Source organism: Pholcus phalangioides, unplaced genomic scaffold (genome assembly GCF_987345545.1).
Source record: "Pholcus phalangioides strain wild (caught in Gottingen) unplaced genomic scaffold, Ppha-v1.0 ptg000004l_1, whole genome shotgun sequence".
Classification (NCBI taxonomy): Eukaryota; Metazoa; Arthropoda; class Arachnida; order Araneae; family Pholcidae; genus Pholcus; species Pholcus phalangioides.
The window spans coordinates 2,580,203-2,834,288 of record NW_028301597.1 but is presented as its reverse complement, the minus strand read 5'-3'; the positions used below and the strand labels follow the sequence as shown (position 1 = coordinate 2,834,288).

General features: G+C 35.5%; 7 protein-coding genes across 9 annotated transcripts; 3 read left to right on the top strand and 4 right to left on the bottom strand.

Moving 5' to 3' along the window:
• Positions 1 to 5,574: 5,574 nt before the first annotated feature.
• LOC149086424 (fatty acyl-CoA reductase 1-like) lies at positions 5,575 to 20,003 on the top strand. Its single transcript, XM_089255533.1, has 12 exons — positions 5,575 to 5,842; positions 7,746 to 7,862; positions 12,645 to 12,820; positions 13,706 to 13,778; positions 14,025 to 14,131; positions 14,253 to 14,430; positions 14,539 to 14,583; positions 15,383 to 15,501; positions 15,872 to 16,102; positions 16,219 to 16,354; positions 17,703 to 17,830; positions 17,939 to 20,003. Exons 1-12 carry the CDS (start codon positions 5,759 to 5,761, stop codon positions 18,063 to 18,065), a joined length of 1,521 nt encoding a protein of 506 aa, XP_089111659.1. The 5' UTR covers positions 5,575 to 5,758; the 3' UTR covers positions 18,066 to 20,003.
• Positions 20,004 to 38,603: 18,600 nt separating this feature from the next.
• On the top strand, positions 38,604 to 40,140 carry LOC149086423 (glutaryl-CoA dehydrogenase, mitochondrial). Its single transcript, XM_089255532.1, has one exon. It carries the CDS (start codon positions 38,726 to 38,728, stop codon positions 39,992 to 39,994), a length of 1,269 nt encoding a protein of 422 aa, XP_089111658.1. The 5' UTR covers positions 38,604 to 38,725; the 3' UTR covers positions 39,995 to 40,140.
• Positions 40,141 to 44,795: 4,655 nt separating this feature from the next.
• LOC149086422 (caprin-1-like) lies at positions 44,796 to 62,967 on the bottom strand. The gene is made up of 12 exons (XM_089255531.1): positions 62,690 to 62,967; positions 57,893 to 57,955; positions 57,510 to 57,596; positions 56,446 to 56,607; positions 55,592 to 55,754; positions 53,735 to 53,955; positions 52,286 to 52,460; positions 50,550 to 51,091; positions 49,849 to 49,927; positions 48,321 to 48,422; positions 47,490 to 47,546; positions 44,796 to 45,623 (listed from the first exon to the last, which is right to left on the bottom strand). The coding sequence occupies exons 1-12, from the start codon at positions 62,804 to 62,806 to the stop codon at positions 45,541 to 45,543; spliced, it is 1,851 nt and encodes a 616-aa protein (XP_089111657.1). The 5' UTR covers positions 62,807 to 62,967; the 3' UTR covers positions 44,796 to 45,540.
• Positions 62,968 to 73,168: 10,201 nt separating this feature from the next.
• On the bottom strand, positions 73,169 to 74,575 carry LOC149086421 (uncharacterized). Its single transcript, XM_089231773.1, has one exon. It carries the CDS (start codon positions 74,573 to 74,575, stop codon positions 73,169 to 73,171), a length of 1,407 nt encoding a protein of 468 aa, XP_089087899.1.
• Positions 74,576 to 80,529: 5,954 nt separating this feature from the next.
• Positions 80,530 to 118,817, bottom strand: LOC149086420 (uncharacterized). The gene is made up of 11 exons (XM_089255529.1): positions 118,651 to 118,817; positions 102,390 to 105,574; positions 96,204 to 96,310; positions 95,881 to 96,096; positions 91,277 to 91,414; positions 89,296 to 89,414; positions 86,691 to 86,815; positions 85,442 to 85,605; positions 85,134 to 85,334; positions 82,976 to 83,059; positions 80,530 to 80,870 (listed from the first exon to the last, which is right to left on the bottom strand). The coding sequence occupies exons 2-11, from the start codon at positions 105,568 to 105,570 to the stop codon at positions 80,811 to 80,813; spliced, it is 4,395 nt and encodes a 1,464-aa protein (XP_089111655.1). The 5' UTR covers positions 105,571 to 105,574; positions 118,651 to 118,817; the 3' UTR covers positions 80,530 to 80,810.
• Positions 118,818 to 120,153: 1,336 nt separating this feature from the next.
• Positions 120,154 to 165,736, top strand: LOC149086419 (uncharacterized). Its single transcript, XM_089255528.1, has 14 exons — positions 120,154 to 120,308; positions 130,304 to 130,392; positions 130,596 to 130,714; positions 132,487 to 132,658; positions 136,609 to 136,739; positions 138,940 to 139,041; positions 140,822 to 141,020; positions 141,171 to 141,260; positions 144,903 to 145,041; positions 147,060 to 148,326; positions 152,827 to 152,855; positions 157,023 to 157,102; positions 158,434 to 158,560; positions 162,976 to 165,736. The coding sequence occupies exons 1-14, from the start codon at positions 120,299 to 120,301 to the stop codon at positions 162,981 to 162,983; spliced, it is 2,562 nt and encodes an 853-aa protein (XP_089111654.1). The 5' UTR covers positions 120,154 to 120,298; the 3' UTR covers positions 162,984 to 165,736.
• A 3,290-nt stretch (positions 165,737 to 169,026) lies between these two features.
• Positions 169,027 to 246,420, bottom strand: LOC149086418 (serine/threonine-protein kinase BRSK2-like). 3 transcript variants are annotated; one of them, XR_016195809.1, is made up of 19 exons: positions 246,093 to 246,420; positions 206,097 to 206,191; positions 204,396 to 204,481; positions 202,336 to 202,476; positions 199,492 to 199,642; positions 197,888 to 197,956; positions 197,535 to 197,681; positions 195,620 to 195,654; positions 192,894 to 192,945; positions 192,247 to 192,359; positions 191,199 to 191,305; positions 188,396 to 188,486; positions 183,025 to 183,084; positions 182,508 to 182,734; positions 181,496 to 181,544; positions 181,240 to 181,363; positions 180,088 to 180,316; positions 172,786 to 178,935; positions 169,027 to 172,643 (listed from the first exon to the last, which is right to left on the bottom strand). XR_016195809.1 is itself a non-coding variant. In XM_089255526.1 (18 exons), exons 1-18 carry the CDS (start codon positions 246,181 to 246,183, stop codon positions 178,556 to 178,558), a joined length of 2,247 nt encoding a protein of 748 aa, XP_089111652.1. In that variant the 5' UTR covers positions 246,184 to 246,420; the 3' UTR covers positions 169,027 to 178,555. The 3 variants fall into 3 exon arrangements, 2 of the variants coding, with proteins under 2 accessions (XP_089111652.1, XP_089111653.1); XM_089255526.1 differs by having other exon boundaries at positions 169,027 to 178,935; XM_089255527.1 differs by having other exon boundaries at positions 169,027 to 178,935; positions 188,396 to 188,453.
• Between the last annotated feature and the right edge of the window lie 7,666 nt (positions 246,421 to 254,086).

The window sequence follows — 254,086 nt, the reverse complement described above, 5'->3', positions numbered from 1 at the left end:
AAGAATTAAACTGCCATACAAGAAGACAGTACTTTGGCTTCCATTAACATGGAAAAATCTGCGAATTCTTAAAAATAAAAAAAATTAATAGTTCGTGTTATTCAAATGAGTAATAATATAGCAAATAAACATTAATTGATTAAAGAAAAACTCTAATAATCAATTTTCATAACGAAACTCGTTTAAATAACTACAATTTGTTTTTTTTTTCTGCATGAATGCATCAATCAATAGAGAAATAAGAATCAGCGCAGCCGTGACTTACTCCGTTCAACGAGTCACTCCGCTTACGAGATCATATTTTCGGTCTTCCAAGAGCGGCTTATTAACGAGGTCTGACTGTATATACAAACCTGGAAGAGAAATACTTTATTATATACCGTCCGTACTTTTACCCCAACTCCAATTAGGTCAGGATTACACTATAAAAATTTCATAAAGTTATTTTATAAAATAAAAAATGGCCAATAAAGTTACCGGTTGCATTCGAGCAAATGCAACCGATAACAATATTAGTTGCATTTTTAAAGTTTTATGAATGTAATCTTTTATGAAATTTTTATTATGTAATCCCGGCCTTGGACAAAAGCAAGGGAAAGAAACAAGGATCTAAAATTCGAGCACCTTTTTAAAAAATGTGATGAAAGATTTGACTCGGCAACTTTTTTGCAGCTGAAAAACGAGCTTTAAATTACAGTGAAACGAGGATGGGCTGAGATCTCAATGCCTCACTGGCGATATTTTAAAAACGGTTTTCCCAAACATTTTTATAAGCTCTGATCCCACGGCTCTGATTAAAAGGAATTATTAAATTTGTAGCTCTTGTCTAACACGTAGGGATACCTACTGTCATGAAATGTTGATGGGGGGAAATCCTGTTTAAAAAGTGAATCCCGGTAATCCAAACAGATCCCGGTCCTGGGACCAGGCTCGGAGCAACGGAGTTCTACTGCAGTCGACGCTCGTCACAACGAACCCATCGTTCCGTCGTAAACGGATGATATATCATGGGATCGTGAAATCGAAAGAAAAACATATGGGATAGTCATTATATGAAAACATATGGTTATAATAATGTCGTTATAGCGAGCGTGGGCTGCACGTGACTTTCTTCGAAATCCATCGTCACGATGTGTCACCGAGATAAGAGACTATTGTACAAGAAAAAAATCGAAATTTCTCTTCAAGCACTAATAAGCATAATTTGGAGATGTTAAGAACGAGAATGAACGTATAATCCTGAATGACGTGAGTTAAAAAAACAAAGTGCGGCTTTCCTTTAGCAAGGGAAGAAAGCGTTTTTATAAACAAAAAGCATAATTCATTGGATAAACATCTTCCTCGACTGCATTCTATTAAAAGTTTTTAAAAAAAACTGTCTTTTTTTTTCTCTTGTGTAGAAATGCTATTGTGACGTAGATCATAACTACGCGACGATAACAATAGTAATGAAAGTTATTAAAGAAGTGAGAGAAAAACTCTCGCCGTGTTTCATTATCTCATTTACTCATCGGAGAAAAAGAGAAATTCTCATCTTTGAAACGCGTAAAAAAACTCATGATATACATACGGAAACTTCCCATATCCTACTAATGGCCTCGTTGAGCAATGATATTCACCAAATAGTAGTTGTCCTTTCGTCACAAGGTCATTTACGAGCATTTATCAGTTTCACGCTCTGATCGGAAAATCCGCTTGTTAAAAAGTCGAATTTTCCTGAGAACCATGGCAACTGAATCACCTTGTGAGATTTTTGCGAAGAAACAGCATGCACAAGTGATTGAAAATGCGGTTGGCACATGGCAAAAAGGAGAGAGAATATCGCGCGGGTCGTCGAGAAGCTGGTGACAGTGCAAAACAGCCATTTCGTACTATGTTCATTTATTCTTTTACATAACAGAACTTGCCGAGTCTCTGTTTCTGACTAGCGATTTCAACCACTGCTAGTAAAAGAATCCAATCAACTAGTGTCACCTTATTAATGCAAGGTAACAAGGAAAAAAGACGCATAAGTGAAATGGGCATATAAGTGAAAATCAAGAAGATGCACTTAACCCTCTCAGTGTTATTGAAGAAATAGCCCACCTAACTTGATATTTTGTATTTCGGCAATTACGAGATATCTCGTCTCCTTAAAACTCCCTTATTTCGGCAGTGGATGCTGCGCGGTTTTTCCCATTCAAGCAGCTTTTCCACCCTTGAAACTGTCAGATAAACTGCCAGTGGACGGAGTCAGCTTTTCTCATTTTGATAATAGAAAAATGCAAAAAAAAAGACGATGTTTAAACTTTTTTTTCCTTTCGTGTAGTACAGGAATATGCATTCAGTATAAATAATGGAAAAAGCCAGAGTATATTTTGCATCCTCAGTTTATTATTCTCTGAGAATTGGAGGGAAATAACTATCACTCCCACAAAACCGGAAAACGGTCTTTTTGAAAAAAAAAACAGATGTGTCATTTTACGGATGGTTCGGTTCGGATCAGTGAAAGTTATTAAACTGCAGAAAGGGTTGAAAAATATCTATAAAATTCAATTTTTTATGATGAAAATTGATAGATGCAAGTAGTACATTAACGCTTTAAAGAGTTTAATTTTTCTCATTCGAATTTTGGGGATTTTTGGAACTTTTTGGTGATTTATTTTTGTTTGATAAATACCATTGAAGGAAATAATTTTTATTTTATTGAATATCTTCCCTCACACTCCTAAATTTTTTGGGGGTGGAAAGTATTTGTCTCCCCCCCCCCCCCCGCTTAAAAATTCACAATCTTTAGGTTCAAAAAATTCACATTCTTAAAAATTCACAATCTTTAAGAAAAGCACTTCTGAAAGGGGTATTTAATAAGAATAAATAGGTGGGAAGTATGGCCTTAGAAAATAGGTTAAAGTAAAATTTCGATATTGGTTTTATTTTTAAAACATTAGATGCCATTACTTCATCAAAAAACAATAGAGACACTATATACCACATGATTAAAATACTATCTACATGCAGTTACGTCTATACTATTTCAAAGTAACTTAAAATCGGATGCTGTTCTTGTTATCGTCTCTATTCGGGAAAACCGCTTTTTTGATTCGTACGACTGGTAGAAAGCTGCAAAAGTTCAATTTGGAGAGTTCCTACCCATTCTAAAACGTTTGCACATGTTGCAATCGTTTCGTTTCTAATAATATCCTACGCTATGGATCTCTTCATCGTTGTTAATGTGCGTATATGTCGTGATATTTTGTAGTTCTCTTAGTCATCATGAAATTTTCATCCGTTCATTTTGAATGGAATTGATTACTGCTTTCATTCACCCATTTTAGGTATTGTAAATTTAGCAAAGCTAATATAAGCTGGGATGAGGGGGTAAAACAATTAAATGCAATCTCTAAGCGTAAAACAAAAACCTTTCTTTCTTTCAAACCGAACACAACGCCGGTCTGTCGCTACGGGCAATTTACTATCGATTGAGTTGTGCCGGAAGTATAAGTTTGTGTACCTAACAGTCGCAAGCGTATAGTGCTGTATGGGAATTTGTTTTGCTGCCATCTGTATTTCAAATTGTGAGTGAAGTGTAATGAGTGAATATTTGTAGCGTTGTAAGGCTCTGTGTAATGAGACGTTTTTTTAACGAGGAGATCGATTCGCATCGAAGTTGGAAACCACAGACACTTCAGCCAACCACCACTGTGGTGACGGTGGAGTTAGCACCCGGGTCCTTGCGATGCGAGTCCGTCACTCTAACTACGTGACCATCAAAGCGACAGGAATACAAAATAACGACCAAAGGGAACCTATTCTGATTGATAGCCAGTCAATCAAACAGTAATAGAGTCGAAAAGAAGAAGAAAATGCACTTTTTCGGACAAAAATACAGAATAACAAATGTAAATACACGTGACAGCTCTTCATTGATAATTATCAATTTCTTTTTCAGAGTCTAAAAATATTGTAACTTTTTGTGACTCTTTGGAAAAGCATTTTTGGAAGAAAAAGATAATCGAAAAAATCGAAACTTTCAGAGACTTGGAACTGGCAAGAAAAGGATCCAAAGATGTCATCCTCAAAAAGTTTCGAAAAAATTACCACCAATCCAACTCATTTAAACATGCAATTCCCAGCATGTCTAGAAGAAAATTATGGTTGTCCAACACGCTCATCGTGGATGAATAGTTACCAATCCGTAGTTCAGCAGAGAGTAAATACAACACAGACAGACAAAGGGAGAAAAAAACAGAAAAACAACTTCAGTTTCTAGAAAAAAAAGCTGAAGAAAAGAGGGAAAAGAAGTTTTTTATTGATATCGTCAAGAAACACGAGAGACGATGAGTAGCCAACTGTTGTTTTTTTTTAATAATTTTTTGTAGGTTTAATAATTGAATTCCGCCGCTAATTTTTTTTGTTTTTATGTGTTTCCCGTTGAGATGAATATACAGTCGAATCCCGTTTTAACGAATACCGTTATAGCGAAATTCTCGTTTTAACGAACACTTTTCTAATCCCCCAAATAAGTTTACATAGGAACAATGCTAGGTAACCTGGAATTCCTTTATAACGAAATTTCGTTATAACGAAGTAATTCTTCGGGTATCTTGGCGTTCGTTACAACGGAATTCGACTGCATTAAGAGTGAAATCACTATACAACTAAATTCCATCTCGAAGAAATTCATATACGTATCTCACTTTATTATTGCTCTCGTTCATTTTCTTTTACTTTATAAATTATTGAAATATCAAACTATGCTGTTTTCATACTGATGACCGGGAAAGTATGAAAAATTAAACAAAATTATATTTTTCGATTGTTTACTCAAAGCTATGATGTCACAATATCAAGCCAATGCTCCAGAATTTCAAGCCGAATTAACCCAAAAACCATCAACTAATGCTAATTGTTGGTTGATCATCATTTATATCAATAATTATTTATAGAAAATTTTTAATGTGCGCATTACCAAGACTTCTATGATGAAAATTGTGTGTACATTTTCATATGTGAGTATACTAACATATTTTAAATATCATTTCTCTCTCTCTATTGAAATCATCGTGATTTTAACGCACTGCAATGTTTTCACATTAGCAAATCGATTTATTTTTCTTAAAATAAATTCGGTTATTTTTGTTTTAGTTTTTTTATTGTTATAAATACATTGTTTTTGTTTTGCTTCGCTTTTATTCTCGATTTTTCAAACTCATTTCCTTGTGTTTGTATATTCATCAATATGAAATAATTCTTAAGGTCATCTTCACTGACGTTATCTGTTGTCTGATGGATGAACCACTAAAATTGTGCATATTTAGCAGAGGTATGATGTACGCGAACTGAAGGGAAAACCCGCACAATTAAGTGAAGAAAGAAAAAGCGAGATATTATTTCCTGCGAATTATCTAAAGTGTATCAGTGGCATTTCGGTAGGACACAAAAGGAAAATTTAAAGCCTTTTTTCCTTTTTTTGTGTGTTTGTGTTTTGTTATGGATTTCTCTAGATGCAATCATCTTTATCTCTACATGGCATCTTCATCATCTTTTCCCTTTTCTTTTCAATAGAGAAATCGCTATAAGGATGCTCTCGTCCAGAGTGACGTATATAAGGCAATGCCGTCAAGACTAGAAATTTCCAAATTTACGTCTGCGCCTAGATTTAAAATCGGGGCGTCACGGCTAGTACAGCCAATATCTCACTTTGAATAGTTTCTCGCTGTTCACCACTCTGAATTTTCTTATTCAGCTGCTACGAATACCTATAGAGTTAGCCTGAGATATGGATTCCATTCAATCGGATATCAAATCGTTTTACGATGGTCGGTCTGTATTAGTGACTGGAGCAACAGGTTTTCTTGGCAAGGTATTTTCTTATTTTAGTTATTTACTCTCTCAATAAATTTTCTAATAAAATTTAAATTTAATTTTACTTTCCTTAAAATGTGTGTCAAAAATTCCTATCTATTAAAATATCGAAAAGAACACTATCATGACAATGAACTGAAATACATATCTATTTTATTTCATTATTTTTTAACAGATGGAATTTTGTATAAAAAAATGTGAGGCTTTGCTGAATCAAAATGAAATGTGGTATGAATAGTTTAACAAAATTTTACGGCTCCTAATCTTTTGTGAGCGAGTTTCAATGAAAATTATTCGGGCTTACATTGTATCTCAGAAAAAAATAACGCTGCAGTAATGTATATAAAATTTTCTAGCAAACAGGGGATGTCGTACTAATAAAAACTTGTGATTATTTTTTATTTTTAAAAAATAAGGAAGGATTTACATAAATAAAATGCCGTCTATATTGGTTTTTGTTTCTGTCTAAACCATCAGTAGGTCTGCGAATTCTTGCTCTTTCTTTCTTTTTTGCCTGTCCGTAAATTGATTCTCCCATTTCCACTTCCACAAAATTGTTTAGATATTTTCACCGTTCAGCAAGTGTAAAAAATCTTGAAGAACTCTGAATTGCAGGAAAACCAATAACATAGCCATCTTTATCGAGACCGGTCACTAAAACATTTTGATTAAATGCAAATAATAACCATTTTCTTTGAAATTCAAATATTTCTAATGTAATCAACCGTGTTCCGCAACATTCATTTGATACGTATATCATTCTGACTCGAAATCTTAATGCTCCAAGAAAATGTTTCATTCAATTGATTAGAATCCCCAATTTGGTATGCTGTTTTGTGGTTACACTTTATTTAGAGAAAAAAATGTAGTACAAAAAATGTCAAAGAAGTGTGTGCAAAGTGTACCAACGGAGCTCTACTCAAAAAACGATGAATCGAACTTTACTAATACCGGGGAGTTCGCCTTTCTAAGGACGCGCCCAAGTTTCTTAAGAAAATAGAGCAAATTCTTCCGAATTTTCAAAATTAGTCAGTTACGCTTTTTGAAGAACTGTTGTAATAAAAATATGGCATGAAGAGGAGTGTCTACACTTATTAAGATTAGGGTAGGTGATTATGCAGGTTTTGGTAGCTTAAGGTAACCGTCGTAACAAAAAGTTTTAAAACTCCTAGAATAAGCTATCTACTGGAACAAAAAAAAAAAGTTTTTTTATGGTTAAGAAAAGGTTCTTTTATGTTTCCTAAAGGATCCGATTACACACAAGTGCTGCTAATATTTCTTGCGTTATGAAAAAAAAATCAAGGGAGAGAGAGGTTTCCCCTGACTCCCATGGTAAAATGGACTGAGTAAAATACTCCCATACTGAATATTTTTGACAGAAGAGAGAGCAATCTATATTGTAATTAATTACAATATTTTAAATAATGTCTATTTATGAATGATTTCATTTTTTAATTCCTGTTTCCATGCTGAAGCTTTCCACTATCCGTAAGCTCACTGGAGAAAAAAAGTCCAAAGCCAAAAAAAAAATTTTTCTCTCAAATTCGAGTTTCGTAACACCTTACAAACGAAATTTTTACTTTCAAAATGTAATTAATTTGAAAGAAAAATTATTTTTTAATCAATATTTTTGTGTGTGTGGTATCTCTCTCCCATGAATAATAATGAAACTTCATAAAGTTATAGAGTTATTATTCACTTTTTTTATTTATTATTACTTATATTTCAGTTCCGCGAAAAAAGCTTGTGTAAAATATTCGAAGCTACGCGAATGTTATGAAAGTTGCTAAAATTCTTATTTTATCATTATCGACACTTTGATTTATTGGTGTTGCTTGAAATTGTTTTGTGCACACAATTTTGTCAGAGAGAGATTTGATTATTCCATTTTTCTTCCTTAGGTACTGGTAGAAAAGTTGCTCCGTTCATGTCCTGGACTGGACAAAGTGTATGTCTTGATCAGGCAAAAACGTTCTAAAGATCCTAAGGAGAGGATGAGGGAGATGGTCGACTGTCCGGTGAGCAGTGTTTGCATCATTATTTTCATCTGCTCGCTCTTTAGAATGATGTTTCTATCCTATGATTGAAATTTCGTGAATAAGTTGTTGAAAAAAAATATGTATGTATAAATATATATTTACATCGATTTAAATTTTAATTTTTGGATTAAATCTGAGTAAAAAACGTCTGATTAGAATATCAAGTCACCATCTTACAATGCAACTCGTAATAAAAACTCGATGGACTGGGAAATTTCTAACAAATTTGTGCATGTCTGAATATGCCGTACGTATGTTGTACACCTAACGAATCTATGTTGTTAAGACTTATGCTCTTGTAGTGTTATACTGGTGCTGCGCTGATCGATATCTTGAAATGAAAATAACAAATGCCTGAATTTTCCATGTTATGCAAGATCTTGTAGGTCCTGCTCTCTTCGGAGAAATGGAAGACCGGCTGTAGAAAACGCGGTTTCTCGAATAGAAGCAGCTAATAACCAAGAGCGGCATGTTGAACATCCTAAAAGAATTTGCCTAGATGTGGCCCTCACCTAAGTGGGAATTCACTTTTTTTCCCAATGTAATAAGTAGAGCCCGGATTATATGCACTAAAAAAGTAGCAAAATATGCTCTAAAAATAAGCAAATATGCACTTAAAAATGAAAAAATAAGCACTTAAAATACAAAAATGTGCCCCTAAAATGCCAAAATATGCATTAAACACCCCAGAATATGCACTACAAATCTTCAAAAAATCCGAAATATGTACAAAATATGAGAAAATATGCATTAAAAAATCGCCATGCAAAGAAAAATAATGCATATTTTAAAATGCATATCTTTTATTTCTTAGTACGTGTGTATATTCATTTGCAAAAAAATGCCCCTCATATATATACATAATAATTTCTACATATTTTTTATTCAGGCATTCTTTAATTTTCAGTTTGTTGCAGTTGCTTAGTAACGAAAATCCCAGTAACAAAAGAATTTCGACACTATTTCTAAAAAAATTTAACACTTTGAGGTATCTTTAGAAATAGCCTTACAATAAAACGGTTAGTATTAGTAAAATACTTTATAAATATGTATTAATTCACTAAATTTCTTTGCGGGAAAAAAACCGATATTATGAAAATATTATGAACAATATCTATTTGAAAAATTGTAAAGAAAATTGAATGAGCTTAAAAATAAACCTTCATAAATATTCACTTATTCTGAAAATTCATTGATTTTATGCATTTATATGCACTAATGCTAAAAAAAGGCCAAAATATGCAAATGCATATTAAGTGCGTGTCATTTGGATCAGTAAAACACTCTCTGCAACCCTATGAGTCGGGCAAGCTTAATTCTAACAACCCTGTAATTGGCATTTCAAAAGGGATAGAAAGATGTAATTGCAGAGGTTTTCCGGGGGAGGAAAAATGGAGAAAAATAGTAGTTTCTCAGATACTAATCAAGGAATAAAGAAAAACATGTAACCGACAACTAATTTCATGTTAATTAATGCACCTTATGGAAAGTTATGGAAAGTGAACGAGAGAGAGAATGTCTGGCCTTGGTTTGAAAGTTTATGAATATATATTCAACTTTTAACTTCATTGATAGAACGGAGATAAAAAGAAGTTTAATACGGTTACGTTTTTCGGGGCTATATTCCACCCGTAAAATAGCAAATTTTCATTTTTTTCCTCCCAGAGAGAGAGAGATATGACGATTATATTCATAACATCTTCTCCCTCTCTCTCTGTAACTATATTTTCTGGAAGTTATAAATGAAAAAAAACCGAAGCCATTTCTTCATCAAAATGAGGAGAAAACAGTTTTACACTGAAACGCTGTTTCGTTATCAGCAGCGTAATAAGTGTCACTCGTCGGCTAACGTGACTTTCGTATCATTCGATCATGGATCGCTCATTTCCTTCGTGTCTAGAACTTTCACTAATAGTTTTTCTTTTTTCCTTCTATGCATCGACACATTATCGTGCTCCACTCACTTTTTTTTCTGCCTGCTGGTGTTTTTCATTGATGGTTATTTCCTCTAAAAAAAAATGTATAATTGAGATAATCCATGTTTTCTCGATCGTTTGCAAATGACGTCTAAAAAACTCGACTTCCCCCATCAGAGGTGAAATTTCACCATTTTGTCGATGTTGATGGGTTTTTCCTCCACTCCGATATTAACATCGGGGAAACCGATTGACGTGATAAAAGGTTTTTTGTTTTCTAACGATTTCTTTGTCATAATGATGATCATTATGTTTTTTATATTCATCAGATCTCTCACTGAAGCACATGCAAAAACAACAAGTTTACGCATATGTTTTACATTTGTCTATTTTTCGTATAAAGTTGTCCTTAACGTATCGAAGCATGTCGATGAAGATCTACCCACTATTTTACAACTGCATATCGACGATCACGTGCATATTTTATTTGCGGATTTATATCATTTATCCGCCTCCTCAGTCACCTCATTTCATAGCTGTGGTGGTCGAGTGGTCATAGTGACGGACTCGCATCGCAAGGTCTCGGGATCAAACCTCACTGGCACCACAGCGATGGTCGGCTGAAGTTGGTTTTCTGTGGTTCCTAACTTCGAGGCGCGAGTGTGAGCCAGTCTCAGAGAGCAACAGGACTACAAACGTTACAAATATTCAATCATTACACTTCACCTCTGAGATATAGATGGCAGCACTGGTAAAATAAGACACCAAACTAGATAGGCACTCAGACTGTTAGGTACATACACTTCCGGCACAACTCACTTTGTAGTAAATTGTCATGGCGATAGACCTGAGTTGTGCTCAGCTTGAAAGAAAAAAGAAGTCACCTAATTTCAGAGAGTATAGGCAGACCTTCAACATGATACAACAGACTCTCGCTAATCCGGCCCATGTCAAACCAGGGTGAGCCGGATTATTGAAATCAGTGGATTACTGGAAGTCAGCTGAAAAGCCCTATAAATAATATAAATTTATACACAGTGGCATGTTTTCGTCCTCTATGCTAAAAAAAATCCACCCTGAAAACCCCACCTAAAAAAAATCCACCCTGATTACGGAGAGTCTACTGTACTTACATAACATTCAAGCACACATTTGCTATTTTCATTTCAAAATATGGAACACAAATGGCAGCAACAGCAAGAGCGCGAAACAAGCACAACTCTAACAAAATAAATACGTTGGGCTAGGCATATATAAACACTCACAAAACACATGGGCCGACGTGTACGGATTCGTTAGCAATTCCGCGGTTAAATAGCAATAGTCACTTCATTTCTCTCTCCGCAGACAGCCAGGCAGATGTTCAACACGATACCCACACACAACATGGTCTTTGCCATTCTCATATCAAAAAATGGAATACAGAGGAAGCACCATTTACAACACAAAACAAGCATAACTCTCACAACATAAATACGTAGGACCACGCATATAAACACACTAGCTATAATACCTGGCGCTGCCCAGGTTTTCTTCAATGAGGCTTTTTTGGATCACGTGATATCTCCCTCTCTTTTTCTTGAGGGACATACAAACCGTGTCCAAGTTAACCAATATGGCGACCTGCGCGATTCATGAAATAAACAAATCTAGATTTATACAGAAACGTAGAAATGAATATATATTTTTCTTTTTTTAAGGGGCGCTAGGTATTTCGATCCCCCGAACTTCAAGTTATCCATCTGTCTGTTCAGCTTCCAAAAATCCTTAGTTAAAGCTGTGGAATTTTTTCGATGCACTTTTCACGGGCTCATAACTAACCCACCTTTAAAATATCCTAACCCACATGAATTTATGCAAATAAATATCAAAACAGACAATATGGAGACATTAGTTTTCATACTTGAGAAGATATAAATGAAATCAATGATATTGCTCGAATATCCAACTCAAAAGTATAGGTTTGGCTAATTACTTCATATTTAATCTCCTGGGCGTCGTATATCTCTAAGCGAACTGAATATTTCAAAAATCGAGAATTCAATACAATTTTTAAAATTATTGATGGGGCGGAAAATCCTACTAATTTCCGCATTTCTACAGTAAAATCGACAATTTTAGCACTGGTTTCTATGAGGATCACCCTTTTCCTGACTCTCAAAGCGATGCTGATGATGATTATGACGTCTATTCAAAAAGCCTCATTACTGCGAGTATTGAAAATGTGGCAAACCATTATAAAGGCATAAACTATTATACATAACTGGCAGCATTAAAGAAGTGACAAGCCATTGTAAAGGCATAAAAACGTCTGAAACTCATCGCTAGGGAACCACGGTAACCAAAGTAAACGTTCGGAAAGTGATTGTTGAGGCCCAAAAACCATTGTTGCCGGACAGTTTTTTGCCCATTTGGGGCATTTGCCCTGGTCTGACGAAATTTTAAAGTAGCCTATCGTTCAAGTCGGGTCCCATTTGGTATATATGCAAAATTTGGCGACGATCGATCTAAAATTGTAGATTTGTATAGAGAACATACACACACACAGACACACAGAAAATCAATTTTATATATATAGATATAACACGCTCCTGCATGTAACCAATTCGTTAGAAATTCCTCAGAGAAATGTTCATGAGGTGAAAGTGAATGTACGGTTCAGATGTAGTAATCATCTAATTTGTATTTTGGTTTTGATGTTTACAGAATAAATTTATAATTAATTAAAACTTTAAATATCTTTCGTCATTAGAATAATCACATTTTATCTCTGCTGGGAACTAATATTTCAATGAAACTTTCAACAAAAAAAATTATAGGACGTATTTTTTTTTCCTTCCAAAAGGTATTCGACAACATCAAAAAAACTGATCCGATTATTTTGATGAAAATTGTCCCGATCGTTGGCGACACGTCTCGACCTGAACTTGGCATAAGTGAATCCGACTTGAAAAAGATCTCCCGAGATGTTTCAATCATATTCCATTCAGCAGCGACAGTCAGGTTCAACGAACCGATGAAGTAAGTGAAAAGTCATTAGAATTTCATTAGAAATAAATAGTTTTATTAGTTTTTTTCTACCATTACACGACTACAGACGGGTATTTCCCAATCCAGTCAACAAAGAACTCTTAACACAAAATTACCTGGAATTACCCAAACCAATCGCAACGTGTTCCCTTTGTCGAGCTCATTAAACGCACGATTACATTCTATTTATTAAGCTGGAAATTTTGAATTATTCATCTATGTTCTGCAGGGTGATGAAAACCGCGCGTCATGTTCTAAAATATAGACCAGTGAATACGTTAACCCTCTAAGCGGCATTGACGAGATATCTAGCTGCCTAAAAGGCCTCTTATTTTAGCATCGACAAGCTCAAATATTTTTTAAAGGTTCTCAATAAAGCACTTTTCCTACACTCCCCTTTAGTTTGTACCTACTAAAAATTGGACGAAAGCCTACTTCATTAAGAAAAATATGGTATTTTTAGGGGTTTTAGTGATTTCTGATGTGCCGTCTGAAGAGTTAAATGATAACTTGTGAAAAAAAAAATTTTTTTTAGAGGAAAATGAAGAGAAATTTTCAGTTATTTATAGATCCAGCATATTATATTAACTTTTCCGGCCACAGCAGAGCAATATCGCTAATGTATAAGACACTCATAAATGAGAATTACTAAATCAGTAAGTCTGGTCTCATTCGAAATTCACTCTTTATGAATAAAGCATGGGTGGTTGAGAAGTTCTGGAAACCCATGAGCAACTTGTCAAGCTCATGCTACATTCATCTGCCTATGCCCCAAATTATTTTTTATTCCTTAACTGCGTCGTAAAATGATTCTAATATGTATGCTAAATGAAGCATGTGAAATGGCATAGAAATGTCATGTTATTATTTTTTCAGGACTGCAATCGATTTGAATGTAATAGCAACAAGAAGACTTTTTGCTCTCTGCCAGATAATGCCAAACATACAAGTGAGTGTCAATATATATCAGTCACCCCTTTTTTACGGCCAAATAATAATTCGGTCCTTGTATAATAAAAGTATGCATTCCAAACCCCTGATCAACAGTCGCCCTTCTTTTACACTCGAATGGTTTTTTTGTCCCCAAAAAAGAGATTTTACTGCAATATCATACGAGTCGGTGGATTACTGGTCAAAATGCTTTTGTCTGTTTTCCCGAGTCTCCTTATTTCAACAGTATATTTTTTTCTGAAAGGCTGTCATCTACGTCTCTACCGCCTACAGCAACCTCACGAGGAAGACCATCGAAGAAAAGACCTATCCTCCTCCAGTCCATCCGCAAAAAGTTATCGACATCACTGAGTAAGTTATACAAATTTGACGTACTATTTGGAGATATATTCTTTGAACTCTTATATATTCTTCTTCTATCTGAATGTTTCGAATTAAAATGGAGTTGCAATAAAACTTTTCTTTTGCAAAGATGGATGTCACCGGAGATGTTGGAAACCATAACGCCAAAACTAATCGGACGCCTCCCGAACACCTACACATTCACAAAAGCACTTGCTGAGACTCTCGTCGTCGAAGAGTGCGGTAAAGTGCCGGTTGCCATAGTCAGGCCATCCATAATAACTTCTGCTTGGAAAGAACCTATTCCAGTGAGTAATAACAACTACAAAATTTTCATCTATAAGTAGTAATTGGTTAGATATCGATCGTCTTTCGATTTTATTCTGTGTACTAATGATTGCTTCTTATTCGTTTAGGGCTGGATCGGTAGTTTTAGTGGCCCTGCAGGGATTTTCGTCGCTGTGAGTATTAAACTGTCTTTTTTTCGACTCTAAAATTTAGAAACTTTCAACTTTAAAATTTAGTTCCGAAATATTCCTTGAGAAAATAGAGATTTTGATGTTATTTTAAAAACAATCTTACGTTTTCTCAATTTTGAAAGAGAAATGATATAATATAACAAAATAAATAATTATAATTGATAAAATTTGAATGGATTTTCAAGGCCATTAGGCCAAGTCAATTGAATTCTCTCAATGCTCTCAGTGTCGATTCACGGAAAATTCCCCGACAACCATTCACCGAAAAGAAAATTCTTCGAAGGGGAAAAGTCACCGACAACAGCTTGCCAACGAAAAGTCGAATGAGTGACTAAATCAGTGAGCAAGTGAAAGATTATTTAAGGGACGAAGAAAGAGTGAGGGAGTGAGTGAAAAAGTGAAAGATTGAACAAGTGACCGAATCAGTCAGCAAGTGAGCTAACAAGTAAGTGAGGAATTAAGCGAGCGGACAAATGAGACAGTTATGAGTGAATGAGTAAACAACTTTGTTAGTGAGCGAGTTAGTGAATGGCTTGTGCTTACTTTCTCACTAAATATTGCTCGCTCACTCTCTTACTCAATCCAATCACTTTCTCACTCTCTCACTCAGGCACTTATTTTCTCGGTCACTCGCTCACTTAACCAATCAGCCATTCACTCGATCTTTGGGTGGAGAACTGTTGTCGATGCATTGCTCGTCCATACATTTACAGTATATGTATGTGAATATAATTAAGGTATTATACCAAAAATTTTTAATAAATTATACTCTTTTTAAAAGATTGGGCGTGGTGGATTGCGTTCCATGACTCTGCACGGAGAAAAAGCCGGCGATTTCATTCCTGTTGATGTGACCACTAATTTGCTGATAGCCAGTGCTTGGTACACGGCCACTTTCAAGTACGTTCATGGCCTACAATGCAGTATTCTTTTTTGTTTTCTTTTACTAATATCATAGTTAAAGTATTCGTTATTTCTAAAAACAATTTGTTATTCTATGAAAAAAAAATTCTCATAATTTTAAGAAGGTAACACCTGAAACAATTTCATGAAACTAAAAAATTGCTTTCTAGTAAATAATTTTTCTAATTTTCAGTTGTGATCCATTTTTCTATATTTTAATAATGATAACATTTTATTAACATATTACGGATATTCAAAATTACACAAAAAAATATCGTAAATACTTACTATCAAATGTACTATAAACTGATTTTTTTTTCCTTCGTACCTTCAGTAATAATTCAATAACTTTTTTTAACACTTCCAGGCCAAACGCTGTAATGGTATTCAACAACACATCATATGGTCTAAATAAGGAGACTTGGGGTCACATGGCAAGCACGGTCGTTCCCACCATCAAAAAAACTATAGGAGCCAATAACTTTTTATCACCGACTTTCGTCTGTCGGAGGAACAAAAATTACTCGACTTTCTACGAGATTATTCAAGGAAATGTTTTAATACAAGTTCTCGATAAACTCGCTACTACGTTTAGTGGGTGAGCATATTTCTACAGTATAATGTCGTTTAACATGTATTTTTAAGAATCTGGGGAAACAGCCTAAAATTGCAAAAAAACTTTAATTTAATAGTAACATTTCCATTGCCTTGCAGAGCTAATGTAAAGAAAATGAAACGTAAAGTGAATGATTTCGCCAAACAATATGAATACATAACAACTGATGAATGGGTGTTCACTTGTGACAATGTGCTCATGCTCAACAATCTCATGTCTCCTGAGGATAGAAAGGTAAGCAAAAAAAATATTCTCCCTTGTTATTTCAAGCATCTTGCTTGTCATTTTATTGTTTAATTCTTTAAGCGGCACAGCAGAAATCACTAACACCCCCCCCCCCCATAAAATACAGTAAAACATTTTTTTTGCGGACACGTTGGATCAAAAAAATTCGTCCGTAGAAGAGGGGTGACCGTTAATCAGGGGTTTGAAATGCATACTTTTATTATACAAGGGAAAATTATATTATTTGGCTGTATAAAGAGGGGTGACCTCATCTGAGGAGTGTCCGTTGAGAGGAGGTTTTATTGTGTACCATATTTTTTTTAATGAAGTAGGTGTCCTTCCGATATTCAGCAGGTGGAAAGTAAAAGGTATCGGGAGAAGTGTTTCTCATTGAGAAATCAACTTTACAAAATTCAGTAAAAGTCCGTTATAACGAGTGCGACTTGCTAATAACGAGATCTCGCCATTACGAGTAATTCGCAAGTGATTGTCAAAGAGCTAATGTTAAAGATGCAGAAAAGATTCGCAAATAGCAAGTTATTTATGAACGATAATCAGAACACATTCGATATAACGCCAATGGAAGTTCTATAAAAACCCTATCCATATATAAGTAAATGTCAGTTCCTCCCCATAGACAAGATCTTCTTGTTATCTATATTGGAGGTGTAAAAACGCAACATTTTATTTGTAGGTGTGTTGGTTTGGCAGGTGGGACACGACCTCTGGTTTTGACACCGTTATTTCCCTTGAAAAATCCTTCTTCCCCCCCCCCCACCTTCTCTTTTCTTGCAGTCTTTCTGCAAGAAAAAGAGAGGGGAGACAAACTAGAGGTAGGGGGCAAAAATAGACACAGGGTAAAAGAAGTCTTAATCATTTTCTCTCCCCTTAAATTATTGTTAGACATTTTTATAGTGCAATGAATACCCCAGTTGCAGAAAGTGCTCGATTCCACAAAGTGTGCAAAATTTTGTTACGCAATCAATATTGTTTTTGCATAAACAGTCTGGATGCATTTTTCAGCAAAAGTAGTCCAAAATAAAAGGAAAAAAGAGAGGTAAATATATCTAGTTCGTTTTTTCCTCCATTTATTTATTTCCACATTACAAAAAACTAAAATTCGTTTTTAACGAGAAATCCGTTATAATGAAAATTTTCCCTCTGATCAAGAACTGTTGTTATGACGGACTTTTACCGTATATGGGCTTGCCAATGCTAAAATAATAAGCATTAATGGAGGCAAGATATATCTTAATGCCGCTTAAAGAGTTAATAGAGCTGATATCCAACACGGAAAAAACAACAAATCGTCTGTGCGATTATCTTATTGTATTTTTCCCCCTCTCCTCAATTTTAGACTTTCTACGTAGACCTGAAAGGTATGGATTGGACATCATATTGGGTAGACCACGTAATAGGATGCCAGAAACATCTCCTGAAAGAGCATGGTGACAATTCTGATGCCAAAAAACATAAAATTAAGAGGTAGATGGTCATTTTATATCAATAATATTTCGGTAACAGAAGTTACTTCTGCGTTCATTGGTGTTTTTGATCTTCATTAATAAATTCTTAATTGTCGGTTTTTTCCAGGGCATACATAGTGGCTCCGCCTGTGTTTGTTCTGTTGACTGTTGGTGTGTGGAAATTCTCTGGATCTGACGTTTTCAGCAACGTCAAGACGACGCTTTCGGCTTCGTTCGCTCTGCCTTGGAAATAAAGATTCAATTCACGAGATATATTACTTCGAATGCATTCAAAGGTGAATCTGTCAATTAAAAAATAATCGACGAAACGCCAGCCAAAGAAAAAAAACTAAATTGTTTATTTCGATCCGTTTGGATATGATAAGTTGACTAAATGTAATAAAGTACATTACGAAATACTCAATTATATACGCACCAAAGATTTAATATCAGAATGCATACAGGCACTCCTCGACTTGTGAAACGGATCCAAAAGTGCGAAGATCATCCGTAAGCCAAAATCACGCCAATTCGCTAATTTGCGATGAGAAACAGATGGAATTTTTCTTTTGCTACTGACCCCCTTTGACTACTGACGGTACTTTAGCACCTTCACGTACAGACTTTTGGCAACAAATCTGGACGATCTCTCTCTCTCTCTCTTTGAAGTATCGGTTATAATTCTAATGTTCTCATGTTAGAGAAAAGGAGGAAGAAGGGAGAAAGAAATAAGTAGAAAAAAGAAAGAAAAAGAAATATAGAAGGGGCAAAAAAGTACAGTTGATAAGTGCGTACAATACATATCTCTTGTCCTTACTCTTTCTTTCTCAACCTCCCCTATGTGTTCTCTTTATTCCTTATATATACAGTATGTATGGTAGAAAGATTCATTATATATGGGGGGAGAAAACTCACTAAACAGGAGTATAAATAGAAATAGGAGAGAAAAATAACGCTCCCTAAATAGGGTTACAATAAAGCTTCGCGATGATGAAAAAAATTTTTAAGAAAACCAGGGAGAGCTGGAATGTATTTCTTCCGTTTGCGTTCGTTATCGTGATCGTAAAGGGGTTAAATTACCAGGTTAAATAATTCGGTTATGTGCTAATTGTTTGAAAAATTATTTTTTATCTTTAGTTTGAACTAAAATGACCTACCAAATTACTGACCTTTATTTACATAATAATTATTCATAATTATATTTGTATTTATTGTTATTTCCTTGTTATTCTATTTTTTCTAATGTGGTTGTCAAAGGGTTAAGAAATTTCTACCAACTAATTGCCAAGATGAATGATTCGTCAGAAGAAACAAATCTTTCGGTTCGTTACTCGAAAAGCCCGTAACTCGGGGAGTGGCTGTATAATAAAAATATTTTTATACGATCAGAAAAAAGACCCGGGAGTCTCCTTCTCAAGAGCTAAACCGTTCCATTTTCTTAAAAACATTAAGAGGTGAAAACTCGTCTTGAAAATAATTCAATTCAGTAAATTTTGGTACTTTTAGCAATCAATTTACGTATTTTATCCGTATTTGAGTTAATTTAACGAGGATATTTTTAAGGAAACATGAAATAAGAATGAAACACGCGAATCTCTCAAATAACAGAACACAAGTTTGGTTCTCGCACTGGGCTCTTTATAACTATCGTAGATATTCTTAAAACTTTTATTCGTCGACTTAACCTTTTGTGTATGAAGAAATTTGAGTTATATTGTGATATAATCGTATGTTTCGGGAGCTTTTATTTAATCATAATACGTTATATTGATTAAATTTTCGAACTGATATCTTGTAATCATTGCTCTTATATATATACCGAAGTATATTTATGCGGATAATTTTTACATGCATGTCATGGGGTTTTGTGTGCAATTTCGGAAGGTTTTCTACTGTTTGCAAAAACTCTGGAATTGCACATTTCTCTCTTCACTACCTTTGACTTCCATTTGTTAATATTTTGTTTTTTTCTCAAGTGTGTTTTACTTCATTTGTCATGTATACGAGAATAATTTATTGAGTAAAGGGGTCTTCGGGATCGATTTCCTGTTAACTGCTCTTTTCTTACTTGTTTATGTAGTAACTGTTTCCTGTAAGCGTATGAGATATTGATGCAATTCAGATGAGATATTGATGCAGAGTTCTGACTTGTAATTTCTGTCAATAAAGGTTTTATGACGTTTTTGAAACTTAATGAAATTTATTTAAATTATTTTTATTATTCAGTGGAACTTCGAATAAGAAGTGATTTGGTTAACGAGCAATTCGCATAACGAGCAAAAACTTTGCACTTTGTTTAGTTAGTTTCACTTTATCCCAAATGAGCAGATGATTTTTCGCTTTCTTCCACACACGTACTGTGGAATTGTGGGTAATATACAATTACAAAGGCCAGGCCACAACAGGCAAATTTCCCAACGAGGTGACTGAAATATTCTGCCCTTCAGCCTTGAATTTCCGATCGGCAATTACCAATACATAATTTCCAACATTAAAAAGCTAAAAACCAAAAACTATTTCAGAGATGCTTCGAGATGACTAAAAGACCAAACCTTAACTTCCCTAAGTTTTGGGAAAAAACATTTCAACACCGTGCGCTGCATCAAGATCATCAATATAGCCCGGGTTGTATTTTGTATTCATACAAACCAGATTTACCCACACTTATATGTCCTGCTCCTCCCCTCCTCAAAAAAATTCAGCATTTAACTTTTTGAATGAATCTATCGGATCCCATGTTGCACCTGTGGCTTCTACCAACCCACTGATCCGTTCCATAGCGATACTTCAAGAACACTTATCACCCATTTTAGGAAACCACGATACACCGTGACAACTAGGATATACTGTCAAAGATGCTCAACTTTTTTAAAAACACATAAATGGCTTTGTAACTAAGCATAGGCCACTTGATTAATTTTTTTTTTTTTCGTTTACGGGTCACAATAAGAATAAAAGAAAAAAATTGAAAAGGAAAATTGTTTAAGAGCTATATTTCAGTTCAATCACATGAATGAGGCATCAGTTGTAATACTTGACAACAAGAGCACTTCAGCTCCATATTCTGTTCGATGTTTTCAATCAACGACTGCATGCTGCTATGGTTCGAATTCACAATCGGCTTCGAATAGCCGTCCTTTTGCAAGCATCTACTGCTCTGGTGACAAGCGATTTCAGCAGAAATGTCTCTCTGCTCGTCCGAAGAAATGGTCGCCTTGCTCTTCCACGGCATTCGGCCATCGGATGAGAAAGACGACAAAAATTTCTGGAGGTCATCCGTTTCTGGAGTTTCGCGATTCTCCATAGACCAGGTGCGGCGATCTTTCATCTCCTCGAGAGCAACGTCACAGCTCTGATCGGTTTGAACGGCTGTATCGGAAAGTATAGCTGTTCTCTTTGATTCGCCACTGAAAGATAGAGATGATTCGACCGTTTGCATTCCTCTGCAAATCGTGGAAGGGAAGTCTCTCAACTCGGCATGAGCATTCGCGCTCCGTTTGAGTAAGTCGATCAGGTCATCTTCGATGTTCTTCGTGTTGCCAGCTTCCGGCAAACCACCCGTCGGATAGGCATTCATAATTTTCGGTTCCGTAATCTCGGTCTTATCCGGCAATGATAGATAGCTTCTTAACGGAACGGATGGGGTCTTGAAAGATGTCGGCAACCCACCTGCGGCTTCTCTATTTGACCCAGGAAGCATGCGAATGATATTCCTTTTAATGCTCGGCAAAGTTAGAAGGAAGTGAATTATGACCATCATAAGGAGTAATGTGAGCGTGATCTGATGAGCAATGATGTATTTTTCGTTCGGATTAGGTTTATGTTTGCTATCGTTCGACATTTTACGAGATTTCACTATCACTGAGCTCGGTGGAGGTTTGTTCACTGCCAATGGCCGTTTCGACGGAACGTACTTTTCGTCCCTTTTCATTATACTTGACACGTCCATTTGGATATTACGGATTGCGTCGATAGCGTTTTTGATGAGAAGAAGATCAGACCTTGAAAGTTTCCATCTGCAGTTAACCACATTTTGGTCCAAATAATTTTCCACTGCACTTCCTTTGAATTTTCTTTTTTCATTCGCAGCAATTACCGTTGGCCGGTTTAGAAAATCCTTAGTACCTTGGCGAAATTCGCGATTTTCGATGTTTCCCAGTCCCGGGGAGAAATCGGATTCTCCTGAGCTGGATAATAAAGGCTCCGGAGGAATCTCGTTTTGGGGGACTCTGCTCGGTTCAGTCAGTTTCAAGGAAGGATCATATCTCTTGCTATCAACTCGATTGACTTCTCTCTCCTCATAGGACAAATGATTGTCTAATTCGTTGATTTCATGTTGAACCGCATCTCGATCCGTGTCCATTGATTTTGACAACGCTCGGATGGATTTCTGTTTTTCATCTGATGATTTCTCAAAGGCTGATCCCTCCGTCAGGTTATCTGCTACTAAAACTCCCCTGCGATTAATCGATTCCAGTTTATTTAACAATAAATCGAGTCTCTCCAAGATTCCCATAAGTGGGTGTGATTTCATAGCATCATTCATTTCCATAGTATTAGTCTGAACAGGCCTAGGCTGTTTGTTTTGGGATCGTCGAAACCGATCAACGGTTCCGTCCGTTGCAGTACTTATCGTATTCCGCGGGTCTGTCTCTTCGGGTATGGCATCCCGGAATAAACTACGTGAGAGACGCAGGTGAACTTCCTCTTCACTGGAGTTCGTGTGTGAACCGTGACTTCCTCGTTTATTCCTCCTAGCTTTCTTCGGATTCTTTCTTCGCCTTTTCGACTTGTCGTTGCTGTTGCCAATCCCGAGATGAAACGTCGGAATCAACGGCGACGGCCTTTCTTCGTATCTGTCACTAACAGCATCGTATGGCTCACTTCTCGGATGAATCCAATAATCCTCGGAAACGGGTGTTTCGTCTTTCAGTTCTGAACTATTTCCGCCGTTGCTGTTGTCTGAGAGGATTGGAGGTTGAATTGTAATTGCATCAGCTCTTCGATTATTATGACTAGCTATCTGAAAATAAAAGAAAAAGAAATCACCGTACGCCGAAACTACGAAAAAGTAATTTTTTGTCGCCACAGGTGTATTTACGGGTGGTGGGGGGCTAAGTGGACTACAGTCCATGGCGGCCATTTCGAAGATTCGAAAATTTTAGAAATGAGTGGTTAAAAAAAGTCAGAGCCGAATGGAAGAAGAGCTTCAAACCTTATTTACATGAATCCGCCTCTGCCTGGACAGCTAGAGACCAGATGAGCGACCAAAAGAATAACCTAGAGAGTGTGCAAAAATGTGAGTGACCGAAAGAGTGACCTAGAAAGTGTGTGTGCAAGCATGTAAGTGTGAGCAAAACAAGTTTGCAAGCATCAGGGTACGCCGATTTAAATCAGCTTGATTTAAATCACGATTTAAATTTTGTTTTTTTGTTTACATAATTTAAATGATGTTGAAGTAAAAGTAACCTAGTATGGTATGCTTGTTACTGATATGTGTGGTGAAGTTCTTTATTAAAAGAAGCGTAGACTTGAATTCAATCCCTAGATACAGTGCAGAAAGCAAGATGCTATATTTCTAGATTTTGTGCATGAAAAAAATTGCAGAAAAATATAGGGAGTTGAACTAAGCACTTAGCTAAACTGCACTAAGTATTTTTCATGCATTACAATGTGGCAGTAGGGTTCCCCTGATTAAAAAACAGAGGAAAATTTTTTTGTATAAAGTCTTGAATTCTATGCCCTAAATTGCTGTTTCAAAATAACAATAGATGTTGTACCACAACAAGGGCGTAGCCAGGGGGTGGGACTTGGGGGTCTGGTCCCCCCCCCCCCGAAATGTGAGAAAATGACCGAAAAAAGGGAAAAAGATGGCCAAATCTATTGTTCTGTCACTTTGGTTCCCCCCCCCCCCGAAATGAAAGTGGTCCTCCCCCCCGAACGAAATTTCTGGCTACGCCCCTGTACCACAACATAAATATCATTTGGCTTTCGACTTTACGTTTCGTATTAAAATTTTTAGTCTGCTCGTTTTTTTTTTTTTGCCAAAACTCATTAAATCTGTGAAAGAATAAAAATGTGTAAACTATTAGGTGCAACATCATGAAAGGCGGAAACACATCCACCAATTGTGCCGGAAACAATCTTGTCAATATAGAATTTGTTTTTTGTTTAGTTGATGCTAAAAGGCCCTTTGGTTGTGCATCGAGTGAATTGAAATGTCTGCACCACATGTGTGTGATATCGAGTTGCCACCACTCATTCACTTTAATGGGAAGGGAGGTTCTCATAAGTAAAAGCACTTTTCTATACAAAAAAAACAGTTAATCCATAATGGTTAATTTAGTGTTCAACGACCTTTCATGTTACATAGATTATGTAATGTATGTATTCATGTTACATGTTACATGAGAACACAGATTTTTGATATTCGTGTATTTTGCTTGTAGTTCGTGTGTAGTTTATTCATTAATGCTTAATTAAATTTGAGTGATTAGGAGAAAAAAGAAGTTAGGTGATATGGAAATATGTATTCTTAATGATTAAAAAGATTGGTTTTAATTAATAAGCAGTCAGCTAATTTTATTTTAAAAAATCCGATTTCTTTTTTTTATTATTTCAAAAATCATGATTTTTTTCATACCCTGGCAAGCATGTGCGTGAGCGATGTGAGTGACCAAAAAAATGGCCTAGACAGTGTGCAAGCGTTTGAGTGAGCAAAAGATTGTGTAGACATGGGAATGAAAACAAATGAGTGTTTAAGCATGCGAGTGACCGAAAGAGTGACCAAGAGAATGTGTAAATATGGGAGTGAACAAATAAGTGTGCAAGCATTGAGTGACAAAAATAGGTTTCAGATCAAAAGAAGTGACAAGAATGGGTGAATGGGTAAACCGTGTTTTACCGCAATCAACCTGTTTTTTCCTGAACTGTTCTCTTCGTTTCTTGAATTCAAATATCGTAGCGAATATTTCACTTAGAAACATTGGACTCAGGAGGGGCAGGGCAACTTTCTAATTGGGTTTGTTTTTGAGCACAGGGTATCCATTTCAAAAGTTAATTTTTTTTTTTTCAATAACTACAGAACCCCTTGCAATATGAATAGCGTATATGAATTCTATACATCATTTGGATACTTTTTCTAATTGGAAGTATGCTTCTAGAATCAATGGTTCGCCAGTAATTCACGGTGCGTGCAGTTGGCTATGCATCCTGTATATCAAACTTATACAAATCTGAAGCATACGAATTTCAGTACTTACTTCAGTACGACCAGCATGAGCATCGTTCATTGTCCCAGAGCATGATGAGACGTAGAGAAGGAGTTGAAATAAACACCAGTAGTCCATAGATGGCTCTCACACACAAGGGCCGGGTGTGTAAACCGATTGCTTCTCCTAAATTATGCATGTGTGATACTGCACACGCATATAACCATAACCTACTCTTAAATTATAACCACTAGAACTATCTTGAAGTAATGCAACAGTTGAAATACGAAAGCCACGCGCACATTCGACATTGCTTCCATGCAGTTGCCCAAACAATATAATTCCCATAGGAGCTATATTATTTATTTCCCCCGGCACTTAATTATTATAAGTAGTAAAACACTTCAGAGTGTGCGAGCTTTTGGTTTTTCCAATGTTGAAGTTTCGTTAATGTTGTGCGTATTTCAGCGTCTGTGCGTAGTGAACATTTTTCCCGTATACAGACCGTATATTACTTGATACAGCAGGCGCGCCTCTAATAAAGTAATTTATATAAAATTGCTATGTATATAAAATTGATTTCCTGTCGGTGTGTGTTTTCACTGTGCAAATCTACATTTTTGGACTGATCTTCTACAAATTTTGCATACAAATCTGGGACCGATCTACTACAACAAATATCGGGTCCAAACAGAACCCAACTTGAACGATAGACTACTTTGAAAGTTCACGTCAGAGCTGAGCAAATGCCCGAAATGGGCAAAAAACTGTCGAATAACAATGGTTCCTGGACCTCAACAATGACATTTGGAATGTTAAGGCAAACGTGGTTCCCTAAGAATGCGTTTCATACATGTTTAGTCCTTTACAATGATTTGTCTCTTCTCTTATGGTCCCATTACATGGGGAAAACCAGGGCAGTGCCACGACAGGGCTATCACTCAAAAGCCCGAAATAACAAATCATTGGATTAATAATGACAATCGACGTATTCTATTATAAATAATCACATGTTCTTAGTTATGAAAAAATGATTTGTTAGTTTTTAATAGTTGATCCAAAAAAAGAAATGGTAGCCATGTTACATCGCGAAAAGTATGGGTTCATTGCCAAAAAGTGCCAATATAGGTGGCTAATTTGCCAATTTGTTGTTGAAATCGTTCAGAAAATGCTGATGTTGGAAAATAAAGAGCAAGCACGAGTTTTACTTCGGCCCACTTTTATAAAACTTTTTTAATGTTATGCTAAAAAATAGCAAATAATAAATACTAAGATTTACGGTAATGTTTAGATAGTTCAAACCTTTCTCTAAAAGACTGTGATATAACAAATCCCCTTTCTGATATTTTTTATGAAATTTATTATTTTTTTCATTTTCGGCCAAAGTAGCACATAAATTAGAGTAGCTTTATCCCACATCAAATATTCCTATTTTAAAACACTGTAAACATGCTTGAAGCGACGGAACCCATTGGTTTTGGAGAAAAAGTACTCACATTATCAGTACAAAAATACACTTTATTTATTTTTCGTTCCGCAGGTACTTCTTTGTCAAAAGGGAAAATGTTTTTCAAATCAATACAAAAAAAAAGACTAAACAATATCAGTTTTATTAGAAGTCTTAAATATGATCTTTGTATCAGTCTTTTATATGCTCAAAAAAAAACTTTCAATTCTTAGCTATACAATATTCACAGAACTTCCTCTTTTCAATAATTTTGGAGGCTTGATCACTTGTGCGATATTAGACCATTTGTAGAAAAGGTGTCTTTTTTTCTCTATCGGCCACTTCCAAATTTTTTTTTTTTTTTGTAGGCTCTATGCAATCCACAAGCACCAGTATCTGCTTCACTCATAACCAGTCCTGAGAAATATTTTTCATTCCAAGCAAATACTGTACTACAATATTTTTTCTTCCAAAGAGCCCTTAGGACTTGGAGAAGACAAAGAAACGTCTTCTCAAAATAAACCTCGAAAAATAGATGAACTAAACAAAAATTCATTTACAGCGATAAGTAAACGGAAGGAAATTGTGTGAACCAATTTGCTCTCTTACAGATAAAAAGAAACATTAATGAGAAATATGGGGTATATATCTCAGTCTAGAGGGCCTGGCTCTACGATAGGAGGGGGCATGATACGAACCGACATGCTCACGGATAGAGGAAAATTTTTATTCCAACATTAAATGTATTTATTTATCTATACAATATTGTTAGCCCCGAGGTCTTGTAAACATATACAAGAGGATGCGATTGAAAATGACAAAAATATTGTTTGATATTGGACAAAAAACTAGTGATAATGGGGGATTCGACAATAGAGCTTGGGAGTTTGTTCCATTCACCAATGATATGAGGAAAGAAGCTGTGTTTAAAATCAGTCAAGTGGAAGCAAACATAGGTTTTATTTTAAGGGAATGGGGTCGAGTCTTCGAGAGATGTAGGATGATTTGGCTAAGATACCAGAAGTATCTATGTTGAATTGACCATGGAAAATTTTATATAACAATGTTAGTCGAGAAATGAGACGAAAAGTAGAGGGAGAGAAAGTACCCCAATTTTTTTTCAGAATGGATGGGGGGGGGGGTGCATCGCTTTTTATTTCATCTGCAGATAAAATTTCATAAAATTTCGATATCTGTGCGGAAACACAAAATAATATATTACCTTATGCAATATGGTTGAATTATTTTTTTTTGCCCAGCAAAAAAACTATAAATAGAGTCGCATCCTCAGTCATTCTCAGACTCTAAAGGTGCATATTGGGCAAACTCATTCACCATGAAGAAAAATGGTGCCTTTCTTAGTTACTTTTGTCCATAACCAACAAACGGGTAAAAATAAAATTTTATCAGCAAAAACATGCCTTTTAAAAAATATTGAAAATATCTATACAGTACAGTAACATATTACATGTTAAAAATTGTGCTAGAACTCCTACTGTCACCTATCAAATAAAAAGCACAACTGTTATTTTTTCGATTGAAATTGATTAGTTTCTAATTAATGTGCCGCATGAAAAAAAAACAATGCGATATAATATTAGTAAGTATTTTTGAGCAATAACATAAATTAAGTTATTAAATTTGATGCAAAACTTTAATAGTTTGTGTTTGTTTGCTGTAAAATAACACAAATAAAACCCGCATAAAAAAAGTTAGTACTTAGTAAGTTTTATTGTAATTTAATTTGTTTAGGGCATACTGCTCAACCGGTAGCCTTCATGGTGGTATAAGGCTACTGTCCGATTATAACGGGTTCTTAATTGGGTTGGAAAAGCAATTTTCTCGACAAAATCTTCTGTAATTTAGGAACGGTAAATCGTCAAAAATTCACGAGAACGGGCGGGAAAGAACTTCCGCTCGGAAACATTGGTTTCGATCCGACTGTACGTGCCTCTACAATCAAAGTCCCTGAAATCGATGATAAGCTAATGACACCGATCATACAGTTACCGACCCTTATACAGTTAAACTCGGTTATTATGACGTCGAGGATTTCGCGAAGTTTTGTCGTTATAACTGAGGTACCACTACAACCAAGGTTAATGTTTTCGAGACCTTTTAAGTATAAAAAATATAATCAGATCCTATATCTACTTACAGTCAAATAGTGTGTAATGAAGTTGTTTTATTATAATTAGGGTGACCATATTTGATCAGGGAAAATATGGAAAATTGAGATCATAAATATGGGACACGTAAAATACACGACAATTCTCACTAAAAATTTTGCCAATTATCGGCCAAATCTAAAGGGTAATTATTCCTTATTAATGTTACTGCCCTAGCCCGAAGTTGGCTAGTTCTCGAACTGGCCGTTCCAGTTTACCCGGTAGGCTAATGTCCAAAATTTGGACTTTAGTCGGCCCCTTATATCGATCTGTTATCGATCCCTTTGATTCGGGGTCATTGACACGTTAGCGTATTTTTTTGTGATAATTATGGCCATTTATAAGAAGTCATAGCTAACCATACTAATTATGGTTAGCTGTGGCAACCCTAACGACGAGAAATCTGAATATCGATGATTTGGTGATTCATATATATATATAGGGATCGACATGTAGTGCCGGCCAGAAAAGCCCAGCGAAAGCTTGAAATTCAGACATTGGCCGGATCACCTGTGCCGGCCAGTTCACGAATTGGCCAACTTCGGGCTTGGCATTAACATAGATAACTCTTGGTAGGAAATGTAGTGTTGCAGCAAGTTTGTAGTGATTTTAAATGCATTTTACGGAAAAGGAGAAGTTGGACACGGGCAGAACCGTTAACAGCATTACAGGGCTCAGGCAAAGTTATTTTTCTGGTTCCCCCCCCCCCAACCTGGCTACAAAAAAGCCACACAATTTACTTACTGTCAAAAATTTGATCAGATCTCATTATCATGAGGCCCTTTCTGCACTTGGGGACTTTGGGCTGTGCCAAGCTGGACCCATGCATTAAGACGACAATGAAAACACGGTAAATATGTAGAATTGATATTGATATTTTAGTCATAATTACCATAATATAATACCTAAGTTATGCAAATTATCTCCATCCTTGATTTTAGTAAGGAGTTGTGAATCAAAGTAGGCTTCGTCAGAAAGAAGGGGGGGGCGTTATTTAAATAAAAAAACGTCAGGAAGAGCAAAATTTCGAAATATTCCATTTACGTGTCTTATTATTACCCTAATTATGACATACAATACGGAAAACAAACAAAAAATGTCGTCATATCCGAGGTCGTTGCGTTTTCATTGACGTTGTATAAACAAAGGTTCGTTCCTCTATGGATAATTAGACAGAAATGTCAATTATTGGCGTGCAACCGAGGTCGTTAAGACCGAGTTCATCTCTATATATGTTAAAGCAAATTTAAGGCTAAAGCGCGAGATTAATATAAACAATGTAACATATCTTCCTACAGATGTAGAGCATAAACATCCACCATGGACGTATCACCCGGTGAAAGATATTTTGCCAACACAGGTCTTGACCACAGATGTAGAAGAATCAACAAATCGAATTATTTTCACAGACGGTTCAAAGACCGTGGATGGCGTAGGGGCCGCCTACATCAGTATATACATGGGTGAAGTAACAGACAAATGGAACTGCCGATTGCTAAATAACAACACTGTATTTCAAGCAGAGTTATACGCAATCTGGATGGCGGTCAGTTATGCAAAAAATTGTGCAGAAAAATCAACTATAAAGACAGACAGCATGTCATGTATACAGGCTACGAGACGTAGAATCCCCTTATAGCCTAGTGCATGACATTAGAAAAACACTAATGGACCACAGGAAGATAACAATACGATGGGTGAAAGCTCATGTAGACATTGAGGGGAATGAAATGGCGGATAAATTCGCAAAAGAGGCTACAAAACATCAGCATGAAAACCACCTAATGAAATTACCGGCATCCTACATTAAAAATCTGCTCTTGCAAGAAGCGTCAGAGAAATGGCAACACCATTGGCAAATATGCACAACTGGAAGAAAAGTCTTCGACGTAATACCAAAAGTGGGTAAAATGAAAGAAGTCATGCCGAGAGAAATAGTAATGTACCTCACAGAACACGGTCCATTCGGTGAATACATGCGGAGGTTCGGAATCAGCCGGACCAGTACGTGTAGATGCGGCCATCCGGGAAGCGTGATACACTATGTGACACAGTGTGAGTACACAAAGGGGTACCATTTACAGGCGCCTCCGAACGGACGAGAGATCTTGTGGAAACGGAAAATTATTTTACAAAGATCTGCAACGAGGAAACTACAACAAGTCTTGGGCTATCTGATAAATTATAAAGAAACTATTTTGATAATAACTGGAAGTAGTGAACAATCCACTAGTGATTCGGAAGTGGAATCTGAAACGGATGCGGGTTCCATATAGAGGGGCGCACTTGGGCTCCTAAACCATAACGTTTGAGTAATACACCCTGTATAATTTATGAATGTTTTTGTATATACAATTTCATAGTATGATGGTGGTTTAGTAACCTTGAATATTGTATGAGCTCATTATGGCATTTGTTGTGAATATGTGACGTACATAGTAATGTTTATGTGTATCAACAAGTATTATAAAAAGGGAAATTTATATTATGTAATTAGCGTATATTATATAAATATATTATGTAAATATGTGTGAGTAATTCAAATGTGATCGCTGCCACCCAGCACTGTGAACAGGGGCTGTGTTTGATTGTTCCCGCCGCACTTTTATAGTATGATAGTAATTTGTAACTTTGAATATATATTTGTATGAGCTCATGGTGATATTTGTACCCAATACTACCTTCATAGAGTAATGTTTTTGTGCATTCCCAATAGTATAAAAAAGGGAAATTTTTGTAAAGTAAATAATATATGCATGTAATTCAAATGTGAATGCCCAGCACTGTCAACGGAGGCTCTGTTTGATTATTCCCGTTGCAGTGCAGGCTCTGTGTGAATTCTGTGTGTGTGTGTATATTGCATATTCTGCAATAGGACAGGCAAAACTGCTCAGCACTGTGGACGGAGGCTTTGTTTCTTCGTTTCCCGTCACAGTCGAGGCGCTGTATATATGTAATTTGTATACATTGTGTATTGTGTATTTTGATCATTCTCAAAGCTCTCCCACATCAACTTGCCAGCTTCTTCCTCTTCTTTCTTGCCCACAAGTCTTTTCCACATTTCTTTCGGAATCCCAGGCTGCGGTCTCCGGCTCTTATGTGCCACTGGGCGCACGTGCAATTTTTCTCCCTAGTCATTGGATTCAGTCACCCATTTTTGTCAAATGGCTTGTATGTTGCATTGGTTGATGGCTGTCTTCCTGGGGAGAACGACGCGAGTAATTCGAAACTTGCGGGCACGGGGCAAGGGGAGCCACTACTATAAATCTTTGCTAACTTTTCCGACACAACTCTGCCTCTTTTGAGGGAACGGAAGTAAGGTGCTTTGCATCAGTCCGGGGTTGTGAGCGGTTCTATCTATCTATCTATCTATATATGTTACTGACAAAGCTTGCATTGGCCAGTTCGTAAATTGACCAATTTCGTTGTAAATTGACCCAGCCAATGTACAAATTCCGGGATTTGGCCAGCCTGTTCGTGAAGTGGCCAGAGATCCCTGAACAAAGTCTGATAACAAAATACATGATTCTGGTCATCGCCTAGTTGTGTACACCCTAAGGGGGCAGGTTATGTAACTACTTGCTTATCATCTAGGCGTAATTTTTCGTAATAATTATGTACACGTTAGCTATGGCAACCCATCAAACCTCAATCATGCGTTGCGGTAATGTAATCATTTTTTTTTCAAAATTTGACAGAAAATTATATTCCACATAATTGTTTTTATAGTTTTTTTCTCAGACTTTTTTTTCTCTCCCGTCCCATGGAGCTAATCCAATACAGCTATTATAATATAATAACTATTAATATATATTATATATTCATATATATATATAATTGGCGATTAAAAAAGTTAGATTTGGTGCCCACCGAACCGTCTTACATCAGCACATCGAACTTTGGCCAGGGATCTCCGACCACTTCGCGGATTGACCGCACTTCGGACTTTGGCGGAAACATATACGTGTAAAACAAAGATAACTGATGACCAATGGAAGGAGAAAATTCCCCTCACAAGGTTTGCATTTATTAAGTAATTCTAAACAGAGAACATCGATTTGAAATAATCACATTGAGTTTATTTGTGGCTACTGACTGGAGATTGAATTCTGAAGCATTTGCGGGACAATCTGTCCGCTTTTTCTGACATTTTGCTGATCTCTTTGGTCAAAGACACGTCGCTGGGAGTCATCAGTGGGTTTATGAGGCAGGTTCGTTTCTTGTGTTCGCTTACGATGCTGCCGGTCGCTCGTTGTTTGACGACCCAATATGTAGACGCATCCTTCGGTTTTCGCGAGTCCTCGCGTTTGCGCTCGTCTTTCGCGCCGAGAATCTCTGCTATGGAGCTTCTATAATCCAAACTCATCACTTCCGTGCTCGGAGCCGAAGAGCTCTTACTCGAGACTGGTATGTATTCGAGTTGGCTCAATTGTTTAGAACCGTGACTAGAATTCGAGTTTTTCGATCTCGTTTTCGCAGATTCCGGTAAACTTTTGGGGATTTCCTTGGCTTTGCTGTTTGGTGGTATGTTGCTGTTCTTCCTCCTCCTGGCGATTATCACCGAATACACAACCAATGACGACAAGCAGATCAAAAGAAGCAGATCTAGGGCGCAAAAAAAGCCAACCATGAACGGATGGGCTAGGAAATAAGACACGCGGTCTTCCTTGGACTTGGGATCGTTAGTCGCTTTTTCCGAATTCTTCACGCTCTTCGATGTTTTCTCGTTTGTCGAAGTTGATTTCTTTACTTCGGTTTTTTTCTTAGAGCGTTTTTCTGACGGGAAAACATCTATCAATGACTTGTAACTATCGGCCCAAAAGTCTTGCGACAATTTCTCGTCGAAGTTAGATTTAACGGTTGCGGGATCGGAACCGGAATCGGTACGGTTTTTCTTTTCCTGCTCTTCACTCGCAGGGGCTGCGCTTGTGGATTCGTGAACGACCCTTTCGGGGACATCTGTGTCCCCGTGTTTCTTGGGCGTGGGTGACGATATCTTGATAGAATCCTTGGATTTCGACCCTCTGCTTTCTTTCCTGGGCGCTAGATCCGCGAGAGCCTCTTTCAAGTGCAATATCGCAGACAGAGCTCTGGATACTCTGCTCATGTCTGATGCCGAATATTTCTTGCTCCGACGTCTAAAATCTTTCACTTGTCGAACGCTTCTATTCAACTTCTTCAATAAACGTGTCCTGACGTCTTCCGTCGATTCGCCGTTTCCGGCGGCATCGCGAGTGATATCTGGACCCAACAGAGAGACGGCCGCTTCCGGAGGCATCCCACCGCTCTGTAATGAGTCTTCCACTTCAGATTTTATTGCGGCCGATATTTTTTCGGGTGTGTGGTAGAAACTATTGTCAGGTAATACGTGCGTTCTATTGAAGTCCGCGCGGTATAACCGTGGGAGCTGCAGCAACTAAATGGTGGAAAATCAAAATTGGCACGATCAGAAAGCTCCCCAAGCTCTACATCATCGAAATCCATCTTATACTGTCTCTTTGAAACTGTTCCCATTGAGCAATCAAAACCTTCCTCGATAAATGTTAATGAAAATGAAATTAAAGATTACTTTTTGCGCATTTCCTCATAAAACTTAAGCCTATGAATGTTTGCAATATTTCATGAACAAAAAAACAAAATTTAATGGAACAGCTGACTCACCTCAAGACCGACACCTTCGTTTGCTTGTTGCGCGTGAACACATCCTAAAACTCGCAGTAAAGACCAGCACAGCACTGAGCAGCAAACGAATGACGTACTCATTGCAGCCGAGCTTTCGCTTACGATTTCTATTGCAAGGGAGAGAGAGAGAGAGAGAGTTTTATTGCTCTTTATCTATTTTTAATATAGGTTAACCCTTAACAAGAAGCATTTCTGTAGCGATATACGAAATGTCCAGAACGGCTTTTCCCCCCCCCCCCTTAATACATCGTATTTATTAAACGCGACTCTTTGTTCAACAATAAATCACTCTAGTTACGCTATATCGATTGTTTGGGGAGATTCTTCTACAGTTAAGCATGTTTCTCTTCGGAATTTGCTTCTCTCTCTCTCTCTCTCTCTCTCTCTCTCTTACACCTGCCCGAATAGCATTCCCATTCAATTTCACTTTATTTCAATGAAGTAGGCAAGGCTCGTTTCCAACATTAAGAGGCCCTGGATAAGCAGATATCAGGAGGTCCCTGCTAGTAGCATCAACGATACTTGGTTAGTCAGTAAATGGATATTATTTGAATTTGGACCCCTAAAGTTATGGGAGCACAGAGCAAATGCACCTCTTGCCCATGCGGAAATCAGACCCTAAAAACCCTTTAGCCCCTCAACCCTTGTACTTCGTTAACGGTAAGGAATAGTTAAATACCGGCGAAGAATTGATAATCATAGGGGTGTATAATGCCCTCTACTCCTTTGCTTGGCCGAATATTACGACCGGAATGGAAGTTTCGCAAAAAGAACCGAGTCTAAAACTCTGAACTGAGAGACTTACCAGCTTTCAAATAAATACTGTAATTTCGTGATATTCTCTGTGAAATTCACTTTCAAGCGTGTGTAATGATATTTCTCTAATTTTTAACAATGTCAAATATCAACAGGACATAATCCTTTATTAAAAATGTTCCCTTTTATTAATTACATATAATTAGAGGGTATGATTCTGCTTTTAACACCTACGCCAAGAATACCGAAACGTTTACCGGCCACATCCGTCTCATGGGTACAAGATTAGAATTAAAATGCGTGAAAATTCTTCGAGAGTCAAAGGATAGCCTGAAATTACAGTCATTTTCCGATTAACAGACTATTAGAGTTATGTAAATACTTGGTACTCTTAGCAAATTATTTAACTTGGAACCATTTGGTAAAGTATTTCTACAAAACCCTTCCTGCCCTCTCCGCATCTTAGATTGTCGAACTTCGTTTCTTCAAGGTATGCAATATAGGCCTGCACTGTATAAAATTTGCTTATATACACTGTATGGTTCATACCAATGGTTCTCAGCTAGGGATATTCAGGAGGAACCGTGGACTACAATCAAGTAAAAGAGCAGCCACTCCAGAAACCAATTCAGTAAAAAGAGGACTTGCTCTTGGATATGGGGGACCAAAGAAACGAAACATGGTCAAGAGAGGAAACCAACATGCATGGCAACATATCATGGTATGTACATTTCACGAATCATGCATATCAAAAGCGCCGGAATCTGGTTTCTATTTCAGGCTCCGTCCCATAAATTTTGTGAGGGAGCTGAGCTTCTCCCCACCCCATTCCAACAATGTACATCTCAATGCACCCCTCCTTCATATGAGCTTGAGTCCCCCCTTATATACGGGACGACTGGCCACTCTCAGCACCCTCGATGTTTCAGCGCCTCCGGCAGTAGGACCACGGAACCATACTCCATTTGACATGAGATATTCATAGCACAGTCAGAAAATTCACAAAAAAAATTCATCGATGGAAAACTCTTCACAGATAACAATTCATCGAAAGGGAAATGCATTCGGTATTCGGAAAATTCACAGAAAACAAAATTAATCAACGGAAAACTGTAGCACCGGAGCCGTGGGTGCTGAGGGTGCTCGAGCACCCACAACGAGAACCATTTATCACAAAATTGCATATATATCCATTGATATGAGTTTATTTGTGTTATCCCCTACCCCCGCATGCCGTCGAAATTCCCAATTTTTTTTTCTTTTGTCGCGTATTTTTTGCCGTTCTGTTTTGCTAGGGAAAAGTATTGTTGTGGCTTAGGGTCACCAGATTCGAAAACCGAGAGACGCCTACGTGCACCCCTAGTGACATCACTTTCCCCAATTTTCACGACAGATGGTGCCACTATTCTTACCGATAAAACCGGTCACAACAGTAGTTTCCCCCGACTAAAGCAGAACCACAAAAAAATAAATTCTGGGAATATCGACAGATACTGGTCAATGGGGAAAAAACACTACTGTTAATGATGATATATGTTTCAAAGTGGAAAAATATTTTTCTAAGAAAAAGTAAGTAAAAATAATTCTGGAAACCTGAAAAGGAGGACAAAAGTGAGAATTTTCCGCAACGTTGGAGGACGCTTGAAATGACATCAAATACGTAGCAGAAAATCTGGTAACCCTATTGTCACCGGTTTCATTAGTCAGGATGGTGGTGCCATTGGTTGTGGAAATTGGGAAAAGTGACGTTACTAAGGATACTCGGATGCTCGTACAGGCGTCCTCCTTTCTCAGTTTTCGAATCTGCTGACCCTACCTTGAATGGCTGTATCTGTGGCACTGAGCTATAAAGCTGAACACTTAGTAAGACGGAGAGCAAAGCAATGAGGGGAGAAGAGATCCGAGGAGAGCAGCGAAATCAAACACACTGATTCCAATAATCCTTCGTATAGTGGCGAGCACAGCAGCAGGGCGGGAACTTAGTGCCGTCTTAACGCATGGGACCACCCGGGCGTGGCCCAGGGGCCTCAGGAGAAGAGGAGACACAAAAATGAGATCCGGTTAAAAGTTTCTAGAATTTACAAGGTAGGGCCTCAGAAAAACTACTTGGCCCGGGGGCCCCCCCCCCCTCATGATGCTCTTAATACGGTTCTGCAGGAACTCCCCGCGATAAGAGACCAACACATTCAAGATATTTTGTTTTCGCTGCTCTGCTCACTTGTGTGTAGTTTCAAGATGGCAGTGCTTGTTTTCGCTGTTAAAAAGCAGTAGTGAGTTCAAAAATGTCACCAGAATCGTTGATATTAAGTTCTCGACGTACTTCAAAGTGCTGCGAACGATCAAATGGAAACAGCAAGTACCGAATAATTTTCATATATTTCCCGTCAAACTTTTTCGTATGCACGTGCCTAACCAAACAAAAAATAATTTATATTTAGTTTATAAGATTTATATATAGAGAGTTGTAAGCTAATTTATCATGCACCGTGTGTGGGAGAAATGTATTTGAGTAGTCTAACTTGTATGTTTCTGTGGAAAAATTGGCAAGATTTATTTATTTCTTTATTTTCTGTGTACCGTCAATATTTCCATACTGGAAGCGTTCCGAATGTTTTTTGTGTCAATAATTACGTTTCTTGTGTAAAAAAATTGAAACCAACAAATATTTATACAAATAAAGCTCTTCCTTCGAGCGGGGGAGATTTTTCACCACTACCAGTGATCGTAACCTCGTCAAGCGAAATTTCCCTTTTGACTAAATTTTTCCCACACATTCTGAAAATTGTGCTGCCGTCTATCGGTGAACGTATGTAATCAAGTATTTTACACTAGAGAGAGAGAGAAAAGCATTGTTTTGCATTTGTATATATTTTTTTCAATAAAAATTATTTTGTTTGCTGAACTCTCAAAATTTCCCACAAACGCCAAGAAATTTCCCATGTTGACCAATTTTGGCTAATTTTTCCCACGAATATGGGAAATTTCCATGGCCCCCACAAGGGGTGGGCTGACAAGGCTCTAGCCCAGGGGCCCGACAATTTTCACAATTTTTTTGCTTTTTCACGCTATAAATTTATCATAAAGAGGCCCGTGAAAGTCTTGTCGGGGGGCCAGCAAAAGATCCCATCCTAGGGCCCTGCTCCAGGATGAGGAGGCCATGGAGACCACTACCATCAATGACCACTACCCTTCCTTAGCGCTCAGTGATCTGTGGTTTGCATTTCGTGCGTGATCCCTCGATTGAAACGTAACTTGTGCTGTCATCTATTGGCGAGTTAGAAAACTTTAAGTGTTTTGACTTGCCAATAGATGACAGCACAGAGACGATATTCAAAAATATCCACTTACGCGGCTTTGCTATGATATAAAGAGAAATTGCTTTAACGATTTTCAGATTCAAAAAAGAGAATAAAGATTTCTTATTTTTCACTTTCTCGTTTCTCCGTTTGATATATTTTTTGAAACGCAACAGCTTTGAGCAACGTAGTCAAGTCAAGTCTATTTCGAAAGTACAGATGGTAAGTCACGGACGTCCTGACAAAAAAAAGCAAACAAACAGGTAATCAGCTGCTGCGGCGGAATTAAAATCCGAATGGTTTAGTGGTTTTTAAGAGTTTCAATTGCACTATTATCAAGTACCGGGTATAATAATGTCCTTGCTGTCATTCCAAAAATTTAGCGGACGCGTGATGACGGCGCTCTCGAGGTACTGCGCGGTACGTCACCTCAGTGCTGCCGGAGCACCACCTACTTTCGACTGGAGGGATGCCTTGCAGCTGGAGGCGCAACTGACCGAGGACGAAATCATGATCAGGGACCAGTTCAAGAACTACTGCACCGAGAAGCTGATGCCGCGCATCTTGCTCGCCAACAGGAATGAGGTCTTCGACAAGGACATAATGAAAGAAATGGGTTCCCTGGGCGTACTGGGTCCCACCATAAAGGGTTACGGATGCGCCGGCGCGTCATCCGTCGCTTACGGGCTCATCGCCCGCGAGTGCGAGAGAGTGGACAGCAGCTACAGGTCAGCCATGAGTGTCCAGTCATCCCTGGTCATGCATCCCATCCATGCCTATGGCACCGAACAACAGAGGCAGAAATATCTTCCCGAACTAGCCAAAGGGGAACTCATCGGTTGTTTTGGCCTCACCGAACCCAACCATGGCAGTGACCCAGCGGGAATGGAGACCAAAGCGATCTACAATTCGAATAAAAAAATTTACAAGCTTTCAGGAAGCAAGACGTGGATCACAAGTTCACCCGTGGCTGATGTGTTTATTGTGTGGGCTGTGTGCGAAGATGGTAAAGTGAGGGGGTTCATTTTAGAAAGAGGAATGACTGGGTTACATACTCCCGTCATCGAAGGGAAATTCTCGCTACGAGCGTCCATCACTGGCTCGATAGTCATGGAAGATGTTGAAGTTCCCGAAGAGAACCTTCTCCCAAATGTCGTCGGGTTGAAGGGACCGTTTGGCTGCCTCAACAATGCTAGGTACGGCATATCTTGGGGAGCTCTGGGTGCCGCCGAGTTCTGTCTAGAAACGGCGAGGCAGTATGTTCTGGATAGGTCCCAGTTTGGTTCGCCGCTTGCCAAAAACCAGTTGATACAGAAGAAGTTAGCAGATATGTTGACAGAGATAGCCATTGGCCTCCAGGGATGTATTCGCCTCGGGAGATTGAAGGATGAAGGAAAGGCCACGCCGGAGATGGTATCGATTCTGAAAAGAAATTCATGCGGTAAATCCTTGGATATTGCTCGGGTAGCGAGAGATATGCTCGGTGGGAATGGGATATGCGATGAATATCACATTATTCGCCACGTTATGAATTTGGAAGCTGTAAACACATACGAGGGTACTCACGATATACATGCTTTGATTCTTGGAAGAGCTATCACAGGATTGCAAGCATTTTTCTAGAAATATGTTGTGTTTTTCCTAAAATTTTATTACAGATGTGAATAATGTTTGAAATATATATTTTATGAGGCCATGCTAAAATTACATGAATTGTATATCTTTTTGGTATTATTTGTTGAAATTTATTAAAGTATGTATTTTAGTAATTTCTAAGAATGCTGTTTCTCATGTAGAAAATTGTTTTTCTTTTCACAAGTAAAGGGCCTCACATGAGGACTCTGAAATCAGGCAATTGATAGGAGACTCGATATCCAAGTGATCCAACACGTATATTGCTATGGTGCTCATCACATGAGGGCGTTGGCATGTTAGCAATGAGATATCACACTGGGCACTTGACATGTTACTCTAATGGCGCATACTGCATATACTCATGTATAAGCCTACCTCCAAAATCACATTTTATAGAAGGAAAAAAAAATCATATTTTCATCTTCAGTTCTGTTCATTGTGCTACTGATACCTTTTTTAAAGAATTTCATGGTGATTTTGGTGGAAACAGGATTCCACGCCTCATGAACCGACTGGCAAACTAGGCCACGGTCTTGTTTCGTTTAATCGGAACTCATCCATTCGGGGTTCACCAATTCTTTAAATAATCTTTAAAAGGCTAATGTATATGCATAGGTAACAGGATGTATGGCATTTTACTGGTGAGCCACATTTATCCTAGAGGTATACTTCCAATTAGAAAAAGTTTCCAAATCGCGTGTAGTACTTAGATATGTCATTCATGTTGCAAGGTGGTGTATAGTTAACGAAATTAAAAAAAATTATGTTTTATACAGTCCCCACATGTGTCCCAAAACCCAATTAGAAAGTTGTTCCACTGTCTTACTTGATGTCGTCAAAAAAAAAAATCCATGTTTCTAAGAGCAATATTCACAGAGATATTTGAAAAACAGGAAAGTTGGAGTGAAACAGCTTTAAAGGTGGGGGGAAATTTTTATCAGCGTTTAATGGTTTTCTTCGTTTTTCAAATTTGAATATCTCAGCGAATATTGCTGTTAGAAACCTGGAATTTTTTTTGTTGGCTTCAGGAGAGACAGTACAACACTTTTTGATTGGGTTTTTGACCATGGGGTGTCCATATAAATTTTTTATTTTATTTTGGTAACTATACAACCCCTTGCAAAATGAATGATGTACCTTACACCTTTACATTATTTGGATACTTTTTCTAATTATAAGTATGCCTCTAAAATCAACGATTTGCCAGTAAAATGCCATACAACGCTACCTATACACCCTGTATATTAATTGCCGTCATCATCATACCCCACCTCCACCCATAGTCTCCCAAACTTTTTGTTCCATCGGCCCCTTCATCAGCGATTTGTTTTCTCTCATCGTTCCCCAACTCAGGGAACCCATAGGATCCTATGTTAAGTCCGTAGTTTCTATCGCCCCCCTGGACCATTCCATCGCCCACCAGGGGGTGATATTGCCCACTTTGGGAAACACGTCTAAAGGCTGTAAAATCTACTTTGATTCAACGGGTATCACAGCCAATAGCATTTTTGGCTTCAACAGTTCTGTTTGAATAAAGGTGCAAAATTTGCTCTATTGAACTCTTGTAATGGATCTATAGCTGCAAAAATTACTTTACTAATTAGTTATGTCATCTAAAGTAGTCCAATGACCTCGCAGATCTTCAAACTAGCCAGGCAGAGGTCATGTAGATATGATTTGGTAAAGTGGGGGGGGGGGGTTAATATTTTCTTTTCGACGACTGATGGATGTCATTCCCCCTCCCACACAAATTAAGGAACATCCTCAACAAAAACAGTTTAGGGTATGAAGGGCTCCTTAATTATTTCTACATAGTCTCGTCTGTCAGGTTGCATGCAATGCTAAGTGGGCTTGTGATGAGAATGTATCCTCATGGCATCACTTGACTTGTCCACATACGACAAAACTCATGTTTGGTGCTATCCTCGGGAACAGTCAACTATATTTCAAAAGGGGAATTTTGAAAAGTCCCATTAACTTTGCTCTGGTGCGGCAGATATTGTTCCTAGATAACATTCTACACCACATACATGTTAAGAAGACGTGGCAGTGCAGGTCTATGCAATAGGAATGATGACTTCAAGCTGGTAAGGGCCCCAATTATTGATCATACTAGGAAATATGATCCCAACCACATCGGCGTCAACAGAAGTGGCTAGTAAATGGCAAAATCTAACCAAGTTCACCTGTAGAGGAGACAAACTCTATCTTTGATGAAAATGATGAATTAAGTGTGATTTTAACTCATCTGGTGACAATTCCAGATTATCGATTACTCTCAAATTGTGGTTTAAAGATGGCGAACTTACATTCATCACAGATTATCAACAATTTCTAATCAAGTATAATTATGAGAATGCTATGCAATTTGATCAGTGTAGAACTCATTTGCTATCATGAAACATTGCACGTGGACCAGCTGTTGGCCACCCCGGTATATAGCATAATACTTTATAATACTGTCCTCTCACAATGTCATTAAAAATACTAGAAATTTGGTTTTTCTTTATCCTAGTTTGTGAGGTACAGGAAGATCAGTAGGTGAACTAAATACTGTCGTTTTTAACCCATTTTCCCAGGCTTTCAAATTTTTTTAGTAGTACCACGTGAGGGGATAATTAGCTACTCAAAATCAATTTCAGTATCCCAGTGTGAGGTGTCCCCCCCCCCCCCAAGATTACTGGATGTACTGGCACAGAAGTAGCCAATGACAAAGGCAAATAACCAGGGAAATAATATGAATACACACTCTCTCTCTAACATTTTTCCCACACACAACAGGGCTGTCTTCAAAGGATAAATACATGGGTTGATTTTTTTTAGTAGTGGCAACTATTTATTTTCTAGATACATAGCATAACACAAGGTTCCAAGAGTTTCAGTCCTTTGACACGGTCACCAGCAATGCAAGCCTTTCTGGATATCCATGGCACGATCTGATCTTTGAACAGTGTGAGGAGAACAATCCTATTGCCTTTACTTTTGAGTCTTCAGGCCACAAAATGATTCATCTATCACGTGCAGATTAATAGTCTTCACATGTTTTGGCCAGTTGTTGAAACTTTTTCACATATTTCCTTTTGAGGAGTTTTAAAAGATCCCAGCTTGTAGGCCCAGCCCCCCCCCCCCCTAAAACTTGCAGCATCGAGGCATTGCTCCTCTAGCCCACTCGCAGTTACTGCCCTTTCTTTAAAACTATGAATAAAATGACAATTCATATTTTTTGGGGTGCACCTGCAAACTATATAGAGGGAAAGATCTACTGGGAACCTGGAGCATTTTGCACCCACTGCCAGAACCAGAGGCATATGCAGGGAAAGGAGCACAGGGAGCCAGTGTCCTAAACCAACCAAAAATTAGAAAACACTGATGAAAAAAAATTGAAATATCAAAAGAAAATGTCTTTGACGAGGTATTTTAACCAATTCCTATTAATTTAAATGATTTTTTAACCCTTAACTGACATGGTGGGGTCTTGCCACCCCTTGAGAAAGAATACATCTGGACCAGGGTTTAAGCTGGATAAAAAAATTCCTTTCGCGACAAAGCGAAAATTGGGGGGGGGGGGTGGAAGCTTTAGCAAAATGCTGAAATTCTAATGTAATGTTTGATGGTTGGACGTCTCGTTGCGTACCTCCTGTACGTATTTTTACGAAAGTGGCTGCTACTTTTTACGCATTCTACGATTTTCTTTCGCATTTTTTGCAAAAAATGCGACCGTAACTTAAACCCTGATCTGGACCATTTTATTTTACAGTACCTTTCAAGCGTGTTGTTTATAAGTGTTTTGACAAAGATTTATGTTACTCTACATGATTTATCAAAGTTTCCGTAGGGTCAAAATGACCCTACACCATACCACTTTCGTGTTTTTTGTCCGGCAGGCAGGGTTCAGAATGAAATGGTGTATCGGATGAGCATGTTTTCTGAAAAGCTGTTTCAAATTAATGGTGAAACATCGGATATCTGAGATGAGGATAATATTGTTAGTGAAGTGTACGCAAGATCTGTGATTTAAACATGATATTGTGTTTCTACAATGTAGACTAATTTTGGATGCTTGTGAAAAAATATAGTAAATATTTTAATTTTTAGATGTTTTATTTTCTTAGTATATTTTGATCATATCTGTTCATTTTTTAATCATTAGCATTGTGTTCAAGAAATTTAGTATATAATTTTAAAAAATTCTCAAAAAAGTCATGTATCCCTCCATTTATTTTGAATGTGTCTTAAAAGACCATTTTTGAGAAAATTAAAGAAATTTAGTGAATTAATTGATACATGAAGTCATGTAAAAACCCATTGCTTTATGAAATTTTTTTTAAGATTTCTAAAATGCATTAATACTCACTGGGGTTAAAATGGCACCACGATGCCAGTTAGGCACAGAATTTTTATACTAGTTAAGGGTTACAGAGTGGTAACTCAAAATTTCTTGGGAAGTTTTTCCTGCGTATGCCCCTGGCCAGAACTCGATACTCTGTCCATGTCTGATGCCAAATATTTCCTTTGCTTCAACCTCTACAATCTTTCACTTGTCAAACACCGCTATTCAACTTCAATAAACCTGTCTTGACGTCCACTGTCGATTTTCGGTGACATTGTGAGTAAATCAGTGCCAAATAGAGGAAACTGCAGCTCCAGAAGGCATGAGAGTAGGTAGATCCCATTTATTCACACAGGAGCTGATCACACCCCCTGTCTGAAGGTAGCCTTACACATACAATTAATTTTTGTCAGAGAGCAAAAAAAATTCATGTTGGAAAACAAAAAATGACACAAAGACTCTGCTTCATCACAAATTTATTTCATTGCAGTCTTCAAATTCATATGATGGTCAATGCACAGCTATTATATTTCTTATCATTATTCCCTCGCCATGCTGCAGACTAGGACACAGGATAGGAAAGCAACACAATTGTTTGTCACATTCAATAACAAATAATTCCGCACGTAAACAATGCACAGCACATCAAAATGCTACCTGCACAGAAGACCATTTCATTTAAATTAATAAAAAAATTGACATTATACATATATATATACGCAAGGTGAAGTAAAAATCCACACCTAAAATCACCCTCAAAAATACTCTTGAACGAGAGGGAGAAAAAAAACCACCCAAATTTTACAAGGGGGGTGGAGGCTACAAATTTATTTTTAGTTTTTGTGATTTTCCCCCACAGAGAAAAAATTTTAATTCATTTAGAAATTGCAAGACGATATACAGCTCAACTAAATAAGACATTTTCAACCACCCAAATTAAAAACCCCTTTTAAGAATTACTGCAAAGCTTGCCATTGAAATTAATACTGTATATGAGATAATATGTGTAACTGAAGCAGATCGGTTTACAAAACTTGCTCGAATTAAACTTTTGTTTGTTTGTATTCTTTTACGAGTTGAGTTTCAAAAGTAGGAATTCCACTGCCGCTGCCAAGTTCGAGAAGGTTCACTTCGTGCACAGATTTTCAGTAACGATTTCTGCACTTCGTCTCTAAGTTTTTAGTCCATCAGTACTATGCGCTTTTCATTGGTGCTGCTGCTGTTGAATTTGTTGTGGCCTGAAGTTACCGCCCCTGTTGTTCCCACGAATATTTCCATTGCTACGACCTGACAATGTATACAAAATAAACAACTTCAGAGTCTGATAGAGATTAACTGTATGAAAATTTCACTATTTTTGAGGAAAAATTGTCATAGCATATGAAAATATCATTCACTGATAATAAAACATAGGTGCCAATTCCCAGACTTGAAAAATCTGTAGTTTGTAATGTGATGAATAGTAACCATATGACCCATTTTCCCAGATATTGTGGCTGCCCATTTTTTTTTTTTTCATTTTTTTTTTTGATAAAGACCAGTTTTTTCAATGAAGCCTATTTGAATTTTTGTTCTTCACTGAAATCAACGATAAAGTTATTTTTCCAAACTATAAATTATGTTATGATGATTGCGGGTAGGGTAGGACTGGGTGGGGTCTAATGCTCTGGGCACTAGGTTTACTCCTTTTCTGCAAAACGTGGGATGGAGGGGATGCTAAAAAGAATGCTAGCCCCAGGCGAGTTTTCATTTCTAGCTACAGCCCTGATAATTATTGACTAAAAGCTACAAAATTGGAATTGGCACCCATAATGACATATCAAGAAACAAACGTTGATCATAATTTTTTAGAAAAAAAAATTTTTGATTTTTCTACTTGCATCTATTCATCTAATTTTTTTACCATCAATTTTTTTTTCCAAAATAATTTTTTTAATACTTGTCTTAGTTCTACCCTCTTGGAATAAAAAAAACTGATAAAATATACAGCAACACAATCTGCACCAAGCAATTCAGATGTTATGATATCATATATAATATGTAAGTTATTTTCAGGAAATTTTTATCTGGTGAAATAATTGAGAAGGAAGAAAGAAAGCAACTTTAAGCAATCTTGTTTTTGTTTTCTTTGTCCATTAATAACTATAGTTATTATGGACTGGGAAAGACTTTAAAAGTCTAATTACTTACGTTCATGGAAAAATTACGTTTTTTTTCGGGGGGGGGGGGGAATTAAAGAGTCGTTTCACGAAAGTTTGAAAAATTTCAGTACTTGAAATTATACAGAACCTCATCAACCTATGAAGACTGTGATACACACAAAAATGTTTTTTTTATGTTGGGAAAAAAAAAAAATTTTTAAACGATCTGTAAAAAATAAGGCATTTCAATCATTCTACTATAGGGAATGATTCAAAACTCAACGTAAAAACTTTTAGTGGAGGTAGAAAACAGAAAAATAAAACAATCACATAGGAATGTATGACCAGAAACCCCAACCTGATCAGCTGGGGGATAAACAAAGATGCAGAAATGGGAAGGCAATAATGGATGGAAAAACTTTTGATTTAGCGATACTTTACACATGTAAAGTTTCACAATGAGTGTTTAAAAGTTCTTACCATCCACAGTTATGCACAAAAGAAATTTATGATACATTCCTATGTGATTCCGTTTTGTGTTTTCTACCTTCCCTAAAAGCTTGTACGTTGAGTTTTGAATCACCATGTATATGCCAGCAGCACATGAGAAATGTTTGATAAGATTTCATTACTGGAAGGTGATGTTTGCATATGTGAATATATGTACTATTTTGAACATATATATCATTACATATATGCTGTGGATAGTTATACACAGAAAGTTATGGTAATTTTTATGAATTTATGATTTCTTCTATAATTTAAGAAATGTTTTGTGTCAACCAAGCTCAATGAAGTTTAGCAAGAGATTCTAACTTATGTTTTTCAATATGGATAAAGAGCAAATTATCTGGTTTTGAGAACTTGCAGATTAACAAGAATAACATACTTCAATGTTGTTGCAATAAAGCTTTTATGTCTGCAGAAATGAGCATGTATAATCAATTGAGCAGATCTGAGAGTACTGTAAGGCAATTAGGAACACGCATGCATTAAGAATATGTATACTCACCACGTGGTCCGCCTCTTCTAAAGTTTCCACCTTGGTAATAATTATTTTGGTAACCACCTACCAAAAAATAAAGTATAGTATCAGTAAAGATCCAAGTTTATATGCTATTATACATATCAAAATTTAATTTATGAGATTTATATAATTTCATTTGGAAAGTTTAATTTAATATTTTCATATGATAAGAGTAACTTTTAGGAATGAATTAATCTCATATGTTGAGAGGTGCTGCTTTCCAAATCAGTATGTTCTGTGACATATTCCACAGTTTTCCGTACAATCTGCGATATAATTTTAAGAAAATAAGGAAAAAATGTGTTCCCTCAACTTTTATGAGAATTTTTACTGCAGTACATTTTCAGTCAGCTGAGGGCTTATTGCAAAACAATGCAAAGCATTCTGCTCTAAGAATATCACTTCATATGAAAACCTGATTTACATTTAAACATCTTCGATCATCATGCAGAATATTTCATTTCAGATTTCAGGATATCTTTCTAGACCAGCGATTCTCTACCTTTGGAAGCCTGCGGCTCTGTAAATCTCTTTTACGTAAGTGAAAAGCAAGGTCAAGCACACAACTAATGAGAAATAGAAAAAATTAAATTCTGCACGGCCCGGTGTGACTACTGTTAGGGTCCGGTATTGGGCCGCAGTCTGGCGGTTGAGAAACTGTTCTAGACAACCCACAATTCTGGTCTACTGCTATCGAAGCAATTTACAACAAATTTCTTAACAGTAAATTCAAGATGATTATTTTTGTTCTACATAAAAATTCTATGAAGAATTTTACATTGCAGACAAAGGCATATGTGTAATTTTTATCCTTACCTCTGCCATAACCACCTCTACCTCTATAAAATCCCCCAGATGATCCTCTGGGTCGTCCTCTCCCCCTATAACCTCGTTGATAATTATTCTGCACTGTAAAACCTTAAAGAACATTAATAAGTTATGACAAAGAATCTCAAATATTAAGTATAAGAAATAGGAGAAGCTTCATAATAAAAGAATGACAAAATTGTTCTTTATAATGTAGTAGCCAGGGGTCTGTCCAACAAAGATTTGGGTCAGTTTGCTGAACCCTTCACAAAATTAGAGATCTGAAAACGGACTTTCACAAAATATAAATCAAAGTTAGTCAATGAAACCAAAATTTGGTGTTTTATTTCTTTTGTGATAAATTCATTAGATTTCACTTCCCACAAAATTCTTTATTTTTTACAAAATGAATGACCACAAAAATAAGAAAAATTTTCACAAAAACAGGACCGTAAAAAAAGTCTGGACAGACCCCTGGTAATCCCCTTCCCCACATCATATTTTGCATGTACAGAAACAATGAAAGGGGAAGACATACAATGAAAGCTGATGCATCTGATGAAAGAGATATTTCAGGTTTCTACATAAAATTTCTTAACAGCGGTTCTACAAAAACACAAACTATCTAAATATGCCATATAACAAGGTGGAGTATAATGAGCAAAGTCTGTATTATGATACAGACTTTGCACAAATCATGCAAACGTCAAAAACTCAAATCATTTGTATGATTATATGATTGGGATGAGATTTAAAAAAAAAATTGTATTACACCCCTATAAAAAAATATTCACATCACATCTACAAAGGAATCAGGAAATTTTCCATCAAACCCTCGAGAGAATATGGGAATGACGAGCCAAATTCAATTTTGTAGTAGCGTGACAGAATGGTAGGAGGCAGCACTGTTTTTTTAGGTATAGCTTAGTGGAAGAGTAACCTCATACCCAAGTATATAAATTCAGCATGTTTTCAGAGGGTAATAGTATTTCCATGTGAAAAATTCTGTCCACAGAGAGCAGGCAGAGCTTCAACATATTTGCATAACATGAAAATTGAAACATTTACCATCTTCACTTTAAAATATGGATGACAAATGACAGCACCAACAAGAATTAAACAAGTGCTACACACACTCTGGCAATAAATACGTTAGAGCCACGCATATACACACAACACATTCCTGCATCTACCTATTAGTCACAACTTCTACCGAGGCACTCAATCTTCAGAATAGAGCATCTTGAAATTGAATGTCTTTGAATGTAGTTTTTTTCTTCAAGTGATAAACAATGGAACCATCAGGAATTGTGCATGTCCCCGTTAAACAAGCATTACTTACATTAATGAGAAGAGTTTTGTATCATTTTTATTCACAAATAACTAATTTTTCCTCATGAAACCAATAAAAAACTTCTAAATGTTCTATTTTACATAACAAAGATATAGAAACTCTTTTAAAACAAATGTACATCTATCTATGCATGAAAATTTGAAAAAAAATTCATAGATTAAAAATATCAAGATAAAAGGCCACCTTCGCTATCCTCAGGTTTTTCCCCATTGGGCTGTGCAGATGATTCTGGTCCAGAAAGATTACCATTGATTCCAGCATGCTGAGGGGGAAAAGTTTAAAAAAAAAAGCTATGTAATTTGAAAATTAAAGCTACAAACACTCAAAATTCATATAATGAAGGGGAATAATAGTCTAGATGATCAGCAATTCTGAAACAAACTGCAAGATTTTATAACAATTTTAACGATATTACAGTAAATGGCGATGCCTTAAACTGTTATCAAACATGTGAGAACATCAGAACTAGATTGAAAAATTTTGAACTGCTTATTAAAAGTATCTACAGTTACTGCTAAATTTTGCAAACCTCAACTTTAAGAACAGATAGTTTTTGCAATAGGTACTTATGCAGTTTGTCTTGGCAGAATATCTCTTTCACAAGTGAAAGTAGTAGTAAGTTCAACCAGTAAAGATTGAACCAGTTTCAAACCCCCTTAAAACCTGACAGCATTTTTCGGTATAATAGGTGGATATTATAGCACACAACCTGCGCTACCTCAATCAATATAGCTTAAAAGTTAGTGAAGAGAAACTTCAAGTTCAAAACCAACAAAGTAATAAATAGCAATTTTCAACACAATTGCTGCTCTTATTAAAAATATTAACGAGCTGAAGGTATTCATATAAGAAAAACACATAGCTCATGTCATATAATAACCTACCTCATCAATAGCCTCATCATTTTCTTCTATTTTCAAAGAGTCTTCTGCAACAGTGACAGAATTTGTCACAGTTGAACTAACAACTGCTGGAGCAACTGCCACATGCATAGGTACTACAGTGCTAGTCTGGGTACTTGCTGCTGCTGGTGACAAAGTAACAGCTAATGGAGTAATATGTGTTGGAAGAGGTCCATGATGCATGGTAACAGATGCATAAGGTGGCATGATAACATGTTGCATCACAGCATAACTCTGGTTAGTGTACGTCTGAGTTGGTATTGGATGGTTTGGATCAAAATCTGAATGTTGAATCGAAGACGAAAGCACAGGCTGTATGCCCCTCTGTACAGTGCCTTGGGTCTGCTGATCTGACTGTGGTTGTACTGGACACGGTTGAATGTCTTGCGTTGTTGGTGTCACATGTTCTGGTGTGGTACTAGTCTGAATTTGTTGAAACTGGGGTGCCACTTGACTGAATCCAAGAGCTGCTGATGGTGGAGTTACTTGATGCACAGCAACAACTGCAGGATCCATGTGGGGAGCTAAATTTATTCATTAAAATTAATCTACTAAGAATTTCATAATGTATCACAAGCAAAGAAAAATTAAAATCTATAAATCTGAGTATAGATAAGCATTGATAACAGGAACTTAATCGCAGCGAGATATATTAAATTATGAAGTTGTAGCCTTTTAAAGAAATTAATCTTCTATCGCTTCCCTCTCGCACAAAAAAAATTATTTCCCAAAACCAAGTAAGAACAAAGGTTTTGCACACATTTTTGTAAAAATTTACAATTCAAAATTATTTAGAACCTAATTTTCTGACAAGGAAAAAAATTGTCTCAAAATCTTCTTACATATACACAGCACAACATAAAATAATCATGGAGACAAATGTCACTTACAAAACAATACCCAATTTACATTGTTCTGTCAAACACCTGACATTTGTTTACCTAGATTTTAGGAAATACTAGCCAAGTTCTGTTCTATGAAGCAGAGTACCCCCCCCCCCCATTTCATATGTTGGCCAGGAATAACTGCAGTTTTGATCGCAATTTTTACCAAAGGCAGGTGTGTTGCCAAATCTTTATGCCAATAAATCAATATCTACATGTATTTGCATGCAAAATTATATCCTGACTTCAGTGGTTATTTTCATTCCCACCAATCACATACCTTCAGGGGGTGAGGTATTGCTAAATTTAAAATACATCCAGACTGCTTTCCTCAAAATAGTTTTAAAAAGAACAATTAAAACATCCCCTATATCTCAACACCTTTCTACAATCTTGCCCCAACAATCTTCATTTGAAAGGGGGAAAGCTAAATTAAATGAAAAAAAATTCAACCTATCATAACCAATAATGGTCTGGAAAGCGGTTAACCCTCAGAGTGCTCCCTTGTGAATAGAGCTGTGTGTAATAGGCTGCTGAACTGCTTATTGATTTGTGATTCAAGAGGGAAGATTTTTCATTAACCCCTTAACTACAGACGAAATCTTACATGATCCGCTTCCCAGTGCCCCCTTTTTCAATCGCAGAGTTAAGACACATAAATATGCCTATATGGCAGTTAATACAAAGACTCAGTAAGGTGATTATATATGTTCATGGCAGTTAAAGGGATTAACATAAAGAAAAACATATTTAAGACTATTTATGCAGTTTAAGGGCTAAATAATCAAACTGAAAATTATTTTTTGTTCATTGCAAAATATAAAAATGGCTCACTATCTAATTCTATCTGTGATTCTTGCAAAAAATTGAAGCTGCTCTGAGAAGCCAAAACATCTTGCAGTGATCCATTATGGTTAACATATGTTCCTTCTTGAGATGGAGCTGGTTCAGCAGCTTCAAACTTCTCATTCGGCTGAACTGTTTCTGGAACTGGTGCATCAGAAACAACCTAAAATAAAATATAAAATATTTTTTTGAAATGTATGCCAAAAAATTACTATCATTATTGAAATCTAAAGAACCAGATACAAAAATAGCAACTATTTCATATTCAGTGAAATGCCTATATAACGACACTCAAGGGACTGGAGAAAGATATCGTAAAGGGAGTCGTCATTATAGATGGAACATATTAGCATCATAAAAAGTGCATCATGAGTCAGTGGTCTCATGATCAGAGAATTATACAGGTGACTATTATTGTAGAGGGTATCATAATACAGAATTTTCACTGTAATAGTAATCACCTTTTAGTTGCAAAATCCATCAAATATCTGGTCATGTAATAACTAAATTTTATACAAATTAGTAGCTTAATAGACAAAATTCAAGAAAATATGCAAAATCTGTAATGAGAAGGTGAATAGATTTTACAAATGTACATAAAATTACTAAACATCTGTGTCAAGTTGCTCGTTCAATTTGATTTGAATGATAAACTTCATCTGTCCAGTTTGTTTAAAATGCTTATGTGAAATACAGCAGAATCGCTCTCATATAGTTTTCCTTGATCCAAACAGTTTAAGGCTAATTTTCTTGAACCAGCCGTAAAAATAACCTGATTTCATATTTGATGTTTCAAGCTGTCTTATTATTACTATAATATGTATGTTGTAGGTTTCTATTCACTACAACATTTCTGTTTATAATTTGTTAGTCGCCTCTTTAAAAATTCATGGAGGCCATAGATTGGCCTCCATGTTCACACGATCTTACTGCCTGGGACTACTTTCTGTAGGACAGAATTGAACGACACTGCTTTCCGGAACAATCTTGCAACATTGGGCTAGCTTCAAGATTTCATCTGAGGCATGTACATCCGTTTCTGTTAAAACACCACAGAGGGTGACAGAAAATTTCACTTTTTATTTGCTCTCTCTGTGCTGTGAAAGGTACACATTTTTAATATATTGCGATATGATTGCAGCGACTGCTATCAAAGGGTATTTTATAGCCTATTTCTCAGATTCTACTACAACTACAGTATACAGTACCACCTGTCTGCAACATTAATAACTAATTTTGAAACTACTGTATCAGATTTTTACAGGTTTTAAAATAAACATAGGCCCACCACTTGTTTTATTCTTCCATGGATCTCAGTTTCAGAGTTATTTCATTTTAAAATCAGGAAGTCCTTTATGGGACACCCTGCACAAGTGCTAAAAGAAATGTGCAACCATTTCTAAAATTCTTATCTTCCATTATGATAATTACACTCACATTTGTATCAACAGCCTCATTGGACATCACACTGTATGCATAATTACTTTCGCCATTTTCCACAGCAGTGTCCTCTGACAAGCTAGTTTTCTTTACTTCAATAATGCTGGTTTCCTCAGTTTCTGGCATTTCATCTGCAGATTCCTCTTCAACACATTCTGGAGATTTTGTGAAGTAGCCAGACTCCTTCAATGCACGAAGTAGTTCCTTCACTGCCTTGTCTTTAGCAACAGTCAAAGAAAAATAATTTTCAGCAATTCTGAATCAAGATAAAATATTATTCAACTCATAGATTATTCATTAGATTATCAGACATTTACTGAAATGATTGAGATCTGAACCATAATCTCAAAGAATAAACAAGGAAAGTTTAATGAACATAAATATTAATCAACTATCTTTACAAATGTATAATACATGGTAAATGGGTATTGTAACTAATACCCACCCCCCCCCCCGAAATTCAGTCTTTCTATCCGAGATTTTACATTTGTGCATCAATGAGGCATGTGATGAAATAAAAACACAAAATTCATTTTTGTGTGTGTGTGTTTGCACTCCAACTCAGACTTTTAAGCTGAAAAAAGAATAAAAACTATGCTATATGCCCCTCAGGCTTGACAATACATTAACACATAATGCAAGGGCTATAACCGAGTGGGTGAATGAAAAAATTTGAATTTGACTGAGTAAGAAAAAGCCTTGATCACATACAGAGCAATTTTGGAATCATCATAGTTGAGTAGAGAGGTGTAAATACCAGTGTCAAAAATAAGTATGGAATTCAATTCCAAAAAATAATGTGTGGGCATACAATTTTTCAAAATATTGATTGATTATAATGATTGATAGACACATAGCATGCAAAAATTAAGCGAATATATATATAGTTAGACCTCAGTATAATGGCAATCATTAGCAATACCATCGTATTTAAAATATCACTTTTAACACTCTCCTGATATAATGGATCTGATAGCTGATCTACATTAGAAATGATAGTAGAAATCACTATAATCACTATACCCTCTGTAAATTATCATTATGGCTTTTGTTCTATTTTGAACAGGTGCAAGTGTTTTCTCCTCTTTCCTCTCCCTCCCTCCAACTGCAAGAATAACAAGCAAAATAGACCTCCAAAAGAAAAATACAATACTTTTCTAACTTGAATTAGACAAAAGGAAAAAAAATACTGATTTCAAACATCTCGTTTTTCCTGTTACCAAAATGTGAACAAAAGAAAGGTTGCATAAAATACTGCCTGCCAGTTGAGCTGACAAGAATGGAAGGAATGTTCAAGGGGTACTACTTTTACTTTCAAAAATCTTTGGGCTTATCATTGCCAAAATTTTAAGGCATTTAATGAGTTGGGTTATCTTGATGTGCCCAAAATACAAAATGTCAAGTTCTCATCAAACGCTGTTGCGGCGATTAAAAGTACCTGCTAGTGCAACGGGACGATTAACATGCAAGGTGCTTAATGCTTATAATTCTGTATCTAATTTGTTTATCTCAGGAACCCCCTCCCCCTAAAAGTTAAGGGCAATGGGACATTGCCTTGGAATTGAAGACACATGCTTGAAGCTTTGGTCCCTGCCAGTATAATTCACAAATTAGGTTTGTTCATTATTGTATCCAGCTCATAAAGTCATTTTTATTCAGACTCCTGGAGTGACGTTATATCCTACTAAGCTGATTGTATTGATAAAAACAAAAGTTTTGTAATGTAAAATGTATTTATCAAACAAACAGACAAGAGTGTCAACTGTCTAACAAAATTAAGTTATTTACAAGTCATCAAAATATGCTAGATGCCTTTTGAATGGAACAAATATTTAAAAAGATAAAAAGGGATACATGTAGTCCCAACAACTTCTTTGTTCTTTCCTTCCACTAAAAAAATTAAATTTTCAGCTAAAGCATGGAAGTGGCTTTCGATATCCGCTTGATCATTGGGTAAACTTGGTTCAATCAATTTGTAGAACTGATCAAGATGAGCAAGATCTTCTGGAGATACTTTCTGAAAAGAAAACAAATATATTTTATTAGACTTTTCACTACAGATGCATCTGCAAGGTTATGTTGCATTAAACAAATATATTAATACATAAAAATATAATCATCTATGAATGTCTAATAATGTGTGGAAAATTCCATACACAAAAAAATCACTGGAATTAAAATGTTTGATGAGCATTTTTTACACCCAGCAAATATGCTTTCTTGCCTTACAGAAATTTGCTTCTAACAATAAGATGTCACTTGGGTTCAAAACATTTAGATGTCTGTCTAGATATTTAATATAAATTGTTGCTGCCTGTTATATATAAATCGAACTTAAAAATACTGATCCATCAAGAAAAAAAAATTACATTGAACATCACATAAATGGCAAGACCCAAATATTAAAATATGAAACATGAGCCCATATAATAAATTAATAATAGGTGGACAATCTGGAATTTATATATTTTTTCTTCCTTTTTATCAATTATTCTCATTATTACTGTTTATAAGATGGCGACAGCAAGTTGTATGCTAAACATAGTGGTGTCAAGTCACATGTATTTAGCTAGAATATTTTGTATTTGAAAATAAATCTAGTTCTAAAATGTTGTTTCATAATTCCGGACTAGCAACCGCGAAGCCAAGTCCCAAAGAAATCAGCAGGCACATATTGTTGAGCGCCAATAGATTACAAAAAAAATTACCGGAGCTCCGTTTTCATCATTGCACAAGTCATTCCTCACATCTTCATTTTCTAGACAAGACAGAATATGCTTATAACAAAGAGCTTCTTGAAGTCTTTGAATTTCATGCTGCTGCCTTTCTATCTGCTCTTTCTTTGCCAATTTCTTCTGGATTCTAGCACTCTGAAAGGCAAAATGATATGATTTGATGTAAATCATAACATGTTTAATGTATTTGTTAATGTAATGTATGAACTTCTGTTAATAGGTCAATTATTTGCTTAAAACAAGTTCATAACTGCGTTCCAAATACTTGCACTACATCTTCATAATGAACATGAAAACTGACCATATATTTTAGAACATTTCAAGTTTTTATTTACTACATACCAGGACTTTACAAATCTAATAAAAAAAATTTAGGTGGCAGCCAGATGTCTTAGAGCCAAGCATGGTATGTTCCCAAGAAAAATAAATGTCCAGAGTAATATTTATTCAAATTTCTCAAGATGACAATGTTTATTCGATTTACCCCTTTGCACATCTGCAAATGTACTATCGTAAAATCAGCATATTTTTCATTATCGTCATTCGATTCTAATTTACCAACTGGGAGACCAATTTACCTATGGAAGGGGGGGGGTGTTAAATTCAGATTGATGATACGTCACATTATCAACAATTCTGACTGAAATCCAGAAATGTAATCTGGAAGTGCTAAACTATTGAAAGAAGAAATGAACTAAGTCACAGTTTCAATAGTTCATCACTAAATTATGAAATCACAAAAAATTTTGACATAGAACTCCACGAAAACAGTTTTAGTAAAACCTTCTTTCCCTCAAAATGAAGATTAGTACTGATTTTCTAGTTGTCATGGCAACTTGTCAAGCCCAGCTTTACGCTCTACTTATAAATTCACTATTATACTGGGATTACCAGTTGAGAACTCATTTCAAAATGCATTCGTTCTGACATTAGAATACAGACCATTAAAAAACAGGCTTTTACATTACAACAATATAATTCAACAGGACATTTTGTAAGCTGAACATTTTTTTTAACGTGCGAAATATACAACATACTTCTTGGTTGATTCCATTCAATGACTTGCTCAACTCTTTCGAATACTCCAGAAGCTCAACAACAGACTCATACTTGCTCACTGCCAACTGAAAATAAAAATCATCGTTTACTTTGTCAAAATCATCAATATTACACGATCAAGTCTATTAACAATAATAGGTGTGTATCTGGTCAGGTTCAGGACTGATACATTAAAAATAATTATATTGAATTGATATTTAGATGCTATATGATGCTGTTTAATACAGTCAGTTTTTACAATATTATGTTTTTCAAAAGAAAAACTAACACATCCACCACAAGCCTCTAAAATTATATTTTTCCAATAATTCTATCATGGTGGTGAACTGTTCATGATGTGTGAGAAATAATTACTAGTTACCTTTTGATCTTCATTCAACTCTTTGCCTTTCTCAACATCACTTCGATAATTGTCCAATTTTTGCTAAAAACGTTAAAAAAAATTATAATTCACTAATACACATTTTTCAGAAAATCTATTTAATTTGCATACATGCATTTCAATCGATTTTATTTAGTAGATTTTTAACATTTTAATTACATCCTACTTCCAAGATTTATAGTCTGAATTGTCATCACTGGTATGTGCAGCAATCCCACCCTGGTTCTTTGCCAATAAAAGAGTGTCCCCTAAAAATGATTTTGGGACACCTGTTTGTCCTGGTTATTTTTCTTTACATAATGAAACCAAATTATTTTCAAAACATTTAATTGTTTTTATTATGAAATTTGAAACTATCCTTATTTTTTGGTAGTTTCACATCAATTCACAGCCACTAATAAAGGTGGAATGTATATCTTGATGCACATCGTTATGCTACATCGAGGCTTGACAAATCCCAAGCACCAGAATGACTATAAAATCAGTATTAAATGTGATTACTAAATTAGAGTCTATGAATGACAGAAAATTTTCTAATTTCATGTCAGTGTGTTTTAGTAGAGAAAAATGATATACGGTCAAGGAAAAATTGGAAAAAACATTATTCAAGATAATTTTTCTCGATTTAAATCATTCTTGGCGCCAAAGAAATTTGGCTGGTGCCTACAATTGTTTTTAAATTTCTCAAGTGCTCGTGGCACATAGCAACCAGCTTGATACTGAAACTCGGGTCCATCCTTAGCAGATGCAGTTATTGGTGCGAAAACATTTTTTCATCCATTATCCTGGGTTTCCATCAACGAATTTATGTCCAGGTTTATAGGCCTATATCATAAATTTCAGAATTGGTCCCAGTTTTTCAGTTGCATGAAAAACTGGGACAAACATTTGTCGCATAACCTGATCACCCTAGCCCAATTCATTAGATATTTTCATTGCATTGCATAATTAATAATTTCCATTTCTTATAACCTAATACGACCCATATTATCCAAATTAGGCCGATTCAAGACTCTTTCTAAACTGTACAAAAATGAAATCGCATCTGACATTAAAATATTTTATTCCCCCTCGCCTCTGGCCTGCAGAACAAGAATTTCACCATATTAGCTCTTGTTTTTCAGATATTACCCTGTTAATGGTAGAAAAGTGCTTTACGTTTTATACTGTATGATGAAAAAAATTATAAGGACCATAGAACGATATACAAATGCGACTACATACAACTTACCCATTACTGGCTAATAGTGATGCTTGCTGGCTACTGTTAGTAAAAAATGCTCCTTTTGTCCAGTAAGAGAGCAGTGAAAAATGGAGTAGGCCAGACACAGCCTACATGCCAGATACAGATAAATGAACTATTGTGATGTATTTACGTTTGTCGTATTTTTATTTTTGTGTTTCTGTGTGTTTCCAGGGCATGACAAATGGGAAAAAAATTTAGGTGACAGAAAAATTTTTTAGGAACCAAGAATAATTTAAGTCTAGAGAAAAACTGTCCTAAATATTGTTTCTTTGACTTTTCCGGGACTTTTTACCCTTTTCAAACAACACACTGTCATGAAATAGAAGAATTTTGTATCACTCGTAGACTAATCTTAACAATCAAATACAGAAATTTTCAGGAGCCAATGAGCATGAGCCCAATTGAACATGGCCCAGGAGCCCAGGGCCAGATTTAGGTTTGATGGGACTTCAGGCTATTGAAGGTAATGGGGCCTGTTATATAGTAATGGGTGCAACTGCAGCTGTCCTTTCAATGACAAATTGCAATTTTTTTGTACTGAATATACAGGGTGATCTAAACAAACAGCTTGTTTAGGGGGTGATAGAACAACCTGTGAACCAAGAACATACCCAGGATCTGAACTAGAGGAGGGCAACTCACTGATACTAAATTGATACGTCTGTGCTGTGTGCCAATTACTGCACTTTGATTTCTCTTCTAGGGGAGGGGGGGGTGCAGCTACCCCCTCACTGGGTACGCTCATGCCCTGAACAAACATTTTTTGTCATGGAATATACAGTTGAACAGGAAACTTGACTTGAGGTGCAAACTGTAATAAATTACATTGGCAATGCATTAATGATACTAACTTTGACAATGAGGCTAATTGCGTATGCACTGCCCAGGAGATGGGCCAACAATAAGAAATCGAGAAAGAGAAGAGAGATCATGAGAGAAGGGTGACATGTGATGGGCTTGTCATACCTAATCGACAGAGATACATAAATTTCGCAAAAAAATTTGAAATCAGAAATTTCGCATTTATTTGCAGTGACAAATTACAAATGAAAAATTTCACATTCTTTCACAAAAAAGAAAAACCTCTTGAATAAATAAAACCTAATTCAAATCAAAAATTTTGCATTTAAAGAAAACCTGGCCGTATTACTGGAAAGTATTAAAGTACTTAGTTGAAATCTAACATTGCAATAATATCTCTACTTCCTCCTAAATTAATCTTATTTTTCAAATGGTGTTTATCATTGCATCTTCTCCCGAAATTTGAAAAAGCTGCATATACAGTTGAGTAAACTTATAACATAACCCGGATACATTTGCCGTGGATATAACATACGGTTGTGAAATCCTTAAAATTTAGCCTTCCCTTTTCTACCTCCGTTATAACATACTCTGCTTAAAGCATACACTGTGAATATAACAAACCAAAAAAATCTGGTTATAACATACAGCTAAGAAAACCCTAGAAAAATTATCAAAAACAGACTTTTCTGTACATTATTTATTGTATGTGGGTGATATTGACGTTTTCTCATAAAAAGACATTTTCCAGCATTTTCATTGCTGGAATAGTTACGTTTCTCATCAACAGATGACACTGAATAGTTTAATAATTTTAACATCATCTGTTGATGGCAAATAAAATTATTTTGGCAATAAAATATTTGACTAAATTTAACCTATACAAAACTATAGTCTCTACTTTTCGAATTATTGAATATTTTTGCTTCTTTTTATTACTTTATCTTTTATTGGTGGCGATGAGGAAAGAACAATTGTTGTAAATTGATTGGTGTGTGACGTGTATATAAAATTCATAAACATACGTGGGTTTTTCTGAATTTTTAAATTGAACAATACTGCCAACTTCAAAAGGTAAAAAAACCGTTAGTATAAACTCAAAAAAATCATTTACATTTCCAAAAACGTCTGCACTTGTTGTATATCTAGCGTTTTCTAATAAATTTTCAAAACATTTCAGATATCAATCAAAAAATATATCCTACTACATTATATTTCAATTATGTGCTGCATAAACTTATTTTGTCCACGACAATCTCAATAATGCATATATGTTATTGCTACGTAAGTTAATTTCAACGCCTCACTTATAACATACACTTCTGTTATTACATAAGCTTCTCGAATCACCTAGAGGCTATGTTATAATGGAACTGGACTGTATTTACATCGAACACAATGTTTGAGGGAAAGGAAGTGATGCTTGTGGTTCACTTTCAAGCATAAGTACAGAGCAAAATTACGATTTCTCACTTTATGATGTGTAACTTACCTAGAGTTCGCTAAAAGTAGTAGAAAAAAAATCAAATTTTAACATTTATTCATTAAAATTGGCAAATTTCACATTTATTGCAGTTATTTCATAAGTTTTGCATTTACCGCGGTTATTTCGTAAATATGAAATTTACGTATCCCTACTAATCGATTAAATCAAAAATTTAAATTTAGTTTCCCTGTTAAATTTTGGTTTTAGTTGGCGCAAGGACCACCAAGGTTATGCTGCGCCTAAGCATTTTAAAAATTTGTTTAGAAAAGGTAACAATTCTAAACTGCCTACTTCAATGTATTAAATGTAAAGATTTCCGCAATTCAGATACACACCAAGCAGAGCCACAATTTGGTAGGGGGCAGGCAGGTCTGATGACCCGGGCGATGGACTAAAGGAGGAAACTTTAAATTCGCCATTAAACTGCTCCTTTTACATTACACAGGACGATAAAATGTGCGCTTGCCCCAGATCACAAAGTCAGTGCCATCTTAAGGCATGGGCCCATCCGGGGGTCTCAAGAGAAAAGGGGCCTCACAAAAATGAGATCTGGTTGAAATTTTCAAGAATTTGCCTGGTAGGGCCTCAGAAAAATCACTTGGCCCGGGGGGCCATAATGCTCTTAAGACGGCCCTGATGCCAAGTTGGCAATGGACAGCTGGAGTTGGACATATAATGCCGCCCCCCCCCCACCATTACCTTCAATAGCCTAGGGTTCCATCAACGCTAAATCCAGCCCTGGGCCTGGTGCGTTCACCCTTTAAGCGGTTTTTAAAACTTTCCTGATCCGCAAATACAACTGACACACTGGAAATAAAAGCATGTTAAGAACCCCCGAGATATTTCGGGGGTGACCGAAATAAATCAGACCGAATTCCACGAGAAATCTCGTGATTGCCGCTGTAAGGGTCAAGGCAACACTGATCGGCTAGAGAATGAATGGATCTTGTTACAAGACCCTGGCTCGACGCGATTCGATCAGTCCCCATTAAACACACGCACAAAGAAAGAGGGGTCAACGGTTCGAATGCATTTATATACGAAGGGGAAATAGAAATCAGCGAGGGAAAATAACTGAAATGGATGCGTTTAATATGTGCACGTATTTTTAAAGAGATGGGTTAAGCCTAACCACGCTTTTCGTACGGGCGATTAATCGGCAGAGACGCACATTTTTTTTTCTTTTTGTCGCTGCGTCGTCAGGAAAAAAAAAAATTAAAACACAGATTAAGAACTCGCTCACTTTTCTCTTCTCCAAGTTCCTAACTTTCTTCTCCAGGGTGATGATGAACTGTTTGACGGCATCGGCAGCGTCGGATGAAGAAGCTAATTTCTCGATTTTGGCAGAGGCGGAAGGCATCCTTTCTTTGAAAACACTCTCTCGCTCGGTTCGGCTTGCAGACGGTCTTCTTGTCTTCTGCTGATGGCTGGCTGGCTGGGCTGCACGACCGACAAAAGAAGAGGGGGCCCCCTCTCTCTCTCTTTCTCTCTCCCGCTCTGGTAGTGAAGGCTTTCTCCTAAACCAAAAGATGATTTGTTTTGGTTTTTTTTGCAATGTTTCCGCTATGATGCCACCGCTGCTGCGCAAAAGGAAGGGCAAAAAACTAATCTTTGCGCATGTCAATGTCTTTTCTTTTTTATTTATTTAATAAATAAAGGTGATGAAAATCTCATTTGGACTTTCGTCTCCGTTTTTTACTTTCCTCCTGTCGTAAGGGGTACAGTTCGAGGGGGAAAAGCCACTCTTCTAAATCGAGGTTGCTCAACCTATTCGAAAGTGCGGGTACGTGTACGAGTGATCTGGAAATATGCACTACGGGCCGCTTAAGTTGTCTGGGAATGTCACACGAGACAATTAAGTGATGTGGAACTGCGCCGAGATCACTTCAGTAATGTGCCGCTTGAGTGATCTGTAAATGTACTGCGGGATTGTTTGAACGCTCTACAACTGCGCTGCTGGCAGGACCGTCTTAAGAGTGTCTTGGGCCTCTGGGCCAAGTGATTTTTCTGAGGTTTACTTATAAAATTTATTTGCTTACTCCGGAAAATTTCAACCACATCCATGGGCGCAGATACTGAGGGAGGCATTGCCCCCCAGCGTCAAAGGTGAAGTTGACTGGTCTAATGTATATATGAATTGACATCATTATCATCGTGCCTCCCAGAAATAATGACCTTGCCCCCCAGACTTCCGAGTCTATCTCCGCCTATGGCCACATCTCATTTTCGTAAGCCGGGCTGAGCCAGCACCTCCTAGAGAAGATAGAATACCTCATCCGCACAGGTTGCCATAAACGTCATTCAGACTACTTAGCAAGTTTGCTATATTTGGAAATTGAAACATACCATCCTATTTCGTTACTTCTTATTTTGGCGTAAAATCTTCCTGATTGGCTGTGCGGGCATAGAAATAGCCGATTCTGAGCCCGATCATTTCTTTTCCGCACAACGATGATACTGGGACGAGCAGGGAATTTTTTTCCCTGAAAAAAAAATATTCTGAGGGAAAATGGACTACTTACTAACGTCACAAGTAGCGTGCGGAGACCTTCTATCTGTAGGAAGTGCTGGCTGAGCCCATGCATGCGTTAAGACGGCTCTGGCTACGGGTCACCCAAGTGATCTGAAAATGTACCGTGGACCACTAAACAGGGTCATCTTTAGAGCATCCAGGACCCTCAGGCAAACTGAATTTTATAAGAGCCCCACCCATGGCCCTACATCCTAGAGCAGGACCCCCCTAGGCTGGAATCTTCGGTAGGCCCCAGGACAAACTTTTCACCCTGTATGTATTATTGCAGAGGTTTAGTTTAGTTTAGAACCGAGCACGCCCAGGCTCTGTCGCTTTACGATATAAGCTCATTGATCGTGGGCGTGCCGGAGAAAACTCAACCCGCAAGGGTAAAAGGCTTATATCCCGGGAGGGACAGAGCCTGGGTCGTGTCTGGTCTGTCGGAGGAAACTCAAGCCGGCCGGGAAAGCACACCCGGTTCGGACCAACATCCCGACAACTCCCAAACCCCATGCACATCACCGCTCGACAAAGTCAGGACAGCACCGCGAGTGCGATTCCCCCTCCATCCCGACACCCGTGACAAGGCCCCGCCGGCGCGGTCCACAGCGCCCCAACACGCCCCGCGAAGGGAGACCCCCCACCTCGACCACCTTTACCATCCATCGTCCCCCCCCCCCCCCCCCGAACGAAATTTCTGGCTACGCCCCTGACCAGCGGCACCCCCTTCTCTAATCACCGCTCCAGAATCTCTTCAAAAATTATTTGCGAGGGGTGCCCTGACGAAGGTTGGGGGAAACACAGTTTGGAAACCCCTGTATTATTGTATATACAGGGTGATTCAGAAAAGATGAGAAAAAAGCTGATAGTATAACACACCAATACAAACAATTGTCATCAAAGAATGCATGGCTCAACATGAAACGCTAACGCGTTTTGAAACAGCAGCTCCGCCAACGTTAAAACGGCATTCCTGTTGAAATTTGTCGGGAGAAAAAGAACACCATACATGCAAATGCAACCTGGGGAAGAAGAAGAAACCGCATGCAAATGTGCGTCACAGTGAATAAAAGTGCGCAAATGTTTTCGGATTGGGCAACCGTCTGTGGGAAAAACGCTCACAGTACATTCGTGCTGTCTCTGCAGTACTTCCGTTTGCAGCTCCGTAAATGAAATGCATGTCTGCTTTTTCAGTATTAATAAAGTGCGTCATTATCCGTTACGTTACAACTGTTAGAATGACTGTACGTTGGAGTAACTTCACAGGGCTGGTGTCCGCGCCTTTTATTCACTATGACGCAGATTTGCATACTGTTTCTTCTTCTTCCCCAGGTTACATTTGCATGCACGGTGTTCTTTTTCTCCCGATAAATTTCAACAGGAATGCAGTTTTAACGTTTGAGGAGCGGCCGTTTCGAAACGCGCTAGCGCATTTGTGTTTCATGTTAGACCATGCATTCTTTGATGACAATTGTTGGTATTGGTGCGTCAGCTATTAGTTTTTCCCATATTTTCTGACCCTGTACAAGGTGAATCCGACCTATTCTGCCAAACGAAGGTGGGGGGGGGGGTGATAGACGAGCCCAAGTAGATCATGAAACACCCCACCAACCATATCCTATCTCAAACTGTTTTCGAGTTATTATGGATAATCGATTATGAAAAAAAAATGCGTCATGTCTGGAAAAAGCCAGAATCTAGAAGTTTCTGAAAGACCTATATGCTAACTAAGCAACACATTTGGAAAGAACAGAAAAAATTGTATAAGGTGACACCACCTCTCCATCAAGATATCTGGTTTTAATGGCGAGCTACAAGCACTGAAAGATTGGCAAAGTTCAAAATCGAATTGTCGCCAAAATTTTTAATCACCAATTCTGCAAACGCCCTTCTAGCTAAAATCGGTCGAATTTGCCAAAAACTTGTCCATTCCACCAGCTTCCGAAATAGCTCGCAATATTTCATAACTGTTTTCTGGTTGAGGAGAAATTTAGTCTTTTGTTTTCAATATATGCATCACTGAAATCAGCGTTTCTCGAAGTAGATATCCGACGAAAATTCGGAATTGGCGGTTACAGATTTTGGCGGCAATTTGATGTTGCAAAAAAAATCCTATAAGGTGACAGACACTACCTCTATCTACAAGATATCCGTATTTAATGGCGAGCTACAAGCGCTAAGAGATCGGTGAAGTGAAAAATCGAGTTGTCGCCAAAACCCACTAAAATTACTTTGCCGAACGCAGATTTCAGTGATGTATTGCAAGAAAACGAATAAATTTCTCCTAAACTAGATGACCAGTTTGGTTTATCCTAGCCTCTTTTGAAAAGCTAGTGGAATGCACAAGTTTTTGGCAAATTGACCGATTGTAGCTACAAGGGTGTTTGCGGAATTAACAATTAAAAATTTTGGCGACAATTCAATTTCGAATTTCGCCGATATTTCAGCGCTTGTAGCTCGAAATTAAATCCAGATATTTCGATGAAATTGGTGTCATATTATAGGATTTTTTCTGCGCTTTCCAAGTATGTGCTTAGTTTGCTTGTAGGTCTCTCAGAAACTTCACAAATCCGGGTTTCTTCAGATCACCCATTTTTTTTCATAACCGATTATCTACACCGTAACTCGAAAACGGTTTGAGATACGAGTAGGACAGGGTTGGTGGGAGTGTTTTCATTGTCCACTTGGGCTCGTCTATCACCCCCTTTAATTTGGCAGAATAGACCGTTTTCACCCTGTATATACAATAATTGCACGATTTCCAAGGCCGTCTTAACAACATCGAGGACTCCCTTCTCTGTTATTTGGTAAACGAGGGTCGGTCTAGAACTTTCGCAAAAAAAAAGTTTCAAGATCCTGAATCAAAATAATTTGCTCAAGAAACGAGTCGGAAACAATCTTTTTTTGGATTTACTGTATAAGGAAAAATTGAAAGAAGAAGAAAAAAGAAGCTTTCGTTTTCCTACGCCCCTTTGCTGATAAAACGAATTCGGAGCAGATAAAATTATTTTATCATTAAAAACTGTATTCATAAGCGCAAGGGCAAATGCGTATCTTTAAAAAGGAATGATGATCTCTCGTTTCTTGGAGATTTGCCATCTTAATGGGGGGAAAAAAAAGAAATAAAAAAATTTTCAACCCAAATTCATAACGAAATAACCAGACGCAGGGCCTGGTGCGAAAATAATTGTAGGACCAGAGGTATCGAAAATTTCGGCGTCCCGTAGCCCCGATTTTATGTATTCTGTGGGAGGGGGAAGTCGGCATTAAAAAATTCATACATCGGAAATAAGGAAAATAATTGACTGAGATAGTTCCGGTGCACCAATGGAAATTCAGAATAAAAAATTCACAAAAAAAAACGTAAAAAAAAATTCAAATCACAAAAAAAAATTCATGTAAAAAAAAAAAGATTCCACAATCAATGAAAATTCAGAATAAATGAAAAATAATTCCATAACCATGAAAATTTAGAATAAATGAAAGAAATAACTCCAGCCCATGAAAATTCCAGAATGGATGAAATCTCAGAATTTACGAAAGAAATTGCTATTACCTTAATTTCGGGGACCCCAAAACCGCGGGGCCCGATGTGACCGCACATGTCGCCCTAAGGGCAGCTCTGGGTAATGTAAGTCAAACTCGGTTTTTTTAACAGGATTGGGACTGCGGCATTATTACATTGTAACTGGTGTGTGTCGTTAAAACAAAGATGGTCAGTTTTGGGATAATAGTTCAGAATAAACCTTCGGCTTTAAAATTTGATTATCTCCTTTACGTACGGATTTTTGGCAACAATTTTTCATGATTCATAGTTCAAGTACCACTGATGTATCTCAGAAACTGACACTTCTGTTGATACTTAGGAAATTAAGAGAAAAAAGATGAGTTGAGTACGTTTCCCTTTTTTTCCTTCTCTCTCTCTCTCCGCCACCCTTCTTCCACATACACTATGTAATACTAGTTTTCTCGTCAAACCGTAGCGAAGGATAAAAGAAATAGTAATTCTCAATTAAAGAGAAAAATCTGATTCCGTTCATAGGGTACACCAATGAAACGTTGTAATGATGAGAAAGAAAGAAGCAAAGTGTTTTTAAGTATTTCTTCCATTTACTATAATACGAGTTATCCTGCCCTTGTAAGGCAAGAGGTTAAAATAACTAATTTCAACCTTTAATTGAATCAATGATATTATATGAGCTGTTTCACATAATGAATTCAAAACGAACAAAAATAATTCTTTGACAGATCCTGAAATTTAAGTAAAATATGAAATATCAGCAAAAGGAGTGAAATTAAGCTGTGATGATTTCACCCAAATAGAATTATAACTAGAGGAAAGGCAGAGCCGTAACTAGGATTTTTGCCGCCCCCCACAACTTTAAAATTCGATAATTTTATAATGGTGTTCTTTGTTCTCGCCTAAAATTGTTGCCCGGGCAGTTGCCATCTTCAGTTACGGCTCTGACTAGGGGTAAATACAAAAATTAAAACTTGCCTACATAATTTAAAAAAACGAAAATAGTAAAATTTGCAACTTTTTTCATTACACAGAAAGAAATTTATCCAGTAGCATTTGAATTAAAATTGGTTAAGATATTCTTGATTTTTTAAATTTTTTATAACCATCTCTGAATTTCTTCTAAAACTTCGTTACTGTATTCTATGGAAAGAGATCCTTTTTGGAAAAACAGCATGTATATGTATAGTACTCAAAATGTGTTGAGATCAGTGCCATCTTAAAACATGAGCCCACCCCAGGGGCCTAAATTTCATCGGGAGCCTGACAAAAAAATGGCTTCTGGTTAAAATTTTTGAGCGCTCATAGGTAAACATTTCAAGTCAGGTAGTGTAAGATGACCTTGGGTGAGATCAACAGCTATACACATTTTGGAACTAGCGTATGTAAAGTTCCTTCTTCAGTAGCAAAAACGTAAAAAAAAAGTAAATGAACCTGAAATTAAATAATAACCTGAATATGAATTTGACTATGTCATGACAAGTATATAAGCAACCTCCACTCTGCGAAGTTATTTTTGGGTCCTATTTACGTTTCTCTTGCTACTGAAGACAGGGCCGCCCTAATCAGATGCTGGGCTCGGTCAATACCGGGGAATCGGCATCCATGCAGAAATGCTGGAAAATAACCACACACACAAAAAAAAAACCAAAAAAAAAAAAAAAAAACAATAAGTAAATAAATAAAAATAGACAAATAAAATGAAAATTAATGCAAAAATTAGGAAATCTCCCAAATGAATGAAAATTCAGAACTGAGAAAGCTTTAAATTGATGAAAGAAATAATTCCAAAACTAATGAAAATTAGGACCTAACAAAAAAATTATCCGAGAACTAATGAGAAAATTTAGAATTAATGAATTAAAAATAATTGAAAGAAATGATTCCAGCACCAATGAAAATTCAGCATTAATGAAAAAATTGATTCCGAATTGATGAAGCAAAAAATTACAGAATTGATGAAAGAAAATATTCAGAAAGGAAGGGAAAATTCCAGAATTGATGTTCAGAATTAATGAAAAAAGTTCCAGAATTGATGAAAGAAAAATTAAGAAAAAACATTTTAGAATTGATGAAAATTTAGGACTAACGAAAAAAAAAATTCCGGAATTGATAAAAATTCAGAATTTATGAAAAAATAATTCCAGAATTTCATAGTTGTGAAGCTCAGACACCCTGATTACAACAAAAAAAAATGTATTTAATATATGTTTATATATTTTTTTATTTCTCTTACTGTACCTTAAACGTGGGGCCCGCACCTGTTGCACACCCCTAAGTGCGGCTCTGACTGAAGAAGGAACTTCACACAGTTTGGAACCATATAGTTCTAGTTCTCAACATTTTGGGTACATCTACATTGTTTATCTTTTTTTTTTTATTGGCTATTCCGGCACGTAAAAACTGACAGAAACAAAAATATCAATTATTGATGTCTTGATGGATTTTTGACCAAATTTATAGGATGTGAATTTCAATTCATTATAAGGAGGCACAAATTTAACTGACAGTTTTTGATTGCAGACCAGCATATAACAGGAGTTTTAATTTTTATAATTTCCCTCATCATTTTACAGAGATGAAACTATTACAGTTGAACTACTCCAGATATGTGAGCTTCTAGGATTCAGAAATCAGGAGATTCTTAATAATTTGAAAAATCCTATTTTGTAAACACCTCTACATTTTTTACATCAGATTGTCTCGCAAGACTATTTACCGATTCCTTTCCACCAATTTCATATTGTGTTTCCATATCTATAACCAGAAAGAGGGAGGAGGAGAATGTCATTCCCCCTATTTGCTACAGGAGACAGGTGACCCATATAGGTCATCACAAAAATGCTACTTTTATCACTTTTTTGGGAAAGACTCATAATATTTTTGAATTGCAAATTCTGTTATTGTAAGGCAAATTGTGTACGTGTACTAAATTAATTTTACACAATTGTGGCCAAGATTATATCTTGGGGGAAATCTGGAAAAGTTTATGCCCCTCTAACAAACTATAGTATGTGGGAGATGTTCCTGTAAACAAATTGAAAACTCACTCGAATTTGACAGCGCCCCGTGAGGTAAAGTTAACATAACAAGCAAAATTTAATGTACATCCAAATTTGCAGCAACCATCAGAATTCCCAACCTTTTGATAAAAGACCACTCCCTCTATTTCTATGCTGTCTAGAATGTCAAGAGTTTATTTCTAATGAAACTGCACTCCTATGCAAAATTAAGAGAATTTGCACATTGTGTCTATTTGAGGCATCATGTTGGATGGCCGCCCACCTCTCCATGTGTTTGACAGAGGGTCCTTGACTGCTAGGAGGTATAGGAAGATCTTAGAGCCCTATGTTTGACTTTGCAGGCACACAGTTGGCACTCAAATCCTGTTCATGGATGACAATGATAATCCATATCGGATTCACCTAATCAGCGATTATCCGGAAAGTAAAACTATTCGGCGTATGGATTGGCTATATTCTCTTGATCTAAATCGTATATAACATGTCCTGCTCTTGGGAGGGCAATTGCATCTCGCCATTCCCCTATGAGAACCATCCCGGAGCTAAAAACTGTGTTGCTGCAGAAGTGGGACCAATTGCCTCAGGGACTCCTCAACTGCCTGGTGTCCAATATCAGTCACGTTGTGTGACCTGTCTGACTGAGAGGGGACCATATCCCATATTAGACACATTTTCAGTTTGATCTCACAATGTGGATTTTGGACGTTCCTGCAATGGTGAGCTGCACTGACAGTCATGTGTGCTTACAAAGACTTTTGTATGGTACATCTTTCTCTGTTATATAAATGTATTCATTCCAAATTTCATTAAAATCTGTCCATGTTTTTCAGAAATTTAATATAATGTGCTAACTCTCTTAATTTTGCACAAAAGTGTATATCATGTGGTTACCACACAATGAAAATCAACCTACAAACATTGGTTAATCAACCAGTTCTACATCACCAGTTCTACATGTGGTCACAGATAAAATTAATTATATGGTTACCACTAGCATCAACCTGTCAGTGTACAGACTTTTTGTAATGGTTGAAGTTCTGGCGACCTGCTGTATAGCTCCTAGAAATAACCATAGTTACCTTCTACAGGGACCTTAAACTATGGCAACTACAGTCACTGGCATAAAGGGCCATCAAAAAAAGCTCAACAACCTGATTTTTCACTATAATCGGGAGGAAAGAATTATATAATCATCTAAACCTGGTGAAAGGGTCTTGTGAAATCTAATCTCTACATGTTACAAATTGTGTGTGTTTTCTATTTTGTTTAATGGTACAGTTAATTACAATAATTCAGTTACAGACATACGCAAATACATGATGATAACGGACACACGATTACAGAGATACTATTGTGACAACATTGCGGTGAAAACTGCCTAAATGTTCACTAGCCGTAATACGATACAATGACATATGCACCATCTGTCTGACAATAATATAACCACATACATAACATCTCCTCCCTTTCTTAGCATTGCAAATGTCGCCTTCAAAATCCAAGTCTGTCCGGAGGTTTTCTTTTACGAGTGGACCTACGAAGCACAGGGTGGGCAGGTAGCGTTGGCTCGACACCCGATGACACAACATCACCAGTCTCATCTCCAGCCGTCTCGTCCTCAGCCGTGTGTGTGGCCGATCCTCCGCTCCAGGTCGGTTGTCAACATCAGTGTGAGAACCCGAAAAACAAAAATATTACTATGAGACTGTTCTCCCGAAATGGCAAGAGGAGGCACATCTCGGATATTCCCCTGTTCATCACTCTCGTCCTTCACAGCTTCTCCTTATTTCCGGATTTGGTCGACATGGCGTCTCCAGATTTCAGGTCCCACTTGCACGCTGTATGACAGAGTACCATCTCTGTTCAGAACAGTTCCAAACTTCCATTTCTCAACACCACGATAGTTCCTAACAGCAACTTTTTCTCCCGCTGAAAATTCACGATGAAATGCATGAGTGTGTGATTCTTGTTTTCTCTGCACACTCCCTCTCACATCAGGATGCATCAAATCCAATCTGGTACGAATCTCTCTTTTCAAAAACAACATACTCTGCTTTTCGCCAGTTAATCAGTGCGGAGTTATTCTATACATCAGTAAGAATTGTTGCAATCTCTTATGTAGATCTGATTCCGTAAGAAAGGTAGATTTTATCGAATACTTGAATGACTGAACCATTCTTTCAGCCTGACCATTCGTCGCAGGATGGTATGGAGCTGATACTACATGTTTGATACCATTTGACTTGAGAAATTCCTGAAACTCCATGCTTGTGAAATTTGTTTCATTATCGGAAACCAAAGTTTGAGGCAAAGCAAACTGAGCAAACAATTTTCGAAAGTGTGATATAGTGGTATTAGCAGTTATGTTTCGTGTTATAATGATTTCAGTCCACTTGGAATATGCATCACAAACTACAAGAAACATTTTTCCAAAATATGGACCTGCATAATCGATATGTATTCATTGCCAAGGACCATTTGGTCATTCCCAGGAATGTCGCAAAACTTTTGGTGGTTCTTTTCTTGTTTTCTGACAAGATTCACAATTGGATACAAAAACCTCGATATCTTTGTCTATACCAGGCCAAAAGCAATGACTTCGTGCTAAAGCCTTCATTTTGATTATACCAGGATGGCCTAAATGTATTTCTTCAAGAACTTTCTGCCTTAATTTTTGTGGAATGATGACCCTATTTCCAAGTAAAATACATCCATGTTACAACAAAGTTCAGTCCCTTTTAGCAAGCAGTGATACAGTTCAGAAAGAGATTTGTCATGTTGGGTAGTCCTGGAAATTTCTTGAGCAGTCAGAGGCACAGTTTCAATCTGCATTACATTAAAACAGTCAACTTCATTATAACTGTCCCCTTCAGACTCTACAGGTAGTCGCGAAAAGGCATCAGCGTTCCCATGATCCTTGGTGTTTCGATACTGAATCGTATAATTAAATGCTTGTAAAAACATAGCGTAATGCAACATTCGTGTAGCCGAGAGTACAGGTAAACTTTTGTGTGGAGAGAATATTGACACTAAGGGCTGATGGTCAGTTACTAGAAAGAAATGTCTCCCAAACAAATAATGGTAGCATTTTTTTACACCCCACACTATACTCAACGCTTCTCTGTCAATCTGAGAATATTTCATTTCAGTCCTTGAAAGTGCACGTGATGCAAACTTTATAGGTCTTTCCGAACCATCTGGCATGTAATGACTGAGTATGGCGCCAATGCCAACCGATGAAGCATCGGTCTGTAACACGAGAGGCAATTTAGGGTCATAATGAGCTAAAATTCGATCAGAAGCTATCTCTCGTTTCAAGAGCACATATGCATTTTGACATTTTTGATTCCATATATACTCACTATCCTTACGTAGCAAATTATTCAAAGGTGCAATCATTGTCGACAAATTTGGACAAAATTTCATTTTGCAAGCAAACATGTCATCTATTTTCGGCAACGGATATTGATCAACATTTAGAACCGGATTCAGGGTAGCTTTGTAATCGCCACATATGCGAATGTTTCCATCACGTTTCACCACTGGAATGATGGGGGTCGCCCACTCACTATGGTTCACAGGTTCAAGTACGTCTTCAGAGACTAATCTGTCCAGCTCTTTCTCGACACGTTCTTTCAGTGAGAAAGGGATTGGTCTCGCTTTCATGAATTTCGGCTTGGTTCCTGCTTTCAATTCGATGTGACACTGTAATTTCTCCAACCGACCAAGACCCGGGGTGAAAATTTCAGAATATTTTTGAAGCAAGGTCTCAAGCTTTGAAGATCTCGAACCTTCTTGGGTAAGATGTTTCATCTCAGGCCAGTTGATTTTCAGGGTTTGTAGCCATTCCCTCCCGAAAATTACATTTACTGGTTGATTCACCAAGTACAGGTTCTGAGTAGTAGTTTGCTTTTCATAACATACTTGCACGGTAGCTTGACCCACTGGATGCACCAACGATTGATCAAAGTTCTTTAGAACCAGGCTTGTTTTCAGAATTTTTACACTTGGACATATTCTCTTGAATTCCTGTACATTCATGCATGATACTGCGGCACCGGTATCCAACTCCATGAAAGTTTCTTTCCCTCAAGGTATACATCAAGCATCAACTTCTTGTTTCTATTAGCCTGGAGATTATTGACAGGAAACACGTCAGATTCCGGGTTCAGCTGATTCACATTAGTTTTCGATCTACACACTTTCTGTAGGTGTCCTTTCTTTTTACAAAATCTACATATGCTGTCCTTGAATTTACACTGTTGAGCCATGTGAAAAGTGATCGAACAACGATAACAAGCACGATTTTGTCCCGCTGGTTTCACTTTACGTTTCGATTCCGAGTTCGCATTGCTCTGGTATCATTTTCCCATAGGTGCCATACGAGACACTTTGCTGATTTTCTTCACGCCGAGCTGCAACAGTTGATTATGCATTTCTTGGACATCCTTCGATGCAGTTTCTAAGCCGAGAGCTGTAGATTTCGCAGTATCGTAAGTCAAATTCTCGACAGTCAGAAGTTTCTTTTGGATATTTTCGGAACTCAAACCCATAACGAACGTATCGCGTAACATCACAGATAGATTCGGTCCAAAGTTACAATTCCGTGAAAGTTTCTGCAATTTGATCGTGTAATCCGCTATTGACTCACCTTGAAGTTGATTCCTCTTGTAAAACTTGTAGCGTTCCGTCATCTCGTTCGGAGTCGGATTCAGATGTCCTCGTAACAGGGTGACGATCTCATGGTAGGACTTTGTAGACGGGAGATCCGGATTGACCCGGTTCTTTAGGATCCTGTAGGTGCGCGGCCCGATGACGCTCAGCAAAGCCGATGCTTTCTTCTCTTTGGGTACATCGTGAACGGCGAAATATGACTCCAGTCGCTCCTCGTAGCTATTCCAATCTTCAACGGATTCATTGAACTGTTCAAAATGAAACTGGAATGGTGCGGTGCCAACTGGTTGAGGTCACGTATTCATCTCATAAACAGATACGGTTCCGGTTTTTTTTTAATCCTCGTCGTCAGTGTTTTCTATTTTGTTTAATGGTACAGTTAATTACAATAACTCGGTTACAGACATATGCAAATACATGATGATAACGGACACACAATTACAGATACCATTGTGACAACAACGCGGTGCGAACTACCTAAACGTCCACTAGCCGTAATACGATACAATGACATATGCGCCATCTGTCTGACAATAATATACCACATACATAACAGTGCGTGCGTGCGTGTGTGTGTGTGTGTGTATTTCCCTTTATCGTGTTGTCTATTTTGTATTGTTTTATATTTTGTTTTGTGTTGTTCATTGTATTTTTTGTACTTTTGTCTCATTATGTGTGCATTTTTATTTTTACGGCAAGCTGTAATTGGGTTTAAACCTGTAGCTTTGTTTTATAAATAAATAAATAAATAAATGTCTTTGAAATAAAACAAAAAGGAAGAAGGGTAGAAAATCAGGAGTCTCCTGCCTGAATCGGGGAAGAAAGGGTGGGATATATCAATCCAATATATCAACGAAATAAACCTTTTTTCTATATTATGCCGAGGTGAACTCTGAAATAAAAGTCATCTGGTCTCCACCGGGAATCGAACTCAGGGTGTATATGTCTCCAGTGGTGTATATGGTTGCCCAATTTGCAAGAGGACCTGGGTTCAATTCCTGGCAGAGAGCAGATGACTTTTCTTTCCATGTTCACCTCCGCATAATGAAAATGAATCGGGAAACTTGGCAGGTCTGCAACCCTTTCCTTATAACATTCAGAGTATGGACATTTTTTTTTTTTTTCCATTATAGATTATAGACCAACTAAAAGTGTTACCTATGTATATAGTAAAAAATGCACGTAAACACAACATGTTCAAATACAAACAAATTTTATAACAGCTTTATTAATAGCTCATCTCAACATCATGTCTAAATCATAAAGCAAGTCAAACACCAATTGTAAAACCTGCAGATTATCGGATTCCTCATTTTTATTCACACATAGAAACAGCATTGTGTGCAGTTTAACATATACTGTTTCATTAACATTTTCCTTTTATTATGAAAGAAGGAATCAAAAGAAAAAAATTTTTAACATAAAACACTACAGCCTGTTTAGATAATTTTTCATCCACGCAATATCAACATGACTTTTTTAAAGGAATACTGTTACATACAGACATTTTGAAATATATATAAGGCTATAAAAATACACCATGAGATTGTTTTTCAGATATATATATATCTATATACAACACTCTTGATATACGTCATGTGCCATTTATTTTTCCCACACATGTATGGCACACATTAAAACTCTCTCTTCTCTTATTTCAATAAAGACTACACAAAAGACAACAGAAACAACTGAAACTAAAAAAATATCTGTACAAGAAAATGCTGTTTATCTTCACATACAGCACTTTTTCATAATAGTGATTTCCCTCCCCAAAACAAAAAAGAACAATGAACTTGAAGTCATGTTACATGGTATGACAATAAATTGAAAGGAAAAAAAAGTGCAAAATTAAACTTATACGTAAAAAAAAAAAAATAGGGTTGTTTATAATGCTGAAGGAGAAAAAAAAAATCACATGGAAAAAGATTTTTTTTCCAAATCTGCATGAAATGCTAAACACTCATGCATTAATATGACAATAATGCTATATGAACACTGGCTAAAGACATTATACCTGCATTCAGTACCTCCCCAAAGAATTCACATTTTCCTAGCATACTATTCAAATATCATTGCTCAACATAATAAAAAAAATGAAAACTGAACGAAACAAAACCAGGGGAAACAAATGAATTTCTCAATGACAAGATTAAATTTTTAAGTAGACTATGAAAACAATCAACAAGTGCTATGTATCACATTCTATGTTCATACATTTTTCCCATTTGTGTAAAACTTTGAAATTTATAAAATAATTCATTTCCATATATATATATATTATATATTATATGTATATTATATATATACACATATATATATATATATATATAATTATATCTTGAATAATTTTCTCCAGTCTTTCCAAAAGATATTTCCTTGTTTCTCTATTCTTTTCACTGGCACAAAATGATAAAAACAAAGATAGAAAAAGATAGAAAAACAAACTTAAACTCACTTTACCTACATGAGGCAAGAAAAAAATTGAGATTTTAATTTAAAAAATATTGATTATTCCACTGATCCTAAGACAAAAGTTTTTTCTTGACAATAAATTAAGAAAAAAATCCTTATTACTGTATGCACAAATGCAATTTAAAAAAAAACCAAACATTAGGATAATTATGATTAAAATCTGATTACAATATTAGTTTCCTCAATGATTGCAAAAAGAGGAGATAATTCTTTGGTCCCATGTACAATTTTGAAATAAATCTTATTCAAATGTAATTCTTGTTTGTAGGTTTTAGCACAAGTATTTCAATCATATTTTATCTTTATAATTTGATAAAGAAAAATGAATTATTTTTATATCTGAATACTTCATAGATGTTAGTGATAAAAATTGAATATGTATAAAAAATTTCAAAACAAAATAGAGTAAAGACCAAGAAAAAAATTGATATTCTGGGTTGAAAGATATTCCTAAGGATTTGATTTAAAAAAAAAATGTAATTTCCAAATTTAAAAGCTATATTAGTGGAAATAATTAAAAGCTGATCTTTTTTCTCACGCCAATCACAAAACAAAACAGTAAATAAAAAAAAATCCATACACCATGGCAGATGTAACTTTTATTTTGAATAGGAACTCTGAATAGATCAACAAAATAATAAAAACTGCCTTGCCTATGAGCAGAGCATATTCCAGCTGCCAATCTATAACAGTAAAAGTATACCATTGTGATTAAAAAAATAAAACAAGAAAATGCCAGAAATTTTTGATTAGTTTTTAGAAATATTATACGAGATGACTAGTATTTTGTGCTGAATGCAGATATAATAAATGAATAAATATTACACGTATATGTATATTGTGTGACTCTGATATCCAGTTTAATAAAATTTCAGAGAAAAAAATATTTTGATTATAATAACTGCAATGAGTGAAAAAACAAAAACAAAAAAAAAATTGCATAAAATTAATAAAAAAAAGTCATACACTTCAAAAAATTTTGACAGGAAAATAAAACCAGTTTACTCCAAAATAAGACAAGTATAATTCAGCCTTTTTAATAGGCTAAGAAAGAAATGACTTTTCTTATTATAATTTATTAATTTTTTTACAAAGAGAAACAAAAGTATTAACTTTCATGTAATTTACAATAAAACCTCTAAATTTCAAGCTTCACATATTGATGGCGAATTTTCAAACCAACAAAGAATAAAAATTCAATTTTAAAAAGTGTAGCTTTACCATTTACAAAAAAATAAGTTTTCAAATAATTTTTCAAGTTCTAAGTGCTGTACTTTTCTGCACTTATGTCCATTCATATCAAAATATTTGTCATAGCACTTTTTTATTCTTATGGGAATTCTTTGAACGTCTAGAGATTAAACTGATATTTATCAGTTACAATAATTATATTATAAAATCCTTTAAAATTTGTTTCACAAGATAAAAATAGAAAAAAAAATTAACAAATTATACAACGGAGATACAGCACACATGAAACATTACAATCTTTAGCGCAAATAGTCAACAACATAGGCAAGAATTTTATAGTTTATACAGTTCAGAAAAATCTGTACATAATTTAGGAATATTAAAACATTTCACTGTACATGTTTTTATTTTCTAAACTATAAATAGATAATTACTCAACAGACTATGAATATAATAGTATTTTGAAATGAAATAGTCTTGTATTTAGGAATTCAACTTGCATTTGGGAGAAAAATTAAACTATACTTTCACATGGTAGGATAAAAAAAAAATACTGTATATTAGTATGTAGATATGCATAGAAATATGTCGGCACCTATCAAAAGAATTAAAAAAAACCATTCATTCAGAATCCCTGAAAAAAAAAGTCAACTAGAAGAAACATGTAACAAATGAAAAGATATTAGTGATGGAGAACAAATGTTTTCATGAACGATATTGATAAACGTATTATAATCACATGTAACTAATAGCGAACACACACATATACACAAAAGAAATTCACATAAACCGTGCAAAAAATGCTTCAGAATTTTACAATTTCTCAATGAGATTCAGAAATAAAAATTTGCATAAGAATGTCAAGCATTCTCATATGAATAAAATTTCATGAGGATGAAACAGTAAAAAGATTTTTTTGAGGTAATTTCTGACCAACATTAAGCATTATACTGGCATCATTTGCTTTATAGAGAGAAAAATGACAGGATTTTTTTTAAATATATATATATTGCATTTAAAAACTTCTACATTAGAAGATTTTATAGTAAGAAACATGAATAATAAAACAGCATTAATCTAATAATGAGAATTAACTGCTCAGTTCAATATGTCTTCAGCTTAGGTAGCCAATCATGACATATTCCATTTAAGAATGTACAAAAAACAAAAAATAGTAAAAAAAAAAATTCATGCAATCTAATTTAATCAACTTTTGACTTCAACTGAATTTTTTCAGACATAATTTTTATATTATTTTAACCTTTCTAACATGAAATGCCTACCATAAAATTTTTTTTTAAAAATTGCCTCCAGAATTTCTATGCATACATACGGTTTGGTTACGTCATGGTCAACATGACAATAATGAAGAGTTTAAAAATAACTGATTTTTTTTACTGAAGTATTACATCAATGAAAAACCCATAAAAACAAACTAATAAATTTCAAATAGAGGTCAGTAATTTCATATTCCATATAAATATTTTAGGTGGTTTTTTTTTTCTTCATAACACAACATACAATAATGAGATATTATATAGGAAGGGGGAAAAATATATATAAAACATCCATAACAACATGTTTGATGATTATTACAAAAACATCACTGACAACAAACAGCAGTTGCACCAGATTCGAATCTGGAACTTTTTTTTAATCTCTAGTTTTTATTTATTTTTTTTTATTTTGCTTTATAAAATACCACATGAAATGCAAAAAAAGTTTGCCTTTTTTTTTATTTCTTTAAAAGGAAGATGAAGATGTAAATGCACATCAGTTTGAGAAATACAGGATGTATATGTAAAAAAGATGTGTCAAAGTCATTGCTTTGGCAGTCATCTGAACGCCAGCAGTGACAAGTGAATTACAACAGTGAAAAGGAGTCTTAACATCATATATACTTGTCTATAATTCCCCCTGTGATTCCTCAGAGATGTCCACAAAACACAACTCAGACAACTCCAGTCTGTCAGCTTATCCCTACCTTATCATCACATTCCTTCCACACTTCTTCTAGCTCATGAAACAGCTGTAAAAAATTAAAATAAAAAATTATAAAAGGAAAAACAAGGTGATAGAAATAAAACAAAATTCATAAGAACATGTTAAAATGTCACCCATTTTTGACAGCACAAGTACTTTTTTTATGATACAGTAAAACCTGTCTTTAATGGAACTGCATGGGACCCAGTCTTTTTTCTGATCTACACAGGTTTCCACTTAATATAGGTTCAATTGACATAATGTGTAAAATTATGCAACGATCTCATACGCAATTCTCAAATAAATTAACTGAAAATAAAGTAAATAATTTAAAAATATATATATAAGTGAAATAAAATAACAAATTTTCTCTACAATTATTAAATGCTTATCACTTGATATGATACATTATTTATTAAAAATACATGCATATTTACTTTAACATTGCAGTATATACAGTAGATTACATACATTAACTATTTGCATTGCCAAATAGTGAATGAAAAATTAAAACCGTACTGTAAATAAAGCTAATTTGTTTTTAGTAGTTAATAAGGGTTTTTGGTATGCAGTTCACAACTGGACTTTTCTGCCTGACTTTTAGAAAAACAGTTTTGCTGCAGAAATCATACTAAACATCATAGAGTAATTGCTCTTTCAAGGTTTTGACAGCATCAATACTTAAAGACTTCACCCTACACTGTTCTTCTAAAATGACAACATTCATCTCATGTCCATCTAATTTTACTTTCTCTAAAATTTTCAATGAAAATGTCAATACCTGTTGTGTCACGTTCAGTTTGTACACTGTTGTCTATGTTTATGTGATCCTCAGAACTGCGATCATGGAAAACAGCTTGCATGCAATTTTGTAAGTCTTGCTTATCATTTGGAAATCCAACCCTTGCACTGATTTCTCTCACAGAAAAGCTTGCTTTTCCAAAAATATTTGTTATATTAAAGATTTAATATGGAATATATAGGATTATATGCTTGATTTCCAATTGTATACATGGATTTGTGATCTCGCAATTGATTTTACACTTAGATTATGATTTTACACTTAGATTATGATTTTACACTTAGATTATGATTTTACACTTAGATTATGATTTTACACTTAGATTATGATTTTATAGTTGTTATGATTGTAATGTATATTTTGTAATGTATATTTTGTAATGTATATTTTGTAATGTATATTTTGTAATGTATATTTTGTAATGTATATTTTGTAATGTATATTTTGTAATGTATATTTTGTAATGTATATTTTGTAATGTATATTTTGTAATGTATATTTTGTAATGTATATTTTGTAATGTATGCTTTTTTATGAATAAATTGCCAGAGGTATCCAGTCCGTGTGGACAATGAGCCGATATTGCCATATGGCCTGGGTATCTTTCGGTTTGACGGTGGTCACCTCAAGCTCATTAGGGATATCTTGCCTATATCCTCCCTTGGGTTTGAACCTGGGACAGTGACAGCAGCCTTCATGGTGGTAGATGAGCATCTTACCCCCACGTCATTCAGAAGCTAGACTAACTGTTGCTAATGGTAGGGGTGGATCATAGTTTCCCAACCTTTTTTGTTCTATCGCCCCCTTCTTCAGAAATGTTTTTCTCCTATTGCCCCCCAACGCAATCTAACCCATAGGATCCTATGTTATGCCCGAAGCTTCTACTGCCCCCGGGGGCATTAATGCCCACGTTGGGAATCACTGGGGGTAGATGATATAGAATTTACACATTCACACTGGCAAAGAGATTGCTTAAAAAAATTTCCGTAGCGCAGCACTTCAACACGAACATGATGATCTCCTAGTCTATTGGTCATAAAACACTCATTGTGTTTGTTTGAAATTTTCCATTAAGAAGGTAGAATTTTCCTTTCCATTTTTTTTGTTTAATTTAGGTTTTTATAATATGTATTTTGACATTGAAACCACAGGACCAAGATTTTTTCCCCGTTGAAGACAGGTTTTTGTTTAATACAGGTTCCATTAAAGATAGGTTTTACTGTATTTTGAAGATCAAAAATTATACATTTTTAATTTTCATAATGAATTATGCATCCCCCCCCCCCCGAATAATTTCTCTTTGAATGAGATATTTCACAAATCTAATCTTTTTATAATTAATGACATACCATATTGATCCAAGTGGAGTCTTCCAAGCAGTATGCCAGAAGGGAATGGCTGTCTGCATCTTGTTCACTTCTGACATGATTCATCTGCAAGTACAAAACTGAATTAATGAATTTAAAAGGAAGGGAAAATACACTTGTTACACAATTTATATAATCTTGGTAATTAAGATCAAACATGACATAAATGCAAAAAAGATCTTGATGAATCATCTTAGACCGCTTTGGGAAAAAAACAGCACCCATTTCTATCAATACCATGTACTATATAACAAAATTATAATAAAACATGCTATATTTATCTGTACCTCAGAACCACACCATCATATGTCCATTTGAGTGATGTTACAGTGTGAAGAGAAAACAATTTATCTCATTATTTTTTCAATCTCACAAAAAGTATCATGCAGTATATTACCAAATTTTAATCAAAAATTATTTTAACTAAAATACAATACTAAGGCCCTAAACTACAGAATGAGAACTACAAGAATACAGTAATATCTCAAAATTGTCAAGAATGGACATATGATAGTATGGTTCTGAGGTACCGATATGCTACATAAAAATTTGATAAATACAGTTATTATACATAATATTCATACATATCATGCATAATCGATAAGCATTTTGGTAAGTTCGATAAATTTCCCTAAATTTATCACTTTTACCAGCAATTATGCATAGTAACCACAAGCGTTGCAGGTAAATTTAATACGTACTGAAAGAAATTATCACAGACAAAATTTTTTATTTAATAAATTTTTTAATTTTTACAGGCAATTATGCATAATACTTAAGCGTCGTGTTGTTGGTAAGCATTATAAATCTTACTATATGATATACTATACATGATAATTTATACATGTATTGTGTCATTATATCAGAATATGATCGTAAAATTTGTTATTTACATAGGGGTCCGACTATGCTCATCACACATAATAGACTCAGGAATTTTTTTGTCATACTTATTAAATTCATTAATTACACAAGGATAATATGCATAGTCATAGATATAGGCGACAAATTTCAAGTATTTATCAAATTTACCAACAACACTTGATTACTATGTATAATCACTGGTAAAAGTAATAATTTTTTTATTAGTATATATCAAACTTACCAAGATTGGGCAAGTATGCATAATAACTGGGTAAGAATGTATAATAACCTATTTATCACATTTGCGTAACATATATATGTTATGGTAAATGTGATCACCAGTCGTCTTGGTAAGTTTGATAAAGTTCCTTATTTAATCACTTTTAATCACCATTTAATCACTTTTACCAATGATTATTTATTCCTGAATGAAGTTGGTAAGTATGATAAATATATGGAAGAAATCATGCAGAAATATCACTTAAGTTCAATCACTTATCAGCATCTCTCATACAAGATCGGTGCACTGCACTTGGACCCCATTATAGCACCCCCTTTTTGTAGCACCAACCCCGCTTACCGCCACAAATTTTGAGTGAACAAATTATCCATATAGGGATTATAATGTAAAAAAACCTACTGTGACACCAATTCGTTATAACGCCAACTGTTGTTTGGATGTATACAAAGTATATGTGCAATTTTTTCTGAAAATTTTCATTCCCTTACATTAGCCGGCACGCTGTGAAACTTGAGGTACACCAGCTTTTTGATCTTTGGGGGATATGGTCTGTTTCTGGCATGCTGGGAAAAGTGAGGTTTAGTATGGATCACAATATGTATTTAACTAGTTCAATGAATTTTTGGAATAAAGCAGAATTTAAGACTTGAATTTCCTGGCATGCTAAAAAATATGAGTATTCCTGGAACACTGGTTTCCCCCCACTGATTCCTGCCATGACAGCTAATGTGGGGAATACAGTACATTCAATAGCATTTTTAAGTATTAAAATGGGGGGTCAGTCACAGGAACAAAACAAATTCAAAGAAAAGTTAAGGAAACAGAACAGATGCAGAAAAACTGATCTATATCATCACATGTTGAGTTTAGAGATTTTGAATCAAGATGTAATTTGAAAAAAAAAGCCCTTGAAAATATAACTAGTGGTCCTCTTCCTCCCCATGTTCATTCCTCCCTCACAGTGTGAATGAATGATGAATGATACATTATATGTAACATAACACATACACGTTATAAATTCTGTAATTTTATTACCTTTGTACGGCATTTTATGAAGAAGTTATATTTCTGATGATGAAGTCTGCTGTACAGAGATATAGATGCATAACATATGGCACAAATATTGAATTGTGTTTTGTTCGACAAAGGCGACTCTGTGGTGGAACCTAATGTTGTGCTGTCATATGGAGGACCATAAAACTGAACAAGTTTTTCACCTTTGGCTGCATTGCAAATCTATAAAAAAAGTATCAGTAATAAATGTTAAATTTTTGAGCATTTTATCTTTTGAAGGACATCACAAAGAAACTTTTAATGTTAAAATATTGAATTTTTTTGTATACCTGGCAATCCAAATCTTCTGAGTTTGAAGAAGGCAACATATTTATACAAGGGTAAATTTCGGCACATCTACGTAAATCACTATCACAAGTTTCTTTCAAAAGTAGTTTTTTCTTGTTATCAGTCACGTCTTCAATCACCCTAATGTTTGTGATGAAGAATTCATCTGGAAGAAAAATTAAAAAATTAAAACCAAAAGAGATTTCCTAAAATAACCTAATTACATTTTAAAAATTGATGAATAGTTTTATTCCTGAATCTGATTTTGATATTTTTGAACTGACTTGCAAAATTAAGTACATTCCTTATCCTATAGTAGGGATCTTCAATCTTTCAGACACAGTGGGCCAAATCAAAACTTACCAAGAAACCTGCTGGCCACCAACTCACATAATTTAGCGACATTTTAATAAAAAGGGCCAATGTGTGCAGGCCCAGAGTTAAACAGGGACAAAAATAACAAGATTTTATTTATTCTGAAATTATTTTTATTAATTTTCAATTCTGATTAGTTCAACATCTTTTTCACTAATTCTGAAAAAGTTTTTGATTAATAACTGATTGAATTAGTTCTGATTAATTTTAATCTGAAATCACAGAATGATTCTGTAATTATTTCTGCAGCAATTGTGAAATTATTTTCCTCTTCTCAATATATGTTGAAACTATTCCTTTCAATAATCATGCAATTATTCTTTTATTGATTGTGAAATAATTTCTATCAGAAAATACAAAATTATTTTGCTCATTGACTCATAAGTAATTTTTTTTTTCACTAATTCTAAAATTGCATCAAAAATTCTAAAATGATTTCTTTCATTAATTCTGAATTGGCATCCATTTGTGCTAGAATTATTTCTTTCATTAATTCCAAACATATTTCTTTTGTTCTTTTGGTTTTTTTTAATGATGTTATCCTGATATATTCCCAGGAGATCAATATGATTTACTTCATTTATTAATTACAAAATTATTTCTTTTATTAACTTTAGAATTAATCAATTTTCTATGTTTTCAATGGTCTACAGAAAGATCCTTTTAAAAATATTTCATCCACAGCTTCTGCAAGATATGAATATGATCACATTAACACTGGACATTCAAGATTACTGATTTCATTTCCAACTCCAAAGAAAGTCCCCATGCCATTGCAAATGAATCACATTCAAAAAAGAAATTTCCTGTGTACCCTAGCTCACTATAAAAAATAACTTGAATTAAGTGTGAAATTCTGTTCAGAAAATTATTTACCATTTTCTTTTGTGATTTCCGATAAAAAATTCGGGTCTAGAGCCTGGCTGATTAAGGTCTGCAAGTAAATTTCAAAATTTCGTCGCAGTGGATTCATAGGTGCAAGTTCCGTGAACTCTTCATTTCTATAATATAAAAGAGACATGAAAGAATATGAGCGGGGAAGGGTATGGGAATACATACAAAAGTATCACAAATTCAAAAATGCTGAATCTGTAATTGTAGTAAATACAATATGCAAATTGACAAAGAAAAAAGAACCCCACAGAAAAAAACATAGAATAAATAAATCAATAAAAATATTAATATTTTTAAATCAAAGCATAGGTTTGAAATGAAAAAAATTGTTTCAAACTTAAATTGAAGCAGTTTTAATGTTCCAGATTACCTGACTAGATTATTATCAGATTACGGGTCAGATAATCAGACTATATTCATGGTATATATGTGACTATGGTAACTGTGTTTTTATATTTCTTGGATTCCCTTAATTAATTTTAAAAAATTTCAATATATAGCTTTTTTTTAAATTTAGTTTTAGCAATTGAAATCATGCAAGTTTATAAAATGTGATTCCAAAGAATGTACAAGATTCAGAATTTAAAAATCATACTTTAAAGAGATGATTGCAGTCGAATCACGTTTTAACAAATACCGTTACAGCGAAAATCTCGTTTTAACGAACACTTTTCTAATTCCTCAGATAAACGTACACATGAACAATGCAAAAACCTGGAATTCCTTTATAAAAAAATGTTGTTATAACGAAGTGATTTCTCCGGTCTCTTGGAGTTCGTAATAACAGGATTCGACTGTATTATTTTATTTCTGTCCTATATAAAAGCATGAATTACATTCATTGTCACTGAGAGGATCATGAAATTAACCCCTCTGCGTGCATCTCAATACATAGTAGTCACAAGCAGAAAAATTTTTTACCACCTGATTTTTTTAAATAATCATAGTAAAATTTTATTGCACAGAGAATACATTTTACTATACCATAACTATTTTTTTACAGTTTTAGAATCAAAACTGGAAAAAGGATATAAATTATTTTTAGCAGAGCTACACAAAGTTTGACTTTTTTAAAACTTAAATACCACAAATTGGGCCTTGGCATAGAAATTTCTGAACTGGTTTGAAGGGTTAACTTAGCCCCAGAAATTTCCGATACCTTTGATATGAAATATCTGATTGATATTAGATTCTTAATGATATTCTATGGGGTCAAGTTAATCATATGATGTACTAGATGGCAACAACTCTAATACCAAAAATGAGAACAAAATACTGAACTGAAGAAAACAAATCTGATCCCACAAACACTCATTCATTCTGACCACATTTTTGATTGTGTGCAGAATCGCTTCGTTTCTTACCTTTAAAACTCCTCTAAGATGGCCACTCGGCATTCCGCAAAAGAGTGGCCGTCTGCAGAGGTGACTGCCGAATAGGGTTGTATGACAGGAAAAGCACATTTCAGAGGGCTTGTCAAAATAACGGTTTTCCACGTCACTAAAAATCTTATGATCAATTTACTTACAATGCTCACATATACAGTGAAACCTCGCTACAATGATAAATCTCTCTACAACGGTAATTTTTTAAATATTGCCTGGAACAGCCTATAATCTGTAATGTTAAGCGTCTTTCGATACAACGATATCCTTTACTATGATAAAGCCCCTATAACAATATTTTTTAGGAGGATTGTGAAATTGCTACAACTTTTATTTATTTTTCACTTGAAATATCCTTCAGTATATTTTTTTTAACTCATGTCACATGTTTCAGTTCTTCAGAGGACGTCTAATAATGACATCTGTGTTGGGCATCATCTAATCACAGAAAGTGTTCTGTATTGCTACTTTTCTGCAATACTCCAAGTGCATCGCGATAAACCCTTTTACAGGAGCAATACACTTCTAACTGAATTTCTTTAAGCAAAAAACTTGTTTTTGTAACCCTTATCTACAAGGAAATGGCTGCACACAGGTTGGCCGCTGACTGCATACAGAGGTAGCCACAGAAGGGGGGGGGGGTGATTTTTGTATTGTGTATGGAGCCTATTGTCCATTCCGAGGAAAACTGACCATGAAAGGGGGTGGCTACCTAGGGGAATTTCACTGTATTTTCAAATTTAGCCTATTATTCAGCTATTATGCATTGTGTTTTCTGTTTCTGCTAGTATCAGACAAAGTTATTGATTTGATTAAACACAGGATCATCTTAAAGTATGGGTCCACCAGGCACATCCTGAGGGCTTTTATGACCATAACATTTAGTGGTACAATATGTATGTAAATTCATAGTCTGATATTTCCATTCGGGTAGAAACATGAGCAGATACAGTCTCCTTGAAGGGAGGGCGAGGTGAATGTACACTTCAGCTCTCCCGCCTCTGCCAAAAATACTTTTTTTACAGAGTGGAAAAGAAGGTGATGGGGGCGCCCTTCACCGTATCTGTTTATGGTTAGACGGGGCCTCCGGAACTTTGTCTGTGGTTCATGATACTATTGAGATGGTGTGATTACAGATATAATAATGCAAATAACAAAAACATGAATCAAAATAGTTATAATAAATTGTAAAAAAGGCTTACAAATTTGAATCCTCCTCAACCCCCAGGTATTGCACTACAAACATAGTACGAGAATCTGATAAGATATTGACCTTAGCTTGCATGTATTTTCCTTCCTGAATATTGTTCCAGGCTGCATACTACAGTAAAGAAAGATGAAATTAATTTTCTACAAAAGAGATTATCTTGAATTTCATTTAAAATTTACAAAAATAACATGGCCAACTCTTGCTCATCCAAATTCATTCATCTATATACAGTAAAACTCTGTTATAATGGCAGTTCACAATCAGAGAGAAGATTGTTGTTATAATGGATTTCTCACTGTAAACAAATTTTAATGTTTTGCACTGAAGGAACATATAAATGGGAAAACACAAACAAGATGAATTTATCTTTCTTCTCCTTTTATTTGAACTACTTTTGCTGAAATATCCATCTAGTGTGCTTATGTACACACAGTGTGGATTACAAAACAAAAAACACTTGACGATGGAAGCCCAAACTTTTACGCGATTTGAATTTTAGTTTCATTATTTTTTGCACACTTGAATAAAATCTGAAGTTTTGTGTTTTGAGCTGAACTTCTTTTTCTTTCCATAGCAAAAAAAAAAAGAGCTAAAATTTAAGACTCATGTACTTTTGACATAAAAAAAGCAGCAAGATCGCAGAAAAACACGACTTACGACAGAGAAAATGATTATCGCCGGTTTGCCTTGTGTCTAGAATTTGGACGATTCCGGGGGGGGGGGGGGAGGATTTTTCCAGGACCTGCCCAACCAACACCAGTACAGATAAAATTTTGTATTTTTCCCACCTCCTATATACAAGATACCTTCTATAATACAGATAAACAAGAAGATAAGATATAGCATGAGGTCTTATCTGTTGGAAGGTATTGACATACCCCATTTATAAACACCTACGAATAGGGTGGAGAGATGAAAATGCCACTCTTTCTGGGCCATTTTATATATAATTCTTAAAGGGAAGAATAAAACATGCTTTTCGAGAGTTACCATTGTCATGATAGCGAATGTGTTCCAATTTTCATTCATAACTTGTTATAAGCAAATATTTTTTTGTATCTTTAACATTGGCTGTTGACAATCACTTGTGAATTACTCGTTACTGTGAGATTCTCATTATAAGCCATAATTGTTATAACAGATTTTAACTGTATATATTTAGCTGGAAGGGAAGGCACATAAACATAGCTTTTTATAAACCCCCCATAAGAAGAAATCGCACACTGTGAGGTCCGGCGATCTTGGAGGCCAGTGATGTTTAACTGAATCATCAGGTCCTGTACAGCTGATCCATCGTTTAGGAATGCAATTGTTCAAAAATTCTCAAACGTCCAAGCTCCAGTGTGATGATGCCCTGTCCTGCTAGAAAATGAAGTCATCCAAATCTGTTTCTAACTGTGGGAAAAGCCAATCTCGCCAAAGGAAGAGCATTAGCGCCACCTGTATGCAACTGTGTGATACTTGAGATTTCCCTCTTTCTACCTATACATTATATTTTTTTTAATCGGATGATTCTTTTTCAAACACCCTGTACTTCTATCACAGTATGAATTCAAAAAGTGACACTTAAAAGTTTCTATCAATTCAAAATTATGATATCAGAAAATTTCCAGTCATTAAAATATGCATGCAAATTCCCTGTGGAATGTTTATGAGATGTGTGTAAGAAGTAGTAGTAGTTACTCAAATTAGTCTGTTCAGTCTGAAAATTGTGATACAAGTATTCAATCATTACACTTCACTCACTTCACTTCTAAAATATATGTACACGGCAGTACTGAAAATCAGGCATAACACTATAACTACACACTACACTCAGGCATACACTCAAAGCGTTAGGTACACAAGCACACTTCCAGCCCAACTCACTCTGTTGTAAATTGCCCATGACAATAGACTGGAGTTGTGCTCGTTTTGAAAGAAAGTCTGAAAACTGAAAAATAATATCCTGCAAACACAAGAAGGTTTCTTACAGTATAAGTATTGCGATGAACCTGTACTCCATTTTCCATGCAGGGATCAAAGCGTTGCAGGACTTTCATGATATTATCTACTCTCCAGATAGGTGCCTTATCTTTTCCAAGGTCTGATTTGGCAATGACAAAAACTCCCTAAAACATCATAACAATCAATAATAATTGAGAATCAATATCACAATGCACACAAACACAATGAAATTTTATCATTAAAATATAAAACATTAATAATCATTCTATAAAAAACATTTAGATACTTTTTTCAACTGAATGCCTTCTAAGTTATTATTATTTTATAATATAAAAATGTCAAGATATTATTAGGCTACTTGAAAATTCTGATCTTTCCTGAAAAATAGGTATGAAGTTTTTCTTAAAAAGAAAAAACTTTCAAGAGAACATTCAAATAAACGTTTGATTTTATGTAAATTTTGACCACTACACATCTGTATCAAGGGTGTCAAACTCAATTGGACCCTGAGCCATTTGCTTCAAAATTATCTCTCAAGTGGGCTGCCAATGAGAAAATAGAGTAAACAAAAATTTGTTAATTAGTAATTTAAATTAATTTTAAACAAAAACTGATCAATTGGAATCAAAGAACTAAATTATAAAATATAATTCTACCTACCCACCAAGATTCTTACTGATTAACTGTTGACATAGAGAAAAATAATTGAACAAATGCACACAATTTGCTCCTAAAACTTGCAAATGCATCACGTATGTTATCTCTGTATTGTTCCAATTTTAGTATATGTACTGCTGAAGCGAGTACACGCATGTTATCTGACTTTTCCTTTGAGGTCTGATATTTAAACCCTTCAAATGTCCTGTAATATCAATTAAGAAGGCCAAATCGCACACCTGTCTCTAATCATTAAGAAATGAAACATCTTAACACTCGAAAGATGGACGAGGATCTGTGTGACCATGTGCACTCTTTCTGCTCCTATATCTCAAATAAGAATGAACCAGAAGCTTTAAAATTTCTCAACTTTACCTGAATTATCATGTTCTTGGCCTACACCAAAGTGTTTTCCATTAACTTTCTTAGCAACGGAGAAAAGAACGTATATATCTAGAAAGACTGAAGGGGGGTTACAATGACTCCCCCCCATATATTTTAGAACACGTTTGCCATATCTACCAACATCGTCACAATTGATTTTGTAAGGTCAAAATTCTTCTGATAGTCTCTTTGTGCCTTTAATACTGTACAATCTCCATTCGTGAGAATTTTTTTACCTTAATTGTTATCTGTAGATGTCAGTCATCAGGTGTCTCAGCTTTTGTTATCTAGCATTTTTGCCATTTTGCCCAATTAATTGTTTTTTCTGCAAAGTAGAAATATCCACATGCTTATGAATGCTCTAGAAATGGCAAAAAGACACAAATTCACAGAAGTAGGGAAAGATTGTGTGTGTGAAGAAGCTGTAGTGCTAATGAGGAGAGAAAGAATGAAAACTAGAAACCTTTGTGAAGTAAGCAACACTATTGATGATGGATGTGCAAATCAGAATGAAATTATACTTCCAAAAATGCCTCAGCTGATGCAAAATAAAATGCTACTAGAAGCAATTAATGCAAACCACACTGAAAGCCATCAATGAAAACTTAGAACTACACCAAAACATCAACTGATTTTCATAAATATCAGAGATCTCAACAATATCCTGTTTATTGCTAGTGAAAAAACTGCTGCAGATGAAAGTGTAAGAAATATTGTGGAACCTTCCTTGTCAATAGGAAGTCAAAGATTCCAAAATATTTTATGACAAACTCATTGCTTACAGATACTGGTTTCACGTCACTGGAATTATGAATTTTTTTTTCAAATCTAAATCGACAAGTTTGGTTGAAACCCTTCAGAAAGACTATCCTCAGGTACTTCCAACCAAAAAAAAAACAAAAAAAAAAAACAAATCACACATATTTGTGATAATATTCACAACTTAGAAGCAATATAACACTGAAATTATATAGCGAATATAAAAGATACAGATCTGTCAACCTCGAGTTTCCTCCACACTGATGCTCATTAAGAGAGGTAGTTTGCACACACACAAAATAATCCTTTAAAATTAAATAATGATTAAATATATTAACAGGTAAATATATTTTCAATATATATAATATATAAATATTTAATAATATATATAATATATAAATATTTAATAATATATATAATATATAAATATTTAATAATATATATAATATATAAATATTTAATAATATATATAATATATAAATATTTAATAATATATTTTTAATATATTTACCTGTTAATATATTTAATCATTATTTAATTTTAAAGGATTATTTTGTGTGTGTGCAAACTACGATCTGTATCTTTTATATTCGCTATATAATTTCAGTGTTACATTGCTTCTAAGTTGTGAATATGATCACAAATATGTGTGGCTTTTTTTTTTTTTTTTGCTTTTTTTGGTTGGAAGTACCTGAGGATAGTCTTTCTTTATTTACCCACTAATTCTTTATGGTATAACTCTATTCTGTCATAAAAATACTATACCAATGGGTAAAATACTAAAATGTTCAAAAAATGCTGGAAAAAGCAATGGAGTCAAAGCCCTACCCGTCTTTTTAAGTATAGTCCCCGCCTGTCTTTCTAGTGTTAATCTTTCACATTTCTAAGAACAATTTCATCTCATTTAAAAGTCAAAACCAAAATGTTCCTTAGAACTTTATGGCAAGGCAATTAACAAATTTCTATGTAATGAGATAGCCTCCCCCTAAAATTTGTTTACAAAGTCTTTTAGAAATTGCAGGAATAAGGGGTGCTTGAACACCCCAAATTTTGTTGAGTGCTATTGAAAAACAAATGTACATTTGAGGATATTATTTTCAACAGGTCACACAAATTATCACCTATTGATGTTATTATTCTGACCGCAACATGCCTTGATATTGAGGTGTCATGAAATGCTTGCACATATTCAAGGCAGACATTTTCAACAGCATTTATCATTTGGTTCCCAACTTTGAGACAAGAAAGCAAGCCGATCTTCCCTTTGAAAAGTCAAAAGTCTCGTCACAGAGAGCAACAGACCTACAATGTTATAACCATTTAATCATTACACTCCGCTAATAGTTAGAAAAACTGATCACAGATGGCAGCACTGCATATAACAAGCATTACACAGCAACAAACTGCACATTAGGTTCCCAACATGTACCAATTCATTAGAAATTCCGCAGAGGAATGCGGATGAGGTGCATGTATGGTTTAGTAGTAGAATTTTTAGCATAGATTTCAAGAAACCATTGCTTAAAAAAAGACTTGCAATTTTTCATAAATGCATAGCGACTATCAATGTCAATTCATTCTGTTCATAATTTTTTATGTGTCGTCAGTTTGATGCCCCCAATCCACATGATACGCTGGGTAAATCATAGTATAAAAATAAGAGGTTATCAGACTGATTTTTGAAAAAAGAAAAATACAGAAGCCATTGCTATTGCATCAGTCTTGTGCTGTTCATATACGAAAGCTGATAATCACATGGAGGGAAAATATGTTGTGGTGATAGGGGAATATTTAAAAATAATAATAACAATAGCACAGATAATTTCAATTTGATCCCTAGAGTTGTCAAGAAATTAAATCAATAATATAAAACCTGTCTATCTGAAAATTGAACAGAGAGAGGGAAAAAATTGAGACAGAGTTAACACAAAAAAAAACCAAATTCTAAAAAAAATGACAAAAATTTTGGTTGAGGAAAAATTTAAAAATGATGTACTTGACTGCATATTCAAAATAAAAAAATATATATATTGCAGTTTGACATTTGAGTCGGCAGCACGCTAGTTTTCAGCTGTGCAGAGGTCTGGGTTCCAATACCAGTACAGGCAAACATGTCTACTAACACTAACAAATTACATTGGCAGATCACACAGATTTCTTGAGAAAACATTAAGATCAGGGCTCCACTGACTAGATTTTTTTTCCCCTCTGCACTCTTAAATCACTGTTGAACCATGATTTTGGGATAAGTAGGTTTCCAGACTTTTATCATTCTTTTGATGTTATTTTCATACTGTTTTAAGATCATTTCTGCGTTTCTGATTATTTTTTGAGAGAGTACTATATGGTATTCCAAACTTTACCATCATCAGAATTTACACCCATTTCTTTTTCTATTGGAAGAACTTTGCATTTTTCACCTATTTCTTCTATATTTCTCTACTACGAGAATAAACAAACTGCATTCACTTATGAGATGTTACTCATTAATTTTCCCATCTGTATCCCTCCCCTTTCAATGCCCCACCCTCTTGATACGTTTTGTATTGTATCCCCTCTACTTGATCAGTTTTGCAGATCTATGAGTGACAATATACATTATCCTCATGACAGATTGTAATTTTATCTTGAATTTTCTTCTTAGTTTCTTGGTTATTGCTTCCATTGTATACAGATGATGAGTGTAATCATTTTGTATGGTAAATGCACAAAATATTTTTTGTTTCAAGACATGCATGGAGTTTTTTTTTTAGTGTTTCGAGATAGAGATGTTATGCAATTACTGTACAATATAGTATGAATATATATAACAAACAAAATGAGAATTTACAATATTTTTCTTTTCAGGAGGCTTAGGGGTGCTGTTATCTTGTTCTTTTTTTTTCTTTTTCAAGCCAGATTTTCCAGCACGTTTTGATGCACCACCATCTTCAGGCTCTTTCTTTTTCCTCTTGACAGAAAATGGCCTTGGGGACGTAGATGAGCTTTTCTTACGTCTCCTTCTAGTGGGATGGCCAGAAGCAGTAGATTTGATTGAATCCATGGGCTGAAAAGTGAAACTAAAAGTCAACAGGCTAAACAAATTTCCCTTTTGTATTTATGTAAACTAAATAGTTTTGTTTTTAATTTTATTAACTATAAGATTAATTATACCTTTGGAGCTCTTGATGTAGGAGTCCAAGCAGGATCAGAATCTGAATCATCAACCAAATCAATTTCATCTGAGCTTGCATCGATAGGCTCTATTTTTATAGATGGCCCTGCAGAATGAATATATATTTAGAGTATTGGAATATTTCTATTGCCTCTAAAATTTAAGGGGAAAAAATAATTTCTTTTTAATATAACCTGTTTCTTTGAATTTTATTTGGATCGCCACTGTGAGGGCACACTCTACAACAGTAAACTCATCTGTTTGTCCCAATCTGCAAATTCACATTTTTTAATCCTGATTACTATTGTTTAGTAGTACAAGTTATGCCTATGTAGACATGCCTCTCTGAGCAAGGTATCCAAGCCAACAAAAAAAGTCTGTCCATCTCTTTGAGAGTCATCACAGTATTTCTATTGTACCTCGGTATCAGGAAAGATTCACGCAAGGGGTATGTATCAACTCTTTACACCTGTGAACATCCTTTAGAATGGTAGGCGAGGATCTTATTGTCATGGACCACTGTGTCCATATGGGAGAAAAATTTGATAGAAAGGGAGGGAGATTAAAAAAAAAACACAAAAATGATTTAAAAGTTGGCATCATTTACATGTTAGTGTGTGTTAGTTGTTTCACACACGTGTTCCATCTCTTTTACACTGCTTTCATAATTTCCATAGAAATGATTAACACAGAGATTTGTTCCCTTCTCTGCATTATTATGGTTTGACTCCCTTGACTTCTGAAAGGAAAAAGTATCCCCCTCTTTCCACCTGTTTTTATTTCTTCCTTTTTTCATAGGAAAAAGACCATAAATGCTTAGAGGAGGTATAAGGGATATAGAGAGAGGGAAACCTATTTCTTCCCCGCCGACGTTATATCACATGATTGTCATCTTCTTTTGTGCTTTTTCCTTCCTTCTATGGCCATTTTCTATGGTGAAAAGAACGAGTGGTTTGAAAGTAGTTTTAAATCATTGTAAAAATGTGTGCTGTCTTCGTATTGTGCTTATGGCTGTTCTGAAACATGTCAAACTCTTATCGTTTCACAGGTGTCTCTGTTATCATAAAATATACTTTCATGGTTTTTGAATAAATATAAGGTATTAAAGCTTGCAATTGTGAAGAAAGTTCATCTTAGCTTGTGTTTTCTAGCGTAATAAGTCTTTATATCTTGCATATTTTCAATAATATTTGTCTTAACTTATGAGGCTATTAATAATTAGTCAAAGAATTATACATTTTTAAAGTTGCATCTGAAATTAGTTTCAATTTGGTTCTTTTGTTTAAATGCTGTCCAAGCAGGCTTATATGTTTCTCTTGGCGACCAAATATTTTGCCAAATGAGATTTGTTGTTTGATGACTGAAACAGTTATTGTCATTAAACTTTTCATTGCAAACAAAAAAAAAAACGTAAATGATGATTCCTAGAATAGCAAAATTTCAGTTTGTAGCAGGGTTGTTTGGTTTAAACCACGTTGGTTTAAACCTTGGTTTTAAACTGGTTTTTTTAAAAAAACCACTTTGGTTTTTTTCAAAAAATCAGATAAAAGTGGTCTAAATATCATTTTTTTTCCCTAAAAAATATCATATTTGTTCATTATTAGCCAAAATGTTTCATTTTTACCTCATTTCATATCCTTGGGGTACATTCTGATGGTATATCTTTAAATGACATAAGATTTTATAAGTGGTTTTTTTCAAAAAGTCTCATAAAAGTGCCCAGAATATATATATTTTTTTCATATGAAGTATCTTAGTCATTTAAAGTTATATATAAAAGCCAAAATTTCTCATTCTTACAACATTTTCTAACCTTTGGCTACATTCTGATGCTCTATCTTTAGCAAATTCATGAATAAGGATTGCATCACACATCTAAATGTAGTGGTGTATTATCTCACAGGGTTTCTTTTTCCCTTCACAAAGAAGCAGCTACAGTAGTGATACCATCATGCTAGGGGCAAGTGGTCCTATAATCCAATAAAGACACCAGCTGTCCTTAAAGGACAAAGACTAGTGTACTAGTTGTTACATTACCTCACATACATTTTCATTCCCATAAGAAGTAGCACATCTCCTACTGTATATCTCCCAGTCTTAATATATTCAATAGTTGTTTTTTTTATAATTTCACACACACACTGTTAAGCCCAGTTAATCAAGGTTCTACTGTATAGTAGTAACAGATTTATAAAAAATAATCAGCTATATACAGGGTGATTATAATTTAAGTTTTGATTCCAAAACTAACAATAAGTACTGATCGGAATGACCTGAAAATTTGCATGGATACTCCTGAAGCAATGGACGTTTCTTTCGCAAAAGAAAAAAGTGCAAAATGTGCAAGTAGACGATGCTGTACTTGGCCAGCAGTATAATCTATTTTGTGCAACCACATCATTTCGGTACTTCCACAGCATCAGTGTGTGGATAGAACTTCTATCAAGATGCACATTGCAATACCAGCAAAGCAGCTGCTGAAGACCCATTTTGACAGGATGCACCTTAACCCTTGCAACTTCTGGCTGTGGGGGTACCACAAAATGTTATAAACAGTGGTCAGATTGCAAACTTTGGTGAATTGTAATCTCCAGCACATTCCCTATATGTTAGAAGTTCCTCATTCCTCAGGAATATGAACGGGGGAAAGGGGACGCGTTTGGTTTAATAAAGCTGAATTGCAAGCACATCCACATTATGACCATGGCTTACTCCGATTCTGCTGTTGAACAAGAATATTTGTGCTTTCAGCCTCATAGCCAGAACACGCAGTGGACAACATATTTAACATTTTTTGAGTAAGTTGTAGTTATTTGTTCAATTACTTCATTTTTTTTGTGATGTTTCCGTGAATTATGGACTCGTGCAATGCTATAATTAAGTTATGATTTTCCCATGACTGGCTATCGTTTCCATTCTGCAAACAAATTTCCCACGTGTTGGATGATGTCATTAATTTTACATTTTTAAGTATTTTTTCCCCTTTATCAAATAAAATTGAATTTTTTCAGGAATATTCATGTCAATTTTCAAGTCATTCTGACAATCGCTCTTTTTTTACAGTATTTTGAAATCAGAACCTTAGTTATAATCACCCTGTATATCGTAAATCATCGTTAATTAATCTGCATTATTTATGCTTCATTAAATGCATTATATTCACCTAATTTATATTACTTTTTGCAAAATAGCTTCGTAATTAAGTATACTGAAAGTAACTGGAGAAAAACCTTTATATATTATATGATTAATAATAACATTAAAAGAATTTTGAAACACACAGTAATCCATTGAGTTAAGCAAAAAATAATTAAATGACAAAATGGTTTTTGTTAAAATGTAATAAATATTTATTGATTAATTAGCATGGGAATAGTGTTAATTGCATTAATAAACATTTTATTTTAGTTAATTATTACAAGTTTGAATGATTTTTCAGAAATTTCATTGTTTTTAATGTCAATACTATTTAAAACAAAAAACCGGTTTAAACCAAAAAAACCCGGTTTTTTGGTTTTTTTTCAAAAAAACCGGTTTTTTTACCAACCCTGGTTTGTAGGATATTTTGATTTTTCAGCCATTATATTTTCCACACATTGTTTATACATTATTTTTTTCCCCCCAAATCGTGTAATACATATATTTTCAGCATTGTGATATTTGTTACATTTTTCAGAATTCTGATGTACATTATATTTTTTCGTGTTAACATTATATTTTTTTTATAAAGAGCCTATATTATTTCCACTGAATTTTATAAAAAAATTTTAGACTGAAAACATTTTTAAAATAAAAAGTAATTTTATTTTTAAAGTTGGTGATCACCTGATGCATAACAGCTAGACATGTAATGAAAAACACAAGGAAATTTGAATTTCTAAGATAGAAAGCAGGGTAATGAAGCTTATAGCTTATTTAATATTCACTGAACTTTCTTGAAAACCCTAACTTCAAATTCAAATTCAAAAATTAATTTTTTCATTCAACTCTTCTTGAATTTAAAAATTATAATTTAAAAAATTATCAATTTTTCAGAGGGTCATCACAGAGCTCCTCTAAGAAAAGCTCTTTAAAAATCATCAAACTAAAAAGAGAGTCACACGACCACATGCCCTGAATGAAAGAAATGAATAGTCTTGCCCATTCTATTGTATATCTCCTTATAAGCATCAATGCACAATAAATTGAAAGCAGGGTTGTTTGGTTTAAACCTTGGTTTTAACCAAGTGGCATTTTTCAAAAATCAAATAAAAGTGGCCTAAATATAATTTTTTTTCCTTGAAAAATATCATATTGGTTCATTATTAGCCAAAAAAAAAATTTTTTTTTCATTCTTACCACATTTTATATTCTTGGGGACATTCTGATGGTATATCTTCAAATGGTATAAGGTGGTGTAAGTGGTTTTTTCCCAAAAAGTCTCATAAAAGTGGCCTGAATGTATATATTCATCCATATAAAGTGTCTTAGTTATTTAAAGTGATATACCGAAGCCAGAATTTCTCATTCTTACCTAGCATTTTCTAACCATTTTCTATTTTTAGTAGTTACATTACCCCATAGACATTTTCATTTTCTTTCCCATAAGAAGTACCACAACTCGTACTGTATATTACCCAGTCTTAATATTAAATAATTTTTTTTTATACCTTCACTGTTAAGCCCAGTTAATCAAGGTTCTACTGTATAGTAGTAACAGATTTACGAAAAATAATCAGCTTAATCATCATAATAAACATGGTGATTATAATTTGAAGTTTTGATTCCAAAACTATACAATAAGAACTACTGGTCAGAATGACTTGAAAATTTACTTGGATACTCCTGAAGCAATGAAAATTTCTTTGACAAAAGAAAAGAAGTGCAAAATGTGCAAGTAGATTATGATTTACTTGGCCAGCAGGATAATACAATTTTGTGTAACTACATCATTTCGGCACTTCAACAGCATCAGTGTGTGGATAGTACAACTTTTATCAAGATGCAGATTGCAATACCAGCAAAGCAGCTGCTGAAAAACCATTTTGACAATAATATAAGTAGGATGACATGACACCTGGCCGTCAGTTCACCTGACCTTAACCCTTGCAACTTTTGGCTTTGGGAATACTCCAAAATGTTATATGTAGTGGTCGAATTGCAAACTCTGGTGAACTGCAAGCACATCCATATCATGACCATGACATACCCTGATCTGTTGTTGAACAAGCATTTTTGTGCTTTCACTTCATAGCCAGAACACAGTGGACAACGTATTTAACATTTCTTAAATAAGTTGTAGTTTTATTTGTTCAATTACTTCATTTTTGTAATGTTTCCATGAATTATGAAATCGTGAAATGCTAATTAAGTTATCATTTTGCCCTGACTGGCTATCGTTTCCATTCTGTGAGCAAATTTTCCACATGTTGGATGAGTACAGTGTCGTTAATTTTACATTTTTAAATATTTTTTCCCCCTTTGCCATTTGAAATTCCATTGCTTCAGGAATATTCATGTAAATTTTGAAGTCATTCTGATGATAGTTCTTTTTTTTAAAGTGTTTTGAAATCAGAACTTTAGTTATAATCAGCCTATATATCATAAATCATTGCTAATTAATCTATTATTTGTGCTTCAATTAAATACATTATATTCACCTAATTTTATCAGTTTTTGCAAAATAGCTTCCTAATTGAGCATACTGAAAATAACTGGAGAAAAAACCTTTATATAGTTAATAATAACATTAAGAATTTTCAAACCGAAAGTAATTCATTGAGTTAAGCAAAAAAAGTAACTAAATTGCAAAAGAGTATTTTTGTTAAAATGTAAGAAATATTTGTAGATTAATTAATATGGGAATAGTGTTAATTATATTAATAAACATTTTATTTTTAATTACTGGAAATTTGAATGACTTTCCAGAAATTTCATTGTTTTTAATATTAATGCTATTTAAACTAAAAAAAACCTTGTTTTTCGGTTTTTTTCAAAAACAATTTTTTTTACCAACCCAGCTTGAAAGTGACTTTTGCTTTGAGCTCATCTTCATTTCCACCTAAACAACAGCACTCAAGAGTGTATTGTAGAGTGTAGCATTGTTAAAAGATTCATAACAAAAAAGTATGTGTGAAAAACATTATGAACACTGTACACTACAAGAATTCAAACTTCAATAACAAAGTAAAATGTATGGCTCTTACCAGGCAATGGTTCATCAGGCAATTCTTTCTTACACCGAAGTGAAAGTTTCCTTGGACAAGCAGGCAGTGGTACAGGCTTTGTTTCCTCATCAGAGAGTATTTCTTGCTTGATCTTGCACTGTAGATTGGCAAAGCCATCATCAGCTGGACTTTTTGTACTGGAATGTTGTGTCCTTTTTTTGGCAGGAGTAAGAGAGGAATTTCTGGCCTTTCTTCCACGTTTCTTATAGAATGCAGGCTTTTCAGAGCTTGGAGCTTTGCCTGCTGGAAGAGTTTGAGAATTAGAATGTGGGCTGACACTGTGTTTATTGTGATGACCACTATATTTGAAAATCCTCTTGGCACTATTTTTTGATAGTTTATCTGATGAAGCAGCTATATTTGTAGTGCTCACGTCTATCTGTTTGGATTTACAATCTGATGAATCAGACTCATCACATTTATTGTTCCCTATCGTTTTGTGACTAGAACTAAAATTTGTATTAGAATCCCGAGAAACACTTTCATCGCTACTATCAGAATTCTGCACAGGAGGTGACACATGTGTCTCTGTTAGTCGCCATTCTTGCCCACTACAACGGCCCATTTTGATGATTAGTTTTGGCTGGTGCTTTGGCTCTTTTTTCTCCTTGTGATTATGATGATGGTGATGATGATGATGGTGGTGGTGGTGGTGGTTATCTTTATGCCTATGATGCTCTTTCGTAGGTGAAGTCACTTCTATGTCATCATCCAAAGGTTCAGTCTTCCTCACTTCAAGAAAGTTCTTGTAACACTGAAGGAAGCCCTCAGAATCCTTGTTTCTTGTTTTCATGAAAGTGTGAGGCTGCTCTTGAATATCCAGGTGGGGAAATTTCAACTCCCCAAGGAAACGCAATTCTTCCTCTACACTGAGATAGAGCCGTGTTCTATTGTTAGCAATCTGAGTTACGCCAGTTTGTCTACTCTTGTCATCTTTCTTGCGTAATGACTGGTATTTGGATGGAGTGTAACAAGGAGTGTGAAATTCATATGCATCCAACCTTTCTTTATAAGTCTTGGGATAGCTATTGCTACCCCCAGCACTATTCAGGTAGTCGTAACGTCGAAACTCTTCATTCTGATAATAGTTTGTATGATTATATTCTGGAAATTTGGTTCGATCTATCTGAAAACCATTAGTGAACATAGCACTTCTCTCATTTTTATATGCCGATGATTGATAATGACAGTATGATTCACTTGACTCTATATCTACTTTCCTTCTCCTACCTCGCCTTCCCCTTCGTCGTGGAGCAGAATTATAACCTAAATTACCAGGACGTCGATAGCCACCTCTGGTAGTATTGTATGAATAGCTGACAGTGTTGCCACCTCCTACCTTGTTGTCAAGATAGGCAGGCATTTGGGAAAGTGAAGGTGGCATATGATTAGGGCCTTCCATGTTCATTGTATTAAGCTGAGATGGCTGATGATGCTGAGTTGCGTCTGGAATCCTGAGTTCACGGTTATTTAGAACATCAGCTTCAATTGATGGTAACTCTGTTTCCAAGAACGATGTTAATGGATTGGGACAATTATCAGGATTATGAACTCCAGAATCAATATGAGAGTTAAAGATGTCCAGGGCATTCTTGTCAGCAGTCAAATCTGGTTGCTGATAATTATAATGTCCCTCACTACTCACCATCATAGACATCATAGAGTTCTGGGTATGATGATGCATCCCATGATTACTGTGGGGATTTATCACAGAGGAGCAGTCATTATAACCGGCACGATGCATGGATTGACTGGTCTGCAAATTCTGAGAAGAGCAAGATCCATACATAATATCATGAGCGTTAGATGGTTGTTTGCTTTGCATGTAACTTGGACTTATTGTAGGAGTTGGAACAGGTGTTGGATGTGAATACTGCAAATGATTATCATGGGGAAGAGGAGGATGGGGCATATGAGGCCTAGAAGTTATTGTTGGATCATCACATGCCACTTGGGCTGAATGAATGGGTGGATAAGCTGAAGGATAAGACATTGGGGGTATGTGATTATGGGGATAAACATTATATTCTGAATGGTAATCAGGAGTTTTCTGCATCTGACTTTGATGCCCATGATGGACCATGCTCTGTGGTTGTTGTTGCTGCTGCTGTGAATTATAACACATGGCACTGTTAGTGTTTGCCATGCTACCTGGACTGTGTTGAGATTTCTGTCCATTTCTCTGAGGAACTTGATTTGCAATGGCAGAATGATCTTGCTGCTTATTAACAAAAGCACCACTACTCATGGGAGAGCAAGGAGGAGCAGCTGCGATATGATTCACAGAGTCAATATTTGTAAAGGGTGAAGAAGGGTATGAATGTTGAGCCACAGAAGGACTTTGAGGCACTGGGCTCTGTATGTTGTTGTAAGCTCCGAAGTTATTTTTTGGACTGGAGTAATATTCACTGGGTGAGGAAAAGGTTGAAGACATATTAGGTGATGTAACAGAGTTGACAGCAGGAGAGCGAGATGAGTTATCAGTAGAAAAGACTGAATGGTTTGAAGAAAGAGGCGTGGAGGTGTATACACTGTTCACATCTTGTTGCTGCTCACCATAAGGCCCATTATTATTATATGGTGTTGCTGGTGTTTTTGGAGCAGCAAATTTATCTTTATTTCGGTCATACCGATTTTGCCGTGTCATGACAGCTTCATGAGGTAAGACACCAAAAGGACCAGGAGATGGTCGATCAATGTTCTTAGGTTGGAAAGAAACCGGTGGAACTTGAGTGTTGAAACCACTACTTGAATTTTCTGAAGTTAAGCACGCAACACTGTCATTCCTAGGTGGCAATCCAGGAGACTGAAGAAAATCCTGCATCGCAGATTGATTCTCTTTACACATGCCATTAAACATGCTGTCACTGAAGAAATCACCAGTATCTTTTGAAGAACGAACAGGAGAAAGAAGAGTTGAATCATATTGTGAATTTAGCAGAGGAGGATTGACAGCAGGATCAGCATCTGGACCGGATGGGAATGACTGGAGTCCTTGGCAGGGTGAAGAAAGGAAGGCTGTGTTATAGCTGTTAACAGAGTCATCAGGCGTGGGGATCATGAGACTCCGGGGTGAACCGGTATTGCCATGCGAGTACGGCTGGCTGTAGGAGTTCTGCCATGTAGCAGCTGTTGGGTCCATGGTGGTCACTAGTACCATTGGCCTGAAAATGATCATGGGCCCATTAAGACAGAGCATACATCACAGTAAAGAAACAAAGAAAGAAGAGAATCCTACAGATGTTTGAAATTTCATTACAAGATATGAAAAGATAGGCATCATGATTAGAGATGAACTGAGCTGAGCAAAGAAAAAACTGAATTTTTTTAACAATGTTGTTAAATTAAAAATCAGAATAACCAGAATAAAAAGAGTCAATAAAACTAAGAAAATAAAAAGGGTTCATTATTTAAGATGGTGAATGACAGTGATAAATGGATGATGATGGGGGTAAAAAAAGACCAAATAAAACGTCTACTGACCTTTTTCTGCATCTCAAAGGAAACTTATATAATTTTGACAAAGTGTTCAGTAATTGCAAATGCTCAGCTCGATCCCATCTCTAATACAATACTGAGCATAAAAAGAGAGATAAATTCTGAGGATAAATCAGTTTTAAAAGGTTCTGTGGCTCACGACTACAAGACATGTGTAAATTGTAAGAAATGTGACAGCAAAAGATGGCAAACTAATGTATAAAGCTTTGGCAATGTTCATTTAAACATCTTTGAACTTTGAAGAGTTAACTTTTGTGAGTGTTCTCATTTGTTCAATTCATTTATCAATGAAGAAAACGATGAATTATGCATGGTCCACATGGGCAGAAAAAGTGTATGGCAAGTCAGAATGAAAATGTCAAAATCATTACATTGTTTATTTCTTGCAAAAACAAGTTTAATGTACTTGAAATAGGTCTGTCTATAATGGGAGTAAAATCATGTAAACTTAATATAAAAAAATAATAGAAAACTAAATGTATAAAAGAGGTTTTTCATTATGACAAGAAAAAAATTGCTTCAGGTGGAACATAAATATGCATAAAAAATTAGAACTTTTAAAATAGTTAGAAAAGCGATCAGCACGATCAGCTGATGGGCAATAGAGTATCAAATACTGAGAATTTTGGAAAAGGACAAATAAAAATTTTGTGGATGTGTCCCATGGAACGCATTCTCTAGTAGTAGACAATGAAAGTAAAAGAACCTAGTTATAAGCTAGTAAAATAATTTTCAACGAACCTTTGGATTGAACATGTTTTTAGAAATGAATTATTTATTTGATTCACAGGGATACCAGTGAATGATGGTGGGAGAAAATACTTTAATTTTTAATCATCACTTTCATCCAAAAAAACCCAGATTTGGCCAATTAGAGTACAGCAGCATTTCTGGTGATGTAATTTTTTTTTAAGACAGACCTATATAACCTACAGGCAAACTCACATGGGCTGATCACATCAATCAACAAAACTGATTCAACCAAAGTCAACTACGTTTTAATCAAATTAATCAATGAATGATGAGGGAAAGAGATGGCATCAGTCTAATTTTCCCAAACTGGCGTTTCCTTTTGTCGAATGTTCTAAGAATCAGCAAAAGTGAGCTGCATGAATAAAGGTGTCACACCTCAATCTTTGGCATTAATTCCCTTAAAGTAGGCTACAGGGACGAGATATCTCGGCTCAATGTAGATGGAACAAATGTATTCGAGAGTTCTTTTGAGGCTCTTCACTGGTAACCCCTGTAAATAAGAATACTTTTTTCCCCCTATCTTTATCTTTTTTTTCCTATTCTCTCTCATTATAGTTTTTAAAATTTTTGCATTAAATACAAAGGAAAAAGTGGATGGGAGAGGAAAAAAATGAAAAAAAATTATTTTTTTTTCTCCCGGAAATCCCCCCCCCCCCCTCTTACCTATGTATTAACAGAATTTTTTTTTGAGATTCAGATCTATTAGTTTAACTGCAAATTGTTCAAATTTATTACCAAAAGCCTGTACGTAAAACAGTAAGATTTTCCACTAATAATCTTGATGTCTTTGTTCCAAAATACTTCCACTTTTTCCCGTTTCTTCTTTAATGGGTTTAATCTGGTTGTTCATCAATGCAGTCTACTCCCCCCCCCCCCTCCTTACAAATATACAAATATGCCTTAATTTGTTTGCAAACATTCACATGTGCTACATATTAATTCTGAAATATTTTTAAATATTAGGTTATCAGATTTTTGAGAACCTTTGAATAAGCATAATCTATAAAAATAAAATTTATTTTCTGTCTGTCTCAGTGTGTGTATGTCCTCTCTACAAATCTACAATTTTAGACTCATCTCTGCCAAATTTTGCACATAGGGAAGAGTAGGGAGGTATGGCAGATGCTTTTACACATAAATAAATTAATTTGTTTTTTTTTAATGTATGGAGCTGTTAATGCTTAACATCTACAGGGTGTTCTGTTAATGGACTGACAAACTCAGAGGGTTGTTAGTAGACATCAAAAGGAACAAAAATTACAATGGAACATGGTGTCGCAAACTACGTTGAGAGGGTGAAAATTGCAAAAAATGCATGCAGGTTTTGACGTCATGCTGGAACGACAAAAATTGTACAATAACTACAAAAAGATTAATTTTATTAATTATTACAAGAGTTGTTGGAAGTGGCAGCCGCTGACCTCATTGCACAGTATATAATGATGTAAAAATGATTCCCAGACGTGCTCGAAGATACCAGGTATGCTTTTGATGTCCGCCGCAGCTATGACAATCCACACTATGAGATCCATATGATCTGTGTATCCAGAGGCATCGCATAAATGGTGGTAACGTCAGATATGGTGAGCGAACCCACAAATGCATTCAGCAATTAACTGACATCCACCTTTTGTCTCCTCTGGACTCAGAGCCTGCATGTGCTTTTTGTGATTTTCACCCTCTCAACAGGGTTTGCGATACCATGTTCAATTTCAATTTTTGTTCCTGTTGATGCCTACTAACACCCCTCTGAGTTTGTCGGTCCATTAACACAACACCTTGTATTGCTAACAAACTTTGGACAAAGAAGATTCTCTGTATTATAAATTGAAAATAATAATTTTCACTATTCAAAAGTAAGTGAATGCATATAATTTTATGAAGCAATTTTTTAGTTTTATTTTTGTATGTAAATTGGATGGTTAAAAGAAAATTCTGAATATATTCAAACATTGACATTCAACCTGAAACTACGTGGTTTGTGTATTTAAGACTTTTTTTTTTTTATATAAATGAACCCACTAGAGCAGCGGTTCTCAACATTATTGACTCGCGGAGCCCTTTTTAGTAAAAAAATTCTATGGCAGAGCCCCATAGGCCCATTTCTTAATTATTTATCAAAGTTACCGATTTATTTTTACTATTTAAAAATATTTATAATTATTATTTTTTAATTTTACCATTTTTTTATTTTCCTCAAGCGGCAGCGGAACCCCTAGAGAGTGCACAAGGAGCCCCAAAGGCTCCGCGGAGCACCTGTTGAGAACCGCTGCACTAGAGGAAAGAATGAGACATCCTAATTTTATTAGTTTAATTAGCTTATAAGTTTAAAAATATTCGATACTGTGACTATTTAATAATTTTTTTGTATTCAGAGGCATTCAACTTTTGTTCAGATGCTTCATTTATTCTTTTTGATGAATCCATAATAATTTCTAGTTCTTGAACAAATATGATTTTTTCCCCAACTTTTCATACAGTGGGAGACTATTTTATTCAAATCTGGTCACAGGAATATAATTTTTCACAGCTTTATCAATATTGTGGCTGTGATTTAAATTGGTCTTTTAATTTTTCATTTCATTTAAATCTACCGCACTTCAATATTAATTAAATTTTCACTTTTAATGATCGTCCAATTCCTCCCACATGAAAAGAAGTATAGAGTCAATTTTTTGCAAATTTAGATTTCTTATAAAAAAATAAAATGCTACTTATGTTGAAGTGTTATATATATTTTTTTCCTTATTGCAAAAGTGATAAGGTTTATCAATTACAAAACTATAATTTAGAAAAACAATTTTAAAAATATTTTTATTAGACGTGTCTCCCCCATTCTCTCCTATACCAAACAGGACCACATACGTGAACGATAGGCTACTTTAAAAGTTCCTGAGAGCTGGGCAAAAAACTGTCAAACAAGAATGGTTTTTGGAATGTTTACTTTGGTTACCATGTTCCCAAACAATGTGTTAAGACATGGTTATACCTTTACAATGGTTTGTTCCTTCTTTAATGTATCGTTCTTATTGGGTTGCTGCATGTTTAATATAAACATCCATATTTTTTATGGGCATCGTTTTTCAGCCACCACATTGGGCATTTTATCTGTTGTGGCCTTTGTACTTGTATTTGAAAACCCAGACAGCACAGGGTATTATAACTAGCTATATATATTCTACTATTTATTCTACTGTATAAACCACCATCATAAGGGGCTATTGTACTTTAAAATTGAGAATAAAATAAAAATACATATTAAGTAATGTGGTATTTTATTCAATAAATAACATAAATAATTGCTAAACACAATTTTAAAAATTATAAGACCCCAAAAATGATAAAACAAAGTCTGAACTACACAGAATCTTTGCAACTCAGTAATGAAACAGTATGATGAAGAAATGTACAACTTTTAAATCGATAGTCAGTTTGTCTTAAGAAAGTGGCAAAATGCAAGCTATATTTCAAAAATGTTTTCAAATCCCAAAGTGGATAGCGATAGAAACAAAAAGCATAGTATCAACAAACGGTTTATACCCGTGTATTGCGTACATTGGGTGCATTGCGTACATTGAGTATTTGATACAGTCTATGCTCATTATAACAACCCCATGTTATAGCGACCATTCCATTACAACCACCAGTAGGATAAGTCTCAAATGTTTTCATAGAACGACTATCATATATGTTTTACTTAGATATAGTGACTCTCCTAATATAACATCCATTTTGGATGGGACAAAAGAGATCGTTATATTGAGCATCTACTGTAATATGCTTATGAAATTATAATCTTTTGTATGTAAATTTGTTCAACAAAGACATTTTCTACACATGTCGTGCAAACAAATGAAAAAGAAAATAAATAGTAAAATTTGGTATTCAGTTAGAGAATATTTCATTTACATTGTGTTAGAAGATTGTGAACTGAGAATAGTCATTTATACAGTACCCATATATCTAATTTATTCTGCTTTTTTTTCCCTGGCATTGAAGTCTGTCTAAGATGGCCACTGAATGTTCTGTGAAATTGTGTCCATCTACTAGTACTATTTACCAGGGCTTGATAAATCCCTGGTGTCAGGTCACTATGGCAACTAAATAATTGGTGTTGGCACCAGGGCCGTCATTTCAACTTTTTTCGGGGGGGGGGGGGGACACAAAGACATGTGCTCAATGTATGCTCAAGCAAAAGAAATGGGTCATTCTCATGAAATTGGCCAAAATTGTGTCCCCAGCAGTTTACATTAAATATATTTGACACAGAACTGTTTTTTTTCTCATCACTTTCTATTTCCAGTTTCACCACTCTGTTTTTAATTTTTTCAACCATAGATTTTTACAATTTTCTTGAAAAAAGTTTCATTAGTTAAGGACATACCCTTTTCCTGACTGCGCCCAGCCAATTTTTCAAATTTTAAAAAGTGATAACTTTCTATCTTAAAACAAAATTACATTCTTTTTTCAATAATAAATATTTTCAAGACAAGCATACTTTCATATTTCATCTATATATATATAAAATTGATTTTCTGTCTGTGTGCATGTTCTCTGTACCAATCTACAATTTTAGATCTATTATTGCCAAATTTTGCATATATACTAAATGGGACCGACTTGAAAGATGGGCCACTTTGAAAGTTTGTCTGAGCTGAGCAAAAAACTGTCTGGCTCCTGGGCCTCAACAATGACTTTCAGAATGTTTATTTTGGTTACAGTGGTTCCCTAACAATGCCTTTCAGACATGCATATGACTGTACAATGGTTTGTCACTTCTTTAATGATGCCAGCATTATGTATGATAGTTTATGCTTTCATAATAGTTTGTCACTTTTTCAATCATCCCAGTAATTGGAGAAAACCTGGGCAGCGCTGGGTATTACAGCTAGTTTTTTTTTTTATAATTTTAAATATTTTTTATCAGTAGTTTATAGCCAAATGAAAATTTTCCCTAGCTTTTTCTTTTTCTTCGTGGCGCTTGGAAAACAATGGTTCAAGTCCTACAGCACTAGCTGTCACCTATGAAATTTTGTGTTGAAAAGGTTAAGAGAGAGAGAAAGAGAAGAATGTAGCTCATCACTTGAGCCTCCTTCTAAATTCATAAGAATTGTAAATTAATTCACAAATTGGGTGATTTTCCTGGCATTGACCAGAAGGAAGGCAGGCTTGATCTTATGTTAGGAAAGATAAAAATATAAAAAATTCAGATTTCTCGGGTGCAACATCAAGCTGGAGTGATGCCTTCATCTAAAGACTTTAATCTGAGAATGTCTTTGTTTTGCTAGAGCACAAAATGCAAAGTAGAAATCTGTTGTTGCTCCCCACTACTAGCTACTTAACCATACATGCACCTCTTGAAGCCCCATCCCACGATCACTTGGTTCGCGATGCTGGGTAAGATATATAAATAGTTAAATTAAAAAATAATAAGTCTTTGTCAGGATCTGAGATCGTTTTGGGCGTCAGGAAATCAATAATTTTTATGGCTTTCAACACAAAGGCCACAGAGCGAGAGGAACATCTAGCCAACAACAGAGAACGTTCAGACATTTTGAAATGGATAAAGGAAGACGGCTTGTTTGTGCTGCTGCGTATTGTTCTACAGCTAACATACTGAACCTATTACACACTCCCCAAATTTTTTCTCCCCACCAAGCATCTTCCTTTGAAATGTCTGAACAAGTACTGGATTTCCTTAACGCTGGCTGTGGTTTTTGCAGTTTTATGTCCAACAAGCACTTTATATTATCTTCACCTTAATTATCTTACCCTGCATCGCGAAACAAGTAATCGTGGGATGGGGCTTTTAAAAGTTACTTAAAAGTGCATGTGGAATGTATACAGAGTTCGGAGAGTAGAGTTATGCTGGCCTCACATTGTACTAGTGCTGCCATCTGTCTTCCATATTTGTAAGTAAAAATGGCATATGCCTTTTCTTCTTTTTTTTTAAGTATTGTTATTGTTTATTGTGGATAATAAATATCCATCAATAATAATAATCCATTAAAATGGATTAATGAAATCAATTTTAAAGTATTATGTTGAAGGTCTACCTGCTCTCTGTGGAGACTTTTATAGCCATTTACTGTTCTATGAAAGTAGATAGGAGAGAGAGATAGGGCATTTTAAAGAGAACCGTATAAAATAGAAATTACATAAAGAAATATGGCTAACAGTCTTTTGTCCTACCAATGCTTTCCCACAGTACAAAAACTTTCATAAAATTTTTCTCTCAACAATCTTCTAAGATTCTCATTCATTCTTTACAGCAAATATTTTTGTCTGACTAATATGGTTTTACCATGTGCTTATTAGAGATTAAATTAATTACATGAAAAACTAAATCCAAAAAATTAGTGAGAATATTATTTTTCATTAAAAAATATGTAATTCTCAATATCAAGAACACCAACCAACACCCAAGTGTAATACCCCTACTTAATGAAAGAATAATGATCATTGATACTTGATAGTGACAGGCTAAATCGTTAATGAATGTTAATCATCAAGTAATAGATATCAACAGAGAGACAAGATTCTTAATATAGCTTCGAAAACAATGCTATTGAGCCAGTTGTATATTCCATAGGAAATTTAATTATTAAGATACAATCTCAATAATCAAGGAAACAGTTATTTTCTGGATATGATACTAAGGTGAACTCGGAAAGAAAAGTCATCACGTCTCCGCCGGGACTCGAACACAGGCCCTCTTGCATACCGGGCAAGCATGCTACCATCTACACCACTGAAGGCACATGACCCTGCCTTCCTTATTTCACGCACTGTGGCGTGAGGTGCTGAAGTAGTACTTAAATAAGGAAGGCAGGGTCATGTGTTTCCAGTGGTGTAGATGGTAGCATGCTTGCCCGGTATGCAAGAGGGCCTGGGTTCGAGTCCCAGCGGAGACGTGATGACTTTTCTTTCCGAGTTCACCTCAATATCATATCCGGAAAATAACTGTTTCCTTGATATCTCGGGCTGAGAAAAAAGCCATCTATCTCACTCTAATCTCAATAATGATAAATACAATTGTGCTTCTACTCAGCAGCACACTTTTGGATCTTTCCATATAAAGTGGACTGATCTTCTCAACCCATACCATACACATGAACTTCATTTTTTCAGTAGCAGAGTTCAAGGTCGTTATATTAATGTAATTGAAAAATGTGTCATTTTAGTCATAAATTATTTTTTCTGATAAAAAGAACAATTGAGGTCAACACATGTTTTGATGCGATTTTCAGTGTCTCAAAACATTTACCTTAGAAACACCCAAATGCAGGGCCGCAACTAGGGGGAGTCATGCCCCGGGAGCTGGACTAGAGAGGGGGGCACAAATTTTTTTTCACAAACCTCTCCTTCAACATTACAAGGGGACGTCAAAATGTGCACTTGCCCCAAGTGACCACACATCTAGTTGTGGCCCTGCCCAAATGTTTCAGGTGAATATGAAATGCAATTGTGAGAGGATATTTTGGCTGACGAAAATGGTTCATATGACGTAATCATCGTAGGTAATGATGAGTAATTTTCGGTGACCCACAACTTACAAACCGACAGAGCAAGTGAAGAAAGAAAAGAGCACAGTTTAAAACTAAGGAAATTTCAGATAAGTTAAGTAGATGACTTTTGGATAAAAAGAAAATTCATTTCTCTGTATTTTAATAATACTACCAAAGCAATCATTTGGCACTGATGAAACCCATGTGTATGATTTATAAGCCAATAACAAATATTGTATCTTGTGGTATAGTAGTTGAATAGAACAGCTGTTCTCTCATTTAAGAACCAATGACTTTTTTAATATTCTATTAACAATTCATTTATCGATTTGTCTCATCAACTTTGACAAAGCAACAAGATAAAAAAAAAAAAAATAGAATATCCATTTTTCAGCATTCAGGGAGGGGGGGGGGAAAGGGGAGGGTTTGAAAATAATTTTTCATTAAAATGTCCAATTTGCTTTGCCAACAGTTCTTCTTGCATTAAGCAAAATCAAAGACACTTCAAATTTCTTAGCTAAATTGGGAATTTTTTTCACTTGCAGGTGTAAATTATTCAAATCAATAATAATCGGGTCAATGAAAAAAAAAATGTGAGCTTCATTTAATAATCTATATGCTACTTTCTTTCAAAGGAACAAAATATTATGCAAATAAATAACAGCTTTTGAAAGTAATCAATATGAACTACTCTGCTCTAGAAACAAAAAAAATTAAATAACATGGGACTTTTATTTCATTTATATAATGCACTAAACTAAATTATATGTAAAACTTTCTATACAGGTATTTTTATATAAATATATTAATAAATTTAATCAGAATGCAAATATAATATGAGAAAAGTTAGGCCTATATGCTAACTATAGTATGTTTTTTTCACCTACATAAAAATAAGAGAAATCTATACATTCGCAATTGCAAATTCACGACTAAAATTCAAGGTTGATGAAAATTGTCTACAGCAGTGATTCCCAATGTGGGTATTAATGTTCTATGGGGTGGTAGAAGCGACGGGTATTACATAGGATCCTATGGGTTAGATTGCATTGGGGGGCGATGGGAGAAAAAATGTCTGAAGGGGGTGATGGGACAAAAAAGGTTGGGAAACTATGGGGATGTATACTATGGGATGAAACACGGCAACAAATAAGAACATCAAAAATCAAGTAAGGGAACAGATTTTTGCGCTGAAGCATATTTGTTTACTTCTTCTTCATAAAGAATGTATGATTAATAAGTTTAAATTCCGTTTATGAAAATTAAGCCATTATACTTATGTAAATTATGTACCAACAGAAGCAATATTGAATGAGAGAAATCTTCAATTATTTTTCTCATTTATCATAAAAGAATAAAATCTAATCAAACATTGCTTTGTTCTTCTCTTGATAACCGAGTGTAAGAAAAAATTAGGATCAGGATTTTCTCATACATCAAAAAGCTCTACAATAACCAATTGGTGTTATAGTTTTCTTTTAATTATATTTTGTGTGTATTTACAATAGTTTCACACATAAAAAAATAGGCGAGAAAATTTTCCTTCATTTTCAATAACAATGAAGAAGTTGCTACAGTTGTTTCTGATACTTTCAATTTCCTACCGTTGTGTTTCTCACTAGCCATTAAAAAAGTTTCTCCAAAAGGTTATGAAACTTCTGTATTATGCTTTCATAACCTTTTTGAAATTTTTTTTTGTTAGCCGTATTATGCTTTCACAAGCTTATGCTTTATGCTTTCATAAAAGTGTTTTAAGAAAAGTCTGATTGTGAATAGCCTAAGTCTCGGGAAATAAGTATCATTTTTAATACAATAATAATGAAAGTTTTTTCAGAAAACATGGATTATATTTCTGGTAATCACAATAATTTTTTTAAAAGCTTTCTAGGTTAATTTTTAATATACTATTACCTTATAAATTCTCTATTGAAGAAATTTAGAATAAAATAAATTACACATATGTAGGCTTACATGAAATTATTTTTCCACACTGCAACAAATTTAATTTTGATGAGAAAATGTCATTTTCTGATCAGACTACATCAACAATACATTTTTTTTATTCATGCATTAAAAATTATCATATTAGCAGCATTTATGTAGCTATAGGCTACTGAATTCATAGTAATACTGATAACAAAGATTAACATGAATTTCTACGAGGCATATGCTATTGTTTTTATCAATAAAGGAAAAAAACTTGTATACTACATTACACAATTATAATGTAGTATGCAATTTTTTTTCCTTTGTTGATAAAAATAATCCCATACATCTCCCAGCAATTTATATTCATCTTTGTTATCAGTATAACTATAAACTCAGTAGCCTATAACTACATAAATGTCAGTAAAATTATAATTTTATTTATATTAAATTAATAAATTATAAAAAACATCATATATTAAACACTTGAAACAATTAAAATGGAAAAAAAAGTGAATTTGTAAGTGGCAAAAACACTGAAATTGGTTCAGATAAAACAATAAATGTTGTAACAAACAAGTTTGAAAATTCTATAATTCAGCAAAATATCCATTTCAAAATTTAAGGTAAATAAATAAAAATTGCATCAACTGCAATACCATTCAATAATATCAAAATTCATCAAATAATAATTCTTAATTACTATAATTTTTTCCCCGATGTCAACTATATGTTAAATTATATTATACAATTGCAAATTGTATTAATTTTATATTGATACAATTTGCCAACAGCAGAGAATTAACATAATACTGCAGTCCTAGTCGCTAATGATACCGGTCGGTTTTCAGGACAACAGAAATGGAAGTATTTTGATGATTAAAAAAATTACATCATAAGCAGTAATAGGACTATCAGGCTGCCATAAAAAGTGATCTAAATCGCACCTATGGTCGCCCCTAATAAATAACCAGTTTCTTGCATGAAAATAGGATCCAGAATATTGTATCTTTTAATATATATATATAGCATCTATTGGCGAGAATGATTGTTGGACCAAAAAAGGATGTTGGAGTTGACGAGAATGATGTTGGCTAAGTATAGGACTTACCGTAATTGAATAAAACTCTACGTGCCAACAAACTCTTGAGGATCCAAACTTTTTATTTTTAGAAAAATGGTCCAAGATAATCTTCTATTTCGGCTTTTTTTCACAGATTTACAGTCTCTTTGCATGCTGGTAGACATGCTGACATTAATTCAGAAAATTTTGTGTTGCTCTCAGATTCTAATTTAGTAATCATTCACAAAAACTTCAAGCTGAAACATGAATTTTGTAAATCGCCATAGTGACCAGGCACCTGAGATTTGTTAACTCCTGGCTAAGCATATCGCCAAATTATCGCTGGACTACATTTGATACTATTATACTATAAATGTTTCATTGATTTTTTAAGAATCAAAACGTGCAATGACTCAACATACTGATTTAACACAGATAAATATTTTTTAAATATTGAATAACTCAAACGCAAAAATTTTTCATTCTCTACTCACATAAATATCTGATTTTATAATTATAAATGATGGGAATTCAGAAAAATTATAAGTACCAATCATAAATCACGCTTTCATTAGATATCATTAATTATATATCCATTTGTGGAAAAACTCTTTTTAAAAATAGTATACAATTTACAAATGATTTAAAAACAAAAAACAATTACCAATGAATATCATTTGTAAAATCCCAACAATGGAGTTGAATTTCACAAAATATTAAAATTTATACAAAAGCTGCATAAATCTGAAAAAACCCTTGCATCAAAAATCAAAATAATTGAATAATGCCAATCCCTCAAAAGAATACCAATCACTAATTGCATTCACAAAATCAGCAGAGAAACAGGATGATGTGCAGGGCAGTGCTTGCTAATTTTAGTAACTGTTAGAGTTAAGGCTGGAACCAGCCCCCACAATTTCCTGTCAAAACTAAAAAAAATATTTCTCGCAAAAGGGAGAAAAAAAAAATGGGGATAAACAATAAAAAAAAAAAGATTAATTACCCATTACTAATCACAACGAAATACGGAAATAAAATACCAAATAAACACCTATAAAAATATTGAACAACGATGTAAACAAACTACGATGCAATATTTCATATATGAGCCAAGGGGGTACAGATATTTTCTCCGTGCGCTTTCAATAACACGCTCGGGAAAAAAATCGTTACCCGACAGAAAAAAAAAACTAACTACAGCTCCATCGGAAGAAACGTAATCAAATAAACACTCACAACAGTCTCGATTCAACAATCAAAGTATAATTTTTCACGGCTAAACAATCGATCTGAATATTGAGAAAAAAAAAAAGTAACTATTTAAGAGTGCGGTGAATGTCTAGCAGTAGGTCTATTAAAGGTCTTCCCTAAGAAGCAGTTGGAGCTTCGGATGGAGTCTCTCGCAATATGAAGATCATATTCATCGCAATAATTTGTTACCGAGAACAAGAAAAAAAATCGAGGCTTGTTTTTTAAAGAAATCCATACGTACCGCGGGTAAATAAATTATCAGGCTCTGCCATTTCTGTATCTTCTTCAGTTGGCTGTTCCACGATATCCGCCATCTTTCGCTCGCTTTACTACAGACGAGACTGTGCTGTGTGTGGACACACAAAACGCCAAACGCTTCCCAAACATTAACCGTAAACAGGAAGGAATCGACGTCGCTTTAAAAGAAAAAAATAATAAAAAGAGTGGGAGGGGGTACTGAAGGAGAGAGAAAGACTCGTAGAGAGTGGCCGACAGGAGAAAAAAAAAATTTAAATATTTTTTAATGAGGAATGTCTAGAGTAGAAGTAGAGAAAAATTTTTTTAAATGAATTTAAATTTTTAAGGTGTATTTTCAATATTTCAAATCACGAACTTCCGTCGGGATGTTTCAAACATTCCAAAGAAATTGAATATTAGATTATAAAATTAATGTTTGTTCTCCCTAAATTTATTCTAACGGGAAAAACATTTTTTTTTTTTATTAGATTGGGAAAGAAATTTATTCCAGGGGCATCGGAGTCGGTATTTTCCAACACGGTGCCGACAGACCAGAGTCGAGAATAAATTCAGAAGTCAAAATCTCCTGTATAAATTTCGAGTCGTGCATCCAGGAGCAGCCACAGGATCAAAACTGACGGTATCTCCAATCAAATTCTTTGATTCTTACAAAGAATTTGTGCGTTATCAATAGACGGTTTAAAATAGAATAGAGTTATAATCTTCGGGAGTACATATTTTCTATTTTAAAAATGATAATATAACATGATTTCTCTGTAATATGACCTCCCGGGTATTTTATTAGTGTTGCGTAACATCTTAAACCCGAAGTGAGATTCGAACTCACACCTGCAGTCAGAGCATAGTTTCCTAACCACTGGACCAAAGCGCTTTGTACTGGACCGCCAGGCATCGTTTTCAGGTACCAATTTTGGTTCGTGCACGATGTTGAAAATATGCATTCGTTCGGCTTGATTGATTTTCTTTTAGCACTGCTTTATTTTCATCAAAATTATGAAAGTGCCAATTTCCACAGGATTTATAACATAATCATCATCCAACCCCAATGAAAATTCATTAAATCCATTTTCAAAACGCAAATTTTGCATTTTAAATCGAAATCGAAACTGTCTGGTTGTTTTTTTTTTCTTGAATTATAGTTTTTCTTCCAAGAAACATCGAATTAATAAAAATTAAATTTTCCAAAAAATTACGTATATAAACATTAACAATAAAAGCTGCGATGCAAAAAGGAAATTTCACTGTCATTTTCACAAATTTGAAAAAAAAAAAATATTATTCTTAACAGCTTGATTTCTATGCGGAAATAATATAAAAAAAATATCTATAGTCAGTATTAAATATTATTTCGGTTGAAAATAGTGATAAAATTATTATTATTAATTTTTAAAGGAAAATTTCTGTTACAGGGTTAAAAAAACACGTGAAAAGTTCTTCTGCTTTATCGACAAAAAAAGAAGAGGTGTTCGAGGGTAGGATAACAACTATTACTAACATCGCCAATACTTAAAGCATTTTATTTTATTGCGGGTGCATTGCTCAGAACAATTTTTTTTGCGCGAAATCTGCGTGTGTTTTGAAACAAGGAGCCGAAAAACTATTTATTGCATTGATTTCGAGTTGAATCTATTATGATGAATGGTAAAAAATATCTCTTTTTTGTGAACTATTTCATTTTGTTTAGCTAATCTATGGTTTACTTCGTATACGTGGTTAATTGATCCGATTTCTCCCCTATTTCTCAATTAATATTGTGAACTTCGATGGATGTTACCAAAACTAAAAACATGTCAACATTTCTCATTTCATGATTTTTGTAGATTTTCCTTAGAACTAAGGAAATGCTATTCGTAACTTCCTAACGCTGGGCCTACGTAGTACACTTCTTTTTTTCTGACCTTTTAATTCCATCCCCAAAGTTTTGTAAAGTCCATAAGTTTTCATAACATTTGTAATGAAGTGTAGTGGAATGTAATTTACCCTCGAAAAAAAATGAAAACGAGAACTTACAAATCCTGTGACATAGCTGTTCTGTCATAGTAGTTACTGAAACTATGACAAAATATGCATACAGTCGAGCCCAGATGTAACAGTCACACACACAAGAATGTGAAAAATGTTTGTGATATCTGGTTTTCGTTATAACCGATACACGATAAATGCTCAAGCTCAATGAGATGAATCGACGGACGGACTGGAGGTGGTTCAATGGTGTTGAGGATGAGGTGCTCTATTCGCCAGTTTCTATTGAAACTCTGATGAAATATGTTTAAAACATTCCAAGACTTATTTTATTACAGCAGAATGAATACAGATAGAACCTGTTTATTTGGTATTTCCCTTGAAGTAACTACACTGTGCAATTACATATTGTTCATACAAAGATGTAAATGCAGAATGAAGCCTCCTTTTGCCACATCCTTTACTGCCTTCCTCGCTGCATCTCTTTGAAGCTGAGAAGCTTTGTCCCTTAAGCAAATTTTTTATTCAAGAAAAAAGTCACACATGGGGGAATAGGCTGGTTGTAAAAGTATTGGAATGTGATGTTTCGACAGGTAATATGACACCAGTACAGACCTTTCACTTGGCATATTGTCGTGATGAAGCACCCACGACCTGGCCTTCCAAAGATCTTGATCACTTGCGTCTCACTGAATTATGCAGACGTTTATATATATGAAAAAACTCGCAGGTCCTTCCTGGTGTCAGATTACCTGTCAAAACATCACATTCCGATATTATTGCAACAAACTTTTTCCCTTGATCTTTTGATCTTCCATGCACCATGTGACCTTTCCACCTCCCCTCCCGAATAAAGGATTTGCTTAAAGGGCAATGATAAAAGACAGATAAAGGATTTGCTTAAAGGGCAATGATAAAAGACAGATAAAGGATTTGCTTAAAGGGCAATGATTCTCAGGTTCCCAAGAAGTGCAGCGACAAATTCGCTGGAGGATGTAACAAGAAGGCTTGCAATTCAATCCTCATCTACATCTTTTCATGAACAATGGCAAAAATGCATAATTGCACAGGGTAATTACTTCGAAAGAAACACAAAATAGGTTCTATCTGCATTCATTCTTCCATAATAAAATAAGTCGCAAAACTTTGGACGTAATAGTATATACTATATAGGGTACTAGTTGAGACCCGATACAAAGAATTTGAACGGGAACTTGAAAATAATTTCAAATATCTGGTATTCATTACAACCAATATTGTGTCCAAAACTAAACATATTTTCTGATAAACAATGCCATGTTCAAATCGATTACATGAATTCAAATCTGCTGCCAAGGCTGTTACAAGTAGGCCTACTGAATTTATTGATTCATGGTAATTTTTAATTACAATGAACCAATGGCGTTTTTACTCAAAGTTGGCTTTTGCAACACCTGAACAGTGTTCGGGCATAACTAATAAGTAGTTAATGAAATGAATCAACAGACTGGAGTTGGTTCCATGGTGTTGAGTGGGCATCTTCAACTCGTTGCTTGTGAGCACCTTGGTTCTCCCTGAAGCACCCAGAGTGCTTAATGCTCGTGTCAGATTTGATGCTCGCAACCACTTGATCAACGTTCCAATTAAACACCATGTACAAATTGCATTCGAGGATTGAATTAATTTTGATTTCATGCATTTGTATGTCAAACGTGTCGTAAGGGTGCTCTTCTTTTGATGATGGGTACAGGCAGTGCTGTAACTAGCCATTCCTGTGCCATGTGCAAGAATATTCATTTAGGTCCCATTTGGCCCATTCTTAGGCCCTGTGTGGATGCACCTGTTACACCTGCCTAGTTATGGCACTGGGTACAGGCAGCGCTCACGACAAGAAAAAGGTTGAAGACCTCTGTGTGACATTGAGGATGGGATAGGTGCTATATTCACCATAGTTGCTATTGAAACTATGATGAAATATATATCACCTTATAATAAAAACCTTGTATATACATTTTCTTTTGAAAATGACTTTTTGACAGTTTAGATTAAGGAAATCATGTCTCGCCTATTAGAGCTCTTGAAAGAAGAAAAAAAAATCGGCAACGATCTGCTCTCTATAGAGGAAAAAAAATTAACCCCCTTTTGTGTGTCTTGGGAAGCACAATCCTTTTTTTTGCTCTTCCTGTAAGATTTATAATTTTTGATGTATGAGGTTTTAATTATAAGGTGACGATATACAGTCAATCCTGGATGCAAGAAAGTTGAACGGGAACTTAAAAAATAATATCTGATATTTGTTTTAACCAATACTAGTTGAATGTTTGGGTTTAATGAGACCAATCAACGGACTAGAGTTGGTTTGATGGTGTCGAGTATGGGATAGGTGCTCTTAAGTCGACTTGAAATTTAACTATAATTAAAAATAGAACTTATTCACAATGCTTTTAATAAAATATTTGACACTTCCCCATATATATATATATATATTGTAAGCTATGGGTATCAAAGTGTTCATAACAGTTGATAGAGGTGCTTGCCTCTAATCTTTGTTAGAGGTGAGCTGTCTATATTGATGTGTGCCGGTCAAGTGCTTGAATTAATTATTTAATAGACTGGTCTAGGGAGCTGTGGATAAGCATTGACTGAAGAAAAGGAAAGCTGTGGGGGGCAAAAATTTAAGAATTACTGTAAGTGGTCCGTTGAAACTGTTACAGACATTAATGGTCTTGGGGGTTCACAAAGACTAAGAGACACTGACATAAATGAAATTATAGTTGTGGCGATTTCTCTATATTCAGAGCAGTGCTGGGAATGAACAGAACTAGCTATATCTGTAATTGGTGCTGACAAACCACGCCCATAGTCTTTCTTGTGCCGAAGATGCGAGTGGATTGATCAAAACACATATGCGAGACAGAACATTTACCAGAAGAACTTGAACATCTATAACAAACCTTCATAGCCAAGAACTATAAATATATAAAGAAATAAAAAGAGCCACCAACCTTCCTATTATCATTGCCTTGCATGTATCATTGTATTTGGGCTGTCTTTCTTCTGTATTTTATTTACATTTTCTTGTATTGTTGTGTGGTGGGTGTGTATTATCTTTTGCGAATGAAAGAAGAAACCGGGGAAATTGCTCCTCTCAGTGAAGGGCCCAATATATTCTCTTTCAGTAGCGAGTGCCATTACCATGTCCATACCACAAAGTATACCATGCTCAGACATCACCAAAAGAAGCGTAGCCAGCAGATTGAAAGAGCACAAGAAAAGAAATTGGCTGTAACTGAACATGTATTAACAACATGAGATGGATTTTGAGAGGACCACCATGATTGCATCCAATGCTTACTACTATCTCCACCTCTACAGAAAATATTTATAGGTATAAGAATAACTTCAGCAAAAAAGAAAAAACTTTGAAGATAAACCCAGCCTAGTTTCCAATTCTTTCACACGTGGAAATTCTTTCTAAAAATAACCTGACAATAGATCTCTACTAATTGCAGAATAGTAACTGTTCTCAGCCAATTCTGAATGAGCATGAGGGATCCTGAAGAGACTACAAAAAATTTAGACAGGATTGAAGGTAGATACTATGCAAGGTCAAGTTTCCTGATGCATCAAGAGGCCCCTGAGCATAGACGAAGATAGACATGAAAGGCGGGAAGGGGGACATGATGATAAAATTCATATATATAATATATATAGGTCATTCCCAAAAAGTGTACATTTCACATTTTTGAAATGAAAAATTCAAAGTTGAATTTTAAAAATAAAATTGATCTCAAATTATAGCCAATGACTCAAAGTTTAATAATTCATAAATATTTTTCACTTTTCTTTTGTAATATTTTATTTTTGGGGTTTTGTGACTTAAAGACATGGATTTTGGTTACTCTGTTACAGAAACAAATATCGCTGTAAAAAATATATCTGCTATTTTTATCGTTTAAAATCAACCTAATTCTTACCCATATGTTTAAAAAAAAGGCAGTTATAAATGTTTTGAATTTTTTTTTGTTTTGATGGTTTTCATGATTTTTTCTAAATAGTGCATAGAAAAGTTCATTTTACATGTATATTTAACTGCTTAAAATCAAAACTTTTCATTTCTGATAGACCAGTGGTTCTCAACTTTTTTGGAAACCTCGGCTCGTTGAATCCAATTTCTATGAGTCTACTGCCCGGTCTGGAATAGCTTACTCGTTCATAAGTTAATAATTAATAAACAACCAATGACCTTTTGATTGAGAGCTAATTAATTAATTAAAAGCTCATTTAATCAATTAATTAAACCCCTCTTTAATTGAATAATAAATTTAAACCCTTTTAATTATTTGATTAATTAATTAAAACCCATTTAATGAATTGAATCCATTATCTTATTTTTTACATTTTACATTTACATTTTTTTTTTTTGGTAATGTATTAATAACGTGCAGACAAACAAACGAAGCGTTTCTTCAGCAACTGTAGTAAACATTCTCATTGCTTAGGCACCGTAACCTGGGTACTGAGGCTGTTTGAACTCCCCAATATATTTTATGACGTGGCAGAGCCACCAATAATCAATATACAATGCAACGATCTACCCCCATCTCCTGCATAAGGGCTTGAGCCCGTATATATGGGACAAAGGACAACTTTCTGCCCCCTCAATGTTTTCTTTATTTCAGCACCTCTACCTCATTAAAAGATTGAATTGGTCATACATAAATCAATCTAAATATCTTAATATTCAATTTTATAGAATAATTTTGCATAGTGTGTAAAAATATGAAGTTTTTATTCATAGTGGGCAATAGAATATTTGTTGCTGACATTGACGCAGCACTTATTTATTAGCACTATTTTAATAACTTAATTAGTGATATATTTTACGATCAAACTTTGTATTTAATCTCAGCTAGAAAGAAGGTAATGATATAAAATAAAAATGTAGATATTGCAACTCACCATAAAAAAAGTCCACTGAAGAGCAGAAAATTGTTCAGTTTTGGGCTAAACACTCTTTACGGTATATTCACGATAGATGCTTTTGTTAAATTGTGTAACTTGATAAATTTCAAACTTTGTACTCTAAACAAACTTTTCTCTATTTTTGAACAAAAATTTAGATTTGTGAACTTATCCACACTGGAAAGGAAACCAAAACGAAAACCCTCGCAACGTAATTCACTGTGTTTTTGCAAAGAAAACAGTATTCGAGTTATCACCAGTAGTCATGTGCACCTTTATGACCAATTCAAAACATACTATTTTCTGTATGCAGCAGGTGTTTCAGTGACATTTGTCACTGACATTTGCCACGCATACGTAAAATACTTTGTTTGTTTCTAAGAACACATACTAAATCGTTATAATGACTGCTAGAGGTTTTTACCACTGACTGTAAATAACGGGTCCAATGGTCGAACACGGTTTTTTATAAAATATTTCCCGGAAATTCCTAATCACTCACAATTATTCCCGTTTGAGGTTATGAGGCTTTATCATTGGCGAGTAGCACAGATGTTTTTCCAGTCTCCAAGGAATGTAGGATACAGAGTTTTTCCATGGCATTATTCGGACATTTTCTGTGGTGCCGACAATAGCAAACCGTGAACATGCAAACAACAGGGTCATCTGGCTGTCAACAGAGAGCCCTGAAGTATATTTTCGAGGGAAAAGCACGGAGAGTATGGAAAAACGCTCCCAACCTCTGCTGTATTGTTTGGGTCTCACGAAGACGGGTACTCAAAAATACGAAAAGAAAAAAAAAGAATTAAAAATACTAGTTTCGAGGGGAGGGAAGACCAGAGACGTGTTTCCATTTCTTTGGGTCTAGCAACAAAACGAAGGATTTTCAGTGTGATAAGGGGAAGAGGGATCCTATAATTACGGCTGGAAGCCTTTGTTCTGGAACTCTAGAGGAGGGTTTTTCATCTTTCCCCTTGTATGATTTTTAGACTGAAACATTAAAATAATATGTACCATAATAGTTAACTAAACCAATTAGTTATTCTTGGAAATGCTTTGAAAAATGAAAGGGTAATGAATATATTCTCGCAGCCCGGTAAGATTGATGTCACGGCCCGGTGGCTGAGAAACACTGTGATAGGCAATGGGTTGATAATTTGCAATTAAATATATTAGTTTGAAGTGTTCTTTGATTTTTTTTGTCTGTGAACTGCAAAAATGCTTTTTGTAACAGTGGACAAACCTGCTTAACTGAGAGGAAGATATTTCAAATATTCTAAATAGGCTATGTAAATATACTTTTATTTTCTCAGCAGTTATATGAAAAATGTGAAAGGTGTTGCAGAGACTCCTCTATAACCTTTGAAAAACATTCACACCATGAGGAAATTCAAAACATACATGCCCCTCATAGTTTGAATTTTTGTTCTGGTAAAATTTTTAAATCTGGTCAAAGTGGGCACTGAATTCATTCAACTATATATTCTATCATCGGGATGATAGAAAATATATATATTTTCTTTTACTTCAAATTTTTTTGTGAAATATTGAATAGTAAATTGGTGTTATAAATCTCTTGTTTATGCCTCGTACAGAGTGATCCAGAGTGGAGTGGGAGTAAAGCCTGGAAACAAAAATAATAGTCGGCCTCCCTTATTCGTGGTTTCTATATTCATGTTTTTTTTTTCTTTATTGGAATTTTTTTTCGTATCATACAAATTGTCATTCATATGTTTTGTTTACAAAATTTGAGTTGTGCATGTGTAGGATGACTTATTTTTGGATGACTTGCTAATGCCATTACTGTCATCACTAGAGCCATGGCAGTTCTTATGAAAGAAATAGTCACCTCAGGTTGGATTAACCTTTGGCTACAATGTGCCCTCCAGGACACAACTAGTTCTACAGAGCCAACTGAAGAGATTATAAAAGACATTGTCACGTTAGCAAAACAGGTGGGTGGAGAAGGGTTCAATGATATGGATATAGAAGTCGAACAGCTAAGTAATAGCGATTCAGAGGCATTGACCGAGGAGGAATTAATGCAGCTGACTGCTCCTGAAAACTAAGCGGTACAAGATGAAGATCAAGATAGAGAAGTGAAAGACAAGTTCATCATGAGTAACATAGCAAAAGGGCTTTGCAAGTCAAATCAGCAATTAATTATTTTCATGACATAGATCCCTCCATGTTATGTTTTTCACTTGTAGAAAAATTGGTAGAGGAAGCCTTGTCAACACACTCCAACATACTTGATGATGTGGAGAAAAGAAGAAACGGTGAACAGAAATCACAAATATCTTTCAGAAAACATCGCCAACGATTGCTGCACCCTCCCTCCCTCTTTTACATTCCCTTCTACCCTCTGTGTCACCCTGCTTTTCTCATGATGTTAGATACAAAAAATAACCTATGGTTTTTCGGTTATTCGCGAATTTCCCATATTTGCACCCACCCCCAGAACGTAACCCAAGCGAATATGGGGGTGGGGGGGGGGTGCTACTGTATAGGAAAATAATGATTCTGTCCCATAAGATACAGCCTTGACTCATACTGAAATGCCCCTTTTGACACATCTTCCTGGATTTGTGCCTGAGTGATTTTGATGATCTGTACTACTTAACCTTGGTATTTAACTGAAAAATAACATGATAGAGAATGTTGTAAGGGTTTTAAATTGAGGTGTAACACATAAAATTTACCTTAAAACTTAAAACTTAAAATCTCTTGATTTCTATATTAGTTTGAAGTGTTCTTTTATTTTCTTTTTTGTCTAAACTGCAAAAAATGCTTCTTTGTAACAGTGCTTAACTGCTTTTAACTTTAAAATTTCTGATTTAAATTAAGAAAACTTTAAATCATAGTTTCCGTTCTGTTGTGTGTTTGCGTTTTTGGGACAAGTAACAGAGTGGACAAATAAGCATAAATTATTATTTTATCATTAAAAATTTAAATGATAAAATCTTGTAGATGAAGTAGTGCAATAGACCTCTGGTCGCAGTGCTAGATTCTATGGAACCACCCACCCATAAGTCCAAGTATATAGATGGGAAAAAAAACCAGTTATGATAATGATGTAAGAGAATGGACATTCCACAGTGAGAAATCTGAGCATGATCCACATGATGAGAAATCCAGTGAGTACTGAAGACATAACATGAGTCTTAAGTAATTTTTTAAAAGTTAAATCCAAATGTTTAAGTCCAAAATCAAACAGTAAAATTAAACCTTTCAATGAGCTCAAAAGTGTTATCCTTATCACATTTAATCTGGAATGAAAATATATTTCCCAAATGGGGGGGGGGCGCAACAGAGTGGACATTTTACGATGGGAAAAATTTCGGGACACAAACAAAAAATAGTTCTTCATGAGAAAACTTTTTTTTCAATATTTATTTTCATTTTTATTCATCTATGGCACACATATGAAACTTGATTCTGAGTTTTATGAAAAAAAATTTCAGATTTACACCATCTCTTTGTTTAACACTTTCTCAGACTGGGACAGTAAGATTTTAAGGGTTTGCTACAAACAATAGTTTTAAAAGAAAATTTGATACCACCTGAAATAATTAAGAAACATCATCTGAGACAGAATTCAATGAAGAACTAGAAAAAAATTAAAATTACTACAAGAATACTTCAAAATTTTGTAAAAAATAGTGTGTCTGAAATGATTTGTAGGTCTATTTTTTTTTTTTTTTGGGAATGACCAAATTTTACTTTAATTTTTTTCTTGTGAAAGTATACTTGTAAAGTAAAAAATTAAAGTGAAAATTTACGTTAGAAGTAAAAAATTAAAGGGAAAATTTACATTACAAGTACAAATTTTACTTGTAAAATATAAAACTTGAATATACATGGTTTTTTAAAACATGGTGTATAAAAACCAAAGGAAAGGTTCTGATATTTTTTTGATATATTTAAGTTCACTATAAGTTAGATGCGCAATCTATCTTTCCCTTTGCAAAGTTGCAAATTATAATTAATATATTTTTTAATTGTAATAAATTGGTGTTTAAAAATAAAACATTGTAATATGTAAAAAAGTAAGTCTCGTCATTATATATATATTTTTTTGGGTCCTTCAGAAACAACTCCCCGTGTTCCACAGAGTATGCCACGAGTCGTCATTATATTATACATCTATTTTATTCAAAACATCATCCAAAAGCATTAATTTATATTTTTGACATTTTAAATCAGTTTTTGACAGTTTAAACAAGTTTTTGGTGCTTGTCACATCAAAAACCGGTTTTATCAAAAACCCAACCCTAGTTTGAACCATGTTTGTTTTCTGCATCTCTTGATTTTTTTTCCATCGTATTAACTGCATTGAGAAGGCTCAAGTTTAGTACTTGCTTTCCTATTATACTATAGCTTTGAAATGAGAGGCTGCAAAATTTAATTTTTTAATTTAATAGAAATGTAAGTAGAACCATGAGGTGTTTTTATATTTCTCAATCTTGTGTGCAAGAGTGAAATAAAGCAGCACAAAAAGTTAAAGAATGTTAGAATTTTTAGTCGTGTTTACCCGATAAAGTTTATATCTGAAATGAAATTTCATTTGCAACTTTTCATTTTTTCAGCAATATTTACAGCAATTGACAGTTTGCTTATTTAATTTCTTTGCTGACATTTTTTTAAATTTGATTTATGATTGGATAATTTTTTTGTAATTGGGTTTGTAATAACCTCTGAATTATGTTTTTGCCCTTTGTCAATTTCAGAGCTCCAAAGCTGGTGGGAGGTGCCAGCTATTGCTTACTTCTGTCATGTATTTCAAACAGCACTTGATTTGTTCCCCTTTGAAATCGAAGTAAGTTATTCATTCAGTTATTTATTAATAATTATAATAGTCAATTTTCTGTATATGAGAATAAACTGGCTTATTAGGTAATTTCTTCCAGTCCTGCCTGTTTCTTCTATACATTAATGGGGGAGGGGAATCGATAAGTAGATATATAAAAGCTGCTTGAAATAAATGTTTATTCTCTATTGGAAATATTGTATTGCTTCTAGGAATTGGAAGCTGCTTTCTTACCTGAGCTTTGTGATGATATTACATTCACCCCTTGTGCTACCATAGAGCAGTTGATTATTCGACTTCTTGAGGGTTGTGCTTCAAAAACCAAACCAAAGTGAGTCTATCTTTCTTTTGATATATAACTATTTAATAATTTTGCAGGTTAATGATATAATAGAAGACTGAAAGAGCTTCACACAAACTATGCAATTTGTAAAAAATGTTTTTCAGATGCAATTATCCAGAAAGTGGTAAATACAGTCACTGATTGATTTACGAACCGGATAAGTTCTGAACTTTATTTATAGGTTGAAATCGCATCAATTTGCTAATTTGAAATCGGAAAAACAGAACAGCCCCCATTCAAAATGGAATGTTCAACCTAAGTTGAGGAAAAATGTTGAAAAGAATATTTGTATTATATATAATGCAGGTTCAGTTACAAAAAGATTTTGTATTGTATTTTAATTATTATTTTTTAAATCTGTACAATAGGTATAATAGAGACCTTTAAATCGGTATGTCTGTTTTTTTTTCATTATAAATTTTTTCATAAAATAGGCTGTATTTTCATCTACTTCTTTAAATATCTGAAAGCCTTCATTAGAGTTTTACCTAAATTTTTCACGAAAAGTATTTTTGAGCTCATGAACTCCATTGTTCTCTTTCTTTTCTCTCAGAAAACTTAAGAGATTTCTAAACTCATTTCAAGTCTTCATTAGTTTACTCTTTTTCAGTAGTGTCAATGAGTCGGTTCATGTCCCAATTTTCAGATCCCGAATTCAACTCATTTATACCATGTTCACTACTTTCTTCAAATTAACTTGATTCCTCAAGTCCTAAAATTAATTTACTGATCTTTCGAGTACTTTTTCCCTGATATTTTTCATACTTTGTCTGTCACTTCCTCTTACCCAGGTGTTAAGTTTAAGTTTTGAATGAAATTCACTACAACTATTTTTCTATAATGCTTGTTTATTACTCTGTTGCTTCTATAGCCATCTTAAAGGTGTTCTGCAGGTGTTTTTGTTATATATGTTCACCAAATTTTTATTTTGTCAGTCACTAAATGAAAATGTCTTAATATAGCTAACCTTAATTCGTATACACAGTATTCTTAGCATTGCTTATTCAATCCCTATGCTTTGTTTCATTACATCCACCCTTTTTTAGATATTATTCATACTGCAAACATGTTCATTATTAGAGTTTTAATTTACCAAACATTTTGAGACCTTAGGAAGTCAGGAACAGTAAATAATATTTCCCAAGAATTACTGAGAATTCCAAAATTATATTTCTTATTTAGTTTTTGTAGATTATTTAGAATAACAAGCGTGGAGTGGACTACTGGATCAAAAATTTTGTCCACTACACAGTATTAGTTTTCTAGTAAATTTGTAGCTGAAAAAATGCTTCAGCCTATGGAGACCCATGAATTGATTAACCATGAAATTGTATCAAGACAATTGAGGAACTTGGTTAGAGAGCAATGTAATCTCTTGCAAAGGGATCTTGAGACCTTCCAACAAATTTCATAAATTGATTTTTTTAACACTCAGTCAGATGTAATATTTCAAACCCTGTAATAATTAAATGAGTGTATGAGACTGTATCTCTGTAATATAATGCAACTCAATCATGTGATTCCAGACATATTGGTAATCTTGAATTTCGGCAGGGGATTGAGACCAGACACTACTAAATACTACTGTGAAATATACTACTTTAGGATTTGAAAATTATAACTTGATGCAAGTTCAATTTAGGATAAATGTATGAAAAATAATCAAATTCTGCATGAATATAAATGTTGAAAGAGGTCAATTTTTATGTTCATTGCAATACCATGAGTCTCAAACATGCATGAACATGTGTTTTTTGTAGTTATGAAAACTGGCTGGAGATCTTACTTAAAAAATTTAAAGCAAGTGGAGGCAGGGAAGAGTTATCTTCAGCTATTTCAAGCACATTATTCTCAGATTGGACTCTGAGAACTAAAGTTGAAGTTCTTTTTTCTACTTGTGAACTGCGTCTTGATTATTCAAATGTGGATCAGGTAAGAAGTTTAAATGTTTATCATTTGTATCTCTCTCTTACTCTGACATTAAAATTAGCAGATGGTTTCATCTATCTATTATTGAGAATTCATATAATCAGTACTGAACACAGCTGTTACATTGGATAGGGAATTTATCTTTATTATTACACATTGGGTTATACATTATTATTATACTCTAAATGAGTACAACAGAAGTGACATTAGGGAAGTTGAGTTATTGCTAGATCACAAATGAAATGGCATACTTATTTAATAACATGTTGAGGTAAATTGAGAAGCGATCCATACTTAGAATAAGACAACCTTAAATATTTTATATGGGCATTTTATAATATATTATCACATATGTAGTTATTAGTTTTTATAATTGCATTTTTAATTGGGTTGCTGTATTTTAGTAATATATATAACATTAATATTTGTTATGGGAATTTTTTTTTCAGCCACCATGTTGGGCATTTTGCCTGTTAGAGCTTTGTATTTTGACTTCATCATACAAAAAAATTATTTCAAAAAACAAATATTGGACAAGTGTAATAATGAAAATTACAGTATACAGTCGAATCCCGTTTTAACGAATACCGTTATAGTGAAAATCTCGTTTTAACGAACACTTTTTAATCCCCCAAATAAGTTAACATAGGAACAATGCTAGGTAACCTGGAATTCCTTTATAATGAAATTTTGTTTTAACGAAGTGATTCCTCCGGTCTCTTGGTGTTCATTATAACAGGATTCGACTGTATAAGCAGAAAATATTGAAATCTTAGCTACCTAAATACTAGATCAGCATCCCTCCTAAGTAGTTGAGATAAAATTTTTAGGGAAGTATTTCCCTGGCTGTGTTTGTGTGATTATAATTAAATTGTGTCCAATTCTTGATTTGAAAATGAGTTTACCATCTAAGTAAGGGCCTCCTCACATGGGATACTGAAGTTTTATGACTAATAGGAGACTTGATATCCAGAGGATCAAACACATATATTTCTCTATAGAGGCTCTCACACAAGAATATTGGCAACAAAGTCAGTCACTGGCAACATCGCATGCTAGTCGAACCCAACAAAAGTAACAAGACTCTTGAAATATCTCTTCTTTTTTTTTCTTTTTTTTTTTGCGCAAGGAGTGACCCGAAGCTGAATTTTTTAACAAGATAAGCACAGTTATATTTTGTCATAACTTGTATTTTCTATAGAATATTCTCTGATGTAACCCTAACAAAACCAGGCAATAATTGGCAAAAATGGAAAAATAAAATTTGAAAACTATTACATTATGAACGTGTTATGTAATTATCAATCATTAGAAGTATAATTTTGATATACTGTTCCCAACTAAATATTTTCTTCCATAATTTTATTAATATTATTGAATTCAATCAATAATATTAGTAGTATCAATTGTGGGAGCTTTTCGTGTAAGTGGTGCGTATTTTGAGCAAAACTTTTTAAGCATGGTTTTGAACAACTTCATTATCCTATACCATAGCTGCCAAGTCTCCCGAATTTTTCGGGAATCTCCCGAATTTTAGCTTCATCGCTCGACCTCCCGAAAAGTTCTTAAATCTCCCGAATTTTTACGAAAATCACAAAAATCCCTAATTGTCCCTACAAATTCCCTACTTTATTAAAAAAAATCTCCGCCTATGAAAACAATCCCTAAGGAATTTCTTGTGGGGCATGAAGCCTCTTTTTTTTCCCTTTCGAAATGACGTCACACGTCGTAAATGGAGAAATTCCCTTTTTAAGGAAGTTTTACAAACCCTCTGATGGTAACAAGAAAGTTGTTTGTCTTATCGTGCAGGGAAATGGCTTAGCAGCCAATAGTCCTGGATAATAATGGAAGATTATAGTGACGCGCATGTGATCAAAATTTCTTTTGTTGAAGTTATAACAAAGCATGAATACTGATAAGCAAAAATATATTTAATCAATTTTAAAGATACTTATTTCGATGAATTTCCTTTCATCAAACGTTCCAGAAGAGGGCCGACTTTTCCTTTTTGTACAAGTAGTGTTACGGATAGCCGTTACGGACATAAACATCGGTCATGGAAAGAAAAAAAAAACATCAAGCGTCACAAAAAGTCAGTGTTCTTCAAAAATTGACGGTGTGTTCCTTCATCTTCCGATGATTTTGGGGTCATTCGCGGCGCAGAATGTTTGTTCGCAGCGTTTCTGATTGAACAATATTTATTTTTACATCATTGAAGTTTTGGCCTCCAATTTCACTTGTTTTTTGCCTAGGAATTTTATTCCCAAGGGTTTAACTTCCATGCGTGTAAAATCCCTATTTTAATTTGACTTCAGTTTTTGAGTAGGGATTTTATTCCCTACGCTTTAACTTTTATGTTTGGAAAATCCCTATTTTATTTGGAAAAATCCCTATTGTATTTATTAGGGAGTGGTTTTAGCATAAAATACGGGTTTGCGCGAAATCTCCCGAATTTTAATTTTCAAAAGTTGGCAGCTATGCTATACTACAATAATGGAAAAATGTTACATGCCAAAAAGAAACCTTTGCTTTTCATTCTCAGTTGTCGTTTTAGTGCATAAACAAATTCAGCAGCGTTTAAACAAAAAAGAACAAAAAAAATTGACAAAAATCTTAAAATAAAGGTTGAAAATTAAAATACTGTGAGCTTAATCAATGATGATCTATTTGCATATTACGTAATACTTAGGAATGCGACTTTGTGGCTTTTCAATTTCATTGACCCTTATTTAAATTAATGAAGTGTGTGTGAGAGAGAGAGAGAGAGAGAGAGAGAGAGAGGCAAGGAGAATATTCTTCACCAGTGTTTCCAGAAGTGCGCAATATCACCCCTTGGTAGGCAATGGAATGGTCCTGGATGGCGGTAGAATCTACGAGTATAACACAGGATCCTATGGGATCGCTTGAGTTGGGGGATGAGAGAAAAAAATTTCTGAAGGGTGTGATGGAACAAAAAGTTTGGGAAACTATGATGTTCTATACTTTTACTTCAGTGATACAACTCATATCAATTTGTGTTGTTGGGTTTCATTAAGAAAAGACACGTGCAAACATTTATTAAAAAATTGTACAAGCAACTTGCTTGACAAAAATGGTTTTTACTGCAGTTTTTTCCACTGTAACAAAAACTTGCCAGTCCTGCTCAAATCCCTCTTGAACAAAATGTGTGTAATATAAATATGCACACATATTCACATGCACACACATGCTTGTGGGAGTTATATGGGGAAACCATATCCCTCCAAGATAAACAGTTATAGCATAGTTAGAGCTTAAAAATAAATAAAGCTTCATCTTATAGAACTACAACTCCCTCCAAATAATGGATATTTAAAACATGAATTTCACTTACCTTAAGGATTATTAGCAGTCACTCATCAAAGCTCACAGGTAATCAGCTGATTTGTTTAGATAAGAAGCAATAAACTTTGCAATAAACCCAATTATAATATATGAACTTCATCACTACTAGAATCACTAAACTTTTTTTTTCCTATTCTGGTTCATAATGTACAGGGAGATAAGGGAGGTGAACTAAACACTGCATATTTTTCACTCACTTTTCTGGGCTTCAAGATTTTCTTTTTAGTAGCGCAGTGCGAGGGAGAAGGCTAACTCAAGTGTTCAAGTCAACTCAACTCTCAGATTGAGGCTACATGAGTTAGATTCGAGTATTTCCATGTGAGGCTCTAATTTACTTATTCGGATATAAATTTATTTTTGACGAAATGCACTCATTTGAGCATGCTGGTCTTTATAAGTCCGCAATGAACCTGAAAATTGTGGTTTTTGTCCTGAATAATTTTTGTACGGTTTGTTTTTGTATGCCTTTGCTTATTAGTTCACAGGACAGATTAAATATTTCAAAAGATAAACAAATTTGTGGCGATTGCTCATTTATTGCTCTTTAGTAATAATGATCATGTAAATTACAATCCGTTTTTTCTTTATAGTGCATGGAAAGTGATGCTATGAGGGTTCAACCTGTTGGTGAGGATAGTAAGAGTAATGTGTATTGGTATTTCTTTGGTCTGCGCCTATACAAAGAAGATTCTAGAAAATTTAATGAGCTTATTAACAAAAGGTGAAATGTCCATGTTATTTGTTTGATTAAATTTCAGTGTGTGAGCATTTTTTGGTGCTGTACAATGCAGTGTAACTCCTGTATCTTGAAGTTTAAAGGGTGAAAAAAATTTAAAGACTGTTTTCAAGAAATATTCATTAAAACCAAAAATATAACCAAAATGGCAAAAAACTAAAGTATATGCTACATAATACCTACTCAAAATACCTTCAAAATATGGAGTTTTAATGAGATAGGTTCTACTGAAGCATATTAAATTATTGCTCACACAAAAAAAACGTCTTGGCAAATTGATTCACCTTGGTTCGTTATTCCAGTGGTTTTTAACTTTTCTACTTTGCTATTCAATTTCAGTTTACATTCTCACACCATACGGGAATTTCAGTTCATGTACTTAGTTATAAAATCAATGGGTTATAAAATTATATTCTATAACTTGTGTTACTAAGATTTTTTTTCTTGTGCCTTTGAATATAACCCTTGAACACTCTTGCTAACTTGACAAATACAAGGAAATAACTTGACCTGACAAACAGGTCACTTCGGCCCACTGCAAGTGCTCGTAGGTGCATAATCCTGGCTTATACAAAAGAAATGTTATGTAACTTATTAAAAATGGAATACAATTGTGAGGCCCACAATATGTTGATTTGAGTGTGTACTTAATTTAAGTTTTACCGAATTATTTTATTTTCACATCTATCCATTGCACCCTAACATTTTTATAGCTTTTATGTAGAGGTGTAAAATTCTCAAAAATAATCTTTCGGAGAATATTCTCATTGAGGACTACTATTATATCTACTATATTCTGCTAGGACTACTATTATAAATAACTTCAGAATATTATAAGTTCTTGATGAGAATATTCTCCTCTTATTTATAATATAGTTACATATAATATCCTTGAGAATATTCTCTGGATGGACTACTTTTATAAATTACTGGGAAATATTCTTATAGAAAATAAGAATTATTCTGAAGTTATTAATAAAATAGTCCTTCCAGACAATATTCTTCAGTTACTGAAATCTTTCCAGAGAGTATTATCAAGAATATATGTAATAACATGTATTATAATAAATAATCTCGATAAATAACTTGAGAAGAATAATAATTATTATTTCTGTATAATAATTATTATTTTTGATAAGAATATTCTCTAGTAATTTATAATAGTCTTTTGAGAGAATATTCGTCTCTCTTCCCGTCAAGACGATGTGTATATTGAAGTTTGTAGACCACAATATTGAAGTTTGTAGACCACAATATTAAAGTTTGTAAGCAAGAAATTTCTTTTGTTGTGAACTTTTTTCTGAAAATTTATCTAATTTTGGAATAATTTTTTAATGTTTTAATTTAATGGTTTCTAAAATCTTTATAACCAAAATTTAAAACCTCTCATCATGACCTGGAGAATATTCTCGAATATTCTCGAACTAAAAGTTGTCATTGGGGAGTGATTATACCAAAAATTGTTTTGTTTTAAATGTTTCAGGCAATGAAAACTGATTTATATTTCATAATATTAACAAAATTAGTAAAAAAATTTAAATTATTTAAAAGAAAAATTAATATTCTCAATTATTCTCCAATTTTTACATCCAGGAGAATATTCTCATTCTCCGAGAATATTCTCACCTCACATCTCTACTTTGATACTTACTTAATTAAAAAAAAAATTCTTTCATGGAAGCAGTTAATTTTTTTCTTGAAGGTGTCCAAGCTTCTGAACTTAATTCAGAAAAAAATTCATTGGGTTCAGTGTTTATGCTATAAATTTATTTTTATAAAATTAATAATTTTTAAGGAGAAATTTTTTTTTTCAAGTTTCTATAAACACAAATGCATTCATTCTGAAAAGTGTAATCTAAATGAGCTTTCATTAAAATAATGCATTTATATGTAAAAAACTATCAGAGAAATAATATTTCTGTGCATAGTATGTATGTCTGGCATATTCTTTAGAAAACAACATATTCTGGGATCATTCAAATATAAATGAAACTGTTTGGAAATGACGGTTTTTGAATAATTAACTGTCAACTTTTATTATCAATATATGGTGGTCATTGTTGTTTATTATGGAACATTAAAAAGTTGTTTTAAATTTTTTTGAGTTATAGAAATGGTTTGTTCAATTTAGGAAATCATTGAATATTGGGTTTTGTAAAAATTGTTTATTTAATATATTTTTTAGTGGTAGGAATTCTATGAAAATCGAACCAAGTAGAAAAGCCATGAAAAAGAAAAAAAATAGAGCAAAAAGTAAAGTTAATGGAGCTCATGCTGATATTGAAAGGTAAGTTTTATTGAATGAAATGAAATACAGGTATTCCTCATTTTATGCGATTTTGCTATGTGATTTATTAAAGTTAATTTTAGAAATTGCAACATTCAAAATTTAGTCTGTAGTTTCATTTAATCCTGAAAATGGGCTTCCAAATTAGAAATATGACATAATTAAAATGACAAAATTTGTTGATGTTGATGAGACAAATATGGAAGAAACACTCAAATCCATCTCGCCAGATCTCGCCAATGAACATTGGTAACACATCAATAGTGGCATTAGAATTTTGATCGAAAACGATCCTAACAAATCAAGAATTGCCATATTTGCAAGGGATATTCAGAATTCCCTAGTTTTGTTTCTAAAGTTTTTGTAAAGAAAAAAAGAATGCTGTTCCTCAGGTGAATCTTGACTGCTTTCATTAAAAATGTTATCAGCCTATCTATCATATCAGGCTCTTCAGGAAAAGGAAACATTCACACTCACAATTTAGAATCAGTATGAAGTAGTGAAGACAGAAGCAAAAAAGTATAAATTGAATTTTCTTTATATAGCCTAAATTGGCAAGATTGGTTTATAAGTTTGGATAATTAACTAATTCAATAAATTTTATTTTACTTCTAGAAGTTAAGTTTATTTTTTATCCTTCTGAGAAGAAAACCCCGTCCCTATCTTACCCATGTTAAATGTAGCTTACTTTACCTGATCATTTTGTCGAACCAATTAATCGTGTAAGGCAAGAGACACCTGTAATGTCAAATCAGTTTATAAGGTTGATAATAATAAAAAAAATTGTATTAAAAAAAAACCAAGCAGTGTTGATTTGAATATAAAGGGCATCCATGATTAAGAGACCCTATTTTAAAGTAGCCTATAGGCTACTTCATCAGAAAATTGTGAAATTTTGTGAAGGACTTAATGAAATGATGGGAATTAGTTTCAGGGGGGGAAAAATTAGTTGCACATGTCACCACCAGAGGGTGTTTTACTTCGAATACCTGTAGTAAACATGCAAATTTATGTGATGTCATGCAGCAGCTGTTATGAAACCTAGAAACATTCATGGAGACTTTCTCAATGTGTTTGCTGCTCACAATTTCTCCGCACATTCATCGATCAGTTGTGGAACATGCCATCTTGCGATTTCACATGGTATCAGAAAATAATGGCCACCATGTGCAACATGTTTTGTTGCAGTAACAATTGTAAAAGTGTTTCAATTGTTAAAATTGTAAAAGTGTTAAAATTGTAAACGTTTGCCTAAATGTGTCATTTCTTAATAAAATGCCCTCTGATGGCAACCTGTGCAACTAATTTCTCCCCCCCCCCTGAAAGAAATTCCCATCACTTCATGAAGACCTCCACAAAATTTCACAATTTTCTAGACTGGTTTCACCTGTAGGCTACTTTGAAGTAGGGTCTTTTAATTATGGACGCCCTGTATATACATACTCAAAAAATAAAAATCATGATAAACGTTTTCTTTAAAAAAGGTAAATACCATGACTTCTAGAAATTATAGTATTGTATACTTACCATGAAAATTAGTAAAAATTGTGTTCCCCATACAATGCTTTATCTGTTGTCAAAATAGTTACGTGCGAGAATTATTTTGCACATCAGAAATTGTGGGGTTAATACCGTACCTTGGTAGATGTAAAACCTCCTAGTATTGCAGTATAGTATTTTCCTAATGCAGCACTACAGATTTTCAAGTATGCAAAAAAACTTTTAAAAATAATTATATGTACTATTTTTAGCAACTTAGCATTTTATTTTCTTATTTTAGTGATGAGAGTAATAAAAATACACCTGGTGCATCTGGTTCATACCAATCATCAGGATGGCAAATAGTTTGCAAAACCAAAGAAGATTGGGATTCACTAATTTCATCTTTGAACAAGAGTCGTTCAGCCAAAGATAAAGAATTAGTAACAGCAATGGAGAAACTTTGTCTTCCTACTGTGTTAAAAGAAATTGCTAGACGGGTGAGTTCAAGTTTTGCGAACAGTTTTGTAGAGCAACTTGTTTTTTGTGAGAGTTTTCATTGTCATAAATATTTTAATATTTAAATCTTGTATTAAAATGCATCTCCATGTGTAAATATTATTGATCTTGGGAAAATGTGCTCTTTTCAGGAAGTGATGGTGAAGAAAAAATTAACTGAGTTAGCACCTAGACGTGCCTCTGCAAGGATAGACAAAGTGCGACAAGAAAGAAGAAAAGAGGTTTTAGATTTTTTTAAAATTAAATTTCTATCTCACAGGTGTAATTTTTTTTTTCGTGCATATTAATAATTGTAATGATACATTTTCTACATGCCAGTGAGTAGCTCAACACATTTCTCAGTCAGTGATGGGTTTATTTTGACCAGAAAACCTCAGATGGTCTTCCATCATCTAGCCATGTGTACACATACAACTCATCATTATTAGAGACTAGCTGATACCCGGCGACGTTGCCCGCCCCGTAAAAAATTTACGGGCTGCAAGTTCTTGAACTGAGTTTATATATATAATAACTGGCAAAATCCATTTGGGAACGTTATCAGTCCAGTGCTTGGGTCTACGGGAATTCTTCCATTGCCAAGTTTGATCAACTGATGTGAAAATGATAGCAGTGCTGAGTCATTTTGCAGTTGAACTCGCATGTTGGTGGATAATGATAATTTTTTAGCTTCGTGCCAGAGTGTTGATGTCCTAACAAACTCGAGGCGACCACCGATAGACAGAATCTTCACTTCCAACCCATCTCACTAATGGCAGTAAATTGCAATGTAGCGATATGGCCAGAGTTGGTGTTTGGTGAAGTAGAGTGCTGATGATTTGAGGCAAGCATTGAGTTCATCAGCTGGCGTAGAACATTTTTATTCCCTGTTTTATCGTTGTAGTTGTTAGTGACGTCAGATGTCCAGCTTCTGCAGCGAATATTATTCAAACTCCTTTTAAGCACTTTTTAAATTGAAACTATACCTCAACGATGATTGGTTGATGAGATAAAGGCCGCATTAGCACTTACAGGACACCCTGTATACATGCAAGCAAAAATATCTGACGCTTCCAGGGTTTTCTTCAATTACTGGGAGTGTTGGAAAAGAGCCAAACCATTATAAAGGAATAAACTGGAATGATGGCAGCGTTAAAGATGTGACAAACCACTGTAAAGACATATACACGTCTGAAACGCATTGTTGGGAACCACGGTAACCAAAGTAAACGTTCCGAAAGTAATTGTTGAGGCCCCAAAACCATTGTTGCCCGGCAGTTTTTCGCCCATTTCGGGCATTTGCCCAGCTCTGACGAACTTTTAAAGTAGCCTACGGTTCAATCCCGGACCTGTTTGGTATCTGGCGACGATCGGTCTAAAACTGTAGATTTGTATAAAGAGCATACATACATACATACATACTTTCACATTTATATATAAGATACGTAAATTTTGCAAAAAAAAATTAAAATCATAAATTTTGCATTTATTCGCAAAAAAATTCAGTTAAATTTCGTATTTGTTCACAAAAAATAAGAATTTTAAAAAATAAAATATATTTAAAAAAATAGCACATCATAGGGCCTTGGCTAAAATGATTTTTCTGAGGCCCCCTCCTCCTACCTTGCTAGAAATACTTACTCTCGATAATTTGAACCAGATCTCATTTTCATGAGGCCCTTCTGCACTTGAGGTTTCTGGGGGGTGCTCGGTTGGACCCATGCATTAAGACGACACTGGTTGGATGCCACGTGTAAAGTCAATTTATTTTAACTCTTTTCTGCTGCTGTGTCTTCAGCAGAATACTATGCCGTTCATCAATTCCAGCATACAGTAGAGTCTCGTTTATCCAACCTTCTGTATTATTCGACATCCCACAGCAAAAAAATTATCAAGCGCCAATTGTTGAGCTTTCAGAATTTCATATAAAGACAGAGTTGAGGCTCTAGAAACTGCAATTAAATGCATTGAACAACAAGAAGAAGCGACAGGAATTGACATAATGATGCTGCAAAGATGGCGAGATTTGGCAGCGAAGAAACAGCACTCGTCAGGAAAGCAGACTACGATCAAAATTTTTTAAAATCGTCACAGGACTGAACTTTTTTAAGTACTGTATTTAATTTCAAAATATTCTGTAACTGTAAGTTCATTTTCCCACTTAATTTTTTCTGTTGTTTTGCTGTAAACATGATTATTAGGTTTGTAATGTGCAAAATTATAACAGTTTGACGTTTAATAGGCTTTTCCTTAACACCTCCATATTATCTGATGTTCTGCCGGCCTGTTTATGTTGGATAAGCGACTCTACTGTACTCATTTGTCAATTTTTTTTTATAACAATGCCCTTTAAATTTGAACCCAAAAGATTTCAAATCTACTAACTTACTCCACAAAACATGTGCGAATGGAAAATTTGATTCTTTCGAATTGTCGATTAGCATAATTTTCCTACGGAACTCGGAAACGAAAGTCAACTGAACCCGCATTTCAGGAGCTAGAATTTCATTGACAATTAGACCATACCTACAGAGGGACATAGACTTGGTTGAAGGGGTGCAGAGAAGAGCTACGCGTGTCCTTATTGGCACACAGGGCTTGAGTTATGAAGAGAGACTTCATTTTTGAATATGTTTACATTGGATGAGCGCAGGTGTCGAAGAGATATGATCGAAGTGTTCAAAATTTTCAATGGGATGGATAGGATGGACCATGAACTTTTAGTACACCGCCAATCAACTGCTTTTACAAGGGGACACCAGTATCGATTGGTGAGGGACAATGCAAGGTTATGGTGTCGCAGGGAATTTTTCTCTAATAGGGTTGTTAATAAATGGAATAGCTTACCCCCGGAGGTAGTAAATTGTAGCACAATTGACACGTTTAAAAAGAAATACGATAAACATGTTGGGGTAAATCGAGAAGCTATCCATACTTAGAATAAGACAACCATAAGTATTCTTTATGGGCATTGTATAATATTTTATCATGTGTATATATTGTTTATAATTTGTGTTAATTGCATTTTTAATGGGGTTGCTGTATTTTTGAAACATGACATCCATATTTTTATGGGCATCTTTTTATCAGCCACCTCGTTGGGCATTTTGCCTGTTGTGGCGTTGTATTTGTGTAAAACTTATTTTTAAGAAACGTATGCCGGAGTAATCGTCTTCATATTTATTGAGAAAAGCAGCAATTATATGATATTAGCTCAGATGAATGACACCTTTGAACCACGAATTCTGCATGCATCGGGAAGAATTTTGCTGCCAGTAAATAGCCTACTTATACAGTGATGCTTTTTTCTTTTTGGTAGCTTAAATACGCACTGCTCATTTTTCTTGAGTGCAAAAAAAGTAATCTCCGTATTGGTCACATTAAAATTTTTGCATTTATTCATCAAAATTGGTAAATTTTGTATTTATTGCATTTATTTCATGAATTTCATATTTATCACAGTTATTTTGTGAATACGAAATTTACGTATCCCTAATCATTATAGAGCACCATCATGGTGGTTTATTCATACATATAAGGGGGTTGAAGTCAAAGTGGTGTAGGTCAATTAATCCTCATCTTGGTTTTACAAGAACTGTTGCCATAGGATCTCATGTTAAAAATTTAGTGATTTCACGATCTGGTAGAAACTATTTTGAAGCTGTCTTTTTCAATTTTTTTGTTTCAACATTTTAGCACTTCTAGATTGCATTTCTGGACTTCGGTCAGAATTGTTGAAAATGTGACTTGCACTGCTCTGACTTAAATCCCTTCATATCATGTGAATTTAATTCTGTTTTTTTTAAAGATAATGGTATAAGCTGGTGTTATATCATGTAAAATTGGGCTAATAATTTTTTTTTCTGATTTCAACCTATTTGTAGGCTGCTGCTGCTGAGCAAGAGAAATTGAGAAAACAAGAAGAGGAGCAAATTAGACGCGAGAAATCTGAATTAGAAAAGAAGAAGCGTGACAGTGAAATGAGAGCAAAAAGAGCTGCTGAAAGAGAAAAGGCTATTGAAGGTTAATATATTAATAACATGAATTTTAAAAAATTTCAGACATTTAAATTTTAACATGCATAAATGAAAATTTATGAAAATTCATAAATTTTCATTTATGCATTTCTTATGAAAGTTATGAAAACCAGGATTTATATGTAACATAAATCTGTATACAAGGGTGAGTCAAAAACTTAACTGCATTCACCGGAAAAACTAAAATATTGAACTTGTGACACCATATATAATTATACACTGAGCTTAATTTTACAAGTTTTTTGTACAGACTTTATTTTTAGTGGCAAAACCAGTGTTATTGCAAATATGCTGCATAATTTTTGGCCCATTTGCTTTGGTGTTTTTGTTTTTAAACCAATTTTTGGGGCTTGCGGCACTTACACTTATGCAAAACCCATGCTTATTTCTGTTTTTTTAAAATACAATCTCTAAGAAATTGACCATGAACATTGTGATATAATATCAAAGTATCAAGCAGTTCAAGTATTGAACTATTCAGAATTCTTTGCGAGAATGAAGCAACTATTTTCTAACATATATTTTTTATAGAATACAATTAATAATAATAAAAAAATATATGTATATATATATATATATAGGAATTACATGAAAATTAAGCTTTCTTAAAACATGCACTTTACAAAGGTGCACTTAGCATATCTTTAGCTCTTATGTCAAGCTTTCAAATGTATTTTTTTTGACACAGTCTTACACCAAGAAATATGGAAAAAATACCTGAGCTGCAGTTGTTTGATTGTTTTGCCCTGGATTTTTTCTCTGTACTTAGTCATTTGAGCACTGCTGGAAATTCAGTTCCAAACATCTTCATTTCAAAATATGGGGAAAATGTAACAGCACCAACAGGAACTTCAAACAAGCACAACTCTGATAACATAAATACATTAAGGGCATGTAATGATTCATTAGAAACTATGCAGAGGAATGTGTATGAGGTGCATGCATGGTTAAGTAGTAGTAGTAGTACAGTTCAAAATTTGTTTTCATTGATTTTTTTCATTACTTTTTAATGCACTTAATGAATGGTAAATTTAAATTTGTCAAGATTGGTGAGTATCTTGCAAATGTGACCAATTAAGCACAATCTTGTCTGATATTTTTGGGAATTAAAATTGGTGAGATGTCAGTTTTCTGATCGAATAATTTGGAGCTTAAAAATCTGCTTGAGGCTGTCATAAACAATATGGGTCAAATATTTTCATAGACATGGAATGTGCTATTGATATCATATGTTAATTTTTGATTTAATTAATTACCATGAAGTTTTTGTAAAGATTTATTGTAGTATAGAAATTGTGTTTTTCTATTTTATATTTTGATTTGCTGTAACTATTTTTTTGCATTTTGGATGCCTGCATCAGTTGTGTTGACAAATGGCAAGTTCTTTTTTCATTGGGTTAAACATATGGAAATTAAAAGTCTAGACTACTTAGTACACATTTCTTTGCAGAATTTCTAACAAATCCATTCATGCCATAATGCATGTTCTGGGTGTATGTGTGACCCTAATGTATCTATGTTGCAAGAGTTGTACTTGTTATGTGTTCTTGCTGATGCAAAAATATAACTTAAGTCTAGACTGTAGGGAGGGAGTTTGAATTTTAGTAGTGAAGTTTGTATGAACTTTGCTATACAAGATTTTATATAGTTTTTTAGTCTTTACTTTTTTACCCCACAAGACCTGGGTTTGTTACTATGAGATAAAAACATTGTTTGCCGATATTCCCCCCAATGCAGACGTCCAAAATGTAAGACAACAATGCCCATAGCAAATTTAACTGGAATTTTTTCAGAAGGAATAGGAAAATTTGTGTGTCCCAATGATGTTTTCAGGAACTTAGTAATTATGTAGAGAAGTAGTAATAGTATGCATAACATGTCTATAAAAACGCTTGAATATGCAGTGGAAAAACATTCAAATATATAACACAAATATGTGCAAAAAGAATACAGAAAAAAAAGTTTGATATTGCATGTATGTATAGATTATTATTATTTTTACAGAAAGGGCAAAACGTGCAAAGCTTCGTGAATTGCGAGTTCAAGATGATGATCTGTTTGATTCTTCAGGGTCTTTTAAAAAGCAAAACTTTGGTTCAGAGTGTGAGAACTCTTCTGAAGCTGAAATGTCTGAAGATGAAGCAAACACATCTGAAGATGAAGCAAACGTGTCTGAAGAAGAGGCAAAAGTGCCTGCAGTTCAAGCAAAAATATCTGAAGATCAATCAAACAAAATTGACCTTTACATTAACAGAGAATTAAAAAATCCATTAAATTACCAATATGATAAACAAAGTTCAAGTGGAAGTGTTGGTGTAAAGGATCGCAAATTCACATATTCTCAATATGGCAAACATGCTAACAATACATCTCAAAGAAACACTTCAAAATTTTCATCAGTAACTATATCGAAATCTGCAGCAGAACCATGTGCGATTACGAGTGTTTTGCTAACACCTGATGCTGCAAAAAAAGTTACAGAAAATCCATTTTCTTTGAGGAAATTTACTCAAGTTCCCTCATTTCAGCAACGAAAACTGAATAATTCTCTTGATAATTCGGCTAATCCGGTGTCTGTAATTAGACATGCTTCCAAAAGCATTCCTGAGAGAAGCTTTGTAAAGAATTTATCAACAAGCTGTATAGTTAGTACAATGCCACTAAATACATCTACCCCAGCAGCAGCTTCTGTTTTTACAGTGGGAACTCGTGCGATGCCAGTGCGAACAGTAAATTCTGGGGCAGCATCTTTGCGTGTAGTACAACCTTGCACTGTGTCAACATTTTCAGCTAGACCAAATGCTGTGCCAACCTCTGTTGTTATGCATAGTAAAATGGCAATGCCAGCTACAAGTCCAAATACGGTATTAGTGCAGACTTATAGAGCTGGAATTGCACCAGTTCAAGTGTCCAATTTGGGCCCTATTTCTATATCTACAAATAAACCGGGCATGGTTGCTCAGTTAACTGTACCTTCTGTAGTATCTTCACCTGTGCAAACAGTCCATATACCTTCAATATCTTCTGTAAAACCAATGACAGTTACGGTTCCTGTTGTAAATACTCTTCCTATGTCGGGTCAAAAACTTCTTGGTTGCATTCAAAGAACTCCTGCAACACTAAATGCTTGTAATAACAACAGTTCACTTGCTGTTAGTGGAATTGTGTCTTCTCAGAAACCCACATTTGTGACGCTTCCAACAAACAATGGAATTATTCAGCAAAACTGCATTGTGAGACCACAAGGGCACCTTGAAGTGCAAAATCTCAGGTATGAACATCATTATTCTATTTTCAAAATTCTGTAGGAACCTTACAAAGTCCTATTATACTTTGTATCAAGTTTTAAAGTGCAGTAGTGTCAAACAGTAGATTATGCTCGGACTGGTGCACTTTCGTTTTACCCATACCACTTTGTGCTTTTTTTGGCTTGTCAAATTTTCTTCAAATTTATGCCTCTTGTTTACAGTAAATTATTTTCTTTGTGTAATGTCCATTTTTTTTAACAAGATGTGCGGAAAGGAGCAAGCCGAAATATACCATTTTGGTGTCGAAGATGTGTGGTTTGGTTATAATAGAAGAGTACCCTCAGCCCTTCTGTATTTGCTGAAAAAACTCTGCTTATGTCTGAGTACTCAACTATAAGAATGAATATTTTAGAAAGTATATGTATATATCTTATATTGCAGTTCTTTTTTTTTTGTCGTGCAAATACGAGCCGATCTCCCCATTAAAAAGTCTCGCTGCAGAGAGCAACAAGCCTACAATGGTAAAATCTTCAAACATTACACACCACTCATAATTAGAAAAATATGTGGTAGATGGCAGCACTATAACAAGCATTACACAGAAACGAGCTTCCCGCTAGATTCACAACACTGACACGCACATTCCAACATGTACCAATTCGTTAGAAGTTCCACAGAGAAATATTGACGAGGTACATGTGTGGTTTAGTAGTTCTTTTTTTGTCAGCTGAAAAGTTAGGTTTTCTGCAGTTTTTTCAACTTTAAGGTACAATGCAAGCCAGTCTGCAATGTAAGAGAATGCGAGAATTTGAAAAAGTCTCTCTGCCAGAAGGACCCAGGCACACCTTCAGCATCATATTTACATAACATGAAAATTTACCCTTTACCAAGCATTTACCATCTTCACTTTAAAATTTGAGACACAGATGGCAGCATGAGAAGAATAAAAAACGAGCATAATTCTGGCAACTTAAATAAACTAGGAACCACACATACAACTCAGAACACATATTCTGTATGTGCCACTTTAGAAATTCTACAGAGGAATATGCAGGAGGTGCATGTATGGTTAAGTAGTAGGTTTTTTCATAAGGTTTGGTTAAATAATAAAACTTCTTGATGTTTTCCTCAAAGCAATCTTTCTGTTGCGAACTAGATTTAGAATAGCAATATGATGCTGATAATAGAAATAGCATTAATTGCATAGCTGCAAAGTCTCCTGAATTTTCCGAGGAATTTTAAAATTTCAACTCTTATCTCCCAGAATCAGGGTTTGAACAAAATCAAAAAAAATCTGATTTTTTTTGATTTAAATCACTTTTTTTGGATTAAAATTAACTGACTGCTTATTAATTGAAACAAATCTTGCTAGTTATTAAGAATGACCTAAGTGCTTTTTTCTTCCAATTTCTTAAATTTAATTCAGCATTAATGAATAAACTACAAACTAACTACAAGCAAAACATATGTACAATAAAAATCTGCGTTTATATGCCATGAAAGGTTGTTGGGCCCCAAATTAATTTCATGGATTAGCATGTTTTTGTAGAGAAAGTGCTTTTATTCTTGAGAGTCCCCTCTATATTAAAGTGAATGCGTGGTGGCAATTCATTGTCATGCATATGGTACAGGTTTTTCCATTCACTCGATGTACAACCAAACAGCTATTCAGCATCAACTAAACAAAAAACAAATTCTATATTGACAAGATTGTTTCTTGCATAATTGGTTGATTTGTTTCTGACTTGCATGATGTTGTTTAATAGTTTACACATTTTTATTCTTTCGCAGATCTAATAAGTTTGGGTAAAAAAACAAACTCCAAATTTTAATACGAAAAGTAAAGCTGAAAGCTGAGAGATATTTATACATCTATTATTTTGAATCGGCAATTAAAACATAGAATTCAAGGCTTTATACAATTATCCCTCTGTTTTTTAATCAGGGGAACCCTAGTGCTAATAGTAATGCATTGAAAATACTTCATGCAGTTATATCTGAGTTTAGCTCTCTATATTTTTCTGTAATTTTTTCCATGTACAAAATCTAGAAATTATATAGAGCAGCTTTCTTTCTGCACTGTATCTAGGGATTAGGTTCTAATCTATATTTAACCCTAAAGATCTTCTGTACCTCTTTTAATATTGAACACACATATCAATCACATGCATACCATCCCAGGTTACCTTTACTTCAATATCATTGCTGTTACGTAAAGAAAAACAAAATTTAATTTTTGTGATTTAAATCAAAGATTTTTAAAAAATCAAGTGATTTAAATCGGCGTACCCTGCCCGGAATCTCTAAAGTTTTTAAATCTGTGTGATTATTCACCTATGGCTTCTCGGCTTTGATGTTGGTTTTTGGTGGTAGTTTTATAAATAGTTGCTAATGTGCAAAAATCCTTCTAATTGGTACATACAAGTATCTGATTTGTGCGATGAACTTAGGAGCCATAATGTGGCTTTAGTTTGAAATTGAAAATCACTATTTTGGGTGAGCATTAATATCTAGCTTACCAAGGTGCAGGAATAGTGGCTAGCAACAGTGATATGGATAAACTTGTTCAAAAGAAACCCTTTAATTTTTTAATTTAAGAGTTTTAAATTTTTAAATCTGCACAGACTTTATCGTATGAATTGCATAATTTAGTCTGGTTAATTTTTACCATGCAGAAAAACTAGTTCTACTTATTTGTCCAAACTTATTGGAAATTCATGTATTTCAGTAAATGTTTTTTGAATGCCTTCATTGTTCTATAATAACTCAAGCTTACTCAAAATGATATGCAATAAAAATACCCGTAATAGTCACTCAAGAAAACACAAAGGAGTTCTTTTTTCTTAAAAATTTCCCAGGGGTTGCTCTGCAATGTACATCAGTTTTCAGTTCATGTACTGAATGTATTTTGTTTTGGGAGGAGTATCATGTATGAGAGGGGACTGTATTATACGATTATACAGGGTTCATAGCTAATAGCTGGCATTGAAAATTACTGGGAAACCGTTGGTCCTAGAGTAATACTTCCAATTAAGAAATATATCCAAATAATGTGCAGATCTCAGATAAATCATTCATATTGCAAGGCGTTGTATAGTTATCAAGATAAAAATAATTAACTTTTATGTGGTCATCCTGTGCTAAAAAAGTCAGAAATTGTTGCACTGTTTCTCCAGAGGAAAAGAAAACCCTTTTTTTGTAAGTGTCGCTGAGATATTTGAATTTCAAAATAGGAAAATTGAGAAAAATCATCATAAATGTGGGTAAAACCATTTAGGCTGTTTTTTTGCAGAATGTTCTTTGAGTGCATTCTGGCTTCTTTATTCATTCAGATTGTTTCATTTAGTTCTTCTGCACTGTCAAATAGACCTTTAGTAAAATAGGTAAAAAAAAATTTTGTAAATAGGTAAGTAAAATAGACCTTTTTGTTGGTATGCCACATGTTCATTGGCATATGCAAAGAGGTGGTGGGGTTTGGGGTTCTAACCCCCCTCAAGCCGAGATCATAGTGTTATTTTGCAGGAAAAAAATGTAAACCTCCCCCCCCCCCTCCTTGAGAAAATTCTATGTACGCCTATGCACATGTTGGCAGCAGTAAATGAAAAAAGATATATTTCTTTTGCCAAACATTAATGTCGGGAGATGGGAAAAGCCATTTCTTTAGCCCAGATAATAACTGTGGTTGGAAGCATGATTTATCTCTGCCACTTGCAACCTAACCATGATGAAACAAAGTAGTGGTGGTCGGCTGAAGTTGGTTTTCTGTGGTTCCCAACTTTGAGGCGCGAATGCGAGCCGATCTTTAAGAAGTCTCGCCATAGAGAGCAACAGACCTACAAACAGCACAAATTCAATCATAACACATCACTCACTTCACTTCTGAAACATAGATGGCAGCACTGAAAAGTCAAACACGACACTACATATGCACTCAGACTGTTAGGTACACACACAGTTACACCTCCGGCACAACTCACTAGGTAGTAAATCGCCCATAAATGGTGATAGACCTGAGTTGTGCTCGGTTTGAAAGAAAGAAAGAAAAGAAAAGAAAGGCCTATATAAAAATTGTTTTTATCAATTCAATTAAAGCAGCTGTTCTTGAACATTTGTCATCCACACAGCTCTCTTGAACAATTCATGATTAGTCTGTGGTTCCCTGGAATAGTTTAGTAGATATTTTCACTTCAGAAGCAGTTGGAATACATTTTAATTAAATCCTTGCTATTATATTTTTAATTGGAGATTGAAAGTAACACTGTTCATTTAAAATCTTTTCACAAATTTAGAAAGCTGTATGCATGTATACACTGTGTATGTTTGAAAAAGTATGGGCAGATTATAGCAACATTTAAACCTATTAAAAAGCATAAAATTTCTGTGGTTACAATAATTCATGAAATCAATAAAATTAGATCTCATCTGGATCAAAATTCCAAGATTTAACATTCTGGAATTTATAAGCAATACATTTTTGTTATCTTGTAAAATCCCATTCTTAATACTTTTTTTTACTGTTTCAGGAATCATCAACGAGGTCATATAAATTTTGGTGAGTAATTTATAAAGGTTAGAAGATTACTTCAAGTTAAAGAGCTGTGGTCCAGCTGAGTTAGTATCAAACATCCATACCTGCAAAGGATGTCCTCAGTGAAAAAAGCTCTGTCAACGAGATCTGTTGTCGTCCAAAGATAACTAAGGCTGCCGTTGTGTTAGTATTTGAGGAAAAGTTAGGTTTGAGATGCATCAATGGCAGATTCAATAGAGTTTGACTGCTTTGCTTTCTGTCAAGTGTTATGGAGGCTAGAATTCCAAAGGGTTTCTTCTCTGTTGAAATATTGATGTTCACCAGTTATGGAGGAAATGTTTGGTACTAATTCCCCTGGATCTTGGCTCTTTAGCTTGGAATGATTTTAATCTTTACATCAGCATTGAAAGCCTACGTCCTTTTAATATGCTTAAAGGCAATGTAGTAGATTTTCTCATTTTTTATTCAGAATCCAAAATCTTGATGAGATATTCTGATTGATTTACAGAGATTAAAACACATTCTCTTCAATATTTGGCGATAAGTGTCTAACTTTCGTGAATCTGAATGAATGCCAAAATTAAATTTTGTTATTGTTTCATGCCTATACCATAAATTCAGCTTTCACTCTTTTGGAACAAAAAAGTTTTTTTTTATTACCAACATGAGATTTTTAATCTACACCTATTTACATCATAAATACTATTAATGCTTGTGAAATAAAAAGGAATTAAAAAGATGTTTTACCCTGATTTTGATATTGAATATGTGCAACATCTGTGCGTACATTCTGCCAATAATTTTTTCCTCCCATCTTTTCTTTGTTTTCCTAAAAAACTTCACGTAAGGCATGTACAATTTTCAAGAAACTTCACTTATTTTGGAGATCATTACCATTTTTTCATGGGAGGTGTTAAATTGTTAGGTTTCTCAGAGTGTGTGTTGTAGCTCTTAGGGGCATAGCGGTGAGCTGGTGATATTGATGTGTGTGATTTTTCATGCTTCAAAGTGAATCTTTTATGATGCACAATATCTATTAAACCATTGTTTCTGAACCTATGGTTCACTGACCAGAGTTGGTCTGCGATGATGGCATAGCTGGTCCGCAGGCAGAATTGATAAAATTATTCATCTGTTGTAATTGATATTAGTAATATTTATATGGATTCAAATAAAATTTGAGGGAATACATCATTGAGGGAAAATTGCAATCCTAAATCTGGAATATCACTAAATTTTGCTGAAAATTGCAATTCATTGCTTTAATACAATTTTTTAATTACTGCTAAAATAAAGGGCTGCTAGAAATCTCAGTAAAATGCAATGTGCTTCACGAAAAAAAATATCCAAATGATCTGATAACCATATTTCATAGAGAAAAATAAAATTCGTTAAATTTGGATCTCGAATAATAATCTGTATAATATGGGGCATTGCAGTTGTTATCAAAAACCTTGTCAGACACAATTCCAAAAAAAAATTGAGGACAAAACGTTAATCCTGATATGTGAGATGAATATAATTTTTGCTATAGTTATCATAATATAATTTACATTATGCGAATGCTGTGTATTCACAATTTTAGTAAATATTACAAATTCAAATAAGTATTGTTGAAAAAAATGGGGCAAATGTATAAAAAAATCGGGACAATGAAAATTACAGGAATGTCCCGTACAAGGGGGTCAGTTAAATTGTTTGACATTTTACTGGTCCCTGTTTTCAGAAAGGTTGAGAGAGACACTGTATTAAACCATTTATGGTCGGATAAATGATGAGTAAGGCAAGGGAGCCACATCTCACAAAGTTGAGGACCATTAGGTTGATGCCACATGAGTTAGCTGCACATGTCATTTTGGCCATAAACGTTTTGAGGGAATGAAGAAATTAAACTACAGTTGTCAAATGATCGTGGAATGTAAAAATCACGCAGCACTTCATGGTCAGGCAGATTTTTCTATTATGAAGCCAGTTTTCCTCCGTGAAAAACAGTGCTCGTTTGACAACTGGTTGTGCATTCTGTCAACTTCAGGATGTGGCATCTGCTTTAGGAAAATCAGTTGATCATTTGATCATTTTTGTCGCACCACGGTCATTTTCTGCACACGAGGGCTAATTAGACCGGGACCTACAATTTATTGCCGATTCTGAATGGCAGGCATGTTTTTTCATACTCATCGAGAGGTTGGTGCGCTAATCCCTCGATGGGGGACTCCCTGCGGTAGTATTTTTTGCTGCGGTCTAGTCGCCGGAAAATCAGTAGTCTGATAACTTACTAACATAGACTTTAATGGCATGACTTCACCAATAATATAGAGCAGTGTTTCTCAACCTATGGACCTCAGACCAGAGGTGGTAGGGGACGGTGATGTAGGCTGCCCGCAGGCAGACTTGATAATTCAATTCTAATTGAATGGAAAATTAATCAATTGTTGTAATCAATATTATAGTACAGTTGAATCCCGTTTTAACGAATACCATTATAGCGAAAATCTCGTTTTAAGGAACACTTTCTAGTCCTCCCAGATAAGTTTTCATAGGAACAATGTAAAAACCTAGAATTCCTTTATAACAAAATTTCATTCTAACGAAGTGATTTCTCTGGTCTCTCTTGGAGTTCGTTATAACAGGATTTGACTGTATTATCAATATGGATTCACAAATAAAAATTGTATCTTCATACTTATATTCATTATACCTCATCAAGGAAAATGCAGGAAATTGTGATCCTTAATAGAGGATATGACTAATTTTTGCAGCCCAAAAATGCAATTTATGACAAATTTACTAATTACTACAAAAAGAGTGGAGAAATGAAAGGTTGCTGTACAAATCACAGTAAACAAAAATTTGACGGAAAAAACATTCAAATGACCCGGTTACTGTGAAATACAGGACTTCGCCAATTGTCTTTAAGGTATCCGACTACCTTTCTTGTCACTTAAAATGGTTCTGGAGTGAACTTTAAATACATTTTTTGATAGAAAGTGTCTCGAAATGGTTAAAACAGTGACAAGTTTTGGTTTATCTATTATATTTTCTATGAAAAAGTTGTTTTTATGTCAAATTTTAGGCAAAATTCAAGTGATATTCAAAACACGATTGCAAAAAATTTTATTAATGAAATGCTTTGTGATTTTCACAGTGCATTTAGCTAGTAATGTTGCAGGTTATGAACCAAAATTTAAAGGATTGAATGATATGTTCATAAGTTACACCAAAATATGTTTAAGTACGTGTGAATTTTTTGAAATTTTTGTCCTACATTTTGTCTATAAAACCCTGTAATTCAAAAACTATATGTGATAGACCTTAGATTTTGGTTCATAACCTCAACAATATATAGCAAAATATCACATTAAAATTTCGTAAGGATGCAATGCACCAGTTTTTACAAATCATGTCACAAAGTCAAGTAAAATGTCAAAAATAGCATTCTTTGTAAAACACGTTTAAAGTCTTTATTCGCATATTTCTTGTATGTAAAAATGCAACACTAAAGTGAACGTAACTTTGATTCTAAGCATCATGTAAACAAAACAAGGCCCGTTTTGGAATCGCAACAAATAGGGTTTTTATAAAAAAATAAAAATCCATATTTTCTTCCAAAATGACGTTTTCAACGTAGTCGGATACCTTAAAAACGTTGCCATAAGTCAGCAAAATCCCAAATTGTAGCTTATTGTTATTCCAACAAACTTGACAGTTTGAGATGAATATTTTTATTTACACCCAAAATTATCGTAACATATAAAAATGTTGTCCATTAATGATTTTAATGAACATTATAAATTTAAATAAGCATCATTGAAAAAACAGGTAATACAAATGTATAAAAAAATTCAGAACCACTAAAAATACAGAAATGTCCCATTTTATGGGGCACAAGTGGTCCGTCGAATTGTTTTAGACATTTCACTTGTCCTTGGGTTCAAAAAGGTTGAGAAACACTGATATAGAGCATTTTGCAAGGGTGGGGGAATCATTATCCAAACCAGAATAGGGAAATTGGCCACTTGCTTCTGTAAAGCATACAATAATAAAAATTTCCAGTTTTTTTTCATTTTATTGGTAATTTTTAAATGCATTCAATAAATCATTTTGCATGCAGATTCATAGCTCAGTTACTTTTTTAAAATTTCATTGACTAATTTTTTATTTCATTTTTTTTCATTTGATATGTTTTTTCAGCTCACAAGAATGTAGCAACAGCAATGGCTAATTATCATGCATCATATCCTGTAACTCCAAGATCTAAATTTCAAAGCACAGTAAGTGAAATGAGTTTTCATTTAATTATCAGTATCAAGGGCAGTTTATAACTTTCAGTATTGAGAGCAGTGCTTTTGAATTAACACTTAAGTTATCTATGGAACCAGACACCTCTGCATTTGGTCATAGTCTAACACCACTATCATTCTAATTACTTCTTTGCTCTGAAAATGTCCCTTAGCACTTTTCAGGGGGCCATCTTTCGAAAGCCACTGGCTTAAAGTGTCATTTATAATTTCTCATTTGTAATTAATATATTTTTCTGTAATAATCGCTCTCTACATTACTTTTTATCATGATCTTGGTTGGATGACTTGGTGGAAATTCTCCAATTAATATTCACATTTATTTTCTTCTAAATCTTATTTATATAAAAGTATTGTTGTCTTATAATTGCTTTAGAACAGGAGTACACAACCTTTTTGGTCAGTTGGCCAGTTTTTTGAGACGGCTACCATTTGGTGGCCACGAACTGCTATACTTATGGTGGTATGCATATGGAAGAAAGATGGCAGCACCGGCAATAAAACAAGCATAACTCTAATAACAAATATGTTGAGGCCACACATTTACACACACGCAACATGTTCCTGCATGTACTAATTTGTTTATACTATATTTTAACGTGTATAAGAGATGGGCATTACAATATAAAGTTTCATAAAAGAATCTTCATAAGACTTCATATAAAAATTCAACTAATAAGATTATCGGTTACATTCTAGCAAATGTATATAACCAGCAGGCTTATTAATTGGTTTTTTTCAAATTTTGTAAAAAATCTTTTATCAAGCTTTTATAGTGTAATGTTATCCTAAGGAACCCCTTTTGTGCCAAAAGTTAGGTCCCAAAAATAGGGTTTCTTATACATAGAAAAATAGTATTATATAGATATATGTATTTTTTCAACCCTTTTTTTTCTCCCAAATTTTTAACCCAAAAAATCAGGAGTTTCCTTATACAGGTTAAAATGTGGTAAATATATATGTATGAGGTGCATGTACGGTAAAGTAGAATGGTATTATGTTCTTGATGCTTTTTTTTTTTTTAAGAACACCTTTTGTGAGCTGGTTGAAACTCATTTGCAGCTGCCATAGATTATGTACCCCATGTTTTCTTGTATATAGCTTTGCTCTCACATCTCATTAATAGAATTCAATTTCAATGTAAATAATGCATTTCTCAGAATAGAATGAAAAAAAATTCAAGTTTATCCATTTTTTTTTATTTTACAATTTGTATCCTGTACTGAAAGTGTCTTCTGCAGTTTGAGATATGATAACATTTCTTCTTCCTTTTTAAAATTTTTTTTCTTCCTTTTTCCATGCAGAGTTCTCATGGTATACCAGTAGATAACAATATAAAGCTAATTACTTATGCAAAGGTGCAGCCAGCAGTTATATGCCCAAATACATCTAATCCAGGAACTTCTAATGGTATGCCCAGAACAGTTCCAAGTAAGATATTTTTTCTTTGTGATGTATCTTAATGATGAACTATTCAAAATTTAAACAATTGAAGCCTCATGTACAATATTATTTGTTGTCTTAAAATATGGAATTAGTATTAAAATAATTAGAAACTAAAATGGAAAACTCACTAAATGAACAGCACGATTTTAAAAGACAGTAATAAAAAATGATAGTTATATAGGAACCTGCATTTTTAATGGGACTGGAATATAACATTATTTTAGTCACAGATTTCATATAGGTTAAAAATTATGTTTTGACTGCCGTAGCTTGAAATGAAAGACTTCCAGCATGAATGCTGGAATCCTGTCATCTATCTTATCTCATCGTCAAAAAGACTGTCAAGCTTATGTATTTGATGGTTTATTAAAATCATATTTAAAAAGCCAATGGGAATCATGCTAACATTAATATTTTTTCACCAACACTTATCCAGAAGTGGAAGCTTTCCATTATGAAACATGCGCTAGTATCTACCACTACTACTTGCATATTATTTCATTTTTATATCTTGCCTGATCTGTTAATTTTTTTAATGATTGTTTTTTCCCCTGAAATTTATATCAAGCTACTCCCTGATCGAATTGATTTTTAAAAAAAATTATTGATTTAAATCGAGAAATTTAATTTTCACTTTTTTCTTTCTTTAACTTCAATGATAAAAAGGTAAAAATAACCTAGAATAAATACAAATACAAGCCACAACAGGCAAAATACCCAACAATTTGGCTGAGAAAAATATGTCCATTACAAACATGGATGTCATATATTTCAAAAATACAGCAACCTAATTTCAAATGCAATTATAAAAACTATATATACATGATAAAATATTATACAATGCCCATACAAAAATATTTATGGTTGGGTTAATCTAAGTATGGATAGCTTCTTGATTTACCCCTACATGTTTATCATATTTCTTTTTAAATGTGTCAATTGTGCTAGAATTTACTGACCCCCCCCCCCCCCCGGGTATGGCCGCTGTGGTGGTCGAGTGGTTATAGTGACGAACTCGCGATGCGAGGATCCGGGTTCAAACCCCACAGTGGTGGTCGGCTGAAGTTGGTTTTCTGTGGTTCCCCACTTCAAGGCGCAAATGCGAGCCGATCTCCCCGTTAAAAAGTCTCGCCACAGAGAGCAACAGTCCTACAACGATAAATCATTCAATCATAACACTTCACTCATAGTTAGAAAAACTGGTGGCAGGTGGCAGCACTACACATAACAAGCATTACAGAGAACAAAAAACTTCACGTCAGGTTTCACTACACGTACACGCACATTCCCGCATGTACCGATTCGTTGGGGGGGGGGTTGGGAGGTGTGGGCGGGGTGCACGTCTGGTGTAGCAGTAGTAGGTAGGGCCTCCAAAAAAAATGGCTCGGGGATCCATGATGTTCTTAAGTCAGCCACCTCGTTGGGTAATTTGCCTGTTGTGGCGTGGTATTTGTATTTGTATGAGCAATACCATTTATTAACAATCCCGTTAGAGAAAATTTTCCTGCGACACCACAACCTAAAATTTTCCCTTATCAATTGATACTGGTGTCTCCTTGTGAAAGCAGTCTATTGATGGCATATTAATAATATGTATATGGTATGCATGTCATTGCATGTATGAAAGGTGGTAAACTTCCTGATTAAAAGAAATACGAAGATCTGATAAATTTTGACATGAACTTAGATTTTGTGCATGGGAAAAATTGCAGAATATAAGGAGCTGAACTTAGATATAACCAGCACACCAAGTACAGTCAAACCTCGTTAATGAGTCACTCTTGGAAGAGCAAAAATATGACTTATTAAGCGGAGTGACTCGTTAAACGGAGTAAGCCATACCTGTGCCAATTCATGCCTGAGGACAATTGGGACTTCCAAAAACTGACCCGGTAAGCGGAGTGACGTGTTAACCGGGTGACGCACTAACGAGGTTTGCCTGCATTTGCAATGCATGACAATGGGGGAAATAGTTTCCCTGATAAAAAAACAAATTATTTTTTGTATAAAGCCTATGCCTTAATTGATGATTTAATAATTTAATAATTGATGTTGCATGAACATAAATACTGTTGGACTTGAAATTTTAGTACAGAAAGTGAAACGTCTAGAATGTACTCACCCCCCCCCCCCAAAAAAAAATTAAGCAACATCATGCAAGTCTGAAACACTTCACAATAAATGCATCCATCAATCAGGCTACAACAATCTTGTCAATAGAATGTGTTTCGTTTAGTTGATGCTGAAGGACCCTTTGGGTGTACATCAAATGAATCGAGAAACCTCTGCCATATGGGACACAGAGTCACCACCAGGCATTTACTTTGAAGGGCGGGACCCTCATGAATAAAAACACTTAGGAAGAAAAATGTTAATCCATGAAGTGTTAATTCAGGCTCAACGACCTTTCATGAACACAGATTTTGGGTGTTTATGTAACATGTAAATACTCTGCAAACTACACGCAAACAATTACTTGCTTGTAGTTTGTTTCTTATTGTTTGTTTGTTACTCTATTCATTAATGCTGAACTAAATTTGGGAGATTAAGTGAGAAAATATGCATTCTTAATGATTAACAAGATTTGTTTTGATAAGCAGTCAATTTAAATAAAAAACTCAATTTTTTAATTAAAAAAAAACATTATTTTTTGATACCCTGATTTATATTGTATGATTTGATTTACCAAGTTTCACAAATCAATTGAAATGATCATGTGTATATATTCTGCCATATTTTGAAGTATAAAAGCGGTGAATATATAAATCTACATGCTAGGTTTTATCATCCTTATATAGGGAAGAGAAAATATAATTTTTTTTTGCATTCAATTTTACTTTCTCAATTCTAAAACCAATATTGCAATGTCTCTCTTTTATATATCTTTAGGCTAATCCTTTTAATAAATTTCTTTATTGCTCTCAAGTTATGGCCTATGAAGCCGAAAGCAAAATGTTCTGCATTGTTCGCTCTGCCAACTGGAAATGTTCTGCAGTAAAAATTCCCATAACAGTGTTTTCTATATTTTTCTTGAAATTCTACCAGTGGTTTTTCGACGCACTTCCCAGATTTTGGTATAATCTGCTTTGGGGGCTACAAAGCATCTATCAGTCATTGAAAAGAACTTTTTTTGTAACATTAACAAACTTTATGAACAATCGGAGATCACATAAAATTTTCGGGAGCTTCAAAAAAAATCTGGCATTTTCCAATTTCATTTAGAATTAGTCCGTAGGTAGATGTGTTATTGTTTGTTTCTGCAAATTTTTGAATTTTTAAAGCTGTTTCATTGTTAGCAGTTGAATCCTTTAAGCAGTTTTTAAAATTTTCTCTATCCACATTATAACTGCCACACTAGAAATAAGAGCGCATTTTCACTGTGGAATGTGAAATCCCCTCCGTATAATTATGATGTATCTTAATACTATAGGCCTATATTTATGAGAGAGAAAAGAGAACACATAAGTTAGGATGAGTTCAAAAGCGAAATTCTATTTCTTATGTGCAAACAAGGAAACCAGTTTTTTCAGAATTATTGTCAATACTTCAAATAGAGATCCTCCAAATTTGTTGCTGTAAGCCTGTATGCCAAGGGGTTAAACACCTTTTTTCCTGGTTTGTTTTTCTACTTGAATCTCTTGGTTGTTTATTAGATTGATATTAATTCTTAAGTTTGAAAAAAAGTTAGATGCAAATATTTTCACTTTTTTGCAGTGCCATGGTTTCTCATGGAACCACCAAACATGTTTCCATATATGTACCACAAATTCCAATTCATAGATTATACAAACAGATTTGAAGGATATTGTGGAAATGGTCATTTTACTTTATAGGAACTGAAGATTATGTTCATTATTATCTATATATTCATTAAAATGTTGAAAATTCAATTATGTACCTCGTATTTGTAAAAATTAAATTGTTTTCAATTTTTGAGTTTCATTTATTTGTATCTACTTCAGAGTGTTTAAATGCTGATGTGTTATGAAATTTTGTGTGTTTACATTTTTTCGCCTAAAAGTAAAAAAAAAAAAAAAAGTAAAAAAATGAGTGAATAACTTTAAAAATGCACCCATGTACAGTGTGTGGAAATTTTTTAAGAGCTCTTATCATATTGTTTAAATTTTTGCAATGCCTAACAAAATGTACTTTGTGCTTTTAACCATTTAAGTAAGTAATATTATTAACAAAAATAAAGCTACAAATTTCAAATCGGTTAAATAATTGAACATGGGTGTTTTCCCAGGAAGCACAACCACTAACCTATGGTTCTTATGCAAATCATTCAAACCTCATATAAATTCATGCTTTATTATCATAACGCTGGAACATATATTTTAAATAATGAAATTTCATGCCTACAATTACATTATACTTACAGAAAATCATGTTTTTTTTAGGTACCTAGTGAATTGAGATTTGTTCTGCAAAATAATCGATATGTGATGTCATCAACCAAAAGTTACACTTCTGTGTTACCGTGTCTTTGTGTGTTACTGTTTTCAGTGAGTTACATGGTATATCACTGTCTTTGCAAGAGAAACCCACAATATATGGAGTCCAAGCAATGAATAATTTGCTTGAAATATCTTAGGTATTCTCTCTTACACGCAGACACTAGTGCAAACCATTTTGGGAGTTGTGATTATAAAGAAAGAGGTACATGAAAAAATGAATTAACTCAATTATTGTGTATTATTCTATGTAAATTCAGTGGCAGTTTTTAAAAACTGTTAATTTTACCCTGCACATTACAATGTCTTACTAGTTTTGTGATTTTTATGTGTTGATTATGTTTTTGTTTTGCAAACTGCATTCCAAGAAATTCAAAAAATCTACTTACTTTCCACCCCACCCATATATCTTGTTGACTTAATTTTGTGATGCGTGTGTGAAAAAATTTGTTTATTGTTTGAATATTTGAATAATTAGTTTTATTTTGTGTGTTGAAAGTGCAGGCATGGACCAAATTTTATCATTGATTACCTTTGGAAAATCAGAGCATCGAATGCCATAGATCAGCGTTTCTCAACCTTTCTGAATCCAAGGACCACAATAAAATGTAGGAAACAGTTTGCTGGACAACTAACTTAAATCTTTCATTTGAACCTATATGCAGGGATTACTAATATTTGAGACATACTATGAAATTATTTTCATTTCAAGTTAGAGTTAAAGTTCAAAGTTTGCTGATTGCCTGTTCCAACTTTATGCCCGTTTACATGTGCAAGATTGAGGTTTGAGTGAGGGTGGTTTGGTGAATATGAAACAGCTTGGATCTATTTTCTCCTAGTAGGGAAGAAAGGGGAGAAGGATTTTTGCAGTTTCATTATCTTTTTTCATGACCCTGTGAGATTTTTCTCTATTGTATAGTGAAAGATACCAGCTTTTTCATTTCCCATGTAAATGGGGCTTTTATGTACCACCTCTTGTGTGTGGACCATAGGTTAAGAAACGCTGCCATGGATGATATCCTATTTTTAAAAATACCGGATTTGGAAATGTTTGAAAAAAAAAATTTCATTGAATGAAATTTTATTACAAGAAACTCAACTTTGTGTGTGTGTGAAAAGAACAAATTTTTTTCTCTGTTATTTCAAAGACATTGAATTATGAGGAAGTATTATGAAGTTTTTACCACCAATATGTTCCTTATTGCTGCATATTAATTTGTTAGCTATAGGGGAAAAAGTGTCATTTAAAGATTTCTTTAATATGTAAGTTTTGTTTTTGTAACATTCTCTATCTTTTGCGTTGTCTCACCATGAACTCATGTCAGCAGGAAATACGCTATATTTTTATTTATTCAAATGATGGTATAGCGTTTAACTTATGAATGTGCATATGTTCACATAATTTCAAGTGTTTCTGAACACTGTTACACTGGGGTGTTGTTGATTTGTGGTTTAGGTATTGCATCATATTAAATGAATGTGTGCATAGGATGAAATCGTGATTAATGGGAGTACCCTATGATTAGTTAATGGGAATTGTTTGTATGATTAAAAATTTTTTTTTTGATAGTACTGTAAAAATATTTAATTACTTAATTGAACACCAAGAAGTTCTGATATCAACAGAAAAAATATGCAAATGCACACTGGTGTGAAATGTGATTAAGTTCTGATTTATTTACATTTTCTTTATTTTTCAGAATGAGTTGTTTTTTCTTCCAAAAACAGATGTATCATAATTTATAAGAACAGGAAGCATTTTATAATATAGGTTTTTTCCTAGTAAATATTGGCTCATTCGATGTATTCTTTTTCGAAGTTTTCTCTTGCAGCCAAACTACCATCATTCTCAGAAAGGTTAAAATAAATTTTTCATTATTACATATTTGTTATTAAAATGAAAACAATTTCCTCATTTACTGTGAAAGTTGTATAAATTTATTTTGTTCAAAATTATTATACTTTTCTAATACTGAATTCTTTGCTTCTCCATACATTATTCATCTATTTATTTACCAGTTCCCATATCAAGTAAACATTTATAGTGATGGGAGATCATCCTAATTTATTATATTTACATGAACACAGAAATTCAGACATCTGCATCTTTCAATTCTAATATGGGAGACCCCCCAGATTTCAGCACTTCTCAGATACAAAACACATATAATTCTGACATCATAAACATGAAAGGGCGCTCATATGCATACTCAACACTTTCCGGCATGTGCCAATACGTCAAAAATTCTCCTGAGGAATCTTTACAAGGCACATGTATAATGCTGTGGTAGTAGTCTTTATTTATTGAGAAACGTTTACAATATTTTCTTGCAAAAGCTTTTTATCAAGATTAATCATATTGTTTTTATGATATGATAAATTCACCTGCTTTCTAAAAAAAATATTTTTTCCATTTTCTCCCTCTCTCAGTAAAGAAATTTAGGTAGTTTTAAAAAAAATATTGTGTATGTACCCACTGGGTTTTCTTTAGAGAGAGGAGAGAAGTTATGTCAATGGTTAGTTCTTTAATAGTTTTAACGGATACTATTTTGTAAACAAGTGCTTTTTGTTTCATTTTTATATTAAATTTTTTTAAATATGCATCTTCCATGTACATAATCATTGCTTAACTTGATTTGAAATCATCCAAATTTCTGTATTGTTTGCAATGATTTCATTCAGTTGAGTTCATAAATAAATTATCGTTAAGAAAAACTTTCTGGTGTGTACTTCACATTCTTTAACATGACAAGATATGATTGCCATGTAAAACACTGCGCAAGTTTTCACTGCCATCCCTCAAATTTTTAGTTTGGCTATTTAGTTACTACTAACTTGACTAGTGTAAATAGTAGTAATATAGGGGTTCTTCACCCGCTGGTCCATGAGGATTTCTTCCCGTCTGTGAAACATTTTGACCAATCTAGAAAATGGCAATTAGGAAAATTATCCAAATAACGAGTAGCACTCAAGTATCTGATGTTGCAAGGGAGTTGTATTGTTATTAAAATTAAAAAATATATTTTTTATACACTGAAGAGCCAAAAAAACTGGTAGACCTGCCTAATATTGTGTAGGGCCCCCGCGAGCCCGCAGAATTGCCGCAACATGCCGTGGCATGGACTTGACTAATGTCTGAATTAGTGCTGGAGGTAATTGACACCATGAATCCTGCAGGGCTGTCCATAAATCCGTAGGAATAAGAGGGGGTGGGATCTCTTCTGAACAGCACGTTACAAGGCATCCCAGATATGTTCAATAATGTTCATGTCTGGGGATTTTGGTGGCCAGCGGAAGTGTCTAAAGTCAGAAGAGTGTTCCTGGAGCCACTTTGTAGCAATTCTGGACGTGTGGGGTGTCGCATTGTCCTGCTGAAATTGTCCAAGTCCGTCGGAATGTACATGAATGGGTGCAGGTGATCAGACAGGATGCTTACGTACCTGTCAGAGACGTATCAGGGGTCCCATATCACGCCAACTGCACACGCCCCGTACCATCACAGAGCCTCCACCAGCTTCAACAGTCCCCTGTGGACATGTAGGGTCCATGGATTCATGAGGTTGTCTCCATACCCGTACACGTCCATCAGCTCGAAGCAATTGGAACCGAGACTCGTCAGACCAGGCAACGTGTTTCCAGTCCTCAACAGTCCAATGTCGGTCGGTGTTGTCGGGCCCAGGCGATGCGCAAAGCTGTCGTGCAGTCATCAAGGGTACACGAGTGGGCCTCCGGCTCCGAAAGCCCATATCGATTATGTTTGTTGAATGGTTCGCACGGTGACACTTGTTGATGGCCCAGCATTGAAATCTGTAGCAATTTGCGGAAGGGTTGCACTTCTGTCACGTTTAATGATTCTCGTCAGTCGTCGTTGGTCCCGTTCTTGCATGATCTTTTTCCGGCCACAGCGATGTCCGTAGATTTAATTTTTTACCGGATTCCCGATATTCACGGTACACTCGTGAAATGGTCGTACGTGAAAATCCAAATTTCATCGCTACCTCGGAGATGCTATGTCCCATCTCTCGTGCGCCGACTATAACACCACGTTCAAACTCACTTAAATCTCGATAACCTGCCATTGCAGCGGCAGTAACCGATCTAACAACTATGCCAGACACTTGTTGTGTTATATAGGCGTTGCCGACCGCAGCGCCGTACTCTGATTGGTTCCTGGGGATTTAGGTGGCCAGCGGAAGTGTCTAAAGTCAGAAGTGTTTTCCTGGAGCCACTTTATTTGCATACGCATGCCTGTACCAGTTTTTTTGGCTCTTCAGTTTACTTGCACCTTTTCTTCAAAAACCAAATTAGAAAGTAGTTCTGTCTCTCTTGATGCCAACAAAAAATCTTCCACGTTTCTAAATGCAATATTCGTTGAGATATTTGAATTAAAAAATAGAGAGTTGGGAGAAAATAGCATAAATAAGGGAAAGAATCTGTGTCCATTAGTTTTTGCTGTTCTTTCCCAACTTTTCTCCGATTTTTGAAATCAAATATTTCATTTAAAAACATGGAAGCTTTTTTAATGGCTTTAGGAGAAACAGAGCAACAATTTTATAATTGGGTTTTTGAGGATTGGTTTTTTTTTACAAAATTTCAATAACTTTACAACCCCCTTGTAGCATGAATGACGTATTTGAGTTCTACACATTTGAATAATTTTTCTAATTTGAAGTATGCCTCTCTCTCTAGGATCAATGGTTCCCAGTAATGCAGTGAGGGAATTAATCACCCCTATACCTTTAATTTTTATTAGTCTTTTGCCGTCAGAAACTTCGTAAATTATATTTATTCTGCAAATTATTTCTTCCATTTATTTTTTTGCTTGTTCGCAGTTTTTTTTTTTCGCCATTAATTTATTTACCTGTCCGAAAATTATTTGTCCCAATTAATTTTTTGTCGGTCCGAAACTATTTTTTTTTCTCGTAAATTATCTTCCCACATTCCTGCCGGTCCGCGAAATTGTTCAACTATTATCATCGGCTCGTAACTGTAAAAAAGGTTGAACACTGGTCTAATGCATGATATTTGAATACCGGCTTGTGATGGGTTATTTTAATTTTTTCCCCTCATATCTGTGTGATGACTAATCATTATAGGGTCCCCATAAATGAATGAAAACGTCAGGGGCTCCGCCTCTGGACTTATCCCGTTGCCGAGATCTCTTCCAGCCCAGCTTTCGTGGCAGAATCTAGAACAAAGTGAGTGCACCTAACAGTCTGAGTGTGTAGCTAGTGTTGTCTGATATTTCAGTGCTGCCATAGGGTCCCCAGCGACCTAGAAAGTCTGGGAAGCAAAAATAGGTATGGCAAATGTTAAATATTTGGCAAAAGTCATGGAAAAGTTCTGCGAAGAGTGAAAAATCGAAACTTGGAAAACAGAAGTTGGGAACTTAGAAGTTTAATATTTTGAATTGAATTTTTTTTCTTCCGGAGTGTGTTGGTCAGGGAAATGATCAAGCTGATTTTGCGGGGAATAATCGAGCTTATATTACTGGAGGGAAAATGACGCCAGCAGTCTTCGCCTTGGCAGTTCTGAGTCCTTAACATCATTCGTCGAAAGATCACGTGACGTGTTTAATGTTAGCGCAATTTCCGTTAATTATCTTACGGCATCCATAGGAGTTTAAAGGGCAATGGGGAAGAAAGAGACTATTTTTCCAAATATATTAGTGATTATTACTCCAGAATTAATGAGAGTTAATTTTGTATCCTTTTTTATCTTTAGATGTTCTCTATATTTTACTAATTTTTAGAAAACAATTATTTATTGCAATCTTTAGAGATTGAACTATTTCAGTAGGGGAATTGTCTGGCATACACTGTTATTAAACACGTCACGTGATATCCTTATATTCAATGTTCCATCGCGGCGGCTCCTCTCCCTACAATAATATAAGCTCCACGGTGGGAACCCGGGGGGAGGGGAATGAACTATGCATTATTTTTCCCAGCTGTCGCCGTTTAAAGAAGTCGAAATGAATGAACACACAAATATGTATATAATACCATCGTCATCACTTTATTTGTATGGTAACAAACATAATAGAGTTTCGTGAGCGCAGCACTCGCAAAAGAAAAAGATAAACATAATGACGCTGCATATTGCACTCGATTACAACACTTTAAAATGTATTTTACGCATGAACAGCACAGATACTTGATTGCACTTTATAACAGAAGGCTAAATAACAGGCGCAGAGATTGCTTCTGAATTATTGAAAGATCTTTTCGGGACACATCTCCCAACTGGTTTTTATATCAATACAGTCTTTTTTTTTTTTAAAAGAAAAGTTTTGTACCCTTGAATCCCGCAGTGGCACTCATAAAAAAAAAAATTTTTAGTATGATTTGTGCCTTTCGATTTAAATGGACTTGAACCTTTAATTTCTTAGGCTGTTTTTTCGATGTTGACTGAAGCTGTTCGAGGACAACATTCCTATTTATAAATGAGTTCAAAGAGTTCAGCTTCTGAAACGTTTACAGATATCAATGGAAGTTTTTTTGATATCTTAACACTTGGTCCTGGTGTTTTGAAAATTCATTTCTGTTATCTCTTAAGGAGAAAATCTTGATATGCGACCAGATTTTGGCCGTCGCCGAAGGGAATCTTATGGACCCCTTGCAAGTACTGCAATGTTGTTAAGCTTTATCGTCCTACCGGTTTGGTCCCCACTCCCAGAAAAAAAGTCGTGCACTGGGTAACTGAGTACCATCGGTTTTCGTTACTTCAGATTCCCCTTAATTTGCTGAAGTGTTAAGGCGGCTACAAACTACTCTGACGTGACATGGGACCACGTCACATCAGTAACATGGTAAATTCTGATTCATTTCTACGCCGTAGAATTCACAACGGCACGTCAGATTAGTGTGTAGCTATCTTTAGTGTCTCTAACCATTCGATATAAACTTTAATCCTTAGAATCAGATATAGTTGGCTCCAGTGAGCAAAACTTAGGACCGCGTGTCCGGCAAAAGAACTAGGTTGGTATTACTGTACATCATTTCATCGCTTACTTCAGTATACACATTTACAAACTCAAAACAAGTATATACATTTCAGTATGTAGTTTTCAACAACATATAATCCTTTGCATTTATTTAAGCATCGTTCCACATTTCACTTCAACGTTTCTGATATGTGCAGTTAGTACTCTGCCCGGGTATGGAGTTTTTCCATTGATTAAATGGGGTTGGATTTCGTTCGTACACTTATTTTTCCCCAACAACGTGAAATTCTTTCTCGAGCAGTATCCATTAACGAAGAAGCGTTCGTCACCCTCACAAAAATGTTAATCTCTTCGAAATTTAATTTTTCTGAAAACGCTGAGATTTTATTAAAATGAAATAGAGGATTCGTTTTTCAAAAGACATTTGGTTTTCGAAAAATTAACAATTTTAATATCCCGATGCGCCTTGGACTCAAAAGAGCAAAAATACGGATTAATGATGACTTCCAAAATTACCTGTTCTTCGGAAAAGTAGGAATTGTTTTTTTGTAAATTCCCTAAACGATATAAAACTGTCACACTTTTATAATAATCTGAAAAAAAACCAATAATTTTTTTCACTGGTTGCGTAATCGCAGCGTACAATCAGCAGGACCGCTATTCACCTGGCTCTCGATTTATGCGATTACTTTTTTCTTGTTTCAATAATAAAACATTACTCTTTGTTTTTTCTATTTTACTACATTTACGATTGCAAGGCTAACGTGGAGGATTGTGAAATTATTACTATTTTTTTTGATATCGACTTCGCAAGAGCTTATTGCGTTTGAACGGCTATTGCTATCGTATGTAAAAAGAGCGCGCTTGCGCACACACACAGATACACGCATGATGATGCAGCGACACACACACATATAATATAACAGTGCGAGGAATATAATCCGCGGAAAAACGAACGCCCACAGCATTTATATTATTTACAAATGGGGTTTTTTAAGAAGAAAAATAAGTAAGTTTCCATCTCCAGTGTCCACCAGTATAGATATAACTTCACAATCCTCGGGTTTTTTTTTGGTTTGAGTCTTCTTCGATCTAATGTCTACCACATCAAAAATAAAGAGCGATTTCCCCCGAACAAGGAAATGGAAGTTATAATGATCCAGACCATGCTATATGTCGTATATATATTTATATTTTATACTAATAGTTTAGCTATACAAGTTAGTTACGATAACCTGTTTGTTTTTTTCCGACTATAAATGTGATTTTTTTTTTTCGATCTTCGATACGCGATTTCAATTGCCATTTCGATTTCTTGCATCTCATTACAGCTTCTCCACATAGTTATTATACAATATATATATATATGTGTGTATATATGAAGAAGAGCGCGTTGATTCCGTATAACCATGGTTTATGTACAGATGATTGATGATTTTAGTTATACGGTACTACGATTTTTTTGTCCGCAAAGCACTCGATAAAATGGTGCTTCGCTGCATGTGCTGTTATTAAGGAAGTAGGATTTTTTTAAACGCTGCTGCACGTCATTCTTCCAGCAGAGATTGACGAAAAATTTTATTTTTTTCTGTTTCCTGTTAAAACAAGTAAAGCATTTGGTTGATAAGAAAAGGAAAATTATAAGAATAATTGAAATTAATTCTGAGTGAATTCAACATTTAAACAAAATTCACTTGAAAAGAAACAACTCAATATACAGGGTGGATACTATCGACCGCCCGAAAATTACGCACTATTCCTTGTGGAAAAACGAATACGGAAAAATGTTTCCAGTTTTTTGATTTGTCCAATGAAATTACGGAGTTATAACGCTTTAAAAATTGATTACGTTACTTCATAATCTTGATAAATCCGCAGAACGTGCACCAAACATACAGGGTGGGCAAAAAAGTCCGTAAAAACTTTAAAAATGAATAAAAACCGGAAAAAAACCGAAATAAAAAATGGTTTGCAGGGTTAGCATCACTAGGTCACAGAAATGTTTTTGACAGGAAAATAACCCCTCAAAAACAGCCGATAGGTGGTGCTGGTACGAGCGACTTCGGTGGAAATGAGACAGAAGAACTTGCGCTCCTAATCCATAATCAGTTCTGCCGTTGCTGGATTTGTGATTCGCCTGCAATGTGTTATACCCTGTGGTGGTGGTCATGTGGAACACATAATGCTGTAATAAACAATTTGGAGGCATTCTGTTCGTTATTTGCGTATCTTTTCTTTGACTTGTGTACGTCAGCGCCACCTATAGGCTGTATTTAAGTTATTTTTTTTTCCTGTCTTAAAAAAAATCCCGTGACCTAGCGATGCTAATCCTGCAAACCATTTTTTATTTCAGCTATTTTTCCACTTTTTATGAGTTTTTAAAGTTTCTACGGACTTTTTGCCCACCCTGTATAATAACTTGATATTTTTGAAGCTGAACAAATTCTATTAGCCCTAAGAAAATCGAGAAAGGAAATCAGTTTTTTTCCGTTGCACTTTTCAAATTTTTACGCGATCATGGTACCCAAAAATAATTTTTTTTCCCCTTTGATTGGAATTGCTCAACGTATGTTTGTTTTGTTTGAATGAATAACTTAACACTAACAATTTTGAGATTTTTTTCCAGTTCCAATCGAGAAGTTTTCAAGGATTTACGCAAGTTTCCAAACTTATTGTTGTATCGGCCCCTGCCTCAGAAGTATTTTCTCCCATCGTCCCCAACTTAAGTCAACCCATAGGATCCTAAGTTATTTCCGTAGCTTCTACTCTCCCTGGATCATTCCATCGTGATATTTCCGATTTTTGGAGACACTGATTTGCATGTTGTATCAAGATTTTTTGATTGTAATTCTACAACACAATTACCTTTTTAACACGATAACCTTTTTGAATAGAATCGATCGCTGTTATAAATTGGCAAGACGAAGTCTAACAAATGCAGTTCAATATTTTTACGTCATCTTATCTATGTTATGAGTGTGAATATGAAACAATATTCAAAAACCTTATTTAGAAGAACAAACTGTAAAAAGATAGCTTCCATTTCGAAAATCAAGAACTAAAGGAGGAAGCATGATTTTTCGGGGAAGAAAAATTGAGTACGAAATTCAAGAGCATCTGAAAGAAGAGGACAGCCTAGGACAGCGAGAGCCTGAAGTCCGTCTCTGCTAAGAGGGGCCCGGGGTAACCAACCCTTTATAAAAACGCTCCAGAATGAAACTTCATGTGGAAAAATGACCAAGTTCTGCGCGAATCATGTAGGCTGAAATGAATATCGAAGTCCTTAAAATATTTCTCGTAAAAAAGGAAAGTTTATCAAGGCAAAAAACCATGTGTTCATATGATGGACAAAATTTCAGCTCGATAAAAATCAATTGTTGCCACAAGAAATGAAAAATCTTCATTGCAACATGCAGCATTCGGTATGAAATGTGACTGGATGAAATAATCAATAAAAAAAATCCGAAACCACTAATTATTTTGAATACGTGAATTCATAAAATAATTAGTTCGCTTTAAAGTTTCTGATTCAATCGTTATTATTATTTAACAGTTTTTACCAGCCACCTTCGTCAAATTACCATTTTTGCATTCTTCATTGAGTATTATTAAATTTACGCGTAACAGTTTCGATGAAATTTTAAAATTGCTCAAAAAATATTGCCCTGTTGATCAACATCTGGCCTGATTAGAATGACCAGTTAAAAAGAAACGATCGCGCATTGGGTGTTTAGCACGTAACTGACCCTCACAAAAGTGACATGTGACAAAACTTCAAAACGTTATAACTCCCGAAATATTCGTCCGATCGTACAACCAACAAAAAACACTTTTCTATTAGTTTTTCATAAGGAATCACGTGTGTAATCATTGGGCGGTCGGTACTGTCCACCCTGTACATGTATACAGACTGTCTCAAATTGTTTGCACAGTGGATATCTCTGCAAACGTTGACTTTAGAAACATGCTTTTGATTACAAAATGGTTTCAAATCACATGCGATTACTCAAAATGTCTGAAATTAACCAAGGGTTCGCATACATGAAAAAAATAGAAAAATTAACTTTTTTTTTGTAGACCCTGCGTGCTAAAACTTCCAATTAAGGAAATGTAAATGCCGCTCCGAGAAGTCATTTAAAAAAAAGCATCTTTTTAAATGCAATGTTTACGGAGATATTTGACTTTTTAAGTTTTCAGTATTTATCGCCAATGATCGAGGGTGCGGTTCACGAATTGCTAAACGCAAATTAGATTAAAAGCCGTGAAAATTCTGCAATTGTCAAAATAATTGTCAAAAAATGTAATTTATTTTTTGTTGTGAATAAAAAATGAAATATTTGAGTTCGTTCTATTTGTGTACAGACCCTGAAAATGGCAACTTTTCGGCTAACTTGCCAGCACAATGAAGTTCACAAAACAGTAACTTTATATATTGTTTTAATAAATATTGCATTTAAAAATATGATTTTTTTTTACCGGGCGGGATCTACATTTCTGTAACTGAAACTTTTAGTCACAGGGACTGTATAAAACGATAATTATTTTATGTATACGACCCCTCAAACAAATTTAAGACATTTCCAGTAAGCGCACGTCATTTGAAAACTTTTTGTAACCAAAAGTATGTGGTTTCTGAAGCCAATGGTTGCAGAGATATACATCAGTGCAAACAATTTGGGACAGCATTGTGTATAGTATTTTTTCATACAGTATTTTTTAAATTTTATTTCGACAATTCTACTGGAAGAATAAGCGAAGCGCTGACACTGCTCTGTTCGGCCTTTTTCCTCCCTCAAGCCGTAGTTTGTTCAGTTTTCGTTGTTTTTTTTGCAATTAGGGCTTCTCGTGACGCTAGAACTTAGCGGCAAAACAGTAATCACGCACACACACACGGAACTTAATGGAATAATATTCCAAATTCAAAAATATCAACAGCGTAAAACTGGGAAAATGATCAACGTATGACAGAAAAAGGTTACGAGCTCAACTTTTCGGTTTCATATCAGATCGCGTATCGCGTTTTTAATAATTAGAAGCGAAAACTATTGAGGTTATTTTTTGCTGCCAGATGAACGTTTAGACGAAATCAATTTTTTTTACTGCATTGTGAATCACATAATTTTAATTATAATTGAAAATATTCTTTTAAATGTATTTATTTTTTGTATTTCTGACCTCAAGTAGAGACTCACTTGAAAACTATTTGCACAATTTTTACGAAAGGATTAGTTTCGTTACGAGTATCATGAGAAGGAAAAATAAAATGACTTGCAAGTATGTTACCCCAACTTAAAAATCGATATCATGTCATATTATATGTCTTTATTGACATCTCTAAGAGTACTGGAATATGAAAATAAAACGGGCCAACGCACCCACTGTCTCAACATTTTTGGCATTGGAAAATTTTTTGCTTGCAATTAATAAATAAAGATTAACACGTGCTAATGAAGAAAAAAGGTTACTCTCGCCAGTAATTGATACATAAGTTGAACAAAGCGATCTTCGATCAAGTGATCGAAATATTAACACCGCGAGCACCACTCGCTATAGATGGCTGAATTCGCTTTGAACCATGCGCAGTGATGATTTTACTTTAATCGAGGAAGTGAAAACAGATTGTTAATGAGAAACAAAGTGCATATTCAACGTCGAATAGAAAAAGTATGGACTTTTTATGTTTGAGCTCTCAAATGTAACAACATAGGGGGGGGGGGGGCTTCGATTTTTTCTGTTCATTGCTGAAAGGACTATTGAAATAGACTTCTATTCTTCGAATGTAGATAGTAAAACCACAAACGATTTCCGACACAATTTCAAGATAGAATTTGTTGCACCAATCTTCTCTTCTAGCCCAGTGTTTTTCACATTTTTTTCGGCCATGTCCCTCTTTTGGGTCATATTTTATTGTTGTATAACCAGGGCGTCCACTTCCAGGAGCAAGACACTTTATTATTGTCACAAATTATTGTCACAAAAATTTTATTAATAAGGGTGGATCTCTCGACTCATAAGCTAGATATATGCCAGCCTCTCCTCCTTGTGGGAATTCTATTGGTAATATGTGGGATTCTAAAAGTAGTCACACTTTACTTAAATGCATCTTATCTGTATTTTTTCACAGGTCTTTGTGCCCCTCGCTAATCACTTGCCATGGTTTCTTCCCCATATTACTTTATTACTTGATTTTCAGCCCATCCCTTAAATATTTCAAGGGCCCAAGCGGAGAGGTTATATGCAGGACTATATAGTAAGGGCTGCATCTCTTGATGTTTACACTTGCATTCTTGGCTCAGTGGGCGGGGTCTTGCAGTGGGCTGTGTGATGTCACGGCCCAGCCACTTTTTTCTCGCAGACATCAGCTTCCAAATCGTACTGCTTCGAACAGAACAAAGTTAAATTTCAGTCGCTTATTTTACTGTTTTAAGTGCGTGATCTTTCGTTCTCTTATATTTGCTTTCCCTGTGTTTTTATGTTGCAGTTGTATTGGTAACAACGAATCCAAGGCTTTAAAAGCTATACATTTTTTTCATTTATTAGCTATTAGTTTTTCATTGGAATTGGTCAAATGAAAACAAAAAGGTAATTAAAATTATTAGAAAGTTCAGAAGGGAATTGAAATTATCTGTTTCGAGTTGGCTTTCAATCAACCCAATGAAAGTTAACTAACGTACGTGATTCAACAGAATTGAAATAGATCTGAGAAAAATTTTCTTAGTGCAAGTTACCGCATAAGCAAATGCAAAACTTCTTATTTTAAATGTTAAATGGCTGAACGAAGCAAGCCAATTACAGATACCAATGAAAATAATCGAAAAGATAAATAATTTGGAAAGAATCCAGTAAAATAGGCAATGTACAGCAAGGTAACTAAAGGTAGCAAATCAGGTGCACTCAGTTCTGCAGGGGGAATTGCGTCATGCGTAACGTCAGCTGGTACCGACTCCAGCGCCTTATGAGACAACCCTTGTTATACGGCCGTGGGTAATATGCACATATAAGAACAGCTATAGTAAGCATTGGTCCATGTATTGGTCATTCGTATATTCTAGTTCCCATTGAGATGAGGTATATGGTACAATATGATATCGACTTTCATGTTGGGGTAGGTTACTTGTCAGTCATGTAGCTGCTGCTTATATCTCTTTATTGAAACCGAGCGGCGGGCCATGATCTGGTTAGGAGGAGGAGGAGAAGAGATATGTAGTTGAAATGTGGTTTCTTTCATTTTTAATGGAATTGAATTGAATATTCAATTACAGGATGACTGTTATGAAACGCATATGAATTTTTTTATATACTTTATATGTATCGATGTGCTCTGAACCTTATCTGTCATTGGTTTGGTTTGAGAACGATTAACGAGTATTGTGGTAAAAGGTCGACGAGGATTAGGAAGCTGGAGGAAGTGGGTGGGTGGGTGAAAGAGGATGTTGGCAAACTTAACTGTGTTCAGCAAAGCTGAATATTACAGTAGTAATCGAGAAACAACGTTGATGCAAGCTAAATATAACGCTAATACAACAAATATACCAACGTCATGATTAACGTTCCACACCAGAATTTGGGACAACACAGAACAGTTCATATTAATCTAAGAAAAACACAAATATAATGAGTTCGAGGATCCATGAATAGAATTTTGGGGTGAGGGGATTCGTAACAGAAAAAGATAAACGTGAAGTCGAACATACTAACAATGGAGCATCATAAACTAAGAATTGGAAAATACAGCATTCATGGTAAATGCATTTCTTGTCGCTCTGACACGGACGTCACAAAATATTTATCATACAAACATTATGTTCTTTCAATCATGGATAGTGTTTCCATTTTCGATTCTTCTCGTGATTTTTCATCTTTCCGAACTGCTTGCTTCATGGGGACAATTGCACTTACACTCATTCAATGACACTGGGGAAATCAATCATTTGACTCTTCACAAGGACCCGTACATGAGCATGACTCCTATCCTTTTTGCTTCGCACTCATCCACATTCATCTGCAATATTTGTGGATAGTAGTGTAGTGAACGGGTCAGAAGGAACACAATAAGGCGAAAATTGTGCTCGACAGTTGAGAATGAACCTTTTTCCCCCCCCCGTTTCATTTTCAATAATTAGAGAAGACTTCTTATTCAATGAGTGGGTATCGGACTGGCCATTCTAGGAAGACAGCTAAACATCCCAATCGACACAAATGATTCAGAGATAACTTAAACTTCCAACATCATCTTTACTTATGGTGGAAATAACTATCTAGAAACCATTATAGTTGTTTTCCTCTACTCGGAGGGATGCAATAAAGCTGGAGAGCGACTTTGTTTCTCACTGATCATCAAAGAAATCTGTCTCGACGCCATTTGACATAGCGAAACAGGGCAGTATAGTTTCGGCATCCAGAGGCAAGTATTTGAAAAAAAAAGAACAGAAGAGATTTTTCTTTCTTAGAGCTTGTTTTACAGCCAGTCTCGCCAATTATGATAATAATTATTCTTTTACTTCTATAATAAGATTTTCGTTAAATCAAATTCTCCTTATTGTGTATCCGCTTTTAAATGTGCTATCACGGCAGCATTAATCAGAGCTTGTCTTTGGAGGTTTTGAGATCGTAGCTCATTCGCCGGCCGTTGAGCAAAGGTCGGATGTCCTCCCGGTCCCTCCTGTGAGATGTGGTCACCATCTTGGCCTCTCTTTCGAAGATGTCGGCAGTGGCGTCCTGGTCAGATTTACAGCGGGACATGACGGCCGCCGCGGCAGCGCTCGTCGCCATCGCGACTGCCATGTCGTCGGACACTTGATGTCTCGAGGGTGTTGGTGACATGCTCTCCGAACCGCAGGACGAACTTTCGCTGAGTTCGGCTGTGGGCCTGCGGCTAATACGGGGTGAGTGGTTAGGACGGCGACCAAGGATCTGGGCTTGGATGTGTTCACAGATGCGTTTGAACCGACGAATGGGACCTAAAGCATCGGAAATTACAGAAAAAAAAAAGTTATTTCTAATGATTGAATGGCAAAAACAAATTGCTGCCTGCATAAAGTACTTTTATTATAAATACCAAAAAATGAAAGTAAATGAATGCCAGAAATATGTGCCAAAAGTCATGTTAACTGCGTGCTATTTTTCAACATAGAATAAGGTAAAACTTGGATTTTCCCAGTTTCTCCTATTTCTGTTGGTGAGCGAAAATTTTCACTTATTTCACTGGTCCGCAAGTATAAAAAGGTTGAAAAAAATGTAATACGTGTATCATAACTTTCACTAGAGCACCTACTGCCACCTACAAAAAACAAAGAAAATTGCGCACCGTAGTTGGTTTATGGTTTATCTGCCGCAAAATATTCTATCGCCCGCTAGTTTCTACTACTGTATATTCGTATTCGGCACAACAAAAAAGAAATTGCTGAAATTATGCGGAAAACCTAGAAATACATTGAACGGTATATGGCGCACAAAATTTACATCGGTCTGCAGCATGGAAATGAACAAAAAAGGGGGTAACATACCATATATTTCTTATTTTCATGCTGCACACCGGTTTAAAACCAACAACCAATTTCACTCGAAGAATTATAACATAGTTTTAGTTTTATTTGTTAGATGACAGCGGAGGCACAGGGGGTCACATTGCAAAGCTCCCCCCCCCCCCCTCGGCGTGTATAGTAATAAGGTATGGATATGAAATGTAATAGGTTCGAAGGTTAAGAAATTTTCCTCTTATGATTCTTTTTCACAGGTTCGTAAAATATTTCTCCCATTTATGCCGATCTATGAAATTGTTCACTCAAATTCACCGGTCCCAAGTACAAAAAAGGTTGAAGAACCTAATCCAGAGCTTCCAGGTATACCTTTTCCAGGCGCCTTAGCGCGATCCATTGGCCTAATGTGAGTTACGTAAATGTTTCCTCACCCATAGTGCCTATAGTTTCTCTTTTTTTTGGAAAAACAATTTCTCCCCCCCCCCCCCCCCGAGTATAGTAAGTTTCTTTTTATTGGAAAGAAGGGATTCGTTATAACACATGTTTTTTTTATCTTATGAGAAAGAATTTCGCCATTAGTAAAAGTGTGGGAAATATCCATAATAAAATATGAGAAATTGTCTTCTTTCGTACCTGATATGAGCGTGAAGCTGATACAGTACACGGCTGGCTTATCACTGCTGATTCCACTTCCCCTGCGGTCAAGGGGAGCCGAAAGCGGACCGTCGTGAGTGCCCGCACTAACCAAAGTGATGTCCACGTGGAAGCGGACATTCCTCTGGAACATTGTGGGTCCACCGGCTCTTTTATATTCAACTCGGAAAGACATTGGTGAGATCACGCTATGGCAAAGATCAGCGATCTACGGAAGACAAAACGAAACATCGCATAAAGAATGGTCCAAATAATGTATGTATATGATTAAGTACATTCACAAGATACATATTTTGAGTTGTTAGGGATTAATACGTTCGATGTTTTGGTTCTGAGTCGAATTTTTAATTGACCGAAATTTTAATAAATCTCGGATTATTAAAAAAATAACAGAATACAGCTTTTCAGGGAGGGGCCCCATATTGATTTTATGGTATGGTATTTTATGGTTTATTGTATAAAATATACAGTATTTATAAACTAAAAAATTAAGTTTATCTATTATTATCTAAAATTATCTATTCCTGTGCCACCAGGATGGAGCCCCTCAGTCCCATTTCGTGAAATATAATTGTCATTACGTGTTTTTTTTTTTTTTTTTTTTGGATCTACACAGGGGGAGGATACTATTGATTGCCCAATAATTACACACGCGATTCCTTGTGAAAAGCTAACAGAGAAAAGTGTTGTCCGTTTTAGGATTGGACGAATATTTCGGGAATTGTAACGTTTTAAAATGTTGTGACGTAGAGTTTTGTAATGGTCAGTTATGCGCAATGCACCCAACGAAAGTAAAACTGTCCCCCTGCAGTGGGTTGACGATTCTTGAGAATAAACTGACGTATTCAATCCCGTCAGAAGCTAAGTTCGATTTTTCAGAGAAGTAACTTCCAAAAACCCAGCACCTCTGACTATCCAGAACTTGGAACTTTCACGAATCGAATTACCTACTGTAGCACGTTGCCAAATAATTATGGTTATGAAATTAGCATATTTTTTGAAGATCAGTTAAAAAGACTTTAATTTTATCAACCCTACATTATTTCTTTACGTAAAAGTTATGTCATCAGTGTGATTTCGAAAGACCACATTTTCAGAAAAAGACATAAGAGACAACTTATAAAGTATTACCGAAAGAAAGGCATGTATGAGGTCAGCTTTTACAGAACTGAGAGGTCGATCTTTGACCAGGATGACGTGGGATTCGTCCCTCTCGTTCGTCATCAGCCCACCGAACCACGATCTCTTCGTTAATCTGTCCAATGAAAACAAAAAAATATGGAATGGAGACGCGAGAAATATATAGCGAATATTTATGAAAACAATATAGATTCAAGGTATTTCGATTCTCTGAAGATGGTTTATTTCAAGTAACTTTCATACTTACTCCGGCGATGAATCAGGTGTCAAACTCACTTCATCAGAAGCCGAGGGTGCTGAGGAAAAGAAAAAGCGAAAATAAGAATACATAGTTCACTCTTTTGTTTTTCTACTTTAGTACGGACGAAATAAAGAATAAAACAAAATTACAGATATATATACAGTCGCCCCCCGCGTATTCGCGGGGGTTACGTTTCAGGAGGGGGGGGGGGCTCGAATACGGGAAATCCGCGAATAACCAAACCATAGTTTTTTCTTGAATATCTCGTTTATTGAACAGTGATTGTTGGCGAGGTTTTCCGAAAGAGCATTGTGATTTCTGTTCGCCGTTTCTTGTTCATGTCATAAAGTATGTTGGAATATGATGGCAAGGCTTCATCTACCAATTTTTCTACATGTGAAGAGCGTACCATAGAGGGATCTATATCATGAAAACAATCTATTGCTGATTTGAACGTGCGAAGCCCTTCCGCTATGTTACTCATGGTGAACTTGTCTTCTACTTCTTTATCTTGATCTTCTTCATCTGGTACCTCTTCAGTTTCAGGAGCAGTCAACTGCATTAATTCCTCCTCGTTCAATACCTCAGAATTGCTATTAATTAGCTGTTTGACTTCCTCTATACCCATATCATTGAATCCTTCTCCACCCACCTGTTTGGCTTACGTGACAATGTCTTTTATAGTCTCTTCAGTTGGCTCTGTAGCAATGGTTGTGTCCTTTAGCGCACATTGTGGCCAAAGATGAATCCAATCCGAGGTAACTGTTTCTCTCTTGGGAGCTGCGACCGCTCTAGTGATGACAGTAATGCCATTAGCGAGCCATCCTAAACTCCTTAACATGCATAACTCAAATTTTGTAAACAGAACACATGAATGTGACGATTTATGTGTTGCAAAAAAAAAAAAAAATTCTAATAAAGGAAAAAAAAACCCCAGTGAATACAGGGGAAGGCGACTATATATATGTATATATATACACATTTTTTTTTATAAGGAAATGAACGAAAGTTGCTTTACTTTGTAGTTTTCTCCTGTGGAACCTCGGGCTGCCCAAGAAACTACTCTTTATCGTGCTCAGCCTAGATTTCCAATAAGGTTGGTTCATGCTCGGTGAGCCCGGCGGTGTACTGAGAGGACTTTCCTCCGGTGCACTGCGATGAGTTGGTTTCGGAGACGTCAGTGGAGACACGCTGGGGCTCGTACCGTGTAAGCTACTCGTCATGCTGCTTCTCCTGCTACTTCTCCTGCGCAAAATTATTTTGCATTCAGAAAAAATACTAGTTTTCACAAAACTAATGGAAAATTCCCAATTTTACGGATGCCATCAACAAAATGTTAAATTAATTAAAAATAATGTTTTTGCTTCAGAATCTAAAATGTTAATCCATTGCAGAGTTGAAATTTTTAAAAATCCTCTTCAAATTTTAAGGAAAATTCCGTAAGAAGTTTTTGTGGTAAAAAATGTTGAAACTACATTTTGAGGGAAGTCGAATCAGTTCGCTTTTTTGGCACTGAAACATAAACGAACACTCACCCGTATGCGTATCTCCTTGGTGTAAGCGGTGATCCGTCACTTAACATATCGAAGCTGTATCTATGAATACACAGAAGCAGAAAGAAAAAATAGCAACTACCATGCATACATTAAAACATTTTATATCAAAATTTTATATCAAAATTTTATATCACGGGATGTTTCAGAAAGGACTCTCTAACTTTGAAATGACCTAACTTGGAAACAGCGACAGAAAGATAAAATGAGTGGTACGTTTGATGGGCAGCACCTGAAATTGTAAATGCACCGGTTTTAGAAATTATTTGAAATTTTAACTTATAGATGGTGCCGTAGTCATTTCATTTTACGAATTCTTTCTTTGGGGCCATTTGAAGGTCGTTGTTTGTAGCGGAAGTCCTCAAACACCGTATCACACTTGAACAGTCCATTTGTTTGGCATACGCATCCATTGCATAGAGAGACACTGCAGAAAAGTGGCTTTAGAATCCACTCTTTACTTTTGTCATGTCATTGCTGAGCGAGGGAGCCATTTCTAATCCATCATTTTGTGCTTTCATCCGTTTGCAAAGGAGGACAATATCACCAGTGGCGGATCATGATTTTGGGAGGCCCCAGGCGCAACCTGATCTGGAGGCCCCCCCTATCAGGGGCGGATTAAAGGTAGGGGCTGTCACCCCCCCCCCCCCAGAGCAGAAAAATTAAATGGAAAAAAAAAATATTTTCTACGTTTTTGACTGAATAACAAACCAAGAAAATAAATTTGCTTAAAAAATGGGGAAAATTTTTCCAAAAAAAATCAGAACCGTCCTGAAAAATTGAACACATTGTCACAACCACCGCCCCCACCCACAAATTTGCGTTTATCCACCACTGCACCCTTTTGGCCCTAATAAGAACGAGATGGTTCACTAAAATGAACAGTATTATGAAAATCATAACTTTTTTTTTATTTTTGCATCACCAAAACCATAAACACAAAAATAAGATAAGGAAATATAATGATATTCTCTGGTACTAGATGAAAAATAATCACACTCCCATTAAAAAAAAAAAAAAAAATCACAGTAAAATTCTACATCATATTTTTAGTAATCTAAGATGTCCGCCCTGGTGCCTTCAGCCACACGGCAAAAATGGAGATCCGTCATAGTTTTAGTAATTTAATATTACTGATTAATAAAGATTTGATAATATCTCAAATATAATATATTTGATTTGATATAAAGATACTGATAATATTTAATAGAAAAACATTTCTTCAATAGAGGGAATAGAGGGAAGAAATTATATCAGAGTAAATATAAGAATTATATTTTTAATGGAAGAAATTAGGTCAGAATGAATAAAATTTAATGAAAGAAATTATTTCATAATGAATTAAAATTATTGTCAATGAAAGAAATTATTTAAAAAATTTTTTTTAGAAATTATTATTTTTTATTTGTTTATTCTATTTTATTTTTACGATTATTATATGAATTATTATTATTTTTTCTTTCAGCCACCTCGTTGGGCACTCTGCCTGTTGTGGCCTTTGCCTTTGTATTATTTGTATTCAGAGTGAATAAAAATCTTCTATATTATGCCCCCCCCCGTTTCGTTTAATAACGAAAAATGCCACAGTATAACATTGTGGCCCGCGTACTTTATAAAATGTTTCAATATGGCCTGCTATGCCTCAAAGGTTGAAGACCACTGCAGTAGACTCTCGCTAATCCGGTACGTATTAGACCACGGTGTGCCAGATTTTACCGAAATTGCTGGATTAACTTTGAAGAAACCCATTGAAATAATATATGAAATTTCGTGCAAAGACATAGTCAGGACTTGATCAGCAATTAAGAAATATTAGAACGTGTTAAGGGGTTAGGGCATCAGGAGAAAAGTGACACCACACCACCTAAATATCCTGGACTACTGGACGTGCTGGATTAGAGCACGACCGAATTCTCGAGAGACTACTGTAGTTGAATTGAAATGCTCAAATAAAAATTTATCAGATAATTTATATATTTTTAGTTTTGCTTACCGTTATTTTTGGAGATTCTGCAATCTAAATCCTAAAGGAAATCTTGAGGATCGGCATGAAATTTTTTTTCATTACAATAACACACATTACAATTACATTAACAATAAACACTTTTCGGTCTGACACAAAGATGTTGTCTACCCAAGCCTCCTTGATCAATCCAAAAATGTAGCTCTTTTTTTTAGAAAGAAGGAAAAGAAACCCCCTTGATTTTTTTCAGCCGGGGAGGGAGTGTTAAAAGAGAAACAGAAAAATCACGTGATTCAGAATGCATGTCATTCAGCATTCATTTCAAACCCCACTTTTTTTTTGTCATATGGTCGTATGATTCCAGTCATAGATTGCAAATGTATATGTTGTTTGAACCAGCTTATAGTATTTCATTCAAACAAGTGGGAGACAAAATCACAATAAGAGCTCTACTACATTCATTTTAATTAGTACGAGTGTCTCTTCCTGTGGATGTCTCTGCTTGCCGATAGCCATCTTGCCATCCATTATACTGTATACAAAAGCTTACACCAAAGCTGTCGTATTATCGGCGCCCATAAAAGCATTTAATACTGTGGAATGAGACATCTCTTTATGCCTTCACTCCAATTTTCATTTAAATTTAGGACCTGCTGTTCTCACCCCCCCTCCTGCTTGTGCCCTTAGGGAAATACTGTTTGAAAATGACCCTCCCTGAATGATCGCTTTACAATGTCTCTTCTTTCTTTGTCGGGGAAGAACTGGCCCTTGAGAACTGCGTCTTGTAAATTGTTCTTTTCTTTCAGTTCCCGTTTTTCTTCCATAACCATTATACGTACAGTATACATAAAAAAAAAAAAGGGAGAGCAGATACTGTACTTAGTTCAAGAGATTTGTTGATGAGCATGTAAATTCATATGTACGATGAAGCACACAACTATTTGGAGGCCCCCCCGCTCTGCCGAGGCCCCACGCGCGCGCCTCATGCGCCTGTGCGGTAATCCGCCACTGAATATCACCCATTGTTTAAAAGACATTACACCGAGATTGTAGTGCCATCTATTAGCTGAAGTTGTTACCAATTCCTCAAACCGGCGTAAATGAAATTCCAGGTTTGTCCATTAAATGAAAACTACTTGTCTAATCTTTCTACTACTGTTTCCAAGTATCATTTCAAAGTTAAGGAGTACTTCCTCAAACACCCTCTACATATCGTTGCACATTTTTATTAGCATACTAACAAAGAAAAAAGAAACCGAAATGGGGTTTCCTATCGGTTATGAAAATAAATGCCATAAACATATGTCGTTGAAAAGGGGAGATAGAAAAATATATATTTATATTTCTGTATTGTATCTCGAACGGAGAATAAAAAGTCAATGGGGGTCCATTAATGACATTGACTGACTGATTCAACAGTTTTATCTGAAATGAACTTCGTTTGCCTTTAAATGTGATATGTCTGGCTGAGTTAGTTTTAAATGCATCAGCCAGCTGAATGTTATTTCGAATATTGATGAAGTTATCGAATAGTACGTAATAGTTCTTTTTCATTTAGTGACTCAAAATGTTTAACATATTTTGATTTTTCTTATTTTTTACCTAGCAATAACGAAAATTGTCGTACATTAAGGTAAGTTCGACCGTTGAATGTGAAAATATATATCATCAGATATAAATTTCTTCTTTCATCAAGCTCCTATAGTAACGATCGACGAAAAATGTACAATTTTTTTTGTTTCTGTTTCATTTGCTTGACTCTTCCGGATAGGTGCTTATTTGCGGTTTACGGAAAATTCACCGACTAATATTATTTACCGACAACAATTCGACACGAGTCAGTGAGCCAGTAAGTGAGCGAGGAATGACCGAGTGAGTGAGTGAGTGAGTGAGTGAGTGAGTGAGTCAGTAAATGATGCAGTAGTTAGTAAGTGAGTGACAGAGTGGTTAGTGTTTGTGAGTGAGCAAACTATTGAGTGAACGAGTGGCAGAGTGAGCGGCCTACAGATAGAGTAAGTGACCTAGTGAGCAACATAGTGATAAAGTGGGTGACCTAGCGAACAGCCTAGTGATAGAGTAAGTGAGTGAGGCAGTGACAGAATGACTGCTAGTGAGTAAATGCGTGACCTGGTGATTGAGTGTGTGACAGAGTGACCGACCTAGTCAGTAAGTGAACAACCTGGTTATTGGGTGTGTGTGACAGAATGACGAGTGAGTAAATGAGTGACCTATATAATAAACGAGCCACCTAGAGATCAAGTGAGTGACCTACTACTGAGAGAGTGATCAAGCGAGTGACATAATGAGTGACATTGTGAGTGACCTGGTCAGTAAGTGAGTGACCTAGAGAGTAAGTGAGTGACCTAGAGAGTAAGTGAGTGACCTAGTGAGTGAGTGATTTAATGAGTGATTCACTAACTCATTTGTTCACTCACTGACTTACTAGCTCATTCGCTCACTTATTTACTCCTTTCCTCACTCACTGACTCATTAGCACACTCGGAGACTCATTTTTTTTCACTCAGTGAATCATTTGCTCACGCACTCGTTCACTTGTTCACTCATTCATTCACTCACTCATACACTCACTCACTCGTTCACTCTTTCGCTCACTTGATCGTTCATTCAGTTACTCACTGCCTCATTCATTCACCCATGTTGAACAGTTGTCTGTGAATTGTTTGTCGATGAGTTTTCCATTCGGTGAATTCTCCGGGCAGTAAAATTGCTGGCGGAGGCTTGTATATAAAGAATGGCCATTCGACCTGAGTTTTGGCCATCCCAATTTTTTTTATAATATGTTCCGTTTCCTCCCTTATTTTCAACGAGGCTTACATGAACTTATATCAAGAATTGAGATTATTTTCATGACTTATAAATTATACACACACTACGGTAATTATGACTCTGTTTTAATTAATATTATAGCCTTATAGATATATTCACCTCACATATTTGTCAAACATATTTCTCGTAGTTAGCCGTTGTCTCGTGTTAACAGACTGGCGACGCCAACCTAGCATGGATAGTAAGCACCTACGTTTACGTTTTTTTGATGAATTACATGTTTATCCATCCCGACTCACAGGAGTCTATATTTCCCGCCTATCGGTAATTTTTCAGCAATTTTAGCGATAGATGGCAACTTTACTTGTCTTAGTCATTTTTTTCCCGGCTGTAACTGGTAATTTTACTTAATTGGACAGCCTAGGCTTTTGTGAACTGACACTTTTCTATTCAAACACCACCTATCGCGGTTGGAGGGTTGTGCACCCCTGTTGTACTTCACCAAAGGTCAAGTCGAGCTGAGCTCATTTGATTCTATCGCCGATGAATTCAGTAAAATTTATTTTTAAAAGCGAAAAAGAAATAATTAAAGGTATACTTTACCGAGGCCCACTCCGTCCATTGACCTGACAGGTGTCCACCCTTTTCCGCGGAGGATCCACTGGTACGGGACAAGCGAGAGAGGAAGAGAAAGCTGTTTTCAATGATAACTTGTTAGTAAAAAACTGACCCAAAGTCCACATGGCTTCATCATCATCATCATCATCCACAATTGAATACAATTGAACACAACACAATATGCCGGGATATACAGACAAGGTAGAAAGGAAGAAGGTCAGAGAGAAAGAAAGAGAGAGAAAGTGTGTGAAAGAAAGTATATAGATAGAAAAGGGGGAAAAAATTGACCTCTCTTTCAATAAATGCGTTATTTAGCAAATACCAAATAAATCAATGAGATAAACACAATAGAGGTCGTAACTGACGATCGAAGTCATGTTCTACAAATTCACATTGAAAAGTAAGGAAGAAGGAAAAGAAAAGGAAAACAAAAGGTTTTCGTAGAGAGATAAAAATTGGGAAAACTAATCATGCCGGATATATTACGAGGGAAGAAAAAGAAGAACGCTACACCATTTTTATACAGTAATCTCAAGACATAGATACTTATGATAGAGCGAATTAAAAAATACCCATTACGGTACAAAATTATGTATCGTATAAAAATCAACACAAATGGTCATTTCCAAACATTCAAAATGAAAAAAAGAAAATTTAATACTCCCAGACGCCTAAAGTTATCTAAATTTAATAAAAGTGATTTACAGATAATTTTTCTAATAATAGCAAAAAATGAAGAAAGATGCGAATTTCGTCTTTTAGAATAATTTTTTTTTGTAGGGGCAATATAGCCAGCCACAGCACCACCTAAAGAAGAAGGTCGTGTTTAGGTAGTGGGATGTTGCAATAGCCTTGTGTCTTCTAAACTTATTTGTCTCATCACCCCCTTCTCAGGAAATGTTTTTTTCCCCCGTCGCCACCTTTGCTAAGTCAACTTTTTGAGAGACCCTATGTTTTATTTTTAGTTTCTACGTCCAGCGCTGGTTCGTGATGGAAACACTTCAATAATAAGTTACAAGGGGTTTCTTGGCTATTAGGCCATGCTATGACATTTTATTTCTGATGTTTCGCCCACATCCGTGGCCAGGATTTTCTGAGGTTAAAATCACGTAGGTTTCTGAGACAAGCGAGTTTCCCAAACTTTTTGTTCCGTCGCCCCCTTCAAAAAATATTCCTTCTCTCATCGCCCTACCAACTCTAGGCCAACCCTTAGGATCTTATACTAAATCCAAAGCTTTTACCACCCCCTGGAAATTTCCATCCAATCCTAGGAGGCGATATTGTCCACTTTAGGAAACACTGTCTTAGACCGTGGCCTAATAGCCCGGAAAACGAACCGCTTGTAACTCATTGAACACCGGCCATGAAAGCTTCAGACAATACTTCAATAATCAATTTAAAATGCTTAAGAAATAAACTGTACCTCAGTTTGCATTTTTTAATTCGCTCTTATCACGTATGATTTCACTAAGTAGTGAAATTTGTTATAAGAGGTCAGAAATAACCAAACAAATGTATTATTATGCGCCATGTATAGACCATGTACTGTAGTACCAAAGCCTTCTAGATAGTCTCCTAGTAGTATCTAGGAGGCTTTGATATATAGTTCCTGGAATTACGAATTTGATTCGTTCCCATAAGTTACTAAACTTTTGGGAACGTTCTAAGTTCAAACCTCATTCCTAAAATATTAAATCGTGTTTAAAAAAAAATCAACTGACGTGGCTAGTGTCCTTCTCTGGGGAAACAGAGCACATGCTCAGGGCCAGAAAATTATTCAGCGTCCTGCATCTTGCTGAGTTCTTGAATGATTTTTGTAAAGTTGACCGGATTGTAAAATAAGCAAATGACATAGAGAGCATATTTCAAAGGCTATTTTTTGTACAGTATTTATTTTACAACAGTACTCTTTTATGAAAATTCTTTAAAAAATGCAAAGTGGACCCAAAAATTAATCTTTTCCAAGGGACAAAACTTGTGAAAACCGGGCCCCGGGCATGATACTGTATGTTTCACATTCTACTCGGAATAAAAGTGAATTTTGATTACAAGACAAATACAAGTACATTGTACATTTCACATCAGCTTCAACTTGCTGAAAGCACCCAAGATTTCATGTGTCAGTTGAACTTACTATTTTATGCCGTCAAGACCGGCTCTCAAATTAATCTCTCGTACTATTCTTCCGCGAATATTTTTTGGTCATAGCGTGGATTACTTGCAAATCGAGACATTTGTTACTCGAAGGGGGAGAGAGAGAATCACTGTACATTCACGTGAAATAAATTTATTGTAATTCATAATTCAAGCGTATATAAAACAAGGTGTTCAATTTTATGATTCTTTTCGCTCAGTTTTCGAGAAACTCCGAAACTAAAAATCCGAAATATAATTGATAATTGTTTTTACTGGTGTAGGATAATTGAAGTTGTTATCAGTTTAATCTCGAATAGGACAAAACCATTTCTGAGCCCTGATATTGAGGATAATGCAGTAATTTTCAATATGTAATATTTACTTAAAAGAAATTTGTAAAAACTATTACCTACCCCATGCGTAAAATTTCGTGGAAATTTATTTGAACTTAACGAGGAAGGAAATATAAGATTCGAATTATATAGGTAATTTTATACACATTATAGTATCCAATTATGTATTACTTTGACTCTAAGACATTGTTCTATCACTTCACACACAACACACACACAAGCCAATGCTAGCGTAATAGAAGAAAATAGAATGCTAATGTAAAATATTACATAGTCACTTTACACACTCACGCACTTACCTGATTCTGATCGATTCCGAATTATGACTTCTGTCTCGTCTTCGTAAGAAGGCTTTCTCCGTTTGCGATCGAGCAGTAAAAAATAGATCACTTTCTCTGTATTATGCCTGGACGGAGATAAATTACGGTACAATACATTTAGTAGATATAATGTACGATTTTAAAAATTTCAATAAGATTATCAGGGATGGAAATGCAAACTAAATCGCTACTATATTGCGCCATGGGATAGAAATAGTAAAAATTAAACGTTACCTCACTACAACGATAAATCTCAATAGAACGATATTTTTTCGAATCGTATTTGGAATAGCCTATAGTCTAATGTTAAACTCCTCCGGATATAACGATATCATTTACTATGATTAAATCCCTCTATAGCGAAATTTTTTTTTTTGAGGTTTTGAAACTGCTACAACGATATTTTTCAAAAATCACCTTCAATATATTTTAAATTTCTCACCAGTTTTTGCTCTTTCGAGGGTGTCTTATAACATCGGTATTTTGCGCCATCTATACCCTCCGAAAGTGTTGATGAAGTTTCCGTGAAGCTACTTTCTGTATAGTACACAAAAGTGCCGTGCGGTAAACCACATTATAGAGTGAAACAATCAACTGAATTTCATTCATGAACTGAATTTCATTCATCAATATAGAATTTCTTTTCTGCGAATAAACACTTATAAATGAATTTTATGGTGGTACTAACAACGGCGATTCACAGACGCGATGCTAACAACAGCATAAATTTGGTGGCGTCTGATGCTACCTCTTGGTACAACGATAACGTCTCTACAACTATAATTTTTTCTTGTTTCTTTGTCTGCAGAGTATCGTTTATATTAAGGTTTCACTGTATCTAAATCTAGGATTACATTTTTTCAAGTTTGAACAACAAAATCTTCGATTATTATTTTTCTTCCAATTTCAAAGAATAAGATCTTCGATTAAATATAATTATTATGTTGTATTACGCTAAAGAACTATGCAAATGTTATTCTGATGGAATTATTTGGTGCATGTGGGCACTTATATGCACGCAACTTACGTCGTGGAAAGCAGTTCTTGTACTAATTTTTCTTTGTCTTTAAAACACCCCAAAGAGGTCATGCTGGTTAAAACATCCGGATCCAGGTCATCGACGGTAGGTATGATATGAGTCTGTTTTTTGGAGAGAAGAAGAAAACTTTTAATAAATATTGAGTACATAAGATATATATATACATACAGGGTGTTCTGTTAATGGACCGACAAACTCAGGGGGTTGTTAGTAGACATCAAGAAGAACAAAAATTGCAATGATGCAAAACAATTGCAAAGCAAGCAAATTGACGCTGCTTATGTCAGATATGGTGAGTGAACCCACGAACGCATTCAGCGAGCAACTGACATCCACCTTGTCTCCTCTGGACTCAGAGCCTGCATGCGTTTTTCACGATTTTCACCCTCTCAACGTGGTTTGCGACACCATGTTCCATAGCAATTTTTATTCCTCTTGATGCCTACTAACAACCCTCTGAGTTTGTCGGTCCATTAACAGAACACCCTGTATATACGATCTAAATTTAGTGATATAAAGGTTTTGTTACTTATATATACTTTTTAGTAATTTTTCCAAGTACTGTAATAGTTTAAAAACTTCAACAGGATAATTATTAGTGTATTCGTGTACATTTTTAATACAAGAAATTTTACCTGAACTGCTTCTTTCATAGGCAACTCGAGTTCTAGTTCAGACTTGCTTCCGCTATTAGGGAGAGAAACAAGTAAGAAATGTTTATACATAATTTTTATGCATATTGTCATATAAAAACACGAGTCATCACCAGTCTTGTAATGTTGGCTTTCTTCACATATGTAAACATGTGAAAATAAACCAACATTATTTTCGTAGGTGGCAAATAAAAGGAAAAATGGAGAAATTCCTAACGTTTCGACACACAGAGAGTGCCGTTTTCGGAGGGTAAACATTACCATCCGCATGCTGACCGGGGATCTCAGTTGGGTTGGTTACCAAATATTCGCTCAGTGGAGAAATACGTCCATTCAAGTCCAAATTAATGCCACCGATCACAGTGCAGTGGCTTAAGTTCATTACGAGAGAGAATTTTAAGAAAGTTCGAAAATAGACAAATCAAATATCTGAATTTCACAAGCAACCAATCGGAACATTGCTTTACACTTACATATAGGCACTCGGTTTCATTCTGACCAAGATGTTTGACTTGGACGGACGTATTTTTCAGCTGAGCAACTGAGAGTTCAGATTTGGTAATCAACCTAAGTGGGATGCCCAATCGGTGTGATAATGGTCATGTTTATCTTCCGAAGATGGCACTTATTGTGCCTCGAAATGAGTTGGAAAATTTCCCAGTTTTCCCTTTTATTTTCTTTTTTCGGTTCCTTCTGAGATTATATATATATATATCAAGCCAATGAATTATCTACTCTTACAGTAGATATAATTGCTTTACCGATTGAATACATGAATCTAGATTCAAGTTTGTTCATAATGTATGTCAAATTTAAGCAATTATTGACGAATTACCACATTTACCAGTACGAGCTGAGGATCATACATGATCACCGGTAAATGTGATGAGTTCACGGTATACGAACGAAAATGATCAAACTTACCAAAATGGTCTGTGATTATTAATATTTTTTACCGGATTCATCACTTTTACATTTATATCAGGGGTGGCCAACAGCTGGACCGTGAAATGATTTTGTGCGGCCCGCGACAAAGTAAAAGTACCGTGAAAAAATTAAATGTGTGATCATTACTTGAACTATCGGGTTCCAACAGCAGATTTCTTGATTAGCAAACTGCTTACAAACTTCTTATTTCTAGTGACGAAATTAATTTAATAACTAACTAATTAATAATGGAGTGGCTTATACACCGAATTTGCACCACTGATGCGGCCCGCGACGCTATGGCTGACCATTATGTTGGCCCGCGAACAGAAAGAAGTTGGCCACCACACACACGCACGCACACAAATAAATACTTCAGGGACACATGAATGTACACTTTCAGGTGTGCACGATGCAGAAATTTCTCAGAACGGTTTCGAGATGCATGCGTGGTCTGGTAGTACGTATGAGGACTATATAGTAAGGGCTGTTTAAGTCACGCTTTCCACCTTGCCTCGGTGGGCGTGGTCTCGGAGCTACTACTACTACTACTAAACCACTCATGTGCACCTCATCCACATTCCTCTTATAGAATTGTTAAGTGTTGGAATGTGCGTGTATGTGTTGTGAACCTAACGCGAAGTTTGTTTCTGTGTAATGCTTGTAGTTCTGCCATATGTCAACTCTTTACCTCTTGGAGCTACTGCGTGACGTCACTGCTCAAGCACTTTTTTAGCAGACGACCTCAGCACAGGAAACGTGCTGATCTTTTTTACATTTTAGTTGCTTATTTTACTGTTTCTAATTGAGTGATCTCTTGTTCATGGTGTTGTTTTAGCAGGGCTGTAGCGTGCCTTCTTGGTGCTCCGGGGCAGACATTTTCTTTGAAGGCCCCTTAAAAAGAAAAAAAAATATCCAAAATATTTGCATTATTTGTAAGGCTCCCATTCAGCTCGGGGCCCTGGGGCAATGCCCCGGTTGTCCCAGCCTAGTTACAGCCCTGTGTTTTAGTGTCACAGGTATGCACGTGTGGCACATTTTCATAATCTTTTACTATTTTAACTATTTCTGTTTCTTAGCTTATAGATTATAAAATAAATAAATTAAAAAAAAATAAATTCAAGAAATAGTTGATGAGTAATAATATCTTTAGATATTAGCATTGAAAATAATAATAACTTCAAACATTTTTTATACCAGGATTTTTTTTATACGTATTTGCTTCTCCATGTTTTTGTTAAGTTGCAGTTGTATTGGTAATAACGAAGTCCAAGGCTTCTAAAAGCTACACCTAATTCAAATGAAAACAATAACATAATCAAATATTATGAATAAGTTGAGGAGATGGATAGGCTTTCACACAGTCAACCCAATAGAAGTTAACTAACGTAATTGATTCAACTAAAATGGATCCGAGAAAAATATTCTCAGTGGAAGTTAATTCATAAGCAAATGAAAAATTTCTTTTTTTTAAATGTTTAAATGGTTTAAACGAAGCAAGCCGTATTATAAGTATGCAAATATTGATGTGAATAATCGGAAAAATAATTTTGGGAAATAATTCAGTGAAATGAGCAATACAGCGATTTCAAACTATCGTAATTAACACGGTAGCAAAGTGGGAGTACTCGGTTCTGTTTGAGCAATGACGTCACGCATGTGATGTCTATATGTACCGACCTACTGACATTCATTCATTGTATGTACCGACTCTGGCACGTTATGAAACAGCCTTTATTAAATAGTAAGTATAGTAAGTGAGTATATTGAAATATACTTACGCAATAACCCATGGATGCCTTGTAACCTCTGCCAGCTACATTAAGCACAATGAAAAATTTCATCATTAATTTTCATGGTAAACCATTTTTTTTAATGGTTCCTTCAACATAAAATATAACAACATAATGAATGATATAAATTCGTTGTTTCTTCGTGAATTTCCATCCAAAAATTTTGCGGCTGCATTTGCCTGAGTACAGCCATGGAATTACAGTTCATTTTGGATTTTCAGAGACCTTTTCTCTAAGGTACCATTGGAACATTTCACATTTACATAAAATTTTTTTCTTGATATAATGTGTTTTGTTAGAAAATAAAGCTTTCAAAATATAGAACTAAGATTTTTCTTGTAAGCTTCTGTCTTCAGAAACTTTGGAAAAATAATTAATGATTTTCAACCAAAGAAAAACAACCTTGCAAATCCAGAAAAGAAGTGGTATCCCGTCAGGAAGAATTAGAACAATGTTTCCGGTTTTTCTTCACTTTTCAATGAAAATGTCACGACTTTGGACACAGAATAACAAAAACAAAAAAAAAACAATGATTTTTCCCAGCAGATCCATTTCTTCATACATCTTTGGGCAACGTCCAGGAAAAATAAATCAAAAACTTTTCCCGTCTATTCTGCTTCAGTTCAGTTTTATTCCTGATTCTAGTCAAACAATGAAACGAGTATTGCTTATTTTTTATATGAAAATGACTTGCATACATATTCAAATCTAGTACAGCAATTGGGCAAATAAAATCTTGCATACAGCGGTTCCTTTAATCTGAAATAACTTGCGGACGGAGAGCACTACAGAATATAACTTCCATGACAGTATTATAAAATGACCATAAGCCCGACAAAATGCAGCAAACGCTCCTAGTGGCAAATTTCGGAAGTTAGCCCCACTCGAAAGTAAAGGAAGATAGAGCAAAATTTTTCCAAGTATAAAGTTACATATTTTAGTTAGTACAAAACGTACAGAACGACGTACAGTGTTTACGAATGTGATAAACCTGTATTCCCTAAAAATGTCAAAAATTAACGAATGCTGTTTTCAAGGGAGCTGATGGTGAGCTTTGATGGTGAACACACTCGATAAAATTTGAACAACCAAAATTATGTTATTTGATGCAATAAAGCGTTGATATTCACGTAATTTTATCGCTTTTTATATATTGTATTTCTTCTCATGTCTATTTCTTTTCTTTTCAAACGTTGACACTAATGATACGCATATATTGTGACGTTTACGGGTGATTATTTATGATATATGCGTGCATTGTGTATTTATCATTGTGTTGAACTAAATGATGATCTACAACTTTGTAATTGAAAAAAAGTTAGCTCTATTTTTCTCCGTTTTCAATTTTTAATGGTAAAATATTAAAGTTCACCACTGAAGGCGTTGTGATCTAGTATAGTCACTCTAATCCTATATACATTTATGAGAGTTGCACAGCTGTAGCCCTCTCCGTTAGCAATCTGATTCGGATCACCTATGCGTACCCTGCATACAGTTACATAAAAAAAACCCAATAAATTTGATGTGGGAAACGCATCTTAATACACCTTATTTGTAAATACAGTAGAGTAGGGATTCTTAACATTTTGTGTTCCATGGGCTCTTTGTGCCAATAATATGAAGGTCAAGGACCCTTTACAAAATTCAGTATAGCCTATTAACAATGCAAAAAGTTAATCGTTCTATTTTTCATATAAGTTCACGGACTCCCTGAAATCTTACAAGGACCCCTGGTTAAAAACCCTTGCCGTAGAGACTATTAGTTCAAATTAGTGATACACAAGTGACATCTATAGTTGGCAATAAGGCAAGAAAATTGTTTCAATATTTGAAAGATAGTGGCGAAATATTTTGGTGTTCCTAGCTTCAATGACAATAAATAATGATAATTTGGAGAGCATACCGTCATCCGCTTCTCGGGATTCACTTCGATCATTCCTCGAAGAAGATCCTGACATTCGGGAGGAACGAAGTGTGGAATGTGAAATACTCCTCTCTTCACTTTCTCCAATAGCTGCCTGAGATTATCGTCGTCGAATGGAAGCGCACCCTAATTCAAACACGAGGGAACATATATTCCATAATCATACATTATCTGAAATCATAATGATGTGCTAAGTATTGTTGTTAACTTTGAATCGCAAACGAAACATTTATTCTTTTTGAGGCCTTCATATTCTTAAATTTTTCCCACAATCTGTTCGGAAATAGAAGTGCATATAAACTGAGACGTTAAAAAAAAGTTGGAGAACTCACAACAAGGAGAGCATAGAGGATTACGCCACAACTCCATACGTCCGCTCGCCTGCCATCATATTTTTCGCCCTGTCAAAATTAAAAAAAAAAGATTGACATTAAGAATTCGTATCCATTACATTATACGAAAATTGATACCGGAAAGAGATGCAAAATTACTCAAACCATAAAAAGCAAGAAGTTTTTCAGGGATGCTCATGAGTAACTAAATATAACTTTGAGAAAGAGAAAAAAAAAAGAGAAATTCTGAATTCATAGTATTCATTTTTAAGTTCCGGTTTGATCACGTTTTTTGAGAACTGGAGAAACAGCGAGACATCCAGTGCTCGGTCGCAAGAAGCAACATAAGCTCTTCGGCCACCAAGAGGACACGGGCATCTCCGGCATAACCAGAATTTATTATATCAAGGATTACATATAGAGCTCAGTATGTTCATGTTCATGATATAAAGTTCATTTTGTGCTAATAATTAATGTTTATTACGCTTTGCGTGTCATAAATCTACCACGTTTAAATATGAGCGTCTTTTCATCCGTTTAGATGCAGCCTAAGCTAGAAAGGGTGCTCAGATTGAAATGTAGCAGTTTTACTATCATAAACCGTAATAAACATTATGCACATGGTCGAATTTTTCGTGATACAGCGCCATCTGTGAGGGAAATTTCGAACTTCATTCTATTATTAAAAAAAAAAAAATTCTACGCCATGGGGTGCACAACCGTTACAGTCCCCGATGCTCGTTATAGCGACCCCCATCGTTAAGTCGAAAACAAACGTTATATCGGGTGGTAGTAGTATCGGAAGGTAAACGAAAAGGATATTTCTTATATGAAAGCATTTGTGTCTTGCCCAACAGGTCGTTGTAATATAATGGTCACATGGTCACTATAACACGGGGTCGTTATAACGAGCGTTGAATGTATATTCATATCACATATTTGTCAAACGCTTTTTTTAGCGAATTACATTTTGATTTGCAATACCCATCATTTTTTGCGATTGGCAATTCAATTTTTCAGCAATTTTAGCTATAGTTGGCAACTTTACTAGCCTTTGACAATTTCTTTGGCTGCAGCTAGGCAAGTAGGCAATGACTTGACTTCGATATTTTTTTTTGGCTGTGACTGGCATCTACATTTTTTTTTTGAAATCGGCAACTTTTGCTTTGATTTTATTTTCATTTTATTGGCACAATTGGACCAATTAGGTCAAGCTGCGCCAAAACAAATGAACTTTTGATTTGATAACTTTTTTGGCGATATCCCGTATTTTTGCGAAAGAAATATCATCAGCCTAGGTATTTACTGTGTTGTGTATATTTTTCTGTCGGAACAACCTTAGCGAGTCGTAGGTCGTGTACCCCTGCTCTTCGCCATAATAAATATTTTAATGCAAATTACATAGGTACGCTTTTTTCACGTCAATCGGTTGATTTTCCAACAATTTTCAAAAATAAAACATGGTCTCTTCGTTCACCCAGTAATAACTGAAAGGACAGAAGGGAAGGGAAGCTGAAATTTAGTAGTGATTATAGATTATTCTCCCCCCCCCCCCGTACTTTAAAATCACAATTCACATTTGTGTTGGACGGAGCAGTACGTACCCGGATAACTTCTGGACACGCGTAGTGAGGAGATCCACACGATGTTTCGAGCATCGATCCGTCCATTTGTAGGGAAGCCATCCCGAAGTCTGCAATGCGAATATTGTTCTTCTCATCCAGCAGAAGATTTTCCGGTTTCAAATCTCTATGGCTGAGAAAAAACAAAAACAAACATTATAATTTAAAAGGGGAGAAGGAAAGTTTGCGGGGGAAGTAATTCAGAAGCATTTAATTAACGAAATTAACTCGCATGATTTCTAATTCAATCCCCCCCCCTTCCTAAGGAGCTGTAATGGTAATCGAGAAAAATTATTTTCAAATATGTATTAAAATGAAATAATATAGATATTGTTACAAAGGTCATCACCCTCTCGAGTAATAGATATGGAGAAGAAAAGATTAGTTATTAGTTATTATAAAATATACTGTTCTTCAATTATGAAAACTTTCATGAAAACCAATAACACAAGGGGAATTATAGATAATTATACATAGTCTATTCATAATTATAACTTGATTATAATTTTAGTTTATGGGGATAAAATTTGGAGCAAAAAAAATTATTTTCAACATTCAAACACAGTGGGGGGGGGGGACTCTTCATATAAATCGTTGCGTGTATATGCTATGCTACTGTGCGGTCGTGTGGGCATCGTGGCGGACTCTCATCACAAGGATCCAGGTTCGAACCAGCACCTCCTAGAGATAGAAGGCCTCCTCACTGTTTGCCATAAACGTACGTCATTCAGACTACCTAGAAAGTTTGCCACATTTTGAAATACAGCATCTTATTTCGTATCTTCTTATTTTGGCGTAGAATACCGCATAGCGATTGGATGTGGGGTATAGAAATCGCCAATTCTGAGCCCGATAATTTCTTTTCCTCACAACGATTACACTGTCACGAGCAGGGAATTTTTTTCCCTGAATATTCTGAGGGAAAATGAACTACTTACTGACGTCACAAGCAGAGTGCGGAGGCCTTCTATCTCTAGGAGGTGCTGTTCGAACCCCGTTAGAAGCACAGTGGTGATCGGCTGAAGTTCATTTTCTGCGGTTTCTCCAAACTTCGAGGCGCCAATGTGATCCGGTCTAAAAAAAAAAATTTACCCGCGCGCATAACACGTTCCGGCATGTGACAATACGATATTCCTCAGAGGAATGTTTACGAGGTTCATGCACGGTTTAGTAGTAGTATACATCCGTCAACCGCTGTGGTAGCCGATTAGTAATAGTGACGGACTCGCATCACGGGGTCCCGGGTTCGAAACACACCGTCGCTACAGTGGTGGTCGGTTGAAGTTGGTTTTCTGTGGTTCCGAACTTCGAATGCGAGCCGATCTCCCCTTTAAAAAGTCTCGCTACAGACAGCAACAAACCTACAAATGTAATTCAATCATTAAACTTCCCTTCAGAAATATAGATGGCAGCACTGAAAAAAGAATCAGACGTATCATTAGATACGCACACACTCTGAGCACGCACTTACAACTCACTAGGTAGTAAATTGCCCATAAATGGCGATAGACCTGATTTGTGCTCGGTTTGAAAGAAAGTATACATGCGGCGTCATAGTGGGGGTCGGCTGAAGCTCGTTTTCTGTAGTTCCCAACATCGAGGGCGAAGCCTATCTCCTTGTTAAAAAGTTTCGCCACAGAGAGAGCAACGGGCCTACATCGATACAAATATTCAATGATTACACTTCACTTCTCAAATATAGATCGCAGCACTGAAAAATCAGGCACAAAACTATATGCGCAGTTAGACTGTTAGGTACGCACATTCACAATTCCGGCACAGCTCACTCGGTATATAAATTGTCCGTGGCGATAGACCGCAGTTGCTCAGTTTAAAAGAAAAGTAGCAGCATACATGCTAAATCTTTTGAAAACCGGACTAAACTGCTCAAGCTTCATGGTGGGGTAGTTTAAAATCTTATCACAAACATTTCGATTTTTGTTCCTTCACTAGAGAGCATTTTTCACCAGCCAGAGATGTTTTGAGCTTACAAGAACGTGCTTTGTACTGGCTACCGTGGTGTAGTTGCCGATCACTTGAGTGATCCGCGGCACATTTTAGAGCTCACTTGAGTGGCTCGCGACACATTTGCGTATCACTTGAGTGACCCGCGGAACACTTTCAGATCACTTCAATGGCTTGCGGCACATTTCCAGATCACTTAAGTGGCCCTCGAAACGTTTTAAAACCAATGAAGTGGCCCGCGCTGTCCTGAAAGCTGAACAGACTTGCTCTAATTGCTATGAAAAATTACGTCATATACTAGACAGAGTGGCATAAACTGAGCACCCTAGCAGTTACGTCCCGATGATTGTCACAGAAAAAGCCCATTTCCCTGCTTATGTAGTATTATAAGCGTTCCGTGCAAGAAAAAAGAAATGCTAGAGTTTAGTTTCCCGACTTCAGAAACGAGGCCCTAACCTAACCTCATGGTCTCTGGGTCCAACATGTTAATAAACTTGAGGTGTTTATAACCGTAAAATATTCGACTTTAAGCAAAATTATACACGAATATAACTCATGAAATTAGTGAATTGATTTCTCTTGTATTTTCCGCATTATTTTCCTGGATTCAGCTATAGGAATTTCCCATTACAACTGAAGCCTTCATGAAATATTAGATCAATGGTGTGTGTTGATTCATTGTTCAAGCTTCTCTCATTCTTCTCTCCTCGAGCACAGATATAAATGAGGCTTCTCTTCCAATAGGTGTGTCGAAGAGAGGTTACAAAAAAAAAAAAGACTATGGACGGAATAAGTCGAGTGTGGCAGCCACTTGCGTCGATGATGAAGCTAAATCAGTTGGCAAGGAAAGTAATTACTCACCATATGGAATGACTATGGCAAAAGTCCAAGGCTGATATGATTTGTCGGAAAAACCTCCTGGCCTCTTTAGGGGTCAGGCGACCTTTCTTGACTAAATAGTCAAAAAGTTCTCCACCAGACACATGTTCTAGTATCAGATACCTGAAACGAGGATAAATTAAAAAAGAATCTTCTCTATATCGAATTTCCATGTCTCTATCCAAGAAAAATTTTAATATTTTTACGCACCTTATTGGAACGTGAGGTCATTAAAGGTGGTAAATTTTATATTAATGATACTGTAATACCTGCATTATTTGCATGTTTATAATAAACATTATTTTGCTGTCAATACAGTCGACGTTCACCATAAAGACCCTTCACCGTTCAGTCCAGTGTTTGTTTCTTGCGTTGACAAACGTTTTAGGTGCAAAGGGCACCCAAAAATTTTCGAGGCCATAAATTGACATTTAGTTTTAATACATTGGTTTTTAAGAAAAATATTAACAAATATTTTAAATTATGGATCAGTTTGGGGTGGGGTACAGGCCTTCTATGCCCCCTCCTCTATGCACACCTCTGCCTCAAAAACTCTGTTTATAAGGAGCCCAAAAAAGTTATGTTTGCCCAGGGTCCGAATTTATGTGAAACAAGACTTGGTTCCCTCGAATACGGATGTCATAAAGCTGGCGTTCGTTATAATGACCCTTCTCGTTCCACGGAAAACGGACGTTAAATTAAACGTTTTGGAAACAATTCGATCTTCTAAACAGAATTCATATTTGGACGCGGAATAAAAACGCATGTCGTTATAATGAAAGCAGTTGCAGCAAGCCTTTTTATTAGCTGTCCACTGGTGGAGATTTTTTCCCCACTAGGCTTTCTATTTGGCCCACCAGTGAAAAGAAAAAAATGGCTACTAGTGGTGGACTTACTGTAGTGGGTTTTCACACCCCCCCCCCCCCCCAGAATACTCCAGGAACATCGCACAACAGGGAGACTGAAGGGTGTTTTTTTCGATTGTCATTACGATTTGGGAGAAAATATTAGTCGATTGCCCTCAATTTGTCAAAATATCAGGTTGTTTGCCTCCCGATTTCTTAACATAGCAGATAAACGCTTCATCTACATTATTTTAGCCAGATTACCCTTATTGGGACAGCAAGCGAAACGTCGTTTTCATCCCCCTTTTTATCCTATTAAAATATGCGACAGTGGGTAAAGGTAAACGATCCGAACACAAGTTTCATCCGAGATTAATCAAAAGAAGTATCATCGTATCAACCGATACTTAATTTTATTCATTTATTTTATAAGTGGGCGTGGTTTATCAAAATAATCAAGTATTCTGTTAATTTTTGAGAAATTAGTTTTTTAGATAAAAGAAATGAAAAAATACAGGGTGTCCATAATTAAAAGAAACTATTTTAAAGTTGTAATAATACTACAATTGTTATTACTTAAATTGACGCACGTATGTACCGAATTCTCCAACATCAAGGGTCAAGGTCAAACACAATTTCAACCAACGGAAAACCCGTATTCCATTACTATGGCGTATTCCATTACAACGACTGGTGCGACAGTCGCCAGTCGTTGAAATGAAAGGGTCGGAAAAGGAAAATACGCACGTGTGCAATAGACGTTATGTGAAAACATTTGGGACTTATCGCACCCATCGTTGTAACGGAACGGTCGCTGTAACAAATGGCCGGAATAACGGGTGTCGACTATATTCATCTTCAGCCATGGAAATGAGCGTTGTTGCAGTTTTTGATAACTAGAAATATCATAATGCGTCGAACACGCCCTGTCAGCGACGTGCCGCAAATTAATGAAGATGGTGCGTGCAGTGGCGTAGACGTAGAATGAATGAATGATCCGTGAAACTTGCCGTTTTGTTACGTTGTATCGCGATCGCAAGAGTCTGTTTAAACCGTTGCTGGATGGGCCTTCCCACTTTTCTCAATATTTTTTGCGAAAAGCACGCGATCTAAATGAGTCATTACGTGTAGAATAAACAATAAATGTGCACGAATGGATTTTAACTGCTGGGTACTAAAACCAAACTCGATACTTACAGATATTTCTTGTTCTCGTACACGTCGTACAATCCCAGTACATGAGGATGCTCTATTAGTTTCATGATTGCGATTTCTCTTTCAACCTAGAAATCAATAAAAAAATGAGGAAGCTCGTATCAGGTAGAAATCATTGATCAAAAATAATATTCGTACAGGTTTCCATGAATTAAGTAAGAACCACAAAATCAGCTATAACTCGAAAGTTATGAGTACATTTTAACGCAAAAATACAGTGATTTCTTAATCCCCGTTGCCGCATTTTACTGGTGAACCGTTGGTCTTAGAGGCATACTTCCAATTAGAAAAATTATCCAGATAACGTGCAGAGAACTCAGATACGTCATTCATGTTGAAAAAAGGAGTTGTGTATAGTTATTAAAATAAAAATAAAAATTAACTTTTCATATGGACACCCAATGCTCAAAAACTATATTAGAAAGTTGTTTCCTTGGCTCTCCTGATGCCAACAAAAAAATATTCCACGTTACTGAGTGCAATATTCGCAGAGATATTTGATTTAAAAAGTCGGAGGAGAGTTGGAAAAAACAACATAGACTAACGGACAACGCTTCTTTCCCTTGTATATGCTGTTCTTTCCCAACTTTCCCCGACATGTTTGATTTCAAGTATCTCAACGAATCAATATTGCCCTTACGAGGAAAGGGTCCAAGGTGCCATCCTCAAACAATTATGAAAAAATTCAATTATATTAATCTCACCCAGAAACACATAAAAATAAAGAACAAACAATTCAGCAGGGCAACAATTTTCTAATTGAATTTTTGAGAACAGGGTGCCCGTGTGAAGAGTTAATTTTTAAAAATTTTATAACTATACTACAACCCCTTGCAGTATATGAATGACATATCTGAATACTACACGTTATTTGCATAATTTTTGTAGCTCGCCTTTAGGTATGCCGCAGTGAAATGTGGCAGGGGAAATTAAGCAATCACCCTGTATATACTGATTATAGCGAATAAACAAATTTGTGGCAGTGAATTGTTTCTCCATAATGATTTGCCGTTATGGAGTCAGATTCTAGCTGTGTTATAGTTTTTAAGACGTAAAATGACATGGAAAATGCATTTGTACACAATTTCCGCACGGTATTTTCGAAATTAACGAATACAAATCAGACAAAATGCCGAAGGAGGTGGCTGAAAAACAATCGTAAATGATTGGTAAATCGGATGCGTCAGTTTAGTATTGCGAAAGTACATAAAATATTGGGATGTGACTACCCCCCCCCCCCAGGACAATAGAGCATATACAGTAATATTGCATGCTGTCAATAACGGCATGTATGAGCTCATGCTCATTAAGAAGGGAATAGGACCAGAACTGGGGGGGGGGCAGGGTGGCAAATTCTATAACTGCCCGGGGCGGCAAAGTTTAAAGGGAACAGATAAAATTTCACAATGGGGAGGATCGGCAAAATCATGTTTTTCTCCTCCCAAAAAAATTTCCCAGTTACGGCATTAGAAGGGAAGTCCATTGTTTTTGCGAAACTGCCGTTAGTATGAATTTTGAATACGAAGTTTTTGTATTTACGATTATTGTCACGAGACTTGATAATGGAGAAACTTAAAAATGTTTTCGTATCGATACTGTATATTGAAAAATATGCATATAAGTGTTCAAGAATAATGCATTTTTATTTTAAAACGCAAATGCATTTGAAGAAAATCAACTTACTTTCTGTAATACGGATTCACTCAGTTTCTCCCTGTTGATGATTTTGATGGCAACTTTCCTACCCGTAATACAATGAACACCGAGTTTCACGAGTCCTGTCAATAGAAAGAGCGTGTTACAAGTCGTAGAAAACGTAGGAAAATTAAAATAAATAAATTGAACTACACACATAACATAGAAGTGGCTTTGAAATTGTGGCATCTTTTCAGGGGGGGGGGGGAAGTTCGTGAATTTTACATGTTCAATGTGAAGTTCTTCGTATTTACCTCTTAGAATCACATTTTTGTAACATAACTGATACATTGTTACAACCCGGAGGTCTAAAGTCTGGCATTAGATAGTTTGTTCCACGAAGCTGGGCTGGAAGAGATCTCGGCAACGGGATAAGTCCAGTGGCAAAGTTCTGGCGTTCATTCATTCATTGGCATTAGCTAGCATGAAAACTTGATTTTAAACGTGAATCTGAGATCACTATTTGCTAAGTGTAATTTATATCTGCCGGGCTGCACCAAGGTATCTGTAACGGATCATCAAGAAGAAGCAAGCATCTTGGTAAACCTCGTCCCTCCCATAATGTTGGATGTGTAGTAGAAGAAATGGGCCGTTGTGGTGGTCGAGTGATCATAGTGACGGACTCGCACCGCAAGGACCTGGGTTCGAACCTTACCGACGTCACGGTTCCCAACTTTGAGGTGCGAATTCGAGCTGATCTCCTAGTTAAAAAGTCTGGCCACCGAGAGCAACATGCCTACAACGGTACAAATCTACAATCATTACACTTTGCTCATAGTTCGAAAAATAGATTGCAGATGGCAGCATTATAACAAGAATTACACAGAAACAAACGTCACGTTACTTTCGCAACACGTACACGCACATTCCAACATATATCAGTTCGTTAAAAATACCGCAGAGGAATATGAATGAGGTGCATGTGTGGTTCAGCTATAGCAGTAGTAGTCGAAGAAATAGAAAGAATGAATTTGATACCCTGCTCCTTGAGCACCAGCACCGGACATGGTCGTGTCCTGAATAGCTGCGCCTAGTCGCCAGAAACGGGTAAATATGCATATCTATTTGAATAATAAAACTGCAGGAACTAAGAGAGGAGAGTTTTTAATTAAAAAAAGAGAAGTGTTGACAAATAAATTCGCGAAGTTATTCCGAATGTATTTCATCGCGATAAAATTGTGATTTAGTGAAATTAGTTTTCTTATCGTGCATTTGATAATGTGGAGCAATGGTTCACAACCGGGGAGAGGCAGTATATCACATATCCTTAGTGGCCCTGGTATGCTCTAAGGGGAGCAATTGGTAGAAATCAAGTGGAAGGTAAGCCATGACAGGTGGCTGAGTTGGCTACAGAGAGCTGTAAAAAAATTTAGACGGGAAGAAACGAACCTTTTAAGTAAAATACGGGAGTAGGAAAGTGTCACTATTTTCAGAATCCAGTAGAAACGTATAGAATGAGGACCATCTTGACTCATGAGCCATCCCGGTGGGACTCATGTCTATAGGAAGGGGAGGGGCTACATGATGAGATCTGGTCTAGTGATATAATCTTCAAGCACATGCCGCTATGGTGGTCGAGTGGTCATAGTGACGGACTCGCGTCGCGAGGTCCCGGGTTCGAACCCCACCGTCCCACAGTGGTGGTCGGCTGAAGTTGGTTTACTGCGGTTCCCAACTCCAAGGCTCGAATGCGAGCCGATCTCCCCTTTAAAAAGTCTCGCCACAGAGAGCAACAGACCTACAAACAGTACAAATGTAATTCAATTATAACACATCACTCACTTCACTTCTGAAATATAGATGGCGACACTGAAAAATCAAACACAACACTACATACGCACTCGGACTGTTAGGTACACACACAGTTACACTTCCGACACAACTCACTAGGTAGTAAATTGCCCATAGATGGTGATAGACCTGAGTTGTGATTGGTTGGTTTGAAAGGAAGAAAGATCCTCAAGCGTCAGCATATGTAATCTTCTGCTTTCTGCTTCCAACTGAGTAAAAGGCCGTCAGAATTGATTATTGCCTAGGAGCCCATTATGGCTCGCTGCGAAGAGTAGACAGACCTTCAATATGATACGAATTTTTTTTTCGGGAAACTGATTATATTTAGAGATGATGAGTTTAGGAAGAAAATAGTTTTCCTAAAAATCTTGAATCAACAAGTGGAGAGGACATTCTCTTCCTCTACTCCAACATAATACTTACATAACACGAAAACTCAAGAGTACGAAACAGGCACAACCGTGACAACATAAATATGTTAAGACCACACATATACATACAACACGTTTCGGCATGTACCGATTCGTTAGAAATTCCGCTGAGGAATGTGTATGACGTGCATGTGAGGTTGGTTAAGTAGTACAGTCGACGGTCGTTATAAGAATCATTCGTTACAGCGACTATTACATTACAACGACCGATATGATTTAACGACTATCCCTTCGGATAGAATGATCATCCGATATAACGCCCGTTTTCGATGGAAGAATGGGGGGGGGGGTCGTTATATCGAGCGTCGACTATAGCGGTGAGATGGCCCTGCATGGAACCTCGAGAAGAGGGAAGCTTGCTGATCTGTATTCCAGCGGTCCACCGCAGAGAGCAGGCAGGCCTACAACACGATACTGACAAAACATGAAATTCAGCATTTCCATCTTTGCTTCAGAAAATGGAAGCCAGATGGCAGCATAAACACGGAACAAGCGCAACTGGACAACCTAAATACATTAAGGCCAAGCATACACCCAGAACACACGTTCCGGTATGTGCCGATTCCTTAGAAATTCCGTAGTGCAATGTATACGAGGTGCATGTTCGGTTAAGTAGTAGCAGTAGCCCAGCGGTAGGGAAACGGACCTCATTTATGAAAATTATGCACTAAAAAGTCAATTCAATGAGCAGAAAGGGTCTTGCTTCTGATACAAGACGAGGGCACGAGAATGAAATATGATCCAAAGAAACGAAAAAAAGATTTACCCTCTTTGGTCTATACATATGGTATAAATACGAATACACATGGCAAATATATGGTGGAAAAAAAATTCATTATACCAATTTCTTTTCTCAATTTTTTTCGGTATTTTAGGAAGGACAGCTTTTAGTATCATTTCGGTATAAAAAACACAGCTTTAGAAGTAATTACAATAATTTTTTTATGCGGAAAGAGCCATTTTTCGAGAGCTGCTGAAATTTTACGTGTTCATAGATTCATAAAATCGCACCAAGTCGATGGAACTGGAAATGAAATTCAAAGTAACAACTATCCAAGTTTGCTTAGCAAGATTTTATCTATTTATAAATAACAATAAAATCTAGGCAAACTATGTTCTACCAATTATTAACCATTTTACGTAATCAGAAAATCCACTTTAATTAATCAAATTTCTGTGTTTTGATGAATTGTTTCAATTAGAAATATACCAACGTCACCAATTTATATCCATTTATATTTATATTTTTATGAACCATAGAGAGGGTTGTGAAACACTAATGTACAGTGTTTTCATCGTATATGAAGGTAGGCAAATGCTACGATTACATAGAACTATTTGATCAAACCGACTTATCACAGCTGATGATGAAGCAGAGAAAGAATGCTAAAAAAAAAAAAAAAAGGTGAATCAGCAAATGAAATAGAAGCTTTTACGATTATAAAAGACATCATCTGGTGTCTGAGATTCGTTGCGTTCCTACGCTTCGTTCATAAATACCCGTACTCATTTTTTTTCCCGCAGCGTCGTAAGGAATTAGAACCTTGCACCTAATTGGGCTGAAGGATATAAGAGAGCCTAGGAAATAAAACATATAAAAGAAGAACAACTGTCATTTCGGAAAGATTACCTGGTTATAAGGCCGAAGCGAGACAGAGAGAGAAGAAAGTAGATTAGGAGGAAGTGCCGGTAAGAAAAAGAGATGCGAGAGAGGGTATATCCATGTGCATAAGAGTTGGGAACGCTGACAGCAAAGAAATCTTTCGCAGCATGGGAGGAAAAAAAAAAAATCACAGTTAGAAGGAAATCTAGGTGCGTACATATGAAGTAAAACAAAAAAAAGAGAAAAGAAAATGTTGAAGAACAGAAGAGACGAAAAAAAGAACGAAGAGCGGAAGAAAATCCGCAATTTCTCCATCATGCGTATATCGATTACGAAACCGTCGTTGGCAGCAAAATCGATGGTGTAAGTATGAATCGACCGATTTTGGGAGATTTTGTGAGGGGCACCAAATGCGAATCGGGGAAAAAAAATTAAACAAATAAAGCCAGTGTGAAATTCTACTTTGCTCGGGGGGAATGTCAAGATTTGTACACAAAGGAACATTTAATCACCTCCTTCCCCCTCGACTTCAGCAATGTGATTTTGTACTTGTGACTGTACTGAGACTATTGTGTAAGAGAAGAGGAAGATGGAACGGGTGAATTCACGATGTATTCAGAACAGACAAATGTGCTGTTGCAATTAAGTAAAAAGAAAAAAATTTGCAGTCCTAATGAGCTGAAAGTCCGAAATTCAAGGAAACAATGGGATAATTGACTCTTATTTCAAGCACAGACAAACTCGGTTAATTACTGCACCGCAGCAATGAGCGTTGGTTTCAACCGATCACCCCGTAGAGAATGATGTTAATGATACTCGCTTTTAACGTCCGTGAAATAGAGCGACTTTGGATATAACGACATATTTCTCTGCTATTTGACTAAAGATTTGTGTGGGGGTTCGTCCAAGAAATACTTCAAATTTGAGCTCAAAATATGAAAAAGGTGAATTTTTCTTGTTTTTTTTTCTAATCAGTTATGGAAATAACAAGATTCATTGAGTGGTTTTCGATAGTGTTTAAGTTTCTATTCATTATGTGTGAGAATGTCGGTAGAGGTCCTATAATCACACAGTGGGTATTTATTGGCGTGTTTTATCCTTTCTGTTTCACTACCTACAGCAAACTGAAAAAAATGACAAGGGCAAGGTTTTCCAACCGGTTTGCCGCGAGAAGATAGTAGTTGTGCCTTGAAAAATTTCAAAGGAAATGAAATAATTTTTTTTAAAGAAGCCCAAACGTGAATTTGTCTAAACAAAAATTCAGGCACCGTACGAGCAATATTACATATCGCTTCTCATGCCAGAGACATGAATGTGCAAATTTTTCCCCTTTTTTTTTTATCAGCTGGTTGGATACCTTTTTTTTTTGCTGTCCAACTTGTGCCAGAAATACGAATGTGTATCCCTATTGTAAGACATGTTATAAAACATTTTAGGAAAATAACTTCCATTCAAACGTCATTTCCCTCGTTATTTTTTCCCCAAGGACGTTGCACATTCGTGCATCTGGCATGAGGGGGGACGATATAGCGCAATTATGAAAATGAAAAAAAATCTGAAAGATGTTTTTCACACTTGTTTTCTATAAAAAAAAAAGCGTCAAAAGTATTTGAATTGGAAAACAAGTCCTAGAACTACGGTAGTAGTTGTTTTGACCGCAATAGACACATTTAACAAATATGATAGCAAAACATGCTCAAATGGACAGTTCTTATACGAACATTAATATCGAGGGAACGGATGTTTTACCATGGTGTTTGCTTTTCTTCCAGCAGCCATTTTGTACCACTCATAGGTATACTTTTCAAGATTTTACCAACTGACAGGGTTCCAATCCACGGGGCAGAAACTTTTTTATCATTTTCTGTTTCCTCATACTATAAATTAACTATGATAACATTATGATTATAATAAATGATTAACTGATGAGTCCCGGAGGGGGCCCACCGAAGATCCCAGCATAAGGGATGATAACGGATTATGTGGAGGGCCATTATTTTTATTTTACCTCATGTCATGCTTCGACTGGGCAAAAAATAAATAAATAATTCTACAGGTAGTGAGCGGAGCAAATATAGGCCTTTAGTACCGACACACACAAAACTGAAATCGTGGAAAAAGGAAATTTTTGAAAGAATTTATGTAATTTCATTACTGTAGTTGATGTTTTGAATGACAAAATGAATTCATTCAGTGCGCAATGCGATCGACATCGAAAAGCTGTCATACGTATGCATTTTACATTGGTCAGGATTTGGCTGCTATTCACGTTTTTTTTTCATTCGGCACATGCAATCTCTTGGAAAACTTCTCATTAAGCGTTTACTTTAAATGTTGTCAGTGGACTGACAAATGAAAATATAGCCAAGTATTACAAAAGCTCAAAGAAAACCATAGTCGAACCTCTTTTCGAAGTAAGAAAAACACGGAATTAGTCTTTGTCTCATAACAAACCTTTTTGTCCGAAATTCCAAAAAAAAAAAAATTGCTATTTGAATAAGGTATTACCTAAAAATATGTCAAACTGAATAGATATACGGTTGCAAGAAGTTTCGGTGGAGAAAAATAATTTATTTTGAATTTGTCTTATTGCTGTCAAAATGATCGTTATCCGTCGTTTTTGGTACGGTAATTAGAAATTCCCGTCGTTCTGGTGTTAAGGCAGTGGTTCGCAACCTGTGCTCTGTGGAGCCCTCGGGAATCCATGGTGACTCCAGTAAAATGGAATTAATCAATAAATTTAGTGACTAAATAGAAAAAGGTGGATGAGAGATTTCAACACAAAATTTTATTCTTAAAAACGGTTGCTCTAGTCAAGCGTCAGCTAATCAAAATATTACAGTAAAGTCACAGAGTAAAAACAAATTGTGAGAGAAATGACAGAGGATCACAATTAATGGGATGGCGTGTCATGGAATATGGTGTGCCGTGGGATAAAAGAGATTGAAAAACGCTGCTCTATTGCAGTGCCATCTTAACGCATGCATCCACCTGTGCTCGGCCCGGGGAGGCCTCAAGTGCAGAGGGGACTTCATGATAATGATATATTGTTAAAAATTTTGAGATTAAGCATTTATTGTTTGGCCGCGATTTTCTGCGGTTTCCCAACTTTGAGGTGAAAATACGAGCTGGTCTCCACTTCGAAAAAAAATCTCGTCGCATCTAATAACAGAGATCTAATAACATTTAAATATATCGCACTCTCTCCCTCTCATAAGAACATTAGCCACTAGCTATAACGCCTGGCGCTGCCCGGGTTTTCTTCAATTACTGAGAGGATTGAAGAAAGTGACAAACCATTATAAAGGCATAAACTGTTATACCTAATTCAAATATTACGTCAGCAGATTTTTATCCATTTTTGACCCCCCTTATCAGCAAAATTTCGTCAGCAACTTAGAACATTTCATATCTTCAAAAAGGGTGGTTGATGACGTAAGCAACCTCCAAACACCCTCCCCCCCCCCCCCTCGTCAACATAAGTCAGAACCCGATACTGACGTAATACTTGAATGACCATAAAGGCATATGCACGTCGGAAACGCATTGCTAGGGGAAACCACGGTAATCAAAGCAAACATTCCGAAAGTGATTGTTGAGACTCAGAAACCATTGTTGCAGACAGTTTTTAGCCCATTTCGGGCATTTGCTCTGCTCTGTCGAACTTATAAAATAGCCTATCGTTCAGGTCCCGTTTGGTATATATGCAAAGTTTCGCGACGATCGATCTAAAATTGTAGATGTGACACACGCATGCGCACGCACAATTATGTATGTCTGTATATATATATATATATATATATAAAGTTCCGTCTTGAGAAAATAGATGGCAGCACCTGAACACACATATGCTTGAGACTTGTATCAAATCAAATGCACAGTTAGGCACAACAATAATTAATTCCCTACCTCTTTGGAGGTAGAAGGATAATAAATTGCCTCTGCGGAGGTAGACCATGGGTTTCCAGCTAATAATCCGGAACCCGAAGAGCTTTGAAAGAGGAAATTTTTCTTGCTACTGATGCTCGCGAAGCTGTTCTTTATTTTGAATTTTAACGAGATAGTGTCGTTTAAAAAACTCAGACCGCTTGGATGACTAAAAAAACTTAGGAATGGTAACATTACATTTTTCACATTCCGACCAGAAGTTTCGGAAGTTCATGAATTTCAGTTTCCGTTTTATCGCCACAGAGAGCAACAGACCTACGACGCACAGTGGTGCGTTTTGCGAAAAACGTGGTCAAAACTATTTACTCGCCTTGAAATTCGTTGCATATTCTTGAAAACTGTTTCGAACAATAAATATTATGTTTTTTTAACGGCAGGGTGCAGATTATATGATTAAAGGGATTTTAAGGACATGAAATGGATAAAATATGGTATGTTTGCATTATGGCTATTGATTAATTGCGATAAAAAACAGCATGGATTTGTTCATGATATCTCATCATCATATATATGACATTTGAATTGCAGTAACATGTAAGAATATTGCTGAGATGCATTAAAAAACTTATAATAACATAAAAGTGCTGCATAAAAAAATTAATTAAGAATTCAAAAAGAAGTAAAAACAGGAAATTAAAATAAGCATAAAACGTAATTTAAATACAGAAATTTATGATAAAAGTTTGTAATGAATCGAAAAACGTTTCTGGTCGTGGTCTGGGTGTAAAATCTTATGGTCACTACTATATTATGGTCACTACTACTATTAATTGTCTATCATAATTTTATAATCAAAATTATGATTTATTAACAACTAGCTATAATAGCCGGCGTTGCCGAGGTTTTCTCAACATACTTCGAGTATTGAAGAATTGACAAACCATTGTAAAGGAATAAACATGTCTGAGGCACATTGTTGGGGATTTACGGTGAATAAAGTAAACATTCCGAAAGTCATTGTTGAGACCCAAGAACCATTCTTGCCTGATAATTTCGGGCATTTCACCTGTTTTGTCAAACTTTTACAGTGGCCTATCGTTCAAGTCGGGTCCTGTATCGTTTACGAGTATACGTAAAATTTGGTAACGATCGATCTAAAATTGTGGATTTGTAGAGAGAACATATACAAAACACAGAAAATCAATTTTACATAGATATCGCTCATGTAGTCAAAACTAGTTTTGGGTTATTGAAGACGTTTTGCGGCAATCTTAAATTTTTTTTTCGTTGTTTCCCCCATACTAGATATGAATGGATGAGAAAAAGTTATTAATTCATGCATCACATCTTGATAATTTTTGCAAGAAACTTTTTCGAATTTATTCAAGTTTTTGATGTATGTGCTGTTTCCTAAATGAATCAGTTATTGTCCTTTTTGTTCCCTTATTAGTCTCAGCAAATTCTGATATGTGTTCACCATCGATTCTTTGTGTGTACAGTACTTCGCAGAAAATGAGAACGTTTCTTAAGATCAGTCAAGATTTGCAATTCATTTTTTTACGTTTTCCGTACACCCTTAAAATTTTACTTAATTTAAGCATTTAAAACGTCATTCTGCGTTCATTTCTTTACGCGATTTTCTAAATCGGTGCATTGCTGCCTAAAATTTGAGCTATGATCCTTTATAAGTATTTCGTTAAAAATCTAAATTTTTTTCAGAGTGGAGCACCCTGAGTTTGAAACTAAAAAAGACAAAAAAAAAATCTGAGGCATGTTTTGCAGCTTTTAATGTTAAAGCTCGAATAATCTGCGGTTATCAGAGCAATAAACTGCCATTTTTAAAGAAATTTTCTCAAATTCAAATCTATTCCGCCTTTGTATAGGCAAGCCTCAGCTATGGCATGTTGAAGAAAAGTCGCTGGGGTCAGCGGAGTAGCAGATATTAGCAGCTAATTTCACCTTTTTCATAAACTAAACATGTTAAAGTATGTTGGGAAATGAATTTCAGGAGGTCACATCAGGTCACTTGTTTCTACCGCCACTCACAAAAATGAACTTTTTTAAAAAATGACTTGGCATTAAAAATAATTTATTTTTTAATAAAAATATCAAAAACGAAATTCAAAATGTATTTCTAAATTGCTAACACACTTGAAAAAAAAGAAATAACTGCCTAAAATTCCCCGGAGAGCTACGAAATTTCTGAACGAGAGCGGCTTTGTAAAAGGTTTAGATTGATGTGCGGTATACTGCTGCTTGAATCACCACATTGGAGCTCCTTCTGAGAGACAACTAAGAGGTGATGAACGAAAAAAAATGTACGTTAGTAGCCGGGGGTTATTCACTCTTCATCTGTGAAAAAATCAGGGTCGAACGGCAAAACTTTTTTTTGGGGTTTTGGCTACGATTTTCGCAAAACGCACCACTGTGCGACGGTACAAATATTCAATCATTGCACTTCATTCAGTTAGAAAAATTTATGGCAGATGGTAGCACTACTTATAACAAGCACCACACAGTAACTAACTTCACGTTAGGTGCACAACACGTACACGCATATTCCAACATGTACCAGTTCGTTAGAAATTCCACAGAGGAATGTGGACATGTGTGGTTTAGTAGTAGTAGGTTTCGTTTGATCCGGGTATTATAAGTTGTAACAAGGTTTTTTTTTGAAATTTTTCATCCACTAGAAGTAAGGATTCTTGAATTGCAGAATTTGCGTGCACTTTACGGGACACCCAATGGACACACATGAATCCTTGCTGGAGGCATGGAACTGAGACTTCAGTTGCATAGGGGTTTATCACTATAAGATCTACTTCACCAACTCTGGCCACATCGCTATATTGCAATTTACTGCTATTAATGGAATGGAAATATAGGCGCTGTCTATTGGTGGTCGCCTCAAGTTCGTTATGGAAATTATCTTGTTTATATCCTCCCTCGGCATCGAATTCAGGACCGTGACAGCAACCTTCACGGTGGTAGACGAGCATCTTACCACCCGCCACTCAGGCGTTATTACGATCTGGCCACTATAAGATCTGGCACAATGATTTTTAACGATAAATATGTAAATTAAGAGGTGGTTGGTGACTATGCCGTACTTTATTTGGCCCTGGAGTTAAGATGGCAGTAGGGACACACTTTTTTTTCATCAGATATTCAAAAATTAGTTTCAGTTCCGTAATACAGTTTCATTATTATGAAGGGTTCCACAAAACAGCCTCATAATTATCAAGGGTGCCACGAGAAATTTTACGTTGGAATCCCCTGAGGTAGACCAGAGCTGTGCATATGGTTATTGAGTAAATATATAAACAACTTTTCAATCCCAGTTTTAACAAAACATTGATTAAAATAAAATTTCCTGTTTCCTTGAAACGAGCAACAGCGATTGCCTGCATTTGATGCATGCGTGATGAAACGCATAATTTTCGATTGATTCGATTTAATTTGAAGGTTTGTAATAATAAATAAATTGTGTGTGTGAGGTATTTCCCATAAATTGAAAAAATATATATATTTCGGATTAAAAGGGAGAAAAAAAAGAACTGCCATGTGCAGTACAATTTCCATGTCTTCACCACGTCCATTAGACACAGGCAGTCTAGAAATACAATTGATCGAAATTGCACTCAGCTTCTATCCACGCGTGTTACTGTCCCGTGTTTTGACACTACGATGTGAGACTCTCTCGGTTTCGCGGACTTCCATTGGTTCTTCCCGAAATCGACATATACCTTCTAGAAGTGGTGGGAATCGCGTGACTGTGTTTGAGTAGAACACATCACCGGCGGAACATACACCCTTCGGGAAGTAAGCTTGAAGTATTGATTGAGACGTGAGTGAGTATTCAGCAGGTGAGACACACAGAAGCCATCGCTAACAAAAGAGAATCTACCGATTCTAAATATCTATGCTTGCACATGCAAATTAGTTTCACCCCTAATGAGCACAGTAGGGCAAGGCGACGAGCCAGTGAAGCGGAGACTAAACTTCTCAAGCTCGACGATCGATGAGGAATTTGAATTTCGGAATTCAAGCATCACATAAACACCCTCGAGATTCACAATTATAAACATGGTTTATATAGTTTGTACTAATGCAGGGGGTTATAAATAAGATGGCAGCACTTGAACACATAGTAGGCATTTCTCAGTAACAAACATCACTTAGTTGCACGGCACATTCAGACATGCACCGCTTCGTTAGAAGTTCCTCAGAGACATGTTTATGAGGTACACGCACAGAGTAATAATACTCTGTACCGCACATTGAACATTGGCTAGGGATCTACTCCAACCACTTCGCGAATCAGCTGGCAAAAGCCCGAATCATTTCTGCAAATCAGACTTTGGCCTCTTCAAGCTTTGGCAATAACATATTGATTCATTAGTGTAACACCGCGAGACGCAGACGGTGTTACAGTGGCACCTCGACGGACTTTGGGAATAATAGAGCCGCCAACATGAAGGGAACCGGTGAGTTCCGAAAGCAATTCTTCTGTGGAATCACTAGTACCATCGGGCCTATATAAGGTGGGGTCCTGCTGAAAACGGGGTCTTTTTCCGCGTAGTGGAGTGTAAGAAGGAGGTTGGAGATCGAGGTTAGAGAGAGAACGAGGAAGGAGCTGGTATTGAAATGGACGATCAGGACTGAGATGGATCCGGAAGATTTGGTGGTGAGTACCGTATCAATTATAGTCGAAATTATCTCTCTCTCAAGTAAAGAATTTCGAGTCATTTATCACTTATCGAGATACTTAATCATTTAGTATACGGCATGTCAAGATGACTTATTCTCAATATTAATATAACATGCTAGATGTGGATATCCTCTTTGGATAACCCTTATTTTGTTTGATAATTTAATAAATTAATTTGTTATTATGTGTTAATCCCTCTGTGTGAATTCAATTAATTTTTGATGGTCACTTTCTTTGTTGACGGACGCTAAAACACACCGCAAAAAGATTCCTTTATCGTAATAATAATATGGGTACACGTATGGTTTAGCCTCTTTTCGCTCCGGAGGTACACACGTGTACCTCATTTTTTAACGAATTTAAATGTTTTTAAGGATTCTTCTTTCAATCTAAGATCTGAAGTACACATGAGTACCTAACTCAAATGGTCCTAGTAAAGATGTTGACCCAAATTAATTAATTAATTTTTCTTTTTATTTTTATTTTTCCATTTTGGGACTTACAATACAAATACAAATCAATATACTGTATATATTTTTTTAATTGTCAGTTTTAGCTCAGGTGTGAAGAGGTAGGTTAGTAGTAGTAGTAGTAACAGTAGCGCTTCTCGTTCTGATATCAAAATTACGTTAGAGGAAAAATAGAACTCCTTCAACTGAGTCCTTGACTTAGGCTGACTAATCCGTTATCTTTGAGCTCAGGTGTGACGTCAGTATTATCTCTATAGCCAATCGGTGCTCCCTATCCCGGTCTACGATTAAATTTAGCTAGGAGAGGCAAAACCATTTTATTTGTTCAAAGATGAGTGACAATGAGCCCGCTCTCCTTTCTAGGTGCCTTAGTTCAAAACATTCAACAAGTTCCAGCGCGTACCCATTCGTACCCATAAAAAATTCCCCAGAGGAATGTTCACGAGAGTTGTATATCTGTTGGCCTGGTTATCGAGCCTCTGACCGCAAAAATTAATTAATGTTTTATGCATGAATGACAGTTAAAATGAATATCTTTCATTTTATTGAAGTTTTTGACACAGTAAATAAAGTAAACAAAAGATCAATAAAATATTTTTTAACGTGTATTTTCTCATAAAGGCTTATTATTGAATAGATGAGAAATAAGAGGGCAAGAATGATATTTTGAAGTAGAAAAATAAGAAATACTGTACATAAAACACAATTATTTTCAAAGTGAAGAAAGAGTTTTTTGTTATGCTAATTATTTAAAAAATACTTTTCTCCCATTTTCTAGACGTGCCAATGCTCTCTCTCTCTCTCTTAAGCGTAAATTTGAAGAGTAGTAAACGCGTAAACAAATTGAGGACATCCAGACTAGACGAGAGTTTTCAGACAAAATGCTCTCGTATACGTGCGCTTTGTGAGTCGAGACTGAAAATTTTTAGACATGAAGTGATTGATTGATTTACTTTTCTATCTTGGACGCAGGAAGAAGAAAAAAGAAAAGAAAATTGTATCAACAGTAGTTTTAGGGAGATGTTTAACGTCGTTTTCACGTCGTTGCAATCATCAATCTCATGCTGGGAAAAAATAAGGCGCAAACTACGCTAAAAGGAAAGAACAAAATTGTCCAAAATTGTCTATTTTAGAATGAAGCTATTATTGGGAAAGAGGATGCGATGCAATTTTTTAAAATGTTTCTGAAGTATAAATAAAATTGATTGAAATATTTGGTTTGATTCATTATCCACAGCCGACAGAATTTCTTTTTCCTACGCAAAAGGCATGAAACCCGACAAAATAGTTCACTTATCGACGAAATCAAAAATGAAAAATGAAAATTATACGTATTTAATTGTAATGATCGCTCACACACACACACACACACACACACACACACCTGAAATGTCTGATTCTTTTCACTTTTATTTAAAAAAGTTAGCGCCCTCTATTGGCTCAACGGAGAACAAAAATAAAATAATTAAGTGTGCGTATTGAAGACGACTCGAATACTTTTAGGGCAGTATTTTCTCTTAAATTTAGTTACCGTAACCTAATAACATATTTCATTAATTACGAAAATGAATTCGAGACTTTGGCTCTGGCCAAAGTCAGAAAAGAAAAGGCGTGATTAGGGTGATTGCCATTTGGCGTATTTTTCGCTATGGCAACGCATCATATCGCAGTTACGATGCGGTGATCATTTCTTTTTTTTCAAAATTTCACAGAAAAAAAAACTATATCATCGTGTTAATCGTTTTTTGTCTCAAATTTTCTTGTTTTTTGCTCTCGTCAGGTGGAGCTAATCCAGTACAGGTACTATATATAGCCATATATCACACGTTAGCGATGAAAAAAAAAGGATTTGGGGCTTATCGAACCGTCTCACACCAGCACATTGAACATTGGCTAGGGATCTACTCCAACCACTTCGCGAATCAGCTGGCAAAAGCCCGAATCATTTCTGCAAATCAGACTTTGGCCTCTTCAAGCTTTGGCAATAACATATTGATTCATTAGTGTAACACCGCGAGACGCAGACGGTGTTACAGTGGCACCTCGACGGACTTTGGGAATAATAGAGCCGCCAACATGAAGGGAACCGGTGAGTTCCGAAAGCAATTCTTCTGTGGAATCACTAGTACCATCGGGCCTATATAAGGTGGGGTCCTGCTGAAAACGGGGTCTTTTTCCGCGTAGTGGAGTGTAAGAAGGAGGTTGGAGATCGAGGTTAGAGAGAGAACGAGGAAGGAGCTGGTATTGAAATGGACGATCAGGACTGAGATGGATCCGGAAGATTTGGTGGTGAGTACCGTATCAATTATAGTCGAAATTATCTCTCTCTCAAGTAAAGAATTTCGAGTCATTTATCACTTATCGAGATACTTAATCATTTAGTATACGGCATGTCAAGATGACTTATTCTCAATATTAATATAACATGCTAGATGTGGATATCCTCTTTGGATAACCCTTATTTTGTTTGATAATTTAATAAATTAATTTGTTATTATGTGTTAATCCCTCTGTGTGAATTCAATTAATTTTTGATGGTCACTTTCTTTGTTGACGGACGCTAAAACACACCGCAAAAAGATTCCTTTATCGTAAATTTAATATTGTTTTCCCCTTTTTATGCCCCTTCACCAGTCGACACCGTCACATTAGAAATTTCTCAGAGGGGAATGTTCATAAGATAGATGCATGCACGGTTAAGCAATGGTGACCACATTTGTACGAGAAAAACAAGGGAAATCGGGACATCGTCAACTCGCGCCGATATTGCTGCCAGTGGTTATCGAAATTATTGGCAAGTCTGTAGTGATTAAAAATTTCTGGAAAAAAATTGAACATGTCAAATACAGTAAAACCCTCTTTAACGACCCGGGTCTAAAGTATGTATTTCAAACCGTTGCTTAACCGCCCTCTTTTATGGATGATAATTTTTTGTCCCGCCGATGCTCGCAAAGTAGAGGTTTCACTGTGTATGTTGAGGAGGGGTTAAAGAAGGTTGTGTGTGTTAAATAGGGATTTTACTCTATATGTTTTATTATAGTCATATTCATCGACACAATTTATAAATTATACAAATTAAACTCATTTCCAATTGTAGTAAAGATTCTGAATTAAAGTGAGCTCTTTGTTTAAAAAATGAACATATTTATCAATTAAAAAGTCAATGCAATACGAGAATGTCTTGTATACGTCTCTACTTAGTTGATAACATTATCAAAACTACGAAAATCAGTGGAGACCACCAATATTAACGTTATAACCGAGTTGAAAGTATGTATAACCGTATGACTGTAGTTTTCGTATCGATGAGGATCGTACCGCACTGAACAGCTTTCACTGTTTCGGTTAGGTGTGCGGCTCACGATTCTGTGAGTAAGTGTTCGCTTCAGTAAGTAAGAGTACGTCTACATGGTGCTTACTTGCTTTGACCGTCAAACCGAGGGATACCTAGGTCACATCGCCAATAACTTGCTATGACCATGGGGTAATAAATAACTGCTCCTGACTTTTGCTTTTCTTCCTTCTTTTTCCCCACAAACCGATTGTGATCGCACCGTCAAAACCTTCGCTCTACAAAATCCAAGAGGTGCAACGCGTCTCTTCGGTGGACCAATCGTTGCAAGTACGACTTTCATTACTCTTATAAATACAGTGGGTATTCACAATTACAGAACCCTATTTCAAAGATGCCTACAGCCGAAACCAGGCATCAGAAAATAATGAAATTTTATTTGACTTAATATATAAAAGGATGGATTTTTCTTTCATCCAAGCAAAAAAGAATTAGATCAAAGTATCACCACAAGATGGCGTTCTTAAAAAATTAATTACACATTTTTAGCCACACTTTTTACCTGTACAATTTCCATTAAAGTAGAACATGTTCCACGTGATAGCAATCATTGTATATCGCTGCTCGGTGATCGAGCATGTTCAGGGAACACTCACTGCCGAATTTGTGAACCAAAAAATCCGCGCTCTATCCTAGAGGTTCCGGTGCATTACCCCTAAAAGCAAAGGTATGGGGTGCATTCTCTGCATCATTTATTGTGGGGCCCGTACTTCTTCGAGGAATTAACACACTCCGACATCTCAGGGCCGTCATTTAAACTTTTTCCAGGGGGGGGGGAGGCAAAGAGCATGTACTAAAGGTACGCATATATATTTGTATATATATATTTATATATATATATACCATTTGTAGTGTATTTTCGAAAGCCGGGGGGGGGGGGGAGACAACGCCCCCCCCCCCCCCCCCTAAATGACGGGCCTGTCCGACATGTCTCTAGTGACATGTTCGATCACCAGGCAGCGATATGCAATGATGGCCATCATATGGAACATGCTTTGCTATAATAAAAATTTTACAAGCAAAGAGTGAGGCTAAACGTGTAATTTATTGTTAAAGAATGCCCTCTGATGGCGACATTTGGAACTAATTTATTTTTCGCTGAAAGAAATTCCCATCCCTTAATCAAGTCATCCACAAAATTTAAAAATTTTCTGATGACTGTTTTCGGTTGTAGGCAGCTCTGAAACAGGCTTCTTTAATTATGGATACCCCGTGTATTGCAATCTGCCATAAAAAACCTGTCATCCCATTCCTATACGAGAGCGTAGCGAATCGCTCAAACACAACGCATGTGGATGTAACTTCAGAAATATACTCTATGTAAGGAGTTCATGGTGTTCATCATGCGTTACTAGAACGAAATAATTAGATAAAGTAGGAGTAAAGTAATATGTCAGTTGGGATCTGTCCCTTGTGCTTCTTTTATTATTATTCTTCAACCAACGAATTATATGCAGTTGATCTCTTAACAGCGTGAGAGAGCAACAAAAAAAAAAAAAAAAAAAAAATAGATCTCATTCACAGCGTGTAGCCAGTGTACGCTTATCGATTGCGGCCCGTTGTTGATGTTGCCAAGAAGCTGCAAACTCATAACCAGGGTTCAGTAAACCCTGACTTCCATTAAGTCTCGAAGGAAATACGACCACTTTTTTTTTAACGTTCGTTAGTTTTAGTGCAAGGTGCTAAAAATGAAATGGATCTATGGCTTTTGCCCATGCTAAATTGACGCGAAACATGATGTGATGAATGAGTTACAAAAGAATTCTCTCGTGCCATTTCCTTATTCATTGCCATGTTGAATAATGCCGGAAACAACTAAAAACAATTTATTGCTTGAATGACATACCGATAGTTTTGGTTGCAAATCTGAAGTGTATTTCAATAGGAAATTAATTTCCAAGACAATTGTTTTTTTGGTTTGATTAACAAACTTTGAAAGCGAAGTCATTAATTATCTATTATTTTTATATACTCATTAAAAACGTTTTCAAGAAAGAGTTGTGGTTTTTAATTAGATTCATCAATGAAATCTATGTCAAAATTCTCAAGCTACACTTTAAAACATTTCATCATATTTTTGAAAAGAATTTATGAGATTATTTTTCGCAATATTTGCTTATTTTCCATATTCATAATATTTGAATGGGAACCTGCTCCCTTCATTTGAAGTATAAGAAAAGCCATGTATGTTATTCTTTTTGAATGACCCTACGAACAAAAAATCACACTCTTTGTTCATAAAAAATAATGGTCTCAAATAATGATAATGTCACTGCTCAACACTGATTTTGTTCCCGAAGATATTTTAATGATTTTAGGATGACTTTGGGGCACTGAATCCGAATCTGCGATTGATTTTGTCGGACTGGCTCTTGTTTTTGAGATAAAGTGAAAATTAAATTTCCGTAGTAATACCATAAGCCAGTGGTTCGCAACCTTTGGAAGCCAGTGTCCCAGTGGTGCCCGTGTGGCATGGCATGGTGGTAAGATGCTCGTCTACCATCGTGAAGGTTGTTGTCAGGGTCCCGGGTTCGAACCCAAGAGAGGACATAGGTAAGATATTTTCCTTAAGGAACTCGAGGCGACCACCGATAGACAGCGCCTTCACTTCAAACCCATCTCACTAATGGCAGTAAATTGCGATATGGCCAGAGTTGGTGTTTGGTGAAGTAGTGTCCCAGTGGATTTTTTTTTTTTTTTTGTACGTGGATGACCCGGTCATACACACGACTAATAGGAAATAAATGGGTAATAATGAAACGGTGAACCAATTCATTGCCCGGTTTGACTGACTCAGGGCCCAGTGGTTGAGAAACGCTAACATAAGCAGCATGCAAATCATATTGAAACTCTGCATTATATAAATAAATACATTAAATCATTAGCAAAGATGTTTCAGTGAGTTTTGGGGTGCTGATTCCGAATGTAGTATTGGCTTTGCCAGACTGACTCTAGTTTTTTGAGATAAAGTGAAAATTGAAATTCAATGGTAATAATACATAAGCAGCGTACAAACCACATTGAAACTGTGCGAAATGTAAATCATAAATAAACATATCAATACACAAAGATCACTGATGTCTGATAATGATATAAATGTGATAATGTGTTGAATAAAATAGGAAAATAAATAAAAAAATGAATGCAAAAATTAGTAGCTGCAGAGTATATTGAAATGTTGAAAGTATGCATTATCTCAAAAACTAGGGCCAATACGGCGAAATCAACACCAGTTTTGAAATCAGCAGCCTCTCAATATACCCTAAAACCATTATAAAAGCCAAAACCATTATTAAAGCCTAAAACTATTATTTTTTGTGAGCATTGTAAAAAAATCTATCTAAAATACAATTTAACAGGCAGTTAATTCCGTTTTATCAATGTTCAGGATGTGCAATGCTGTGATTGAAATGTTCTTTTTCCCATGTACGACCTAAAATTCATGAATGTCTTATTCACAATTTGCAGCAATTTTTGTCGAGTTGTAAAACAATCGGCTCTCACAACACAATACCGAGAGATGATCCTTGTTTATCCGGTATCTTTACTTACCACCACGATTTTTACGATTTTTGAGTACTTCTGTCTCTTCTACTACTACAGTATTTACCGTACTACTACTACCACAGCCGTACACTACCTCGTAAACATTTACTCTGGGGAATTTCTTACGACTTGGTACATGTTGGAATGTTTGTTCTGAGTGTATACGTGGCCCCTAACATATTTCTATTGTCGGAGATATGCTTGTTTCGTGTTATACTGGTGTTGCATCCTTTTCTTCCATATTTTAAAGTGAAAATGGCAAATGCCCTAATTTTCGTATTATGTTAGTAGCGTGTTGAAAGTTTGTCTGAACTTTGCGGAGAGACCGGTAGCATTCGCGCCTCGAAAATTGAAGACTTCTGCCTCCTGTCAGTCAGTATGTCTGGCAGTTCTGTGAGACAGCGAATGTTTACAGGAATGTGCATGTAAGGTATAGTAGTAATAGTAGTCTAGTCCCTCCTCAGAGATCAGGTGAACCTTCATCACGATATACTTACCTTACACGAAAATCCAGGCATTTGCCATTCTCCCTTCAAAATATGAAAGACAGATAGAAAAAGAAAAAATTTCGGCTCTATCAATATCGAATCGTACCTTGGTGCAGTAACCCAGATCGATGAGATATTTGCCTAAATATCAAAGGATGTTTTGAGGTGTCCGCGAGTTCGATACCTGATTCGTCTTTGTGAGAAACATTCTTGACGTGGAGGTACAACAGAAACGGTGATAGCATGTCCACACAAAAAAGATTGCTTCTGCAGTGAGTCCCACACTAAGGGGTTAGCTCATCAATCTCTCTGGTGAGTACAAAAAAGGGCAAAAGTGCCGAACGATCTCGTTCGGAATTGACAATAAATTGTCGGTCTCGATCGAATGAGCCCTAGTGTGCAGAAAACGACCGTGGTTTGGCAAAAATGATCAAATGATCTGGCGTGGGCTTTTAGTGCTGCCTATCTATATTTCGAATTATGAGTGAAGTGTGAGGATTGAACATTTGTACTGTCGTAGGCCCGTTGCTCTCTTTGGCGTGACATTTTAACGGAGAGATCTTCTCGAAGTTGGGAGCGACGGAAAACCAACTTCAGCCGACCATCACAGATTTGCCGTCTGAGGGAATCGAACCGGAATCCTCGCGATGCGGGCCCATCACGAAACCCTTACGATTGCACAGCAACACTCTTATTTTAGAGGTAACCTACATAATTTTTTCGACACCTTGCACACACGCACATCTTGGCATTTACTTTTTGCTATAGGTATTCTGGATCAACAACTGTCTCAAAATTTCATCATGAGTTCATTTATAAGGAGAGATTTACCAATCTTACTCAACTTATCTGCTTTTAAATCTAGTGCACATGTTGCCGAAAGATTCAAATTTTTTCCCGGGTAAGTGTATTTATCGCAACTCATTCCGTTGAATTAAAAAAGGAAAATAAGGAAAATGAATGATCAATATCAGAGAGTACATCGCGTGAGTTCAAAGATTATGTCATCATAAAGTCCCGACCCCGTGTACTCCGATCAATAAAGAGGGAAAGGAGAAGATAAGTAGCTGGTCTTCCTCAAGAAGCATAATTAATTCATTCCCCATTTGAGAAACTTCACTAAGGTAATTGCAGTTCACGGGAGGAGAAAAAATAAGGACTTGTTTGTGTGTGTGTGTGTGTGAAAATAACCAGATCAGGTTCAAGGAATGAAAAAAATGAGATTTTCAGAGGTTATCATTAAAGAGTACAAAAGATGGTATTTTTTTCCCCAGAAATTCTAGATCTACGGTTCGGAAGAGAAATTATCAAAGACTAAAACAGAGAGAGAGAGAGAGACACACACACACAAAAAAAAATTTGTGAAATATTTGTGAGAGAAAGAGAGAGAAGGGAATTTATGTTCCCTTTCCTTTAATACACAGTGGCCAACGTGCACGCGATTTTGCAATAAAAACAGCCTCAGACAATAAAACTCTGAAGGTTTACTCTCTACGCCCACAAAAAAAGTACTTAAGTATGAAAAGAGGCAACTACAAAAAAATAAGAACGGGGGAGAAAGATTTTCATTTTTTGAGAAAGCTTCCAAATCTTGAATGGCCCTTACTTTCACGAATCTTGTCTGGGAGAGAGAGAGAAACTGACCGTCGTTTTATTTTGACCAACTCATATTAAATTGAACTTGTCCCCTTCCCATTGAACCTCGAAACGAGCTTGAATGAGATTTAGAGTCTACAACTGTAACGAATGAGGGCTGTTATTTCTGAATTCCACCCTTTATGACAGGGGTCACACAACCGCGGGCAAGATATGCGTTATTCCTGGCAATCGTGGGCCAGAGACTTGTATATATGGGGGTGACCATATGACCCGTGTTTCACGAGATATGGCCGTCCCACCTTTATTAAAGAATGATCCGTTTTTTCTCTCATTTTAAAAGAGGTTTAGTTGAATTTTTGGAATCAAAAATTAAGATTATTTTCATGGCAAAAAAAAATCATATTGTGATAGTTATGACTCAAACAATGATGATTAATTATAGTCATATAAATATTTTCATCACACATTGTCTGTCGTAATCGTTTTTTGGGCGAATATCATTTTGATTTTCAGTTACCATCACTTTCTGCCGTCATTATAGTTGGCAACTTTGCTCGCCTTTGACAATTTTGGCTGTAATTTGCAACTTTACTTGTCCTAGGGTGGTATTTACCGACATGGTTTAAACTACAGACACAATTTTTGGATACCAGATCGACACCGATTGGTTAAAAACCCGAATTTAAGAAATCCGTATTGATCTCCTATCCGAAAATTGTGACTATTGTTTAAACCATGTCGGTGGACACCCTTAGGCAATTTTTGGTTACAACTGGCAACTTTACTTGCCATGACAATTTTTTTGGAAAGAAATATAGTCAGCCTAAGGTATTTATTATGTTATGTGTATTGATATTTTTGTACTGGAATAACATTCACGAGCCGGATGGAAGCCCTTGGCAAGTCGCATTTGGCCTACGAACTATATAGACTGTGAACCCCTGCTTTATAATATAATTAATTCCCTCTTTTTTTCGTTTTAAAAAAAACATTTATTATATTAAATTCCGATATGGAAAAAATGGCATAAAAGTAGAAAACGATCTGATTTCGTGTACAAGATTTTTCCTGGAGTAGTTTTTTAGCATGACGTAAATGATTCGGTTAAAACTTGATACAATGAAACTTCGATATAACGATAATCTGCGGAAAAAGGAAAGAAAATCGTTGTATAGGGACTATCATTACATCGAGAGGCAATATTATAACACGTTGCACCCAAATTTAGGGTGTTGTTGACATCTTTTCTGAATCAGTGTTGTTAGTACCACCAAAAAAATTGCACTTTTGAGCATTTATTCGCCAAAAAAATTATAATTGACAGTTAATTAATAAAATTCAAGAACCCTATATAGACTCGAATATTTTTCCTACTTTGGCACAGACATGAAGAAAGTAATGTGGGGAGGGGCATTGAAACGTTGCCAGTTGTACCTTAAGCAGGCAGACTTTCGCGACATGGTACTTGCATAAAAAAATATAACAAGAAAATTCAGGCATTTGCCCTTTTTACTTCAAAATATAGAAGACAGATCGCGGCACCAATGGAACAAAAGCATAATTCTGACAACATAAATACGTTAGGGCCACACGTACAATCAGAACAGCCGGCATGTACCAATTTGTTAGAAATTTCACAAGGGAATATGTACGAAGTGCATGCACGATAAAGTAGTAGCAGTGGTCGTCCCGTAAATACTGGACTTGTTCGCGTACACACGAATAATTAGGAGGCTCAGCCATTTCACAGAATTTACTGGAGGGAAGCTGGGGGGGAGGGGGTCATACAGCATGAGCACCCAAGTTCCAGTGCTTAATGGCATTAACTGCTTTAAATTTTTAAATTTTATCGTCGTTGCCTCCTTGAGTGAAATGTTCGAACGAATCGAAGAACAGGATAATAGACAAATTGATAACGCAGTGAAATTTGAAATTTTCTCCTCTCTAAACTCCATAAAGAGTGCATTTTTTGATCTATTTGCCCCTTTTTTTCATTTCCTGACATGTTTATCTTTCTTATTTTTCTATATACGGCTTGTTTAAAATAATTTTCTACTATGGCACCATTTTCACGACTACGGACCGGTGAAAGTAGTTGAACAATTGGACCAGCGAAAATGGGAGAACTAGTTTGCGAAACAGCAGAAATCAAATAAGCATATAACCACTTCGTTGATGTGAACCACTGATGCTAATCAAGAAAAAATAATTTAACCGGAGAAAACAGTTTGCGGACCGGTAAAAACTAAAAAAAAAGAAAAAATTATCTGTGAGCCAGAAAAATCGAATGGAAGTAATTTACGTGCAGGCAAAAGATAAACGGGAGGAAAAAATTTCGGACTGATAAAAACTTCTTCGTAGTCTTCGGACTAATACTAACTTCTTCGTAGATTTGCTGATGGCTTCGGCAGAAATAAAAACCATTACAGAGACGTATAATATTTAATTAAATCTAAAATTAAGCAGCGGCTGCATGTATGAGGTGAAATGTTTCGCTGACCAGTGTTTGGAGAACAAGGTGGTTTGTACAAAGTGAATTTCAAATGCATGTACGGTAAGTAGACTCTCGCTGATCCGGCACATATACGTATCACATCAGGGTGTGCCGGATTACCGAAATCACCGGATCACTAGAAGTTAGTTGAAAAAGCTCATTTGAATAACATCGTAGACGTCTCTTATTAGAATCACGGATGACATTATCATTCGGGTATTACTATGACTTTTGCAAAGTATGGAGCAGACCAATATCATAACATGGGAAAAAATTCGTTTCTTTTCGATAAATTATCGTTTACCAACCTGCAAGGGTATGTAGGATGCCAAAAGATGCACCTTTTCTTCGTCGATAATCGCTTCCACATTCACAATGCCCTGTTTGGGCAGTATTAGCTGCTATAACCCATGAATCCATGTACGCATGAAGTTACTTTCGTACTGGTCCACCGGTAATGGAGACGAATTAATGTAAAAACAAAAATTCCTTTCTTTCAGTTCTTGGTTAATTTCTTTCAGTAGATCAGATTCACAATTATTCGACCGAAAGACTATCTCATGTTATATATGGAACGTACCGTACATAAAAAAATTATCATAATTTGCAAAACATATTATATGATTTCATAATAGGTGAATAATAAGAATGTACTTAGGATTTTAGCTTGAATCAAAAATCTCTAGCAGAATGGGCTAATGAAAGGAGCCTGATCTTTAGTCTTGATAAGTGCATAGTCACTCATTTTGGTTCGACCAATCCACGTTTCACTCACGAGTTAAATGGTATCACTATCCTGGATATAACTAAGATCACCGATTTGGGAATTCTCACTGACGAGAGGCTTAGGTTTTCTGAACATTGTTTAGTTGTGGGAAAAAAACACCCGAATAGGATACTCTCTAGGTTTTTCATTCTTTCAAAGGTCTTCATTTCTTAAAAAAAAAGTTTCTTCGCGTTCTCCTAAGGTCATTCTTCTGCTTTTCTGAGGCTTAGTTCGTCCTGCAATGGAGTATGCCGTAATGTTTTGGAGACCAATACCTACAGGGAGACATAGACTCGGTTGAGGGAAGGGGTGCAGAGAAGGGCACACAAGGCTGTGAAGAAAGACTTGATTTCTTGAATATGCTTTCATTGGAAGGGAACGCATATGTTGAGGGGATATGATCGAAGTTTTTTTAAAATTTTCAACGGGATGGATAGGATTCAGTACAAGGGATATTTCAGTACAGATGGCTGCACCATCAAGAACACGAAACAAGCGCAACTCTCGCAACATAAATATGTTAGGGCCATACATACAACTCAGAACACGAATTCAGACATGTACCAATTCGTTAAAAATTCCGCATAGAAATTTGTATACGAGGTGCATGTACAGTTAAGAGCAGTAGTAGTAGTAGTAGTAGCGAAAAAGTTTCATATCTGAAAAACACACTTTGACTGCTATTTATCAACTGGTACTGATTAGAAATATTTGATTATAGCTGCAATATGGATGTTTATTAAATTTTAAGACAAGGAAAATCTAATTTCCTTTGATTATACAAAAACAAATTGAACTGTTATAAACGCTGAAATTAGTGACAAACTCGGAAGCTAAATGAACATACATATTATAAGTGAACATGTATTTTGCAACCAGTTGTGTGGAAAAGAAAAACCAAAGAGTCATTAGTTATTTTCATACGCCTCGTTCGATTAAACTGGAGGTATGGTCATCGTATTTGCTTTTGGATTTCTTTCGGATTTAGTTACCATATGTTTATTGTTATCAGACACTTGATCGCATTAAGCGGCGTGCATTGCGCATAAACTTCTGCGTATAGCCCCACGAGGGTGGGGCAGACAGGTCCCTAACCCTGGAGCCTAGGAAAATTCTTGTTTTTTGAAACCATAAATTTACCATGGGAGGGGGGGGGGGGTAAAAAGTCTACCCTGATGGCCCACCGAAGATCCCAGCCTAGGAGTCCCTGCTCCAGGATGTGGAGGCTGCTTCTGCGCACAGACATGAAGTGACACGTTTTTCCTCTCTTCTGCGCTTGAAGAAAAAACGCCGGATTGCAGGATGCGCCGGATTATCGAGAGACTACTGTATTTTCAAAATTGCGTCATTACCTCGGAAATATCAGAGTTGGCATTTAAAAGAAAAGTTAACATTTTTTCTCCCATGTGTATATAAAGAAAAAAAAAAGCTACTCCAGGGATGTAAGTGTTTTCTTTTTCGTTGTTCTTTTCTTTTCTTTTCATTCTGAAACATTAAGCATAGTAAGTATTTTAATTAAACGCTCGGTTGGAAAGAATCGATCTGAAGGTACAGCCAAAACCAGATCGCGCTGAAGAAAGAAACCCCGGCTGTGTAATGGCAGGAAGCCCATTAACGGAGAAATCGATCACGTTACATGGAGAGAACCGGACTTTCTGCGAATGAAAGTAAACCTTCTAAAAAGATGTTTCTATTGGGCGAAATAAATCACTCGGAAAAAAAAAATTGGTGCAAAATAAATCATTTGGAAATATTTGAAATTGATGTATTATATACGTACATCTGTTTGCTGAATTGCGAATAGGAAGCAGTTTCACGAATTACATTTGATGAAGAGGAGCTACACTAAAAAAAAGTTGAAGACTTTTACCGTAAGAAGCACCGTAATTTCCGGTAAAAATGTCACTGCAATCTATAAGCTGTACCTAGAAAAATGATAGAAGGAAACTTTTTTCGTAGGAATACCGTGGCTCTCTCTCTCTCTATAAGAGCTGTCATTCATTCAAATAGACGGAAGTAGTTTAGTTGCTTTAGAACAGTGTTTTTCAATCTGTGGTTCGCAAACTCTTCGGGGAGGGGGAGGGGGTTTCATGAGTACTTTGTGAGGCAATTTTTCTCAATCTTTTGAGGAGTGCAGGCCACTTCACTGGTTTGAAAACGTGTCGCGAACCACATAAGGGATCTGTAACTGTGTCGCGGGCCACTTAAGTGATCTGGGAAAGCACCTTAGGTCATTTGATCATTTTTGTAGCACCTCTGTCATTTTCTGCACGCGAGGGCTAATTGGACCGGGATCTACAATTTATTGCCGGTTCCGAAATAAATGTTTGCGGTAGAAATATTTCTCTGTGGTCATGTCGCCGTTTTTGTTGTTACTGTGCGTCAGGAAAGTTTCTGACAAGGACCAAACGGATATCGAACTTGCGACACCTCTAAACAATCTTTGGTACTGTAAGCGAGTATCTTATAGACCTGGGCTACCGCACCCACAGCTTAAGTTACTTGAGTAATCTGCAAATGTGCCGCAGGCCCACTCAAGTGATCTGGGAATGTGCCCCAGGTCACTTGAGAGAGATCTGTAAATGCACCGAAGCCCATCTAAGTGGTCTGGGAATGTGCCACGGACCACTTAAGTGGTCTCGAAATTCACCTTCTGACACTACAGGGGTATGCGGAGCATTGAATTTGAGTGCAGGGGATATTTCAGTACAGATGGCTGCACCATCAAGAACACGAAACAAGCGCAACTCTCGCAACATAAATATGTTAAGGGCCCACACATACAACTCAGAACACACATTTAGACATGTAACAGTTCGTTAGAACTTGAGAATGTAAACGAGGCGCATGCACGGTTAGTAGTAGTAGTAGCGAGAAAACAGTCACATCTGAAGCTTTGTCTGCTATTTATCAACTGGTACTGATTAGAAATGTTTTATATTATAGCTGTAATATGGCTGTTTGTTGAATTTCAAGACACAGGGAGAGAATCTAAACTAATTTTCTTTGTTATATAAAAACAAATTCAATTGCTATAAACTCTGAAATTAATGACAAACTCGGAAGATAAATGAAATTCAAAGAGCGAATCACGATTGACCCTCCGTACACAAGAAGGGACTCGTACAAGGTCTTAATGAATAATTCCGGATAACGTCTGGAATAAAGTCCACGGGAAGATAAGCATTTCCTTGAGACGTTAAACGTTATACAAGAATTTTGTTGCCAAACACGATACTCGCTTCAGCACGAAACACAGGAAACAATCGATTTTTGTGAGAGGACGCCCTCTGTAACACAATGTTTCAGAGGAGTTGTGGAGTTTCCCACGATGCTCTCTTTTCTCTCTCTTTCTTTTAATATAATGCTCTTTCCTCCCCGTTGTATGTATTTATTGAGTTGAGAAGAGTTGTTATATTCCGTTCGATATGAACTTGAAGATTTCCGCAACTCCTCTCGCAAAATTGCTGTTTGCGCACACATTTTATATTATTCCGAATCTCCCGAGAAGACGCAATGCTGCTCATCAAATATAAATAACTTTGCATGTTTTTTCTTAAAAGTTACTTATACAGAAAAAACGTTTTTAAATATTGAATCAATATTAGCTAATACTCTCAGACTTTTAAGAAAAATTGTTACTCTCAAAGAAAAAAAAAGAGAAACTTTTATAAGAACCACCTCATGATAGGGCCAATTATTTTTCTCTGGAATTTTCCCCTTATTCATTAGCTCATGTCTATTAAGGGACCTCCTCTTGAATTCGAAAAACGGAGAAAAGTTGAGGAAAAACAGCATAGATAGGGGGATAAACGCCTCCAATTATCCTGTTTTTCCCAACTTTTTTCCAAACATTTTTACACTCTAAACGTCCATACTTTGCAAACTTATTCACCATGAAAAAGTGGCGTGTTTCTTTCGTACTTTTGTCCATAACCAATAAACGGGTAAAAATAAAATTTTAGCAGTAAAAATGTGCCTTCTAAAAAATATTAAAAATAAATGTTCAGAGTACAGTATACTCTCAGCACATACACACACACAAAATCAATTTCATATACAGTGCACAGATTGGAAGACGTATAAAAATTTAATTTCTATATTCCCCCCCCCCCTTCTTTCGAATTATAACTTTACATGGGTGAAAAAAATCACAAAATTTCTCTCTTCAACACTGGAATGACTTCTTGAACTCCTTCAGAAATTCATCAAATTTCATTTACTGTATGCAAAAAGCCAAATAGAATGTTTATTTTTATTGAAAAGTGGAAAAAAAATCCCGAATTTGTGAAATAAATTTATCTTTTATGACTTTTCTTGAAAAAAAATCTTGAATTTATACTAATACTAAAATATGTTTAGATTGATGAAATTCTCTCAAGCTTCATATATTAGAGCGTTATTACCAATAACGCGTACTACAGAAAACGAATAACTTTCTGGGGATTCGATAAAACCTGCACTTGGACTTGTAGTAAAAATCGGAGAATCTTTCTGTCTCATCAGAAATTCACATGGAAAAAGTCATGGTCATGGAATAAGAAACGTTATGACCCTTCTCGTTTTAAATCATCCCTCTAAACATTTGAAGAAAAGAAAAAAAAACGTTAGCTTATAGTCGGTCATCATTCGAAAAATAAGGAGAACACTTTCCGAGAATCGACCTTTTTCAAAGAAAAATAAGAATGAGGAGAATAAGAATAGGAACGCGGCCATGAAATCGATTGGACAAGTAAGCAGCTGACGAAAACAGGCAAAAGGAATATGAGGCGCTGCTGCTTCGGAGATGGGTTTTCGAAGCAGCTGACTTTCGGTTGGAATCGTCATCATGATTGTTCGTGATGATGGCGATGCGCCTTCGTTCGAATCAAAGCTCGCTCGCGATAGCCTCGAAATTCAATATAATTTTTTTGGTGGCCTTTTGTTCTCAAATCGAGCCTCGAAAGAAAAACTACGATCCAGAAAAGAAAACTCGATATTCTCTCTGCGGTCGTTTGAAGCCTCTACGATATGGCACTTGCAATTGGTTTTTATTTATCGGGTGATTCCAGAAACATCACGATCATCATCATCGAGATCAGAATCTTTTTAGAACTTATTTACGTTCTGAGATTTTATTCGGATATTCTACGTTAATTAACGAACACACACATACACTGAGTTGCCACACTTTATTACGATCATCTGATAGTTTACTGTTCTTTAATTTTGTTCATGCAAACATAATACTTGAATTCACTACTTTCCAGTGCAGATTCAGTCACAAATACTTTTAGGGGAGTAACAAAAAAAAAAAGAAAACGTTTTTGATCAACCCTGTATCATAAAAAAGCTACAAATAATTTGTAACTTCCATAGAATATCTTACCTGCTTTTCTGCAATACTTTATCCATGTTTCGTGAATATAGGACGTATATTTTTGAAGCTATAAATGTCCCTTGTTAAAATTCCAATTTCTATTGCATGTTTATCGCTCATAACATGCGGAGTTTTCAACCAAACGATACTTACAGAACTGTGTACAAAACACACTGCAAAGAATTTTCGAATGTAACAATTTAGTCTTCGATGAGATATAAGCATTTCAAGTAAAATGACTCTTATCCACACATGTATAGGAAATATAAATTTCATAATTTGGTTTTGTATAAAATATACAGGTTGTCCCAAATTGTTTCCACAGCGTATATATACAGTCGAATCACGTTTAAACGAATACCGTTATAGCGAAAAATCTCGTTTTAGCGAAAACTTTTCCAATCCCCTAGATAAGTTCACATGGAAACAATACAAAAACCTCGAATTCCTTTACAACCAAATTTCGTTATAACGAAATGATTTCTCCGATCTCTTGGAATTCGTTATAACGGGATTCTACTGTATCTGCAATCGTTGACTTTAGAAACATACTTTCAATTACAGAAAGTTTTCAAATAACGTTGCAGTTACATAAAATCTCAAAATTGGTTTCAGGAGTCGTAAAATGAAGATACTAACTTTTCATACATTCCCCTTTGTGCTAAAAGTTTCAATTACTGAAATGCAGGCCCCACTCTGAAAATTAATTTGCAAACATCGTTGATATTTCATTTGAAACTATACAATTTTTTGTAAATGACTTCTTGGAGCTTTATTTAGATTTCAGTAATTGGAAGTTGAAAGTAGCTAGAAGATAAGGGATTTTCCACAAGTCGATTATTTTCTGTCATTTGATTATTTCGAGAATAAGCCCGCGATTTTATGCGAATGAGCGTAGACGCGTATCTTACGCTATATGTATAAGAGAAATACTTGAGCATAATACACGTCTACGATGTCAAATGGTTACATTTAAAATTTTTTACAGTATGTCTGATGTATAGTATCAAATTTTCTGTGAGTTTGTAGAAAATCCTGCAAAAAAAAAAAAAAAAAAAAAGCAACAACAAGAAAAGAACATGCGATGGAAATTGGAATTTTTATATGAAACATTTATATCTTCGAGAACATACTTGCTATTTTCACAAAAACGCACACAAGTGTAGCGCGAAGCAATTAAAATATTCTGCGAAAGTAACAAATAATTTGCAGCTTCTTATGATACGAGAGTTGATCAAAATCATTTTCTTTATTTTTTGTCGGTCCCCTAAAAATATCCGGGATCAAATCTGCACTGGAAAGAGTTCAAGTATTATGTTAACATGCCCGAAATTTAGAACAGTGTGATGCCATAACTCATTTGCTTAAAACTGTCAAGTGGTCATAATAAGATGTTGTCACTTAGTGTATTTATTTGATGATTAACACGAAGGTCAATAGGATATAAGTAACATCGTAATTCATGGAATAGTGAAGATACTTTCGTTTGACCTAACACTACAAATTTCATTGTAATAATGACTAATTAACTGATGAACGACGTCATAGAAAAGATTAAACACAATTCTCTTCAAATAATGTTACCAGCGTAAATCACCGGGATTAAAAACCTAAATCTCTTTCCCAGACCACTCGCGAGTCCCGTCTATCACCATTAGGGGAAAATTTACTCTACCGTTTTACCCTATAAAGACGTTGTTCTGATTTGTCACATTCTGTCTGAGGAACTTATTAGTGAATATGCTAATCTAGTATTATGCCTACGGGACAAGTTTTTAGGTGGTAATTTGATAATTTTTTCGCACCATGGGAATTTTCGGCACACGAACTAGACCGGGATCATCAGTTTATTGCTGAATCCGAACGGCAGCGTCCTGCATTATATATATATATATATATGGAAAAAAATGATAATGTAGGACGCTGCCGCTACTTTAGTCATCATATTACCGTTCCTGTTGTTGTGCCTCCGCATCAGGAAAGATTCTGACAAGGACGAATCGGGTATTGAACTCACGATACCTTTGATCGTCCTTTAGTACTGCAGGCGAGTATTTTATCAACCTCGGCTGCCGCGCCACATATGTCGTTACCTACTTCGGGATTTCCCCCAGGAACAGTGTCCATCGTCTTGTCCATTAGCTCATGTGAACACTGTTCAGTTGGTGAGGTTACCTAATATTTAAATCAGCATCGAATAAATTTGCATTTGTGATGTTACTTGGTTAATTAATTTAAATAATGCTGATGATTAATACGTGGATTTTCTGCATTGAATTGGCCACTAGAAGCTCAGACTTGAATCCTATTGAGCAGGCATCTTCAACCCGCTGCTCGCGAGCACCACGTTGCTGCTCCCTGATGTACTCAGAGCCCGATGCTTATGTCTGATTGCGTGCTCGCGTGCACTTGATCAACGCCCCAATTAAACAACTTGCACAAATTGTATTCAAGGATCAAAATCATCCTGATTTCATGCATTCGTATGTCAAACTTGCTATAAATATGCTCTTCTTTTGATAATGGGTGCGCACACAGTGCTCGCGACTAGAAAAAGGCTGAAGACCTCTGCTATAGAGCATTAAGTAATATCGGAAATACCAATCAAGAATCAGGGTCAAAAGCCCCCCCCCCCCCACCATCATGAAGAATTGATCTTAGCTATATTGCTAAGAGCAATTCAATCCTTTTGGTAATTGAAAGCGGAGGAAAAAAAAGGCAAAATAGCCAATAAATTTGTTTTCCATCCTCATCTCACTTATATTACAGTAAAACCCCCTCTAAACGGAGACCCCCTCAAATGTGGTCACCCATTTTCTACGTCGAAATAATAATTTCCCCTTATATAATTAAAGTATGCATTTCAAACCCTTGATTAACGGCCACCCCTCTTTACCGGACGAATTTTTCGGTCTCGCCGCAAAAGAAAGATTTCACTGTATTACATTTTTACAGTAATTTCAACGCTAAAACTTTTATTACCAAGATTAAAAATTAATTAGCAGAACACTAATCTGAATCTGAGTTGTGCTATCATCTTCCACATTTTTAAGTGGAAATGGCAGATGCCTGAATTTACGTGTTGTAAGTATCGTGCTATATATCTGTCTCGCATTCGAACATGGAAGTTTGGGGCACCATCTGAACATCAGTGTTCGCTATTCTGACATTTTATACAAAAAGTCCAGTACTCTGGTTCAATTGAACGGTAAATTGCTCAACTACGATGCATCGGTTGGTCCTGTACGCACTTTCTAAACCAGTGGTTCCCAACCTGCGATGCGGGAGAGCATTTTTTGGGGGTACGAGATGGAAAAAAATATTACATGTTGACTGATTATTTATGAAAATTAAAATAATGGTAAAAATTGAATTTTTCAATTCCTAAAAAAATTTGAATCATACCAATATCTTGACACATCATCTCCTGACTTCTACTCGCAGAAATGTGTCATGCGGATTTTGCATTTTAAATTTTATTTTTCGAGTAGTGATCGTCTTCGTTTTCCATTTCGCTTGAGAAAAAAATACCATTATTTACCTAAACTATTTCGTGGTTTGTTTACATCGGTACCTCGTGTTAGTAGCGTGTAGTGCATGGATTTGATACAGGTCATGAACACACATGACTCAGGAAAAACGTCAAAAAATTCAGTAGAGTGTCAAATCATTTATAGTGGTTTCGGCTGGAATCAAAAAGTGAAGAACTATTCAATGAAACTTTCTTTCCAAATCTCAAAAGTACAATAGTAAAAAAAAGTACGTAAAAAAAATATAGTAAGTTTTTTTTTGTTTAGTTTTTTGTTTTTGAATTAATTTTCAAAAAAGATGAAGCAAAAACTAAATATTAGCCATAGCCGAAAAGGCAGTAAAAATTTATAAAAATTAATTATTGGATAATTAATGTAATCAGTTACAGAAAAAAACTGAATTTTGTGACAGATAAAAAACGTATTATCCATGGTGTTGTGCGGGAAGATAAGTCACATTGCTCTGGGGAAGCTAAAAGGGTTGGGAACCACTGTTCTAAACTGACGTTCACCTCTGCTATCAACAGCATTTGGTGCTCCGTTCATGAGCTGCTTGTACTGTTGAGTGGAGTTCAATTCAGTCAATCGGAATTCCCATTTGTTTAGTAATGGTACATTTAAACGACATGAGCAACTGAATATTTTACAAACCACCCAGTTCTAGGCATAATGGGATGCCTAGCTAGGAATCCGAGTACATAATTTGTGTCTTGTTTTAAAATCTGACAAATAACTTTTCTAACCCTTTCAGAACCTGCTGTCACAAATGTGTGGGGTGCCTTCTCTCACTGTAGAACTTTTTCTTTTGACCCCAGAGAGATAAGCTATGGCTTAAAAGATTGTGTAAGTTTTGAGTTAAGTTTTAAAGTTGATTTCTTTGAGCTAGAAGTATGGTGAACATGAAGTTTCGGAGCTTTCATCACATAAAGATGAACTTTCGTCTTAAAGGATTAGCCTGTGACAGTATAACGACACGACTGGTATATTTTCATCTCACAGTGACTCTTACATTATTCATTAGCTACACGGAGTTCTTGAAATGTTAGGTGGTCACAATGGTTCCCCCACAAGGGGTGGGGCTTACAGAGCTCCAGGACAGGGGACCCCCGGAAAAATTCTTATCATTTTTTGTGTTTTCCATACTATAAATTCACTATGAGGAGGGCAGTGAAAGATCTGCCCGGGGGCCCGCCAAAGATAAAGGCAGTGGTCCCAACCTTTTTTCGATATGACCCGCCAAAGCATGTTGTTGTCGTTGTGTCATCTGGGGTCCCCCACCCTTTGAAGAAACACACGAAGAGGGAATACGGGAACCCATGAAGTTCCCTTGCCCTTCTCCCAAGATGCTCAGAATTTACCAAGAAATTCCAAAAAATAAAAATAAATTATATATTTCTGAAAGAAAATCTTTTAAATGCTGTTTCAATCGATTTCTGGGAATTTAAAATGCCTTTTGAAGATTCCCTAATAGAGAATTTTATTTATTCGGAGATACTTTTTTCCATTAAATATGAATTTTTATTGATTCTTAAATTATTTTTTCGTTGAAAATGAATTAATTAATGACATTAATTCATATAGAGAGAGATAGATGGCGAAACTACTAATACTTCTACTTCAGCGCCTCACGCCACAGTGAGTGAAATAAGGAAAGCCGAGCCATGTCTCCAGTGGTGTAGATAGTAGCATGATTGCCCGGTATACAAGAGGGCTTGGGTTCGAGTCCCGGCGGAGACGTGATGACTTTTCTTTCCGAGTTCACCTCAGCATAATATCCGGAAAATAACTGTTTCCTTGATTAATTCGTATGTTTTTTTTCCCTTCAAATATGAATCTCCATTAATTCTGAGAAATAATTTCCCCCTTAAATTTCATTGACTGAAATTATTTCCATTAAATATTAATAATTCAATAATTCTGAAATTTTTTCATTAATAAATTATATTTTTAAATTAATTATAAATTATCGCGAATTCTGGAATTCTTTCAGGAGGTGGGGGGGGGATGGTGCAACGCAACAATGTGATTTGACCGTGCATAATGGTAAAATGACTGATCATCTCCACAGGATGAGGGGGGGGGGGCATAGTGCGATAATGTGACTTCACTGTGTACAATGGCAAAATGACTGAACATCTTAATAGAATGTGGGGCGGGGGGCATGGTACAATACTGTGACTTGACCGTGTATAACGGTAAAACGACTGACAATTTATTTAAAGAATGTGGCGGGGGGGGGGGAGATGATGGTCACAATGATGTGAATAGACTGTGTATGATGGTAAAATGACTGCTCATCCATCATAAACAAATTTGTCTATTTCTGGAAGAATTCTTTTTTCATAATTTTTCAATAGGCGGTTGCTGAAGGGAAAAAAAGTGCACCCGTCATTTTGTAATAAGTTGGCGGGTTTTGGTCCATCGCATCTCTTCATGTTTGCCATTTGCCCAAGAGGAACGTTTAAAAATAGTCTGCTATTTTTATTTGCTTTCATTTTTTTTTTTCAGAAAGGGAAAGTAGGTCAATGCTGAAGAATTTCTTATCTCTGAATTCCAGATGCTTCAATACCAAATAATTTCTCATTTATCGACTACTTTTATTTATTTCCTCCGTCCCTCACTCTCTCTCCTCTGCTGCGTCGATTTCACAAAACTTTGTTTACGACGTGTTATTGCGAGGAGTTCGAGTCTTGAATATTATCGGTTCGTGGAATCCTCGACGTCTTTTAAAACCTTATTTAACCGAGCGTGAATCATTTTATATATTTTTAGTCTGTCGTTTTCTTTCTCTTCCTGATGGCGGAGACATTTTTGTAAAGGTCTTTGTTAGACATTTTTTTTAAAGATTTATATACGAGTTTTACGAAAATTCATTAACTGTAAATTTTCTACATTTATAACATAATTCAAATAGTTTATCTTAAGCATTCAAGTTTTTTTCAGATAATATCAAAATTTTCACTGGTCCAAATGACCATATTAGCGGTAAAACTTATAAATTCTAGGTTTTAATCTTTGAAAAATTCAAATATTTTGTGTCCTTTCTAGTCACTGATCTTTATAACGATGAAAACATACCCCCAGATTGGGAGTATCAGTGACGAAAATAATCAAATTATAAAACATTAAAAAAATTATAAATCAAATTATAAATGATTGAATAATAAAAGAAATTATATATGATTTAATTTAAAAAAAGCAAATTATAAGTATAAAAGAATAAAATTTAATTAATAAAATGGGAAAAAGCGTTTTCCGTTAGTTTTTGCTGCTTTTTCCTAACTTTTCTCCGGTTTTTTGAATTCTAATATTTCAGTGAATTTCACACTTGGAAACATGAAATTTTTTATTCGCCCCAGGAAAGACTGCGCAACGACTTTGTAACTGTATTCTTGAGCATAGGGTGCCAGTATAAAAAGTAAATTTTTATATTTTTTATAACAATACAACTCCCTTTTTAACATGAATGACGTATCTGAGCTCCACACGTTATTTGCATGCTTTTTACAATTGGCTCAACAAATCGACGGTAAAATGTGATGCGAGACGCGGTAAGTATGCATGCACCCTGTATAGATATTAAAAATTCAGAAAATACCGTGATCGAACGTTTTGATAATACCACCACACATCGAAAAATTTCGGAAGAATTTTTTTTTTGTCTGTTCATTTACAACAAAAAACTAAAAAAATAACCCAAAACCATTTCTACCGCAGCAGTCAGTTAACACACCTACACTCGCATTGGCACATACTGAAGAAAAGGAAACCGGAAATTGATACCATAAGACCGTGATACATTCTTGAGAAAAGAAATAACTAATTTTTCTAGAAACAGTCAAATTTCAAGTTATTGTATGAAAATACAGTTACGTTGAAGGCGAAAAAAAAACAAAAAAAAACACCACAAGCTGATTCAATAGAAATCATGAAATTTCTATGGTTCGTTTCACTGTAAAATGCCTCTACTTGTTAAGAAACAACATTTACAGTCCGTCTCTCCCACAAAAAAAAAAATTGCATATCTCGTCCTACATTTTATCTATGTGAAGATAGATTAGACCGGCAGCGTAGAAATTCCACAGCGGAATGCTTACGGGGTGCATTCACGGTGCAGTAGTAGTTGTGCAAAGCCGATTCCGAAAGTTCGTGTCATTGGCCGGGATACGGAACCTGGCCTGGCTGATGTAGTATTTGCAAGGCACATTATTGCTGAAATGTATCACGGATTATAACTTTTACACGCGATTTAATGCCTGTCCCGATATATAAGTAACAATACACACAACACACTTAATATATCCGCTGATTATATTTCTTTCATAAAAATGTGGGATATCGCCAAAAAAGTTGTCAAGGAAAGTGAAGTTGACAATTACGACTGAAAAAATAAAGGCAAGTAAATTTGAAAGTTACTTCCGAAAAAATTGTCAAAGATGAGTAAAGTTGCTATGTGGTTCCCAACTTCGAGCCAATCTCTCCATTAAAAAGTCTCGCCACAGAGAGCAACAGGCCTACAACGATAAATTATTCAATCATTACACTTCACTCATAGTTAGAAAAACTGGTGGCACATAACAAGCATTACACAGAAACAAACTTCACGTCAAGTTTCACTACACGTACACTCACATTCCCGCATGTACCAAGTAGTTAGAGGTTCCGCAGAGGAATATGGACGAGGTGCATGTGTGGTTTAGCAGTAGTAGTAGTAAAGTTGCTAATAACAGACAAAAAAAAAAAAACGTTAAAGGCAAGTAAAGCTACTAATAGCAGCCAAAAAAATTGTCAAAGGCAAGTGAAGTTGCCAGTTGCAGACAAAAAATTGTCAGTGGAAAAAGTAAAGATGCTAATAACAGCCAAAACATTGTCAAAGGCAAGTAAAGATGCCAACTATCACTAAGATTGCTGAAAAATCACCAATCAAAATAATTGGTACTGAAAGTCAAAATGTTTAATCGAAAAACGACAAATATTTGAGATGAATATATCGACTACAATTAATTATGATGGAGTCATAATTATCAAAACATAATTTATGTCATGAAATAGTCTTGATTCTCAATTTCTAAAATTCAACTAAACCTTGTTGGACATAGGGGGAAGTAAAACAAAATTTTATGAAAAAGTTGGGAAGGCCAAAATTACTACTATTAGTGCTAACAACAACCCAGGCTAATCGCTCGGGTGATTTATTGTCTGTTTACATCGAAGGAATGAGTTGAAGCGAAAACTTTGATAACACTCGCCTCCCGGCGGCCAGAAGAGCGACCGGCACAAAGCCCCTAGTCCCATATCCCCAGGACGGGTCCACCGCGGGGCCAAAATTACTGCAATATCCGTAAAATATGGGGTCACTCTTTATTTACAATTTTCTGCCTGCGAGCGAAATACTGAATATCTGGCCTGTGGACTGAAAAGGTTGTGCAACCCCCTCCCTAGTATAAATTAATTTAGCTAATGCCCTTTTTTTTGTGCCCGTGTGAGACCAAAATAGTAATTGATAACTCCGATATGCATACAACTCCAGTTAATTTGTTTTGAAAAATTCACATTTGTTGCAACCGCATTTTTAGAAAAATCTCACTTTTTCATTATTTTATTTGAATCAAAGCGATTTTAAACTAGAACATTGCGTATGTTATGCGGATGTATAATGCCCACGCAATTATGATTTTTGTGCATATTCCGTATATTTCAACGCAAAACATGGCTGGTCCCTGATAATACAGTAATATTACTGAATGTTGGAGAAAATAACATGGAAAAACATTTTCAAGAGATAGAAGATTCAGAGCGTGCAATGTACGGGTGCATTGAGGAATGCTTCGATCCTTCGCGTCCGGTTGCTGTACGTAATAGCGCTAGGGGAAAAAAGGGGGATGGTTTTTATTTACTGTGGATGTAATGCTTCATTTATTTATTTTCTTCAATTTATCGTCATTGTTAGGCTTACCTGTCTGTCCTTTGCCCAACGTCTTTTCCAAGCGGTACGGCCCGACGTATTGATAATGGTGAATATCCGTAGACGACCTGTGAGAACTCATATCTGCACCAGCACTAATCCAACGGTATTACGGTTAGTTTCGGCGTCGAGCATCAAGTTCCGAAGAATTTCGAGACTGGGGATCCCATGGTTTTTGTTGCAATCATATCCGCAAAACCATGCTCAGTGTGTTCTTGTATTTTTTTCCTTTCTTATTACCCCCCCTATTTGGGTGGGGTGAGTGTTTGTGTGCACGGAATTAAAAAGAAGAACGACCCATAGCAAATGACGAGGGGTTGGCGGCACACGGGCGAAAGTCGGCCTCTCCCGGTCGCAGTTTCAATACCTCGAATCCAGGATTGGCGCTTAAATCTATTCTGGGGTTTCTGGTCCTGGAAAACAGGAAAAACTCGCCAGATTGAATCCCCTCCTCTCTTCAAACCTCCCCGTTCTTTTTCCTTTGAAATAATCATATATAGTTGAAATAGTTGCTTTCGTTCACCCTTTTTAATTAATATATTGATTACTTATTTATGGGTGCGAATAATTGCAATATTTGGAAGGGTTTCACCTTAAAATATCGAACAATTTTTATTCTTTCAAACACCTCGACGTATACGGGGTGTCCTGTAAGTCTTATTTCGGCCTTTATCTCACCATCCGTTCATCGTAGAGATACGGTTCTAATTAAAAATATGCTCATATTTGTTCAGTATCGGTACCCTGTATCAGTTTCGAGAGTGAAAATACAGTGTATAAAAATAGAAATCTAAAACTTTTATACGGTTCTCTTGTCTTCTAACCTCCAATTAGAAAGTTGTTGCCCTGCCATTCCGGAGCTCCCCACCCTCCCAAAAAAAAAAAAAAAAAATTCTCCATGCTTGTAACTGTAATATTCATCAAGATACTTGGATTAACAAAAATCGGAGAAAAGATGGGAAAGAACAGCATAAACTTATTGAAAACGTTTCTTTCCCCCCATTTATGCTCTGTTCCAGACTCTTCTCTAATTTTTGAATTCAGATAACTCAGCCCCTCTCACTCCCCTCTTAGAGAGGGGAATTTGGTCTTTGAAAAAACAGAGCAAAAATTTTCCAATTGGGTTTTCCATGTGAAAACTTGGATTTTTTTTAAATTTTGTGACTAACTTTTTATTTCTTTCTTTCAAACCGAACACAACTCAAGTCTATCACTATCTATGGTCGATTTACTACCAAGTGAGTTGTGCCGGAAGTGTAACTGTGAGTGTATACCTAACAGGCTGAGTGCATATGTAGTGTTGTGTTGTGTTTGATTTTTTCATTGCTGCCATACTACATTTCAATTCTCAAAACTGGTACAGGGTAATTTTTAAACACATTTTAAGCATTTTTTAGATTGAAATCATTCTTCTTCGACGAACGGTTGATGAGAAAAAGTCCTAACCAAGGACTTAAAGGACACCCTGTATATATATAGCTGGAAGATAAGTGTTGTGAAACTGGAAACCACCCTAAGAGAGACGGTCCCCGTTCCTTTGGGCGCAAGGGAAAAACTTTGGAACCGAAAAAAAAACTTTTCTTGATGGGAAGATGATCGTATGTAAGGTGATTTCACTGTAATTGAAAATATTTAGCATATTTTCTATGTAACCTATTCAGTGTGTGCAATGAAAAATTATTCTTGGCATTAAGTAATGATATATTGAATCATAGGTTTCCAACATTTCAGTTCGCGCGGAATCCCCCAACTCCATCCCTTGATGGCTAAATGAGAAGAAAATGTTGCACGAAACTTTTTGATGGCTTCGAGATGGTTCAAGGGAACCCAAACAAATATGAATATTTCTTGAATACGGATTAGTTGCCAGAAATTTCTTTTGGAGGGGAACAACTTGTGTTTCGGGGGATGCCGGTGGAAAGGGGTAGGGGAACAAAAGTGCTAGAACAATGGAATTAATCATGTTATTCCAAATATATTCTCTCATTTCGGGAGCAGATTGGATTCTCCGTCACTATGGCCTTGTCTGAATATAGATATTTCGCCACCAGTAAGAACTTCTGCAGTTTTCCATAAATATACCGCGGAAGCCTCGAAAAGCTCTTGTGGAATCTTATGCATTAGATTATTTACGAATACTCTGAACAACTCAAAAAAATTGAAAGTGCGAGTTACTATTGGAGTGCAAAAGTTTTTGTAAATAAAGGCATAGCATATTCTGAGCTCGTTTTGTCGCTGATGCTTCAAAGCAATTCCTAAACATTCAATTTTTACTTTTTAGCTGTACATGCAGTTTCTATAATTACCAGAAGAATGGCTTAAAGAGGTACACGTCCCCTTTTCCTATTTCTTGACAAGTAACAAGAAATAACTATTTTTGAGACTTGTATTTTGGAGGGGAATACCATGCGTGGAGGAGACATATTGCTGCGCATTCTTCAACAACGGTAGAAAAGTAAGTTGGTCAAACAATAAATGACATTTTTATACTATTCAAAAATATATGTAAATCGTATAAATACAACGTGTTCCCAGAAGTGCTACACATCTCATATTTTCTTTAAAATACTGACAATACCCTTTTTTGTCATATAATAGCATTTAATGTACCTCATTTGCGTAATATAACCGCTCAAAATTTTTCCTCCTCTGGACATTTCATTGTTTGCCAATTAAAGAGTTAAATTGATTGGAAACCGGTAACGGAATAAATCAGACGCTTTCATGAATAATGTCAGCATTTGTGATTTTTCGAGCTGCAGTTTGAACGGGAGAGAGAGAACTTCAAAGTTTCTACAGTTGCATTTTTTTATAATTACAGAACCTGTATTTTTTGTATGGACTTATGATGGGCGAGAAAAACAACTCTATAGATTTATTTAAAGAGTCATAAGAGCTCCTAATGGGCGGAGACACGAACGGCGGGGGGCGGGCCCAGCGTAAAAAATGGAGTGAACAGATCTAATGTATATGTATATATATGAATTGACATCATCATCATCGTGCCCCCCAGCAATAATGACCTTGCCCCCCCCCCCTCCCAGACTTTCAAGTCTATCTTCACCTATGGAGCTCTTCCAGGAAATGAGATCCTAAAATTGGTAATTTTCCGATCATTTTACAAAAGATTATCTAAAGAGAAACAAACTTTGAAACCATTCGGTAATATTGTTATTTTATATTGAATCCAAATCTTTGATTTCGTTGTTCTTTAAAAAACTTCCAGTGTTGCTATATATATATATTTCGAAGTACCCGGCATTGGCGGATTCCAAAACGGTAAAATCGGAGCAATGACATTATTGGCTCGATGCGTTGCATTTCAAGGTTACTCGAGACGCCAAGAGGAATGAACGTGTGACGCCAAGATATCAGCCGTGGCCCAGTAGGACTACATATCTTAGCGGCTAATGCGCAGCCGCGACCGAAGGCACTCTTCGAGATCGATGCCCTATTTCAAAATCGTGCTGCTGCCGGAACAACGCTCTGGTGATTTGCTGCTCCTCAAAGTTTCCACACCGCGCGGGCAGCAGTTCTCGAAAAGAATTTATTTACCAAATGAAATTCCCTAGTCCGAGCGATTAAGAGAAGAATTAGGACGTCCATGTCAGTGACCCACAGAAACAACTATTTCCTAGTTACCAATACACTCTCGACAAATCCCAATTTTTCTCATACGTAGCTGACGCGGCAGTCACCACGTGTACATTTGGAATAGGAGTAAGGAACACAAAGGCCTTATTTTTGATGTCGATTTGTTCGAGTTATTACGTGGTAAAATCCATGGCTCTCACATCCTTTTGTGGGCCCCCCAAGACCAGACTTTCACGGTCCCCTAGAACTGCCAGCCCCCCCCCCTTTTGAAGAGCATCGTCGAAGTGGTTGAAGTGCTCGTGAATTCTTATTTCAGAAAATAGCGATGCTTAAACAATACTATAATAAATAATTGGGATGCCATGGTATATAGGATTCCTGTAAGTCTAAACGTAGCCTTTATCTCATCAACCGTTCATCGTAGAGGTACGGATCTAATTTAAAAAAATGCTCAACACGTGTTCAGAAATCCTGTACCAGTGTCGAGAGTGAAAATACAGTGTGTCATAAAATAAAAGAATCTAAATTTTTATACTATCCCCCCGTCTTTTAACTTCCAATTAAAAAGTTGTTGCCGTGTCTTTCCTGAAGCCAACAAAAAAAAAGTTTCACGTTTCCAAATGCCATATTCACTGAGATAGTTGAATTCCAAAAACGGAGAAAGAACAGTAAAAACTAACGGACAACCATCCTTTCCCTCATTTTTATGAAGTTTTTCCCCAACTTTTCTCCGATTTTGGAATTAGACTACCTAAACGAATATTGCACTTAGTAGAATTTTTATGTTGGATTCAGGCGAGACAGGGCAAATTTCTAATTGGAAGTTAGAGGACGACGGTGGGGGGGGGGGGGGGGGGGAGGGACGTGTAAAAATTTCGATTCATTTTATGTCACATTGTATTTTCAATCTCGATACTGGTACAGATTGATTCCCAAACACATTTTGAACCTTTTTTGAATTAGAAATATACGTCTACGGCGAATGGTAAGCTACTATAAAGGCCGCATTAACACATTAACATTTACAGGGCATCCTGTATGAACGAGGAATAGTTTTTAATAGTTTTTACGTCACAGCCCAACGCAGGTACGAAAGTATCTAAATTAAGGGATTCAAGTGAAGCCATTGACGCTCTACATATAATGCACAAAAACCCGAAATTTTGAAAAAAAAAAATGCGAGTAAAGACGTAATTCGCGCATTACACGGTGTACTTTCACTAGATACGGACCCAGGTGAGTTAGAATGAAGTGACTTCACTGGATGTTACGGATATTACATTATAACAGCGTACCTCAAATAGAGGACCAATAAATTATCTGAAACAACTCGGTGGCAACTAAATTACAGTAATACCGGTCTACTGGCATCACAAGGACATAAGAACCCCCGTTAGCGGAACAGAGGTTGTCGGCTGAAGTAGGTTTTCCAATTTCGAGGCATGATCGCGTGCTGTTCCCTTTTTTCAAAAAGTCTTTCCGTAGGGAGGTAGACGCTCAACACCAGTGTTTCCCAAAGTGGGCAATGGGATGGTCCGGGGAGGGGGGACGCGATAGAAGCTACAAATATAACATAGAATCCTTTGAGTTTGCTTGAGTCGGGGGCGGCGAGAGAGAGAAAATTTTCTGAAGAAGAGGGCGATGAAACACAAAGTTTGGGAAACTATGCTCAACACAATACTTACATAACATGAAAATTCGAGTATTTGCCATTTTCACTTCAAAATACGGAAGATAGATGGAAACATCAGTATAACTAACGAGCCAAGCAAAATTTTAACAACATACATACGTTAGGACCACGCCTACACACACACACCCACCCCATTCCAGCATATACTGATTTGTTAGAAATTCCCCGAGGAAATATTTGAGATGAATGTACGGTTACGTAGTAGTAGTTATACAGGTCCAATTTCTCATTTGAGCCTATATGAGCTCATTTGTGATGTAAAATTGAATTGAATAATTTTCATTCAAGCATAATAGCATTTTCAAGCCTACCCGAGGACCACTTGTCCCAACTTCGCGAACCAAAGGCTGAGAAACGATGCACTGTATCCCTTTCAGCCTCTATACGCACAAACATATACGGGTCGATTTTTTCCTGCTTTAGAAACTTTTTTTAACCTCATGGAGTTCATATACCTCTCTCATATCTCCGCGACTTCAAGAATTTTGTGTAAATTACCGTTGAAATCAAGGCTGAACTCCCTGAGGTTAAAAAAGAATATCTACACACACCACAATGCGCAAAAACAACTCCAACATTTGTCAGTTCTAGAATTTGAAAAGGTTAAAGGATACAGATAATCATGGCTCGGAAATCCGAGCCCTGAAAGTTCGTTTCCAAATAATTTGAGGCACTGCAAAAATTATCGAATTTCCCATTCTTGTGATCTTTTTCCCCAGGTACAACTATGTATGTATTGTACAGTAATTTTCAGTTTGAAAGAGACTAGGCAGCCCCACACAACTCTGTAATGAGTAACTCTGGTGTAATAAAATATTAGATTCCCTTTAAAGGATGTGAACCATTTTAACTTTTGGGGGTAAAGAGCCGTTGAGAAAGCGGTGCAAGTTTAACCATTTTCTTCATAATGTGGAGGAATTGTTCCCTAATTTCTTACGTAAAATCATTGGAAAGGCAGTTGAAAGCTATCAATGTTGTTCACCATCACTCGCTTATCCTCACGCCTTTTTCAAATTCATTTTTTGAAAAACATCATATGGCATTTGTGTTATTTAAAAATAAAAATACAATAAGTATTCAGTACAGCTGCCGCTTGTCTTTTTTTCGAAGTAACATTTAAAGCATTTTTTATTCCCCCCCCCCCCCCAGATAATTTGAGTTTTTTGTTAATCTGAGGTGTAATCCAAATCTTAAACTTTCAAATCCTATTTATTGCCTCTGACTATTGAGACTCCACTGTATTGCAAATTCTTGAGAGGAAAAATCTGTTATGCAACAACAATTTTGTTAATGAAATTACTAAATTTAAATTGGTGTATTAGAAAAGTCACTGCTTAGCATACTATTCGGATTCATTACATGAAAAAAATGAGAATTACAATTTTTTCCCAAAATGGTGGTAAAGTTATTTTGGTAAAAAGTTAATTTACCAAAAATACTTATCAAAAAGTATTCTTGGTAAAGCTATTGCAAGTGTAGAACATGGTGAAAAGAGAGAAGCTTAATAAGAATGATTGATTTTATTCACTATTATTTCAGCTATGAACGTGTATGCTTACAGAAGACATAATGAAATACAAAAATTACAACTCTCTTGATGATACAATACATACATCCAAATGAAAAAGAAAGCCCCATAATAGAGAAAAATGAAATAAATATCTTTTTATTGCATCGATAGAACGCTGAAGAAGAAACAAGATTGATGATCATGAAATAAAAATATACAGCATCAATAATATAATTAATACTCAATTCATTTTACACTTTTTTGATCATTCAAACTGGGTATTTCCATGCTTAACACTTTCCCTGCATGTTTAGTTAATCAATATGCAGACCAATGTCTAACTGATCATCATACACATCACATTCAACAACATGCTATTTCAGTCAAGTTGTGGATACAGCTATGAGAATGGATTTAAGCAGTGAAAGTGTTAAGAGATGTAGAATATTTTCTAAACAATGAGATAATTTTTTTTGGTTTGTAGTCTCCGAATCAAATGATCATTATTTAAATATTGACAAATTCATATCCCATTTCTTAGATTCTAAAAATTTTATGTATGAATAATGTAGCGGTGTTTTAAACTTAGTGAGGAATTAAAAATAAATCAGTTGAATGATTACAACAAAAATCTATTTTTTCAAAAATGAAGTTTCAAGCCATGTCGAATTATTCTAAATATTGTGTTTGCAAATTAACATAAGCTGTGTTAGTAGCTGCCATAATTATACACATCCCAATGTTAGAAGAAAAAAAAAAATTTTTTTAATTTAAAAAAGCTAAAATATAGTTTCTCATGCTAATAACAAAAAAAATCCATGTTTTACATTATTTTCAATAGTGTTGTTAAAACAACGACTGCTATCACATATCCCCTCTTCTTTCTTGGAAACTCAGAGTTCGGTGGATTTGATTTCTTACTCGGATACAATGAATAAATATGAGTATTCTAGCCCTTTCAATCAGCCTACAATAAAAATAAATTACCTTTTCATACTGTATTCAATTTTATAGAGTACTAAATGCTTAAACATCTAAGTTACCACGAACTGATTTTTGAGGACAATAACTACAAAAAATACTTGGTTAATTTTATCTAGGGTTCCCAGCAAAATCGGTTTGCTCATTTCTCTGATCAAAATTCCAAAAGAAATATAATTTGAAATCTTAAACTTTCAAAAATCCTGT

What these genes read in the sequence shown, in the direction of transcription:
- LOC149086424 (XM_089255533.1), top strand. Translation starts at nt 5,759, where the DNA reads ATGGATTCCATTCAATCGGATATCAAATCGTTTTACGATGGTCGGTCT. An exon ending in CAACAGGTTTTCTTGGCAAG is followed by an intron (nt 5,843 to 7,745) that starts GTATTTTCTTAT and finishes TTTCTTCCTTAG; the next exon opens with GTACTGGTAGAAAAGTTGCT. An exon ending in AGGTTCAACGAACCGATGAA is followed by an intron (nt 12,821 to 13,705) that starts GTAAGTGAAAAG and finishes TTATTTTTTCAG; the next exon opens with GACTGCAATCGATTTGAATG.
- LOC149086423 (XM_089255532.1), top strand. Translation starts at nt 38,726, where the DNA reads ATGTCCTTGCTGTCATTCCAAAAATTTAGCGGACGCGTGATGACGGCG.
- LOC149086422 (XM_089255531.1), bottom strand. Translation starts at nt 62,806, where the DNA reads ATGCCTTCCGCCTCTGCCAAAATCGAGAAATTAGCTTCTTCATCCGAC. An exon ending in ATGATGAAAACGGAGCTCCG is followed by an intron (nt 55,755 to 56,445) that starts GTAATTTTTTTT and finishes TTTTCTTTTCAG; the next exon opens with AAAGTATCTCCAGAAGATCT. An exon ending in ATGAGGCTGTTGATACAAAT is followed by an intron (nt 52,461 to 53,734) that starts GTGAGTGTAATT and finishes ATTTTATTTTAG; the next exon opens with GTTGTTTCTGATGCACCAGT.
- LOC149086421 (XM_089231773.1), bottom strand. Translation starts at nt 74,575, where the DNA reads ATGGAGTTGGATACCGGTGCCGCAGTATCATGCATGAATGTACAGGAA.
- LOC149086420 (XM_089255529.1), bottom strand. Translation starts at nt 105,570, where the DNA reads ATGGTACTAGTGACCACCATGGACCCAACAGCTGCTACATGGCAGAAC. An exon ending in GCCTGATGAACCATTGCCTG is followed by an intron (nt 96,311 to 102,389) that starts GTAAGAGCCATA and finishes TTCATTCTGCAG; the next exon opens with GGCCATCTATAAAAATAGAG. An exon ending in ACTCCACTTGGATCAATATG is followed by an intron (nt 80,871 to 82,975) that starts GTATGTCATTAA and finishes AATTTTTTACAG; the next exon opens with CTGTTTCATGAGCTAGAAGA.
- LOC149086419 (XM_089255528.1), top strand. An exon ending in GACAAGAAAGAAGAAAAGAG is followed by an intron (nt 141,261 to 144,902) that starts GTTTTAGATTTT and finishes ACCTATTTGTAG; the next exon opens with GCTGCTGCTGCTGAGCAAGA. An exon ending in AAGAGAAAAGGCTATTGAAG is followed by an intron (nt 145,042 to 147,059) that starts GTTAATATATTA and finishes TTATTTTTACAG; the next exon opens with AAAGGGCAAAACGTGCAAAG.
- LOC149086418 (XM_089255526.1), bottom strand. Translation starts at nt 246,183, where the DNA reads ATGAGTTCTCACAGGTCGTCTACGGATATTCACCATTATCAATACGTC. An exon ending in CGTGTCCAGAAGTTATCCGG is followed by an intron (nt 197,957 to 199,491) that starts GTACGTACTGCT and finishes TAATTTTGACAG; the next exon opens with GGCGAAAAATATGATGGCAG. An exon ending in AGGCATCCATGGGTTATTGC is followed by an intron (nt 192,946 to 195,619) that starts GTAAGTATATTT and finishes TCTCCCTAATAG; the next exon opens with CGGAAGCAAGTCTGAACTAG.